This window comes from Elephas maximus, chromosome 3 (genome assembly GCF_024166365.1).
Source record: "Elephas maximus indicus isolate mEleMax1 chromosome 3, mEleMax1 primary haplotype, whole genome shotgun sequence".
Taxonomy (NCBI): Eukaryota; Metazoa; Chordata; class Mammalia; order Proboscidea; family Elephantidae; genus Elephas; species Elephas maximus.
Window position 1 is genome coordinate 85,226,894 of NC_064821.1, and position 243,793 is coordinate 85,470,686.

At 42.3% G+C, this 243,793-nt stretch overlaps 7 protein-coding genes and 1 long non-coding RNA gene across 19 annotated transcripts; 4 read left to right on the forward strand and 4 right to left on the reverse strand.

Annotated features, from left to right (window-relative positions):
* Positions 1 to 8,394: 8,394 nt before the first annotated feature.
* Positions 8,395 to 9,333, forward strand: LOC126071720 (olfactory receptor 2D2-like). The gene has a single exon (XM_049875953.1). The coding sequence runs from the start codon at positions 8,395 to 8,397 to the stop codon at positions 9,331 to 9,333; it is 939 nt and encodes a 312-aa protein (XP_049731910.1).
* A 19,305-nt stretch (positions 9,334 to 28,638) lies between these two features.
* Positions 28,639 to 29,586, reverse strand: LOC126071721 (olfactory receptor 2A12-like). Its single transcript, XM_049875954.1, has one exon. It carries the CDS (start codon positions 29,584 to 29,586, stop codon positions 28,639 to 28,641), a length of 948 nt encoding a protein of 315 aa, XP_049731911.1.
* A 31,598-nt stretch (positions 29,587 to 61,184) lies between these two features.
* CFAP144 (cilia and flagella associated protein 144) lies at positions 61,185 to 74,791 on the forward strand. 4 transcript variants are annotated; one of them, XM_049879002.1, is made up of 5 exons: positions 61,185 to 61,383; positions 63,324 to 63,383; positions 65,614 to 65,717; positions 67,131 to 67,208; positions 74,610 to 74,791. In XM_049879002.1, exons 1-5 carry the CDS (start codon positions 61,251 to 61,253, stop codon positions 74,718 to 74,720), a joined length of 486 nt encoding a protein of 161 aa, XP_049734959.1. In that variant the 5' UTR covers positions 61,185 to 61,250; the 3' UTR covers positions 74,721 to 74,791. The 4 variants fall into 4 exon arrangements, with proteins under 4 accessions (XP_049734959.1, XP_049734962.1, XP_049734961.1 ...); XM_049879005.1 differs by lacking the exon at positions 67,131 to 67,208; XM_049879004.1 differs by lacking the exon at positions 63,324 to 63,383.
* Positions 74,792 to 84,694: 9,903 nt separating this feature from the next.
* On the reverse strand, positions 84,695 to 94,059 carry EBNA1BP2 (EBNA1 binding protein 2). The gene is made up of 9 exons (XM_049879011.1): positions 93,714 to 94,059; positions 93,546 to 93,629; positions 93,134 to 93,303; positions 92,587 to 92,710; positions 91,180 to 91,269; positions 88,517 to 88,592; positions 88,224 to 88,317; positions 86,111 to 86,273; positions 84,695 to 85,958 (listed from the first exon to the last, which is right to left on the reverse strand). Exons 1-9 carry the CDS (start codon positions 93,780 to 93,782, stop codon positions 85,908 to 85,910), a joined length of 921 nt encoding a protein of 306 aa, XP_049734968.1. The 5' UTR covers positions 93,783 to 94,059; the 3' UTR covers positions 84,695 to 85,907.
* Positions 94,009 to 209,476, forward strand: CFAP57 (cilia and flagella associated protein 57). Of its 3 annotated transcripts, none has more exons than XM_049879008.1 (23): positions 94,009 to 94,068; positions 94,316 to 94,488; positions 102,015 to 102,331; positions 104,837 to 105,123; positions 107,046 to 107,253; positions 114,927 to 115,079; positions 136,873 to 137,012; positions 137,826 to 137,991; positions 139,272 to 139,385; positions 156,678 to 156,890; positions 158,376 to 158,549; positions 162,193 to 162,354; positions 166,764 to 166,919; positions 168,033 to 168,126; positions 169,341 to 169,531; positions 173,306 to 173,479; positions 174,578 to 174,736; positions 177,367 to 177,510; positions 183,523 to 183,639; positions 185,973 to 186,107; positions 186,184 to 186,327; positions 203,407 to 203,539; positions 209,106 to 209,476. In XM_049879008.1, the coding sequence occupies exons 2-23, from the start codon at positions 94,332 to 94,334 to the stop codon at positions 209,318 to 209,320; spliced, it is 3,753 nt and encodes a 1,250-aa protein (XP_049734965.1). In that variant the 5' UTR covers positions 94,009 to 94,068; positions 94,316 to 94,331; the 3' UTR covers positions 209,321 to 209,476. The 3 variants fall into 3 exon arrangements, with proteins under 3 accessions (XP_049734965.1, XP_049734964.1, XP_049734967.1); XM_049879007.1 differs by having other exon boundaries at positions 94,026 to 94,068; positions 94,313 to 94,488; XM_049879010.1 differs by lacking the exons at positions 168,033 to 168,126; positions 169,341 to 169,531; positions 173,306 to 173,479; ... (5 more) ...; positions 203,407 to 203,539; positions 209,106 to 209,476 and having other exon boundaries at positions 94,026 to 94,068; positions 94,313 to 94,488; positions 166,764 to 167,023.
* Positions 136,841 to 219,138, reverse strand: LOC126072992 (uncharacterized). Of its 2 annotated transcripts, none has more exons than XR_007516636.1 (3): positions 219,012 to 219,138; positions 200,215 to 200,281; positions 136,841 to 136,994 (listed from the first exon to the last, which is right to left on the reverse strand). It is a non-coding gene; the product is annotated as an uncharacterized LOC126072992 (long non-coding RNA). The 2 variants fall into 2 exon arrangements; XR_007516635.1 differs by lacking the exon at positions 136,841 to 136,994 and adding an exon at positions 176,624 to 177,994.
* On the forward strand, positions 218,099 to 222,348 carry TMEM125 (transmembrane protein 125). Of its 6 annotated transcripts, XM_049879015.1 has the most exons (5): positions 218,099 to 218,119; positions 218,672 to 218,873; positions 219,430 to 219,631; positions 220,521 to 220,665; positions 220,886 to 222,348. In XM_049879015.1, exon 5 carries the CDS (start codon positions 221,031 to 221,033, stop codon positions 221,688 to 221,690), a length of 660 nt encoding a protein of 219 aa, XP_049734972.1. In that variant the 5' UTR covers positions 218,099 to 218,119; positions 218,672 to 218,873; positions 219,430 to 219,631; positions 220,521 to 220,665; positions 220,886 to 221,030; the 3' UTR covers positions 221,691 to 222,348. The 6 variants fall into 6 exon arrangements, with proteins under 6 accessions (XP_049734972.1, XP_049734975.1, XP_049734969.1 ...); XM_049879018.1 differs by lacking the exon at positions 218,099 to 218,119 and having other exon boundaries at positions 218,312 to 218,873; positions 221,023 to 222,348; XM_049879012.1 differs by lacking the exon at positions 218,099 to 218,119 and having other exon boundaries at positions 218,316 to 218,873.
* Positions 222,349 to 239,020: 16,672 nt separating this feature from the next.
* C3H1orf210 (chromosome 3 C1orf210 homolog) lies at positions 239,021 to 243,163 on the reverse strand. The gene is made up of 4 exons (XM_049875535.1): positions 243,083 to 243,163; positions 242,690 to 242,911; positions 240,419 to 240,536; positions 239,021 to 240,296 (listed from the first exon to the last, which is right to left on the reverse strand). Exons 1-4 carry the CDS (start codon positions 243,161 to 243,163, stop codon positions 240,001 to 240,003), a joined length of 717 nt encoding a protein of 238 aa, XP_049731492.1. The 3' UTR covers positions 239,021 to 240,000.
* Between the last annotated feature and the right edge of the window lie 630 nt (positions 243,164 to 243,793).

The window sequence follows — 243,793 nt, forward strand, 5'->3', positions numbered from 1 at the left end:
TTTGTTGACGTAGAGGAATCCAAGTGATTTTTGTATGTTTATTTTATAACCTGAGACTCTGCCAAACTCTTCCATTAGTTTCAGTAGTTTTCTGGAGGACTCCTTAGGGTTTTCTGTGTATATAATCATGGCATCTGCAAATAGGGATAATTTTACTTCCTCCTTGCCAATCCGGATACCTTTTATTTCTTTGTCTAGCCTAATTGCCCTGGCTAGGACTTCCAGCACGATGTTGAATAAGAGCGGTGATAAAGGGCATCCTTGTCTGGTTCCCGTTCTCAAGGGAAATGCTTTCAGGTTCTCTCCATTTAGAGTGCTATTGGCTGTTGGCTTTGCATAGATGCCCTTTATTATGTTGAGGAATTTTCCTTCAATTCCTATTTTGGTGAGAGTTTTTATCATAAATGGGTGTTGGACTTTGTCAAATGCCTTTTCTGCATCAATTGATAAGATCATGTGGTTTTTGTCTTTTGTTTTATTTATGTGATGGATTACATTAATGGTTTTTCTGATATTAAACCAGCCTTGCATACCTGGTATAAATCCCACTTGGTCATGGTGAATTATTTTTTTGATGTGTTGTTGAATTCTATTGGCTAGAATTTTGTTGAGGATTTTCGCATCTATGTTCATGAGGGATATAGGTCTGTAATTTTCTTTTTTTGTAATGTCTTTACCTGGTTTTGGTATCAGGGAGATGGTGGCTTCATAGAATGAGTTGGGTAGTATTCCATCCTTTTCTATGCTTTGAAATACCTTCAGTAGTAGTGGGGTTAACTCTTCTCTGAAAGTTTGGTAGAACTCTGCAGTGAAGCTGTCCGGTACAGGGCTTTTTTTTGTTGGGAGTTTTTTGATTACCGTTTCAATCTCTTTTTTTGTTATGGGTCTATTTAGTTGTTCTACTTCTGAATGTGTTAGTTTAGGTAGGTAGTGTTTTTCCAGGAATTCATCCATTTCTTCTAGGTTTGCAAATTTGTTAGAGTACAATTTTTTGTAATAATCTGAAATGATTCTTTTAATTTCATTTGGTTCTGTTGTGATGTGATCCTTCTCGTTTCTTATTCGGGTTATTTGTTTCCTTTCCTGTATTTCTTTAGTCAGTCTAGCCAATGGTTTATCAATTTTGTTAATTTTTTCAAAGAACCAGCTTTTGGCTTTGTTAATTCTTTCAATTGTTTTTTTGTTCTCTAATTCATTTAGTTCAGCTCTAATTTTTATTATTTGTTTTCTTCTGGTGCCTGATGGATTCTTTTGTTGCTCACTTTCTATTTGTTCAAGTTGTAGGGACAGTTCTCTGATTTTGGCTCTTTCTTCTTTTTGTATGTGTGCATTGATCGATATAAATTGGCCTCTGAGCACTGCTTTTGCTGTGTCCCAGAGGTTTTGATAGGAAGTATTTTCATTCTCGTTGCATTCTATGAATTTCCTTATTCCCTCCTTGATGTCTTCTATAACCCAGTCTTTTTTCAGGAGGGTATTGTTCAGTTTCCAAGTATTTGATTTCTTTTCCCTAGTTTTTCTGTTATTGACCTCTAGTTTTATTGCCTTGTGGTCTGAGAAGATGCTTTGTAATATTTCGATGTTTTGGACTCTGCAAAGGTTTGTTTTATGACCTAATATGTGGTCTATTCTAGAGAATGTTCCACATGCGCTAGAAAAAAAAGTATACTTTGCAGCAGTTGGGTGGAGAGTTCTGTATAAGTCAATGAGGTCAAGTTGGTTGATTGTTGTAAGTAGGTCTTCCGTGTCTCTATTGAGCTTCTTACTGGATGTCCTGTCCTTCTCCGAAAGTGGTGTGTTGAAGTCTCCTACTATAATTGTGGAGGCGTCTATCTCACTTTTCAATTCTGTTAAAATTTGATTTATGTATCTTGCAGCCCTTTCATTTGGTGCATAAATATTTAATATGGTTATGTCTTCCTGATCAATTGTCCCTTTTATCATTACATAGTGTCCTTCTTTATCCTTTGTGGTGGATTTAAGTCTAAAGTCTATTTTGTCAGAAATTAATATTACTACTCCTCTTCTTTTTTACTTATTGTTTGCTGGATATATTTTTTCCATCCTTTGAGTTTTAGTTTGTTTGTGTCTCTAAGTCTAAGGGGTGTCTCTTGTAGGCAGCATATAGACGGATCATGTTTCTTTATCCAGTCCGAGACTGTCTGTCTCTTAATTGGTGCATTTAGTCCATTTACATTCAGCGTAATTATAGATAAATAAGTGTTTAGTGTTGTCATTTTCATGCCTTTTTATGTGTGTTGTTGACAATTTCATTTTTCCACATACTTTTTTGTGCTGAGATGTTTTTCTTATTAAATTGTGAGATCCTCATTTTCGTAGTGTTTGACTTTATGTTTGTTGAGTCGTTATGTTTTTCTTGGCTTTTATCTTGAGTTATGGAGTTGTTATACCTTTTTGTGGTTACCTTATTATTTACCCCTGTTTTTCTAAGTAAAAACCTAACTTGTATTGTTCTATATCGCCTTGTATCACTCTCCATATGGCAGTTCTATGCCTCCTGTATTTAGTCCCTCTTTTTGATTATTGTGATCTTTTACATATTGACTTCCGTGATTCCGTTATGAGTTTTTTTTTTTTTTAATTAATCTTAATTTGTTTTTGTGATTTCCCTATTTGAGTTGATATCAGGATGTTCTGTTTTGTGACCTTGTGTTGTGCTGGTATCTGATATTATTGGTTTTCTGACGAAACAATATCCTTTAGTATTTCTTGTAGCTTTGGTTTGCTTTTTGCAAATTCTCTAAACTTGTGTTTATCTGTAAATATCTTAATTGCGCCTTCATATTTCAGAGAGAGTTTTGCTGGATATATGATCCTTGGATGGCAGTTTTTCTCCTTCAGTGCTCTGTATATGTCATCCCATTGCCTTCTTGCCTGCATGGTTTCTGCTGAGTAGTCTGAACTGATTCTTATTGATTCTCCCTTGAAGGAAACCTTTCTTTTCTCCCTGGCTGCTTTTAAAATTTTCTGTTTATCTTTGGTTTTGGCAAGTTTGATGATAATATGTCTTGGTGTTTTTCTTTTTGGATCAATCTTAAATGGGGTTCGACGAGCATCTTGGATAGATATCCTTTCGTCTTTCATGATGTCAGGGAAGTTTTGTGTCAGGATTTCTTCAACTATTTTCTCTGTGTTTTCTGTCCCCCCTCCCTGTTCTGGGACTCCAATCAGCCGCAAGTTATCCTTCTTGATAGAGTCCCACATGATTCTTAGGGTTTCTTCATTTTTTTAAATTCTTTTATCTGATTTTTTTCCAGCTATGTTGGTGTTAATTCCCTGGTCCTCCAGATGTCCCAGTCTGCATTCTAATTGCTCGAGTCTGCTCCTCTGACTTCCTATTGCGTTGTCTAATTCTGTAATTTTATTGTTAATCTTTTGGATTTCTACATGCTGTCTCTCTATGGATTCTTGCAACTTATTAATTTTTCCACTATGTTCTTGAATAATCTTTTTGAGTTCTTCAACAGTTTTATCAGTGTGTTCCTTGGCTTTTTCTGCAGTTTGCCTTATTTCATTTGTGATGTCTTAAAGCATTCTGTAAATTAGTTTTTTATATTCTGTATCTGATAATTCCAGGATTGTATCTTCATTTGGGAAAGATTTTGATTCTTTTGTTTGGGGGGTTGTAGAAGCTGTCATGGTCTGCTTCTTTATGTGGTTTGATATGGACTGCTGTCTCTGAGCCATCACTGGGAAACTAGTTTTTCCAGAAAATCCGCTAAAAACAAATGCAGTCAGATCCCTATCAGAATTGCCTTTGGATTATAACCGCCACCTTGTTCCCTGTAAGGATGAAAGTCTGAGATTTGGATCATATATGCTTGGCTGTAGCTGGTTCTGTGTTTTTAGTCCAATTAGGGGTGGATTTCTGGTCCCTGGGTTTTTTTGTTGTTGTTGTTGTTCCTTCTCTCAGGCCGAAAGAGTGGGTTAGGAAAAGACCAAAAGAAAAAAAAAGGGGGGGGGAAGCAAAGCCGCCGTGGAGCCGGAGCCGTTCTCCCTCTGGCTCAGGCAATTCCAATGTTAATGAAGCCGCCTGGGAAGGGTGGGGGAGGGATCAGAGAGATAGGAGAGTAGCACCTCAGAATATAGCCAGAGTTGCTTATCTTGCTTGGAATGACTATTATATCTGAGATTCCCGCGGGGCGTGTTCCCTATGTGTGCTGGCTGTGTGGAGATTGCCCCTGGGGGTCTGGCCCTCTGAAGCCACCCGCTGCCAGTCTAAATCCTAGCGTCAAGGTTCCCCTGCTGGGACGCTTTACTCCTGGCTCCAAAATCAGTCCCTGCCTCCCGGGGACTTCTCGTCCAGCCAGCCGAGTCGCCGCACCGCCTCTGCGGACTGGCTGGGCCCCCTCCCGGGGTTAGTTCAGGGGAGTGGAGCAGCTCTCTGTGCTTGTGCCGTGCCAGCACCCAGTCAAAATCCCGGCGGGACGGTTCCCCGGCTGGGACGCTGCTCTCCCAGCTCCAAGACCAGTCACTGTCTCCCGGGGACTTCTCCCACCGGCTGCGTCGCCACACCGCCCACATGAACCGGCTGGGCACCCTCCCGGGGTGAGTTCAGGGGGTAGGGCTGGGCCTCTTGTTTGCGCCGTCAGCTCCCCTGGGCTCTGCCCTAAATTGGGCGCCAAAGGTTACCTGACTGGGACGCTGGCTCCAGGCTCCAAAAACAATCACTGCTTCCCCGTATTTGTTCATTTTCCATCTCTAAATCTGTGTTTGTTGTTCAGGGTTCGTAGATTGTTATGTACTTGATCGATTCACTTGTTTTTCCGAGTCTTTGTTGCAAGAGGGATCTGAGGTAGCGTCTACCTAGTCCGCCATCTTGGCCCTGCCTCCATTTCTTATTGTAAAAGTAAACCTGTTGCTGCCAAATCAATTCTGACTCGTGGTGACCCCATATGTGTCAGAGTAGAACTATGCTCCAGAGAGTTTTCAATGGCTGATTTTTCAGAAGTAGATTCAAAGGCCTTTCTTTTGAAGCACCTCTGGGTGGACTTGAACCTCCAACTTTTCAGTTAGAAGCCAAACACTTAACAATTTGCAACACCCAGGGACTCCATTATAAAAGTAATTCATGTTTATTGTGGAAATCATAGAAAGTTCAGATAACTCAAAAACTATTACCTATAATCCTAATCACCAGAGATACCCATTGTTAACATTTTGGTATATTTCTTTCCAATATTTTGTCTATGCATACAAATCTTTATAATTGGATCATATGTAGTTTCATATGCTTTTTTTTTAAAATTTAACAATGTATTGGAATATTTCCCCACAGCATGAAATAGTCTCAAAAATGTGATTTATAAAGTGTACAGATATTCAATCATGCCAATATACATAATTTATTTAAGCAATCAACTACTGAAGACATTTAGGTTGTTCCCAGCTTTTCCTATTATAAACAATACTACGATGAACCTCCTTGATCAAAATCTCTCTCCATAGCTCTGATTTTCTTTCCCTTGGCAAAATTCCTAAAAGTGAAATTACATATTGCCAAATTTTCCCGCAGAAAGAATATGGTAATTTATTTCCCATAGTAATATATGAAAATTTCTATTTCCCTGTAAACTGGCCAACCTGAAGCATTATTATTTTAAAAGAACTTTTGCTTATTTTAAAACATCACTGATGTTTTAACTTATACTTTTTAAATTATTATTAAGGTTAATTTTGGGTGGGTTTATTGGCCATTGGGATCTCTTCTTTTGTGAACTGACTTTTCGTATCTCATCCAATTTCTCTGGATTATTGATGTTTTTCATAATGTTTTAGAAGAGAGTTTTATGTTCTAATGACATCAATCACTTGTCTTCCACATATGCCACAAACATTATTAGTTTTTTTTTAATTTAGATAAAATTTTACTTTTTATATGGCCAAAAAAAATCCATCCCCCCCTTTGTTTTTATGCTATGTGGAAAAAAAAAGAAAATATCAGCATTTAAGCAGGGGGAAAGTGAGCAGCTTGGACATAATATGGACACAGAAAAAATGAGAGAAAGAGAGCTAACTTGCTCTGTACAATTAAATAGGTCAGTTGTTCTTAAGTGTGGTTCCTGGACCAGCAGCAACAGCAGCAGCATCAGAGTAGTTGCTAAAATGTAAATTCACCCCAGACCTACTAAATCAGAAACTCCAGATGTGAGGCCCAGCACTTTGTGTTTTAACAAACTTTCCAGGTGATTCTGATGTTTGGTGAAGTTTGAGAAGCATTGAGATAAGCAATTGGGGTTTATGGAGATAAGGAGTTAAGGCTCCTAGAACAGAGACAAGGAGAGAGGGGAGGGTGTCCCAGGAGGAAGACCAGGCCCCAGTATCATGACAACTAGCTGAGGACTAAGAAGGAGAAATGCCAGAATAAAACTCTGGCACAGATGGCCAAGGGACTTTCCAATACCCAATATTCAATTTTAGATGGTCTCCTATTCTGAACTGAATTGTAAGTCATCTCCATTTTACCTACACTTTCAGGAAAAAATATTACAAATGACAATCTGGTGTCCGTGAAATTTGTGGAAATAAAGGGGAAGAAGAATGGGTTCAAGTGTGGAATGAACTGTTGAAGAAAGAGGACAGTAGCCACACAAGGGAAGGCAGCAAGAAGGGACTAGGAATTTTACTGACAGCTGGAATTTTTAGGGCAAAGTGGCCAAGGACACACAGGAAATCCTCAAAAATATTGACGGAATTTTGGACTTCTTACAGCAGATCAGACAAGGGCATGTGTTACTTTATTGGCTTATTAAAGGGCAAAGGCTCACTGCCGTGAGGTTGAAGGACTTGGAAACATTCTGGTTATGCTTAAAAGGCCTTTCTTAGCCTCACCATAAAATAAAAATAGTCACCTATATTTTCATTTTTTCCATTTAACTCTTTAGTTAATTTAGAATTATCATGGTAGACAATATGAAATAAGATTTTCCACCCAGATGGTTAGCTTATTTTCTAAATAATATTTGTTGAATAATCCTTCCAACCTTCTTGCTTATAATAACATCTTCATCATAAGATGTATTCCTAGGTTCTCTATTCTGTCCCATTGATCTTCCTTATTTCTGAGCCCATACTACATTTTTATTTCTATGACATTATAGTACTATGTGTTAGTCATCTAGTGCTGCCATAACAGAAATACCACAAGTGGATGGCTTTAACAAAGAGAAATTTATTTCCTCACAGTCTGGTAGGTTACAAGTCCACATTCAGGGCGTCAGCTCCAGGAAAAGGCTTTCTGTCTCTGTGGGCTCTGGAGGAAGTCTTCCCCTGGTCGGGGAGCTTCTTAGGCACAGGGACCCCCTGTCTAAAGTACACACCCTTCTCCTGGTACTGCTTTCTTGGTGGTATGAGGTCCTCAACTGTCTGCTTGCTTCCCTTTCCTTTTATCTCTTGAAAGATATAAGATGGTACAGTCCACACCCCAGGGAAACTCTCTTTACATTGGATCAGGGAGATGACCTGGGAAAGGGTGGTGTTACAATCCACCCTAATCTTCTTTAACATAAAATTACAGTCACAAAATGGAGGACAACCACACAATACTGGAAATCATGGCCTAACCAACTTGACACATATTTTGGGAGGACACAATTCAATCCATGACATACTAGGTAGGTCAGCAGTTCAAATCTACCTGTTGCTCTTTGGAAACCAGATGGGGCAGTTCTGCTCAATCCTGTGGGGTCACTATGAGTCAGAATTGACTCAACAGCAATGGGTTTTGGTTTTATAGTACTCGCATATTTGGAAGGGTGTCTCCCTCTTAGAGTTGCCAGATAAAATACAGGATGCGCAGTTAAATTTGAATTTCAGATTTATTTTACTTCCTAAATCTGATAACTTTACTCCTAATTAATTCTTCTTTTTTATTTTCCTCAGTGTTTGCTTGGCTATTCTTACCCACTTATTCTTTCATGGACTTTTGAATCACATTAATAAGTTCCCACAAAAACACCCCACTGGGTTTACATTGGCTTGTATTAAATACATAAATAAGTTTGGAGATAAATGCCTTTTTTTTTCCCCCTCCCAATTTTTAGTCTTTCTTTCCAGGGACATGGTATATCTCTGTACTTTATCAAAGCTTCCTTTATGTTTCTTCTATAGTTCTATAGAATATTTTGTTTGTTTTGTTTTCATTTTTGTTTCTCATATAGGTCCATTCAGTTTCTTATTAGGTTTATTCCTAGATATTTGTGTATTTTTGTTTGCTGTATTTGTATCTCTTGATGCATCCATCTGCCACTCCAAGATTTTCTGATAGTTAGGAAGCATAAATGAAACAATGAGTGTGAAAATCCCTTACACAGCCTAGGCATAGACACTCAATAAATTGCATATCCTAAAAACTCTTTAAACAGGCAAATCACAATGCAGGAACTCAACCAGTCCACGGTGACAGAATTCATTTTATTGGGCTTTGCCCCCGGCCCCAGGACCGATCCTCTGCTCTTCACTTTCTTTTTAGTATTTTACCTGCTGATCCTCATGAGCAATAGCCTCCTTATCACCCTTATCTACCAGGACTCACGCCTCCACACACCCATGTACTTTTTCATCGGTGTCCTCTCCATGCTGGACATGTGCTACACCACCACTACTGTGCCCCAGATGCTCGTGCATATTCTCAGCAAGGAGAGGGCCATCTCTTTTGCTAGGTGCGTGGCCCAGATGTACATCTTCCTCCTCTTTGGGGTCACCGAGTCCTGGCTTTTCTCTATCATGTCTGTGGACAGGTACATGGCCATCTGCCACCCTCTCAGGTACAAGGTCATCATGAGCCACTGGATGTGTCTCCTCATGGTGGGTATCTGTGCAGCCTATGGTGTAGTGGGTGGCCTATCCTATACCTTCTTTGCTATGCGCCTGCCCTATTGTGGCCCTAAAGAAATTGACCACTACTTTTGTGAGGTCCCGGCTGTCCTGAAGCTGGCCTGTGCAGACACATCACTCAATGACTTGGTGGACTTCATCACAGGCTTCAATGTCATTGTGGTCCCTCTTTCCCTTGTTGTCATTGTCTATGCCAACATCTTTGCCACCATCACGAAGATCCGCTCAGCGCAGGGGCGAATCAGGGCCTTCTCCACCTGTGCCTCCCACATCACTGTGATTACCATGTTTGCCATTCCCTGCATCATCATGTACATGGGTCCTGGCTCTGGCTCTTTGTCAAACAGTGGCAAGAGACTGGCTTTATTCTATAACGTTGCCACAGCCTTCCTCAATCCTGTCATCTACAGTCTGAGGAACAAGGATGTGAAAAAGGCTTTCCTCAAACTGATGGGACAAGACAGGGCCTCAGAGTGAAGCTTTAAAGCAGAAGACCTGGGGAGATGAATAAAGCAGAACTCACAATCACCAACACCCCAAAGACTCTTCCAGGAGACCTGGAAGAGCTGGACTCTAAGAAGATAATTCTTCACCTTTGCCCAAGTGGGAGAGGAATAAGGTGATCAGACACCAGCAGTATCTATGGTGATGTCATTTGGGACAGAGATAATTGTGAAGGCATGGCACAATGGTTAAGAGCCTGAACTTTAGTGCCAGACAGACCAGAGTGAAAGACCTGAGCCTACCAATTACTAGATATATGAATCTTTACAAGTTATTTAACTACTATAAGGTATGTGTTTCTTCCTCAAAGGAATGTTGTAATGATTAAATGAGATAATATATGAAAAATACTTAGTACAGAGCCTGACATATAGTAAGCTTTCAGTAAATGTTAGTTTTAACGTTTTAAATTTATTACTCAGGGATGAACCATCAAGCAATAATCAGTCATGACCCTCCTGGGCTATGGAAGTGACTGGAGTCCCAGAGGGAAAGAGAAAAGGGGAAGAGTGGAAGAGGTACAAGCTCAAGAATGGAAAAGTGGAGAATCTTAGGGTGTAATCCTTAAGGTGAGGAATAGACTTGAGAAGGTGGAGGTGAACCTGTACCTGCCCACCCACAAACTGTGCCCATTAAAGCATCTGAAATCGATTGAAATTATCTTAGGAGGGGGAAAAAAACTTTTTTGTAACTATTTGTCTCTGTGCTTTTGTATTTTTATACCTCTTGATTTTCCTTTACCTCTTGCTTCTAATAAAGTCCATTTTGGAAAACTTCAGCCTGTCTTGAGCCTCTCAAGGAAAAGGGACTCTGCCTACATAAGGATAAGGAAAACTTGTGGTGGTACGTGGGGCAGGAAGTGGACATAGTGTTACCCCAAATACAAAATTTAGGAATTCTAGAAAGAGGTAGAAACTCAGTGTTCTGTTTTTGCCCTGTTCTTTCTTGCTTAGAGGGGCCTTCTCCTCAAACTCTGTTTATCTTTCCTATAATCTTTACCAATGTAATATTTTACCCCAGGTTTCACCAGCTTGTAGGGTCACATTACCAGGCATCATCCATATTTGCTGGCTTTGCCTCATCTTGCTGGGAGCTGCAGCACCCAGCTATTGGGACATGGCCCATAAGCTAACATGTAGTCCTCTCGGGTTCTTCTTCTTCAGCCCTTGCTGATATATACTGCTGCAGTGCAGAGAATTACTTTATATGGCCCTTCTAGCCATAGTCTTGTAACTCCCGTAAAATGATTGGGTGAGAATATGCAAATAAGGTGTTTGTGGCCCACCAAGGGGATTGGACAGTTTTGCTAGTGCAAAAAAAGGTGCATGGAACCTTGTGGAGGTGGAACTATGCAGATAAGGTGCATGGAACCCTTGTAGGGATTGGTTAGTTTTCCCAACCCATGAGGCTTAAAGGGAGCCAATCCCAGAGGTTGAAGGGGAACATCACTACCATCAAGAAGATCTGGGAGCACAGCATGTACTTGGAATCCAGGGTTCATATGCTGAGAACCTCATAGACCCAGGAGACAGAAAGCTGTAACACTGAAGACAGTGTGAGACAGTGAGAAGTGACAACAAGCACAGCAGAGTCCAGCAGTAGCAGAACCAGGAGATGGACATGAGACAGTGAGGTGGGCTTCCCAGCCCATTGAGCAAGGTGGCTACAGTGGGTATGCTGACCCACAGAGTGAGAGAGCTGAGTGCCTTTGGGCAGGAGGCTTGCTGACAGAGTGAGGTACCTCTGGGCACTTGTTGGCGGAGCTAGGCTTACCAACCCACGTACCAAGAAAGCTGAGTTCCTTCAGGCAGGAGGCTCGCTGGTGGAGTGGAATGCCTCAGGGCACTTATTGGCAGAGCTTAAAAAATATAACACTTGCAAGAGTAAAGGCCCAGGCAGAGAGCAAAGGCTTAGGCGGAAAGTGAGGGCCCAGGGGCAGCAGCTGAGAAAAACCTGTCCTGATCAAAGAACCGTATCCTGAGTTATCCCTGTTACTTCCAAATTGCTCCTGATATTGAGTTGTAACCTGTTACTTCCCTAATAAACTCCACAATTGTGAGTATGGTCTGTGGGTTCTATCAGGCCATTGCAACAAATTATTGAGCCCAGTGGTAGGGATGGCTGGTGTCAGAATTGGTAAAAAAGATTGGAGAGTGGAGGTATGTCAGACCTCCATCTCACAGGGTTCATCTTTGGGCTAATGCTAATGCTAATTCTCTCTCCTCCTCCTCGTGAAGTTAGATGAGGATGTCTGACACAATGCCGTTATTACAACTGCTTATGAAATCCCTTGCAAAAATTAGCTGAGCTGCCCAGAAAAAATTTAATATGAGTGCCTGTGTCCTCCATGAGAAGCCAATGTCTATGCCAAAAGTGTAGGTTCCCAGTGTTTTCAAGGGTGCAACACTACCCTACTGCCCAAGAGCCCAAGTGTTGCCTAAACAATGAAGTAAAATTAAAAGGCAGATGACTAAATAGAGCAGATAATTGCAACATACTTAACAGACATATAGTTAATATCATTAACATAGAAGCGGCTCTTACAAATTGATAAGAAAAATACAAACACCCCAGAAAATTAGCAACAGATATGAACAGACAGTTCATAAAGAAGAAATCTGAATCACTGATAAACATGTGAGAAAATTCTACCACACTAGGCATTAAAGAAATGCAAATTAAAATTTCAATGAGATCAGGTATTCACCTTTGAAACTGGCAGAGAATTTTTAAACAATATTCAGAGAGGCAGAATAAAAAGAAACATGAACTTCCATATTTTGCTAGTGGGAGTATAAATTCCTATGATCTTTTTACAAGATGGTTTGTCTTTATGTACTAATGAAACTAAAATATGTTCATCTCTTTTGACCAATAATTCCACTTTTAGGACATTTTAGGAAATTTCATTGGAAGTGTAGGAAAAGTAACACAAAGACTTTCATTGTTTTACTTAAGATAGGAAAAAATGGAAAACATTCCTACAATAGAAAGTCATTTAAATATATTATGGTACAGCCACATTATGGTATATCATGTAGCCATTAAAAATAGCACTTTAGAAGAATTTTTAATGATATGAGTAAATGCTCACAACATGATGCTAAGTGACTAAAAGCTAGAAACAGCTGGCAAAGAACAGGTTGTGATCATCAACAGTTGTAAATGCCTTTTCGCTCTTGATCAGATGTCAAAGCTTAGAGTAATGGAAGAGGGCCACTAAGTCACACTTCTCTGCTAACACACACGCACGTGCACGCACATACATGAGACAGATAGGGTTAACTGTTCTGGTGGAACAAAAGAGCTGTTAAAAGATTACCATCTAGGAGTTGGGTAAACAGGAACCACATCCTGTCAACATGAGACCTCCTTAGTGTTTTTCTCGTCCCTTCCCCCTTTAAAGGCTCCACATGTGCAGGAGAACAAAGTGTGACCGCTGTTTAACCTTCTTTAGCCCTCTGAAGATGGCGATATAATGCCGAAGATCAGTGCACTTGCCCTATATCCCGTAATAAGTGATGCCAAGGGCTGCTGAGAGGACTCCACCTTGAATATTAGGGGGTTCCATCTTGGATTCCAGATAAACACGTAACCTAATTAGCATGTACCGCCGTTCTGAGAAGTACCCACCCCTTGAAAGAAGCCCACTAAGTATTCATTACTGTATTGTCTCCACCGAACCCATATACGCCCTAGCCTTGCTTCCTTTTTTGGAGTCAGCCTTTTGGAGAGGCTTAGTCCCTCGCTGACTCCTTTTGCTTGACTCAAGCAAAATAAAGCTTGCTGAAGATAAAGTTTGTCTTTTGCATATATTCTTACTTGGGAAAAGGCAAGGACCCTTTGTGTCACACTGGCGATTGGTAACACACACACGTGCACACACACACACACACACACACACACACTGCTCCACCTTTTAAAATTATTTAATCAATAAATTAATTAAGGAAACTTACCTTATCTGTGTTTCACACTCATTGCCTTGCCCTTCCTTCTCCCTCACCCCCAATTAAATCTCTCCTCCAATTGCAGTATACCCAGACATCTGGCAAGTGGAAATTTTTGAGATCCAATCCACTCTATGGACCTCTCTCTTAAATTCACATAGCAGGGTTGGTGGCAGGCCTGGGCTTCTATGAAATTCCAGTAAACACAGAGTCACGTGAGTCTACTCTAATAGAGCTGCTGGCATTGTCTCAAATACCTTATTTTCTTCCACACAGGATAAATCTCTTTAATTTCTGGAACAAGCCTTCTCCATTGAGCCATTCAATCAGGTTTCATGAAGTGCATTTCAAATTTTTCTATCAAGAAATATTAATCTGCCTACCTCATGTGGCAGGTAAACCCCACTTCTTCCTCCAAAGGGTTTCCAGTTATTCGTCTATACCCATTTTCTGCTTCTACTTCAGTCGATGTTAGCAATTTACATTTTTTCTAGTTATTTGCCCATTTTATCTCAGTTTTCAAGTTTATTAGCATAAAGCTTAAATTTTTTTTTTTTGCTGTATGTGTATCTGTTATTGAATTGTGTCCCCAAAAAAGATATGTGGAAGAACTAACCCCTGCACTAGTGAATGTGACCTTATTTGGGGAAATAACATTTTTTGTTTGTTTTTTGCAGATGTTATTAGTAAAGTTAATAAAGTCATACCAGAATAGTGTGGGTCCTAATTGTAATTCCCTCTAAGTAGCATTTGATAAAAGAGCTGGACAGACACAGAAACAGAGTCACACACATGGGGAAGGTGCCCTGTGAAGATACACCTACAAGAAGCAAATGAATGCCAAGGATTGCTGGCAACCACCAGAAACTAGGAGACAGGCATGGAACTGTTCCTTTCTCAAAGCTCTCAGAAGGAATTGACACGGCCTTCTAACCCCCAGAACTTTGAGAAAATAAATTTCTGTTCTTTAAAGCCTCCCACGTTGTGGTGTTTTGTTATAGCAGGTCTAGGAAACTAAGACAACTCCCTTTTAAAAACCTGCTATATGTGTATCTATACCCCCTTATCATTCTTAATACATACTCATGCTTTACTCTTTATTCTTTGGTTAATCTTGCCAAAGGGCCATCCATTTCATTTGTCTTTTCAAAGAAACAGCCTTTGGCTTTGTTGATTAACCCTCTTTGTACTAAGCTGATTTTTGCTTATGTCTTTATTATTTCCCTCCTTCTGTTTTCTTTGAGTTTACCCGAGTCTAGCTTCTTGAATAATTGTTTACTACTAGGTGCTGTTGAGTCAACTCCGACTCATAGCGACCTTATGTATAACAGAAAGAAAAGTCGTCTGGTCCTGTGCCATCTTCATGATCTTTGCTCCGTTTAAGCCCATTGTTGTGGCTATAGTGTCAATTCAGTTCATGGAGAATTTCCCTCATTTTCACTGGCCCTCTATTTAACTAAACATGACGTTCTTTTCTAGGGATCAGATTTTCCTGATGACATGTCCAAAGTAAGCAAAACAAAGTTTTGTCATCCTCGCTTCTAAAGAGCATTCTGGTTTTATTCCTTCTAAGACTGTTTTTGTTGTTGTTGTTCTTCTTCTTCTGGCAAACCACAGTGTATTCAATATTCTTTGCAACACCACAGTTCAAATGCATCAATTCTCCTTCTGTCTTTTTTTTCTTTTAATCCAGTTTTCACATGCATACGAGGTAATTGAAAAGACCATGGGTTAGGTCATACACACCTTAGTCATCAAAGTAACACCTTTGCTTTTTAATGCTTTAAAGAGGTCTTTTTGTAGCTGATTTGCCTAATACAATACATCATTTGATTACTTTGCTGCTGCGTCTATGGATGTTGATTGTTGATCTAAGTAGAAGGAAATCTTTCATAATTTTTAGGGCTTTCTTCATTTTTTTCAATTCTTTTATCTGATTTTTCCTCAAATAAGTTGGTGTGAAGTGCTTTATCTTCAATCTCACTAATTCTGACTTCCATTGCCTCAATTCTGCTCCTATGACTTTATACTGAGTTGTCTAATTTTGGAATTCTATTGTTAATCTTTTGGATTTCTGTTTGCTGTCTCTCTATAGATTCTTGCAGCCTGTTAAATTTGTCATTATGCTCTTGCATAACCTTCTTAAGTTCCTCTGTTGCTTTATGTGTTCATTGGACTGTTCTGTATTTTGCCTAATTTCCTTCCTGATCTCTTAAAGAGTTCTCTATATTAGTTTTTTGAATTCTACCTCCTGTAATTCCAAGAAAGCTCTCTTCTTCCAGAAGGTTTCTTGATTCTTTCTTTCGGTGGCTTGCTGAAGCCATCATGGTCTGCCTTTTTATGTGATTTGATATTGACTGGTTTCTTCTAGCCATCAATAAGTTGTTAAATTTATTTACTTTATATTTGCGTACTGTCTCCTAGCTTCTTGTTTTGTTTAGTTTTGATATGCCCAAATAGGCTGGACATGTGAACTACTTTTATTATTGACATCGTTGAAAGTCTCACGTCCTGTCTCCAGGTGGCTAGAGCTGTTACTAGGTATGTGAGCCTGGCAGTCCATTTACTTTTCTTGTGGGATTCAGCTCAGGTGTCTAGGTCATCGGTCACTGAGTGTATGGTGCAGGCTCTCACCTACAGTCCTTGATGGCTGGAGGTGATGGGAGTAGGCACAGATATCTGGCTGCAGTAGAGGGTCATGCACAGATCAAGGCAGGGGACTGACTGCTGCCCCTGAGTGTCTGGGCGGAAGGTGTGTCCCTGTTCCCTAGAGCCCATAGGTAGGTGGGTTTTGCAGCCAGACTCTGGGCACCCAATGCTGTTGGCTGTAAGGACCGGGAGTCCCACTTATTCTTGGACCCCTGTGGCAGACAGCTTGGTGGAGTGGGTGGAGCCACCAGTCCTCAGGCCCCTGATGTTGGTAGGTGAAGACTCTGCTTAATGGGCAAGGCAGTGTCAAATGTCACAAGTCTGTCACTCCCTCTTATAGCAGATACAGATGAAAATAGGATTCAGGTATATACCCTGTTATACTGTGCTAATAAAGGCCTTCACTGCTGAAATGGGCCCACACAGGTCTATGCAGGGGTGAAAGCCATTCAAAGTTCATAGACCCTTTATGCCTGTGCCTAGGCAAAGGTGCTGTGCCTGCCCTGGGTTCCTGGCTTAGGGGAGCCGGCAGATTATTTTTTCCTGTTTGTTAATTTGTTCCCTCTCCAAAGCCAGGAGAATGGCTCAGGGCTCATGACAGGTCCTACTTTCAGCCCCAGGAATGTAGCAATCACTGAAGCAGACCGGGACAGAGCAGAGTGGGGAGGAGGCTTTTAAATGGGAGAGGGGTACTGCCCAAAAGGTTTTTGTTTTTTTTAATCCATTTGGTAGGTTAGATGCTTGTACTTATCTTTCACCAATCGAGAGCCATTTCTCACTGGTTCTGGAGGTTTGAGCAGACCCTCCACTTTCGGTCTCTCTCAAGGTGGAAAACACGTCCCAAGCATGACTGTTTGCCTTACCACTCGTGGGAGCTGATCCAGCCTTCAGGGTGCTGGTGCCAGCCAGGTCAGATCTGGAAGCTCCTCACTACTTCTGAACAATCTCTCCCTCTCCCTGCCGCTCAGTCTGATTCCTCAACTTTGTCTTTGATGTTCAGGACTCCTAGATTGTCATATGTAATCAATTCACTTGTTTTTTCAGGTCTTTGTTTTAAGAGGAACCACAGGAAGTGTCTGACTACTCTGCCATCTTGGCCCTGCCTGATTTAAGTAGAATGAAATCCTTGACAACTTCAATTTCTTCTTCATTTATCATGATGTTGTTTATTGGTCCAGTTGTAAAGATTTTTGTCTTCTTCACATCCAGGTGTAATTCATACTGAAGGAGGTCTTTGACCTTCATTAGTATGTGCTTCAAGTCATCTTCATTTTCAGCAAGCAAGATTGTATCATCTGCGCATCCTGAACCAGCGTTCTTCATATAGCCCAGCTTCATGGATTATTTGTTAGGTATACAGATTGAATAAGTAAGGTGAAAGGATACAATCCTGCTGCACACCTTTTCCAGTTCTGAACTGCACATTAACCCCTTGTTCTGTTGGAACGTTTGCTTTTTGACTCATGTACTAATTCCATGTGAGCTAAATTAAGTTTTCTAAGACTCCAATTCTTCATAATGTTATCCATAGTTTTTGATCCACACAGTTTAATGCCCCTGTGTAGTTGACAAAACATAGGTAAACATCTTTCTGGTATTCTCTGCTTTAGGCCAAGATCCATCTGACATCAGACATCAGTGATGATATCCTTTATTCCATGTCCTCTTCTGAATCTGGCTTGAAATTCTGGCAGTTTCCTATCGATGTAAAGCTGCAGTAACTTTTTAATTATTTTCAGCAAAAATTTGCTAGTGTGTGATACTAATGACATTGCCTGATCATTTCCACATTCTGCCTGATCACCTTTCTTTGGAATGGACACAAATATGAATCTCTTGGTCAAATAGCTATTGGTCAAATAGCCTATTGGTCAAATAGCTGTCTTTCAAATTTCTTGACATAGACTAATGCTTCTGGCATTGCATCTGATTGTTGATGCATCTCAATTGATATCCTGACAAGTCCTGGAGCTTTGAACTTCTTTCTTAAGTACCAATGGTTCTTGATCATATATTACTTCCTGAAATGGTTGAAAACTAACAAATTCTTTTTGATACAGTGACTCTGTATATTCCTTCCACCTTCTTTTGATGCTTTCTGTATCATTCAGTTTTTTACCCATAGAATCCTTCAGTATTGCAACTCAAGGCTTGAATTTTCACTTCAGTTCTTCCTGCTTAGGAATCCATATGCCTACAATGAAATTCAGTTAATATATTATTCAAATTTACACACCAACCACAAATGCCAAGGATAAAGAAATTGAAGATTTTTACAACCTACTGCAGTCTGAAATTTATCAAATGTGCAATCAAGATGCATTGATAATTACTGATGATTTGAATGCAAAAGTTGGAAACAAAGAAGACGGATCACTAGTTAGAAAATATGGCACTGGTGATAGAAATCATGCTGGAAATGGCATGACAGAATCCTGCAAAACCAATAACTTATTCATCAGGAAATAACTTTTTTCAACAACATAATCAATGATTATGCATGTGCAGCTCACTGAATATATCAGACAGGAATCAAGTCAACTATACCTGCAGAGGCTATGGAGAAGCTCAACATCATCAGTCAAGACAAGGATCAACTGGGGAACAGATCATCAGTTGCTCTTGTGCAAGTTCAAGTTGAAACTGAAGAAAATCAAAACAAGTCCACAAGAGCCAAAGCACAACCTTGCATACAACCTATATGAATTTGGAGACCATCTCAAGAATTGATGCACTGAACTCTAATGACAAAAGACTAGAAGAGTTGTGGGAAAACATCAAGGATATCATATATGGAGGAAGTAAAAGTCATTAGAAAGACAGGAAAGAAGGAAAAAGACCAAAACGGATGTCAGAAGACACTTTGAAACTTGCTCTTAAGTGGAGAGTAGCTAAAGTGAATGAAAGAAATGATGAAGTAAAAGAGCTAAACAGAAGAATTCAAAGGGCAGCTTAAGAAGACAAGGTAAAGTATTATGATGAAATGCGCAGACAGGGAGCTAGAAAACCAAAAGGAAAGAATATGATCGGCATTCTTGAATAATCAGCTTATTTATTTTCAGCCTTGTTTTGCATGTAGGGTTATAAATTTCCATCTAAAGATGATTTTCACTTCATCTCATAAAGTTTTGGTGTGTAGTGGTTGCATTGGCATTCAGTCTGGTTTCTATAGTACATATAATACACATTACTATGGCTAAAATGAACTCAAACTAAATAGGGGAATAATGTTATTATAAGAGAAAAGTCTCATTGGTTCATATACATTTTTTTCCAGCACATTCATGTTTTACACAACCAAGTAATCATAATCATTCTAGGACCTGATTGTGTGGTAGCCAGAACTTGCCCAAAGCTCAGGCTATGGCATGAGAATTGCAGAGCAAAATCTTTATTTCTACCAAGCCAATCATATTCACTTCCACAGTCACCATACCAAAAAGAACTGATAGATGTTTAGTCATTTCAGGAGGTAGCATATGATCAAGAATCAATGGTACTGAAGGAAAAGAAGTCCAAGCTACACTGAAGGCATTGGCAAAAAAGAAGGCTCCAGGAATTGAGAAATACCAATTGATATGTTTCAACAAACGGACGCAGCCCTAGAAGTGATCACTCATCTATATCAAGAAATTTGAAAGACAGCTACCTGGCCAACTGACTGGAAGAGATCCATATTTATGCCTATTTCCAAGAAAGGTGATCCAATCGAATGCGGAAATTATTGAACAGTATCTTTAATAGCACACACAAGTAAAATTTTGCTAAAGATCATTCAAAAGTGGTTGCAGCAGTACATTGACAGGGAACTGCCAGAAATTCAAGCCAGATTCAGAAGAGGACTCAGAACAAGGAGTATCACTGCTGATGCCAGATGGATCTTGGCCTAAAGCAGAGAATACCAGAAAGATGTTTACCTGTGTGTTATTGACTATGCAAAGACATTCGACTGTGTGGATGATAACAAATTATAGATAATATTGTAAAGAATGGAAATTCCAGAACACTTAATTGTGCTCATGAGGAACCTGTACATAGATCAAGAGGCAGTTGTTCGAACAGAACAAGGGGATATTGCATGGGTTAAAGTCAAGAAAGAGGTGTGTCAGGGTTGTATCCTATCATCATCCTTATTCAATCTGTATGCTGAGCCAATAATCTGAGAAGCTGGACTATATGAAAAAGAACAGGACATCGTGATTGGAGGAAGACTTACTAACAACCTGCAGTATGCAGATGACACAACCTTGCTTGCTGAAAGTGAGGAGGACTTGAAGCACTTACTGATGAAGATCAAAGGCCACAGCCTTTGGTATGGATTACATCTCAACATAAAGAAAACAAAAATTCTCACAACTGGACCAATAAGCAACATCATGATAAATGGGGAAAAGATTGAAGTTGTCAAAGATTTCATTTTACTTGGTCCACAATTAACACCCATGGAAGCAGCAGTCGAGAAATCAAAAAACAGATTGCATTGGGCAAATCTGCTGCAAAAGACCTCTTTAAAGTGTTGAAAAGTAAAGATGGCACCTTGAAGACTAAGGTGTGACTGGCCCAAGCCATGGTGTTTTCAATTGCCTCCTGTATATAAATGTGAAAGCTGGATGATGAATAAAGAAAATGGAAGAAGAATTGATGCCTTTGAGAAGAATACTAAATATACCATGGACTGCCAAAAGATTGAACAAATAGGTCTTGGAAGAAGTACAACCAGAATGGTCTTTAATAGCAAGGATCGCAAGGCTATGTCTCACACACTTCAGACATGTCAGAAGGGATCAGTTCCTGAAGAAGGACATCATGCTTGGTAAAGTAGAGGGTCAGCAAAAAAGATGAAAACCCTTAATGACATGGATTGACACAGTGGCTGCAACAATGGGCTTAAGCAAAACAATGATTGTAAGGATGCAATGTTTCATTCTGTTGTACATGGGTTGCTATGAGTTGGAACCAACTCGATGGTACCTAACAACAATAACAACAATCATGATGTTGTTTATCAGTCCAGATGTGAGGATTTTTGTTTTCTTTATGTTGAGGTGTAATCCACACTGAAGGCATAGTCTTTGATCTTCATCAGTAAGTGCTTCAAGTCCTCTTGGCTTTCAGAAAGCAAGGTTGTGCCATTTGCATATCACAGGTTGTTAACAAGTCTTCCTCCAGTCCTGATGGCCCATTCTTCTTCATATAGCCTAGCATCTCAGATTATTTGCTTAGCACACAGATTGAATAAGGATGATGAAAGGATACAACCCTGATACACACCTTATTTTCACTTTAAACCATGAAATATTCCCTTGTTCTATTCAAAGGACTGCCTCTTGGTCTATTTACCATTTCCTCATGAGCACAACTAAGTGTTCTGGAATTCCCATTCTTCAAAATGTTATTCATAGTGTGTTATGATCCACACAATTGAATGCCTTTGCATAGTCACTAAGACTCAGGTAAACATCTTTCTGGTATTCTCTGCTTTCAGCCAAGGTCCATCTGACATCAGCAATGATATCCCTCATTCCGAGTCCTCTTTTGAATCTGGCTTGAATTTCTGGCAGTTCCCTGTAGATGTACTGCTGCAATCATTTTTTAATTATCTTCAGCAAAATTTTACTTCTGTGTGCTACTAACAACATTTTTCAATAATTTTCTCATCCTGTTGGATGATCTTTCTCTGGAATGGGCACAAATATGGATTTCTTCCAGTCAATTGGCCACATAGCTGCTTTCCAAATTTCCCGGCATAGATGAATTAGTGCTGCCTGTGTTGCATTCATTTGTTGAAACATCTCAACAGGTATTTCATCACTTCCTGGGGTTTTGGTTTTCACCAATACCTTCAGTGCATCCTGGACTTCCTCTTTCAGTACCATCAGTTCTTGATCATATGCTACCGCCTGAAATGGCTGAACATTAACCAATTCTTCTTGGTACAGTGACTCTGTGTATTCCTTCCATCTTCTTTTGATGCTTCTGGTGTCAGTCAATATTTTGCCCATTGTTTTTGTTGTTGTTGTTAGGCACCCTCGAGTCAGTTCTGACTCATAGCAACTCTATGTACAACAGAAGGAAACACTGCCCAATCCCATGCCATCCTCATAATCTTTATGCTTGAACTCATTGTTATAGCCACTGTGTCAATTCACTTTGTTGAGGGTCTTACTCTTTTCTGCTGACCCTGTACCTTACCAAGCATGATGTCTTTCTCCAGGGACTGATCCCTCCTGAAAACATGTCCAAAGTATGTGAGACGTAGTTTCGTTGCTTCTAAGGACCATTCTGGTTGTAATCCTTCCAAGACTGATTTGTTTGTTCTTTTGGTAGTCCATGGTATATTCAATATTTCTCATCAACACCACAATTCAAAGGTGTCAATTCTTCTTCAGTCTTCTTTATTCATCGTCCACCTTTCACACTTATGTACAGGAGGTGATTGAAAACACTGTGGCTTGGGCCAGTCACACCTTAGTCTTCAAGGTGCCATCTTTACTTTTCAACACTTTAAAGAGGTCCTTTGCAGCAGATTTCCCAATGCAATGTGTCTTTTGATTTCTTGACTGCTGCTTCCATGGCTGTTGATTGTGGATCCAAGTAAAATGAAATCCTTGACAACTTCAACCTTTTCCCCATTTATCATGATGTTGCTTATTGGTACAGTTGTGAGGATTTTTGTTTTCTTTATGTTGAGTTGTAATCCCTACTGAAGGCTGTGGTCTTTGATCTTCCTCAGTAAGTGCTTCAAATCCTCTTCACTTCAGCAACTAAAGTTGTGTCATCTGCATAATGCAGGTTGTTAATGAGCCTTCCACCAATCCTGATGCTGCATGATTCTTTATAGAGTCCAGTTTATTGGATTATTTATTCAGCATACAGATTGAATAAGTATGGTGAAAGGATGCAACCCTGATGCACACCTTTCCTGACTTTAAACCACACAGTATCTTCTTGTTATGTTTGAACAACTGCATCTTGATCTATGTACAGGTTTCACGTAAGCACAATTAAGTATTCTGGAGTTCCCATTCTTCACAATGTTATCCGTAATTTGTTATGATCCACACAGTCCAATGCCTTTGCATAGTCAATAATGCACAGGTAAACATCTTTCTGGTATTCTCTGCTTTCAGCCAGGATCCTTCTGACATCAGTAATGATATCCCTCATTCTGAGCCCTCTTCTGAATCTGGCTTGAATTTCTGGCAGTTACCTGTCCATATACTGCTGCAGTCACTTTTGAATGATCTTCAGCAAAATTTTACTTGAGTGTATATTAATGAGGAAACCCTGGTGGCGCACTGGTTAAGTGCAATGGCTGCTAACCAAAAAGTTGGCAGTTCGAATCCGCCAGGCACTCCTTGGGAACTCTACAGGGCAGTTCAACTCTGTCGTACAGGGTCGCTATGAGTCAGAATCGACTTGACCGCAGTGGATTTGGTTTTTTTTTTTTGGGGGGGGTATATTAATGATTTTGTTTGATAATTTCCCTGTTTGATTGGATTACCTTTCTTGGGAATAGGCATAAATATGGATTTCTTTCCATCCGGTGGCCAGGGAGCTGTACTCCAAATTTCTTGGCATAGACAAGTGATCACTTCCAGGGCTGCATCCATTTGTTAAAACATCTCAATTGGTATTCTGTCAATTCCTGAAGCCTTGTTTTTTGCCAATGCCTTCAGAGCAGCTTGGACCTCTTCCTTCAGTACCATGGGTTCCTGATCAAATGCTACCACCTGAAATGGTTGAACATCAGCCAATTCTTTTTGGTATAGTGATTCTGTGTATTCCTCCCATCTTCTTTTGATGCTTCTTGAGTCGTTTAATATTTTCCCCGTAAAATCCTTCAATATTGCAACACGAGGCTTGAATTTTTTCTTCATTTCTTTCAGCTTGATAATTGCTGAGAATGATCTTCACTTTTGGTTTTCTACCTCCAGGTCTTTGCTCATGTCATTTTAATACTTTGTTTTCTCCAGCCCACCTTTCAAATCTTGTGTTCGGCTCTTTCACTTCACCTTTTCTTCCTTTTGCTTTAGCTACTCAGTGTTCAAGAGCAAGCTTCAGTGTCTTCTCACATCTATTTTGATCTTTTTTTTCTTTTAATGACTGCTTGCTTTCTTCATGTATGATGTCCTTGATACCATTCCACAACTCATCTAATCTTCAGTCATCAGTGTTCAATGTGTCAAATCTATTCTTGAGATGGTCTCTAAATTCAAGGTTGTACTTTGGCTCTTGTGGAGTTGTTACAATTTTCTTCAGTTTCAACTTGAACTTGCATATGAGCAATTGATGGTCTGTTTCACAGTCAGCCCCTGGCCTTGTTCTGACTGATGACATTGAGCTTTTCCATCGCCTCTTTCCACAGATGTAGCCAATTTGATTCCTGTGTATTCAGTCTAGTGAGGTCCATGTGTATAGTCACTGTTTTTGTTGTTGTGAAAAGGTATATGCAATGAAGTCATTGGTCTTGCAAAATTCTATCATGCAATCCCCAACATCATTTCTATCACCAAGGCCATGTTTTCCAACTACCAATCTTTCTTCTTTGTTTCCAGCTTTCACATTCCAATCACCAGTAATAATCAATGCCTCCTGATTGCATGTACAGTCAATTTCAGGCTGCAGATATTGGTAAAAATCTTCAGTTTCTTCATCTTTGGCTTAGTGGTTGGTGCATAAATTTTAATAAATAGTCATATAAACTGGCCTTCCTTGTAGGCATATGAATATTATCCTATCACTGACAGTGTTGAACATCAAGATTGATCTTGAAATGTGCTTTTTGACGATGAATGCAACACCATTCCTCTTAAATTTGTCATTCCCGGCATAGTAGACCATTTGATTGTCCAACTCAGAATGGCCAATACCAGACCATTTCAGTGTATTAATGCCTAAGGTATTGATATTTATGCATTTTGTTTCATTTTGGATGATTTCCAATTTTCCTACTTTTTACATTCCAAGTTCTGATTATTAATGGATGTTTTCAGCTATTTCTTCTTATTTTGAGTCATGCCACATCACCAAATGAAGGTCCCAAAAGCTTGACTCCATCCACATCATTAAGTTGACTCTACTTTGCTTCCTCAATCGTGTTTTCAGTGCCTTCCAACCTGAGGGGCTCATCTTCTGGGACTACATCAGACAATGTTCCACTGCTATTCATAAGGTTTTCACTGGCTAATTCTTTTCAGAAGTACACTGCCAGTCCTTTTTCCTACTCTGTCCTAATCTGGAAGCTCAGCTGAAACCTGTCTGCCGTGGCTGACCCTGCTGGTATTTGAATACCAGTGGCATAGCTTCCAGCATCACAGCAACATGTGAGCCCCCACAGTATGGCAAACCGACAGTCTTGTGGGGGATTTTCCCCATAGAGTCCTTCAACACTGCAACTTGGGGCTCAAATTTTTTCTTCAGTTCTTTCATCTTGAGAAATGCCAAGTGTATTCTTCACTTTTGGTTTTCTAACTCTAGGCTTTTGCATGTTTCATTATAATACCTTGTCTTCTCAAGCCACCCTTTGAAATCTGTCCAGCTCTTTTACTTCATCTTTTCTTCCATTCACCTTAGCTACTTTACTTTTAAGAGCAAGTTTCAGAGTCTCTTCTCATATCTATTTTAGTCTTTTCTTTCCTGTCTTTTTAATGACCTTTTGCTTTCTTCATGTACGATACCCTTGATGTCATCCCACAGCTCATCTGTCAGTTTGTTGTACTGTGGTGGCTTGCAGGTATTTGAAATACCGGTGGCATAGCTTCCAGCATTATAGCACAGTGGATAGATTTCAGTGGAGCTTCCAGACTAAGACAGATTGGGAAGACGGACCTGGTTGTCTACTTCTGAAAAAGTTGGCCAGTGAAAATCTTACACTGTCTGATATAGTGCTAGAAGATGGACCCCTCAGGTTGGACGGCACTTGAAACACCACTGGGGAAGAGGTGCTTCTCAAAGTAGACTTGACCTTTATGATGGTGATGGAGTAAAGCTCTTAGAACCTTCATTTGCTGATGAGGCACGACTTAAAATGAGAAGAAACAGCTGCAAACATCCACTAGAATTAGAAAATGAAATGTACAAAGTATGAATCAAGGAAAATTGAAAGCCATCAAAAATTAAATGAAATACATAAAGATCAACATCCTAGGCATTAGTGAGCTGAAATGGACTGGTATTGGCCATTCCGAATCAGAAAATCATATGGTCTACTATGCCAGGAATGACAAATTGAAAGGGAATGGTGCCACATTCATCATCAAAAAGAACATTTCAAGATCTATCCTGAAGCAAAGCACTATCAGTGATAGCATAATATCCATATGCCTACAAGGAATACCAGTTAAGATGACTATAATTCAAATTTACACACCAACCAGCAAGGCAAACGATGAGGAAATTGAAGATTTTTACCAACATCTGCAGTCTGAAATTGATCAAACATGTGATCAAGATGCATCGATAATTACTGGCAATTATCAAAAGTTGGAAACGAAGAAGGATCAGTAGTTGGAAAATATGGCCTTGGTTATAGATGTTGGAGATCGCAAGATAGAATTTTGCAACACCGACAACTTTTTCATTGCAAATACCTTTTTCATCAATTAAACAGCAACTATACAGGTGAACCTCACCAGATGCAACACACAGGAAATCGAATCTATGGAAAGATACAGTGGAGGAGCTCAGTATCATCAGTCATAATAAGGCCAGGAGCCAACTGTGGAACAGACCATCAATTGCTCATACATAAGCTCAAGTTCAAGCTGAAGAAAATGAAAACAAGTCCACAAGAGCCAAAGTATGACCTTGCGTGTATCTCACCATGTGACTAAGCAAATAAAACTTTCTCTCATAAACTATGTTATCCTATCCACTGAACCATAGAATTGAACAAGAACAGAAGAATTCCATGACAAAATGAAAATTACATACGAGTCCAGGTCTAGGTCATAGACTTCATAAGCAGTGGCTAAGACTCCCATAGTTTCTGTTCCTGACATTTTACCACCTCTTCTCAATTCACGTGAGGAATTCCCTATAACTAGTTAACAGCGGAGAGAAAAGCACGTGTCTAGTTTACAGGGGATCTGCGCAGTGTGCTGACGCTATCCCTACTCAGGGTGGCACTGAGTATGGTGAAAGAAAATCCTTCCTGTGGGTAGAACTTTGAACGGTATAACTGGCTGTTGACTTTATATGGAATGAGAGATTGCCTGAAGTGTTGATGTACCCCATTTCATGAGCAGTTACTAATGGGTTGGAAGGCTTATCAGGGACTTGGAAAGCAAAATATTGAAAAATTAGTGATGGGGGATCTAGAAGATGGTAGGGGAATGTACCTCTCATGGAACAGATATGGAATGTGAAGATAATTACATTCTGTGTAAATACAAGTGAGGATTCGTTTGGTGATATTTGGCAATGATCAGGTGGACAAGATGACCCACCCATTGATTTCATTCAGCCAATTTCCCTAGCCACACCAGTACTTGCTTCCTCACTCTGATGTAGCCAGCTGCCATGAAGTAAACTGCTCTATGCAGGGGTCTACATGGCAAGGAAATGAGGGATGCTCCAGATAATAGTCAAGAAGGAAATGAGGCCCTTTGTGCAACAGCCTACCAAGTACTAAATCCTGGCAACAACCAAGCGAGCTTGGAAACAGTTCCTTCCCCAGCTGAGACTTTGGATAGCTGCAGCCCTAATAATACCATGATTGCAGCCTTGTGAGGACCCCTAAGCCAGAGGACACAGCTTAGTTTTGTCCAGATTCTTGACCCACAGAAACTTTAAAAAAAAAAAGAAAGAAAGTTTTGTTATTTTAAGCCACTAAATTTTAGGGTAATTTGTTACACAGCAATAGTAACTAATACAAAGAGATTACAAATGGTCACAAGGTAATTTAGGTGGGTAATGAGCATAATGATCTTGATTATGGTGATGATTTCACAGATAAATATATATATCATCAAATTGTACAAACTTAAATATAGTTCATTGTGTCAATATACTTCAGTAAAGTTGAAAATGCATTTTGAAAAATGTCCAGGTGAGAGATTTTCATGCAAGTACTGGGAGATTCTACTCCCCCTTACAAATATCACTTCCCTAAAACAGAGCTCCTCTCTTCAGTGACATGAGGGCCCAGATCCATATTCTCCTAATAGTACTGGATGAAAAAGAACATATATTACTTCCCTGCACTCTATTTTCTATGATCACCATTGAATTATCTTAAACTATTCTTTCTTCAGACCTTGTCAGACCCCTGATTGAGCTATAGGCAGGTGACTAATAGGAAATCTGGGAGCCATCTTGTGCCCACCAATTTGAGCTTATTTTGTAAGTTCAGAGTTCGTGAAAACACTTAGTCTCGTGTTCATTTATTAATTAAACAGATGAATTAATTGAAAACAAGACTTTGTTAGATCTTATAAACTGGCGATACAGAGACAAATCAGACATGGGCTCTGCCTTCATGGAGTCCACAGTCTGATGGCTTCGTGCTTGAGGGGCACTTACTGCCATAGCCTTCCACATGTCTTCATACATAATCTTATTTAAGGTATCCATTCATCTTTCATGAGAGTCCTTTAGGTACTGGAAGAAATTTGGATGGAGAGGTCATGTAGGCTGTGTCCCAGGTTTCGTTGGTGCTGCCCATGCTCTCGTGACTTTATTCTGGCACTTTTCCCCACCCTGTCACTTTGAGAAAAGCCCGTTTCACATCCTTGTTCCTGAGGCTGTAGATGATGGGGTTCAGAAAGGCAGAGATCACATTATAGAATAGAGCCAGCTTCTTGTCCTCTTCTGGGGAGGCCGCAGAGCCAGGTCTCATGTACATAACCATGCATGGTACGGAGAACATAGTGACCACAGTGATGTGAGAGGCACAGGTGGAGAAAGCCTTGAGCTGCCCCTGGGCTGAGCGAATCCTCAAGATGGCAGCAAAGATATTGATGTAGACAATGATGATGAGGGAAAGTGGGGCCAGCAGAAGGAGGAAACCCAGGATGAAATCCACTCTGTCATTGAGAGATGTATCTGCACAGGCCAACTTCAAGACGGCAGGCACTTCACAGAAGAAGTGATTTATCTCATTGGGACCACCATAGGGAAGAATCATAGTAGAGACTGTATATATCAGGGCACAACTAATACCCCAGAATCCACAGAAGGCTACCATTAACCCACATAGCAAAGCACTCATAATGACCTTATATCTGAGAGGATGGCAAATGGCTACATATCTGTCATAAGTCATGATTGCAAAAAGCCAAGACTCAGTGATGCCCAGCATTAGGAAGATGTACATCTGAGCTACACATCCAATATAGGAGATGATCTTCTTCTGGCAAACCAGATGCACCAGCATCTGGGGCACGGTGGTGGTGACATACCCCATGTCCAGAATGGAAAGGACACTGAGGAAAAAGTACATGGGTGTGTGAAGGTGAGAGTCCATACGTATCAGGATGATAATGAGCCCATTGCCTAGAAGGGTGATGAGGTAGAGGAAGAGAAAGATACTGAAGAGAATAACATTTGTCTTGGTATTGCTAGAGAATCCTAGAAGAATAAACTGAGTAAGAGAGCTGTGGTTTCCCCAGAAGAAGTCCTGCATCTTTTTTTTTTTTCTGTAGAGAACGAACAGAGGCATCATACATAAAGGTGAAAACTTCAGATTCTAACAAAGCTGTAGTTCATGTATTAAGAGTGTCAGGTAAAATAGTATATGGTAGGACACTCACAAAACTGGGTTCCAAATTTTTTTAAAAAAAACTTCTATTTGATCTGAAATGGCATGTTTATATTGTACTATTTTAACCACAGTTTATTCTGAAATTCCAAGGAACAAATTCCACATTTCAAAATGTAAGACTTACAAAAGGATGGTCTAATGCTGTGCCTTGCACTTAGTACTTCATGTAGCTTCTTAAAGATTTCAAAGAGATCAAGGAAAGAATTTGAGATTCAAGAGCATAGCATTTGCAGCATTTGCTGTGAGTTACACATCCCACGGCAAGGAATGGGATGCCTCTTCCCACCTTTGAAGCTCCTCCCAAAATGAGCTTCGATGGGACCACTTGAAGAGCTTGATGGGTGATGAGTACTCTGCAACTTTAGAGGCACAGTTATTTGATGTCTGTCTCAAAACTGTAGTAGCAGAAAAACAACTATTATTCTGAAATAAATTGTGCTCCTCAAGAAAAGTCAAAAATGTGTTTCCATGGAACAGAGGTAGGTGGTACATGACAGCAAGAGAGAGCATGATAGAAATGGGTTGTCTTGGATCCCCGTGGTTAAGGGATGAATTCTAGATTCAGATTTTCTAAATTCTTAATTCATCCCTGCTTTTTTTTTTTTATCAGCTGTGTGATCTTGGGCAAATTCTTTAATCTCTCTGTGCCATGCCTGTAAAATGAGGAAAATAAAAGCAAACCACCTCTTAGACATTGTGAGGATTAAATAAGTCAATACAAGAAGAACACATAAAATAATAATGACCTGGTATATAGAAACTCTCAACAAATGGTAGGTATTATAAATACTATTATCTTTCCCAAGACGGTCACCAGTTGGCGTAAAAGTATCTTAAAAGACGGTGGAGATAAACCTCTGGATGCTTAGAAGAAGAGAAAGGATTTTTAAGAGATGCATTCTTCTTTATCAAAAGAATTGCAAGTGAAATATCTTCAGAGATAGAAAAATCTTAGAAAACAAGGACGGGGTTTCCCAATGCTGGACATGAATTCAGTAAGTAGTGACAAGCCATTACTCATGCTGTAACAACTAGAAAAAAAGAATAAACTGCAAATATCATAATTTTAATAATAGTAGAAAGCTATGGAAACACAGAGGAGTAAATGAACCAAAATTACAAAGAGTTTTTAAAAAAAACCTTTTCAAGGTAAGCTGATGTCACTGGCCATGTTCTTTCCTGGAAGTATTTGGTAAGTCTCCTTATAGGCTATGGGTAAGGCACGATATAGGAAGAGGGACTTTACTAGCGGAAAGATAAATCAGCAGAGCTTTGACAGTTGCACTGAGCTAACATGAGAGATTGAAATCTAGAAGCATCCCAAATTCATGGCTTGTTTCCCCCATAGGGCAGCTATGGAGTGTTGGGGCAGAACAGAAGGCAGAGAAGAAAAGACACAGTAAAATTCCCTTGTCTTACAGTTCTTAAGAGATCATCTTCCATTAGAGGAAGACACCTGAAACAGATTCATGACAGGGCTCCTCTTGAGTCATTTGCAACTGGAGTGTACTGAGTTTGACTCAAGTTATAATCCAGCCCTGACCCATCTTAACTCCTGTAGAGGTTAATTCCTTTTCTATCTAAAAGATAAAGACTGAATGTTCTTTTTTGGGGGGAGGGGGGGCGTTAATTTTATCGTTCTTTTACACACAATTCCCATCAATTAGCATTTTGTGATATGTGGAAAGGCAGGAAAATGTGACCAATAATCAAGAGGAGGAAGAAAAAAAAAAGCATATTAGAAGCAACTCACAAATAACTGAGATGCTAGATTTGCATACAACTATTATAATTAAAGGAATTAGAGGAAAATATGGGGAAATGCTTAGAAGATGGAAAAATTCAACAGAGAATTGAGATCAGTTAAGGGCACAACACAAAACAATATTTGAAATTAAGACTTATTTGATAGTTTTAAAAACAGACTGGGCACAAGAAAGACAAGTTTAGTGTACTCAAAGACAGGTCAATAAAAAACGTCCAAACTAAATCCCAGAAATAAAAACTATTCTTTAAAATGAACAGAAAAGAGCATAAGAGACAAATGGGACAAATCATTTAATATATGTGTAATTGGATATACAAATGGAAAGAGAGAGAGAGAGAAGCAAGAACAATAGTTAAGAGATAATGATCAATGACTTTCCTAAATGAAGAAAAGATATCAACCCATAGAATGGAGATGCTCAACAACCTCAAGAAGAATAAATACTTAAAAAAAAAAATGCTGAAAAATCAAAGATACAGTCTTAAAAGCAGCCACAGATGAGACATTACTTTCAAATAAGCAATGATGAGACAGACAGCAGACCTTTCAACAGAAACTGTAGAAACCAGAAGACAACTGAATGACACCTTTAATGTGCAGAAGAAAGAAAGGGAGGGAGGTAGGAGAAGGAAGGAAGAAAGGGAGGGAGAGAGAAAAGGGAAAGAAAACACTTAATTCTCACAACAATTCTATGATATAGGTGCTATCATTATCTCATTATCGCAGAAAACTGAGGTTCAGATATATTCAGGGAGTTTACCCAGATCACATAGACTATAAGTGAAGAAGACAGGATTCAAACCCATATCTCTCTTACTCATCACTATGAGATGATTTCTAGGATCAAGGTAGAACATGAATTCCATGCAACTTATTGAAGGGGGCCCTAACTCAATTTGAAGAGTTAGAAAGGCTTTCTGAAGGAGCTAATAGCCAAGCTGATCTTTGAAGGACAAGTAGATGTTAGCTACTGGAGGATGGCAGAGAAGGATATGCCATATAGAGGGAGCATCATGTACGAAGTCATGAAACACGAGATAAGCCAGGGGATGATGGATGATGAGGCTGAAGAAGTAGGCAAGGACAGACCTTGGAGGACCTATCACGCCATGAAAAACAGCTAAAGAGGGTGAATTTTATAGCGAGGGTGATAAGGATCCATTAAAGAGATATGGCATCAAATTTTTATTTGGGAATAACTCTGGTTCTAATGTGGAGACTAAATTTGAGGGGGAGAATGGTAGCTGCTGAAGTTTATTCAGTCAGGAAAGGATGAGAGTCAAAACTAGGCAGTGATATGAGAAAAAGAAATAGGTACTAAACAAGATTCTTTAGGAGGTGATATATAGGCATCTAGGTAACTGATTGGAGAGCAGTGGAGAAGAAAGGAGTGTTAGGGAATAAATTCCATGTTTGGGTAATTGGATGGATTATGACGCTATTTGCTGAGATGGGGAATATGAGAGTGGGAAGTTTGGGGAAGGAGGCAGGAAGGACAAATGAAGAGTATAGTTTAGGATGCAGGGAGCCTGTGGAACTTCCAGTATCTGTTAGCTAGATGGGTCTAGAACTGAAACATATTGAGATAGAAGTCTGTGTGTCATCCACACTTCTATAGTAGCTGAAGCCATTGGAGGGGATGAGATAACCCAGGAAAAGTTTATAGAGGGAGAAGTGAGCAAAAACAGAATCCAGAAAAATCACAACACTTTAGAGTTAGCTTTAAGGAGAGAATATAGAGAAGACAACGGTATCAATGGGCAAAGGAGGGGCAGAAGAACTTACAGATCATGATAAATGACACAGAGACGCAAGGAGAGAAGAGTTCTGGAAGGAGAGTGTGGTCTTCTTGGTCAAATATGCATAGATGTTATATAAGACAAATAACAGGAAGTGTCTGTCCCTTTTAGCAACAAGGAGACTTTGGGAGAATAGTTTCAGCAGAGTCTACATGCTGCAGGTTAACAGAAGTGAATGTAGGCTGAATAATTGAGACTTTTGGACCAGGTGGAAAGATGGTATAGGTCAGCTGCTAGATGGTGAAGAGGAAATATAAAGTTTAAAGACATAAGAATTATGACTTGCTTGTATGGTGAGGGAAATTGTCAATTAATAGAGAGGAGTAAAAATACAGGAAGGAGAGAGGCTAAATCATAGGGCGAGTTTTGATGGGACAGGAGAGGGTGGGATTTAGAGTACAAAAGAAATGATTAGACTCAAATCAGAGGAATAGCTCCGTTTCACTGTGGCTGATGGAAAGGAGGTAAGAATTAGTATGAATACAGTCTGTGAAATCTCAGCATGTAGCAGAAATTCAGAATTATATACGTGTCAAATATGTAGGACAACTGAGGGTCTTTTTTTTTTCTTTCTTTCTTTCTTTTTTAACATCCCCTATTTTTTTTTTTATACCGACTTAAAAAATTTTTTTTTTTTTATAACAACTTACCACTTCGCCACCAGGGTTTCCTTTTTTTTTTTTTTGGTTTCTTATACCGACTGTGAGGAAAATCATCTAATATAAAGAACAACAGAATCCAGATCAAGATACAAAGATCAGGATATAAAACTGTCTCATCCAATAAGAACAACAGTCTGAGACCAGTCAGTTTTATGGCTTTAAATACTTCTCCTTGTGTATACATCTTGCCCAGACCCTTTCTCTGAACTCCATGTATCCAACTGCTTACTTGAAATCTGCTCTTGGATATTTACAAGCATCTCCAACTTCTATTCAAAACTGAAATCCTGATTTTCCTACAAGACCCTACATGATCTAGCTCTTAAATATCATCTCCCATTACTGTTCCTTTTGTTTACTCCACAAAAACTACACTGTAATCTTTTCTATTCCATCAAATGATACTTACGTTTTCACCTAAGGACTTTTGCCACAATATCCACTGTGCTTTCTTTCATCAGATATCTTCAGGGCAAATTCTTTCACTTCCTTCATACCTCTACCAAATTGTCATTTTATCAGAAAGAGCTTTCTTCACTGTCCTGTCTGAAATACAACCACCCTTTCCTATCTCTTTACCCTGCTTTGTTTTTCTGTTTGTACTTCTTAAAAAAAATTATCCACGTATTTGACTATTGTGTGTCACTCCACCTAGATTGTTAAAGCATGAACTTTGTTTTGTTAACTGATATTTCTGGTGTCAATCACAGTGCCTGACATGTGGTAGGAATTCAATAAATATTTGTTACATTATGAAAGCAGGGGAGGAAGTCTTGGACTCTGTCCTAAAAGGTCTGTTGGCAGAATAGGGAAAGGTTATTGACACCTATCCTCTCCAGTGATGCAAGGATATATGGATTGTAGAATTTACATGTGAGGGCATGTCTTAGGGGTGTATATGGACAAGTTGTGGCATGTAGAAAGATATATTTCAATGGTGGAAGAATAAGCTGAAGCAACAGGAGATATATTGTCTGCAGAAATTTAAATCAGGGAGGGGCAGGTGGAGTGAAGGGAGGGAGCTGAGGTCTGTCTACAGAAGTATCCAAAGGTCTATGTTATGAAAGATAGATAAGACTCCAAATTTAAAATTAGGTGTAAATTTTACTAAGAAGACAAGGTACAGATTAACATGAAAAATGATCTTACACTCAGGACTGCCCGTAGACAGAAAGACATTTCCTAAGAGGTAATGAGCTCCCCGTTTATGTTAAGAGGTTCAGGATAAATAGCTGACCTTATGTCAGGGATGCCCATGGCACAAGAGGATCTCTGAGGTCTATTCCACTTGGAAGAGTTAAGGACTTTCCCATGTTCTTTGTCCTTTTTATTATCTAAATTTATCACCTTACCAATGCTGAAGCACTGAGTAACCTTACACTTATAACTCACACCCCCTAGTCCCACCCAATCACTAGTACTATAGCATTTGCTAGGAGCAGTCTTCATAAAAGAACTTTTTCACTCTGACCTGTGTCTGCTAAGATATTCATAATACGATGCAGAATGTATATGAAGAATGAAGTAAGGTACTTAAAGAAGAAAAGGCAGAGGGATTGGGAATGGGGGGTAGATGAGTGGGCTCCAAAAGCATACTCAGACCCACCATCCCTGGTGACTGCAACAGTGGGTGTCATTAGGCTACAGGTGGCTTGGTAGGAGGCATCTGCCTTCCTTCCCCTCCCCAGTAAGAGATCCTTAGAACAATTCTCAATTCCAAAATGGTCCCCCAAATCCCTGTCTCCTCTGAACTCTTCTTGCAGGCCCCTCCTATTTTCTATATGCTAGTACTGCCCTATCAACCTTGCCTACTTCCCATCTGCCACCTTCTTACCCACTTCCAAGGGCCCTGCCTGATCAGGATGGGGACATGGGAGAGACCAATAGCCTTAGCACCCCGACAACACCTTCCTCCTTTTCCTTGTCTTTATTGGAAACTGAAGGCCAAATGCAAGAGACATAGATCTGAAGGGACACACAGTTGTCAGGATCTGTAGACATTGGAGAGAACCAGAAGTAGGCAAAATAAGGGATTCCTCGGATAGGAGGACTCCAGTGTCTGCCCCCTCCGTGCCTTACCTGCTGTTGGGATCTGGGTAAAGGATGGCCCAGAAGTCTGAGGAGCTGTCCTTTGAAACTCTACTCCTGGGAGCCCTGATTCCCAGAAAGACAAATTCAACAACTTCTTAATGAGCTTCCTATGGATTTGAATCCCCCAAGATCTGAGCAACACCTGGTACTCAAGACTGTGTATAGCCAGAACACTTGATCCTCCCAGCTTAAGTCCTGACTGCTCCCCATGGGCCCTCCTTGCTCTAGCCAGGTCAGTCTTCAGCCTGTCCACGCCATTCCATGCTCCATATTTCCTCCAAGTTAGTGACAGATTACTTGGGTTTGATTCCTGGTTTACACACACTTACCAGCTGTGAGACTTTGGGCAAATGCCAAAAAGCTCTCTTTTTCTTACCAGTAAAAAAATGATAATACTAGAATCTGCCTCACACGGTTGCTCTGAAGATAAAATGAACTAATAAGTATAAAGCTTTTAGGACTGTGCCGGGGTTATAGTAAATGATCTGTAAATTTATTATTCTCCTCATTTACCCCTTCTCTGGTCTCCGCCACCTGAAGACTTTCTCCCCTTATGTTTTTGTTGTTGATGTTAAATGCCATCTAGTCAGTTCTGACTCATAGCCACCCTAGCTGCCTGGTCCTGCACCACCCTCACAATCATTGTTATGCTTGAGCCCATTGTTGCACTCACAGTGTCAATCCATCTCATTGAGGGTCTCCCTCCTTTTTGCTGACCTACTTTACCAAGCATGATGTCCTTCTCCAGGGACTGATCCCTCCTGATAACATGTCCAAAGTATGTGAGATGAAGTTTCATCATTCTTTCTTCTAAGGAGCATTCTGGCTGTACTGCTTCCAAGACAGATTTGTTCCTTCTTCTGGCAATTCGTGGTATATTCAATGTTCTTCAACAACACCATAATTCAAAGGCATCAATTCTTCTTCAGTCTTCCTTATTCACTGTCTAGTTTTTGCATGCATATGAGACGATTGAAAATACCATGGGTTGGTCAGGCACACCTTAGGCCTCAAAGTGACATCTTTGATTTTGAACACTTTAAAACAGTCTTTTGCAGCAGATTTAATTTCTGCAATACATCATTTGATTTCTTGATTGCTGTTTCCATGGGCATTGACTGTGGATACAAGTAAAATGAAATCTTTAACAACTTCTACCTTTTCTCCATTTATAATAATATTGCTTATTGGTCCAGTTGTGGGAATTTTTTTTTTTTTAATGCTGATGTACAATTCATACTGAAGTCTTTGATCGTCATCAGTAAGTGTTTCAAGTCTTCCTCACTTCCAGCAAGCAAGGTTGTGTCATCTGCATATTGCAGGTCTTATGTCTTTAGTCCCCCCTAACTTCAGGTCCAGCTGGAAGGTTCCCGTAACTACTTGACCCCTTGGTGGCATAGTGGTTAAGTGTTTGGCTGCTAACCAAAAGGTCAATGGTTCAAACCCACCAGATACTCTGTGGGAAAAAGATATGCCAATCTGCTTCTGTAAAGATTACAGCCTTGGAAACCTTGTGGGGCAGTTCTACTCTGTCCTACAGGGTCACTATGGGTCAGAATTGACTCAATTGCAGCTGGTTTGGTTTTTGGGGTCTTTGTTTTGCTTTTTGTTCTCTTAATACTCTCACTCTTTGTCATTGTTCTCGAGATTTCTGAGTGAGAGCTCTGAGGAGCCCAGCTCTCTGTCCCAGCTGCAGTCCCAGCCTAACACACCTGTGTCACTTATTTCTCCCTCAAGAGTACATCAGTTCCCTTGGGCACCTCTACTTCTGTTTTCTAGCAAACACTTCCATATCACCTCTTCTGGGTCAGGTCTTGTGCTGGGTAGAGGGACTGCAGAGACAAGAGGAAAACTGCCCTTGTAAATAAGCGCTTACAAATCCATGTCTTCAGGGCTTTAAATAAAGATTGCTCTAAGAGCAGGAGCTCTGAAAAGGTAGCAGTAAGTTTGCCCAAGGAAATGACATTTAAATTGCATCTTTCAGGATACAATGGAATATTCCATATGGAAAGGGCTACAAATTGTAGACACAAGCAATTAGGTAATGTCAAAGTGCACAGCATGTTTGGAGAACAGAGAATAGTTTGGTGAATTAATCTGACACTGTATGTCTAAGTCATATAAGGAAAGGAATTGGAGAGGGAAGCAGAATTAGGTAACACATGGCTCCTTAAACCGTAAGAATCTAGGATGTACCCTTGGAAACGTGCAGATAGTGCAGCATTTAATGTGGGGGAATGACATGGTCAAGTTTGAATTTCAGAAATACCACTGGGACAAATGGTATATGGAAAGAATTAGACAGAAAATCTAAACTGGAGACCTTTTTGGTTGTCACAACTGGTGGAGGGCCTGGAGTTGCTACTGGCATCTAATGGGTAGAGGGCAGGGACACTGTTAAATATCCAACAATGCACAAGACAGGCCCTCCACCCCGAACAAGGAAATATAATCAATAGTGCTCAGGTTGAGAAACACAAGACTATAGGAACATTAGTTCAGATGTAGCCCCTGGGTACTGACTTGCCTGTGGGTCTGCTTTGGCTTTCCAAGGTATGCTTAAGATGGGAAGAGACGTGCCTAGGAGGTCAAGGTCAAGGATTAATGTCCTGACTTCCTTACATATAATTTGGGACAGGCTCACTCTATCTGAGAGACAAGGGTTTTATTTGTGAATGAAGGAATATTGGCTTAAACAGATGTCTATTATCAGCCTGCCCAGAGTGTCTGCTAACTGAAGATCAAAAGAATAAGAAAAAACTCCTACTCTGAAGGGATTTACACATGAGGTACAACATGTTTAGTTGCTGTAGTTCATGGCCATAAAAATCAAGGGCTTAGTGAAACAACCAAAGAGCTCATAACAGAGATTCAAGACCTCATAATGAGACCACATCAAGAAATGAAATATAAGCTTAGCTCTGGGAAGAAGTGGAAGGAAAAAATGACCATAGAAATGATGGCCATATTGAATGCAGGACAAAGGAGGCCAAAGATTGCTAAAAATACATCAAAAGATAGGGAAGTGTTTCCAACATAAACGGAAATGAACGATTTGAAAGAACCAATATAACAAAAATAAGACCAACATAGGGAATTAATTTATGTCTTTGAAGACCAAACTGAATAATGTAATATAATTAATATTCAAAACACAATGCAAGAAAATTTAAAAAGAAAAATGAACTTTGACCCTACAGATTGAAAAATGACACAATACAACATGCTAGTAAAGACTAATATAGAAGATCAACAAAGAGGTCTATCCTAATGAGCATATTAAGCTTCAATAATAAATAAAAATTCTTTTAGGGGCTCAAAGAAATAACTCATATAATGGAAAATACTAGGCTGGCCTAAGATTTTTTCACAAGATCAGTCAGTGGTTGAAGACAGAGAACACTGGAACAATCCTTACCCAAAATTCTCATTGAAAAAAAAAAAAAAAACTTTTCCAAGAATATTATACAAACTGTTTTCTCACACATGAGTACTGAACATTTTTTATATGTGAGAACTCAAGAAATCTAGTTCTCATAATCCCATCTTGAATAAATAACTGGATTGTGAACTTTGATAATTAGGAGTTGAATGGAGACTGTGTGGTTGTAAACACTGAATCAGTACTACTAACATTAAAATAGCTGTACAGAGAATTGTCATCATTTGACCTGTCTGATATTTACCTGGAAGACCTCACTTGCAAGGCTGTCTTTATTTGACCTGACTTGGAACTCAAGCTATGTGAAAAGCCTGTTCCCCAGGGGGCTTTTATCACAAACAATTAGGGGCAATTGATTAACTTTACGCCTGGCTGAGTTGGGACAAACAATAGACTAACACCAACACCAACAACAACAAAACTGAGAAAAGCTGGGGAATGAGATGTCTATAGGGGTTTTGAAAAGATCCAAAGTATTCCTGGAAATCATGCTCAGGAAAGACCTGAGGAAGCCCTAAGCTCTCATCTTGGGCTGATCTTAAAGCTCTGCACAATCAGGAAGCGAAGGCTAAGGCAGAATTGTTAACTGGCTGGCTGAGTGATGAAGGCATGCCGCAACATGCAGACAGCATCCCTTGGCAAAGTTTGAGAGGTTTATTGGTTCCAGGCATTTAAGGAAATCTCTGTCCAGTTATTAGCTGAGCACTATGCAACTGAGCAAAGACTTGAGTGACCACACACAACCAAGAACACAGACTTTACAGAATTAGTTCAGAAAAGGAACAAAACAAACAACAAACTCTTGGAAGGCAGAAGAATCTGATTTCCAGAGTTGCCACATTACATTATTTAAAATGTCAAGGTATCAACAACAACAAAAATCTACAAGACATGAAAAGAAACAAGAAATTGTAACTGCCTTAGTTACCTAGTGCTACCATAACAACAAAATAATAATAACACAAGTGAGTGGTTTTAAAGAAAATAAATTTATTTTCTCACAGGTCAGGAGGCTAGAAGTCTGAATTCAAGGCATGGTTTGAGGGTGGGGGGGTGGTATCCTAGTTAAACTCTCAGTAGCCAACAAACCTGGGCTTGTAGATGCATCTATCTCCATTTTCTGTCTTCCTCTCTTCTCTGGTTGTGTGTGTCTGTGTCTATTCTGCTCTTTTTAATAAGTCAGAATGATTAGGATCAGGACTCAGCCTACAGTGGTGTGACCTCATTAGCATTACAAAATAAACTTTCCTATTTCCAAACAGGGTTGTATTTACAAGTACAAAGGTTAGAATTTTAATACATATATTGGGGGAACACAATGGAATCCATAACAGTGGCCCACACACAGGGAAAAAGAAATCAGCGGAAACTGTCCCTGAGGAAGCTCAGATTTTGGACTTACTAAACAAGGACTTTTAATCTGTTATTTTAAATATGTTCAAAGAACTAAAGAAAACCATGTCAAAATAACTAATGGAAGGTATGAAAAAGATGTTGCAACAAAAAAAGAATATTAATAAAGAAAAATTATTTTTAAAAATAGAAGTTCTACATTTGAAAAGTACACTCTCTGAAATAAAAAATGCACTGGGAGGGTGTTAAGCAGCAAATTTGAGCAGACTGAAGAAAGAATCAATGAACTTGAAAGTAGATCAGTTGAGATTATCCAGAGAAATAGAAAGAAAATAGAATTAAGAAAAATTAACAGAACCTAAGAAACCTGAGAGACACCATCAAGTGTACCAACACAAACATATAATGAAAGTCATAGAAGTAGAGGAGGAAAATGTACAGAAAGAATATTTAAGGAAATAACAGCTAAAAGCTTCCCATATTTGATGAAAAATATTAATCTACACATTTTAGCTTAACAAACTCCAAGTAGGATAAACTCAATGAGAGCCACACCTAGACACATCATTATCAAACTGTCAAAGACAAAGAGATAATCTTTAAAGCAGAAAGAAAGAATTAATTCATCACATACAAGAGATCCTCAATAAAACTAACAACAGATTTCTCATCAGAAACCCTGGATGCCAAAAGGCAGTGGGATGACAAAGTCAAAATGCTGAAAGAAAAAAACTGTCAATCAGGAATTCTACGTCCATCAAAAATATCCTTCAAAAATGAATGTGAAATTAAGGCATTCCCAGATAAACAAAAATTGAGAGAATTTGTCCCTAGCAAACTTTCTCTGTAAGAAATACTAAAAAAAGTCCTTCAGAATGAAATGAAAAGGTACTAGATAGTAACCCAAATCCACATGAAGAAATAAAGTGCACCAGTACCCAAGTAAATATAAATGCATTTTTATCTGTAACTCTTTTTCTTTGCCCAAATTAATAGACAACTGCATAAATCAATAATTATAAATCTGTGTTGATAGGCACACAATGTATAAAAGTGCAATTTGTGTGACAATAAGTGCAAATGGAGGAGGGAATAGAGGCAGAGTGAAACCTGTGAAAGCTAGAACTCAACAGGACTGCCTTGTTTTTCTCTGTCTTGCACGTTTTCTGCCTTTGACAAGGCATAGTCACCACTTTTCTATCACTCTCTATTTAGAGGAAAATAATTTTCCTTATCTGACTGGTTTTCACCTTACACAGGTTCTGGCTTTTGCAGGTGTTACCAGATATAGGAACAATCTTTTTGAATACTATTGAAATTAAGTTGGCATTGATCTGAACTAGATTGTTGTAAGTTAATATATTACTTGTAATTACCAGGGAAACCACTAAGAAAATAACATAAAAATATAGTGGAAAAACAAACGACAAGGGAATTACAATGGTAGACTAGAAAACACCTGTTTGACCACAAAACAAAGCGGTAATAGAGGAATAGAGGAACTACTGATAAGTGCAAACTGCAAATCAATACCAACTTAATTTCAATAATCAAGAAAAAAACCCACTGCCATGGATTCAATTCCAACTCATAGGGACCCCAAAGGGTTTCCAAGGCTATAGAAATCTCTGCAGAAGCAGACCGCCACATCTGTCTCCTGTGGAGCCACTGGTGGTTTCAAACCACCACCGACCTTTCAGTTAGCAGCCGATCATTTTCACTACTGTGCCACCATCATATATATACATACGTATGATTACAAAGGTTATATGCAGAACATATAAACAATCCTAAGAAAAAGACAAAACATACTAAGAGAAAAATAGACAAATAATATGAACAAGAAATTCACACACACAAAAAATGGCAAACATTTGAAAAGATGTCCAATTTCATTAAACAATAAGATGTCAATTCACCTGTCAGATTGGTCTAGAATGAAAAACAAAAAATGGTTATTTTCTAATGTTGGTGGTAATATGAGGAAATGAGAACCTTCATACGCTTTGATAAGAGTTTAAAATGAATACTGCCCTTTTGGAAGTATCTATCAAAAGTAACCTAACAACAAAGCAATATCTGATTTATGTTTAGAAAAAGAGACAGAACAAAATTATATTCCTATGTGTTCATATATATGTAATGTTAAAGCATGTTTTAAAAGTCTGGAGGCTGACTTAAACTCTAATGTGGGGACTAGTACTAAAGAGAGGATCAAAGGGGACTTTTACTTATCTGTATTGTTTGTAATATTGATATTTACTTATAGAATTAAATATAAATCAAGAGAATTTTAAAATAATAATAAAACTCTTCAGGGATTTCTGACGTAGCCAGCCTATGATTGGTCCTTATACTACCATTTAAGAACTTGCAAAGACAACCTATGCTGCTAATAGATCTGATCTTTGGCAGCTGACTTGCATGTCAAAGTTAGACTAACTCAAAGTGGAGAAAGCTTCTCAGACAGAAGCATGTGCCGCCTGAATTCAGGGGCCCACCCGAGAATCGCGTATGTGGCTTCCCAAGTGCAATCACAGACCCCAGACTTTGAGCTACTGAGAATCTCCAACAAATTCTGCCTTAGCCTACATTTCCCAGGAGACTATAAGAACTGACAATTACACCAAGAGCTATATTCAAACCACAATTAAGCTAGAGTTAATGTCTTGCTATTCACATGCCCTCTTTCCCCCTCTGCTATGAGTCTCCAAGTTTATTCCCCAGTTACTGGAAGTTACTCCTGGGTCCCTCTACCCCAGGAGTCCTCCTTCTTGGTTGTGATCCAATTAAGCCACAATTGAGTTGCTCTGAAGTGAGAATTCCTGGGAGGCTTGTTAAGTTCAGTGCTGAAGAAAATGGAAGGAACACCGTTAAGAACCTCAGCTTATTAGGCGGCTGGGCCAACACCAGCAGTTAAGCAGGAAGAACATAAATGGCTCAGTGTCCCCTAGAGACATCTGAGAAAACTCGTTTTAACTTTTCCCTGACTTTATCCCACGTGTATACCCTAGCTACTGAGAGCATACTCCAGGCACCTTCATTTTCACTACCGCCATCACCACATTACTTTCATCGTACATACATCATAATAACCTCATCATCCTGTCACCCCGTTAGTGTTGTCATCATCACTTTCATCCACCATCACTACAAAACCATGGTCCTCTTTTCCCTATCATATCATCATTCTCGGTATTATCGTCCAGGTCATTATCTCACCATCAGCAGCAGCAGCAGCATTATCTTCATCACCATTATCATTGCAAACATTATCATTCAGCTACACCAATTTGTCATAATCATCACTCCCACCACCATCGCTGTAACAAATACCTGCAGCTCACGAGAAGAGAGCAGTGTCTAAAGACTCAATAGGGAAGAAAAATACTTTTAAAAACTGTTCTGAGGTATCAATCAGGTACAAGGGGATAAAGCAGGCCATCATAAGAAGGTAATAGATTGAGATTTAAAAGAAAAAGAGTGCATTAAGTAAAATAAAATAAACTTCGACACAGTAGTCAAAATATGGAAACTTGAGATGTGCTGTAAGTGTGAAATTTAGTAGGAAAAAAGACTGTGTACAGTGAAACCTGGGAGAGCCAGAACTCAACAAGGCTGCCTTGTTTTTCTGAGTCTCACAAGTTTTCCACATATGACAGGGTGCAGTCTTACCACTTTCCTGTCACTCTCTATTAGTGGAAAGTATTTGCATTGTCCTTCTCTGACAGGTTTCCACCTTATGCGGGTTTCCGCTTTTGCCAGTTTTACTATAAAATATCTCATTAATAATTTTTGTGTTGAAATGATAATAAGTTAGATATACTGAGTTAAAAAATTATTAAAATTAATTTTATCTGCTTCTTTTTGTTCTTTTCATGTGGCCACTAGAAAATTTTAAATTATATATGTGGCTTGCTTCATATTTTTATCAGACAGCATTCATCTATTAAATAATATAGAAGAATATTTTCACAACATTAAAGTAGGAAAAGACATCTTAAACAGTACTTAAAAAGCACTAACCTTAAAAAGACACTGATATGGTTGATTGTTTTTAAATGTAAAAAGATGCTATTTCAGATATCAAAAAGACACCATTCGGAGACTTAAAGGGCAAGCTACACAGTGAGAAAATGAATTTGCAACACATACAACTCTCAAAGGGCTTATATCAATATATATATAAGGAACTCCAAAAGATCCATAAAGACAAACAATTCAACAGAAATATGGAGAAAGATTTGGAACAGGCACCTCACAAAAAAAGGATATCCAAATGACCGATAAACGTATGAAAGAGTGTTCAACCTCATTAGTCAAAAAAAAAAAAAAAAACTCAGTGCTGTCGAGTCAATTCTGACTTATAGGGACCCTATAGGACAGGGTAGTGGCGTAGTGGTTAAGTGCTACAGCTGTTAACCAAAGGGTCAGCAGTTCAAATCCTCCAGGTACTCCTTGGAAACATTAGTCAATAGGGAAATCAAATTAAAACCATAATGAAATGTCACTACACCTGACTACAATTGAAAAGACCAACAATGCCAAGTGTTGGCAAGGATCTGGAGCAACAAGAACCCTACTGGTAGGATAAATCAGTTCCCCAATTTTGGAAAAGAGTTTGATATCATCTGCTAAAACTGAACACAGGCATTCCCTGTGATCCAACAATTCCACTCCTAAACATCTATCCAACAAAACATTGGCACATGTGCACCAAGAGACATCTACAAAAATGTTCCTGACAGCATTATTTGTAATAGCCTCTTGCTGAAACAATCCAATATCCGTTCTGCAGTGGAATGAATAAATAAGTTGTGGTTTTATTCATAAAATGGAACACTGCACAGTAGTGAAAAGGAATGAAACCACAACTGTATACAGCAACATAGATGAATTTCACAAACATAATGTTGAACAAGAGAGGTCAAACACAAAACACTCATCCTTTATGACTTCATTTACATAAAGTGAAAAACCAGCTAGGTAATCTATGGCATTAGGATAGTAATTACCTTTGAGGAGAAAGGTGAAATGGTGTTTAAGAAGGGGCGTGAGAGGAGCTTCTGGAGTGCTGTCAATATTCTTTTTCTTGACTTGTGTGTTGGTTACGAATGCGTACTTCATGATAAATCAGAGTGAGCTGTACACTTTGGAGAAGGCATTTTTCCGTGTATGTGTGATGTGTCACAACAAAGAGTTTTCTTGGTTTGGTTTGGTTTTACTTTTTAAATGTGGGTGTTTTTCAACAAGCCCTATCTTGGAATTTGTGAGTTCTGACAAGTTGTGGTGCCAGGAGGGAGGTGCAAGGATCTTCTATAAAGATCCCACCAGCTCTTCCTTCCTTATTCCCTCCCTATATGCCAAGTGTAGAGAGATGATCATACGACTTTTCTCTTTTATTCTGTTAATATGGTAAATTACATTGATTTTTCAAATGTTAAACAAACCTTGCAGCCCTGCAATAAGCCCCATTTGGTCATGATGTACTACTCTTTTTATATATTGCTGGATTTGACTTGCTAATGCTTAGTTAAGGATTTTTGTATCTATGTTTATGAGGGATATTGATCTTTAGTTTTCTGTAATGCAGTTGTCTAGATTTGGTATCACTGTAATGCTGGCTTTATAAAATGAGTTGGAAAGTGTCCCCTCTTCTTCTGTTTTCTGAAAGAGTTTACATAGGACTGGTATTTATTACATGTTTGATTAGATTAACCAGAAAAGTCATCTGAACCTGGAGGATTTTCTTGTGGGAAGTTTTTCAAATACAAATTCAATGTCTCTAATAGATATAAGGCTATTCAATTTTTTTTTTTTTTTTGGTCAAAAAACCCCAAAACCAAACCGCCTGCTGATGAATCAATTCCAACTTATAGCGACCCTATAGGACAGAGTAGAACTGCCCCATAGATTTTTCCAAAGAGCGCCTGCTGGGTGGATTTGAACTGCCAATCTTTCGGTCAGCAGTCATAGCTCTTAACCACTATGCCACCAGAATTGCCAGTTCTGAAAATTTATCTTCACAGGAGTTATCCATTTCATCTAATTAGTCAATTTTATTGACATAAAATTATTTATAATATTTCCTTATTGTCCATTTAATATCTGTAGGATGTCCCCACTTATATTCATTACATTGGTAACGTGTGTCTTTTTTTAATTTTTTTCTTTATTAGTCTATCTAGAAATTTATCCATTCTGTTGACATTGCCAATTAACCAGCTTTTGGTTTTGTTGGTTTTATCTATTGTTTTCCTGTTTTCCATGTCATTGATTTCCACTGTTACTTTTATTATTTATTTCCTTCTACTTTTTTATTTTATTAAATCTGCTCTTCTTTTTCTAGCTTCTTAATGTGAAAGCTTTGTTGATCAATATTATACTTTGGTTCTTTTTTGACATAAGCATTTAAAGCTATAAATCTCCTTCTAAGCTCTGCTTTATATGCATTCTAAAAATTTTGATAGATGTGTATTCATTTTCACCAGTTCAAAATATTTTCAAACTTACTTTGTGATTTTCTTTGATGCGTGAGCTATTTACAGGTGTGTTGTTTAATTTTCAAATATTTCAAAATTTCTAGTTATCTTTTTGTAATTAATTTCTAACTTAAATTTTGTTGGAGTCAGGGAACATACCATATGATTTCAATCCTTTAAAATTTACTGATACTTGTTTTCTGTCCTAACGGATGGTCTATATTGGTGAATGCTCTATGTGCACTTGAAAAGAATGTGTATGCTCCTGTTGAAGGTCAAGTGTACTATAATTGTCATTTAGGTCAGTTGGTTGATGATGTCATTGTTGGTTGCAACTTGACAGTACCTAACAACAATAACATAAGCACAGAGAAAAATTGGGCTGGGGATTAAAGTGTCAGAAAAGACTTTTGAAGGAAGTTTACATCTGAGCTCATTACAAACATTGGGTAGGTGTTCCTCCAGACAGACAAGGGGGAAAAGAGGCTTCCAGGCCAAGGATCAGCATGAGCTAGAGCACCAATTACAATGCAGTCATTCTGATTCATGCTGACCTCATGTGTGTCAGAGTAGAACTGTGCTCCCAATGGTTTCCAACAGCTGAGTTTTCTGAAGTGAATTGCCAGGCCTTTATTCCAAGGCATCTCTGGGTGGACTCAAACCTCCAATCTTTTTGATTAGCAGCCTAGTGTGTTAACTGTTTGTACCACCCAGGAACTCCTAAAGTTAAAGCAAGGAATCATGGAATAGCTTACTGGGTTCAGAAAACTGCAGGAATGCGCACACAACTGTCCCAAAGACCTAAACACATCCTGAAACACACTGTATCTGGAAGAAAGAGAGGGAAGGAAGGAGGGAGAGAGGAGTAGAAAGAAGGAGGTAGGAAGGTAAGGAAGAAAGAAAAAAAAAAAAGGAAGGAAGGACATAGTGGAGAAAAGCACAGACTTTGAAGTTAGTGTTTAGGTGCTACTAAAATCGGAGGCGGCTACTTTCTCCATACTAGGAAGATTTTTCCACCAAAAGTCTGTCAGTTTGTCATACTGTGGTGGCTTGCATGTTGCTGTGATGGTGGATGGTTTGCCACCAGTATTCCAAATACCAGCAGGGTCACCTATGGTAGACAGGTTTCAGCAGAGCTTCTAGACTAAGACAAACTAGGAAGGACCTGGCAGTCTACTTCTGAAAAAATTGGCCAGTGAAAACCTTATGAATAGCAGCGGAGCATTTTCTGATACAGTGCCAGAAGATGAGCCCCTCAGGTTGGAAGGCACTCAAAATATGACTGGGAAAAAGCTGCCTCCTCAAAGTAGAGTCAACCTTAATGATGTGGGTGGAGTCAAGCTTTTGGGAACTTCATTTACTGATGTGGCATGACTCAAAATGAAAAGAAACAGCTGCAAACATTCTTTAATAATGGGAATGTGGGCAAGACGACAGAATAGTCAGACGCTTCCTGTCGTCCCTCTTACAACAAGAACCAAATAAAACAAGTGAATCGATTATATATGACAATCTAGGAGCCCTGATTATCAAAGACAAAGCTGAAGAGTCAGAACAAGCAGCAGAGGGAAGGAGAGACGATTCAAAGCAAGAAGCACCAGTCACAAAGTCGCCGGTGATCTGCATTTGAGACGCATCTCACCACTTCAGGTGAAGCTAGGCAGCGGCAAGTCTGCACATGCCTCTGAAGCCAGGTGGAAGAAGTGCTGGACCTGTGAAAGTTAAGTGCAAGCATCTAACCTACCACGTGGGGGCAAAATAACCCCTCCCCCCAGAGTTTCACAGTGAAGTGCTTCCTTTGCCTCACCTACCCACCAACCCACTCCACTCCAACACCAGTCCAGCAGTATTTGACAACTGCCAGGCCCCCTAAACCAGGAACTCAGGGCAGGTCAGGAGGCTCTGCTTCTTCATCCAGCCACTGGCATAAAGGGTCCACAGACTTGCAACACCCTTCACCCCTCCCTAGACCTGTGTGGGCTGATTCAACACTGTATGTCCTCATTAGCTTAAAACAGCAGGGCTGCCCCTGAAGCTCATTTTCAATCGCAGCAGCCAAGGAGCAGCTGCAGATTTGTGATATTTGACACCCTTAAGCAGGGGCTTCACCCACCAATACTAGGGGCCTGAGGGCTGGCGTTACTATCCACTCCATCTACCCACCAACAACAGGGATTTGAGAAGAAGTGGTGCCACCTAGTCCCTTCAGCCAACAGCACCAGGTGCCCAAGGACTGGCTGCAATACCCCCCCCCCACTATGTGCTCTAGGGGACAGGGACACACACTCTACTCAGGCTCCCAGGGGCAGCCGTCAACCCCCTGCCTTGCTGCACACATAGCCCCCTACTGCAGGCAGATACCTGTACCTGCTCCAAACACCCCTATGCAGCCCTGTCCATCTAGGACAGTAGATGAGAGTCTGCACCACACACTCGGTGACCAACAACCTGGACACCTGTGCCACACCCACATAAGAAAAGTGAACAGACTCCTGGGCTCGCACACCTAGTAGCTGCTCTGACCACCTGGAGACAGGGTGTGAGAACTTCAAAGACACCAATAACCAAAGTAGCTCACATGACCAGCCTACTTGGGCATATCAAAACAAAACAAAACAAAAAGTTAGGACACAGTAAACAAACATACAATAAAGAAATATAATAACTTACTGATGCCTCAGAGACAACAGTCAATATCAAATCACATAAAGAAGCAGGTCAAGGTGGCTCCAGCAAGTGACCAAAATAAAGAACCAGGAAACCTTCTGGAGGAAGATAAGGTAATGGAACTACCTGGGACAGAATTCGAAAGACTAATATAAAGAACTCTCCAAGAGATCAGGAAGGAGATCAGGCAAAACTCAGACCAATCAAAGAAACACAGAGACAAAGCAATAGAAGAAATCAGGAAAACAATACAAGAACAAAATGACAAAATTTACAGGCAGATAGAATCCACACAGAAATAGCAATTAGAAATCCAAAAGATTAACAATAAAATTTCAGAATTAGACAACTCAATAGGTCATAGGAGCAGACTTGAGGCAATAGAAGTCAGAATTAGTGAGACTGAAGATAAATCCCTTGACACCAATTTATTTGAGGAAAAATTAGAAAATGAACTTTAAAAAAATGAAGAAAGCCTAAGAATTATGTGGTACACTATCAAGAGGACAAACCGACAAGTGACCAGAGTACCAGAACAGGGGGCGATAACAGGAAACTCAGAGAAAATTGTTGAAGATTTGCTGACAGAAAACTTCCCTGATATCATGAAAAATAAGAAGATATTTAACCAAGAAGCTCAACAAACCCCATACAGGGTAGATCCCAAACGAAAGTCACCAAGACATATCATAATCAAACTTGGCAAAACCAAAGACAAAGGTAGAATAGGAATAAATGAAAAGTCACCTACAAAGGAGAATCAATAAGACTAGGCTCTGACTACTCAGCAGAAGCCATGCAGGCAAGAAGGCAATGGGATGACGTATACTAAGCCTCGAAGGAAAAAAAAAAAATTGCTAGTCAAGAATTATATATTCTGCAAAACTGTCTCTCAAATATGATGGAGAAATTAGGTCATTTCCAGGTAAACAGGAGTTAGGGAAATTTGTTATTTAAAAAAAACTAAAATTAAATTTTAAAGGTAGTCCTTCGACTAGAGAACCAGCAATATTGGACAACAATCCAAGACTAGAACACAGGACAGATCAACCAGTTATCAACCCAGATAGGGAAGTCACAAAAACAAGTCAAAACTAAACAACTGAAAATAAGGTACCAGAGACGTCAATATGAAAATGATGACAACATCAAAACAAAAAAGAGGGAATAAACAGTGTAGTCATAGAACCTTCATATGGAGAGGAAGTCAAGGTGATATTGAGAAACAAGAGTAGTTTAAAACTCAGAAAAATAAAAGTAAATTTTAAGGTAACCACAAAGAAAGCTAACAAATCTACCCATCAAAATAAAAAAGAAAAACATAAAGACTCAGCGAACACAAAATCAACAATAGTAAAAAGATGAAAAGAAAATACATTTTAAAAAAACGACTCAGCAGAAAATTAAGTGGAACAAAAACTGTCAACACCGCACACACACACAAAATAAAAACATCAAAATGACAGCAGTAGACTCATACCTATCAATAATTACACCGAATGTAAGTGGACTAAGTTCACCAATAAAGAGACAGAGAGTGGAATAATGTATAAAAAGCTCGATCCATCTATATGCTGCCTACAAGAGACACACCATAGACTCAAAGACTAAGCAAACTAAAACTCAAAGAATAGAAAAAAATATATCAAGCAAACAACAACCAAAGATGAGCAGGGGTGGAATATTAATCTCTGACAAAATAGATTTTAAAGCAAAATCCACCACAAAGGATAAGGAAGGACACTATACAATGATTAAAGGGTCAATTTACCAGCAGGACATAACCATAATAAATATATACACACCAAATAATGAGGCTCCAAAATACACAAAACAAACACTAATGGCATTGAAAAGAAAATAGACAGCTCCACAATGATAGGAGACTTCAAAAAGCCACTTTTGGTGAAGGACAGAACATCTAGAAAGAAACTCAGTAAAGATACAGAAGATCTCAACTTGGCCTCATAGACATATATAGAACATTGCACCCAACAGCAGCCAAGTATACATTCTTTTCCAATGCACATGGAACATTTTTCAGAATAGACCACATTTTAGGCCACAAAGTAAGCCTGAAAAGAATCTAAAACACTGAAATATTACAAAGGATGATTTCTGATCATAATGTCATAAAAATATAAATCAATAACAGAAACAGCAAGGAAAAAAAATCAAATACATGGAAATTGCACACCATCTTGCTCAAAAACAACTGGATTATAGAAGAAATCAAGGACAGAATAGAGAAATTCATAGAATCAAATGAAAATACATCTTACCAGAACCTTTGGGACACAACAAAAGCAGTGCTTAGTGGTCAATTTATAGCAATAAATGTACACATCCAAAAAAGAAGGGCCAAAATCAAAACATTAACCCTACAACTCAAACAAGTAGAAAGAGAGTAGCAAAAGGAGCCCTTAGGCACCAGAAGAAAGGAAATACTAAAGATTAGAGCAGAAATAAATGAAATAGAGAATAGAAAAACAATTCAAAGAGTCAACAAAACCAAAAGTTGGTTCTTTAAAAAGATCAACAAAATTGACAAACCACTGGGCAAACGGATAAAATGAAAAAAGGAAAGGAAGCAAATAGCCCAGATAAGATACGAGATGGGTGATATCACAACAGACCCAAATGAAATTAAAAGGACTGTAACAGAATACTATGAAAAATTGTACTGCAACAAATTTGAAAATCTAGAGGAAATGGACAAATTTCTAGAAACACACTACCTACCTAAACTAACATAAACCAAGGTAGAAAATCTAAATAAACTCATAACAAGAGATTGAAGAGGTAATAAAAACAACTCCCAACAACAACAACAAAAAGCCCTGCCCCAGAGGGCTTCACTGGAGAATTCCACCAAACTTTTGGAGAAGAGTTAACACCACTACTGAAGGCATTTCAGAGCATAGAAAAAGAAGGAATACTCCCAAACTCATTCTACAAAGCCAGCATAACCCTGACACCAAAGCCAGGTCCAAACACCACAATAAAAGAAAACTACAGACAAATATCCCTCATGAAAACCACCAATTTCAAATGGAAAGGGACAAGACTCCAGATAACTAAAGAATTACTGAAGAAGAACAAAGTGGGAGGCCTCACACTACCTGATTTTAGAACCTATTATACTCCCACGGTAGTCAAACAGCCTAGTACTGGTACAACAGGAGACAAATAGACTAATGGAACAGAATTGAGAAACCAGATGTAAATTCATCCACCTATGAGGAGCCGATATTTGACAAAGCCCCAAAGTCTGTTAAATGGGGGAAAGACAGTCTCTTTAACAAGTGGTACTGGCATAACAGGATATCCATCTGTAAAAAAATGAAACAGGGCCCATACCTCACACCATACACAAAAACTAACTAAAAATGGATCAGGGACCTAAATATAAAACCTAAAATGATAAATACAATGGAAAGAAAAAATGGGGACAACACTAGGAGCCCTAATCCTTAACAAAATTCTGGCCAATAGAATTCAACAACATATGAAAAAAAAATTCATCATGGGATTCATACCAGGTATGCAAGGATGGTTCAATATTAGAAAATCAATCAACGTAATCCATCACATAAATAAAATAAAAGATAAGAACCACAGGATCTTATCAATTGATGCAGAAAAGGCATTTGACAAAGTCCAACAGCCATACATGATAAAAACTCTAAGCAAAATAGGAATAGAAGGGAAATTCCTCAACATAACAAACGGCATTTATACAAAGCCAACAGCCAACATCATTCTAAATGGAGACACCCTTGAGAACAGGAACCAGACGATGATGCCCTTTATTACCACTCTTATTCAACATTTTACTGGAAGCCCTAGCCAGAGCAATAAGGTAATAAAAAGAAATACAAGCATCCAAACTGGTAAGGAAGAAGTAAAAATATCCCTATTTGCAGATGATATGTTCTTATACACAGAAAACCCCAAAGAATCCACAAGAAAACTACTGGGACTAATAGATTTAACACGAGAAAAACATACAAAAATCAGTTGGATTCCTCTACATCAACAAAGAGAACTTTGAAAAGGAAATCATCAAATCAATACCATTTACAACAGCCCCCAAGAAGATAAAATACTGAGGATTAAATCTAACCCAAGATGTAAAACTCCAATACAAAGAAAACTACAAGACCCTACTGCAAGAAACCAAAACAGACCTACATAAGTGGAAAAACATACCATGCTCACGGATAGGAAGATTCAACATTGTGAAAATGTCTATTCTACCCAAAGCGATGTACAATGCAAACCTGAAACAAATTTTTATGGCATTTTTAATGAGGTGAAGAAACAAATCACCAATTTCATATGGAAAGGGACAAGGTCCCAGATAACTAAAGCATTACTGAAGAAGAGGAACAAAGTGGGAGGCCTCACACACCTGATTTTAGAACCTATTATACTACCTGGGTAGTCAAAACAGCCTGGTACTGGTACAACAGACACATAGACCGATGGAACAGAATTGAGAACCCAGGTCTAAATTCATCCACCTAAGAGAAGTTGATATTTGACAAAGGCCTGAAGTCTGTTAAGTGGGGAAAAGACAGTCTCTTTAACACATGGTATGGCAGAACAGGATATCCATCTGTAAAAAAATGAAACAGGACACATACCTCACACCATATATAAAAACTAACTCAAAATGGATCAGAGACCTAAATATAAAATTGAAAATGATAAACATAATGGAAGAAAAAATGGGGTAACACTAGGAGCCCTAATACAAGGCATAAATAGTATACAAACCATAACTAACAATGCCCAAACACCAGAAGAGAAATGAGATAACTGGGAACTCCTAAAAATCAAACACTTATGTTCATTCAAAGACTTTACCAAAACAGTAAAAACACAACCTACAGACTGGGGGAAAAAAAAAAAAACTCTGGCAATGACATATAAGGGTCTAATCTCTAAAATATACAAGATACTGCAAAACCTCAACAACAAAAAGACAAATAACCCAAGTTAAAAAACGGACAAAGGATATGAACAGGGACTTCACCAAAGTAGACATTCAGGTGGCGAACAGACAAATGAGGAAATGCTCACAATCATTAGCCATTGGAGAAATGCAAATCAAAACTACAGTGAGATATCATCTCACCCCAACAAGGCTAGCATTAACCCAAAAAACACAAAATAATAAATTTTGGAGAGAGACTGGAAAACTTGTACACTGCTAGTGGGGATGTAAAATGGTACTACCACTTTGGAAATCGATTTAGTGCTTCCTTAAAAAGCTAGAAATAGAAGTACCATAGGATCCAGTGATCCCACTCCTGGACTATATCCTAGGGAAATAAGAGCCGTCACACAAATAAATATATGCATATCCCTGTTCATTCCAGCACTGTTCACAATAGCAAAAAGATGGAAACAACCTAAATGCCTATCAACCGATGAATAGATAAACAAATTATGGTACATACACACAATAGAATATTATGCAATGATAAAGAACAATGATGAAGAACAATGATAAATCCTTGAAACATCTCACAACATGGATGAATCTGGAGGGCCTTATGCTGAGTGAAATAAGTCAGTCATGAACGGCCAAATATTGAATGATACTGCAATTATAAGAACTCAAGAAAACATTTAAACACAGAAAAAAATGCATTCTTTGGTGGTTACCAGTTGGGGGAGAGAAAGGGAGGGAAATCACTAACTAGATAGCAGACAAGGATCAATGTCAGTGAAGGGAAGGACAGTACACAATACAGGAGAAGTCAGCACAACTGGACCCAAACAAAAGCTAAAATGTTTCCTGGACACATTCAAACGCTTTGAAAGACAGAGCATCTGGGGCTGGGGCCTGGGGACCATAGTTTCGGGAGACATCTAAGACAATTGGCATAACAAAGTTTATTAAGAAAATGTTCTGCATCCCACATTGGTGAGTGGTATCTGGAGTTTTAAAAGCTTGAGAGCAACCATCTAAGATGCATCAATTGGTCCCAACCTAGCTGGAGCAAGGGAGAACGAAGAACACAAAAGACACAAGGAAAATATTAGCCCAAGAGACAAAAGGGCCACATAAACCACAGACTCCATCAGCCTGAGACCAGAAGAACTAGATGGTGCCTGGTTACCACCAATGACAGCCCTGACAAGGGACACAACAGAGAGTCCCTGATGGAGCAGGAGAAAAGTATGGTGCAGAACTCAAATTCATATAAAAAGACCTGACTTAATGGTCTGACTGAGCCAAGAGGAACCCCTGAAGACATGGCCCTGGACTCTCTGTTTACCTAGAATGATAATCTTTCTGGAAGCCAACTCTTCACACAAAGATTTAAAAAAAAAAAAACAACCCAGTGCCCTTGAGTCGATTCCAACTCATAGCAACCCTATAGGACGGAGTAGAACTGCCCCATAGAGTTTCCAAGGAGCCCCTGGCAGATTCGAACTGCCGACCCTTTGGTTAGCAGCCGTGACAAAGATTAGACAGGACTATAAAACAAAAAATAATACATGTGAGGAATGTGCTTCTTAGTTTAATCAGATATATAAGACCAAATGGGCAGCTCCTGTCCAAAAGCAGGAAGAGAAGGCAGGAAGGGACAGGAACTAGTTGAATGGACACAGGGAACCCAGAGTGGAAAGTGGGAGTGTGCTGTCACATTGTGGGGATTGCAACTAAGGTTACAAAAAAAATGTGTAAATTTTTGTGAGAAATAAACTTGAGCTGTAACTTTCACCTAAGCACAATAAAAAAAAATAATAATAACTGGAACATGGAATGTATGAATCTAGGGAAATTGGAAGTCATCAAAAATGAAATGGAACACATAAACACTGATAGCCTAGGCATTCGTTAGTGAGTTGAAATGGACCAGTATTGGCCATTTTCACTCAGACAGTCATACGGTCTACTATGCCAGGAATGACAAATTGAAAGGAAACAGTGTTGTGTTCATTCTCAAAAAGAACATTTCAAGATCTATCCTGAAATACAACACATCAGTAATAGGATAATAGCCATACGCCTACAAGGAAGACCAGTTAATACTACTATTATTCAAATTTACACACCAACCACTAAGGACAAAGATGAAGAAACTGAAGATTTTTATGAACTTCTGCAGTCTGAAATTGATCAAATGTGCAATCAAGATCCACTGATAATTACTGGTATTGAAATGTGAAAGTTAAAAACAAAGAAGAATCGGTAGTTGGAAAATATGGCCTTGGTGATAGAAATTATGCCAGAGATCACGATAGAATTTTGCAAGACCAACGACTTCTTCATTGCAAACACCTTTTTTCAACGCCATAAACGGCAACTATACATGGACCTCACCAGATGGAACACACAGGAATCAAATCAACCACCTCTTTGGAAAGAGAGGATGGAAAAGCTCAATATCATCCATCAGAACAAGCCCAAGAGCCAACTGTGGAACAGACCATCAGTAGCTCATATGCAAGTTCAAGTTGAATTTGAAGAAAATTGGAACAAATCTATGAGAGCTAGAGTATATATCTATGGCCTAGAGTATATTCACCTGAATTTAGAGACCAACTCAAGTATAGGTTTGATGCGTTGAACACTAATGACTGAAGACCAGATGAATTGTGGAATGACATCAAGGACGTTGTACATGAAGAAAGCAAGAAGTCATTAAAAAGACAGGAAAGAAAGAAAAGGCTGAAATGGATGTCAGAAGAGACCCTGAAACTTGCTCTTGAACGTCAAGTAGCTAAAGCAAAAGGAAGAAATGATGAAGTAAAAGACCCGAACACAAGACTTCAAAGGGCAGCTCAAGAAGACAGAGTAAAATATTATAATGAAACGTGCAAAGACCTGAAAATAGAAAACCAAAAGGGAAGAACACTCTTGGTATTTCTCAAGCTGAAAGAACTGAACAAAAATTCAAGCCTGAAGTTGTAATTTTGAGGATTCCATGGAGGAAATATTAAACAACAAAGGAAGCATCAAAAGAAGATGGGAGGAATGCACAGACTCACTGTATCAAAAAGAATTGGTCGACTTTCAACCATTTCAGGAGGTAGCATACGATCAAGAACTGATGGTCCTGAAGGAAGAGGTCCAAATTGCACTGAAGGCATAGGCAAAAAACAAGGCTCCAGGAATTGATGGAATACCAGTTGAGATGTTTCAACAAATGGATGCAGCACTGGAGGTGCACACTCATCTATGCCAAAAAATTTGGAGGATAGCTACCCCACTAACCAACTGGAAGACATCTATATTTGTGCCCATTCCAAAGAAAAGTGATCCAACAGAAAGCAGAAGTTACTCAGCAATATCATTAATAGCACATGCAAGTAAGATTTTGTTGACGATAATTCAAAAACGATTACAGCAGTACACCTACAGGGAACTGATAGAGATTTAAGCCAGATTCAGAGAACTCAGAATGAGAGATATTGCTGATGTCAGATTGATCTTGGCTGAAAGCAGAGGATGCCAGAAAGATGTCAACCTGTGTTTTATGGACCATGCAAAGACATTCGATTGTGTGAATCATAACAAATTATGGATAACATTGCAAAGAATGGGAATTCCAGAACTCTTAATTGTGCTCATGACGAACCTGTACATAGACCAAGAGGCAGTTGTTCAAAAAGAACAAGGTGATACTGCATGGTTTAAAATCAGGAAAGGTGTGTGTCAGGGTTGTATCCTTCCACCATACTTATGCTAAGCAAATAATCTGAGAAGCTGGACTATATGAAGAATGTAGCACCAAGACTGAAGGAAAACTCATTAACAACCCATGACATTTAGATGACACACCCATGCTTGCTGAAAAGTGAAGAAGACTTGAAGCACTTGCTGATGAAGATCAAAGCAGGGATTACACCTCAACATAAAGGAAACAAAAATCCTCACAACTGAACCAATAAGCAACATCATGATAAACAGAGAAATATTGAAGTTGTCAAGGATTTCATTTTACTTGGAGCCACAATCAGCACTTGTAGAAGCAGAAGTCGGGTGATGAAATGAAGTATTCCATTGGGCAAATATGCTGCAAAAGTGTTCAAAAACAAAGATGTCACTTTGAGGACTAATGTGCACCTGACCCAAGCCATGATATTTTCAATCACTTCATATGCATGGGAAAACTGGACAATGAATAAGGAAGATTGAAGAAGAACTGATGCCTTTGTTGGTGAAGAACATTGAATATACTATGGACTGCCAGAAGAACGAACAAATTTTTCTTGGAAGTACAGCCAAAATGCTCCTTAGAAACGAGGATGGGAATATTTCATCTCAAGTACTTTGGACATGTGACCGAGAGAGATCAGTCCCTGGATCACCACGTGTCTGTCAGTTTGCCATACTGTCGTGGCTTGTGTGTTGCTGTGATTCTGGAAGTTTTGTCACTGGTTTTTCAAATACCAGCAGGGTCACCCTTGGTGGACAAGTTTCAGTGCAGCTTCCAAACTAAGACAGACTAGGAAGAAGAATTTGGTAGTCTACTGAAAAAATTGGCCAGTGAAAGCCTTATAAATAGCAGGGGAACGTTGTCTGATACAGTGCCAGAAGATAAGCCCCTCAGGTTGTAAGGCACTCAGAACGTGACTAGGGACGATCTGCCTCCTCAAAGTAGAGTCGACCTTAATGACGTGAATGGAGTTAAGCTTTCAGGGCCTTCATTTGCTGATGTGGCACAACTCAAAATGAGAGCAAACAGCTGCAAACAACCATTAATAATCTTTTCATCATACTTATTCAGTCTGTATGCTGAGCAAATAATCCGAGAAGCTGAACTATATGAAGAAGAACACAGCACCAGGATTGGAGGAAGGCTCATTAACAACCTGCATTATGGTGATGACACAACCTTGTTTGCTGAGTGAAGAGGACTTGAAGCACTTACTGATGAAGATCAAAGACCACAGCCTTCAATATGGATTGCACCTCAACATAAAGAAAACAAAAATCCTTACAACTGGACCAATAAGCAACATCATGATAAACAGAGAAAATATTGACCTTGTACAGGATTTCATTTTACTCGCATCCACAATCAACACCCATGGAAGCAGTGATCAAAAAATCAAAGGACTCATTGGACTGGGTAAACCTGCCGAAAAAGACTTCTTCAATATGTTAAAAAGAAAAGATGTTACTTTAGGGACTACATGGGTCTGACCGAAGCCACGGTATTTTCAGTCGCTTCATGTGCATGTAGAAGCCACGCAATGAATAAGGAAGATTGAAGAATCGATGCCTTTGAATTGTGGTGTTGGTGAAGAATATTGAATATACCATGGACTGCCAGAAGAACAAACAAATCTGTCTTGGAAGACATACAGCCAGAATGTTCATTAGAAGCAAGCATGACGAGGCTTCCTCTCACATACTTTGGACATGTTACCAGAAAGGATCAGTCCCTGGAGAAGGACATCATGCTCAATAAAGTAAACACCCAATGTTGAGTAGATTCTGACTCACAGCAACCCTATAGGACAGAGTAGGACTGCCCCATAGAGTTTCCAAGGAAAGGCTGGTGGATTCGAACTGCTGACCTTTTGGTTCGCAAACATAGCTCTTAACCACTATACCACTAGGGTTTTGCCATAAAGTTGAGGGTCAGCAAAAACGAGGAAGACCCTCAACCAGATGGATTGACACAGTGTCTGCAACAATGGGCTCAAGCATTACAACCATTGTGAGGATGATGCAGGACGGGGCAGTGTTTCCTTCAGACTGGCTGGCACCTAACAACATTCTGCCTCGATTATGATATTGGTTTCCGGTCAGGATGTCTTCTCAGGTATGAAATCTCTGCTTCTGTGTGGGATAGACATAAATGTTTTTGAATCTGGACATCTGCTTTAACGGGGGAGAAGTGTCTAACTCCTTCCAAAATCTTTTTTGGGAAATGACTGGCCACGGTGAGGTCCAATCATAACTCCATTATCTCTTGTATCTGTCACTTGACAGTGAGTCCTTTTGTGGCAGTATCCAGGGCGGGTTCTAGTAACTAGGCTAGGTCCTGAGAAGCTGGAGAGGGTGGGTCGGGAGTCGGAAGAGGGAGGCGCGAAATAAGACTATGGAGGTGGGGAAGGGCGGGACAGAGCCGACCCGGAGGAGCCGCGGTCTGGAGGAGGGTCGTGTAGGACGCTGTTGCCTGGAGACAACGTGGGACGCGGTTACCTGGAGACCGCTGGAGGTCAGGGACTAGGCGATCCGCCTGAGGGTGGTGAGAGAGAGCGAGACTAAGCGGGGCCAAAACCATGGCAGGACGCCAGAGGGAGAAGGTGGTTCTGGATGAGGTTCATCACAACCAGATTTTGCGGGAATTGTACCTCAAAGAGTTACGAACCCAGAAACTCTACACGGAGTATCACGTGAATCCCCTCCGCAAGGGTGAGGGGCGCGGGCGGAATGAAGGCGGGGGGGTGGGGGGGAGAGGAGGAAGGGAGCCTCTGGGAAGAAGGAGCGGTCTGGGGATGGGGTGAGGGTGCGGGCGGAAGCAAAGGAGACGCCTTCTCTGAACACCCCTCCCCACCATCGCGCACTCAGGTCACTCTTCAGCTCCTGCCATTTCAAGACCCTCTTAGGCTTCGGGAACTATGGCCTCGCCACACTTCACAGCAAATATATTAAATATATTAAAATGCACGCAGGTCACGATTAAATATTTTTGTTGTAAAAAAGTTGAAAGTCTTTTTACAATTTTGCTTTTGAAATAATTTATATTTTGCAGGGAGCGTATTGTTGTTTTGGGTTTTTTGTTTATTTTTTTTTAAGCTTCCAATATTGTCTTAATTGACTAGACAGCAACGGGTTTGATTTTCTTTTGTTTTGTTTTAATAGTCTTAGACCTTCAGAAAGCTCAGCCGTACCCCCTGATAAAATGGCCATACCTACCACTTTTCTCACTTTGCACACTCCTTGGTTTCATCTGGTTGTGTAACATGTACTCACCTTAAATGCCACTGAGTCTCAAATGGAACTCAAAACTCACACATCCAACCACTTCCCAGTAGCATCTCCTGTGACAACCCACAGGTACCTCCCATTCACTAGTTTGAAAACTAGATTCATTTCCCATCCTCCCTCCCACCTGCTCTACTCTAAAATATCCTGTCTCAGTAAAAGTCACCACAACCACTCACTCTCCCAAGTTAGAAGCCTAGGAGTCATCCTTGATGATTCTCTTCCTCTCAACCCACACATCTAAGTAGTCACCAAATCTTGTTTGTTCCTTGACATCTCTCTCGCCTGGCCCTTTCCATGTTCCTACCTCAATGAAAGACACCACCACGCATGTGAAGGGATCTCGATGTCTACTCACCAAGACGTTTTATGTCCATCCTCTAAATAGCCCTCGAATCTGCCTCTTTCTCCATCCTGACTCCCACAGCCCATCAGGCCCTCATCAGTAAGTCCGGCCTGAATTAGTCTGACTCGAGACTGGTCTCCTTGGAAACACTGGTTTCTATTAGCCTCTGGTCATTTCTTACTACACTCCACCTACTTTACACTGCTTGAGCCACTCTGGTCCTCTTGATGTTGCTAAAACTCGTCAGGCTTACTTTCATTTCCTCCCACAGATACTCACACAGCTCATTCCCTCACTTTATTCAGGACTCAAATGTATCTCCTTAGTGATACATCATCCACACCCTGCCCCACCATCAACTCTCTATCCACTTGTTCTTCTTGATTCTTCTTCATCCACTTATATTTGCCAAACATTATATGTTGGCTTATTGTCTGTCACCACAAATAAAATGGGGGCTCAGTAAGTTTACGAACCTTCTCTGAAGTTCATGGCTGTGTCTCCAGTGCACCAGTAATTACGAGCTGAATGACAGAGTGAGTGAATGAATGTGGATGCGGTTCCTCTGTGATCGCATAGCCTCCTGGATATACATCACTCTCTGACTGACCTCATTAGATTGTCTGGCATGTCTGCCCTCCCTTGAGACCAGTGCTGTCCTGTGGAATGTTCCGCAAGGATGAAAATGTTCTATATCTCTGCTGCCCCAAACTGTGGCTATTGAGTACTTGAAATGTAGCTAGTGTGACTGATGAACTGAAGTTTTAATTGTATTTAATTTTAATTATTTAAGTTCAAATAGCCAAAAGTGGCTGGTAACCACACACAGGACAGCGCCATTCTAGACTGTGAGCTCATTGCCGGCCTCCCTCATTTGACTTTGTTCCCTAGTGCCAAGCACAATACCTGATATGTGGTGGGTACTCAGTAAGTGCTACATGGGTTCCCGGCCTCAGGTGGGTCTTAGAGAGGGCAGGGAGTTAGGTTTTTAATGTGAACCTGTAATGTTGTTTTTCTCTAGTTCACACAATCACCAGAAAGCCCATGTCTTGGCACGATAACCTGGAGGAACCTGCAGATGGTAAGCCTTGGGGTTTGAAAATACCTTTGAGATACAGCATAAAGAGGCAGGCTGGATGGAGAGCCCCTCAGGGTAGTGCTACCTTGGGGCAAGCATCAGAGTCCTCTGCTTTGATTATCTGAGAACTGGGCTCATACTAACCAAGCTTGCAAGAGATTGACATAGTCAACTATAACTCCAATTTATTAACTGTCAAACCAGCAAAAATGTTCCTAATGGCCTCAACAGTGTATTCCTTCATAACCAAGAGTTTAATGAATATAATGATAGGTCCTAGAGTCATACTAAACCAAAAAAAATACTAACTGAGTTTAAATGCTTGCTCGGCCATTCATTAACTATGTGACTTTGGACAAGTCATTTAACCTCTCTAAGCTATCTCTTAGGGCTGTTGTGAGGATTAAATGAAATAATACAAGTGCTTAGTACACTACCTGGTACATGGTGCTCAAAAAATGTTAGTTATTATTATGATTTTCAGTATTACCCTGTCATAGTCACTATGATGGGGGCTGGAGGTGAGAATCCCACAGCAGAGTGAAGGAAACAAACAAGTAAATAGACTAATAGAGAGAGTGGGATTGGTGTGGCAACAGCACTGAAAACAGGTTCCTAAGACAGATGGTAGAGTTCTGGGAGGTCTTAGAAGAGGCGATAACAGGATGAGGTGGAATATCTGAATTGGAGAGGACTGTGGAAGGACATCCTGAGTATATGGAAAGACACAGAAGTGAGAGGTGCTAGCGTGGTCTGAGAACTGGAAGCAGTTTGGCATGGCCACAGTATACAGGTGGAGAGGTGGCCATGTTTGGGAATGAGGGAACAGAGATATCTGCTGGAAAGCCAGATCCTTCGTGGAAAGCCCTCTTCCCTCCTCTCTACCGTCCTAGAGTAGAATTTGATGGAGGGAGGATGTGGGATTTATACAGGAGGATGGAGTGGGAAGTAGAGGAAGGGAGTGGGGGATCTCGTAGCGTAGTAAAAGAGACAGACATGTAAATAAACCAAGTTGTTAGTTGCTTTCAAGTCAATTCTGACTCATGGTGACTGCATGTGCACAGAGCAAGGAAAGGCCTTTAGGAAGCCTACCACCAGGCCTGTCCTCCAAGGCATCTCTGGGTGGCTTCAAACTGCCAACCTTTCAGCCAGTAGTCAAGTGCTTAACCATCTGCATCACCCAGGGACTAAATAAACCAATAGGAAGAGCATAATCAAAGGAAGTAAGATTGTTGTATGTTTGAGGAGACCAGCCTAGCTAGAGTAAAGATGCACATTACCAACTTGGGGCAATAAGGAAAATGACAAGTGGTGAGGGTATTGAAAGCCAGGTATTACTACCTGCCTTATATCAAGGATATGCCTGACCCAATGCTAGGCCCTTTATTCACATTCCTTCACTGCGTTCCCATAGTCATTTTGCTGAGATACATATTTTCCTCCCATTTTACAGACAGGCAAAGCGTGGCCCAGAGAAGTTAAACAACTTGACAAGTTAATGCGGCATGGCCAGGATTGCCCGACTCTAAAGCCCAGGTTCTTTTCTTTGCATCCAAACTTCCTGTCTCAAACTGAGACTTAATAGGGTAGAAACTGAAGATATTCTGAAGTTTTTAAAACTGTGGAGTTACAAAAATATCCAGTGTCCACAGCCGTACTTATTTCAATATGGAAAGATTTCAGCTCACTTCTTACTGCCATCCTCCTCACTCTCTGCCTCAGCCACAATGGCCAAGGTTGCTCACGCCTCAGGGCCTTTGTTCTTGCTGCCTGCAGTGGTCTCCTGCTTCCTCCCAGGGCTGGCTCCTCCTTGGCCTCCAGAGAGGCTTATTCTACCACCCATCTAAAGCGCTGCCCCACCTTCACATGCACCTTCAACTACGCCTTTCTTCACAGCACATATAGTTGTCTGGAACTATCAGGTTTATCTGTATATTGCATCTTTTGTCTCCCCCCTAGACTATGGGCTCCAGCAGAGCAGGGACCGTGTCTATCTCACTCAGTGCTCTACTCCCAGGACCCAGAACTATGCCCACTACAGAATTCATGCCCAAGAAATATTTGTTGAAAGACAAATGAAGGAACCAGACATCCCGATCTAGAGGCCTAGGCAAGCCTGTGAGCCGGGGGGTGCTCTGACTCTAAGGAGCAATGTGGCCAGAGGAAAGGGCACAGGAACACAATTGGTCCCAAGCCTGACTCATTTATAACCCCAGCCTCATCTATTTCTCAGCCAGATTTCTGAATCTCATTCACCATGCTGCCCAGGGACCGAGGAAGAAATACCCAGAGACACAGACTGAAAGCCAGGAAATTGGATGGGACTCAGAGCCCTTGGTAAGCATGGCTCCTTCACTTAGTATAAACACTCAGAAGCACAGAGGTCGTGTAGGTGGTGGCTAAGAGAACACAGTATGGAGCCAGACTGCCTGGGCTTGAATTCTGGTTACCACTTAGCTGTGCGACCTTAGGTAAGTTACTAAATTCTCTCATAACTCAGTTTCCTCATTGTAAAATGAGGATATTACAGTATCTGTTTCATAAGCTTGTCGTAAGGATTAAAGGAAGTAATATTTGTAAAGCACTTAGAATACTACCTGGTACATAGTAAATACTGGATAAACCAAAACCAGTTGTTGTTGAGTCTAGTCCAATTCATGGAAACCCCATGTGTGTCAGAGTAGAACTGTGCTCCATAGGGTTTTCAATGGCTGATTTTTCAAAAGCAGCTCACCAGGCTTTTCTTCTGAGGTGCCTCTGGGTAGACTTGAACCTCCAACCTTTTGGTTAGCAGCCTAGCATGTTAATCGTTTGGACCACCCAGTGACTCCAAATACTGTGTATTGATTAAATAAAGGTTGCTGATAACAGACTGCCTGAGTTTGCTCTACCAGTTATTAGTAGGTCTTGGGCATGTCACTTAACATCTCTAAGGTCTGTTCCCTCATCTATAAAATGGGAATGTCAGTAACATGACTCACTTCATTTGATTGGAAGTACAGTTAGCTGCAAGGGAGCCTGGGAAATGTAGTATTTAGCCCATTGTTACTCTAATTAAAATAGGGCTTCTGTTATTAATGGGCTGTGGGTAGCAGAACAGTTAGCTCAGCTGCTAACCTACAGGTTGGCGGTTTGAACCCACCCAGTGGTAACGTGCAAGAAAAGGCTCAGCAACCTGCTTCCATAAGATTAGAGCCAAGAAACCCCTATGGAGCATTTCCACTCTGTAACACATGGGGTTGTCATGAGTCAGAATCAACTCAACAGCAATGGGTTTGGTTTTGGGCCTGTTTCTAAGAAAGAACGAAAATGCAGAATTTTGAATAGACAGCTTGAAGTTTTGCCACATTTGCCTTTTAACTCTGCTTATGTCTTTTATCACCTAGAAGGTTTTAATTTTTAAGTACAGACAATCCCCGGGTTAAGACTTACGGACCTCCAACATACAGACAACTTGTACTTAAGAACGGACTGCCATAAAGCCTATTATATTAAAAATTTGAGTTAAATGCAATGGTTCTTAATAAATGCACGTGCTACTTTGTGATGATGATGAAAAATTTGCATGGCCTGGAAGTGTTTCTTAAGTATTTCATATGCATGTTGTTGTTAAGTGCCATCTAGTAGGTTCCAAATCAAAGCGACCCTAAGACTACAGAACTAGACACTGCCTGGTCCTGCGCTATGCTCACAATCATTGTTATGCTTGAGCCCATTGTTGCAGCCACTGTGTCAATCCTTCTCGTCCAGGTCTTCCTCTTCTTCCCCGACCCTCTACTTTACCAAGTCCTTCTCCAGAGACTGATTCCTCCTGATAACATGTCCGAGGTATGTAAGATGTTGTCTCACCATCCTTGCTCCTAAGGAGCATTCTGGTTGTATTCATATGCATAAAAAAGTATCTATACTATATATACATATATATACACACACACGTATATATGTATGCATATATGTGTATATATATAAATATATATACACACACATATATATGACAGTCATTTGACAAACTGATGCTAAATAAGAACTGCAGGTACCTGTTCCAACTTACTACAAATTGGACTTAAAGAGGCTTAGGAACAGACCTCCTTCATAACCTGGGGACTGTCTGTAGTCAAATATTCCAATCTTTTCCATTATAGTTTCTGGATTTTGTGCCTTGTTTAGGAAAATCTTCAACACCCACAGTTACAAAACAACTATTGTATATTTTTCCTTAAGAATTTTCTTCTGTTTTTCTTTTGGCTTTTAATCCATCTAGTATATTTTGTGCATGGTGTGAAGTTAGAGACACTGTTCTCAGCTATATCTGAACTTCTTTCATTACTTCAAAGGTACCAAAATCTTGCACACCTTGTGTCTTTACATTTACCGCTCCTTCAGTCCACCTTCTAATTCCCAGCCCATTTTTTTTTAGCGACTATTAGTCTGTTGGAGGATCGAACTCAGCCAGAGGTGCCTCAGAAACAGGCCTGACAATCTACTTCTGAAAGGTCCTTGAAAACCCTATGGAGCAGTTCAGTTCTACATACATGGGGTCTCCACGAGTCAGAATTCACTCAGCAGCAACTAACAACAACGATTATTCATTGGTGAAACATTTACTCATTTGCCAGACCCAGCTTAGGAGTCATCTCTTCCATAAAGTCCCATTAAGGGACTTCAGCTACCCACTCTCTGCCAGGCAGGGCTGGGTTCTCCATCCTTTTGCTTCTGCAGCACCGTGTGCCTCCTGCTGTTACAGCGTTTAACAGGTCGTACACTTCTTCCAAGGGAAACCCTGGTGGCGTAGTGGTTAAGTGCTATGGCTGCTAATCAAAAGGTTGGCAGTTCAAATCCGCCAGGAGCTTCTTGGAAACTCTTTGGGGCAGTTCTACTCTGTCCTATAGGCTTGCTAAGAGTCAGAATCAACTTGACAGCACTGGGTTTGGTTTGGTTGGGACTTCTTCCAAGACAGATTTGTTTGTGTTTTTGGCAGTCCGTGGTATATTTAATATTCTTCGCCAACACCACAATTCAAAGACGTCAATTCTTCTTTGGTCTTCCTTATTCATTATCCAGCTTTCACATGCATATAATGCAATTGAAAATACCGTGGCTTGGGTCAGGCACACCTTAGTCTTCAAGGTGACATCTTTGCTTTCCAACACTTTAAAGAGGTCCTTTGCAGCAGATTTGCCCAATGCAATGCATCTTTTGATTTCTTGACTGCTGCTTCCATGCATGTTGATTGTGAATCCAAGTAAAATGAAATCCTTGACAATGTCAATCTTTTCTCCATTTATCATAATGTTGCTTATTGGTCCAGTTGTGAGGATTTTTTTTTTTTATGTCGAAGTGTAATCCATACTGAAGGCCGTAGTCCTTGATCTTTGTCAGTTAGTGCTTCAAGTCCTCTTTGCTTTCAGCAAGCAAGATTGTGTCATCTGCATAATGCAGGTTGTTAATGAGTCTTCCACCAAACCTGATGCCACATTCTTCGTCATGTAGTGCAGTTGCTCAGATTTTTTGCTCTCCATACAGATTGAATAAACATGGTGAAACAACGCAACCATGACACATACTTTTCTTGATTTTAAACCATGCAATATTCCCTTGTTCTGTTCGAACAACCACCTCTTGATCTGTGTACAGTTCCCACATGAGCACAATTAAGCATTCTGTAATTCCCATTCTTTGCCATGTTGTGATCCACACAGTCGAATGCCTTTGCATAGTCAATAAAACACAGGTAAAACATACTTCTGGTATTCTCCTTTCAGCCAAGATCCATCTGACATCAGCAATGATATACCTCATTTCACATCCTCTTCTGAATCCAGCTTGAATTTCTGGCAGTTCCCTGTAGATGTACTGCTGCAACTGCTTTTGAATGATCTTCTGCAAAATTTTGCTTGTGTGTGATATTAATGATATTGTTCAATAATTTCCACATTCTGTCAGATCACTTCTCTTTGGAATGGGGACAAATATGGATCTCTTCCAGTCGGTCGGCCAGGTAGCTGTTTTCCAAATTTCTTGGCATAGACAAGTGAGTACCTCCAGCACTCCATCCATTTGTTGAAACATCTCAATTGGTGTTCCTTCAATTCCTGGAGCCTTGTTTTTCGCCTATGCCTTCAGTGCAGCTTGGATGTATTCCTTCAGTAACATTGGTTCTTGATCGTATGCTGCCACCTGAAATGGTTAAACATCAACCAATTCTTTTTGGTACAGTGATTCTGTGTATGCCCTCCATCTTCTTTTGATGCTTCCTGCATCATTCAATATTTTGCCCATAGAATCCTTCAAAATTGCAGCTTGAGCCTCTAATTTTTTTCTTCAGCTCTTTCAGCCTGAAAAATGTTGGGCGTGCTCTTCCCTTTTGGTTTTCTAACTCCAGATCTTTGCACATTTCATTATAATATTTGACATTGTCTTCTCAAGCCACCCTTTGAAATCCGTTCAGCTCTTTTACTTCATCATTTCTTCCATTCGTTTTAGCTACTTTACGTTCTAGAGCAAGTTTCAGAGTCTCTTCCGACAGGCATTTTGGTCTTTTCCTTCCTTCCTGTCTTTTTAATGACCTCTTGCTTTCTTCAGGTATGATGTCCTTGATGTCCTCCCACAGCTCATTTGGTCTTCAGTCATTAGTATTCAGTGCATCAAATTTATTCTTCAGATGGTCTCCGAATTCAGGTGAGACATAATCAAGGTCATATTTTGGCTCTTGTGGACTTGTTTTAATTTTCTTCAGCTTCAACTTGAACTTGAGTATGAGCAATTAATGGCATCATTTCTATCACCAAGGCCATATTATCCAACTACCAATCCTTATTCATTTCCAACTTTCAAATTCCAATCACCAGTAATTATCATTGCATTTTAATTACATGTTTGATCAATTTCAGACTTTAAAGTTGGTAAAAATCTTCAGTTTCTTCATCTTTGGCCTTAGTGGTTGATGCGTAAATTTGAATGATAGTCATATTAACTAGTCTTCCTTTTAGGTGTATGGATATTATCCTATCACTGACAGCGTTGTACTTCAGGATAGATCTTGAAATGTTCTTTTTGACAAGGAACACAACACCATTCTCCTTCAATTTGTCATTCCTGGCATAGTAGACCAAATGATTGTCTGGTAGAATGGCCAATGACCAGTCCATTTCAGCTCACTAATGCCTACGATATTGATCTTTATGCATTCCATTTCATTTTTTATGATTTCCAATTTTCCTAGATTCATACTCCATACATTCCACATTCCTATTATTAATGGATGTTTGCAGCTGTTTCTTCTCATTTTGAGTCATGCCACATCAGCGAGTGAAGGTCCCAAAAGCTTGACTCTATCCAAATCATTAAGGTCGACTCTACCTTAAGGAGGCAGCTCTTCCGCAGTCATATTTTGTGTGCCTTCCAACCTGAGGGGCTCATCTTCCAGCACTGTATCAGACAATGTCCCACTGCTATTTACAAGGTTTTCACTGGCCAATTTTTTCGGAAGTAGACTGCCAGATCCTTCTTCCTAGTCTGTCTTAGTCTGAAAACTCTGCTGAAACCTGCCCACCAAGGGTGACTCTGCTGGCATTTGAAATATTGGTAGCAAAGCTTCCAGTATCATAGCAGCATGCAAGCCACCACAGTATGACAAACTGACAGACACATGAAAACCACTAGTTGTTTTTGTTGTTAAGTGCCATCGAGTCAGTTCTGACTCATAACAACCCCATGTACCACAAAACGAAACACTGCCTGGTCCTGCACCATCCTTACAATCGTTGTTATGCTTGAGCCCATTGCTGCAGCCACTGTGTCAATCCATTTCCCTGAGGGTCTTCCTCTTTTCCGCTGACCCTGTACTTTACCAAGCATGATGTCCTTCACCAGGGACTGATCCCTCCTGATAATATGTCCAAGGTATGTAAGATTCAGTCTTGCCATCCTTGCTTCTAAGGAGCATTCTGGTTGTACTTCTTCCAAGACAGATTTGTTCATTCTTTTGGCAGTCCATGGTATATTCAATATCTTTTGCCAGCACCACAATTCAAAGGTGTCAGTTCTTATTTGGTCTTCTTTATTCATTGGCCAGCTTTCACATGCATATGATGCAACTGAAAATACCATGGCTTGGGTCAGGTGCACCTTAGTCTTCAAGGTGGCATCTTTGCTTTTCAACACTTTAAACTGGAAATCATCAAAAATGAAATGGAACACATAAACATCGATATCCCAGGCATTAGTGAGCTGAAATAGACTGGTATTGGCCATTTTAAATAAGACAATCATATAGTCTACTATGCTGGGAATGACAACTTGAAAAGGAATGGTGTTGCGTTCATCATCAAAAAAAAAAAACATTTCAAGATCTATCCTGAAGTACAACACGTCAGTGATAGGATAATATCTGTACGCATACAAGGAAGACCAGTTAATACGACTAATATTCAAATTTACGCATCAACCAGTAAGGCCAAAGATGAAGAAATTGAAGATTTTTATCAGCTTCTGCAGTCTGAAATTGATTGAACATGCAATCAGGATGCATTGATAGTTACTGGTGATTGGAACGCAAAAGTTGGAAACAAAGAAGGATCGGTAGTTGGAAAATATGGCTTTGGTGATAGAAACAACGCCAGAGATAGAATGATAGAATTTTGCAAGACCAATGACTTCTTCATCGAAAATACCTTTTTTCACCAACATAAATGGTGACTATACACATGATCCTTGCCAGATGGAGAACCGCTTACCCTTCCCCTAATTACCCACTTCCATTCTTTTGTCACCGGGCAGACACATTGTGGTTCGGTCAGATGTCAGATGCTCTGTTCAAGTCACCACTGCCTCTGGCTGCCACCACGCTGCTTGAGGCTTCAGCTCTGCCACTGGGCCTCACTGGGAGCTGCTGGGCCTCAATGGCTGTAAGACCCCTGCACGGGACCTCCTAAGTCTGTGCCACTGGGCCCTTCTAAACTTCTACTGCCAGCTCCAGCCACGCTACCCAAGCCCCTGCTGCCTGGGGAGGGGGAGGTGTGCAACCCCTGCCAGGGCACTTTCAGGCCTCTCTTGCCCTGCACAAGCAAGTGTTACAACTCTTTTAGCTCTACTGGCTAGCCTTCTACCCAGAGGTGTCTAGCTCTGCCCTGCTGTAGGAAGACCCCTGCACAGGATCCTCTGAGGCAACCCCTGCATGGGGCACACTCAGGCATCTGCCCTACCTGAGCAAGCTTTTTAGCTCCACCAGCAAGCCTCCTGCCCAAAGATGCTCAGCTCTCATTCTGTAGGCCATAGAAGCCTACTGCTGCTGTCTCTCACCATCTTCAGACTTCACTCTTTCTTCTGGGTCTAGAAGGTTCTCAGCACAGGGACTCTGGGTCCAAAGGATGCACTCTGCTCTCAGCTGTTCTTGTTGGTAGTGAGGTCCCCCCAACCTTTGTGGGATCAGCCCTTATAAGCCTAGCAGGATGGCAAAACTGACCAATCCCCTTGGTAGGTCACAGTCACCTTGTTTGCATAGCAAACTGATCCCTGCAACAGTTTTATGCACCTTATTTGCATAGTTCCAGTCAATCATTTTGTAAGAGTTATAAGACCATGGCTAGAAAGGCCACTGCACCACAAGGCCGTAGCCTATAGTGAATAAGGGAAGGGAGAAGAAGGGTTGTGATGAAAGAAAGGTTGGGGTGAAGACAGAAATCATCCAAGTTAGATAACTGAGCAACTTAGAAAAATATTACAAAGCACAAGTAATTGAACTAATTATTCATTTCCCTAAAGAGTAGAGGCCTGGCTCCCACAGGTACAAAGGTACAAAGTATGCATGTGGAAATGTTGCATCTTTGACCCTCCAGCACCCCTCGTGGCAGGCTGACAATGGCATGACAGGAAGGACAAGTAGAGTCAGCCCAGCTGGGCCTGCCCTGCTCTTACCCTCCTGGACCTTGCAGATAACCAACTGCATAAGCCTACAGGCCAGTCATTGCTATAGAATTAAAAAGGGTCTGCAAATACACCATGCCTGCAGGATAGTGCAAAATGGTTAACGCACTCAGCTGCTAACTGAAAGGAGGTTCAAGACCACCCAGAGGTGCCTTGGAAGAAAGGCCTGTTTTTGATCTACTTCTAAAAAATCAGCCATTGAAAATCTTATGGAGTACAGTTCTACTTGGACACACATGGGGTCACCATGAGTCGGAATTCATTCAATGGCAAACTGACTGGTTGGCTCATCATTACAAGCAGCACCATCAGATGGTACTGGTGGCAAAGTAAGAAAGCATACCAAAAAATGTTAGACTCAGGTGTTGTGCAAGCATAAAAGGCAATTAAGCCAAAGTTTCAGAGTAATGTGGTTTGGGGCAGAAGAGGCTTGATCATTCCCAGCCTGGGCCTCTCTAGTCCCTGGCAAAACCTCACCCCAAATAGGCAGAGTACCATCACCCTCAATCCCAATATTGGGACACTGGAGAAGCCACACTCAATGGATACCTCCTAGCCTCTTGTTTCCTACGAACATTGGCTGAAAGTATATCCTTTAAGTTTATTGTACAGTGTAGCTTCTAGATGATTTATGTGTCAGAGTATCCACTTTTACTCAATCCTCTGTGTAGCTATTTCAACAACATTAATTCTTTCATTTGACAAATATATATTGAGTACCTACTATGTTCTGGATACTGTTCTAGGTGCTGAGGATACAGCAGTGACTAAAGCAGAGCACCTACCTTTGTGGAAGTCCATGGTTGGTGCAAATGGTTAATGTGCTCGGCTGCTAACCAACAGGTTGGAGGTTTGAGTCCACTCAGAGGTGCCTTGGAAGAAAGTCTGGCAATCTACTTCTAAAAAATCAGCCATTGGAAACCCTGTGGAGCACAGTTCTATGCTGACACACATATGGTCACCATGAGTTGGAATTGACTCCATGGCAACTGGTTTTACGTTCATGGAACTTGTTCTGGTAGGGAGGAAAGAATCCATAGACGGTGGGAAAGGAAAGTGCAGCTATTACGTGCCAGGCCCTGGGGAAGGTACTTTGCCTAGGTTGTTCTCATTCAATCCTCACAACTCTTTTGATCTAAATATTGCCAACTCCATTTCATGAATCAGAGGTTAAGAAAAGGTAATATGCCTGCGGCCATATGTCAGGAGAGCGAGGCCTGATTTAATCCCAGGTCCATCTGACTCCAAGGCCAGGTCTTCCTCCTTCCCCACAGGCCTCTTTCTGATTCTTGCATTCTCCTGTAGGTCAACCCAGAGCGTGATGACCGCAGGCTGAACCACTTCAGGGTCTACAATGACATCACCTTATACAAGGCAAAACTGTGGAGCTTGGGAGAAGACAATAGCCGCAAGTAGCATTCCATCAGTGGTGTCAGTCCCTGTATTTCATGCCCAGAGTGGTACTGCCAGATCAATAAATATTACTTTAAAACTCAAGTCTGACTTTTCCTATTCTCAGTCTCTTGCTTCTCTCATTTTTGCCCAAGTCTATTGATTCAAATCCTTACCCTTATAAGCCAGTGAGAGGCTTCCAGCTAAAGATGGCAGACTAAGTGCATACCATTACCTCCTTTGCCTTCCCAGACACCAATAAAGGACAATAAACGTATTAAAAAAAAGGTTTGAACCCACAACTACAGAGAAAATGGGAGAAACATTAGCAAGAAAGCTTAAGTCATATTTAGAAGATGGAAAGCTGATAGAGGAGGGTGGAGGAAACCACAGAATGCATGCAGGAGGTGACACGTGCAAACATAGAGCCCATGAACCCAGGAGAGAGGTTCAGGACTCTTGAGACCAAGTGGGGTGAAGAAGAGAACTGACCATGGGCATTGCTAGGGAGTCTGCAGGTAATCCCACTTAACACACACACAACCAAGCATACAGCATCTCTCCCAGGCGGGAGGCTGAAGGTTTATTCTAGGAGAAATGGAGAGGCATATGGTACAGCAACACTAAGTAAAACACATGGCAGGAGTGAGGTTTGGGGCTGAAAACAATCAACGAAAATCTGCAAAAGGAAGGTTGCCCACCCACATATATACTGCATTTTTACCTGAGGTTTGAAGCTGGAGAGTTCCTGTTTAGAAAAACTAAACAGCTCCAAAGAAAAGACCCTCACATACTATCAGCTTTGTTGTTTGTTGCTGTCGAGTCAATTCTGACTCATGGTGACCCCATGCGTGCATAATAGAACTGCTTCTTGGGGGTTGTGAGGCAGACCACCAGGTCTGTCTTCCAAAGCATCTCTGAAATAGGGTTCAAAGTGCCACCCTTTCAGCTAGTAGTTGAGTGCTTAACAATTTGTGCACCCAGGGACTCCTAATACCATATTTAAAACCAAAAAACCAAACCTGTTGAAGTCAATTCCATCCCAACTCACAGCAACCCTATAGGACAGAATATAACTACCCCATAAGTGTTCCAAACAGCTGCTGGTGGATTTAAACTGCTGACTTTTTGGTTAGCAGCTGAGATCTTAACCACTGTGTCATCTTTAGGGTCCTCTAAAAAAAGAGCCAGGCCAGTCACTTTCCCCATCTGCCACTACCCATTCCTCCTGAACTTCATTCTGCTGAGCTAGTGCCTAGACACTGGTTCAGAGCCACAGCCTCCTCAGCTTCTGCTTAGTCTCTGCAGCCCATTCCCACCTCTGCACTGTCACCTGGACCACAGACCTTTGCAGGGTGAACGAACTTCATGACTTGGTAAAGCTGTGTGAGCAGGAATCTGGTCTCCGGCACTCTGAGGTGTTGCACTTTCCTCAGGAAAGGGCAGAAGGCATGAATGGAACAATACCACTTGCTCCTCATAAAGCTAAGAAGAAAAAGCCAAGTAGGGGGGAAGAAGGCAAGAAGTCTGAGGAAGACATAAGGACAGAAGAGCCATCTGGTAAGGAAAGTAACCTAGGAACTGATCATGAAACTTTCATTGAGCCAGACACTAAAGCTCAAAACCAGAGAAATGAAACTGCAGAGGCAATTGAAGTTAATGCAGTAGGCAAAGGAAAAAATTTGCTACCACTGAAACCCTAAATGATGATGAGTTCCAGAAAGCTAATGACTTGCTGCCAGTCACCATCAAGCTAGATCCTTGGTTGGCCATTCTGTATGCCAGAAAAGTCATTGTCTTTGTAAAAAGGCAGAAGCCAATACTGCCATCGAACATTGTGCCAGGGCCTTGGACTCAGCTCAGCTTTACAAACAGGAGGGGACTTGGGGGACTTGGGAGGAAGCAGCTGTGACTTTGACCTTGCTTCTAAACTGGACTGTGATGAAGATGCCAGTGGAATGCAGAAAGAAGTTCAACCAAGGGTTGAGAGGACTGAAGGACACTGGAGAAAGAAGGAGCAAAAATGTGAGGAAAGCAGCTTAAGGAAAGGCAAGAGTGATGAAGACTCAGGAATAACGAGAGAACCCAAGTAGAAGAAAAGGCCATATGACTTGCAGCAGCTGTTTGGAGAGCAACCCAAAGGCTATGAATCTGATCAATAAATCATCAGCCAAATTTGGAGGGCAAACATAATGTTCTTTTGACAAACAGCTCCTTTCTTCAGAATAAGACAGACTAGGAAGAAAGGCCCGGTAATCTACTTCTAAAAAATCAGTCCAATCCCTTTGTGCATGGGGTTGCCATGAGTCAGCTAACTCAACAGCAGCTAACAATGACAAAGGAAAAAAATTATCCAAATCAGTTCTAGATAATTCAAACCAAGTAACTTTAACTTCATTAAAAAAAAAAAAAAATCTGTAAAACTTTGATGATAATCTCTGGCCCTGTGCCCCAATGCATTACAAACATGTTAATTTACCTTTAGTCTTTCAAGAAGTTTTCCTATTTACTGGCTATTATAAATTTAGGAATATGCATAAATTTGAACTATGAGTATGTTAGCATTTTTAAAAACTGAAAACACAAAAAACTTAAAAATAAGAAAGTCGATTTCTATATTTTGAAATGTACCTTTGGCTTGGTTGGATAAAGAAGAACCTGTTAAAGATCTCTTATTCTAGTGTGAGGGGAAATGCATCTAATCAGAGGAAAAACATTGCTCATTATTTACATAGAGTTAGGTATATTTTGTCTTTGAATCCTGATATTTGTTGTTGTTTCTAATTATTTCAGTAATACAGGCCATGGACCCACCAATATATAACAGAATTTGCCTAAGGATGCGAAACCTTGGGGCAAGTTTTAGCAGACTTATCCCAATTTATATAGTAGAAGCCAGTATAAAGAAATTCAGTGTGTGTTGGTAGGGAACTATGGTGCAATGGATTGCTTTTGTGGCCTCTCTGTCCATGGTCCTGTAACTTCCACTCAAGTGATTGGGTGGGACTGTGCACAAAACATCACTGTGGCCCACTGAGAAGACCAGTCAGTTTTGCCATCACACTAGGCTTAAAAGAGAGCCGATTCCAGACCAGAGAGATGATCGCACTACCACCAAGGAAGAAGGGCCAAGAGACGAGTGCATCCTTTGGACCCAGGATCCCTGCACTGAAAAGCTCCTGGAACCGGGAGACAGAGAGAGAGCTGTAATACTGAAGATGGTGAGAAGAGGTGGCAGACAAATGGCAGCGGAAGAGACTAGCAGGAGAGACCGGCAGCAGACAGCACAGCGGGCTTCCTGGCCCACAGAGTGAGAAAGCTGAGTACCTCTGAGCACTTGGTGGAGCTAGGTTTGCTGGCCCACGGAGATAGAGCTGAGCACCGTCGGGCCAAGGCTTACTGGCTGAGTGGGGTGCTTCGAGGCTTTCAGCAGAGCTAAAAGAGCTTTTTAATACTTGCCTGAGCAGGACAGAGGCCCAGAGGCCAGAGAGAGGTGAGCCTGCAAACACTGCTGAGAAGGGGCTGTTCTGATGGAAGAACTGTATCCTGAGCATTTCTGAACCTAAATTGTAACCTATTACTTCCTTAATAAACCCATAATGTTGAGTATTTCCTGTGAGTTCTGTGTGGCCATTGCAGTGAATTATCAAACCCAGCTGAGGAGAGAGTGCTATGGGAGGGATGGTTGATGACAGAATTGGTAAAAATGGCTGAGAGAGGAGGCATGTCTGACTTCTGCTTCATAGGAATCAGCCTTGGGATGTTGATCTTGATTCTCCTTCCTCCTAGTGAAGTTAGAAGAAGTGAGATGCCGCCCCCACAGCATTTTTACAGGAGTGATAAAATCCTGTATTGTGATATTAAGGCAAGGTGTTTGTAAATGCCACATATAATCTTGGTTCTGTTGCCTAAAAACAAATGATGTGTTTTGCATTGCTTCCACATGGGAGAAGGGGTTTATTTTCCTTTTATACATCTTTTGAAATTGTCTTCTTGTCAACAGATGTGTGACTTTTATGTATTCACTCTGTCCGTTTTCTGTCTTTTTTTTTAACTTCTGTTGAGCTTTATAAAAATAGCTTTTTCTCCCTGGCATGGTCATAGCTATCATCATCCAAAGCAAAACTATATGAGCATACTCAGGGCCAGATGAAGGCATATGAGGACCCTTAACACTGATAATCTTTGACGCCCCCTCTTCTGCTTTATCATGCATTACAATGGGATATACAAGTTAAATATATACACGTATATATATGTGTGTGTGTGTCTTAGCTATCCATGATGTAACTTCTTTTTAAATGTGACTATAATATTAGCAATTTAACACAAAAGTAGCATATGCCATTTTAGTGGAATGAGATGAACTGGTTTATAAAATTTTTAGTGGACGTGGGGTACCAAGATTTTTACCATATACATTTTCTACAAAAACAATATTCCAAGTATTCTACAACAAAGTAATGAGTCAGTGAACTTAGTTGTTTCAACAATCAATGTAAAATTGTTGATCTCTCACAACAAAAAATTGACTTTCACCAATTTTGCTTTAAACAGCTCATATTTCAATTTTGATGCTTGTTTCTTACACTATAATTATAAATGAACAAATGAAAAAATATAAAAGAAAGTTTAGTGAGCGGAAACAAATATTAAAACAAATTACTGTATTTTTAGATTTTTCATTTCTAACAAGTTATAATTAAAAACATCTCTTTCTATCCTTTGCTCTTACAAATTCTCCAATGATTTCATCACAACTAAGCTGCTGAACAATATCTACTTTCATATATAAAAACGGTAATGAATCAAGTCTTTCTTGAGTCATTGTTGTGCACTGAGGGTTTCTGAGTCTCTTTAGGGATGAAAATGAGCATTCCTTTGTTTAGTTTGGAATCATTAAAGTCAGGAATATGCATAAAGCAATTTCAACCTTGGGAAACAACACATTGTATTTTATCTTCTATTACGGAATCATACACACCTACGGGAGTAAAATTTATGTTTCCCAAATCTGTGAACTTAATTCTCATGTAAGAATTGAATTCTCCCACTTCTCCATAAAGGTCTGTATTTAAGTCATCGGGATAACCCTGCGTTAATTTCATGGACGCCTTCATGCATTCTGAATCAGGTATATACACGTTATTTAAGAACGAAGATCTTTTTGAAAGAATTTCATACATTTTTTGCCCTTCCTTTAATGCAATTCAAGTGGGTCGATGATGGTGTAGTATGTTGTTGTTAGGTACCATCGAGTCAGTTCCGACCCATAGCGACCCTATGCACAACAGAATGAAACACTGCCCGGTCCTGAGCCATCCTTACAATCATTGTTATGCTTGAGCTCATTCTTGCAGCCACTGTGTCAATCCACCTCGTTGAGGGTCTTCCTCTTTTCTGCTGACGCTGTACTCTGCCAAGCATGATGTCCTTCTCCAGGGACTGATCCATCCTGACAACATGTACAAAGTATGTAAGACGCAGTCTCACCATCCCTGCCTCTAAGGAGCATTCTGGCTGCACTTCCTCCAAGATAGATTTGTTCGTTCTCTTGGCAGTCCATGGTATATTCAACATTCTTCCCCAACACCACAATTCAAAGGCATCAATTCTTCTTCGGTCTTCCTTATTCATTGTCCAGCTTTCACATGCATATAATGTGACTGAAAATACCATGGACTGGGTCAGGCGCACCTTAGTCTTCAGTATGTAGTTAAGCGAAATACATCTCTGGCACTCAATACTTCTGGAGCACTTCTGTCATTTACTTGTTTCTTTCTAATGCTTCTTCGACAGTGAATTTTTTGATAATCAGTGTTTGGTAGTATTTGTTTTGTTGCACTTTCAAATTTTTCAAAAAATTTCTCTTAAATTATACTAATGCCCTGTTAATGACTGGTAGAGATCTGTGAATGTCTTTAAATTTACTTCTGAATCTTGAAGAGATTGACTCGTCTGATAAAAATGCTGCAATAAATTATTCCATGTGACCAACATAAATACATACTCTAGTGTTTGCATTTTGTTGGTAATGTCTTCAGCTTCTCTTTTGGCATCTCCTTTTTATGTCTAGTCTTTAGCAATATTTTCTAAGGTATCTAGAATCTGAGTATATGATTCGAGGATTGCACTTGTTGCTACCGCATGCGCTTCTGAACATGTGTTAGAAAGACATTTTAATACTCGATCATTGCCTAAATATGTTTTAAGAACTGCCCATCAGTGAGTTAAGGCAGCAAAAAATGTGTAGAGTAACTGAAGAGTAGAAAAGAAAAAAAAAAAATCAACTGCTTCCAGGCAACAATCTACTGTGCTACATCCTACAAGATTGAGTGTGAAGCACATGGTATGAAAATGGCATATTCAGTACATTCTAAAATTTTCTGTTGCATGCCTTTATAGTGCCCTGCCATATTCATTCACAGCATTGTCATAGGGCTGGCCTCTGCACTTAGAAAAATCAAAATTCGCCAACTTCACATAAATAGCAAAGTACTCGATTTGCAGCTTCTTCACTGGTATGCCTTTTTGAGCTAGTAAATGTGATAAATCGCTCAACAGGCTTTCCATCTGTTAGAGATACATATCTTAAAACAATAGTTAGCTGATCCTCCTAAGACAAGGATTGGAATCTGTAGATGAACTGAAATATCAAGCTATACTCATTTCACTGAAAATAGTTGATCAAACTTCACCACTTATTTTTATTAATTCTTCACACATTGCTTTATGCATATATGATGGGTTGCCTTTCCTGTGGTACCATATTTTGAGATGTGACCTACTAAAAATAGATCAAACTGAGGAACAAGTTCAAGTAAACCCCCAACATTTCCATTTGAGGGGGACCCGAACCCTTCATTTCTTCCTCGAAATGATAATCCACTCAGCGATTGTAATAAGGACAGCAACGATGCGTTGCAAAACAATTTTCCAACACTGATGTTCTTCATTAATTTGTTTCCAGTTCACGAGTTAAGCCAAAACCATGTCTTTGGTTTAAATATGACAACATACAATCTCTGTAAATTGAACTCTTTTCTTGTCTATCAATCATATTCAAGTTGCACCAAATCACCAAATTCATCGTAGCAAATTGAGAATTAAATGATTTAGGACTGAATAGTTTGCAAACAAAACAATATACAGAACCAGTTGATGGAGGATATAGTAGCCACTCCCTCTTATAATTTTCACCATTAGCTTCGCACCCTAGAAGTATATTCTGGCTACACAGCCTCATTTACCATCCAGAAATTTTCAACGCGGATTTTTTAATGGTCCATTATGATGTTGACAAACTCTTGGCCCTCTTTTGATCCAGTAATTTACATCATTAGAAGAAAAATTATTCACAAAGTAGAATCCATATTTCTGTTTTTTATGGGGTCTGCAGATGCAACAATTTCAGATTCCAAAATAGTCACTTTTTACACCATTATGAATTTTTTTTACTACAGCAAGGAACAGATGCAGAATTTGGAACAGTTGTTATATTCATATTGCTATTAGTAATTTCAGCACTAGTGGTACTAGTACAACAATTTGCAGCCATTAAACTCAGTGTTCAATGAAAGAAGTCTCTTCTGATTCATTACACTTTAAAAAGGAAGTTAATCTTCAATTGTCTTTAGAGATTCACAAATCCTTTTCATCTTCTGCGAGCTTTCATTTTTGTGTTTTACTTAGTTGTTGCCATTTCATTTTACCTGGTGGATATAAAACTATGTCCTTTTTTAAATTTGGTTCTACCATAGCAAATAAATTTGAGTAATTGAAAAGTAAATAAAATTTACATTCAAATTTGGACATTAACACAAAAATTTATATTTTAAAATTAGTTAAGTAAAAAAGTTTATTTGGAACATGTAATTTTGTTCTTCAGGTCTGAGATAGTCAAAAGAAATAGTACTTACAAGACAGTTGGCTATAATTTCATTTGTTGTATTGTTTGTTGGTGGGCCCTTGGCACATCTCCACAAGTGTTTTTCATCTTGAAATAATAATTAAAAACTTGAGCACTCACTTTCTGACATTTGATGCTGTGTCTTCACAGTTCATTGAACTACTGCTGATACCCAATGGGGGCGAAAGTGATCACAAAGAAGAACGAAAAAACCAAACCTGTTGCCATCAAATCAATTCTGACTTAGAGTGACCCTATAGGACAGAGTAGAACTGTCCCATAGAGTTTCCAAGGAGTGCCTGGCAGATTTGAACTGCTGACCTTTTGGTTAGCAGCCATAGCACTTCACCACTACTCCACCAGGGTTTCCCGATTACAAAGAAAAAAAAAGAATTTTTTTTTTTTTTTACAAAGAGCAGGACACAAATACCGTGGTATGTTCAATCTGAAGAAGCGTTTTTGTTCACTTTGTACAGGACAGGACCAGATACATCACACGTCACATGATTACAGTGCCACTGGCACATTCTTACATGGTTGACAAGGAAGAACTGAGTATGAGGTTATACCCGATCAGTCCGAAATAAAAAGGAAAATATAATTGTTATTGTATACAAGATTTACAAAGTGTACACTTTCTTTGTGGAATTGTTCAACTCCAATTTTTTTTTTTACATATTTAGAGATACGTACATGATTGATGTAACAATAGCACCACTTCTTGATGAGCAAGTTTGTTTTGTGAGTCATAACATTATCAATTTCTTAAAAGTCAGTCTGAAGGGAAATGGAAAATAATTCATATAATTAAATAATTCACTTTATTTCCTCAAGGAATTGTTCAATTTCCTTACATGGAGGAATGTTAATATTCTGATAAAACAATGTTTTGATAAATGCATTTTGTTGCTTTCTTGGAAGATGAATCTAGAAAACACTCATTGTTGCAAAACAGAAACATATTTTGCACAGTACTGAATTTTGCTTCCTCTTAATGTGCCTAATATCTTGTTTATTAGCATATGCAGAGTAATATTAAGTATCCTGTGCAAGACAGTAAAAAAAAGAAACTCACTTGATACATAAATTAAAACTTTGTTAGGTAAATATTAGTATTTCCAGTATTTTTTAGACATTTGCTGTATTGTTACCCATGTATTATATTAAATGTATGCTAGATTGCATCCGTGTGTATGCCATACATGTTTTAAAGTTATAAATATTATTGTCTATAAAACTTAGGACGTAACTCCATGTGTAATGATATGCAGTTAAAAAGTAACTTGAATTCACTGCAATGGTTCACTCATTCAAGTTCCCTCACTTTTGTGCATCATGTGGGACTGAGGGTCCCTTTGGTTACTTAACACGGCTTGCACAAGAGCGTGCTCTTACGTTTGCATCATGGCAGAGTACTGCTGGCCCACCGGGCTGGGTTGTTGTATCAGCAGACGCAGATGTATAACACGGCTCTTTCAAAATGGATCAGATATCAGACCTGTTATCTATTAACATAATCCATCCTTATCCCGTAACCACGCGTGTTGAATCCAGTTGCATATTGAGTGAATGTACCAAGAGTTAAGACTCGACAGCCCACCCTCACCTCTTTATTCGAAAGAAATACTATACTCCCAAGACACCTGCCGAGATGTCAACAAAGGTGTTGAGGTGGTAGAGGCCTCATAGCTTAAACAACCTTGCATGTGGGCGCCCTCATGACCCTGAGTGAACTTTATTTCTGGCCGGCACATTCTCACTCACTGGAGCTGGTATCAGTTTCCTTTAGTGCCCTTCCAGTTCCCTTCCACTGCAGCACTCATTTTTCCTTGTGTCCGTCTGCTTGGCATCTATGGGTCTTTGCTTTGGGCAACTGGTGCCCTTGTTTTGTTGATGCCCTAAGCACATGCTTCTTATTAGGTAATCCGTCCCTGAGCATACGTGTCTAACGCTGGAGTCAATTCAATAAGCAATATGATAAGTATCATTGAATATAATGCCTAGACATCCTTTCTGAATTGACTACATTAATTCACATATATGTATTTGAGGTTCAATGACTTCCATTTAGACTTGTACCAAAAAATTCTGGAAGATTCTGTTTTGCATTCAGTCTTTAATTTGGAAAATTTACCTATTACAGTTACACTTGAATTCAGCATCATAAATACTTACATTTTCGGAAGGAGAGCATAAAGAATGGCTCAGATATACACAGAGGTGAGTCTAATTTTATGATCTAGTATAAACTGTAGAACAGATTAGGTCCATGATTCATTTCCATCACAAGATCATTAGCTCTGAAAGCCGTCATTGTGCCCTGCAACTGCACTTCTCATGAGAGCAGAAAAAAAGCAATTTCAGAAATGTAAGGAGATAAAAAATTTACCTGCTATGTTCTCTTAGCAAGATAGTGGAAAATGTTGCTAGCAAAAGAAGGCATAAGCTAGGACAGAAAACTACGGGATCCAGAAAATAAGTGAATTCAACCTAGGTCTAGAAAAGAGACAGGGTTGACAGAGCTAGGTTTGTAGCAAGCAGATTACAAGGTGGGTAAAATGATGATGCATCTGGAAGACAACGAGGATTTAAAAAGAAACTTAGGCAAGTAAAAAAATACAAGGTGGTTATCAGTTCAAAGAAAAACCAAAAGCTGTATCACAGTACAGCTAGCTCTACAATAAGCCAGAAAAAACCAAACTTGTTGCTGCTGAGTCTGTTCTGACTCATGGTGACTGTGTGTTACAGAGTAGAACTGAGCTCCATAGAATTTTCTTGGCTGTAATCTTTACGGAAGCAGATCACCAGGCCTTTCTTCCATGGTGCCACCAGATGGGTTTAAACAGCCAACCTTATGGGTAATAGCCGAGTGCAAACCATTTGTACCTCCCAGGGACCTAACTCAATAATAAGTGGTACTTAAACAGTCAAAAAAAAAAAAATTTTTTTTTAAACAGTCATAATGATATAAACGCTGGTTACTGATTTACCTAAAATCATAATATAACTATTTGGAAAGATGGGGAAGAAGTAAGGATCTTCTCATCTATCGTAAAAGGAAGGCAAAGTCTAAATTATCATCAATAAACAGCAATAATATTTAGTATGTAAAGGTAACTTCTAAATCTTTTAGTCCTAATTGAGTTTTTAACCAAGGGTAGGCATTTCTTTGAAAATTTTTTCTTTAGTTTATTTAAAGAATTTTTTTACAAAAAGAAACCAACAGAAGAGATCCAATGGTATTGTGAAATCCCAAGTCTTCATCCCCTTTTTTCTTGGTTCTTTGTAAACAAAGATGCTGTTTAACGTGTTCTGTTCTTCATTTTCTCTCTAGTTCGTTTCCCAGGTCTCTTCTGCAGAAAGAGAAACACCACATCTGGTCATATAGCAGCTTGGCTTTTGGCCCCTGGCTCAGAATGTACATGGTGAGAAAGAGAAAGGGTAGGTGTGGGGTGGGAGAGGAGGTGGATCCATGCCCCTTACCTAGGGCCCCTGGCTCACTTACATTTGATCCTTTCTTTCCAGGCCTCTTGGGACCCTTGCCATGGGCTGTCTTGGCCCGGAAGCTGGATACATCATCATAGCTCTCGCGGGTGTTCCACTTGGAGCCTTTCTTCTTCCCACCATAACCAAACTTCTGGTTTTTATAGCGTCGTTTGGCATTGGGCCTGGAAAAAAGTGACCCTAAAGCTTACCCACAGTCCCACAGATTGTAATGAACCTTATGGACCAAGAATATCCTCAGTTACCTTTCTGCAAGCAAAGCCCCTTTAGCACTCGTGTTGCCCAGAGTACCATCCTTGGCCCTATGTTCTTATTCTACAAACTCCCTAAGCAAGCTCATCTATCTGTGGTTTTAACCACCAGAGCAGGAAACTGAACAAAGCAAGCAGGAAAGGATCCACATATTTATGTGGCTTCTATTTTTAACAAAATCTTCCTGTATCACCCTTAGTTGTTTCTATTCCTCTGAAGAATAAATACATGCAGTTAACACTTAAATGTAAATTCCTTAGATCCAAAACTGACATGCCACCCCCTTCCTAGACTGATTTCATCTTCTGTATATATCCCCTAACTTGAGGCTGGTAGCACCACCATCTACCACCCAGCCACCTACGCCAGAAACCTGGGAGTCAGCCTTGAGTCTTGCTTCTTGCTTCTTTCACTCTCTATACTCAATTCAACTACTGAACCCTCCTAATCTAACCTCTTGAATATTTCTTCAGTCCATTTTCTCTTCTCCCTCCTCACTACCATTTCAGGTTATTATCACTGCTCACCTGCACTTTCCTAATAGTCCCTTAATCTTTCCCTGCCTTCCTCCAATCCATCATTTATACAAGTAGCAGCATAATCATCTTAGAATGTGAACATGACTTGCTCGTTATTTTCAGTAAAAGCCGTCAGGATTAAGTCCAAACTCCTCAACAGGGCAAGCGAACATTGCCTTTGACTCGACTCAGGTCCCCCTCTCCGGCCACAACTTATCACTGCTTGCCTCATGTATTCCCAGTGACACCAAATATTTGCTGTTTCTCACACACATCTGCTATTTCACATCTCTGGGCCTTTGCTCATTCATGTTCTTCCTTCTTCCCAAAATTTGCTTCTCTCCTATTCTTCTGGTTAATTCTTATTCATCTTTCAGACTCAGCTCAGGTGGAATCCCTGTTCCAGGAAGCCATCCCCAAATCCTGATCCCCAGACTGTCAGGTATTTCTTCTAGGTGCTTCCATAACAAAAAAACCAGTTGCCATCAAGCCAACTCCAATTCATGGTGACCCCATTTGTATCAGCGTAGAACTGTGCTCCATTGGATTTCAATGGCTGATTTTTTAGAAGTAGATTATCGGGCCTTTTTTCTAAGGCATCTCTGCATGAACTCAAAACTCCAACCTTTGGGTTAATGGCCAAGCGCGTTAACCATCTGCACGACCCAGGGACTGCTGTGTTTTCACCTACTCTCTAAATGCCTTTATGGTACCACTTACTATATTACATGGACATTATCATTTCCCCCAGGCCTGGTGTCTAGGAGTATATAAAGGCGGACAAAAATGAGTAATATCCAACAATATCACTTTTAATCTTTAAAATATTATAAAGCACATACTGTTCTCTCATTTTAATCTATAAAAAAAAGAACATTTAGAGAAGTAACTTGCTTGCTCAAACTACCTTTCTAACGTGTGCCAGAGTCAGGATTTTAACTCTAGGCCAAGTGTGACACTATGTGATGGGAACCAATTATTAAGCATTCACTTAAAATGTACCAGATGCCAAGCTACCTTATTTTAATCTTCAAAGACTGATATAACTAAAGGGGCTGACTCCATAGCACTGTAAGTCCTGGCCTTGACTCTGAGACTGCTCTTTGTTCATGAACACCAGCCCATTACATACAACAACACAAACCAAAAAACCCAGTGCCGTCAAGTTGATTCCGACTCACAACGACCCTATAAGACAGAGTAGAACTGCCCCGTAGAGTTTCCAAGGAGCACCTGGTGGATTTGAACTGCCGACCCTTTGGTTAGCAGCCGTAGCACTTAACTACTATGCCACCAGGGTTTCCCCACAACACAAAGCAAAAACAAAACCAAAAACCTTCTCACCCTTTCTTCATCTGCTGCCCTTTAGCTTTTTCCTTCGTGCCGCGTTCAACAGGTTTCTGATCTCCCTCAAGGAAATCCAGTTTGTCAGAGAAGCCTGTGAATGAAGAAGTAATTCGATCTATACCACCACATTTTAAGAAAAAAGTTTAAACCTCAAAATAAGGTATTACTAAACTGATTTTGAGAGGCACACCTTGCTCCCCACACCGTTCCCAAATCTTAAGTCTGATAGATCCAAAGCACAATGCGTTAGAATTAACTCTAAGTTACCCCTGTAACTCGGACATACTGACCTTTCTGGTATTTCTTAATGGCATTCATCATGTGTGTTTTCTCCCGCTGCCTCTTCTGAAGAACTTCTGTTTGTACCTGTGATATGGACGCAAGACAGTTACACACACTTCAAACCACAGTTAGAAGTGTCTACATTCTCTCAATAGTAACACCATGATTAATAACTGATTAACATTTACTATACCCCAAAAACTATGCTAAGGACTCCAAGTATACTCTCAGTTTATCTTCATAACAGCCTAGTGAAATGAAAATACTTATTATCCCCTAAACTAAAGCACAGAGAGGTTAAGTAGTTAGCCCAAGTCACACAGCAAGCAAGTGCAGGGCTGAGATTCATGCCCAGGGAGTCTGACTCTAGAGCCTGCATATTTATCCCATTACTCAATTGGCACCAACCGAAGTGTAGCAAATCATGTTTAGGTTGATGTCCAATTTTCCCTATTAATTTGAGCAGATTAAATACCCTCTCCACTTTCCTAACAATGAAAATACTAACAGAAGAGAGAAAAATTAAATGAACTTCCCAAAAAAGCATAAAGGAAAAAAAAATTTTTCAGCGCTACTAACATTTCGGACAGGCTAATTCTTTGTTGTGAGGGCTGTTCTGTGCACTGTAGGATGTTTAGCAGCATCCCTGACCTCGATCCCCTAGATGACAGTAGCATCCTCCCCACAGTTGTAACACCCAAAAATGTCTCCGGACATTATTCGAGAACCACTGCTCTAAGGTTTCCTCAAATTAGAAATAGTGAACTAATACGCCACAGTGAGCCTTGCTTTGTTTTTTCTAAACTAGTTGTTGTTAGTTTCTGTTAAGTGAGCTCTGCCTCATGGCAACTTTATGTATAACAGAATGAAATGCTGCCTAATCCTGTGCCGTCTTCAGTCGGTATGTTTAAGTCCACTGTTGTGGTTACTGTGTAAATCCATCCTGTTGAGGGTTTCTACTTTACCAAACATGATGTCCCTGTCTAGTGATTGATTTCCCCAATGACGTGTCCAAAGTAAGCAAGATAATGTTTTACCATCCTTCTAAAGGGCATTCTGGTTTTATTTCTGATTTGTTCATCCTTCTGGCAGATCACGGTATATTCAATGTTCTTTGCAACACCACAATTCAAATGTGTCAGTTCTTCTTCTTTCTTTTTTCATTGTCCAGCTTTCACATGCATATGAGGTGACTGAAAACACTATGGCTTGGTTCTGGCATACCTTAATCATCAAAGTGACATCTTTGCTTTCTAAAACTTTAAAGAGGTCTTTTGCAGCAGATTGGCCCAATGCAACACGTTTATTTCTTGATTGCTGCTTCCATAGACACTGATTGTTGATCCAAGCAGAATAAAATCATTGACAACTTCCATCTTTTCTCCATTTATGTTGTTTATCAGTCTACCGTGAGGATTTTCATTTTCTTTAAGGTAAAAGACTACCAAAAGCTATAGTCTTTGACTTTCATCAGTAAGCGCTTCAAGCTTTCTTCATTTTCAGCAACCAAGGTTGTGTCATCTGCATATTGCAGATTGTTAATGTATCTTCTTCCAATCCTGATGCCATGTTCTTCTTCCTATCATCCAGCTTCTCAGATTATTTGTTCACCATACAGGCTGAATACGTAAGGTGAAAGGATACAACCCTGCCGCACATCTTTTGCAATTTTAAACCATGCAGTATCACCTTGTTTTGTTCGAACAACTGCCTCTTGATCCATGTACAGGTTCCACATGAGCACAATCAAGTGTTCTGGAATTCCCACTCTTCATGACATTACTCATAATTTGTTTGCTAAATTAGGTTATGTTAAATTGTGCCTGTATCTCTGAGGTGATCTTAGCTACCTTGTGAGACCCACCCCCGGTCAGAGAAACAAAAAATCTGCTGTGGACATTTTGCAGAGGACAGGACACTAACCGACTCTTACTCTGCTGGGGATCTATCAGTGAAATGACTCCATAGTGGACAAGAGCTCCGTAAACGTTCATGCCCAAATGTTGGCAAAGCCTTAACATCCATGCTGATTCTGCTCATATGCATTTCTAACTGTAACCCTGGCTTTAATTCCTGTCATCCTCTTTCTGAGGTGGTCCGTGACATAAAAAAGGCAAACCAAGAAAGTTTTACAGCATGCCTCATGTGGTTTTACATTAGAATTCAGACTTTCATGGTTCACATACAGGTGCCACATTTCCCTTCTCAGATTGGATGACCCTCCATTAATATGATGCCTTAGAAGGATGTCACAATCACCTAGACTGGTGATTCCCAAACCGGATGCATATCAGTCACCTGGGGAACTTTTGGGGGGAAGGAGGAAAACATACCGGTCCCCAGAGATTCTACAGTCTAGAAATCTCTTCTGAAAAACTTCCCCAGATGATTTTGCTGTGAGGTAACCACTGATCTAGATCCAATTTTATTTAAAGATGTGAAAACTAAGGCCCAGGGAGGTAAATGACTCGAAGGCAGTTCCACACTGCTCCTGGTAACCCAGTGGGGTCAAAGTAAGATTGTGCTCCTGGGTACCAGCACACACACTTCACTGTGAGATGATAAATACATGATCTAAAACACATAGGGCATGGAACCAAATCAGACCATGGCAATCTGATCTGACAAACACACCCACCTCCTCCTGTTCCCTGCATACTTTCCTCCTTACCTTCTTTCCGTATTTCCTAAGTGCTCTCAGTTGCTTAGCCTTTTCAGACTTCTCCATGGCAGCCTGTTTAGTCTGCAGCTTCAGTCGAATCTAAAACGTAGAATGCTGTCAGCTTATCTTGTGTGAATCTGAGATAGCTGCTACTTAGGGAAACCAGAGCAAGGAACAAATATTCCCAGCTCCAGAAACAGTAGAGGTCAAAGAAACTTTGTAAGTCATCTATTCTAACCTCATATTTTATATATGAGGATGACAAGGCCCAAAGTGTCACAAAAGCACTTTGTCCCAGGTACTAAAAATTTCTGTGGTAGAGCCAGAACTTGAAAGCAACCTTCCTACTCCCAGACTGTTATTAGTTCTATTACACAAAACTGCCACCTTGAGGTCCTGGAAAGACCTACTTCTCCTCATGCCCACTGTCCACAGACTGAAGTTAAACCAGTGTGCAGTCTCACAGTTTCCTTCTCCCATATACCACACACAGTGAAAACGCAAACAGATGTCAGGTACATGGCTTCTTCCCACAAACACACACGTTTCAGTTAAATGATGAGAAGTTAGTTGTCAGTGTGCATGTACAGAAATGTGTCTCGGTTCATCTCTAGATTAGCTTTCCTGGGTACCACCAAGACAAGTGCTCCCTAAAAACCAGCTTGAGACCCAAGGGGGCTAGTTAAACAGATCTCCAATTAAAGGTCGGCAATTTTCTTCCTCCCAAAGTTAAATTAGTAACAAATTCTACTTAACTTTAAATTATATTATGTCTGAGATAACCAGACTTTTAGAGATTAACCCTCATTTTACAGAAGAGTTAACTGAGGCCCAGAGAGAAGTAACCTGTCTTCAAGTTATAGCACTGCTCACTGGCAACAGAAGGCCAAGAACAGTTATCCTTTCTACACACCATGCCATGACCATGCTGACTATGGAATACAAAAGGCTGGCTTTACCTCAGGAAATCACATTTCTTAGTGTACTCCCCCCTTAATTGCTTAAATTAGGGAAAAAATCATCCCTACATTCCGCTAATTGGTGGTGATGGCATGAGTCTAAAGCAGACAATCTCCAGAAGAGATAGTAATTGTCCCCTAAAAACCAATTCCCCATTATTGGGCTTATAGCTATCATCTTTAAACATTATAAACCCGTCAAGTCGATTCCGACTCATAGTGAGCCTACAGGACAGAGGAGAACTGCCCTACAGGGTTTCCAAGGCTGTAAATCTTTACGGAAGCAGACTGCCACATCTTTCTCCCATGGAGCAGCTGGTGGGTTCAAACTGCCAACCTTCCAGTTTACAGCCACTGCACCACCAGAGCTCCTATAATAGGATATAAAGGCAGCTAAATACACGAAGTACGAAGCCCTTGGCTTTCCAGAGAAAATTTTCCTTTTTTTTTTTTTTACCTTCTGCATCTGCTGATCTGACTTGGCCATTTCTGCAAAATAATCGGTGGGCCGCTTGGTAGGGACTTTAAGCTGATGCAGGCGGGGTAACACTGCAAGCACTGCAGCCTGGGCCTGGCGGTAGCTGAGAATGTAAGACAAAGTGTGAAATGAGCTGAGGGAGACGCCTTATACTTCTTCTCACCACCTCTCATAATCCAAGATCACAGGACTCTCAATATCTGACCTCGCCAGCAAGGACAAATAGAAACTAATAAAACCTCATAAATTTGGGATCTTGGAGAAATTTAGCTGCACACCATTTTTTTAAAAGGCAGCGTGTTGCTAAAAAATAAATTAGCAATTCAAGAGAATGGTCACTCGAAACCAATGTCGATTATAAATTTTTATATAGTCACTAACATCTACATAAGAACCTTTCATAAGCAATTTTTTGTTACAAAAGCTGAATGCACAAAGAAATTTTAGCTCACTACTTCTCCCCCAATCTCTGACACGGGGACACCCCGCCCCCCCCAACTTTTCCCACATTGGAAAACAAACATACAAGCTCATCTCCCGCTGGAAGTCATCTTCTGGGTCAACAGCTTTCTGATCCTTCTTCTGAAGACTTGACTGAGGTCCACTAACTTCTGGCACCGGACCCAGGGTCACATCGAGCCTTTCAACCCATTCCAGATCCCGTTTGAATTCGGCCAAACACTGCTTCAGGCCAGTCTAGGAAATCCAGACGCTGGGCTCAAAAGAAGGGTACCCTGAGATTGTCTCTCAAAAGCCCAAGCCCAAAGGCTAGGCCGACGGACAAAACGCTAACCCCTCACTACCTGCATGTCATTTACCCCCGTGGCAATGTGCAGTGCACGTTCTTTCCGTGGAGCAAGAACTCAGTCTCCCACCTACAGCCGTGCCTCGTGCACATTCCATCTCGGGGTACCCCTCGATCCAGCGACCCAGCTCACCACGTCGTTAGCGGCCTTCTTCGGCCCCTCTAGCACGACATTGAGGCCTGGTTTCAGGAGCCCTCGGGAAAACGCATCCTGCAACTGTGGAACACAATTGGCAGTCGGGACCAGTGAAGTAAGAGCCGCTATCTCGTGCCCAGCCCCGCGAGCTTGGCTGACACCTACCTCTCTGTCTGTGATAAGGGAGTCGTCATCAGAATCCGAATCCGAACCCGACACCGGGGGAGTGTCCATCTCGCAGCACGCACGCCCAAACACCTACCGGAAGAAGTGGTGTACCCTGAGGCCCGCTTGGCTGGAAAAAAGTGGCTATCGCCCCTGCTGCCTCCTTTCAGTCCCCACTTTCACTCGGTGGCTCCACGTGGACTTCAAACGCAACAGCACCAGCCACTCGCGGCTCCAGCTAAACTTTTTGATGAGGACTTCCGCTTCCGGCCGCAAGCCGACACTTCCGGTTTGTCGTTGCTATAGAAACTACTCCGGCTTTTGGAAGTGTCCGAGTTGCTTCGGATCTGTAGAGGTAGTACATGCGTGGTCTGGGGACCCAGAAAATAGAAGCGAAAGGTGGGAAGGGAGTCTGAGGTCGTCCGGAGGAGCTGGAAGCCTCGAGAGAGCAATGGAAAGGGGAGGAGTCACGCGGCGTTGGGGGGAAAGCGAAGGAGGACCCCAGGGACGGGGGCGGGGCCGTGGGTGGGTGGGTGGGTCCTGGGGGCGGGGCCGTGGGCGGGACGGGATGGGGCTCTCAAGCGGCTTTCGGTCTTCAGCAGCAGCTTGTCGCTGACCATGTCCGCCGTGGTAGCTCAGGCGCTTCATGTTTTTGGTCTTCGAGCCAACGTAGCCAACAATATCGTCTACTTTGATGAACAGACTATTATATTCCCCTCAGGAAATCACTGTGTGAAGTACAATTTGGATCAGAAATGGCAAAAATTCATTCCAGGTAAACCCTTTTACATTCTGACACATAAATTAACTTTATGTGCTGAATATAACTCCATAAGCGCAACGCAAAGATTTGAAAAGAACGTTTTTTGGCTAATTGGAGTTTTTTTTTCAGGAATATAGAAGAAATGTCTATTGTATAGGTTAATCACACATAACCTGTATGTCTAGTCGATTCCGGCTCATAGCGACCCTATAGGACAAAGAACTGCCCCTTAAGGTTTCCAAGACTGTAATCTTTACTAAAGCAGACTGATGGCCACATCTTTCTCCTGGGGAGTGGCTGATGAGTTCAAACCACCGACCTAGGTGCTTAGTCATTGGGCCACTAGGGCTCTAATCACACATATGTAGTTAAGATCATGTATAAAATAATGTTAAAGTACTTTTTTTACTTTAGTTTCATGAAAAAGTTATTTTAAAGAACCTCTTTTTATGCATCTTCAAATCTTTGTCATCATCAGAGCCACGTTTTGAGTTGTCTACTGCGGGAGAGAAGATCTGGCAGTCTGCTTCTGTAAAAATTTCAGCCTAGGAACCCCTATAGGGCAGTTCTGCTCTGTCCTATAGGGTCACTATGAGTTGGAATCAACTGGATGGCACACAACAACACTGTTTCCCAGGGTACACCACCTTCATTTCTCTAAATTGTTTGAGATACAGCTTCTTTTGAATCCATGCATTATGAAAGACACTGGAAATTTTATCCAAAGTCACCAGAAACCATTTGTATAACTTTACAACATTTGTTTTTGTTCACACTGGTCCAGGTCCTATTGATGATATTCATGATTTCCACAACTTAATCACCTATCTCTTTCTCCCCTCTTTGTCGCATTAAAAACAAATTATTGTGAAATATGCCAACGAAAGAGTGTTCACTGTGTATACATAATATTTTAAGAAGTATAATAAAATGAAGATGTAAGTGTTCATCACCCAAGGTAGGAAATAGTACATTACCAGATACTGAATTTTCTTGCATACATTTTTTGTATTTTATATATAATCATATGAATTTTTAATATTAAACCAATCATTGTTTTATACAGGTAACATTTGTTTATGTTTGCCCAAATACTTACCAATCTCTTTGCCCACCACTCAGTTTTAAAAATCACAATCCGCTCCAGATGGGATCATTTCCTCCTGCCTGAAGTACAGCCTTTATCATTTCATTTAGTGATAATCCATTGGTGATAAACTCTCAGTTTTCGTCTGAAAATGATTATATTTCATCCGCTTTCTTGAAAGATAGCTTTGCTGAGGATAGAATTTTTGTCAGCACGTTATGAATCTTGTTCCATTGTTATTTGGTCTCTGCTTTGTTGGTGTCTTAAGAAATGAACCATCACAGTCTTCTTTTTGTTGATCTTTTGGTTTTGTTTTTTTCTGAGTACTTTTAAGATCTTCTCTGTCTCTATCTTTATTATGTATGTGTCTTTTCTTTTTTTATCCTGCCAGTGATCCTTTGGGATTCTTGAATCTGAGAATAGGTATCTTTGAATGATTCTAGAAAATTTTTATCAGTTGTCACTTTGAATATAGTATCTTTTTCATTCTTTCTACTAACTCGTTCTGGAGCTCTAGACCATCTCAATGCCATCCTCCATGTCTGTTAACTCACATTTTTATTTTTCATTTCCTAGTCTCCGTATGGAAACCCTGGTGGTGTAATGGTTAAGTGCTATGGCTGCGAGCCAAAGGGTCGCCAGTTCGAATCCACCAGGCGCTCCTTGAAAACTCTGTGGGGCAGTTCTACTCTGTCCTGTAGGGTCGCTATGAGTTGGAATCAACTCGACGGCACTGGGTTTGGTTTTGGGGTTTAGTCTCCGTATATTGCATTCTAGATAGTTTCTTTAGGCTTACCTTTTAGTTCATTGATTCTTTTCTCAGCTGTTACTGTTTAATGTACCTATTAAGTTTTTAAATTTTAATTACCTGTTTTATTTCATATCCATATACTCATACTTTTCTGGTCTGCATCCCTTTTATTCTGCTCCTGACCCCATTCCATACCACTATGGGGCTCAAACAGGAAGCCTGCATGTTCAGGCTCTACCCATACCTTCTATAAAAAACCACCTTTGGCCATTCCTCAGGCCCAGGTCAAAGGCCAAAGACAGAATGCAGGTCTTGTCATCAGACCTCAGGACCATGTGGCGGGGGGAATTCCAGAGTCCCAGGTACCTGGAGCATGATCTAGAAGAGGTGATGCAAACTTGAGTGGCCTGGACATTCCATCTCATGGAAATGTTACAGCTAGAGGATGACCACAATGGGGCACTCTAAAATATGGGGTCCAAGGAAGGAGCCCTGCAGGCCAAGTATAAGGGTATTGCTAGCAGGGTAGAAAGTATAAAGGTCATTAAATCAGGAGATCTGGATTTGAATATGGCTCTTAATTTATTACCTCACAGAGTCTGAGTTTTCTCTTCTGTAAAATGGAGATGATGCTCAGCTTGCTCAACTTACAGTCTTTATGAGAATCTAATTCATTTGTTTACTCCATGGAAGTTTATTAAGCACCTACTCTGGGTGGCACAAACAGTTAATGTGCTCTGCTGCTAACCAAAAGGTTGAAGGTTTAAGTCCATCCTGAGGCACCTTGGAAGAAAGACCTAAAGATCTACTTCTGAAAATCAGGCATTGAAAACCCTATGGAGCACAGTTCTACTCTGACACGCATGGGGTTGCCATGAGTCAGAGTCAACTATAGCAACCGGTCCTGGTGTGCGAGGCACAGAATAGACACACACACAAAACCCTGCCCTCGTGGTGTGTTCATTCTAGTGGAGGAAAACAAGAAAAAAAGATAAAGTATGTAACAATATATAATGTATTAGATAGTGATAGATGCTAATGAGAAAAAATGAAGCATGAAATGAGGAACTATTGGGGAAAGAGTGAAATTTTAGATAGGTTAGCTGGGGAGGGCTTATTGGGTACCATATTTTTACACATATGAGGCTCATGTTATTCCTTTTTTTTTTGCCAACAGCACCTCCCCCCAGGTATTTTTGTAAGCATGCTACGCTAATTTTTTACAGCAACATGTTAAAAAATTAGCATAGCGCACCTACGAAAATGGGGGAGGGGCAGTAGGCAGAAAAACATAATCCATGTGAGTTATTTGCATAAAAATACAGTAAGATATGTTTAAACTAAGACTGAAGAAAGTAAAAGAGCTTGCCATGCTGATATGGGTGAGGGCAGGTTGTGTAGCAAAGAGAATAACAAAAGCTCTGAGTTAGGAGGGTGCTTAGTGTGTTGGGAGAATAGCAAAGAGGCCAGTGTGGCTGGAGTGGAGTGTACAGCGTTGTGGGGAGCAAGAGGTGAGGCAGGGAAATAATGGGAAGCAATGTATCACATAGGGTTTGTAGGTCATATGCTCCTAACTGTGAGATGAGAAGCCATGGGAAGATTCTGAGCAAAGTAGTATCATCCGACTTATGTTCTAACAGGTTCATTCTGGCTGCCAGACAGAGAGTAGACTTAAGGAGGGAAAAGAGAAGGAACAGGCAGACCAGTTCTGAAAATGTTACAATAATCCAGGCGAGAGAAGATGATAGCTTAGAGTGAGGTGGTGCCAGGCAATTGGGATGGTGAGAAGAGGTCACATCCTGAATTATTTAGTTTTGAAGTAGAGGGGACATTTCTTCATAGAAATTTCCTGCATGTGGGGTGGAAGAGAAAAAGAAGAACTAAGGTGTTTGGCCTGAACAAATGGAAGAATGGAGTTACTCTTAATTGAGATAGAAAAGGCTGCTGGAGAACCAAGTTCTGTGGAGAAAATCAGGAGCTTAGTTTTGGACATGTCAAGATTGAGATGCCTACTAGATATTCAAATGGAGATGTCAGGTAAGCAGTTTGATACAAGGTCTGGATTCAAGGGAGAGAGGTCCAGGCTGCTGATAGAAGGTTGAGTCTTCAGCATATAGATGAAATTTAAAGCCATTAGAATGGATTAGATTCCCTAGGGAGTGAATATATTTATAAAAGAGAAGGGGCCTAAAGAGTGAGGTCTGGGAGTACTCCTATATTTAGTGCTCGTAAAATGAGGAAGAACCAGCAAAAGAGGTTTTGAAGGAGTGGCCAAAAAGATAGGAGAAAATCCACGTTTCAGGGAGGATGGTCTTAGTTACCTAGTGCTTCTGTAACAGAAATACCACAAGTGAGTGGTTTTAAAGAACAGAAATTTATTTTCTTAGAGTTCTGGAGGCTGAAAGTCCAAATCAGGATCCCGGCTGTGTAGATTCCTTCAGTGAGCCTCTCTCCAAGTGTGGTGTCTGCTGGAGATCCTTGGTGTTCTTTGCTTATAGATGATCCGCAGGTTTCATCTGTCTTCCCTCGTGTGTATGTGTGTCTTTGTGTCCTGTCCAGTCTTTTTATAACTCAGAAGTGATTAGGTTTAGGATCTACCCTACACTGGTATGACTTCAACTGATTGACTACATTACATTGTATTGCATTATGGAAGGTAATCTGCTCTACCTTCAGTAATTAATCACATGTAACTACTCCATGATAGCAACTAGAACAGTGTTTTGACTAAACTACTAAGAACCATAGCCTAGAGAAGTTGACACATAAAATTAACCATCACAAGGAGAGAGTCATCAACTGGGTTAAAACAACACAAAAGCATTTTACAGACTCTAAAACCAATCAGTAAAGTGCCAGGCACTGTTGACTGAATTTAATAAATAGATAGATGAAAGGTAGGTAGGTTGGTAGGTAGGTAGGTAGGTAGATAAGATAGATGGGCGGGCAGGCAGGCAGACAAGTAGATAAGCTCCAATGGCTCCTGCCCTCCAGGAATGTGCAGTATTGTAATGCAAACTAGGATGTATTCAAATTAGTTGTTGTTAGTTGCCATTGAGTGATTCCAACTCATGGTGACCCCCTGTTTACCAAATAGAACTGCTCCATAGAGTTTTCAAGGCTGCGGCCTTTTGAAAGCAGATCGCCAGGCCTGTTTCCCGAGACACCTCTGGGTGGGTTCAAACTGGTTCAAACTGCCAAATTTTAGTTAGTAGTTGAGCACTTAACCATTTGCGCCATCTCAAGGACTCCTTGTTCAAATGAGTAGGACTATACAAATGCTAGGATAAATGCTATGCCAAGTATGACCTTGGCACAAAGATTGGGAGTGAGCAGTTTTCCTTTGCCTCCTCTAAGCAATCTCATCTATGCTCACAGTTTTTCATGACTTTTCCCTCAAATCTGTGTTTTCAGTCCCAGCCTGTCTCCTTAGCTTTACAATCATATCCAACTGCCTGCTTGACCTCTTTACCTGAATGTTCCACCATGTGAACACACAATATATCCAAAATTAAATTTATCATTTCCTTTCTCCTATCTCTGTTTCTTTAAGACCCTACTTTGTGATTTTCAAACACACGATGAAGGTATGGTTACAAAAACAATGTGACCCTTATATAAATATACCAACCAAAAACCAAACCCATTGCCATGGAGTTGATTCCGACTCGTATTGACCGTATAGGACGAAGTAGAACTGCCCTAACAGGGTTTCTAAGGCTGTAATCTTTTTAGCAGCAGACTGCCACAGCTGTTTCCTGTGGGGCAGCTGGTGTGTTCGAACCACTGACTTTTCGGTTTGCAGCCAAACCACCAGGGCAATTTTATTATGTATGTAAATATGTGAATTTAATATATCATAAAAACGGCATTAGAAATCAGTGCTAGGACAACTGGTTAGATATTTGGGAAATGGGAAACTGTCTAGATCCTCACTTTACGTAATGAGCCTGGGATGGATTAAAGGCTTAAGTGTAAAAAAATCAAATCATAAAAACCGGAATCAAATAAACACAAATACATAAATATCAAATCTTTGAATGGGCTGTTTTAAGCTAAAAACAATGGAAGAAATCTTTACCATCACTCCTAAGTTCTTAGCCTGTATCCTGCCACAGCTGTCACCACTACTCCCAGTCACATGCATGGGAACCTAAATGCCATTCATTACTCTTCTCTTACTCCACACCCTCTTCCAGGCAGTCGCTGAGTCCCACTGATTTTACCTCTCAGCGTTTCTCCATCCAGTCGTCCCCTCTTCTCGGTTCCTATTGCGCCTACACATTTCTTACTGCTACCACCCTCTCTGACTTTTTGAAATGACTTGCTGGCTGGTTTCCTTACCTCCACGACTGTCTTCCACACAACTGCCAGCAGGATCTTTCTAAAACACATTTGACCCATCTTAAAATTTTTCAGTGATGTCCCATTTGCCTCCCCATTGAAGTCGTAACTCTTGTCCATGGACCTTGGTGATCCAGAACCTGGGTTCTTCTCTGAGGCTGAATTTCTTTCTGCAGCCCTTCCAGAGAAGTCCCATGTGCTGGGTGTACATGCCAGCCGAGTGACTCACTGCGTCTCTCTGCAGCTTGTTGTGAAATAGCAGCTTGGTGTCCCATCTTTCGGTACCTGAGCCTGCTTCACCCTCCCTGCCCTGAGTTTGCAACCAGGGCTGACTTATCCACTAAGCTAGTAAGCACAGTGCCTAGAGCCCACAATACTTTTAGAGGACCAAGAAAATGTTTTAATTTTATTTTAAAATTAGAATAATGAACACATAATAATGAATTCAACTTGGATTATAGTCCTTTTTATATCAATGCAGTTATAAAATTTTTCATATTTGTATAAAGTCCATGAAAGCAAAAGTGCCTTTTTTTTTTCAATGCAGTTATAAAATTTTTCATATTTGTATAAAGTCCATGAAAGCAAAAGTGCCTAGAGCCCACAAAATCATAATGTGGCCCATTTCTCAAAAAAAAGTATTTGCTTTTTAATCTTTCCCTCAGCCTGTGCTTTCTAGATGACCACAGCTTTTGTTCTCGTGCTTGTCACCTTTTAGCTGCAAGATGACTACTGTGACGCCAGGCATCACCTTAGTATTCCAGAAAAAGGAGGGTAGAACGCATCTGTCCCTAGTTTTTAAGAAAGCACAGTTTTACCATAAGGCCACTCCAGCAGACTCCTGCATCCTTTCCACGGCCAGAATGTCATGTAGACCACCTAACTGGGAGGGAGTCTGAGGAACCCCGTAGTTCTCATCCTATCCTCTGGAGTGGAGGAAGAGTGTTGAGTGCTGGCCACTCAAGGCATAAAGGCCTCTATGATCTGGTCCTGTTGCCCTCTCTAGAGCCATCTCCAGTCACCCCTAACTCATGCTGTGTTCCAGCAATATCCCACTGTTAGCAGTTTTCCCACCATGCTGTGCTTTCTCATGTCCACACCTTGGCTCAAGCTCCTCCTGCCATCTCACCCCACCCCAGCCTAGTTACCTCCTCCTCATCCTTCTTCAGGAATCATTCCCTCACTGCCCCTCCCACCTTGGCCTTCTTATACTCATTTTCATAAGACAGTGTTGTACCAAGGGGCTGCCAGCAATTGATACTTAGCTGTTTTGTACACCTTTCTCCACTACTGTGCCTGGTTCTTTTTGGTTAAAGGATGATCTCCCTTGTCATCCCCTTTCTTTTCTGTTTGCAGGCTCAGAAAAGAGTCAAGGCATGTTGGCCTTGGCCATCAGTCCCAATCGGCGATACCTCGCCATCTCCGAGACCGTGCAAGAAAAACCTGTCATCACCATTTATGAACTGTCATCCATCCCTTGCCGGAAGCGCAAAATCCTTAATAGTTTTGACTTTCCAGTTCAGAGATTTATTAGCATGGCTTTTTCTCCAGACTCCAAATACCTGTTGGCTCAGACATCAACTCCAGAGTCAAACCTTGTCTACTGGCTGTGGGAAAAACAGAAAGTAATGGCCATTGTTAGAACCGACACTCAGAACAACGCTGTCTACCAGGTATCTCCTAGCACAGCAAGTATCGAGCAGATTATGAAGAATAGTAAGAGCTGTCTTTCATTGAAAGCTTTCTCTGTATCAAGAAGTGTGCTCATTTTTATATGTATTTTTTAATTTAGTCTCAGAACAATCATATAAGGTAAGTACTACTATTATTACCCCCATTTCACAGATGAGGAATCTGAGACTCTGAGAGGTTAGCTCACCCAAGACCACAGAGGTAATGAATTAGCATAGCCAGGAATGGAACCCATATTTCCCGACTCCAGTTCCTGCCTTCTTTACTCTGACCCACTTCTGGTCACAGGTCGGGCCCAGAGGTATTGAGTTGATAGAAGTCACTATCTCATCCTGGTCTTGGCCTCTTTCCAACAACTTTGCTGGGCAGTGGGAAGATTTCAGGATATAATATGGAAATGATAGATCTTTAAGAAGCTGTTTAGGAAGCAGTGGCATGGGAAGCAGAATTTTCTATTGTGGTTTAAGGGTAAAATGAAGAAGTTCCGTTAGGAAGCTGGCTGACAGCTTAGATAGGGGGTTCCAAGATTATATCTTGGTGCAGTCACACCAGTCTAGGATCTAGTAGTTGGGTTTAAAGTTCAAGAACTCATTCCTCTCCGTTTTCAGAGAGTCTAGCTAACCAGTCTCTTAGGCATAGACTCAGTTATTCAACTCACAAGAGGCTGATGTATAAACCAGCATGTCACAACTAGAACACCTGCATCATTTATCCAGTGTATTCCCTCTTTAGGAACAGAGAACTGGAGAAGTGATAATGGTAATGAGAGTCAGGCAAAAGGCAGGTAAATACAGGTTATCTCTGGTGAGGTCGAATACAGCATTCTTACTCAGAGTAGAGGATATGCCCTCTCAAGTAGATTCAATGCAGTTATCAGATGCCCACTGTGAGCCTAGCACTGGGAGTACAGAGATGAAAAAGCCATAGGCCCTATCACCTATGGAGTAGAGGAAGAGTGTTGAGTGCCTAGCGAGGGCTATCACCGCCTCGCAAGGGCAATAAGCTGACTTCCCATTACTGCACACTGGGGTAAGTACTGTCATAGAAGGAGTTGGTAGGAGACCACATAGCATGCCCCAACATGTGGTTCCTTTCTCCCTGGACAGAGCTACATAAACCTGCCAGACCCTCACTTTCCTGTACTTCCAACTGAGCCATTATTGCATTTTTATTGTTGATGCTTGTTAGGTTAGGAGCTGTTGAGTCGGTTCTGACTCATAGCAACACTGTGTGCAACAGAATGAAACACTGCCTGGTCTTGCACCATCCTCATGATGACTATTATGCTTGAGCCCGTTGTTGCAGCCACTGTGTCAGTCCAGCTTCTTGAGGGTCCTCCTCTTTTTCTCTAAACCTCCACTTTACCAAGCATGATGTCCTTCTCCAGGGTCTGGTCCCTCCTTTTAACTTGTCCAAAGTATGTGTCTTAGTCATGAAGTGATGCTATACCAGAAATACCACAAGTGGATGGCTTTAACAAAGAGAAGTTTATTTTCTCACGGTAAAGTAGGCTAAAAGTCCAAATTCCAGGTATCAGCTCCAGGGGAAGGCTTTGTCTCTCGGTAGGCCTTTTCATCAGTCTTCCCCCAGACTAGGAGCTTCTCTGCACAGGGATCCCGGGTCCAAAGGAGCGCTGCGCTCCCAGCACTGCTTTCTTGATGGTGTGAGGTCCCCCTTTCTCTCTGCTCACCTCTCTTTTCTGTCTCGAGATTTGCGCAAGACATAATCCAATCTTATAGATTGAGTCCTGCCTCACTAACACAACTGCTGCCCATCCTCCTTCATTAACATCACAGAGGCAGGATTTGCAACATATAGGAAAATCACACACTCACACAATACCAGGAATCATGGCCCAGCCCAGTTGATGCAGATGTTTTGCAGGGGACATAATTCAATCTGTGACAGTATATAAGACAAAGTCTCGCCATCCTGGCTTACAAGGAGCATCCTGGCTGTATGTGTGTGTGTATATATATGTATATATGTGTGTGTGTATATACGTATGTACGTATATGTAATATATATTTTTTTATTGTAAGTACATAGGTAACAAAACTGTCTTTTCAGCAAGCTTCAGATTTACAGTTCATTGACATTACATATGTTCATCATATTGTTGAACTATCATCACAACTTTTCCCCAGTTTTTTCCATCATCCTTAACAGAAGCACAGCATCCCTAGGTGTTGTGCCTTCCTTTCTTCATTGCGTTTTGCTGGCGGAGTTTGACTGTTGTCAACACTTGCTCATCCTGCTTTTTGACCTTTGTAGGAAAACTTTTGTAGGCATCTTACTTTAAGATCCAAGGGCTCTGCAAATATAACAGATATCTGTCTGTGCCTTTATCAAATATGAAATCAAATTTACATAATTTAGTGAAGTTAAATGATGCCCTGAATTACCTGAAATAAATACAAATGGGAACTAATTCCTTCAAGGTTAGTTTTATGAATCTTTTTCTTTTTTTCTCTCACTTTGTGCAGGTGAGCTTCAATCCCCAGGATAACACTCAGGTTTGTGTCACTGGAAATGGGATTTTTAAGCTACTCCGTTTTGCAGAGGGAACCCTGAAGCAAACCAATTTTCAGAGAGGAGAACCCCAAAACTATCTGTCCCATGCTTGGGTGTCCGATGACAAGATTATCGTTGGCACTGATACAGGCAGACTCTTCCTTTTTGAATCTGGAGATCAACGCTGGGAGACAAATATAATGGTCAAGGAACACACTAGTGATGTGAAGAACATGGATATGATCCGGGAATCAGAGAGGTAATGGGACTCCTCTGGGCTGGTTCCCTCGTAAAAATATATTCATTGTACAGAAAATAGCATTCTTTAAAAATCCCTCCTAACTCCTCTACCCTAAGAGTCAACTATTTTCATTTTCCTTCTGCCTTTTTTGTCTACATTCAAGGACAAATTTTACAGTTATTACAGTTATGATCAGTTCTTTTTATTTCTACCTAACTTCATATCGTATTTTAGTAAGAACAATCTTCAAAATCATAGTTTTTTAAAAAATATGTTTTCAAGTGGCTCCCTAATTTACTGAATCAGCTAAGTAAATGTCCATCGAGCCTTTGCAGTGCACCAAGCATCTTGCTGGGTTCTGGGGATACAGGTCCTGAAGGACCTTACAATTCAGTAGGAGGAACAGACCAACAAAGAAGTGCAAGGAAATATGATAGGTAAATCTGATAGAGTCATATAGAGTAAAATGGGGACTCAGGAAGGGGTCGTCAATTTTACCTCTACTACAACCGATAATAATCATATCTCCCACATACTGGAATGTACCATTATATGTAACAGACACCGCTTTACGCATTTTATATGTATCTTCATTTGAGTCTTCCAGCAACGTTATGTAGTATACATTATTATCATGCCCATTTTATAGACAAGAAAACCGAGGCTCAGAGAGACAAAGTGACTTACCCAGGAGCACAGCACTGTTAAGTGGCAAGGTCAGAATTCAAACCCAGATGTGTCTGACTCCAGAGCCCAAGCCCTTAACCGCAGTGGCATACCATCCATTCATCTTCCTCAATAACTTCCAGTCCACCCAGTTTTCACCATCCCCCTTACCACGGGCATCTTTTTTTTTTTTTGGTCATACTTGTGTAAGAGCTTCCTCTTGAGTCCCTCCGCCGTTCTCCAGTTTACTCTGTTGCAAATCCTTCAGTGGGTCCAGGGCTCCAGGAATAAAACCAGAACTCCTTAACTTGGCCCACATGTTCCTGCAGCCCTGCTCCTTCTTTACATCTCAAGCATTCGCTCCTGCCTCTGTCCACCACACTCTCTTTTGGTTCCCTGACTGCCCTGTGCCCTCACTTGCTTTTGGGCTTGGTCACCTGCCATTCTCTCTGTCCTCCCACCCCAGCGCATACACATACCTGACAAATTCCTGTTGGTCCTTCATGTCTCAGCTGGCAGCTCAGACTCACTCACCTCAGATGGGTGTACCTCCTTCATAACTGTCCTCAGAAGGTCCTTCTCAGCTGCTGACTGGCTTCCCCCAACACACCTTTTCACATGGTCTTGTCATTGTCTTTTCCCTAGATACTGAGTTTCTGAGGTCAGAAACTTTTAATCTTATTTACCGTTGTCCCGTAGAGCTGATAACACAGTATAACTCCGATGAATGTTTGTTGAATGAATGAATCAGTGAAAATGGAAAAACCTGGATTCACATCTCAGCTCTGCCACTTAACTAGTTGTGTGACCTTAGAAATTCAACCCCTTTAAGCTACTTTTTCTCAATAACCAAGTGGAGACAGTAACAATAATAGTGAACCACAAGGTTGTGAGACTCTCAAATAAATATATAAGTTTCCAGTCTTCTCTCTTTGAATTCTGCATAGCATTTCCAGGCCACTAGTGTAGTGTTGGAAAACTTGGTGGTGTAGTGGTTAAGAGCTACAGCTGCTAACCAAAGGTCAGCAGTTCAAATCCACCAGGTGCTCCTTGGAAACCCTGTGGGGCAGTTCTGCTCTGTCCTTTAGGGTCGCTAGGAGTCAGAATCAACTCCATGGCAGTAGGTAGTGGGTAGGGTAGTATTTGATTATGGGAAAAGGATCACACTGGGTGGTTTCCCCTGCCCCAGGCATAGCCCTTCTTTCTCATCCCTAGCAGAATTCATCTCCTTGGGATTGTCTCTGTAAATTTTATACGCTGTTTTCCTTTTCCAGCCTGATCGAATTTCCACCACCCAGTTCCCCAGTCCCTTCCTTTGAACAGGTTGCACAGAGCAGTACCCACAGCCAGCTGACCCTGCCCCAGGTGTTTGCCATTGCGGTCTATTCAAAGGGATTTGCCTGTTCTGCTGGGCCAGGGAGAGTTCTGCTGTTTGAGAAGCTGGAAGACAAGGATTTTTACCGTGAGAGCAGGGAAATCCAGGTAAGGAGAGGAGGAAGAAGCAGAGTTGGGTGCCTATTGCCATTTGTTCTCCAGCCACAGTGCTCTGACAGGAGTGTGATGGGGATTAGAGGGACCGTAGCACTGAGCACAATGGTGACTTGGGCTATCTGTCCTTTAGGATGAGGTGGAGAATTGGGGTTTGGAATTAGGAAGATCTCAGTTTGAAACCTGCAAGAGAACTTTGGCAAATTTTATTCTCTCTTTGAGCCTTAGTATGCCCATTGGTTATATATATTAGTTGCCAGGGAGTCAATTCCAATTCACGGCAACCCCATATGTTGCAGAGTAGAACTGCACTCCTTAGGGTTTTCATGGCTGTGATCTTTTGGCAACAGATTGCCAGGCCTTTCTTTTGAGTTGATCTGGGGGGATTTGAATCACCAACCTTTCAGTTAGTAGTTGAGCTCTTAACCGTTTGTACCACCCAGTGAGTCCTTGGTTGTTAGGTGATGTCAAGTTGATTCTGACTCATAGCAACCCCACGTACAACAAAACAAAATGCTGCCAGTCCTGCACCATCCTCATAATTGTTGCTATTAAGTTTGAGCCCATTGTTGTAGCCACTGTGTCAGTCCATCTCGTCCAGAGTCTTCCTTTTTTTTCACTGACCTTCTACTTTACCAAGCATGATGTACTTCTCCAGGAACTGGTCCTTCCTGATAGTGTGTCCAAAGTAAGTGAGACCAAGTCTCACCATCCTTGCTTCTAAGGAACATTCCAGCTGTACTTCTTCCAAGACAGATTTGTTCATTCTTCTGGCAGTCCATGGCATATTCAGTATTCTTTGGCAACACCATAATTCACATGCATCAATTCTTCTTTGGTTGTCCAGCTTCTTATTCATTGTCCAGCTTTCACATACATATGCGGCAACTGAAAATACCATGGCTTGGGTCAGACACACCTTAGTCCTCCAAGTGACATCGTTGCTTTTTAATTCTTTAAAGAGATCTTTTGCAGCATATTTGTCCAATGCAATACATCCTTTGGTTTCTTGACTGGTACTTACATGAGTGTTGATTGTTGGATCCAAGTAAAATAAAATCCGTGACAATGTCTATCTTTTCTCCATTTATCAGAATGTTGTTTATTGGTCCAGTTTTGAGGATTTTGTTTTCTTTATGTTGAAATGTTATCTGTACTGAAGGCTATAGTCTTTGGTCTTCATCAGTAAGTGCTTCAAGTCCTCTTCACTTTAAGCAAGTAAGATTGTATTATCTGCATATCACAGGTTGTTAATTAGTCTTCCTCCAATCCTGATGCTACACATACATACATACACACATACACACACACACATTATATTACTATGATGTATGTTGATATTTAATGCCAAGGATAATACTTGGCACATAGTAAGCATTCAATAAATGCTTGTGGAGTAAATGATACAAACCTGTGGAGAGAGATCATATCTGGTGGGGGAAGAATCAGGAATGCCTCAAGATATTTGATGATGATCTTTGAGAAGAGTCTTAGAACATGGATACTATTTGACAGGAAGATACAGATTAGGAATTCCAAATGGAGGGAACAGCATAAGCAAAGGCATCACTGAGGGGGCAGGTGGTATGTTTTGGAAATGTTCTGTTCTCTAGTGTTGAAGGGACTGAAGTCACTTGAAGGCAGAAGATGGGAGCTAAAATTGATGAAGGAGTCCCTGGCTACTAACCAAAAGGTTGGAAGTTCAAGTCCACCCAGAGGCACCTTGAAAGAAAGGCCTGGCAATCTACTTCCAAAAAATCAGCCACTGAAAATCTTTAGGAGCAGAGTTCTACTCTGACACACATGGGGTCACCATAAGTAGGAGTCAACTCAATGGCAACTGGTTCTTTTTAAGCTGGTGAAAGATCTCTAATGTCAGACTGGGGGGTATGTATGTAACTCAGCAGACAACCTGCAAGGTTTTTAAGTGGAGAAGCACTAATGCTTAAGAAAAGTAATCTGCCAGTGATACGTCTAAAAAAAAAAAAACCCGTTGCCATCAAGTCGATTCCAACTCTTAGCAACCCTTTAGGACAGAGTAGAACTGCCCCATAGAGTTTCTAAGGAGCAGCCTGGTAGATTGAAACTTCCAGCCTTTTGGTTAGCAGCTGTAGCACTTAACCTCTACGCCACCAGCGTTTCCAGTGATATGTAGTCAAGGTGATTTTAGGGGCCTTGGACATGAAGTACTTAAAAGCACGGCCTTCAGAATGAGTCAGATTTCGCTCTGCCACATATTAGCTGAGTGACTTGAGAAGAGTTGCTGAACCTAGGGAAATTTGAACTTCTTCATTGAGAAAATGACCCACCCTTCATGGTCATCGAAGGGATGAAAGGGCAGCGTATGTAAAGCACAGGGCCGTCTTGGCGCTTGGTGTTCAATAAATGATAGTAGTTATTATTGCTGTGATTAGGAATCAGTTAAGAGGCTTTTTTGATACTGAAACCAAGAAATAATTAGGTCCTAGGATAAGGCAATTAGTAGCAGGAGAAGTGGGAAAGGAAAGAGCCTTCGTGAAGGCTTAATCTACAGGACTTGTCTCTGAATGGACATAGGCAGCCAGAGATACAGAGCTCCCCAGGATGGCAACTAGGCTTAGAGGGGGGATGGCTTGGAAAAGGTGATAGAGAGAGAGAAATTAGGGTTAGGAGTGAAGTGAGCATGGACTGTGGAAAAGAGGTGGAAAGTATTGTGAGTATTCTTAGCCCATAAAGAAATTGATTCTATTTGTTTACTCATCTAACAAATACTTAGGGAGTGTTTGCTATGTCCTGGGCTCTGTGCTGGAGCCCTCGTGGCACAGTGGTTAAGAGGTCTGCTGCTAACCAAAAAGTAAGCAGTTCAGATCCACTAGCTGCTCTTTGGAAACCTTTTGAGGCTGTACTACTCTATCCTATAGGGTTGCTATGAGTCAGAATTGACTCGATGGCAACTTCGGAGTGGGGGAGCTTTGTGCTAGCTGCCAGGGATTCAGTTGGGAACCAAACACTAGGAGCCTGCCCTCCTGTGCCTTAGAGCTCAGTCAACAAGCAAACGAATGCTGTAACTGATTGTCAGATAGTGATCAATACTGAGAAAAAATAAAACTAGGAAGAGGACAGGGAGTGGTCAATGAGGAAGTTGGCATCTGAGCAGAGATTCAAACAAAGTGAAGCAGCTGGAAACGTGGATTTGGACTTTAGGAATGAGGTGAAGGCCAGAAATGAGTTTAGGAGACATTTGCATGGAGGTAAATAGAGAAGCCACATCTTAGAGCAGTTAACGTTCTACCAGTTCCAGCTGCATAGGCTTGAACACCTTACTTAGCTTCCCTGGATCCTCATTTTCTCATATTTAAACAAAGAAAGTTTCCTCAGAGGAAAGATTAATAAAATTTTAAATGTATATATATATAATGCATTTGTATATATGTATGATATAATATCCACCACACGCCTGTCAGTTTGTCATACTGTGGTGGCTTGCATATTACTATGATACTGGAAGCTTTGCCACCAGTATTTCAAATACCAGCAGGGTATTGGTCTACATTCGGCCATTTCAGGAGGTAGCATACAATCAAGAACTGACGGTATTGAAGGAAGAAGTCTAAACTGCACTGGAGGCACTGGCGAAAAACAGGACTCCGGGAATTGACAGAATACCGATTGAGATGTTTCAGCAAACAGATGCAGTGCTGGAGGTGCTCACTCATCTGTGCCAAGAAAGTTGGAAGACAGCTAGCTGGCCACCTGACTGGAAGAGATCCATATTTGTGCCTATTCCAAGGAAAGGTGGTCCAACAGAATGCAGAAATTATCAAACAATATTATTAATATCACACGCAAGTAAAATTTTGCTGAAGATCATTCAAAAGTGGTTGCAGCAATACATTGACAGGGAACTGCCAGAAATTCAAGCCAGATTCAGAAGAGGATTTGGAAGGAGGGACATCATGGCTGATGTCAGATGGATCTTGGCTGAAAGAAGAGAATACCAGAAAGATGTTTACCTGTGTCTTATTGACTATCCAAACGCATTTGACTGTATGGATCATAACAGATTATGGATAACATTATGAAGAACAGAAATTCCAGAATACTTTAATCGTGCTCATGTGGAACCTATACATAGACCAGGAGGCAGTCATTTGACCAGAACAAGGGGATAATGTGTGGTTTAAAATCAAGAAAGGTGCGCATCAGCGTTGCATCCTTTCACCATACTTATTCAATCCGTATGCTGAGCAAATAACCTGAGAGGCCGGACTATATGAAGAAAAATCAGGATTGGTGGAAGACTCATTAACAACCTGTGATACTCAGATGACACAGCCTTGCTTGCTGAAAGTGAAGAGGACTTGAAGCACTTCTGATGAAGATCAAAGACCACAGCCTTCAGTATGGATTACACCTCAACATAAAGAAAACAAAACTTCTCATAATTGAACCAGTAAGCAACATCATGATAAATGGAGAAAAGATAGACATTTCCAAGGATTTCATTTTACCTGGATCCACAATCAATGCCCACGAAGGCAGCAGTAAGGAAATCAAAGGACATGTTGCACTGGACAAATCTGCTGCAAAAGACCTCTTTAAAGTATTAAAAAGCAAAGATGTCACTTTGAGGACTAAGGTGCACCAGACCCAAGCCATGGTATTTTCAGTTGCCTGATATATATGCAAAAGCTGGACAATGAATAAGGAAGACTGAAGAAGAATTCATGCCTTTGAATTATGATGCTGGTGGAATATTTAATACACTGTGGGCTGCCAGAAGAACAAACAAGCCTGTCTTGGAAGAAATACAGCCAGAGTTCTCCTCGGAAGTGAGGATGGAGAGATTTCATCTTACATTCTTTGAACACATTATCAGGAGGGACCAGTCCCTGGAGGACACCATGCTTGGTAAATTAGAGGGTCAGCGACAAAGAGGAAGACCCTGGATGAGATGGATTGACACAGTGGCTGCCACAGTGGGCTTAAACATAACAATTGTGAGGATGGTGCGGTACCAGACAATGTTTCATTCTGTTATACGTAGGGTCACTATGAGTCGGAACTGACTCAACAGCACCTAACAACAATATAGAATGTGTGTACATATAGTGCTTAGCATTATGCCTGGCATGTAACTGCTGCTTTAATTTTAATATTTTAAGTATTTATCACTGTAATTATCTTTAGTACTATTATGTTTTTATTGAAACCTTCATATTGGGTAAACACTGAGAGATAAATACTACCAAACCCATTACCATTCAGTCGATTCTGACTCATAGCAACCCTGTAGGACAGAGTAGAGCTGACCCATAGGGTTTCCAAGGAGCAGTTGGTAGATTCAAACTGCCAGCCTTTTGGTTAGCAGCAGAGCTCTGAACTATTGCACCACCAGGGCTCCGAGAGATGATACAGAGAGAGAAAAAAAGGAGGACTCAGGACAGAATTTTGCAGTTCCTAATTTAGGGACTGATACAAGAAGAAAACCCTGCAGAGGACATTGAGAGGTATTGGTCATCCATTTGCTCATTCATTCATTCAACAAATGTCTACTGTACACCCACCTCAGGACAGGCTCCATGCTGGGTAGCTGAGATAAGTGAATCAGAAATGGACCGTCCCCTCAAGGAGCTCACTGTCTCTGGAGGAGAGCAGCAAGCCAACGTCCATTCATTCACTGAGTGCCTACCACGTGCCAGGCACTTTGTAAGTACTGGGATATAGCAGGGAAACCCTGGTAGCACAGCGGTTAAGAGCTATGGCTGCTATCCAGTAAAGGTCAGCAGTTCAAATCCACCAGGCAGTCCTTGGAAACCCTATGAGACAGTTCTGCTCTGTCAAATGGCAATGGGTTTATTTTTGGTTTGAGATACAGCAGAGTACAAAACAGAGAAGGTCCTCAGTCTGAGGGGTGCCATTCTACTTTATACAGTGTGATAAATGTGAACAGAGGGAGCCCCAGGTGCTATGGGTGCATTTAGAGAATATCAGCACCCACCCTGCCCAGGGGGATCAGAGGAGTATCTTAGTTTACTAGTTCTGTTGTAACGGAAATACTACAAGTAGTTGGCTTTAAAGAATGGAAATTTATTTGCTCACAGTTTAGGAGACTAGAAGTCTGAACGTAGGCCATCAGCTATAGGGAAGGCTCTGGGGGAATATCCTTGGCTTTTTGAGCTTCTGCAGCCCTGGTGTTCCTCAGTTCCTTGGCAGTTTTCACGTGGCATCTGTCTCCACACCCCGCCTCCTGTTTGTCTTTGCTTCTGTGTCCAATCTACCCTTTTTATAACTCAGAAATTATTAGATTTATGACAAACCCTATTCCCAAATGAGGTTATATCCACAGGTATAGGGATTAGAATTCTAACATGTATTTGGGGGGAACACAATTCAGTCCATAACAAGGTGGCTTCCCAGAGCCCCACTCTCCTTGCAGAGCAGGGGGAGTTGGCCTCATGAGGAAAAGTTAGGGCTGTCAAGGAAGAAAGCCCTCTAGGCAGAGGAAGGGAAGAATGCAGTGTTCTGGACTCCAGGAAGGCGGGTACTGCTGTCATGGATACAGACTCTAGGAAAGTCAGGAAGATGGGAATTGAGCAGCAGTGTCTGGCTTTGGTGATAAGAAAGTGCTGCTCCTCACAGGGACAGTTTCGATAAATGATACAGTAGAAGCCAAATCATAAGGAATTAAGAACTGAGTGGGTGGTAGGGGAACAGAGATGGTGTATGCAGGCCAGCCTTTCAGTAAGTTTGACTGTTAATGGAAGAAGGTAAATAGCAGGGAAAAGGAAATCTAACTTTAAAATGTCTGCTCAGGAACTGTAGGCCCTCTCAGAGGCTACTGGCAGGATCTGTGTGACCCCTTTTCTTTCCTCTGCCCTGCCACCCACCCTGCATGGTAGAAGGGCTGCCATCTTCCCCTCTTCTGCCTGAAGTACATACTGTTGTACTTGGTGCCAAGTGAGCACATGCCTCTGAGTGGTGGGTGGGAGTGGGATTTGAACTAATGATTGTTTTAAGGGGGGATCTTAAAAAAAAAAAAAAAAAAAAAATTTTTTTTTTTTTTTTTTTCTCAGGTTGAGACGCATAGTTTGATGATATTTACACGTCTCTGATTCAAAGAGGTCATGCCCTTATGTTTTTATTCCGATGAAATCATACAAAACATAGTTTTCCAAAGGGGATGTAGCACAGAAAAGCTTTTCATTCGTTCATGCTAAAAGAGCTAGACCAGCTCCATCCAGTGTACCCAGGCAGGGCACCGATTGTCTAAGTATTTATTATTCAGCTGCTAATCACTTAAAGGGAGCCCAGGTGATGTAGTGGTTAAGCACTTAACTGGTAACTAAAAGGTTGGCAGTTCAAATCCACCAGCCACTCCTTGAAAACCCTATGGGGCAGTTCTCCTCTGTCCTATAGGATCGCTGTGAGTCATAATTGGCTCAACAGCAACAGGTTTGAGTTTGTTTGTTTGCTTTTTTGGTAATCACTTAAAAGTGAATACATGGCGATGTTTAAAAACCAAAGAACCAGAGGGGACTCAAGCCCTTCTCCACATCTCAGGAGATCCCAGGAAGCATCCTCGTCTAGAAATCTCTAAGTTGAGAGTATCTGAGAGAGCTCTGAAAGCCCAAGGGCACACCAGCAGTGTGGGGACGTTACTGATTGCCACTTTGTATATTGGGTAGGTTCCTGTGGACCTGCAGAGCAATGACCCGAGTCAGTCTGAAAAACAGGAAATTCTCTGCTTGTGCTTCAGCCCTTCAGAGGAAACCCTGATTGCCAGCACCAGCAAGAACCAACTCTACAGCATCGCCATGTCCCTGACAGAGATCAGCAAGGTGAGTCTTCTCCAGCAATGCTTCCTTCTAGACCAGTCTTGCAGGGAGACTGATAACCACATGTGCGCATTTCAGTCCGAAGAAGCTCAGCACCCCCATAACAGAGCAAAAGAAACTGAAGTTTTAAGATGTCCTTATGGAAGCACTAATAAACTCTTGGTGGGATTGTGATTGCTGCCACCTCTTTTGAGGACACTGTCATTATCGATCAAATATAATTTGCACATAACCTTTTACCCGGCAATTGCATGTCAAAGAATTTAATCTACTGCTATACTTGCTCTTGTGCTGCAAGATGTATATATGAGGATATTGCTGCTTTTTTTGTTTTTGATTAACAAAGAAAGCTGATATAAATATATTACAGGCATTAAAACAAAAAAAATGACTATTAAAGACAAAGAGGGTAGTTTGTATTGGTAACAGGTTTGTTTCATCAAAAATGTATTATGGTTTTAAATTTGTGTACCCCAATACCATGGGCTCAAAATATAAAAAGCAAAATTTAGAGGCAGGGCCAAGATGGTGGAGTAGTCATACGCTTCCAGCAATCCCTCTTACAGCAGAGACCCAAAAAAACAAGTGAAGTGATTATATATACAACAAGTTAGGAGCCCCGAACATTAAAGGCAAAGTTAGGAAATTGGACTGAGCAGCAGAGGGAGGGAAAAATGGTTCAGAAGTGGCTAGCAGTTGCTGCCGCTGACTCTGCAGGAACCAGAGCCCCTCATGCACGATCCCCTGGCATGACCACAACGGGGCTGGCAGCATTCAGGATGTGAGTTCCTCAGCGAGAAACATCGAGCTGCACAGTCTACTCACGTCTCTGGAATCAGAGAAGAACAGCACTCTCAGCAACAGATATGTCCATCTAATATACCATGCCCCCAGCCCCAAGCCAGCTTCAGTGGCTTTTGATTCCCTGGGCCTGAGATAGGTCCTGCTGTGTACCCTGAACCATTCTCCAGGCCTTGGAGAAGGAATAAATTCACAATTTGGGGAAAAGATAATCTGCTGGCTCCCCTAAGCTAGGAACTCAGGGCAGAAGTGGCTCCAGTCACAAATGGTCCATAGACTTTGAATGCCTTTCACCCCTGCATGGGCCTGTGTGGGCCCATTTCAGGAGCTTAGGCCCTTGTTGGCAGACTGCAGTGGTGTATGTGCCTCAGATCTGACTTCAACTGTTTCAGCTGTGTGGTGGAGAGGTGGGTTTTTGACATTTGACACCGCTCTGCCTATTAAACAGGGTCTTCAGCTATGTACATCAGGGGCCTGATGACTGGGGAAACCACCCACGCCACCTAGTGACCCATGACAGGAGTCCAAGGATAAGTGGTGCCCCCAGTTCTTATGGCCAAAAGCATTGGGTGTCCATGGTTGGTCCATCTGCAGAACGCACCCACCTGTGTGCTGTAGGGAGCAGGGACGCACTTACCTCACATACACTTGGGGGATGGTTGTCAGCCCCCTGCCTTCCTCAGAGTACAGCCCCCTGCTGCAACCAGATACCTGTGCCTACCCCAGTCACCCCTACCCCTCTAAGGCTGTCAGATGGAGCCTGCACCACATGCTTGGTGACTGACTACCTGGACACCTGAGCTGAATCCATACAAGAAAAGTGAATAAACTCCTAGGTTCATATACCTGGTAACAGCTCTAGCCATCTGGTGACAGGATGTTAGAGCTTCAAAGGTACAGATTATCAAACTATCTCTCTCAAGCAGCCTATTTGGGCACATCAAAACAAAACAAAGCAAGAACCTAGGATACAGTAAGCAATCATAAAATAAATTAATACAATAACTTACAGATGGTTCAGAGATAACAGTCAGTATCAAATCCCATAAAGAAGCAGACAATGATTGCTTCAACAAGGTCTCAAAACAAAGAATTGAGGAATCTTCCAGATGAAGCAGTATTCCTGGAATTACCAGAGGCAGAATACAAAAGATTAATTTATAGAACTCCTCAAGAGATCAGGAAGGAGATTAGGCCAAATGCAGAACAAACCAAGGAACACACAGATAAAGCAGTGGAGGAAATTAAGAAGATTATTCAAGAGCATAATGAAAAATTTAATAGGCTGCAAGAATCCATAGACAGACAGCAATCAGAAATTCAGAAGATTAACATTAAAATTTCAGAATTAGACAACTCAATAGAAAGTCACAGGAGCAGGATTGAGGAAGTGGAAGTCAGAGTTAGTGACTTGTAAAAGATGAGAACGTTAAATCAATAAAGAGGGACTAAAAAATTTAGTCATAGATTTTTCATATAGAGAGGAAGTCAAGAGGACATAAATAAAAGTTTGGCTTAAACTTAGAAAAATAGGGGTAAATATTAAGGTAACCACAAAGGAGAATAACAATCCTACACATCAAAATAAAAAATAAATAAATACTCAGCAAACACAAAATCAGCAACAATGAAAAAGAGGAAAAGACAATATATAAAGAAAAACTATTCAGCACAAAAATTTTAGTGGAAAAAAGAAACTCAGAAACACGCAAAAAAGACATCAAAGTGACAGCTAAACTCATATCTATCCACAATTATGCTGAATGTAAATGGACTAAATGCACCAATAAAGAGACAGAGAGTGGCAGAACAGATTTAAAAACATGATCTGTCTATATACTGCCTACAAGAGACACACCTTAGACTTGAAGACACAAACTGAAACTCAAAAGATGGAACAAAATGTATCAAGCAAACAACAATCAAAAAAGAGCAGGAGCAGCAATAATAATTTCTGACAAAATAGCCTTTAAAGATAAGTGCACCACAAAGGATAAAGAAAGACACTATATAATGATTAAAGGGACAATATACCAGGAGGATATAACCATATTAAATATTTATGCACCCAACGACATGGCTTCAAGATACATAAATTCTAACAGCATTGCAAAGCAAGATAGACAGCTGCACGATAATAGTCGAAGAGTTCAACATGAAACTTTTGGTGAAGGACAGAACATCCAGAAAAAGCTCAATAAAGACACAGAAGATCTAAATGCCACAGTCAACCAACTTGACCTCATAGATGTGTACAGAACACCATACCCAACAGCAGCCAAGTATACTTTCTTTTCCAGTGCACATGGAACATTCTCCAGAATAGACTGCATATTAGGCCATAAAGCAAGCCTTAACAGAATCCAAAACATCAAAATATTACAAAGCATCTTCTCTGACCATAAAACCATAAAAGTAGTAATCAATAAGAGAAAAAACAGGAAAAAGAAATCAAACACTTGGAAACTGAACAGCGCCTTGCTCAAAAATGACTGGGTTATGGAAGAAATTAAGGACGGAATAAAGAAATTCATAGAATCCAGTGAGAATGAAAACAATTCCTATCAGAACCTTTGGAACACAGCTAAAGCAGTACTCAGAGGTCAATTTATAGCAATAAATGCACACATTAAAAAAAAGGGCCAAAATCAAAGAATTATCCCTACAACTTGAATAGAAAGAGATCAACAAAAGAAACCCTCAGTCACCAGAAGAAAGCAAACAATAAAAATTAGAGCAGAAATAAATGAAATAGAGAACAGAAAAACAATTGACAGAGTTAAAAGACCAAAAGCTGGTTCTTTTAAAAAATTAACAAAATCGATAAACCATTGGCCAAACTGACAAAAAAAAAAAAAAAAAACCGGGAGAGGAGGCAAATAACCCAAATAAGAAATGAGATGGGCAATATCACAACAGACCCAACTGAAATTAAAAGAGTCACATCAGATTACTATGCAAAATTGTACCGTAACAAATTTGAAATCGAAGAAATGGACGAATTTCTAGAGACACACTACCTGCGTAAACTAACACAAACAGAAGTAGAACAACTAAATAAACTGATAACAAAAGAAGAGATTGAAAAGATAATTTTAAAAATTCCCAACAAAAGGAAGCACTGGCCCGGACAGCTTCACGGCAGAGTTCTACCAAACTTTCAGAGAAGAGATAACACCACTATTACTAAAGGCATTTCACAGCATAGAAAAGGATGGAATACTCCCAAACTCATTCTGTGAAGCCACCATATCCCTGATGCCAACACCAGGTACAGAGACCACAAAAAAAAAGAAAATTACAAACCTATATCCCTCATGAACTTAGGTGCAAAAATCCGCAACAAAACTCTAGCCAGTAGAATTCAACAACATATCAAAAAAATAATTCACCATGACCAAGTGGGATTCATACGAGGTATGCAAGGATGGTTCAACATTAGAAAAGCAATCAATGCAATCCATCATATAAATAAAGCAAAAGACAGGAACTACATGATCTTATCAACTGATGCAGAAAAGGCATTTGACAAAGTCAAACACCCAATTCTTGATTTAAAAAAAAAAAAACTCAGCAAAATAGGAATAGAAGGGAAATTCCTCAATATAATAAAGGGCATTTATACAAAGCCAACAGCTGACATCATCCTAAATGGAGAGAGTCTGAAAACATTCCTCTTGAGAACGGGAACCAGACAAGGATGCCCTTTATCACACCACTCTTATTCAACATCGTGCTGGAGGTCCTAGCCAGGGCAATTAGGGCATCCAGAGAAATAAAGGGCATTCGGATTGGTAAGGAAGAGGTAGAAGTATCTGTTCGCAGATGACATGATCTTATACACAGAAAACCCTAAAGAATCCTCAAGAAAACTACTGAAGCTAATAGTTAAGCAGAGTATCAGGATACAAGATAAACATACAAAAATCAGTTGGATTCCTCTACACCAACAAAGAGAACATTGAAGAGGAAATCACCAAATCGATACCATTTACAGTAGCCCCCAAGAAGATAAAATACTTAGCAATAAATCTAACCAGAGATGTAAAAGACCTATACAAAAAGAACTGCAAGATACTATTGCAAGAAACCAAAAGAGGCCTAAATAAGTGGAAAAACATACTTTGTTCATGGATAGGAAGACTCAACATTGTAAAAATGTCTATTCTACCCAAAGCAATCTGTACATACAATGCAATTCTGATCCAGATTTCAACAACATTTTTTAATGAAGTGGAGAGACAAATCACCAACTTCATATAGAAGGGAAAGAGACTCTGGATAAGTAAAGCATTACTGAAAAAGAACAAAGTGGGAGCCCTCCTGTACCTGATTTTAGAAACTATTATACCATCACAGTAGTCAAAACAGCCTGGTACTGGTACAACAACAGATACATAGACCAGTGGAACAGAATTCAGAATCGAGATATAAATCCATCCACATACGAGCAGCCAATATTTGACAAAGGCCCAAAGTCTGTTAAATGGGGAAAAGACAGTCTGTTTAACAAGTGATGCTGGCATAACTGGATATCTATCTGCAAAAAACCGAAAAGACCCATACCCATGCACAAAAACTAACTCAAAATGGAACAAAGACCTAAATATAAAATTTAAAATGATAAAGATCATGGGGGAAAAAACAGGGACAACACTAAAAAAAAAGGAGCCCTAATACATGGCATAAATAGTATACAAAACATTACTAACAATGCACAAACACCAGAAGAGAAACTAGATAACTGGGAGCTCCTAAAAATCAAACACTTAGGCTCGTACAAAGACTTCACCAAGAGTAAAAAGATTATGTACAGACTAGGAAAAAATTTTTAGCTACAATAATTCCAATCAGCATCTGATCTCCAGAATCTACATGATATCACAAAAACTCAGTAACAAAAAGACAACCCAATTAAAAAATGGGCAAAGGATATGAACAGACACTTCACTAAAGATGACATTCAGGCAACTAACAGATACATGAGGAAATGCTTACCATCGTTAGCCATTAAACCAAAAAAAACCTGTTGCTGTCAAGTCGATTCTAACTCATAGCGACCCTATAGGACAGAGCAGAACTGCCCCATAGAGTTTCCAAGGAGCGCCTGGTGGATCTGAACTGCTGACCTTTAGGTTAGCAGCCGTAGCACTTAACTACTATGTCGCCAGGGTTTCCTCATTAGCCATTAGAGAAATGCAAATCAAAACTACAATGAGATACCATCTCCTTCCAACAAGGCTGACGTTAATCCAAAAAATACAAAATAATAAATGCTGGAGAGGTTGTGATGAGCCTGAAACACTTGTACACTGCTGGTAGGAATGTAAAATGGCACAACCACTTTGGAAATGCGATTTGGCACTTCCTTAAAAAAGCTAGAAATAGAACTACCATACAGTCCAGCAGCCCACTTCTTTGAATGTATCCTAGAAAAATAAGAGCTTTCACATGAGCAAATACATACACACCCATGTTCATTGCAGCACAGTTTACAATAGCAAAAAGATGGAAGCCACCAAGGTGCCCATCAATGGATGAATGGATAAATAAATTATGGTATGTTTGCACAGTGGAATACTACACAACGATAAAGAAAAACGATGAATCTGTGTAACATCTCATAACATGGAGGAATCTGGAAGGCATTATGCTAAGTGAAATTAGTTGCAAAAGGACAAATATTGTATGAGACCACTATTATAAGAACTCAAGAAATAGTTCAAACACAGAAGAAAATATTCTTTGATGGTTATGAGAGTGGGGAGGGAGTGAGAGGGGTATACACTAATTAGATAGTAAACAAGAACTGTTCAGGTGAAGGGAAAGACAACACACAATACAAGAGAGGTCAGCACAATTGGACTAAACCAAAAGCAAAGAAGTTTCCTGAATACAGCTGAAAACTTCAAAGTCCAGAGTAGCTTGGGAGAGGGTCTGGGGACGATGGTTTCAGGGGACATCTAGGTCAATTGGCATAACAAAATTTATTAAGAAAACATTCTGCATCCCACTTTGGTGAGTGGCATCTGGGGTCTTAAACACTAGCAAGCGGCCATCTAAGATGCATCGATTGGCCTCAACCCACCTGGAGCAAAGGAGAATGAAGCACACCAAAGACACAAGGCAATTATGGGCCCCGGAGACAGAAAGCGCCACATAGGCCAGAGACTACATCAGTCTGAGACCAGAAGAACTAGATGGTACCTAGGTACAACTGATGACTGCCCTGACAGGGAACACAACAGAGAATCCCTGATAGAGCAAGAGATCCATGGGATGTAGACCTCAAATTCTCATAAAAAGACCAGACTTAATGGTCTGACTGAGACTAGAAGGACCCTGGAGGTCATGTCCCCAGACCTTCTGTTAGCCCAAGACTGGAACCATTCCCAAAGCCAGCTCTTTGGACAGGGATTGGACTGGACTATAAGAAAGAAAATGATATTGATGAGGAGTTTCTTGGCTCAAGTAGACACATGAGACTATGTGGACAGCTCCTGTCTGGAGGCAAGATGAGAAGGCAGAGGGGGACAGGAGCTGGCTGAATTGACACAGGGAATACAGGGTGGAGAGAAGGAGTGTGCTGTCTCATTAGGGGGAGAGTAACTAGGAGTACATAGCAAGGTGTATATAAGTTTTTATATGAGTCTGACTTGATTTGTAAACTTTGACTTAAAGCACAATTCAAAAAAAAAAAAAAAAATCTATGGGCAGTTCTAGCCTGTCCTGCAGGGTTGCTATGAGTTGAAATTGAAAAAAAAAAAAAAACCTCGGAGATCATATAGAGCATGTACCAAAATCAGTAATAAAAAGAAAACTAGAAAATCTTTTTTTTGGAATTTAGAAAGTGCTATTGAATAATACTTGGGTCAAAGAAGAAATTATAATGAAAATTAGAAAATATACTCAGCTGAACAGTTATGAAAACTTGTAACTGTGTGATGCAGCTTATGTAGTAGTCAGAGGGATATTTTTAGCCTTGTGTGCATATATTGGAATATAAGAAAGACCATAAATATATGAGATAAGCATCTGTCTCAAGAAATTAGAAAAAAGAAATACACAATAAGCCCAAAGAAAGCTGAAGATCAGTGGGAAACAGATTCCCTTTCAATAAGTAGTATTGAGACAATTACATATCTATATGAGGAAAATGAAATTGGACTCTTACCTCACACCATACATGTATGAAAAGAAAAAACTAAAGCAAAAAGCAAATATGCTTAATAGTAAAACATCAAAAGCTCTCTCTAAAAGACTGGGAGCCTACTATCATTCACTTTTATTTGGTATTGTTCTAGAGGCCCTAGCCAGCACATGGTAAGTCAAGAAAAAGCAATAAAAGGCATAAGGACCAGAAAGGAAGAAAAAATATATCATTATCTATAGATGATATCCTTGGGTACATAGAAAATTCAAAGGAATGTATAAATAAATTATTAAAATTGATGAGAGAATTTAGGAAGTTTGCTGAATATATAATATGTAAAAATAAATTTAATCTCTATATGATCGCAATAAAAATAATTTGAAAGATATTATTTTCAATAGCATAAAAAAAGGAAATACCTAGTAGGAAATCTAACAAAAGAAAATTAGAAAACTTTTAGACATCTTAAAAAGAAGCTAAATAAATTGGAGAGATATATTATGTTCAAGCATTAGAAGACTCACAATTATAAAGATGGCATTTCTCTCCAGCAGTCTTAGTCATCAGGTTTCTTCTGTAAAGGTTTTTATTTTATTTTGTTTGAATTTGACATTTATTCTGACATTTATATGGATGTGCAAGGAGTAAAGAATGGCCAAAACAGTCCTGAAAAAGAAAAGCAAAGCAAAAGACTTATTCTATAGTTTATCAAGATTTACTTTAAAGATGTAGTAATTAAGACAGCGTTGTTTTGTACAGAATAGTGATTAAGAGCTATGGCTGCTAACCAAAAAGTTGGCAGTTTGATTCCACCAGGCACTCCTTGGAAACCATATGGGGCTGTTCTACTCTGTCCTGTAGGGTCGCTATGAGTCAGAATCAACTCAATGGAGTGGAATAGAACAGAGAGCCCAGAAACAGACCCACAAATAAATAGATGCTTGATACATGGCAGAGGTGGCAGTAAAGACCAGTGAGGAATGAGTTTCCTTTCAATAAGTAGCACTGGGATGGTTGGATATCTATATGAGAGAAATGAAATTGAACCACTGTGGAACATCATAAACCCAGTGCTGTCGAGTTGATTCCAACTCATAGTGACCCTATAGGACAGAGTAGAACTGCCCCATAGAGTTTCCAAGGAGAGCCTGGCAGATTCGAACTTCTGTCCCTTTGGTTAGCAGCCATAGCACTTAACCACTATGCCACCAGGGTTTCCACGTATAAAAATTCCAAGTGGATTAAAGACCTAAATGTGAAAAACAAAACTATAAAGCTTTTAGAAGATAATATGAGAGAATATCGTCATTACCTAGGGATAAAAAAAAAGTAAAGAATACTTTTTTTTTTTTTTAGGAGAGGATTTATTAAGTGAGATGTAAAGTGAATTAATCAAAAAGGAAAATATTGATAAAATTAAGAACTTCTGTTCATCAAAAGACAGACACGGTAGCCAGATTCCAAGATGGCCCCCGATAATCCCCACCTTCTGGCATTCACACCCTTGTATAGTCCCCTCCCATATTTTACCAGGGTTGGTCTGTGGGTCACATATGGCACAAGCAATGGTATGTTACTTCCAAGATTAGGATAAAAAAATTGAGGCTTCCATCTTGGGCACCTGCTCAGCCTTTCTCAGCTCTTTCACACTTTGGGAGAAGCTTGCTGCCATGTTGTAAGCAGCCCTATAGAAAAGCCACATGGTAATGAATTGAAACTTTCAAAGCCAGAGAGGAACTGAGGCCTTCCAACAACTGTGAGTGAGGTTCCAAGCAGATTCTCCAGCTCCAGTTGAGCCTTGAGATGAATCTCTCCACCTCCAGCTGAGCCTTGAACCCCAGTTGATAGCTTGACCAACCTTCTGAGAAACCCTAAGCCAGAAACACTAAATTCCTTTTGAAATTCTGGCCCTCAGAAACTATGTGAGATAACAAATGTTTATTGTCTTAAACTACTAAATTTTGTGGTAATTTGTTACGCAGCAATACATAGCAGACATTAAGAAAAGAGTAAAAAATTCAGGAACAGTTAATAGTGATGGCCAAACAACATGATGAACATAACTGATGTCACTTAACTGTACATGTGAAGATTCTAGAAATGGCAAGTGTTCTGTTACTTATATATTTCCCATGAGCAAAAAAATAAAAGAGTAAAAAGCAAGCCACAGAGAAAGATACTTGTAACACATATAACCCACAAAGGACTAGTATCCAGATTTTATAAAGAACGTCTATAAATCAGTCAGGCAACCAAGTCAAGTAATAGGTAAGCGGTATTAAAAAACATTTCACAAAAGAGAATTCCAAATGGTCAATTCATATAGGAAAAAATGTTCAACTCTATTAGTAATCAGTGAAATGCAAATTAGAGCCACAATGATATGTTTCAACAGAAAGCATTATACACTGATGGTGGGAGGTTAAATTGGTATGGCCATTTGGGGAATAATTTGGCATTATCTAGTTAGGCTGAATATTAACATATTAACGTACTATACGACTCAACAGTTCCAGTCCTGGGTATATACCCTAGGGAAATGTCAATATATCTGCATCAGAATATATACACAAATGTTCATAATGCGCTGTTCGTATTACCAAAATCTGAGGAGAAATGTCCACCAAAAGTAGAATGGATACATAAATTGTAATATATTCATACAATGGAATGATATACATGCAACAACATGGATGAATTTCATAAATAATCTGGGTGAAGACAACGAAGATCGTATACAGTGTGATTCTATTCATTTATAATTCAAGAAGAAGCTAAACTACTCAATATTGTTAAGATATATATATGTGATAATACTTTAAAAAAAAAAAAGACAAGAAAATGTTTATTACAACAAACCAAATCCATGGCCATCAAGTCAATTCTGACTCATAGCAACCACACAGGACAGAGTAGAACTGCTCCACAGGGCTTCCAAGGAACACCTGGTGGATTCAAACTGCTGACCTTTTGGTTAGCAGCTATAGCACTTAACCACTACACCACCAGGGTTTCCTTACAACAAACAAGACAGTGGTTATCTCTAGGGAGAGGAGAAGAACACATGAGAGGCTTTAGGGAGTTGGTAATTACTATTTCTTGACTTGGCAGTTGTTAGTGGATGTTTATTTTATAATGACTCATTAAACAGTATAAATGTTTTGTATAGAGTAGCATTGAGAGCCCAAAAATAAACCCATACATCTATGGTCAATTGATTTTTGACAAGGGTGCTAAGTCCACTCAATGGGAACAGAATAGTCGGTTTAATAAATGATACTGGGACAACTGAATGTCCACATGCAAAAGAATGAACCTGGACCCATACCTCACACCATATACAAAAATTAACTCAAAATTCATGAAGGACCTACACTTGAGGACAAAAACCATAAAACTCTTAGAAGAAAGCAGGGATAATGCTTCAGGATCTGATTTTTAACAGTGGATTTTTAGATATGACACCAAATGCATGAGCAGCAAAAGACAAAATTAGATAAATTGGACTTCATCAAAATTAAAAAATTTTGACATCAAACGACTTTATCAAGAAAGTGAAGAGACAACCTACAGAATGGGAAAAATTGGGGGAAACCATGTATCTGATAAATAAGAGCTTAATATCCAGAATATATAAAGAATACTTAAAACCTAACAAGAAGATAAACAACCCAATCAAAAAATGGGCAAAAGAATTGAATGGACATTTCACCAAAGAAGATACATAAATGGCCAATAAGCACATGAAAAGATGCTCAATGTCACTAGTCATTAGGGTAATGCAAATCAAAACCACAAGGAGATACCGCTTCACCCCCCACTAGAATGACTATGATAAAAAAAAAAAAAGGTAAGTAACAAGTGTTGGCAAGGATGTGGAGAAAATTGGAACCCGCATCCGTTGCTGGTGGGAATGCAAAATGGTACAGCTACTGTGGAAAACAGCTTGGCAGTTCCTCAAGAAATTAAACTTAGGTATGGAGCCAACATGATGCTTTAGTCAGATGCATCGTGCAGTCCCTCTGCAGCAAAGACCCAAGAAACTACAAAAGATACAAACATCAATCCTGAAACCATAAGTATCACATAAAGGGATTAAGAACTAGATCAAACACCCAATGGAAGAAGAAACTGACGGAAAACAGAATGAGGAGAGATACAGAGGGGAGGTCCCCTGCTAACACAGCACAGCATTGCAATCTTGGAGCACAGCCAGCAATGACCCTGGATAGAGAGTACGAGAAGGCAGCTTCATGGAGTTCCCAGCAGGAGACAGAGCACTTGGTAACCAGAGAAACACTCTTTCCCACCCTTCACCTTTCTGTCCCATATTCTACCACTACCCCTTCTGACAAGCCTCATCCCACTGCTGCAGGTATAGAGCTGCTGGCCTGTGCCAACCTGGGTCTGCCCTGCCCCCTCGCTCCTGCCATGACATTTTTTTCCCTTTCTTCCTTTTCTTTCTCTACCCACCTAACCCTGTTCACCACCTGTGCCACACCACACCACTGCAGGTAGACAGCTACCAGCCCACTGCCACCCTAGGTCCCCCCTGCCCCACCCACCAGCTTCCACCATGCCATTTTTTCCCCTTTCCTCCTTTTCTTTATCCCTCTCACCTAGCCCCATACCCCACCTGCACCCCTTCCCACTGGGCCTCGCTGCACCGCTGTGAGTAGAGAACTACCAGCCTGTCACTGCCCTGAGTCCCTGTCACTCCCACTCCCCCCGCCCAGCCACCCCCAACCATCCCCCAACCACCAACTCCTGTAGGGCCATTTTTCCCCCTTTCTTCCTTTTCTTTTTCCCTCCCACCTAGCCCCATGTGCCATCTCTACCCCTTCTCACTGGGCACACCGTACCACCATGGGTATAGTGCTACCAGCCTGCTGCCACCTCAGGTCCTCCTCACCCCCACCCACCAGCTGCCATCATGCTGTTACTTTTCTTTTTCCCTTTCCTTTTCTTTTTCCCTTCCACCTAGCCCCATACACCATCTCTATGCCTTCCTGCTGGGGAATCCTGCATCACTGCAGGTAGACAGCCACCACTGCCCAAAGTCCCACCTGTCAGCTCCCAACATGCCTTTTTTTTCCCCCTTTCTTCCTTTTCTTTCTCCCTCCCACCAAGCCCCATATGCCACCTTCCCCTCTTCCTGCCAGACCATGCCATACTTCCATGGCTAGAGATCCATTTGTCCGCCACTTTCTACCTCCTACTGAGCCTCTTCCCTCCTTCCCATAGGCCCCCAGGTCCACCCCACTTCCACTTACTAGCTATCCTTCTCTTTTTTTAAATCATTTTTTCCTTCCCACCACCTAGCCCCATACCCACCCACCCCCACCAGCCCTCATTGTGCCTCTAGAGCTAGAGCATCCCCAGCTCAAGCCTGCCACCACACTAGGCCCACACTGCCCCTCCCCTCCTGCCACTCAACCAGCTGTTGAACAGTGGGAAGTGGGGCTGTACCACTCCCTGTTCAACACCCCCACCTACCTGGTGAGAGGCTGTGAACACTGGCACACTGCTCAACTAACATCAGGAGGCAGACAGCGCCCACCCAGTCTGCCTTCAGCCACCTTGCCAAACCAGCATACAGCAAAGCAGGTTCAACCTGCCTGTGCTGCCCTGCCCATCCAAACAAGGTGGTGAGAGCTATAGTGCCCACAGATGAACAAGCAGCAAAGTACACCTGGCCAACCTGATCTGGCATATCAAAACAAGACAAACAATGTCTCCTTAATGTCGTGGAGACAACAGACAATATCAAAACATATAAAAAAGCAGGACAAGATGGCTCCAGCAAGTGACCAAAATAATCAGATGACCTTCTAGTAGAAGAAGAGGCAGTGGAACTACCTGATATGGAATTCAAAAGACTAATATTTAGGGCTTTCCAAGAGATTAGGAAAAAGATCAAGGAAAATAGACAAAACCAAGGAAAAAATAGACAAAATCATGGAAAACACAGACAAAACCAACAAAAACAGCTAAAATCAAGGAAAACACAGACACAGCAGTAAAAGAGTTGAGGAAAATAATACAAGAGCAAAACATCAAAAAAATTAGAAATCATACAAAAACAGCAACTAGAAGGCCAAAAGATAAACAAAATTTCAGAAATGGGCAACTCAATAGAAGGTTTTAGGAGCAAGTTTGAAACAATAGAAGACAGAATCAGCAAGACTGAAGACAAATCCATGGATGCCACTTTGTTTGAGGAAAAATCAGGAAAAAAATGAAGAAAGCCTAAGAACTATGTAAGATACAATCAAGAGCAAAAATCTGGAGTTCCAGAACAGGAAGAGAAAATGGAAAGCACAGAGAAGATTGTTGAAGATTTGTTGGCAGAAAACTTCCCAAATGTCATGAAAGATGAAAAGTCGACCATCCAAGAAGCACAGTGAACCCCATATACAATATACCCCAAAAGAAAGTCACCAAGACATATCATAATCATACTTGCCAAAGACAAAAAAGAAAGAATCCTGAGAACAGCTTGAAAAAACAAAAAGTCACCTACAAAGGGGAAGCAATAAGACTAAGCTCTGATTACTCAGCAGAAACTATGCAGGCAAGAAGGCAATGGGATGACATATAAAACCTTGAAAGAAGAAAACTGCCAACCAAGAATAATATATCCTGCAAAACTCCTTCTCAAATACGATGGTGAAATTAGAATATTTCAAAATAAACAGAAGTTAAGGGACTTCATAAAAATAAAACCAAACTTACAAGAAATATTAAAGGGAGTCCTTCAGTTAGAGAACCGACAACATCAGACAACAACCAGAGTCTAGGACTCAGGACAGCATTAGCCAGATACCAACCTAGGTAAAGAACTCTCAACAATAAAACAAAGCTAAAAGACTTAAAACAGGGAAACAAATGTCAATCTGTAAATGACAACAACGTCAAAATACAAAGGGAAATAAACAGTGTAGAATTTTCAAATGGAGAGGAAGTAAAGGTGATATCAAGTAATAAAATACTTGTTCAAACTTAGAAAGATAAGGGTAAATTTCAGGGTGACCGCAAAGAAAGTTAACAAAACTACTCATCAGAATAAAAAAGAAGAAAAGCATAAGTTATAGTAAACACAAAATCTATAATAACGAAAGAAAAGAAAACAAAATCCACAAATAAAAGGAACTCAACACAGGAAAATAAGAAGAACAAAGAAAACGTCGGCACCATGAAAAAAAAAAGCACAACAATATGACAGCAGTAAACTCATACCTGTTGATAGTCACACTGAATGTAAATGGCTTAAATGAACCTGTAAAGAGACAGGGAATGGCAGAATGGGTAAGAAAGGATAACCCCTCAATATGCTGTCTACAAGAGACACACCTTAGACACAAAGCCATAAATATATTAAAAATCAAAGAATGGAAAACATATATCAAGCAAACAGTAACCAAAAAAGGACAGGAGCTGCAATACTAATCTCAGATAAAATAGACTTTAAGGCAAAATTAATGATAAAAGACGAGGAAGGACATTATATAATGATTAGAGGTACAGTCCACCAAGAAGACATAACTTTAATAAATCTCTACACAGCCAACAACAGGGCTCCAAAACACATAAAAAAGAGAAATTGACAGTTCCACAATAATAGTAGGAGAATTCAACACACCATTCCTGATAAAGGACAGAACATCTAGAAAGAAACTCAACAAAAATACAGAAGATCTGAAGGCCAAAATCAACCAACTTGACCACATAGACATATATAGAACACGCCACTTAACAGCAGGAAAGTATACATTCTTTTTGAACGTTCTCCAGAATAGAACATGTTGTAGGACACAAAGCAACCCTCAAGAAAATCCAAAACATCAAAATAATACAAAACATTCTATCTGATCACAGTACCATAAAAGTAGAAATCAGTAACAGGAAGAGCAAGGAAAAAAATAAAATACATGGAAACTGAATCACACCTTGCTTAAAAACAAACTGGGTGGTAGGAGAAATCAAAGAAGGAATAAAAAAATTCCTAGAATTCGATGAGAATGGAAATACAACATGCCAAAACTTATGGGACATAACAAAGGCAGTGCTCAAAGGTCAATTTATAGCAATAAACACACACATCAAAAAAAAGAATGGGCCAAAATAAAAACAATAGCCCTACAACTCAAACAAATAGAAAGAGAACAGCAAAAGAAGCCCACAGCCACCAGAAGGAAATATAAAGATTAGAGCAGAAATAATTGAAATAAAAAAAAAAAATTGAAATAGAGAACAAAAAAACAATAGAACCAACAAGACCAAAAGTCGTTTTTTTGAAAAGGCCAACCAAATCTACAAAGCATTGACCAAACTGACAAAAGAAAAACAGGTGAGGAAGCAGATAACCCAAATAAGAAATAAGATCGGTGACATTATAAAACACCAAACTGAAATAAAAAGGATCATAACAGAATGCTATGAAAAATTGTACTCCAACAAATTTGAAAACCTAGAGGAAATCGACAAATTTCTAGAAACACACTACCTATCTAAACTAACACAAGCTGAGATAGAAAATCTGAACAGACCCATAAAAAGAGAAGAAATTAAAGAGGTGATTTAAAAAACTCCCAACAAAAAAAGTCCTGGCCCAAGTGTATTCACTAAACTTCTACCAGACTTTCAGGAAAAGCTAACACCAGTACTACTCAAGCTATTTCAGAGCATAGAAAAGAAAGGAATACTGCCAAACTCATTCTGTGAAGCCAGTATAACCCTGATACCAAATCCAGGCAAAGACAACACAAAAAAAGACTATAGACCAATATCCCTCGTGAACATAGACGCAAAATTCTCAACAGAGTTCTAGCCGATAGAATTCAACAACATATCAAAAAAATAATGTATCATGACCAAGTGGGATTCATACTGGTTATGCAGGGATTGTTCAACATTAGAAAATCAATCAGCATAATCCACCACAGAAATAAAACAAAAGAATCACGTGATCATATTAGTCAACACAGAAAAGGCATTTGACAAAGTCCAGCACCCATTCCTGATAAAAACTGTCAGCAAAATAGGAATAGAAGGGAAATTCATCAACATGATATGCAAAACTAACAGCTAACATCGTTCTAAACAGAGAGAGATTGAAAGCATTCCCCCTGAGAATGGAAACCAGACAATGATGCCCTTTATAACCACTCTTATTCAACGTTGTACTGGAAGTCCTAACTAAAGCAATAATGCAAGAAAAAGAAAGGGCACCCAAATTGGTAAGGAAGAAGTAAAACTATCCCTATTCACAGATGGTACGATCTTATACACAGAAAACCCCCAAAGAATCCACAAGAAAGCTACTGGAACTAATAGAATATTTTAGCAAAGTAGCAGAATACAAGACTAACATAGAAAAATCAGTTGGATTCCTCTACACCAACAAAGAGAACTTCAGAAAGGGAAATCACCAAATCAATACCATCTACAGTAGCTCCCAAGAAGATGAAGTACTTAGGAATAAATATAACCAGGGATGTAAAAGACCTATACAAAAAAACACTATTGCAAGAAACCAAAAAGAGACCTAAAAAAAAAGACCTACATAAGTGAAAAAACATACCAGGCTTATGGATAGGAAGACTCAACCTTGTGAAAGTGTCAATACTACCCAAAGCAATAACCAGATGTAATACAATCCCAATTCAAATTCCCACAGCATTCTTTAACAAGATGGAGAAACAAATCACCAACTTTATATGGAAAGGGAAGAGGCCCTGGACAAGTAGAGCATTACTGAAGAAGAAAAGCAAATTGGGTGGCCTTACACTACCTGATTTTAGAACCTGTTATACAGCCATGGTAGTCAAAACAGCCTGGTACTGGTACAATCAGAGACACATAGACCAATGGAACAGAATTGAGAACTCAGATGTAAATCCATCCATCTATGAGAAGTTGATATTTGACAAAGGTCCAAAGTCCATTAAATGGGGAAAAGACAGTCTCTTTAACAAAATGTTGCTGGCATAATTGGATGTCCATCTATAAAAAAATGAGACAAGATCCAATTATGCACAAAAACTAACTCAAAGTGGATCAAAGACCTAAATATAACATATAAAACCATAAGAATCATGGAAGAAAAATAGGGACAATGCTAGGGGCCCTAATACATGGCATAAATAGGATACAAATTCTAACTAACAATACACAAATGCCAGAAGAGAAACTAGACAAATGGAAGCTCCTGAAAATTAGAAACTTATGCTCATGAAAAGACTTCACCAAAAGAGTAAAAAGAGAGCCTACAGATTGGGGGGAAAAAATTGGCTACAACATCCAACAAGGTTCTAATCTCTGAAATCTACAGAATACTTCATCTCAATAATGAAAAGACAATTAAAATCCAATCCAATTAAAAAATGAGCAAAGGATATGGACAGTCCATCAAAGAAGACATTCAGGCAGCCAACAGACACATGAGGAAATGCTCACGATCATTAGCCATTCCAAAAAAAAGAAACTCTGCCATCGAGTAGATTCCAACTCATAGTGACCCTATAGAGAAATGCAAATCAAAACTACAGTGAGATACCATCTAACCCCGACAATACTGGCACTCATCCAAACTACAAGATAACAAATATTGGAGAAGGTACAGGGAGACTGGAACTCTTATGCACTGCTGGTGAGAATGTAAAATGGTATAACCACTTTGGAAAACAATATGGCGCTTCCTTAAAAAGCTAGAAGTTGAAATACCATACGATCCAGCAATCCCACTCCTAGGAATATATCTTAGAGAAATAAAAGCCATCACACTAATAGACATATCCATACCCATATTCATTGCAGCACTCTTCACAATAGCAAAAAGATGGAAACAAACTAAATGCCCATCTACAGAAAAATGGGCAACAAACTATGGAACATACACACGATGGAATACTTTGCAACAATAAAGAACAATGATGAATCCACGAAACATCTTACAACATGGATGAATTTGGAAGGTGTTTTGCTGAGTGAAATAAGCCAATCACAAAAGGGCAAATATTGTATGAAACAGCTATTAGAAGAACTCAAGAAAAGGTTTACACATAGAAAAAAAACATTCTTTAATGGTTATGAGCCTGGGGGTGTGGGGAAGTTACTAAGTAGATAGCAGACAAGTATTCAAACAGAACAAGGGGATACTACATGGTTTAAAGTAGGAAAGCTGTGCATATCCTTTCACCATACTTATTCAGTCTGTATGCTGAACAGATAATCTGAGAATCTGGACCATATGCAGAAGAACAGGGCATCAAGAATGTAGGAAGATGCACTAAGAACCTGTGATATGCAGATGACACAGCCTTGCTTGCTGAAAGTGAAGAGGACTTGAATCACTTACTGATGAAGATCAAAGACCACAACCTTCAGTATGAATTATACCTCAACATAAAGAAAACAAAAATCCTCACAACTGGACCAACAAGCAACATCTTGGTAAATGGAAAAAAGATTGAAGTTGTCAAGGATTTCATTTTACTTGTATCCACAATCAACAGCCATGGAAGCAGCAGTCAAGAAATCAAAAGACACACTGTATTGGGTAAATCTGCTGCAAAGGACCTCTTTAAAGTGTTGAAAAGCAAAGATGTCACTTTGAAGACTAAGGTGTGCCTGACCCAAGCCATGGTGTTTTCAATGGCCTCCTGTGCATGTGAAAGCTGGACAATGAATAAGGAAGACTGAAGAAGAATTGACGCCTTTGAATTGTGGCGTTAGCAAAGAATATTGAATGTACCATGGACTGCCAAAAAAAAAAGAACAAATCTGTCTTGGAAGAAGTACAGCCAGACTGCTCCTTAGAAGCTAGGATGGCAAGACTACATCTCATATACTTTGGACATGTAACCAGGAGGGATCAGTCCCTGGAGAAGGACATCATGCTTGGTAAATTAGAGGACCAGAGAAAAAGAGGAAGACCCTCAACAAGATGGTTGACACAGTGGCTGCAACCAAGGGCTCAAGCGTAACAACTATTTTGAGGATGGTGCAGGACCAGGCAGTGTTTCATTCTGTTGTACATAGGGTCGCTGTGAGTCAGGACCAACTTGATGGCACTTAACAAGAACAGCAACAGATCAAGAAGGGGAGAGTATTGACGTGGCTTGAGGTTGGCAACCAGTGTCACAAAACAATATGAGTATTCGTTGTTTAATAAGAAACTAATTTTCTCTGTAAACCTTCACCTAAAGCACAATTTAAAAAGAAAAATAGAGAATGCATGTACTTTATTATCTAGTAGTCTGCCACTGGATACGTACCAGGAAGTCCATCACACAAGTCTATCAGAGAATATGTACGAAGATGTTCACTTTAGTATCTGTAGCAATGGAGAGTTGAAGACAATCCAGATGTCCTCCCCTAGGGGTAATGGAGAAGTAAAATAGTTGGATGCATACTATACAAAACAGCAATTAGAAACAGTAAATTATACATACTGCAACACAGATGTTTCCTTAAAAATGTAGTGTTGAGAGAAAAAGGTAAAAATACAGAAGCACAATACCATTAGTAGAAATACAAAATGCACACACATATATATACTTTTCAAGGACATAAATGAAACACATTAGTTTTTGCTTATGATAAAGGAGGAACAAGAGTGACAACTGAGGAAGAAAGGAAAAAAAGTTGGCCTTGCGTGAATTGATTATGATAACCGGCAACTCTGCTCCTGAGATGCAAAATACAGAGAGCAGAGATACAAAATCAAAGAAATAGGAGGCAAGGTCATCAGATGAGATTTGGGAATGGAAGAAAAAGGAAGAGAATTTGGGAAATAGTCTTTTGGAGATTTCAGAAAATGAACTTATTCCAGGCAGTGCTAAATGCCTATTGGAGGTTTGTAACCATGTATTTTAAGTGAAACCAGTAAGTCTGTTTGATTCTCCATCATTATACCACTACAGAAAGAAGAGAGGGAAGAGAGTGAGTTATTTTTGTTTTTAAGATAAGAGAAATCGAGTGTATTTTTTAAAAACTAACAGGAATGTTGTATAGAAAAAGATTGGAGATATTGGAGAAAGAAGGGGTAACGGATGGAGAAGAATGAGACTAATATGTGCCCCCCAAACCCCACCCCAGCATAGCCATGGATACTTTTTCCACAGAGACAGAGAGAAGGGCAGAGTAGATGGAGAGTTTACAAGTGGAAGAGAGCTGGATCTGGGGAATTCCCGTCTCAGCCAGCCTTTGTCTTGGCTGTGAACAGACCAAAAATATGTATACCTAACTGGATTTCCCAGAATCAGTCCTCATTCAGGCGTCCCATGGATGATACCTCTGGTGATAGCAGATATCTGGAACCTACATGCCCAGGGCGATAGGAAGGATCTCAATTTAAAATCATTCACGCAGCTCTCATTTGGTGCTGGTGGTTAGACTAATTGTTGCAGTTTCTCTGGAGAGAAATTTGGCAGTGCTTATCAAGATCCTTAAAACCGTTCATACCATTTTATCCAGTATTCCATTTCTAGAAATTTATCTAAGGAAGTAATAAGAGAGGTACACCAGAATTTATATGCAAGGATATTCAGTTTAGTGTGAATGCTATATAACAAAAATTGGACACCACTTAAATATTTCAACTGTAGAGGATTGGTTAAATTAAATAATGGGATAGATGTAGAATAAAACATTTTATTGTCATTAAAATAATTTCAAATAATAATAGCATAGAGAAATGTATACAATGTTAAAACACCGTGCACAGCCTGATTTCTGTGCGTCCAGACTAATTAACGCTCATGGGAACTAATTAGAACTTAAGTGCATAGCCAGCGTTTTGCATACTTCACCAGATCTCATTCTGTATGGTTTCTCCAGGGGGAGCCTGCTCACTTCGAGTATCTGATGTACCCATTACACTCGGCATCCATCACTGGTCTATCCACGTGCATCCGCAAACCTCTCATTGCCACCTGTTCTCTGGATCAATCCATTCGCATCTGGAATTATGAAACAAAGTAAGGAATGAAAGCCTTTGCTACTGTGGTATGCAGGATTTCAGTTGTTAAATTTCGTTAATATGAATTATTTTAATTAAAATTTGAATTATTTTAATTAGAGGTTTTAATTTTTAATTAGAAGTTTTCAGTTGGAAAAGTATATGTTTTTCTAATCAAGCCAGCCAACCTACCTGTTCCTCACTCTTGCATAGGCTAAAAACTTATTTTGTGGTTTATTAAATGTTTACTACATGCCAGATACCAGGCTAAATACTAGGGACATAAACAGCCTGATCTCTAATATCTCACCTTCTTACATAACCTCCTATGTCCTTCCAGGTCTCCTAGTCCCTCACTCTCACTGGAGCTGCTTTTTGCCCCATGGAGCTCTTCATACCACCAGTCCTTCCATTTTTTCCCATGATCAGTTCCTAACCACCCTCAACTCCCTAGTGACTTTATTGTCCTGCCTCAGCTTCCCTGAGAATCTCCAACCTTAGATTGGCCACACAGTGTTTTCCTTGCTCTTGTATACAGCTCCTGAGGCCTGCTGGAAGAAATTGTACAATACTTCTCATTTTTTGGAATCTAAACAGAGCTAAGTCTTCAACATCACTAGACAGTCCCTTGACCAGCCCCCCTTATTTACCAGACTCGCTGCTGGACACTATCTTCAAGTAACCAAAATCTAGAAAGAAGAGATGGTAAATTCATAATTGTAAGCAATAAAGTTCTCAAATGCTAAGATAAAAAACACAGACCAGATACAGTGAAGGACCTGACAGATTTAGTGGACTAGCCTTATAATTCAGTAATTGATCTTTTCTGTAGCACTCTGGAACTATATAAGGAATACCAGGAAGAGGCATATGCCATCAGTCTTCACCCATCTGGACACTACATTGTAGTAGGGTTTGCTGACAAACTACGCGTTATGAATCTACTCATTGATGACATACGTTCTTTCAAAGAATACTCTGTCAGAGGATGCAAAGAGGTAAAAGCTGCTGGGAATAAGGTTCCATTCCTCGGAAAGCCAGATTCTTGAAATATCAAGAACCAACAAACTCTGGGAGGTGGGACCAAAGCCTGTCTTACAGAATGTTGACGAGTTGCCATTGAGTTGGTTCTAACTCATGGCGACCCTGTGTGTATCGGAGTAGAACTGCGCTCTGTCGGATTTTTTCAATGGCTGATGTTTCAGAAGTAGGTTGCCAGGCCTTTCTTTCGAGGCACCTCTTGGTGGACTACCACCCTCCAACCTTTCAGTTAGCAGCCAAGCACATTATACTTAACTTCAGTGGCTTAAAAAAAGAAACAAAAAAAAAAAAATCCAATTCACACACCAAGTTCATTGAGTATGATTTCGTCCCCATTTTCTAATGCCCACCAAAATATTTCATTGAACCCCAAACCTTGTGAGATCCACGTGCAATAAGTCCTCTCTGTGACTGTGGAGTATTAAGAAAGAGAAGTGTTGAAAAAGAAATGTCAGAATCAGTCACAGCTGGGAAGGCAAGGTTGGCGATTGGGAGGAGCCAGGGAAAACAAGCAAAACAGTGAGAGGAAACCCTGAGAGTATGGCCCCTGGAAACACTTTTAACTCTGTACTGAAGTCACTCTTGAGGCTCACCCTTCAGCCAAAGATTAGACAGACCCATAGAACAAAATGAGACTAAGCGGACACACCAGCCCAGGGGCAAGGACAAGAAGCAGGAGGGGACAGGAAAGCTGATAATGGGGAACCCAAGGTCGAGAAAGAGAGTGTGTTGACATGTCATGGGGTTGGCAACCAATGTCACAAAACAATGTGTGTACTAATTGTTTGATGAGAAACTAGTTTGCCCTGTAAACGTTCATCTAAAGCACAATTTGAAAATATATTTAAAAAAAAAAAAAAAGAGAGAGATAATTAGCATCCCATCAGATTTTACCCTGAGATGACTTGCAATAACAAGACAATGATTTGGGGAGTCATTTCTCCACTTGGAAGCAGTGCTTTTACAGACGAAAAATGAGTGTTCTACCCAAGAGTGATCCAAGCAGCTTACTAATAAGTGCACATGGCAGTGTCAGCCTCTTGGATGGTAGGCGCTATAGAAATAGTGAACTGAAAATGTCACCAATTCTCGGTCCTATTTGCACCTTCCCCCACTCCCACCTATACACGTGGTTTCAGCCTGAACTCTTTGGGAAAAGCAGCTCTTGACTGTAACCTCTATTAGATTGTTCATTTCATTTCTTTCATTCTTGCTCTCTTGTTGTATTTTCCTACAGTGTTGCTTTAGCAATGGAGGTCACCTGTTTGCTGCAGTCAATGGAAATGTGATTCACATTTATACCACTACAAGCCTGGAGAACATCTCAAACCTGAAAGGGCACACAGGGAAGGTAAGTATGTGAATAGTGTCCAGAGAAGCAAGGAGTACCTGGCCTAGCACTGTGCTCAACATTGGGATACAGGTGAACAAAAGAGAAGTGATTCCTTTCCTCTTGGAGTTCACCATCGACCTGGAGAAAGAGGCATTAAAATAAATTTAAGATAAATTTAATTGCCAAATGCAATGGACTCAATTAAAGAAAAATATGGGATGTTATGAGAGGAAATAGCAAAAAGGTTGGCATAATTTAGATGAGGGTGTTTAGGCCTGAAGGAGTGAGCTGAAATTAACCAGGCAGAGGGGGTGAGAATTATCATGGCAGGTAGATAGGGTGCATGGGGTGTCAGAGAGATCAGAGAAACTGAAAAGTCTGTGGGGCTGGAACACAGGTATCATGATAGAACATGGGGTGAGCTGAGATGGAAGTTTGGCAGGGGCTTAAGTACATGCGACCTTGTAGGCCTTTTAAGGATTTTATACATAATCTTCCCTGTTCCTTGAAATAATTGAAACTTTTGGGGAAAGGAATGATACAACCAGATTTGCATTTTGAAAGATTTTTTTGGTTGCAGAGTGAAGAATGTATTGAAGGCGGAAAAGGTAGAAATGGTTAGGAGTCTATTGTGAGTGTCTGCATTGATAAATGACAGTATTTTTTACCAGAATAATGGTGGTTCATATGGGGAGAAGTGGATCAATTCACAAGATATTTAGAAAGTAAAATAGTAGCTCCTGGAGATGGATTGGATGTGGGGCATGAAGACAAGAGAGGGGCCAAAGATTGCAAGTATAAGAAAAACTGAGAAGATGGATTTGGAGAGAAAAGGTGAAAATAAAGGCATTCCATGCAGAAGAACATATTACAGGTGATGGAATGGAGGTGTGAAATAGGATGGTAGTTTGTGGTTTATATGCCTGGAATATTGGATGCATTTGAGGAGTGATAGAAGAAGGAGCTAGAGAGTTTGGCTGCATCACGGAGGGCTGTGTATAATCTGTAGGTGATTAGAAGCAATAGAAAAGATTTAAGAAAGGAAACAGTGGAATCAGAAAGGTAATTTTCCAAACATTATTGAGGATGGATTAGAGGGGAGAGAAGTTGGGGTAATGGAAACCAGCTAGGACATGAGGGTGAAAGATGGGTTAGGAACTAAACCATGGTTTTAGTAGTGGTGACAGAAAAGAAAGACACTAAGTTGCATTTTGGACATGTTATGTTTACTGTGTCCAGTAAGTGTCACGTATGAGTGTGGAGGTCAGGAAAGAAGTCAGGGCTGAAAATGAAGATTTAGGAGATTGTGTGGTAGTGGGAATCAGATGCATGGATCAGATCACCAAGGGCTTGTGTGGAATCAGAGAAGAATCTTGAGCAGGGGAGGGGGACCAATATTTAAGGGATTGATAAAAGAAGAGCCAGTGAAAGACTGCAAGTGAAGGACTAGAGAGAGAAAATACAAATAACCAATGTCAGGAGTAAAAAGGGTATATTGCTATAGATCCTATAGACATTAAAAAGATCAAAGGAGAGGCGGGGCCAAGATGGCAGAATAGACAGGCGCTTCTGGCGAACCCACTTACAACAAAGACCTGAAAAACAAGTGAAACGAGTATATTTATGACAAGCTAGGAGCCCTGAACATCAAAGACAAAGTTAGAAAACGAACTGAGCAGCAGGGGGTGGAAGAGATGGTTCAGAAGCAGAGAGGAGTTACTGGACCTGAATCACCGAAAGCCCTCGGGCACCATTCCCAGGAGCGGCTGCGGCGGGCTGGTACTAGCGTTCGGCTGCAGTTTCCTCAGAGAGAAGCAGCCAGCCACACAGCCTACTCATACCTCCGGAACCAGAGCAGAATGGTGCTTTTGGCAAGAGCTAAGTACTTGTGTATATGTTAACATGCCCCCAGCAGCTGTTGATTTCCCTGGGCCTGGGATAGGCCCTGTTGAGTGCCTAGAATCATCCTCCCAGCCTTGGAGAAGGAATAAATTTGCAGTTAGGGGAAAAGATAATTTGCCAGCACCACTAACCTGGGGAACTGAGAACAGAAGTGGCTCCTGTCCAGGCATACCCAGTCTGTGGACTTTGAATACTTTTCCCCTTTGCATGGACATGTGTGGGCCTATTTCAGGAGAATAGGCCCTCGTTGGCCGACTACAACTGTTTCAGCTGTGCAGTGGAGAGGTGGGTGTTTGATGTTTGACACCGGTTTGCCTATTAAACAGGGTACTTACCTACCCATATCAGGAGCCTAAGGACTGGTGGCTCTACTCAGGTCACCCAGCCACCTGCGACAGGGATCCAAGGATAACTGGTACCTCCCAGGCCCTACAACCAAAAATTTTGGGTGCCTATGGTCCATCTGCAGAACCCACCCACCTGTATGCTCTAGGGAACGGGGACATGGTCTCCTCAGAGACGCTTGGGGGATGATTCTCAGCCACCTGCCTTGTTCAGAGCGTGACCCCCTGCTGCAACCAGATACCAGTACCTACACCAATCACCCCTGCCCCTCTAAGTCTGTAGGACAGAGCCTGTACCACACACTTGCTGACTTACTACCTGGACACCTGAGCTGAATCCATATAAGAAAAGTGAATGGACTCCTTGACTGATATACCTGATAATAGCTCTAGCCATCTGGTGACAAGACATCAGAGCTTCTAAGGTGAAAATAATCAAGCTAGCTCACTCAAGGAACCCATTTGGACATACCAAAACGAAACAAAGCAAGATGCTAGGACACAGTAAGCAAACATAAAATAAACTAATACAATAACTTATAGATGGCTTGGAGACAACAATCAATATCAAATCACATAAAGAAACAGGCCATGATCACTTCCACAAGCTCTCAAAATGAAGAATCATGGGATCTTCTAGATGAAAGTGCCTTCCTGGAATTACCAGATGCAGAATACAAAAGATTAATATACAGAACCCTTCAAGACATCAGGAATGACATGAGGCAATACATAGAACAAGCCAAGGAACACACAGATAAAGCAGTTGAAGAAATTAAAAAGGTTATTCAGGAACATAATGAAAAATTTAATAAGCTGGAAAAATCCATAGACAGACAGCAATCAGAAATTCAGACAATTAACAATAAAATTACAGAAGTAGACAACTCAATAGAAAGTCAGAGGAGCAGAATTGAGCAAGTGGAGCCAGAATTAGTGAACTTGAAGATAAAGCACTTGGCACCAAAATATTTGAAGAAAAATCAGCTCAAAAAAAATTTTTTAATGAAGAAGCCTTAAAAATCATGTGGGAATCTTATCAAGAGAAATAACCTACGAGTGATTGGAGCACCAGAACAGGGAGGGATAACAGAAAATACAGAGAGAATTGTTGAAGATTTGTTGGCAGAAAACTTCCCTGATATGCTGAAAGATGACAAGATATCTATCCAAGATGCTCATTGAACTCCACATAAGGTAGATTTTGAAAGAAAGTCACCAAGACATGTTATAATCACACTTGGCAAAACCAAAGATAAAGAGAGAATTTTAAGAGCAGCTAGGGATAAACGAAAAGTCACCTACAAAGGAGAGCCAATAAGAATAAGCTCAGACTACTCAGCAGAAACCATGCAGGCAAGATAGCAATAGGATGACTTATTTAAAAATTTGAAGGAAAAAAAATTGCCAGCCAAGAATCATATATCCTGCAAAACTGTCTCTTAAATATGAAGGTGAAATTAGGACATTTCTAGATAAACAGAAGTTTAGGGAATTCGTAAAAAACAAACCAAAACTACAAGAAATACTAAAGGGAGTTCTTTGGTTAGAAAATCAATAATATGAAGACTAGAACACTGGACAGAGCAGTCAGATGTCAACCCAGATGGGGAAATCACAAAAATAAATCAAGATTAAAAAAAATGCTCAAAACAGGGAAACAGCAATGTTATTATGTGAAAGAAAGCAACATTAAAACAATAAAGAGGGACTTTTTTTTTAAGCAATGTAGTCATAGATCTTTCATATGGAGAGGAAGACAAGGCGATATAAAGAAATAAAAGTTAGGTTTCAATTTAGAAAAACAGAGGTAAATATTAAGGTCACCATAACAGAGACAAACTATCCTACTCATTGAAATAAAATACAAGGAAAAAATAGAGACTCAGCAGAAACAAAATCAACAACAACGAATAAGAGGAAAAGACTATATATAAAGATAAACTACTTAGCAAAAAAAATTAAGTGGGAAAAAAACTCTCTGCAACACACAAAAAAAGACATCAAAATGACAGCACTAAATTCATACCTATCCATAATTATGCTGAATGTAAATGGACTAAATGCACCAATAAAGAGACAGAGAGTGGCAGAATGGATTAAAAAACACAATCCATCTATATCCTGCCTACAAGAGACATACCTTAGACTTAGAGACACAAAAAAAACAAAAACTCAAAGGATGAAAAAAAATATATCAAGCAAACAACAATCAAAAATGAGCAGGAGTGGCAATATTAATTTTGGACAAAATAGACTTTAAAGTGAAATCTACCACAAAGGATAAGGAAGGACGCTATATAATGATTAAAGAGACAAGGTACCATGAGGAACTAACCATATTAAATATTTATACACCCAATGACAGGGCTTCAGGATACATAAAACAAACTCTAACATCATTGAAAAGTGAGATAGTTCCACAATTACAGTAGGAGACTACAACAGACCACTTTCGGTGAAGGATAGGACATCCAGAAAGAAGCTCAGTAAAGACAAGGAAGATCTAAAAGCCACAATCAACCAACTTGACCTTATAGACATATACAGAACACTTCACCCAACAGCAGTCAAGTATACTTTCTTTTCTAGTGCACATGGAAGGTTCTCTAGAATAGACCATATATTAGGCCATAAAACAAGCCTTAGCAGAATCCAAAACATTGAAATATTACAAAGCATCTTCTCTGACCATAAGGCCATAAAAGTAGAAATCAATAACAGAAAAAATAGGGAAAGGAAATCAAACACTTGGAAACCAAACAATACCCAGCTCAAAAAACACTGGATTATAGAAGACATTAAGAATGGAATAAAGAAATTCATAGAATCCGATGAGAATTAAAACACTTCCTATCAGATCTTTGGGACACAGCAAAAGCGGTGCTCTGAGGTCAATTTATATCAATAAATGCCCACATCCAAAAAGAAGGGCCAGAATCAAAGAATTATCCCTATAACTTGAACAAATAGAGAACAACAAAGAAACCCTCAGGCACCGGAAGAAAGCAAATAATAAAAATTACAGCAGAAATTAATGAAATAGAAAACAGAAAAACAATTGAGAGAATTAACAAGACCAAAAGCTGGTTCTTTGAAATAATTAACAAAATTGATAGACCATTGGCCAGACTGACAAAAGAGCGATACTACAGCAGACCCAACTGAAATTAAAAGACTCATATCAGATTACTATGAAAAATTGTACTCTAACAGATTTGAAAATCTAGAAGAAATGGATGAATTCCTAGAAACATACTACGTACCTAAACTAATAGAAGTAGAGGTACAACAGCTAAATAGACCCATAACAAAAGAAGAGATTAAAAAGGTAATCAAAAAACTCCCATCAAAAAAAAAGCCCTGGCCCAGACAGCTTCCCTGCAGAGTTCTACCAAACTTTCAGAGAAGAGTCAACACCACTACTACTAAAGGTATTTCAGAGCATAGACAAGGATGGAATTCTCCCAAATTTATTCTATGAAGCCAGCGTATCCTTAATACCAAAACCAGGTAAAGATACCACAGAAAAGGAAATTACAGATCTATACTTAGATGCAAAAAGCCTCAACAAAATTCTAGCCAATAGAATTCAACAACATATCAAAAAAATAATTCACCATGACCAAGTGGGATTCATACCAGGTATGCAGGGATGGTTCAACATTAGAAGAACAGTTAGTATAATCCATCATATAAATAAAACAAAAGACAAGAATCACATGATCTTATCAATTGATGCAGAAAAGGCATTTGACAAAGTTCAACACCCATTCATGATAGAAACTCTCAGCAAAATAGGAATAGAAGGAAAATTCCTCAACATAATAAAGGGCATTTATACAAAGCCAATAGCCAACATCTTCCTAAATGGAGAGAGTCTGAAAGCATCCCCCTTGAGATCGGGAACCAGACAAGGATGCCCTTTATCACCACACTTACTCAACATCGTGCTGGAGGTCATAGCCAGAGCAGTTAGGCCAGATAAAGAATTAAAGGGCATCCAGATTACCAAGGAAGAAGTAAAAGTTATCTGTTTGCAGATGACATGATCTTATACACAGAAAACCCTAAAGAATCCTCAAGACAACTACTCTAATAGAAGAGTTCAGCAGAGTATCAGGATACAAGATAAACGTAGAAAAATCAGTTAGATTCCTCTACACCAACAAAAAGAACATCAAAGAGGAAGTAACCAAATCAATACCCTTTACAGTAGCCCCCAAGAAGATAAAATACTTAGGGATGTATCTTACCAGAGATGTAAAAGGCTTATACAAATAAAACTACAAAACACTATGCAAGAAGCCAAAACAGACCTACGTAAGTGGAAAAACATACCTTACTCTGGATAGGAAGACTTAACATTATAAAAATGTCTATTCTACCAAAAGCAATCTATAGATACAATGCAATTCCAGTCCAAATTCCAAGGACATTTTTTAATGAGATGGAGAAACGAATCACCAACTTTATATGGAAGGGAAAGAGGCCTCAGGTAAGTAAAGCATTACTGAAAAAGAAGAACAAGGTGGGAGGCCTCACTCTACCTAATTTTAGAACCTATTATACCACCACAGTAGTCCAAACAGCGTGGTACTGGTACCATACATAGACCAATGGAACAGAATTGAGAATCCAGACATAAATCCATCCACATATGAGCAGTTGATATTTGACAAAGGCCCAAAGTCAGTTAAATGGGGAAAAGACAGTCTTTTTAACAAATGGTGCTGGCATAACTGGATATCCATCTGCAAAAAAATGAAACAAGACCCATACCTCACACCATGCACAAAAACTAACTCAAAATGAATCAAAGACCTAAATATAAAATCTAAAACAGTAAAGATCATGGAAAAAAACATAGGGACAATGTTAGGAGCCCTAATACATGGCATGAACAGTGTACAAAATGTTACTAACAATGCAGAAGAAAAACTAGGTAACTAGGAGCTCCTAAAAATCAAACACCTATGCTCATCCAAAGACTTCACCAAAAGAGTAAAAAGATTACCTACGGATTGGGAAAAAGTTTTTAGCGATGACATTTCCGATCAGCACCTGGTCTCTAAAATCTACATGATACTGCAAAAACTCAACTACAAAAAGACAAATAACCCAATTTAAAAAATGGGCAAAAGATATAAACAGGCACTTCATTAAAGAAGACATTCAGGTAGCTAACAGATACATGAGGAAATGCTCACAATCATTAGCCATTAGAGAAATGCAAATCAAAACTACAACTAGATTCCATCTCACTCCAACAAAAAAAAAGAAAATTTTTTCTTTTTGTTGTTAAAAGGCTGGCATTAATCCAAAAAAACAAAATAATAAATATTGGAGAGGTTGTGGATAGATTGGAACACTTATACACTGCTGGTGGGAATGTCAAATGGTACAGCCACTTTGGAAATGTGATTTGGTGCTTCCTTAAAAAGCTAGAAATAGAACTACCATATGATCCAGCAATCCCACTCCTTGGAATATATCTAGAGAAATAAGAGCCTTTACACGAACAGATATATGCACACCCACGTTCACTGCAGCACTGTTTACAATAGCAAAAAGATGGAAGCAACCACTGTGCCCATCAACTGATGAATGGATAAATTATGGTATATTCACACAGTGGAATACTATGAATCAGTAAAGAACAATGATGAATCTGTGAAACATTTCATAACATGGAGGAATCTGGAAGGCATTATGCTGAGTGAAATTAGTCAGTTGCAAAAGGACAAATATTGTATAATACCACTGTTATAAGAACTCGAGAAATAGTTTAAACAGAGAAGAAAATATTCTTTGATGGTTATGAGAGGGGGGAAGGAGGGAGGGAAGGAGATGAGAGGGGTATTTACTAATTAGATAGTAGATAAGAACTATTTTAGGTGAAGGGAAAGTCAACACGCAATACAGGAGAGGTCAGCACAACTGAACTAAACCAAGAGCAAAGAAGTTTCCTGAATAAACTGAACGGCAGCATATCAGGGGCAGGGGTTTGGGGAGCATGGTTTTGGGGGACATCTAAATCAATTGGCATAATAGAATCTATTAAGAAAACATCCTGCATCCCACTTTGGAGAGTGGCGTCTCCGGTCTTAAATGCTAGCAAGCAGCCATCTAAGATGCATCAATTGGTCTCAACCCACCTGGACCAAAGGAGAATGAAGAACACCAAGGACACAAGGTAATTATAAGCCCAAGAGACAGAAAGGGCCACATAAACCAGAGAATACATCAGCCTGAGACCAGAAGAACTAGATGGTGCCCAGCTACAACTGATGACTGCCCTGATAGGGCACACAACAGAGAACCCCTGAGGGAGCAGGAGAGCAGAGGGATGCAGACCCCAAATTCTCATAAAAAGACCAGACTTAATGGTCTGACTGAGACTAGAAGCACCCCAGTGGTCATGGTCCCCAGACCTTCTATTAGCCCAAGACAGGAACCATTCCCAAAGCCAACTCTTCAGACAGAGATTGGACTAGACAATGGGATAGAAAATGATACTGGTAAAAAATGAGCTTCTTAGATAAGTAGACACATGAGACTATGTTTGCATCTCCTGTCTGGAAGGGATATGAGAGGGCAGAGGGGGTCAGAAGCTGGCCCAAAGGACATGGAAAGAGAGATTGGAGGGAAGGAGTGTGCTGTCTTATTAGGGGGAGACCAATTAGGAGTATATAGCAAGGTGTTTATAAATTTTTGTGTGAGAGACTGACTTGATTTGTAAACTTTCACTCAAAGCACAATAAAAATAAAATAAAAGATCAAAGGATATTATGAACAACTTTATGCAAATAAATTTTAATGTGTATGTGAAATGGACAAATTCCTAGAATAAAACAACTTAACAAAAATTGACACAAAAAATCTGAGTAGCCCTGTATTTTTTAAATTGAATCTGTAATCTAAAACCTTCTGAGCCAGAAAACTCTAGGCCCAGATCATACCAGTATAGAATTATATCAACATTTAAGGAAAAAATAACACTAATCTTGAACAAAGTCTTCTAGAGAAAAGAAAAAAAAGAGGGAATATCTATCATTGTTGTTCTTTGAGGCCATAATAAATTATTAATTTAATCAACCATTTACATCAGTATGGACTCATGGATATTTATTTTAAACCGTGGGTTATAATATAATCGTGATGCCAAAATCTGTCAGAAACAGTACAAGAAAGGAAAATGATAAGCCAGTCTGTCTCATGAACATAGAAGAGTCCTAAACAAAATATTATTAAGCCAATATAGCAATATATGAAAGGAATAATACAAAATGACCAAGTTAGGTTTATTTCAGGAATGCAAGGTTGTTTTAGATTTTGAAAATCAATTAGTATACTAAACTGCATTAACATAAGGAAGAAAAATTATATGATCACCTCTATAAATACAGGTACAATAAAAATTGATAAAATTTAATATCTGTTCATGAAAAAAAATACAGCTAACTAGAAATAATAGGGAACTTCATAAATCTTACATAAGATATTTTGGCCCAAAGTCCAAAAATGGGGAAAAGACAGTCTTTTTAACAAATGGTGCTGGCAAAACTGGATGTCCATCTGTAAAAAAATGAAATAGGACCCATTCCTCACACCATACACAAAAACTAATTCAAATGGATCAAAGACCTAAATATAAGACAAAAAACGATAAAGATCAGAGAAGAAAAAATAGGATCAATGCAAGAGGCCCTAAAACACAGCATAAATAAGATACAAACCATAACTAACAATACATGAACACCAGAAGATAAGCTAGATAACTGGGAGCTCCCAAAAATAAAACACTTATGCTCATCAGAAGACTTCAACAAAGGAGTAAAAATAAAAAAAATAGAGCCTATAAACTGGGAAAAAATTTTTGGCTGTGACATCCAACAAGGGTCTAATGTCTAAAATCTAGAGGAAAATCCAACAGCTCTACAACAAAAAGACAATTCAATTAAAAAATGGGCAAAGCATTTAACAGACACTTCACCAAAGAAACCCTGGTGGCGTAGTGGTTAAGTGCTACAACCGCTAACCAAAGAGTTGGCAGTTCGAATCCGCCAGGCGCTCCTTGGAAACTCCATGGGGCAGTTCCACCCTGTCCTATAGGGTCGTTATGAGTCGGTGGCATTGGGTTTTTTTTTTTCACCAAAGAAGACATTCGGGCGGCAAACAGACACATGAGGAAATACTTGCAATCACTAGCCATTAGAGAAATGCAAATCAAAACTACAATGAGATACCGTCTCACCTCAACACTACTGGCACGAATCAAAAAAACGGAAAATAACAAAAGTTGGAGGATCTGTAGGGAGATTGGAACTCTTATGCTCTTCTGGTGGGAATGCAAAATGGTGCAACCATTCTGGAAAACAACATGGCGCTTCCTTAAAAAGCTAGAAATAGGAATACCATACGATCCAGTAATTCCACTCCTGGGAATATATCCTAGAGAAATAAAAGCCATCACATGAATAGACATGTGAACACCCATGTTCATTGCAGTATTATTCTCAATAGCAAAGAGATGGAAACGACCTAAGTGCCCATCAACAGGTGAATGGATAAACTATGGTACATACACACAATGGAATACTGTGCAACAATAAAGAACAATGGTGTATCTGCGGAATAGCTCACAACATGGATGAATCTGGAGGACATTATGCTGAGAGAAGTAAGTCAATCACAATATTGTATGAGATCACTATTATAAAAACTCATGGAAAGGTTTACACACAGAAAGAAACAATCTCTGACGGTTAAGGGGGGGAAGAAGGTGGGGAGGGAAAAACACTAACTAGACAGTAGATAACTGATAACTTTGGTGAAGGGTAAGACAGTATACAGTACTGGGAAGTCAGCACAACTTGTACAAGGGAAGGTCATGGACGCTCCAAACTCCCTGACCGACCGAATTACTGGGCTGAGAGCTGGGGACCATGGTCTTGGACATCTAGCTTAATGCAGCATCAGGATCAAAGGAAGACTCCAGGACAGTCTGCAATATGCAGATGATAGAACCTTGCTTGCTGAAAGCAAAGAGGACTTGTAGCACTTACTGATAAAGATCAGACTATAGCCTTCAGTATGGATTACACCTCAACATAAAACAAAAATCCTCACAACTGGACCAATAAGCAACATCATGATAAATAGAGAAAAGATTGAAGTTGTCAAGGATTTCATTCTACTTGGATCCACAATCAACACCCATGGAAGCAGCAGTCAAGAAATCAAATGACCTATTGCATTGGGCAAATCTGCTGCAAAAGACCTCTTTAAAAGTGTTAAAAAGCAAAGATGTCACCTTGAGGACTAGGGTGTGCCTGACTCAAGCCATGGTATTTTCAGTTGCCCCATATACGTGAGAAAGCTGCACAATGAATAAGGAAGACTGAAGAAGAATTGATACCTTTGAATTATGGTGTTGGTGGAGAATATTGAATATACTATGGAGTGCCAGAAGAAGGAACAAATCTATCATCAGAGAAGTACAGCCAGAATGCTCCTTAGAAGCGAGGATGGCGAGACGTCATCTCATGTACTTTGGACTTGTTATCAGGGGGGCCAGTCCCTGGAGAAGGCCATCATGCTTGGTAGAGGGTCAGTGCAAAAGAGGAAGACCCTCAGTGAGGTGGATTGATACAGTGGCTGCCAGCAATGGGTGGAAGCATAGCAACGATTTTAAGGATGGCACAGGACTGGGCAATATTTCGTTCTGTTGTATATAGGGTCACTATGAGTTGAAACTAACTCGAAAGCATCTAACAACAACAATAAAAATATATTTTTTATCTATATATTAAATAATATCTATATTAAACTTACCATGAGTTCTTGCTACTGTCTCCACCTCTAATACGTTAATACATGGGTCATTCTAGCCTCCTCTTCTTGCATATCTGTAAATTCCAGCTCCAACGTGAAGAAACCTGACTCACACCATCCACCATCCATTTACTTAATTGTTCATTTCCAATATGTATGTATAACAATTGTTACCCTGTACCTCCATAGTAAACAACTTTATTAATTGGAGTATAAAGCTTATGTGCAGTTCCTTTAGCCTTGAGTCTTATAAACTTCATTCAGTTCTAAAGTTACTTAGGTTAGCCGTTTCTGTCCCTCCCCCTTCAAGTAAAGTTTTTTCCACCTTTGTAATACAGTGGCATAGTGGTTAAGAGCTCAGCTGCTAACCAAAATGTCTGCAGTTCGAATCCACCAGCTGCTCCTTGGAAACCCTATGGGGCAGTTAAATTGGAAACCCTGGTGGTGGCCTAGTGGTTAAGTGCTACAGCTGCTAACCAAAAGGTCAGCAGTTCGAATCCACCAGGCACTCCTTGGAAGCTCTATGGGGCAGTTCTGCTCTGCCGTATAGGGTCGCTATGAGTCAGAATCGACTCAACCGCAGCGGGTAAGGTAAGTAGTAAGTAAGTAATATGGTTAGAATCTCTTGTCACAATCTGCTTTCTTTCCTGGGATTCCTCCATCCTCCTAAATGATTTTTTTACTTTGCATAATTAAGGTTCACTCTTCGTGCTGGAAAGTTCTCTGGGTTTTGACAAATGCATAATGTCATGTATCCATCGTTAGAGTATCCTACTGAATAGTTTCATTGCCCTAATAATCCCCTGTGCTTAATTCATTCATCCCTCCCACCTGGCAACCACTGATCTTTTTGCTGTCTCTAGAGTTTCACCTTTTGCAGAATGTCATGTAATTGGAATCATTCAGTATTGTATCCTATTCACACTGACATATTTCACTTAGCAATATGCATTTCATATTCCTCTATGTCTTTTCATGGCTTGATAGCTCATTTCTTTTATTACAGAATAATATTCTGTATGCATATACCTCAGTTTGTTTATCTATTCACCTTTTGAAGGACATCTTGGTTGCTTCCAATTTGGGGCCAATTATGAATAAAGCTGCTATTAACATTCACATGCAGGTTTTTGTATGAACGTAAATTTTCAAATCAGTTGTGTCAATACCTATTTGTACTACTTTTAACAACTTTCTTTAAATACAAGTCACCCACCTAAAGTATACAATTGAATGTTTTTTAGTATAATCACAGTGTTGTACAACCGTCACCACAGTCTAATTTTAGAACGTTTTCGTCCTCCAAAAAAGAAGCCTCATGTACATTACCAGTCACTCTCTGTCCTTACCCCACTTCACCCCAAGCTCTAGGCAACCACTAATCTACTTTAGGTCTATTCTGGATATTTCCTATAAATAGAGTCAGACAATGTGTGGTCTTTTGTTACTGGCATCTTTCACTTACCATGTTTTCCAGATTCATCCATGTTATAGCATGTGTCCATACTTCATTCTTTTCAATTGCTGAACAACATTCTGTTGTGTGAATATGCCACATTTGATTTATCTGTTAATTAGTTGATGGACATTTGGATTGTTTCCACTTTGGGGCAGTTATGAATAATACTGCTGTGAATGTTCATGTACATGTTTTGGGGTGAACATATGTTTTCAGTTCTCTTACATATATACTTAGGAGTGATATTACTGGGTCATAGGGTAACTACATGTTTACCATTTTGAGAACATCGAATTATTTTCCAAAGCATTTCCACCATTTTATATTCCAACCAACAACATATGAGGTCTCTAATTTTTCCATATCTCTTCAAAACTTGTTATTACCTGCTTTTTGGTTATAGCCATCCTGGTGAAGGTGAAGTGGTATCTCATAGTTTTGATTTGCATTTCCCCATGACTGATTCAGCCTTCAGTGTGGATTATACTTGAACGTAAAGAAAACAAAAATCCTCACCACTGGACCAATAAACAACATCATGATAGATAAAGAAAAAAATGGAAGTTGTCAAGGATTTCATTCTATTTAGATCAACAATCATTATCCATAGAAACAGCAGTCAAAATGTCAAGCATTGGACACTCTCTGCAAAAGGTCTGTTTAAAGTTTTAAAAAGCAGTGATGTCATTTTGATGGCTAAGATGCATCTGATCCAAGCCGTGGTATTTTCCATTGTCTCATATGCATCCAAAAGCTGGACAGTGAAAAAGGAGAACAAAAGAAGAGTTGATGCATTCAAATTGTGGTGCTGGTGAACGGTATTGATTATGTCCTGGGCTGCCAGAAGATTGAAACAAATCAGTCTTAGAAGAAATAAAACTGAAGTACTCCTTAAGCAAGAATGGCAACACTTCAGCTCATTTACTTTGACCAGGCCGTCAAGAAAGATCAATCACTAGAAAGGAAATCATGTTTGGTAAAGTAGAAGGTCAGCAAAAATGAGGGAAACCCTCAATGAGGTGGGTTAACGTAATAGCCACAACAATGAACTGAAGCATACAAATGATCTTGAAGATGGCACAGGACCAGGCAGCATTTCTTTCTTATACATGATTGCCATGAGATGGAGCTGACTCAACAGCAACTAACAACGACAATGATTAATAATGATAAGCATCTTTTTATGTGTCTGTTGGCCATTTATATATCTTCTGAGGAGAAATGTCTGTTCAAATTCTTGTCCATTTTTTAATTGGATGTTTGTCTTTTTTATTATTAAGTTGTAAGAGTTCTTTATATATTCTGGATACAAGTCCATTATCGGATATATGATTTGCAAATATTTTCTCCAATCTTGTGAGTTGTTTCAATTTTTTTATTATATCAAAAATTTTTATTTTAATTGTGCAGTATACTGAAGTTTTTAATATTTTTTAGTCTAGTTTATTTCTTCTTTTGTCATTTGTGCTTTTGGCGTTGTATCTAAAAAAACGTTTTTTTGAAGTCATGGAAATCCTATGTTTTCTTCTGAGAGTTTTATAGCTTTAGCTCTTATATTTAGGTCTATGATACACTGGAGTTAATTTTTTGTATAGTAGGAGGTAGGAGTCTAACTTCATTCTTCTCCTGTGGGTATCCAGTTGGCCCAACATCATTTGTTGAAAAGACTATGCTTTCCGCTACTAAATTGTCCAGGCATCCTTGTTAAAAATCAGTTGACCATAAATGTATGGGTTTAAATCTGGACTCTCAATTATATTCCATTGATCTGGATGTCTATCCTTATGCCAGTAAGGATTCTCTTGGTTGTCTTGCTTATTGTCAGTTTGTATTGTTGAAGTTGAGTATGAGTCCTGCAACTTTGTTCTTATTTCTGAAGATTGTTTGGACTATTCTGGTTCATTGTATTTCCATATGAATTTTAGGATCAGCTCGTCAATTTCCACAAAAACACTAGCTGGCATTTTGATGGGGATTGTGTTAAATATGTAGATCAAGTTGGGAAATACTGGGTAAAATTGTTTTGTAGTTTTCAGTATACAGTCTTGCACATCTTTTATTAAATTTATACCTAAGTATTTTATGTTTATTATGAATAGAATTGTTTTTATAATTCCATTTTCAGATTTTTTTCCAAGCATATAGAAATATAATTGACTTGTATATTGATCTTGTGTCCTGCAACCTTCCTGAACTTGTTTATTTGTTCTAATAATATCATAGTGTATTTCTTAGGATTTTCTGTGTATTTGATCATGTCATGTGCAAACATAGTTTACTACTTCCTTTGCAACCTAGATACTGTTTATTTCTTTTTCTTGACTAATTTCCCTGTCTAAAATCTCCAGTATGGTATTGTATAAAAGTGCCAGGAACAGACATCGTTGCTTTTTCTTGACCTTAGAGAGAAACCTTTCATTCTTTGACCATTAAGTGTGATGTTAGCTGTGGGTTTTTCATAGATGCCATTTATCATGTTGAGGAAATTTCATTCTATTCCAAGTTTATTGAGTGTTTTTACAATGAAAGAAAATTGGAATTTGTCAAATGCTTTTTCTGCATCTATTGAGATGGCCATATTATTTTTGTCCTTTATTCTAATAGTATGATGTATTACATTAGTTGATTTTCAGATGTTAAATCAGCCTTACATTCCTGAGATAAATCCCATTTGATCATTGTGTATACTTCTTTGTATGTATTGCTGAATTTGGTTTGCTAGTATTTTGTTGAAGATTTTTGTGTCTGTATTCATAGTGATAGTGGCCTCTGGTTTTCCTGTCTTGTGATGTTTTTGTTTGCTTTTGGTGTCAAGGTAGTATTGGTCTCATAGAATTAACATGGAACCTCCACCCTCTGAGCAAGGTGGAGCAGGGACAACCAGGGCACCAGTATTCTTGGCCCGCTACGCTTGGAATAGAGCTTCTACCTTACGTGTAAGCTGGGTAGGGGAAGTGAGATCCTGTCCTCTTGGCCACACCTGCCTGGAATAGAGTTTCTGCAACATGGAGCTGGGGTACGGATGAGAAATGCCAGCAGCCTGTCCCTCTTGGGGTGAAACCTTAGCCCAAGACTGGGAACTGGGAGAAGAGGAAGTCCCCATCTTCTTGGCCACACCTGACCTAGAGTAGACCACACAGGAGTAAAGTTTACAGAGGTGGGAGGGTAAAGGAGCAGGTCATGGCTCAAATACTACAGACTGTTCTTAATGAGATTGAGTGGATTTTCTTGAGTGAATGTTTCTCCTTCCACTATATGCCCATAGAACAATTTCCAGAGACTTTACATGATTGTTTTTATAATTTTTACCAGTTAACTTTTTTTTTGTTGAAGAGAGGGTCAGCTGAGCTCCTTATTCTGCCGTTCTAGAAGTTCACTCTCTCTCTACTATTTTTACAACTTCCTGTGTATATATAATCCTTTCAAAATATTTTTTAAAATTTTTTCAAACATGACAATAATTGGTTGTAACATTAAAGAAACTATTATGTTTTAGTTTTTATGTTCATAAAGGGGACAAGAAATGGAAATGTTTCATCCTCAGTATTTTATAAGCATCTTGGAAAACGGAATGTAAACTTTCCCAAGAAGCTATGTTTTGTGCTTACTGAAGAGCTTGTATCGGAAAAGGACGTTCTGCCTCAGTCTAGTGGAACACCTGAAGAGTTGACCCCCCTTTTCCATGTTGGGGTGTTTGTGGGGGGGTGTGCGCGCGCATGTGTGCACGCATGTGCGCACTCTACCTGGGTATGTCTTCATCCCTTGCAGATTCGTTCAATTGTATGGAATGCAGATGACAGCAGGCTGGTTTCTGGTGGCACAGATGGTGCCGTATATGAATGGAATTTGACCACAGGGAAAAGGGAGACAGAATGTGTGCTCAAGTCCTGCAGCTATAACTGCGTTAACATATCCCCTGATGCCAAAATTATCTTTGCTGTTGGATCAGACCAGACCCTCAAGGAGATTGCAGATTCTTCGGTGAGTCTGTCCCTGCCACTGCCTCTGAGCTGCTGTACTGAATTGCAGAAGACAGACTCCCACACTTAGAGCTGAAAATGTGTATGGAAAGAGGGCCAGTGAGAACAGGGTCCCTTCTTCCTGGGATGACACCTGGCTCCACCTTCCCTTTGTTTCAACTCATTTGTTGTCACTTCCTGAATTTTCTGCCCAGTGTACTACCTGATTTGGTTAAATTGTGGAACTTTTTTCCATTTCCATTTTGCTTACTGTCTGCAACTTCTCTTCCACCCTCTAAGCATGGAGGTTAGTGGTATCTCTAAACTATTCTTCACCCTTTTGTCTGCACCTGATTTCCTGGCATAAGAATGGAATTATAGTCAGCTGCTTTCACCTACACTTGCTAATGTATTCTTTGAAATCCCCAAATTCTGAACCTTCAGAATTACCACATTTGATTCCAGTTAGGTGAGGCAGGAGAGAAGATCTCATTAGAGACCCTTCATACTGATGCCTCAGTAGACAAATGTGGCTTGTGCCTTGCTCCAGGAGCCAAAGATGGGTGATTGTCATTGGCTTTTCTGGCTTCTCATCAGTGCTGTCACTCTTATGGTGCTGGTGCCTAGGACAGTACAGAGCTACCGCTGCAGCAAACTGACTTGAGGCAGGTTTCCCCATGACTGGGACACAGAGTAGGGCGTGTCTCCTCTGTGCTCCCAAGTAGCCTTGTCCTAATTCTTTGGTGGCTTTTATAAAATGTTCTGCCAGAATAAAGCTCCTTTAGGGCAGGGCCATGTTAGACTCCTTTTGGTATCCCCTACTCGTTAGCACATTGTGTGACTCACAACAATGTTCAGTAAATGTTTGGTGGGTGAGTGAGTGGGTAGGTGGATTAATAGATGGATGGGTGGGTGGATGGATGCATGGTTGATGGATAGATAGATGGATGAGTATAGTCTTGCTTATATAGTGGACATTAATAAATGTTTGCTGAATAAATGTATGATCAACATCACATTCTTAGTTCAAGATATACCATAGCATAGCAGTCAATAGCACAGAATCTGAAGCCAAACTGCCACTTGTTAGCCGTGCAAGTTTGAGCAAGTGACTTAACATCTCTGTAACACCGTCTCATTATCTTTAAAATGAGAAAAACAGTACCTACATCAAAGGGTTGTGAGGATTGAATGAGTTACAACATGTACAAGATACAGAAGAGTGCTTTGCACATAGGAAGTGCTATATAAAGATCTACCATTATTGGTATTACTCCTAGCTTCTAGAACTGGTCGTTCATCAGCCGAGTAACCAAAAAATGTATAATTTTTGTCTTCTCTGTGCTAGGTATTATGCCAGATGTTATAAGGGATAGAAAACACACACACACACACACACATTTTTAAAATAGAGACCTTATCATAGGTTGCTATTAGAGGAGCAGAAAAGAATGACATGGGAACACTCTCTGTCCCCCCACACTCAACAGAGCTGTCTGTGTTCCAGGTCCTTCGAGAGATGTCAGCATTCGATGTCATCTACACAGCCATTGTCATCTCACATTCCGGGCGCATGATGTTTCTGGGCACCTCAGTGGGAACCATTCGTGCAATGAAGTACCCTCTGCCATTACAGAAAGAATTCAATGAGTACCAGGCCCATGCTGCTCCTGTCACCAAGGTAAGAGGGCACCTTCTCCTCAGGGGCCCAATCTTAGAACTAGCTTTAGATAGATCCATTTGATCCTGCTCTCCACATACCTTCTTTATCCCTCCAACCTCCCAGCATCCCTTCTGTCCTTTCCTTCTCTTTCTGTATTTATTCATCCAGCTAGCCATTCAGTAAGCATTTATAACTATTAATACCCTTTGTTTCAACCACTTCTAAGGATCCCTATGAGTCAGAATCTACTCGACGGCAACGGGTTTTTTTTTAAGGAAGGACCCCTGGTTAAGCACTTGATCACTGACCGAAAGGTTGGTGGTTCAAACCCAGTAGCCACTCCATGGGAGAAAAGGCCTCGTGATAGGCTCCTGTAAAGATTTCGGCCTAGGAAACCCCATGTGGCTGCTCCAGTCTGTCCTGTAGTGTCACTATGAGTTAGAATCGAGTAGACAGCACACAACAACAAACCACTTCTAGGAATTTATCCTAGGATGTAATCAGACATCTAGATATTTATGTACAAGATTGTTCACCATATTGTTGTGGACAAAAATTGGCCATTTAATAGATGCCAAAGGGGCTCCAGAAACCCTGGTGGCATAGTAGTTAAGTGCTACAGATGCTAACCAAAAGGCAGCAGTTCAAGTCCGCCAGATGCTCCTTGGAAACTCTATGGGGCAGTTCTACTCTGACCTATAGGGTTGCTATGGGTCGGAATTGACTCAACGGCAATGGGTTTTTTTTTTTTTTTTTTTTTTGCAGGGGCTCCACCCCACCTAGATGTGCTTTACCTGGTCAGTGCACCCATCCTCCAACTGTTAGGAGTATTGGCTGCTAATAGCACACAGCTCTTTTTTTTTTTCCAGAGGCGTGTCCTGGACTAAAGGGAGACACACAAGGAGTCCTGGTGGTGCAATGGTTAAGTGCTTTGCTGCTAACCTAAAGGTCAGCCATTTGAACCCACCAGCTGCTGTGCAAGAGAAAAGATCTGGCTATCAGCTTCCATAGAGATTAACCAAACCCACTGCTGTCAAGTCCAGAAACAGACTGCCACATCTTTCTCCCGAGGAGCGTCTAGTGGGTTCGAACTGCTGACCTTTCGGTTAGGAAGCAGAGAGCTTTAACCACAGGCACCACCAGGGCTCCCCTTCCTCAAAGATTGTAGCCTAGAAAATGCTGTGGGGCAGTTCTGCTCTGTCCTATAGAGTAACTAGGAGTCAGGCTTGATGGCACACAACAACAACAACAAAGGGAGTCACAGCCAGGGAGATGAGCCCTTGCCCTTCCCTGAGGGTACAGAGGCCACCCCTCGAGATAATAACTTGAACACACGTTTGTAAATTGCCCTTCCACTCCCCACTCTAAAAACGTCGTTTCTATACTTATGTGGAACTCCTAAACAACAGCGCTGGGAAAATGTGCGTCTTCTCTCCTCTCCCCTCTTCTCTTATTCCTGATTAAATAACAGCAGCATCTGAGCTTTTTAATTATGTCCCAAACTCTGTATTGGCTTACCTGCAGACACTGTTCTTATTAAGAAAGAGGTTTTTGTTATAAACTGGGATATTCCTGTACTCAGTTGTGGGCCTTTAGTCCTAAGTAAGTTGCTATAATATATTCCTCCTTCTTCTCTTCAAAAAAAGTACTAAATTTTGTTGATACGATATTCATTTTTCTGGTTATAAAAGCAATAGAAGTTTATTTTAGAAATAAAAACCACTCATAATAGGATCACTGTTAATGTTTTAGTGTATTTTCTTTCACTCTTTTGTATGTATTTTGTGCGTTTTAAATGAAATCACACTGTATGTACACGCTTTTATGGCCTGCTTTATTAACACTATTGCAAGAATTTTTCCATATAATTAAATATTCCTCAAAAGCATGATTGTAGTAGCTGCATAAATATCCTGTCATATGATGGGCCATAATTTATTTAACTCTTCTCTTATAGCTGGACATTTAGATTATCTTGTGAACTACGGTAAATATCTTACTCTGTAAATTTGTATGTGCATCTCTGGTTATTTCCTAAGGCTAACGTCCTAGAGAGAGAATTTCCGAGCGAAAGAGTATTACCATTTTTGAAGCACATATTGAGAGACACTGACTGGAGAAGACATTTTTCATAGTTGACTCTTTAACTTTTTATTTTGAAATAACTATAGATTCACAGGAAATTGCAAAGAGAGCAAAGAGGCCCTGTACACCTTCACCCAGTTTCCCCCAATGATTATATCTTACACAACTATAATACAGTAGCAAAATCAGCACATTGACATTGGTACAATGCGTGTGTAGAGCTCTGTGTCATTTTACTTGTGTAGCTTCATGTAAAAAACACAATCAGGATACAGAACTATTCCATCACCACGAAGATCTGTCCTGTGCTACCCTTTGAGAGTCACGTCCACAGCCCTCACCCACCACCATCCCTAACCCCTGGCAATCACTAATTTGTTCTGCATTTCTATAATTTTGTCATTTTGGGAATTTTATATAAATGGAATCATACAGTGTGTGACCTTTTGAGGCTGGCTTTTTTCATTCAGCCTAATGCCTTTGAGGTCCATTCAAGTTGTTTTGTGTGTCAATGGTTTATTCCTTTTTATTGCTGAGTAGTAGTCCATGAAGGAGCCGTGGTGGTACAATGGTAGGCGGTTCGGACCCACCAGCGGCTCCACGGGAGAAAACACCTAGTGATCTGCTCCTATGCAGATTTCAGCCTAGGAAACCCCAGGGGGCAGTTCTACTCTGTCCTGTAGGGTGTCTATGAGTCGGAATCAACTCAACAGCACAACAGTAGTCCATGGTATGGATATACCAAGTTTGTTCAACCATTCACCTAATATAGGACATTTGGATTTTTTCCAGTTTTTTTACTATTACAAATAAAGCTGCAATGAACAATTGTGTACAGGTTTTTGTGTGAACATAATTTTTCATTCCTCTGAGATGAATGCCCAGGAGTGCTATTGCTGGATCATATGGTAAGTATATGTGCAGTTTTTTAAGAAACTGCCAAGCTGTTTTCCAGAGTGGCTGTGCCATTTTACATTCCTACCAGCAATGCTGTTTTCTCCACATCTTCTCATTTGGTACTGTAACTATTTTTTATTTTAGCTCTTCTAATAGGTATCTGAGAGTCCCTGGGTAGTGTAAACCGTTAATGCATTCAGATGTTAACCAAAAGGTTGTAGATTGCAGTCCATCCAGAGGCACCTCAGAAGAAAGGCCTGGAGATCTATTTCCCAAAAATCAGCCATTGAAAATCCTATGGAGGACAATTCTACTCTGAGACACAAAGGGTTACCGTGAGTTGGAATCAGCTCAATGGTAACTGGTTATATATAGTTATATATAAAATTGTACATAAATTTATATATGTGTGAGTGTGTATATATAGAGACGAAATGAGGTAGATATATCGTTGACCCTTAAGAGACCAAGTCCAAAGAGAATATAGACATAGCCTTGGTTTTTTATTCATTAACAGAAGCCCGTGAGGATTCCTGTCTCATTCTTACCTAGGCTCCAGTCTCCCTCCCCGTGAGGCTTTTCCCGGACTGTTGAAGAGCAAGGCCTTACACAGTAGCCAGCTCATCCTGGTCATCTGTGGCCTCAGAAAGCTTCCTATCCCTGATCTCTTTCTCCTCAGATGTTGATCACCTTTGATGACCAATACTTGCTGACTGCTGCTGAGGATGGCTGCCTGTTCACCTGGAAGGTCTTTGATAAGGATGGGCGGGGAATCAAGCGAGAGAGGGAAGTGGGCTTTGCCGAAGAGGTGCTTGTTACCAAAACAGACATGGAAGAGAAGGTAAGAATCAGATCTAATGGAGAGGGACATGGAAAGTTCTTACTAGACTGTGTCCGGTCTTCTCAGACCAGCATCCAAGGCCCAGCACGGACTCCCACAGCTCCCTACACCTTCTCCAGCCACACCTCCATGCTGTTCTCACTGCCGACGGATTCTGCTTCCACCCACCTCACCTGTCGCACTGTCCCAAGATCATATTGACCTACGGTGCTCTAGCTTTATCATGCCATCTACCTTTCCTCTTCTGCTCTCTGAGGGCAGGAACCATGGTAGACAGTTCTCTGGTATGACCAGCAGTTTCTAGCACATGCTAGGCACATGGGAGATAGTTGATAAATAGTTACAAAATTAAACTGACAAAATGAATATCCGTTTGTTGGGGGACGGCCGCAGCAAGGTAAGACCCTCGCCGTGCATCCTGGCAGATAATTCAAAGAACTGACACATAGCCCTTTCCAGATTCATGCATTCAGGGAAACTTACTGACACAGGCAAGCAGCTGCTCTCCAGTGGCGGCCTGCTGGAGTATTTTCCGCAACCACCTAGCAAGGGACACAAGCCTATATACCATTCCAGCTAGGACCAAGGCTCATCGTTTTCTCCCATGTCTTCGGGCAGTCAGTGTTCCCAGGGACTTCACGTCCAGGCCCAGATGTTTTCCTTGTTGCTAAGGCATTTTTTGGCCTTGGCTGCTGGCCCAGTCATGCCACCCCCGGCCTCATAACTTAGCCCGAGTCCATCCCAAATTCATCCCCAGCATTCTTCGGGGAAGAGCAAAGCTAATTCCATCAGGGAGGAGATGCATATAGCTGAATAGCATTACCCTACACCATTGTATCTGTGAGATTTAATAACTTAGTATATGAAGCCTTCTTTAAAAAAAAAAAAAAAAACTATTTAGAAAACATTCCTGAAAGCCCTTACCTAATCCTCTTAATAATAAAACAATAAGAGAAATAATAACTAATGTGGTTTTAGGTTTGCCATGAACCAGACATTGTGCTAATTACAAGTGTTTTCTCATTTAAATCTCACAACATCCTGTGAAGAAGATACAATTATTCTCATGTTTTAAGAAACAGATTCAGAGAGGTTGAATGACAGAGCTTGTAACTAATAGGCTGGAGTTCTAATCCAGATTTGATCTAGAGCCCACTCACTCTCTTTGTCACTATACCTAAGAGCCTTCTTGCTGTTAATTCCATAAAAATGTGTTTTGTGGAGATTTGAGTGCATAGCTCTGTGGTGTGCTCCTCAAGGGAGAAGCTGAATGGATGATAAGCTCATGAGGCTTACAGAGGATGTCAAAGCTATGCACTCATTGCTGTTCGTCCAGAATCTAACAGCATTTATCGAATACATTGGCTAGGTCCTGGGGATGCACGTGGGAAAAAGACAGATGTGGGCCCTGTGATCAGCGGGGGATGGAGACAAGTAAAACCATCAGAGCAGCCATGCAAAAACTACCTCAAAGTAGGACAATAGACCCCTCTCATTTCCTGAAGATCCCTTCTAGAAATCCCTGGAAGTATCTGCAGGAAAGGTGAGAGGGGAGAAGAGGATGAGGGAGAGCCTGTGAAAGTAGGGATCTGACCTACAGAAGGCAAACACTTATCTCCTGCTCTTCCTCCTCTGTTTTCTTCTGTCCTCTTCCCAGAGGGTAGAGGGAGAGACCAAATAGGAGACCCCAGGCTGAACTAAAGGCCTGAGGTGCTTAGGCTGACACCTGGCCCAGCCCCCAGCCAAGCCTAACAGTACTGCTGCCACATGGAAATGACTAGTATATGTAATACTTTTGGAAACTGTCCTCTCTTGGTGTCCATGAGACCATGCTCTTACTATTCTTTATAAGTCTCTCTGATTGTTCCTCCCCAGCTCTCTCCCTGACTCCTCTTCCTTCACCTGTTCCTGAAATGTCATGTCTCTCAGAAGTCTCAATTCTTTTTTTCTTTATAATCTGTAACATTCTGTGTAGCTGTATCTCATCCCATTCATTCATTAATGTATTTGTTCATCCAACTAGTAGTATTTACGAAGGGTCTGCTATCTTCAGACAGCGTACTAAAGTCAGGAATTATAGTGATAAAAGACATAGAGCGTCCTTTAGCTTGTAGCCTGGGTGGAGGGGTAGTTAAAGTGGAAAAAGAATTAAGTATGTAATATATATTATGAAAGAACAATGGAAGCATGGGGGAAGGGACCCTGACCCAAACGAGGTGGTACCAGCAGAAGTGATCCTTGGACAGAACCTTCCAGAACAAGTAGGAAAGAGCCTTCTATATAAGGGCCCAGTGTAGGCAGAGGGATGAGAGAGTGGTACTCCAGGGAAGACACCCCTATTTAGATGTGGCTGGAAAATAGAGAAGGCTTAGTGATGAGGCTGGAGAGAGAGGCCGAGAGATCATGAGGAGCCTGTTATACCACGTTTTAGACTTTGGACATAAGGACCCATTGATAGACTTAAATTAGGGAATGATTTGATCAAATCTATGTCTTTTAGAGATTACTTTGCAGCAACTCGGAGAATGAACTGAGGAGGGCAGGATGAGCAAGTGCCTCAAACACGGAATGTCAGAACTGGCTCTCTCCCTCCAATAAATGTATTCCACTTCTATGAGTTGGAACCTACTCGATGGCACCTAACAACAACAGTTCCAGGGTAGACCCCTAGGACCATTTATTTATCTGATAAATATCCACTTCATGCTGACCATGTTCCTGGCTCTGAGAATAAAGCAGTAAAGCAAGATGGGCAAAGTCCAACCCTCAAGGAGTAGAAGATCTAGCCAGGGAGACAGTCTTCATCCATGGTCTTCTCACCTTCATCCCACATCCAACCAGTCACCAGGTTCTGTTAACCCCACCTCTAAAATAATCTCAAATCTTTTCATTCCTCTCAGCTCCCCTCCCCCACTTAGTTCAGGCCCTTACCATCTCCCCCCTAGACTATGCAGTAGCCCCCAGCTACTCACCCTGTGTTCAGTCCTTCTGTGCTCCAGCGAAGCTGCACACTGCCATGAGAGAGATCTTTACAACTTCCCTGTTAGATACGGACCTTCAGAGGCCCTCTATAGTAAAATTCAAATTTGTCAGCATGGTCCGCAGGGCCTTTGATGGACTGAATCAGCCTTGGCCTCCTCTCCCTCTGCTTCCCTCCCATGCCAAATCATGTGCAGTTCCCTGTCAGGCCTCTCTTACCTCCCTGACTTTGCATGTGACTCTTCGTTCTCTAGTCATTCGCAGTGCAACAGGGGAGACAGACCAGAAGAGATGAGGTGGGCATGCATGGAGTATAATCATAAGTGAGCTAAAAGGAAAATACCTTGTGTTCTCACCCACTCTGTCATCAGCATTACTTTTTCAGGAAATGAGGAGCATGTGTATTACAGTATTTTTAGAAAACTTTGACATCAGTGAGTACAATGGATTGGAGGAAAAAGACACTAGAGATAGGCAGGAAGAGTTAGGACCTAAATTAAAGTTATAATGGGACAGAGTGGATATAAAAGACATCAAGAGGTGACAAATTGACAGTACTGGGACCACCTAGCTTTGAGCACTTAATACAATTTGTAATTATGTGGTTATTTGGCTGTTCCAGTAGACTGTAAGTTCCATGGGGGCAGGAATCATGACTCAGCAAATATTTTTGAGTGCCCATTATGTGTTGGGAGCCCTGGTGGTGCAGTGGGTAAGAGCTCGGCTGCTAACCAAAATGTCGGCAGTTTAAATCCACCAGCCACTCCTTGCAAACTTTGTGGGACAGCTCTACTCTGTCCTATAAGGTTGCTATGAGTCAGAATCTACTTGACAGCAAGGAGTTTGGTTGTTTTTATTATTATTATTGTTGTGTGTTGGACATTCTTATAGGCACTGAGGACGCATCAGCAAACAAAACCACGAAAGATCTCAGCTTTCTTAGCACTTAGGTACTAATAGGGGAAGAAGACAGACAGCAATAAACAAAATAATAAGTAAATTACATAGTATATTAGAAAGTACCAAGATGTAGGATCTAAGGAAATACTAAAAGTAGAACAGAGTAGGAGGGCCATGAGTGCTGGGAGGAAGGGGAAGGCAACAGGATTTAATACTGTGGTCCAGGTAGGCCTCATTGAGAAGGTGACTTTGAGCAGATTTGAAGGAGATAAGGGAGTTAATTAGCATAGCTCCCTGGCACACAGTAGGGCTCACAATAGTTATTGTGAGCATAGAGAAAGAAGCTTATATGTCTACTAGTTTTTAGCCCATGTGACTTACAGGGAAAAAAGATGACAAGTTCTAGTTGAGGCATGTTGAGTTTGAGACTAGGCTAAACTGCAGATCTCAGAGGGGTCAAACCTCTAAAGTTTAATATTCCAGTTCTCTCACACTGTGAATGTTCTTGACTCTGTGTGCTTCTCCCAAAGGCTCAGGTTATGTTGGAGCTGAAGACTCGTGTGGAAGAATTAAAAATGGAGAATGAGTATCAACTTCGACTAAAGGATATGAACTATTCTGAGAAGATTAAGGAGCTAACAGATAAGTTCATCCAGGAAATGGAATCCTTAAAAACAAAAAACCAGGTCTGTTTGAGAGAGTGAAGCAACAACCACAAAGAACCACAGATGTTCACTTTGCTCAAGATGGGAGTAGCATACATTACCCAAGCTACAATCTAACAATAGGATATGTGAGAGTGTAATATTCTAAGGCAGTTGGGAACACCAGAAATGCTTACAAGTGCAAAGTGGACAAAAGCAGCCTATAAAACTCTTAAGATGTGTGGCACTAATTAAGCAAAATAAAAATGCATAGAAAAATTTTTAGAACATAGCTAGCAGTTTAATTATCTCTGGAAGTTGGGATTATGAATAATTTAAATTTTATTCTTTGTATTTTTCTGTAATTTCCAAATCCTCTACAATGACAGGAGAGACTTAAGTAAAAACAAAATGGAAAGATAAGAAAACCAAAGTATAAAAAGGGAAGAGCTATCGGGATATTGATTTCTGGATTGTCGGGAGGTTAAATAAAATCAGTCTGAACATTCTCCACAAAGTTAGATTTGGCCCAGGACCCTCCCAGAATCTATTCTTTGTTCTACACAAATCTGTCTGGGCCCACATCCAAAATCCCCCATTTTTGGCTCAAGGGATATTTATTCCTTTATGTTATCTCCATATGTCAGAGAGTTTAGCTGAAAAATCCTGGCTAGTAATTTTATTTATTCATTCATTCATTTAGTCAACAAACATTTATTCAGTGCCCTCTATAAGCCAAGCGCCCTGTTAGGTCCTGGGGATGGCACCACCCCTACCTGCAAGGGTCTTTTCTGCTCAAAGAACACACTTTGCTAGAAAGCTTACAGAGCTATGTGCAGGCAACAGAGGATTCAAATCCCTGCCTTGTCACTCCGATACCCATTTGCCACATGTCCAAAACTCAACTCATCACTGACAAAACCCATTTAGTAGAAAGGATATATATAGGAAAAATGTAGGACTTTCGGAGCAGAATATAATGTCAATGAAGAGTGGCAGTTCCAGTTGTGGCTTCCTAGACCAATGCTTGGTGAAAATACAGGCTTGAGAACCATCTGGGAGTGAAGAAGGATGTGACTTGTACTGTTAGCTCTTGCCCTAGGAGTGCTTTCAGCAGATGTGTAGAAATGAGAAAAACTTGACTCTGTGTTTTAGGTTTTAAAGACAGAAAAAGAAAAGCAGGATGTATTGCATCGTGAACGCATGGAAGACCTCCTGGATAAGCAAAGCCGGGAACTGCAGGACCTGGGTGAGTCCATGAGTAGAGGCCATGTGGGCAGAGGGCAGCTAGGTTAGGGTGGAAAGAGGTAGGTCAGGGACAAAAACAAATCTCAGGCAATATGGCTTTGTCTATTGTCCCCTGGAACTCACAGTTGTTTTTACTCCAGTGTGTATACTCCTGTGTATTACTAATTAAACACTTATTAAATGTGTCTACATGGCAGGCACTGTACCAGATGCTACTAGTACAGAAAGGAGAGGCCAACATCTCTGCCCTAGATTCTAACTTTTTTGTGGAGTAGAGAGATAATGAATGGTCATTATACAACTTGAGCTACAGGGCTCACAGGCAGATAGAACAACACAGGGGGTAGGGATTACAGTTCATCAGAAATACAAAACAAGCGTGAGAGTGAACTTTAGGATGAGGTGACCTGGCATGGTCAGAAGGTGGCCCACAGGCTGGAGAATTTTAGAGAATAAAAGTTTCAGCAAAAAGTAGGTGATTCTGTGAGTTGGGGAACAAAGAAGCAGTTGGTCCGAGTGGTTGATTAGGGTCTGAGAAGCAGTGGATCACACCAGAGAGAGCTTTGGCATGACAAGTTGGAGGACAGGAACCACACAAGGGTGCAGAGCTGAGCAGAGTGAGACTGGAAACCTGTTTGAGACTCAGGGTTCCTGAGATTTGTAGAAGACCATCACAGAAGACAAAATAGAGGGGAGGAATATGGGGTCAAGGGGCAATCAATCCAGGTGGCAGAGGCAAAAAACTGCCCTGACTGCAAGTTAGAGACTTGTTCCCAAAAGCACCATGCAGAAGGAAACGAGATATGACAAAGTGTAGGTTTGCAGCCTGATAGACCGCCTCAGGTCCCAGACTCACCACTTACTTGCTGGATGCCCTAGGAAGTCCCTAACCCCATTGAGCATCAGTTTAATCTTATGTAAAATGGGGTACTAATGTCTATTTTGCACACTCAGGATATTCTTCTTGGCCCTGAATCCCAAACACCCTCTGTACTTTTTTAGAAACCTAGAAGGGGAAGGGAGGGAACTTGACTACCTGATGAGATGACGGAGCAGGGACCAGGTAAGGAAGATGGACAGGCATTTGAATCTTGGCTTTGGAGGATGCTGCTCCAGCTGGTACTGAATGGGGATGGAAAAACTCCCAAGGCTCCTGGTTGTTCATGAGGCTGGTGCTACTCTCCCACCTTAAACACCCTCCCTGCTTCTTTCCAGAATGTTGCAACAACCAAAAGCTGCTTCTAGAATATGAGAAGTACCAAGAGTTGCAGCTCAAATCCCAGAGAATGCAGGAAGAGTATGAAAAACAGCTTCGGGATAATGATGAGACCAAGAGCCAGGCCCTGGAGGAGCTAACTGAGTTCTATGAGGCCAAACTGCAGGAGAAAACCACGCTTCTGGAAGAGGTACTCCCAGACAGCTAACCTGGCCTTCCTCTCATTGTCCAGCCTGCCAAGTTCAGCCTACATGCTGCCTGAATAGCTTGTAGGAAGCTTCCTTTGATCGCCTTCTGCTCCTCTTTTCAGCATAAGTTTCATTCTGCCTTGTTTATACCCACTTTGTTTCCCTGTTGACCAGGGGGCTCTGAGCTACAAGTTGCTCAGTTTTTTGAGACAGAAATTCCTAGGCTAGACGACATTCATGCCTATTGTTCCATCCTAACTGTACCTTCAAGCTTTAAAAACTTGGGAGACTTTTTTAGAACAAGAAGCCTGTAGAAGCTGGAGAAGAGCAAGGGCCCCAAATGATGGGGAAGACGGTTGCCTGAAACCCTTTACAACTCTCTGTTTCTTACAAAATGAAGTCATTCATTCACTGATTTAACAAACACAGATAGTGTCCCATTGATTTACCAGCCTGAGTGCTGGGAGTAAAAGAGAAATAGACCATGGGGCCTGGTTCTCAGCCAGGGGAGGGAGGTAGTCACAGAGATGGACACCCATAGAGATGTGCACAAGATAGTAGGAGGATGCAGACAAAGGGTGCTTAGGCTGGCCTCGGAGGTCAGGGAGGTTTGCAGAAGCAAGTGAGATCTGAGAGGAATATGAGCTGGAATTAACTAGGAGATGAGGAAATGAGGGAGAGAAAGTCATTCCAGGCAGAGCAGAGTCATAGTGTCTTCAAGCAGTTAGTGGTTGACAAAATATCTAGTTTCCCAAGATAAAGGGGATATTGAGAGAGGCCTGGTGGCCTCTCTTTCTGCATGAAATTATAGCATAACAGTGTACTGAGAGTGAGGGGGTAGGAGAGTTATGAAGGCATGGAGGGAATGGGGGAGGGTGACCAAAGGCAGTAAGAGAACTGATGGGTTCATGGTTTCAGAACGTGAATTCTGGGGCATTAATCCACTAGGCTGTGTACTTTTCTATAGCAGTGTTCAGCAACCAGGTGTATGAGTGAGGAAGGATAGCTCAGGTTTTACTGAACAGGTGCAGAAGGATCCAGGTGGGCTGGTGACCAGGCATTGGGCCCAGGCCAGAGATAGGTCAGTAAAGAACCTAAAGTCTGTAAGATAGTGCAGAAATCATGGGGCCAGGGGAGTTGGCAAGGTTGGGAGCTAGGGTGTCATACCTAGGTATGATGGGCTGTGTATGGGAGCAGGGGTCTGAATTTGAAGGTTTCAGAGGTGGCACCATTCCAGGGTATGGCCCTGAGAGTGTAGGTAGCTGAAGTGGAGTTGAGGTAAAGGTCAAAGCACCAGAGGATGTTAGAAGATTTTTTGTTGTGGCTCCTTGGATTATGGGAAGGAGACTGTGAATCAGGATCCAGAAGTCTTCAGTGAACTCACAAGATGACCAAGCAGTCAGGAAGATAAATGTGGTAAGATCTTACAGGTGGCACAAGCCTCAGAGGAGGCTGAGCTTTGACACAGTAGCAGGGGAGAGCTAAGAGAATTCCTCCTCCACCTGAGCCCCATGTGGTTCCAAGATATGAGGAGTGTTCCTTAGCACAGCTTACACAAGCCACCTTGACTCAGCTCCACCCACCCGAGCCCCATTTCCTGCTTCCCATGTCTTATACCCTCATATCCGCAATGTGGAGCTACCAGTAGTTTCCCCCACAACCCCTGAGCCTCTGCCCATGATCATCTCTCTTCCCAAGACTCCTCCTCCTCCTCCTTCATCTGGCCACTGTATTCATCCTTAAGGACTCTGGACAAGGACCAGCGTTTTGAGGAATCCTTCCCTAGCCCATCCTACACTGACCCTCGCCACAGGGAAAGCCTCCTTCCTTTGTGCTCTCAGGACCCCCTGCCTCCTCTCCCTCATGTGTATACATTGGCAGCATGTGTTTGCTTCTCATCTTCCCCACGCGGAGCTTCTCATGGGCAGTACTGTGTTTCATCCATAACTGGTTCTCAAGGCCCAGCACAGGGCCTGGCACATAGTAGATGCTTCAGAAGTGTTTGTTGACCTCCAGCAAACTGATCTGAGCTCAGGGAAAATGAATCTGTCCAGACGGGAGAGAGGGTGGCCTTCCTCCCAGGACCTCCCCCAGCGACTCTAAAGCATTTCTTCTTTTGTGATTTTTAACAAGGTTTAAACTCAGACCTTTCCTACCAAGCGTCCACCTACCATATCATCTTTCTAATCTGGCCAGGCTTCTTTTGCTTTTCAGCAACATCTACAAGACCAAGAATAGAAGTTTCCTAGACATTCTGGGTGGTAGATAGAGCTGACCGTACCAGGCTTCGTCTGGCAAGGGTCCAGTGATGTATACTAGGAAAGAGGGAAGTCTTTCTCAGGAGGCAGCTGAGCTGGTTTTGAAACCATATTTTCTCTCTTAACAACCCAACCTCAATCCCAAATAGTCCAGGTATGGTACACGCAGCCTGGGAAAATCCCAGGGTCAGTGTGAGAGGAAAGTGATTAATTCAGACATAATATAAAATATCCTCCACGTGGTAGCAATAAGCAAAGGAGAGTAATACCCTAGTCACTTCTCAAACTCCACCAGACAGTGCTAGTTTTTCCAGCCTCTGGGCTCTAGACTTTTACTCACTCAGCACCAATTATACTCAAGATACTGTCCTGGGTGTTCCCAGTGGTGAACACAGAGCCATGATCTCTGCATCAAGGAGCTTACATTTAGTGAAGGAATCTGTCAAGTAGGCAATTACAATATGATGTCTAGTGATGGGAGGCATGTGGGCTTCCCACAGGAAATGATACCTGAGCTATGAGCTGAAGAAAGGAGAGAACTGCGAGAAGAGGGCTGAAGACGGGGAACAGCATACGCCAAGGTCTAGCAAAACATGCACAGTTGGGGAACTGAAATGAGTATACTCTGGCAAGTGCTTGGGAGAGGAGTAACTAGAGAGGGAAGGCAAAGCTAACTCATGCAGAGCCTTGTAGAGCGTGTCCAAGGGCCTAGACTTTATCCTAAGGAAAAAGGTGAGCCACAGAAGGCTTTTAAATTGGGGTGATGTGCTCTGACTAGAGAATGGGAACAGATTGGAGGGAAGCATGGCCAGAGGCAGAGAGATGGTTGGGAGGCTGAGACAGCAAGCCAGGCAAGGGATGGGGGTGGCTTGGGCAGTGGCGGTGGCAGTGGCATAGAAAGAAGCGGATGGATTCAAGAACTGTTTGGGATGTGGAAAAGGTAGGATTGATGGGGCTAAGGAGAAGGGAGGGCAGAATTAAAGAGTCACATATTCGTTCAAGTATTTATTGAGCTCCTGTTATGTGCCAGTGTGTGCTGTACACTGGGAATTCAATGGTAAACATGCTACACAAGGCTTCTACCCTCGAGGAACTCATATCTAGTGGGAGAGACAAGTAATTTCACAAATAAATATAAAATTACAACTTTCATAAGCTCTGTCAAGGAAAGATACAGGAGGCCTGGGTATCAGTGTGAAGAAGGCCAGAGACAGAACAGGGCATGGGGGCGTAGGTAAGAGGGTGATTGAAGTGATGGAGCCTGGGGCCTAATCTGGGTGGGGAAAGAAGGGAAAACAGGAAAACACACAGGAAGAAAGTCAAAGCGTCAAGGGACTCATTTCTGTAATAACATTTTTCATTCCTGTAATAACACTTGGTCTCTCATTCCATGTTACAGGCCTTCATATACTCATTTCATCCCAGGCCCCTTAGCACACAGGTATCCTGAATCCCTTCTCTCCTGGCATACCTAGTTCCTCTCACCTCCCCCTCTTTTCCCACCCTCTCTCCCTCCAGGCACAGGAAGATGTCAGGCAGCAGCTACGAGAGTTTGAAGAAACCAAGAAGCAGATTGAAGAAGATGAAGACCGAGAAATCCAAGATATCAAAACCAAGTATGAGAAAAAGCTTCGGGATGAAAAGGAATCAAACCTGCGGCTCAAAGGAGAAACAGGGATCATGAGGAAAAAGGTGCTGGGCTGTTCTCTGAGAGGCCCTGGGATGGGCAAGGGCAACATTGTAGAGGAAGCTAGGGGAAGAGTAGACAGACTACAGACCTTCCAGGAGCAGCCCCTCCCAGTGGACAGCCGACCTCCCTCCTAAAAGTCCTCACCTCCAGGCAGCGGGTTAGGAAAGGAGTGTGGGAAGTATGGGGGTTCTCCCTGTGCATTCAGGCAGACAGACCCTTAACACATGCATACATCCTCTCAAAGGGCAACCAGGGGTCTTCCCATTCCCTTTCCTTTTCACAGGGATATTGATAGGTACTCTCTGGACTTTCATTTATTGGTGAGAAGGATTTAGCCAGGAGCTCTGGTGGTACAGTGGTTAAGATCTATGGCTGCTAACCAAAAAAGGTCAACAGTTTGAATCTATCAGGCACTCCTTGGAAGCCCTATGAGGCAATTCTACTCTGTCCTATAGGGTCTCTATGAGTCAGCAACAGGTTTGGTTTTGGGATTTAGCCAAAGTTTTCAGAGAGATGAGCTAGATAAAGTCTTAGCCTGGGGTGTCCTCTGGCTCTTGGTGCAGGGAGTCGGGGGTGGCTCCTCTTCTGACCCTATGGGTGGGAAAAGGAGTAGGGGGTAAAGGATATTTAATTTACACGGTGGAGCAGATATTCACCGACAGATGGGGTGAGGGAGGATTCAGTTCACAGATCCTTATAGAATTACTAGTTTCCTGAAGCATTTAGTCCTGGAATGGCCAAGTTCAAAGCAAGCCCACATTCCTTTCTATTAGAAGTCACACTACTAGTAAATCCAGAGGGCAATCACTGCTGTCCTTCTGGTTCCATTCAAGGAGTGGGTCTCTAAAGCCTCTTGATGCAGAGACAGTCTGTTCTTGTGCAAGTGGAATGGGACTGGATCTTATCAGACTGCATCTTACATCATCCATTTGGCCAGAAGTGTTGAATGCTTCACTGTTTCCAGTTCCTAGAACGTGAGGGGTTCAGGTTACAGTTGGCCAATGATAGGGAGCTCTTTGAATTTACAGATAGTTGGGAGCAATGGAGATGAATTCAAAGACAGTCATTGGTGGTCTTTGCTATTGCCCTTGTACCTTTAGTTCAGCAGCCTGCAGAAGGAGATTGAAGAGCGAACCAATGACATTGAGACTCTGAAGGGAGAGCAGGTGAAGCTGCAAGGAGTCATTAAGTCCCTGGAGAAGGACATCCAGGGCCTCAAGCGGGAGATCCAGGAAAGAGATGAAACAATTCAAGATAAGGTGAAGGCTTATCCTCTGTCCTCCCTCATCTGCGGCCTAGGGTGGACCTAGACCATGAGGACAAAGATCAGAACAGGGAGGGCCCCTGGCTTCTCTGAACACATTTATTTAACTTGATGGGCGATAAAGGGTCAGTGAGAGAAAGGGAACTAGTAGTTTCTGGGTAGTACAAACAGTTAAAGTGTGCTTGGCTGACTGAAAGGTCAGAGGTCCAAGTCCACCCAGAGGCACCTCAGAAAAAAGGCCTAGCAATCTACTTCCGAAAAATCAGCTATTGAAAACCCTGTTTAGCACAATTCTACTCTGACACACGTGGGGTCATCATGAGTTAGGATTGACCAGGGCATCTGGTACTGGTAGTATGTGCTGGGCACTGGGCTAGTTACTGTAAGCACACATAGCATTGAATTCTCCCAACAACCCAGGGGGCATGAGAAAACCAGTTTTATAGCTCAGGAAACTGAATTCTAAGAGGTTAAGTATCTTGCCCAAAGTCATACAGATCGTAGTGACAGACTCAGAATGAGAACCTGAGTGGGCTGACTCCAAGGCCCATGCCCTTCACTGTGCCATGCATCCTAGCTTGATGAGTCCTCATGAACTGGTGGCAGCTTGCCCACCCCACTCCCCACATGGTAGTCAGAGAGGGGCTTTCCCGTGGTTGGCCTGTAACTGCTGGGTATCTAGCAGGCTGGCATCAGTTGTACCCACTTTTCAGGATGCCTTTCTCACAAAACAGGACACAACACATCACATTTTGCAGAATGCAGGTGCATCAGTATTGAGAATTTAGCATCGTCGTGAACATATCCAGACTCTGCGCCTTCCTGTCCTCCCCTCTGCCATTACTGCCTTAGTTCCCCCAGAATTTGCCAGCGATTCAGAGCATGGGCTTCAGCGTCAGATAATTAGGCCCCAGTGCAGGCTCATCCATTCCGTGGCCATGGAACCTTGGGCAGCTTTTCTATGCCTCTGTTATCTCGCCTGTAAAGTGAGGATGACAGCTAACTCAAGGGGTCTTTTAAGGATTAAGTGGGATAGTGCCTGGATGTAATTTCTACATATGAGTGTTTGTGTAGGTATCTGGACATTTTTCTAGGGAGGGTCCAAAGCTGTCTTCCGATTCCCAAAGTGGGTTTTGACAAGAAAGAGGTCAAGGCCCCCTGACCTAGAAAATTGCAACAGCCTCCTAACCAGTCTTCCTGCCTGCCTTCCCACAACCCACCTCTTTATCTACCACCTCCCTGATCCATCCCCCATGCTCTGCCTAATTGCAAATATCGCTATGTAACTCTCCCACTTAAAACCCTTTAATGGTTCCCGCATTGCCTACAGCGCGATCAGGAAACTTTTTCTGTAAAGGGCAGGATAGTAAATATTTTAGGCTTTGCATTCCATATGGCTTCTGTCGGAAACTAATCCACTCTGCCATTGCAACATGAAAGTAAACAAATGAGTGGGGCTAAGTTCCAATAAAACTTTATTTAAAAAAACAGTGGCAGACCAGACTTGGCCTGAGGGCTGTAGTCTGCTGTTCCCTGGGCTGCATGATAAATTCCAAACTCTCTAACTCAATATGCAAGACCCTTGCCTTCCTCCATGCTAGCCCCACATCTCACTTCCCCCCATGAATGACCGCTTTACACTGAAGCAGATTTTTCCCAGCACCCTTAACATACCAGTTCTGTGCCTTCCCCTTTTATAGCACTTACCACATGATAGGATTACATTTGTTTACTCATCTTTTCTCTTTGACGACGTGGAATTCCAATACTTGGCAAAAGGTCTTTGTTCAATAAATATTTGATAGATGGATTGACCTATGCACTAATTACTATTGTCATGTAACAAATTAACCCAAAACTTAGTGCTGACGAACAACAACTCTTTTATTATGCTCACAGATTCTTTGGGTCTAGAATTTGATTTGGACAGGATACCCATGTCTGTGGCTTCAGATGGGAAGACTCTAATGGCTGGGGGTCACTCAAACAGCTGGGGGCTGGATGATCCACTTCCAAGGTGGCTTCTTCATTCACGTGAATGACACCTCAGCAGGGATGTCTAGGAAGCAGGGCTCAGCTGGGACTGTCGCACACCTCTGCATGGTCTTCAGTATGGTGATCTCAGGGTAATTAGACTTCTTATAAATAGATGGCTTCCCCCAGAGCAAGAGGACCAGGTGGAAGCTGCTTGGCTTTTTCTGACCTGTCTTTGGAAGCCACACGGAATCACTTCAGCAACATTCTTTAGGTTACAAATGAGTCATTAGTCCAGCCAGATGCAAGGGGAGGGAAATTAGATCCACCTCCTGAGGGAGGAGCGATAAGGTCGCATTATAGAAGAGCTTGTGGAACAGGAGAAACCATTGAGGCCATCTTTGGAAAGCGTAGTCCACCGCAACCTATATGTGAATGAGTGAATGACTGAAAGTCCTTAGTACAGAAGCTAAAGAGTCAGTGCTATAGTAGGGAAAGAGTTAGCCTTTTTATCTGCAGCGCGGAGAGAATCCTGTGGCCTCCTCAGTCAGGAGAGTTCAGGATTTATGTCCTTTGCCCTAAAGGGATTCCACATACAGGGTCTTATGCTATCTCTCACTTCTATCTCCTCTTCCCACTCTCCACCCCCAGGAGAAGCGAATTTATGACCTGAAAAAGAAAAATCAGGAACTAGAGAAATTCAAGTTTGTGCTTGACTACAAAATAAAGGAGCTGAAGAAGCAAATTGAACCTCGAGAGAATGAGATCAAAGTGATGAAGGAACAAATTCAGGAGGTGAGAAGCCTCTCGGATCCTCTGTCTGCACCATCTCCTCCCTGACTGTTCCCTGCTGACCTGAGGGGATGAAAGATAGCTCTCCTTCCAGCCCCTCTACCTTCTCAAGGTGTGTGCCACCTCCACTCCGCAGAGGATGCGACAGAGAAAGCCATGGCCCACCCGGGGATTCAGCTGTGCAAGAGCCAAATGCTTTGAGATTTTGCCTGCTGCAGGGCCTTGGGATGGGCTTGGCCTTCGTGTGTAGAGTCTGGGTCCTTAAAAGAGAAACGGCAGCTGTTGGGCCTTCGGCCACCAGAGGGCGATGTATACTCAGCCAACAGTCTATCTCATGGGAATGCCCACCTCTCCGCTTCAACATTTTTCCTCAGACTGGAAATGTTGGCTGGGCCTTGTGTCAGGCCAAGGTGGTTACGCTTCATCTGATAAGGAATGGGAAGCCATCAAAGGCTCTTGAGCAGGAAAGTGGCCTAATTATGTGTTCCTGGAAGCAAACAGGATGGAGGTAGAGAAAAAAGAAGTTAGGAGCAAGATCAGTTGGGCAAGGGCTTTGAGAGTCCAGGAGAGTACAAGTGCCCCATCACATGGCATTTCCTTATGACGTGTTTTTACCTGTCAGGCTTCTCTCACTGGGCAGAGCAGCAGAGGGTGGGTCTGTGGTTGATCTAAAACGGAATTCTTGATTTTTTTCCCCCAGAACACATTTCCTTCCCCTTTCCCCAATTTGCCTTTTTTTCAGTAAATGGTACTGTGATCCACCCAGTTCCTTACATAGAAATGCATGAGTCTTTGATTCTTCCCTTACCTTCCCTCCTATATCCAAATCATCACCAAAGCCTGTGTCCTCAATTTCCATAAGATATCTCAGATCCAAGTACTTCTTCCCCCCTGCTAACATCACTGCAGTCCAAGCTTCCATCATCTTTCATCTGGACTTTAGCCTCTAGTCTGGTCTCCACATACAGGCCAGAGCAAACCCTCCAATGTATCCCATCCCACCTGGAATAAAGCCTAAAAACTCCCTACCAAGGCCCACGAGACCGAACATGACCCAGCCTCCATCTGCCTTTCCAACATCATCCCAAAGCTTCCTCCTCCTCCAGCCCCACCAGCTTTCTGACAGTTCCTGCAACAAACCAAGCTGTTCCCATTTTGGGACCTCTGCAGTGCTGTTCCCTCTGCCTGGAAGTTTCTTCCCCCAGATCTTCACATGACTGGCTTCTTTGCATCTTTCAGGTCTCAGCTCAAATGCCACCTCGTTTATAGTTTTTTCATCAAGTGCAGAGTTTCTCAACCTCAGCACTTTTAATATTCTAGGGACCACCCTATCCAATATGGGCTCCTGTCTCCAGCTCCCCACCTCTAGTTCATTGTTGTCTTATTGTGCTGAGAAAGGATAACAAGTAAAAGAGCATTGATGGTCCAACTAAAAGTGGATACCTGAGAGCCGTGGTGGAGTTGGTCCATGCAGGGAAGCCTTTTCTCTCAGAGGCCCAGCTAAGAAGCCAAGTGACGGATCAGTCCAGTTCTCCCTGGCTTCTGGCCAGCTGACCACAGAAATGTCTCCTTCTGGGCCTCCTGCCATTCCCAGGTAACTTTGAGGCCCAAAAATGGGAGCCCAAGAAGACGAGAGAAAGTGCAGAGGCCCTCAAAGCCCTTCCACCCCACCCATCTGGAAGGTCAGTGTGCTGTGGACCCCTGGAAATCATTGTCCCATTTTCCCTCCCCTTTTGACATATTTGTCAAAGCCCAACACACCTGAGGGAGTATTCACTTGCCCTTACAGGGAAACCATGGCATTGATTCTCAGCAGGGATATGCATGCACCCACCTACTCCCTACCCCAGTGCCAGCTGGTGCCTGGGCCGATATCTGGGCCAGATTCCTTTCCTGGGGCCTCTGGCCTTGGGGCTTCCCCAGGGACTCAGAGACACATTTGGCCCACCCTCTGAGAGTCTCCTGTGAAGTTCCTTTCCCCCAGAAAGGAAGCCCCACTTGTAGAGCTGAGATGCTGAGTGAATAAAAGCATAACTTTCCCTGATTCAGGTACCTCTCCTCATATATACTTTTTTATTATTATTATTCCTTTTCTTTCTTTCTTTCTTTTTTAATTGTTGTAAAAATCCAGCTCCTTTTTGATGACTCAAGGGTCCCTCTCCCCTTCCCAGCACATGCGTTTCCAGAACATCCTCGTTTCAGGTCACCCTCATTTATGTATTCACTGAGCTCAGAGACCCTCAACCTCAGCACTCTTCCTCTGGGAAGAGCAATTCCTTGTTGTGAGGGCCTGTCTTTGTGGATGTTTAGTAGCGCCCCTGGTCTCTACCAGATGCCAGGAGCACCCCTTCCCCAAGGTGTGACAATCAAAAATGTCTCCACACATTGCCAAACATCCCCTAGGGAGCAAAATCAGCCCCCTATTGAAAACCACTGAGTGTGATGAGTAGCACATGGAAAAGGAGATGGAATTTCCACATCAGGAAAAGGATGCTTATTCCCATATACGAGCTGGCCTCCTGGTTCAGCCAGCTACTCAAATTTGACCTATTTCACAATTTTTCTATGAATCATTTTCATTCTCAGGAGTGTCTTGAGGTCTAAAAAAAAAAGGAGCAGAGGTGAAGAATACACTCTGTATCACTTCCTGTAGAGGACTGACCTAACCTGTCGGACACCATTATCTCTTGCTGAAGCCACCGTGGCAGCCTTCTGACTGGTTTCCCTGGATTGAGTCTCCCTCTCTCCAATAGAATCATTGCATCAGGCCTTCTAAAATGCAAATCAGATATGTAAAACCCTGCAGTGGCTCCTAGAGCTCCAAGGATAAAAGCCAAACTTCTGGCCTCAGTGCTTCTTCCCTTGAGCCCTTCATAACCCCACTGGGCCAACCTCCACAGCCCCTCAAGTAGACCTCTCCTACAGCCACCTTGAACCACTTGTCGCCTGCAGAGGTGCACCAGGCTGCCCACCGTGGGTACTCGCTGTGCCCGGGCTCTTCTCTTTGCGTGAAATTCCTCTCCACACATTGTACACTAGTACCTGTTCATCCTATAAACCTGACCGAAGCATCCTGCCTCTGACTGCCACCTCTGCACCGCTCTGTGCATGCCTGCATGCCCGGGCCCTTATTACCTCAACCCCAGACAGTGTTTATCCTGTTCCATTTTAACTTCTGCAGTGCCATGAATTTTTCTTATATATGGCCTTTCAATGGGTTTTTAATGGTTTAAGGCCTTTCTGGCCTTGGGTTTATTATTCTGCCAAAAATAATTGGTTGGGCCACAGCCTGGCCTGTGTTTGGTCTGTTTTACACACCTTGCAGGGATCGATCAGCCTACTAGGCAAATTGTTGTTGTTAGGTGCTGTGGAGTCAGGTTCCGACTCGTAGTGACCTTATAGGACAGAATAGAACTGCCCCATAGAGTTTGCAAGGAGCAGCTGGTGGATCTGAACTGCCGACCTTTTGGTTAGCAGCCAAGCTCTTAACCACTATGCCACCAGGGCTCCGCTAGGCACATAGAGTGTGTAAAGCCACCCAGTAGGATTAAGTGACGTTTCGGGAATTGGTGGATTAGTGTAAAATCAAGTGACTGTGGCCTACCAAGGGGATTAGTTAGTTCATGGCCTGGTGGGAGGACCAGACTTGAAATTGATAAGAAGTAGGCTTACATAGCGCCAGTTGCACAGAGGTTCAGGGGGACCTCACTACCATCAAGAAGAGCCTGGAGTGGAGTGCATCCTTTGGACCCGGAGTCCCTACACTGAGCACCTACTAGACATGGGAGAGAGAGCCATAACACTGAAGATAGCATGAGACAGTGCAGCAGTATGAACAGTGGGAACCAGGAGAACAGCGCAAGGCACCTGCAGGGGGTTGCCAACCCCCTGAGTGAAAGACTGCTGAGCACCTTCAGACAGAAGGCTTGATGCCTCCAGGCATTTGTTGATGGAGCTGAAGAGCTGCAACACTTGCCTGAGCAAGGCACAGCCAAGAGAAGGGCCACCTGCCAGTAGTCACAGCCAGGAAGCTGAGAGCAGTTTTGGTTGGAAGCTGTCCCGATTAAAGAACTGTATCCTGTCTTCTGAGCTGTATCCTGTTACTTGCAAGTTAATCCTGATCCCAGGTTGCAGCCTGTTACTTCCCTAATAAACCACATAATCATGAGTATGGTCTTGTGAGTTCTGTGTGGCCATTGCAACAAATTATCCAACCCAGCAGAGAAGTAGAGAGTGCCATAGGGAGGACAGCTGGTATCAGAAAAAGTGGAAAGGTTGGAGAGTGGAGATATGTCTGACCTCCACCTCATAGGAATAGCTTTGTGCTGATCTTGATTCTCAGCCGTCCTCGGGAATTTAGACCAGTTCTGATGCTGCTAGATCCCAACTTCTGATATACTCCTCTTTTTTTTTTTTTTTTTTATCCCTTTAGTCCTGAGGCTTCTTGAAAACAGAAACTACCTCTTAGTCGTTTCATATTCCTATGCCTAGGACAGCTGACCATCCTCTCCTAGTGGACACATTCTTTGTTTAACTGCAAATACCCTCTGTCCGTCTTTTTCTGGCTGGCTTGCTGAGTGCCCTCTACAGGATGGCTCTGTGTAGCTCTGCCAACAGTATGTGTTCATCTTATCATTCCTCTTCCAGAAGGCAGGGTTTTTTCAGGATCTTCATTTTGCTCCCCTGTGCCCACTACACTTGATGTCCATTCATTCGTTCCACAAGTTTTTACTGAGTGCTTTCTTTATGCCAGACATTGTATCAAAGGGTTATTCTGTCTATACAAAACACTTCCAATAATAAGGATAACATTCTAAAAGCATTCACTGCCTCCTTTGTCCAGAACATGGCTCCTTTGGGACCTTCTGGCCCCTAGAAGGTGGCCAAAAGCCTTGAGATCTGACCAAAGGGCTTAGAATAGACTAGAGGGACTACTCCATTCATCCATGAAAGAACCTAGTGAACAGTTTCATCTCCCACAAAATAGCGAACCCCTTTTTTTCTATTAACAGGAATACTAGTGCCCACCAGGTTCAGTGCGTAAAAACATCATTTCTTCGCTTTTGACAGGAATTAGATCAACTAAGGGCCTACATACAACTAGTCTTATCTGAATTGGGAGCTCTAGTTGTCATTGACACGTCTTTGATTAATACAAATGCAACAATAAATTTTAAAATATCAGAAGCACACCACTGGTGGTTTCTTATTTTTCTTTTGAAGATGGGACACTCTACTGAGTTGTACTTTTTAAGGTCTTTTCAACAGAACAATGAGGCTGAGTTTCCTTCTTGGATTCCTCTTTCCTGTTTTATGCCTTTGACTGGGGACACCTACATGCTGGTCCCTGAAAATTTTGTGCTTGAGAATTGACCCTGATGGCTTGTGGCCCAGGGTGATCAGGATTCACTCACACAACTTCACAGAGTAGGCGAGGAAGGTGCTTCTCTAGAGAACTCTGCTCATGTTAGAGCTGCAGTATCAGTACTTGGGATTTATCAATTCATAAGGAATTCAAGAAAACAAAGTAACTAACATGGTTGAAAAGAGCATCATGTTTGGTACAGTGGAGGGTCAGCGAAAACGAGGGAAACCCTCAGTGAGATGGCTTGACACAATAGCCATAACAATGGTCTCAAACATACCAACGATCAGTACGATGAGACAGGAACAGTCACCGTTTAGTTCTGATACATGTAAGCTCACTGAAATGACAGCAACTAACAACAACAACATGGTTGAAGAAAGAGGAAAACCAACTAAGAGGGAAAGATCTAAGCTAGTTCTAGGCTGGCCATAGAAACATTTGATCATGGGTTAACATATCAGTTGGGGGGTGTGCTTTTAAGATCACAAAGGTTAAGAAGAGAGGTTTCATTCCAGGAAATATGGTGGGAACTAGAAAAGAAACCCTGGTATCTGGGGCAATGTTCCAACCGAAAGACTTCAGTTCTCAAGTATAATTTTCATCTACTTAGTTTCTTGTTCCTGACTCTTTCCCCTTGTTTTCTACAGATGGAAGCTGAGCTTGAGCGTTTCCATAAGCAGAATACTCAACTGGAGCTAAACATCACAGAACTGTGGCAGAAATTAAGAGCCACTGATCAGGAGATGCGCAGAGAAAGACAGAAGGTGTGAGGATTTTCTGAGTCTGGCAGTTCTTGGATCCAGAATCTGGCACCTTCTACAAGGGGCAGCTGGCATTGAAGAGAGTGCCAGCCCAGTGCTGAGAGCCATTTCCTATTTTAATTCACACTCACCACTTGCTCACAGCCCTGCCTGATTTCAGGCCCATGCAATGAATCCATCCGACACTATAAGATGATTTTGGGTAAAGTGATCAGTGGGGTGGGAAGCCCCTTTCATAAGAATGTTCATAGCAGTTGGGTTGTTTGGCCTGGGAAAGAACATGCTCAGAGAGGTCATTTGTAGTATGTGGCTAAAGGCTTTGCCTGTCAAAGAATTGCTGAGGCTAGAAGTAGTTGGTGCAAATGGATAGCACACTCAGCGGCTAACTGAAAGGTTGAGGAGGACAGAGTCCATCCAGAAGAAGCACCTCAGAAGAAAGGTCTGGTGATCTACTTCCAAAAAATTAGCCATTGAAAACCCTGTGAAGCACAGTTCTTCCCTGACACACATGAAGTTGCCATGAGTCGGATCAACTCATTGGCAACTGAACTAAAGAAGGAACTCAAAGATTATCTATTCTAGTCTCTTTGTGTGATAAATGAGGAAAGTAAGGCCAGAGAAATTAAGGGGTTAAGAAATTTCATCCAGGACCCATAGCTAGTTAGTACATACAGAGCCAGTACAAGAAAATAGGTCTTCTGGTCCTGGGCCAGGACTTGATCAGCACCTTGTTTGTTGAATCAGATGAAATTTTTCCATCCTCCACATTTAGCATTGACTCTGTACTAGGCAAGGCTAGAAGGTAGGCGAGTCTGTGGATGGAGGGATCCTGCCCTCCACAGACTTAGGGTGTGATAGGTGATACGGGTTATGTACAAAATAATCATAATGCAAGATGGAAAAATGATGAGTGTGTATAAAGGGCTATGGGAGGGAAGAGAAAGGAGAGGCTTTCTGTAAATCAGGTGTGGGGGGAGACGGGTATCAGAGAAAGCATGATGGTAGAGAGAAGATCTAGGCCAAGTTTGCAGATGAATCACTCTGCCCAGTTTTGTGATTTTCCCTCCACTGTCTTAGTTTCTTGGAAACTCTGGTGGCATAGTGGTTAAGTGCTACAGCTACTAACCAAAAGGTCAACAGTTCAAATCCACCAGCAGCTCCTTGGAAACCCTATGAGGCAGTTCTATTCTGTCCTGTAGGGTCGCTATGGGTCAGAATTGACTCGACGGCAATGGGTTTGGTTTTTTTTGGTCTTAGTTTCTAGTGCTGCTGTAACAGAAATACCACAAATGGATGGCTTTAACAAATAAATTTATTTTCTCAACAGTTTAGGATGCAGAAAGTCCAAATTCAGGGCACCAGCCCCAGGGGAAGACTCTGTTCATTCTGGGATGAAAATCCTTGTTTCAGTTTCTGTAACCTAAGCATCCTTCGGTTCTTTGGCAGTCTCCATGTGGCATCTGGAAACCCTGGTGGCATAGTAGTTAAGTGCCATGGCTACTAACCAAAAGGTCGGCAGTTCAAATCCACCAGGCACTCCTTAGAAACTATAAGGCAGTTCTACTCTGTTCTACAGGATCGCTATGAATCAGAGTCGACTTGATGGCAATGGGTTTGGTTTTTATCTTTTTTTTTAGGTGGCATCTATCTTTGCCCCATTTGTGCTTGCTTCTGTCTGTATCTGATTTGCTCTTTTTATGTCTCAAAAGTTGTTAGGTTTAAGACATACCCTTCACTAACATGGCCTCATCAACAAAGCAAAGAAACCTCTATTCCCAAATGGATTACATCCATAGGTATAGGGGTCAGGATTCCAACACATATTTTGGGGGGACACAATTCAACCCATAACACCCACTCACTCCCAGCAGTCCTCTTGACTGTCAAGAAGGTGAACACTGGATGAGCTCACAAGAGGGACATGGAAGCCCCAGCCCCGGGATCTTTGAGAGAATAGATATCATCTATCTTGGGTCATAAAAGAATATGGGTGGCCACTTGAACTTCCTTTTAAGCTTTTAAGGCCTGTGGTCCTGAAATAAATCCAGATACAATAAAGGAAGCAGCCTGCGTAGCCTCTCAAGGAGGAAGCACCATGTAAGGTGTCCAGGTCAGGTGCCCAGCCCAGGGTAGCTGTACAAGAGGTTTAGTGCCTCCACCTCTCCGCTGTGTGCCCATCTCGGTCTCTCTGCCCAGTATGGCCCCTGGTGGTTGGCTGTAAGTCCTAGATAAGCTGTCTCTTGTCCTTTTCTGTTGCCGTTAGCCCCTGCCTGCAGTTCTTGACCCTACCTGGAGAAGGGCCTGCAGCACTGAGAGGTAAATGCCTCTGGTTACAGGAGCGGGACTTGGAAGCTCTGGTCAAACGGTTTAAGACAGACCTGCACAACTGTGTGGCGTACATCCAGGAGCCCCGGCTGCTGAAGGAGAAGGTCCGAGGTCTCTTTGAGAAGTACGTGCAGCGGGCAGACATGGTGAGTTCAGCCTTCCCTTTCCACCTCCCTCCCTTGGGGTCTCCCTTCTTGCTCAGTATGCCCTTGGCCCCATCAGGTAGAGATCGCAGGGCTGAACACAGACCTGCAGCAGGAGTATTCCAGGCAGCGGGAGCATCTGGAGAGGAACCTGGCCACACTCAAGAAGAAGGTGGTCAAGGAGAGTGAGCTGCACCGCACCGACTACGTCCGCATCATGCAGGTACCTGCGCAAGTCCCCTGGATACCTCTTGGCCCCAGCCATCGGGGACCAGATAGCATGTCCAGGGCCCTTCCCAGACCACCCATTGTCAAGCCTCCCCAAATGTCCAGGGGACCCTCTAACTTCCCCTAAAACATCTCTTTGGCTCCTCTTCTCCCCTCACCTCCCAGAGCTTGTCCTAGCTGTGACCATGGCCCTGTGCCCCACCAAGGGGGGTCTCCAGGCAAGTCCACGCTCACCCCTTGCCCTACCAGTGCCTGTCCATTTTGTTTCCACCTTGCTTCACTGTTATCTGTTTCTGACCCATCTTTATTCAAAGCACACCTGTGTCCTGCCTCACTCATCTCGTTGACCCTTGTTCCCTCTGGACCTTTGTACATGTCATTTCAGCTCTCCTGAGTCACTCTCACCCTGCTCCTCCCCTCTTTTTCTAACTCTTATTTTCCCTTACTTTGTTTTACAGCTTTTTATTCTGCTATTCATGTCACATGATTCCTCCTCTGAACACACCCGTCACCACTGACTGCCCCATCTGACTTCTCTGGTGCCTCACGTCCCTGCCCTTATCTCTTGGGACCAGGCCTAACCACACCCACCCTAAGAGTTGGCCTCACACTTGGGTTTAATGAGCTCTCCACACCTACCTCCCGGGACCTTTCCAGGGCTGTTCAGACAGCCTGACCCCATTACTGCCTGCTTTCACTTAAGCACGTTATCAGGACTGCCAGTCGGGATTCTTCTGTCAGATTTTGGGTTGAGTATCAGTATAGTCTGAGGCAATTAATGTGAATTAATATCAAGAGAACATCAGCGTCACATTTATAAGGCATGTAGCATTTTATATTTACGTCTCCTTAATGCACAATTAAAATACTGGGATGGGGACGAGTGGCAGTTGGATGGAAACAAACCAGTTTCCAGCTTGGCCAGTCCACACACAGCTGGGCAGAGCACACTGCGACTCAGGCCAGAACAGGCATGGCTGGTCTCATGCCATCTTAAAACCAGTCCAAACCATCAAACCAGTGCCCTGTTTCTGCGCTCTGAAAAACTCGGAGATAGTTGATCGAATTGGAGGGACTCTTACCCATCAGCAGCTGACACACAGAGCCATGGCTAAGGACCTCAAGTTCCCCCAACCACAGAGTCAGCCCATGGGGGCTCTGGGGCACAGCAAGCTGGGCAATGGAACCAGGACCCGCTGCCAACCAGGTATCAGCCATGACATGACTGAGCTCCCATCTGTGTCCTAGCACCACAGGATAGGCCTGCAGGGTCCTCCCAGGAGCTGGGTCCCTCTCTCCATACCAAGTGGACACCCAAAGCAAATGTCACTCCTAAGAGAAAGCAAAGAAAAGAAAATGGAAGCCCACAGGCTAGCCAGAGGGTGCAGGCATTAGCACAAGGATGTTCAAGCCGGGCATGGTACCCTTTTTGGCTCCCCCAGACTTCAGAGGCTGCAGGCCCACTCCTGCTGGGCCAGTGTAGGGGTGAGGGCAGACAGAGCAGAGGAGACCCAAGCAGGGCTCCTGTCCAGCTATACTTCTCGCCAATGGCTGGCAGAGTGAGCCATCAACAAGGGAAATCCCTGGAAGAGTGTGTTCTAGAGCAGCAGTAGAAACCTCTGTGCTCTGGAGCCCTGTGGATCCATAGAAGTGTCCCAGACAACTGCAGGATGTGATAGGGGATCTGAGGGGCAGGACTCTGCATCCCCACTCCCTCAACCAGACAGGCTCCTTGCTTATTACACGGGGGCTCTGGGTTTGCGAAAAGCTTGGAAAATTACCAACAGCAAAAAAAAGTCAAAACCACAGTTCTGGGTCAAAAACAACGGTTTCCTTCTTTGATCTTAAAGGACCAAGTCCAGGCAAGGTATCAGGAAAAGTGGGTGGTAGGAAGCACATGGGCCCTGTCCCTGTGTGGACCCGGGTTTACCTTGCCTCACCCACTCCTTTGCCAGGAGACCTTGGGTAAATTCCTTAACTTCTCAGGCACCACCCTCCCTACCTGTTAAATGGGGGAGAAAACACCAACCTCAGTGGCTTATGGCTAGCACTGAATAAGATAAGTAATGTAAAGCATTAAGAACTGGCCTGCGAGAAAGGACCACATAAAGCAGAGACTACATTAGCCTGAGACCAGAAAAACTAGATGGTGCCCGGCTACAACCAATGACTGTCCTGACAGGGAACACAAAAGAGAACCCCTGAGGGAGCAGGAGAGCAGTGGGATGCAGACCCCAATTCTCGTAAAAAGACCAGACTTACTGGTCTGGCTGAGACTAGAAGGACCCCGGAGGTCATGGTGCCCGGACCTTCTGATAGCCCAAGACAGGAACCATTCCCAAAGCCAGCTCTTCAGACAGGAATTGGTCTGGACTATGGGATAGACAATGATACTGGTGAATAATGAGCTTTTTGGATCAAGTAGACACCTGAGACTATGTTGGCATCTCCTGTCTGAAAGGGAGATGAACGGGTAGAGGGGATCAGAAGGTGGCTGAATAGACATGAAAAGAGAGTGGAGGGAAGGAGTATGCTGTCTCAGGGGGAGAGCAATTAGGAGTATATAGCAAGGTGTTTATAAATTTTTGTATGAGAGTCTAACTTGATTTGTAAACTTTCACTTAAAGCACAATAAAAATTAAAAAAAAAAAATGGCCTGCGACAGATAAACCAGTTGCTATCGAATTGATTCTGACTCATGATGACCCTATGTGTGTCAGAATAGAGCTGTGCTCCATCAGATTTTCAACAGCTGACTTTTTAGAAATAGGTCAGCGGGCCCTTTGTTCCGAGGTGCCTCTGGGTGGACTCAAACGGCCAACCTTTCAGTTAGCAGCTGAGCACTTAACCATTTGTGCCACCTAGAGACTTGGTTATTGGGTTTTGGTTTGGGGGACAGAATAGGTACTCAAAAAATGCTATTTCCCTTCCCTTCTTCCAAGCAGAGGAACTATAGAAGAACCAAGGCAGAAATCCAGTGGGGGAGCCTGGACAGTCCGTCAGGGGTGTCTGTGGGGCAGGGACACAGGGGAGAGGCAGCACAGTGGATCTCAGACCCCCAGTGGTAGCCTGAGCTCCTGATACACTCAGTAGGGCTGGCCAGGGTTGTGACGGGAGCTGGCTGAAGCTGTGCCTGCAGATACCAGGACCCCAGCACTTCAGTCCAAAAGGCTGAGGAAGGCCGGGGCAGACATGGCATCTGAGAGAAACTCATTAGAAAATAACTGCCAAACGAGGTCACTGTCCCATTTGTATATTCAGACAGGAATGCCAGGCCTTCCCACTCGGGCATTCTTCAGCATACTTGCAGCTATGAACATAAGGGTTGCTATGGAATACAAATATCTAGCACACACATTTTATTCATTCAGTGCACATTCTTGAATGGCCTATTACACGCCAAGCTCTTTGTCAGCCCTGGCGGGTTCCAAGATGATTATGATAGTTTTGGAATCCCTGGGTGGTACAAACGGTTAACACTCTCAGATACTAACCAAAAGCTGGAGGTTCAGGTCCACCCGGAGACCCCTCGGAAGAAAGGCCTGATGACCTACTTCCAAAAAATCAGTCATTGACAACCCTATGGCACACAGTTCTATCCTGACACACGTGGGGTCACCATAAATCAGAATGAACAATGATGGCAACTGGTTACTACTCTCAAGGAGCTCATACTGTGGAACTTGAAACAAACAGGTAATTGCTGCACAGTACAGTATACTGATTGTTGTGTTCATCTTAGAAGTGGAGTTCAGTTATGCCTGGGGACTCATGGAAGGTTTCTGAGGGGAAGTGGCATTTGAGCTGGGCCTTGAAGGGTGAGTAGAGGGGGTCACAGAGCAGTTGTGGGAGGAGCCCTCCAGACAAAAGGAACAACCTGCAAAAAGGCAAATGGTGGGGGGGAGGTTGGTGAGATGTTTGGAGACCCTTGAGTCATCTGAGCTGGCAGAGCATATGGGCAGGGAGAAAGAGCTGGCTGGAACAGTAGGTACTTTACGGTCAGTCACGTTGAAAAGGGCTTTCCATGCCATGCCAAAGAGAGGAAATGTTATACACAGGTGCCACCCAAGGTGTTTTTTTTTTGTTTTTTAAGTAGTTAAGGGTGCTCTTTGTTTTGAAAAGGTTAAGTCAGTTAGCAGGGTGGAAAAGCTGGTAGGGGAAGAGGCAGGTGGCAGGAAGACCCCTCAGGAGATGACTGCCGGGTTAAGGAAGGTGAGAAGGGATTGGAAGGGGGAAAGTTGTGATGTCAAAAGTTATTTCAGAGTACAAATGACGAGAGAAATGTCAGATTAGATGTGAGAGGAAGATGGAAAAAGGAGCAGAGAAGGATTCCAGGATTGCTCGTTTGTGCAGTTAGATATATGACGACATCACTATGAGTTCCAGAAACACGACACTAAAGCAAGGCTTCCGAGTCCAAGGAATAAATCTGTTCCCTATTTTCCACACTGCCAGGCACTGCCATATTCTTAAAGGCGTCAATTTCAGAGCATACCATTAGGGGGCGATATAGGCATTCCCTTCTCTCTAATATGGCATTTTGAAAGATCTGCCAGGATGGTCAGCCAGTTCCTGTCTGTGGCCCTCTGTCGTCACTGTTTGCCAAAGGCAGTCAGACAGCTCAGCACAGCCCTGTATTTAGAAAGCTTTCTATATAAACTATGAGGCACCCATCATTATGGGGGGGACCCAGTTTTGATTCCTGGCCAGTGCACCTCATGCACAGCCACCACCGGTTTATCAGTGAAGGCTTGCATGTTGCTCTGATGCTGGACAGGTTTAGCAGAGCTTCCAGACTAAAATGGACTAGGAAGAAAGGCCTGATGATCAGCCAGTGAAAACCCTGTATGTCACAAGGATCCAACTGATCATGGGGTTGGTGCAGGACCAGGCAGCGTTTCGACCAGTTGTGCAAGGGCTGACTCAACGCAACTGACAACAATTATATAAACCGTCCTAAGTGTCCTGGGCCAATCTCTCTTATATACTCTCAAAATTGGAACTTTATATAAAGACCTCAGGCCAGATTTCCACTGCAGCAAAGTAGCTGAGTCTGGAGGTTTGGAGGGGCTTTTGTAGGCCATCTTGACCAGGGAGGGATCAGGAATAGAAGGCTCAGCAAACCTGTTGTGTGCACCTTTTTAATTCACAAAGCTACCCAAAGTATATACAGATGACCTCAGTGTGACCTCTGTACTCAGGACACAGACTACCCTGAAAGATACTCTCTGGGGAGTCCAACTTATACCTGTTGGGGCTTCCTTGGCCGTCATTCCGTGTGAGGTATTAGAATGGAGGTGATGTGAATGGGAAGTGGAAAAGCAGACCCTGGGAGGCAGCAGACATGGAAGAACAAGGCACTCAGGAGGCAGACACAGCTGGATTCAAATCCTGGCTCTACCACTATGCACTGCCTCTGTATCCTCTTTTGAAAATAAGTCTAATAATAACTTCCTCATAAGGTTGTTGTATGGGCTAAATGAGGTAATGTATGCAAAATGATTGGTATATGGCAGGGATCCAATCAGTCTTTGCAGTTAGGATTGCTCTTGTTGTTATTATTATTATTAACATCAAGCTTTTAGTACTCAGACTCTGCTTGCTCCCTCTTGGCTCCAGCCTGGAACACTCTTCCCCATATCCCACCTCCCCTGGGAGCCTTCCTCACACTGGGTTAGGTGCTCCCGGCTCAGGCTCTCCTGGCACAGCACTTTCCTCTCATGGCATCTCTGGGTATTGAATCCAAACTGGGCCTCCCATGCAGGTACAATGCCCAGTGCATACTAGGCTTTCAGAAACTAGTTCTTAGGTGATTTTTTTGAATGAATGAGTGACCAGAACTAGGGAATCCAGACTGTGTCGAGCCTTAGGCTTCCATCACACTCTAGTAAGGACTGTGTCATGCTCTGGAGGCCCATTTAAGTGACAAGGCATCATGGAGGTGTCAAAGGCTGGCAGTGGGGTCAGAAACAGGCATTCATGCGAAAAGTACCAGCGTCAGTGATGTCAGTCATGGTGACAGTTGTAGAGGGGGTGGGGAGAAACCAGGGCATGGGCCTCAGTTGGGATCATTACAACAGTAAAGGGAGAAATGCCAAGAACCTCAGGTTATTACACAAACGCTAGTTACAAATCATAGCAGGAAGGATGAGCACGAGATTCAGGTCAGACATAAAATCGATAGGATTCAGGGACAAAATGGATGGGGATGACCAAGAAGAAGAAGTAATTAATGATATAAACTGAGAGGACTGGGGAAATGGTACTTTACTTCTAGTATTTATTATGATTATTATTATTAATTTATTGAATGAGGCAGGAGAAGTGAAACTAAATGAAGTCGACTGAAAGGAAGCATGGGGAGACAGACTCTGAATGGGCATGTACCGTCCTTTCTGTTCTGGTTTTCCCTACCCCACCTGTCTTAGTAATCTAGTGCTGCTGTAACAGAAGTACCACAAGTGGATGGCTTTAATAAAGAGAAATTAATTCTCTCACAGTCTAGGAGGCTAGAAGTCTGAATTCAAGATGCCAGCTCCACGGGAAGGCTTTCTCTCTCCCTTGGCTCTGGAGGAAGGTCCTTGTTCTCAATCTTCCCCTGCTCTAGGAGCTTCTCAGCACAGGGATCCCGAGTCCACAGAACACATGCTCCTGGCTCTACTTTCTTGGTGGTATGAGGTCCCCATGTTTTTCTGCTCGCTTCTCTCTTTTATATCTCAAAAGAGATTGACTTAATCAATTGGCAAAATAATTCTATTATGAAAACATTCTGCATCACACTTTGAAATGTGGCGTCTGGGGTCATAAATGCTAACAAGCGGCCATCTAAGATGCATCAATTGGTCTCAACCCACCTGGATCAAAGGAAAATGAAGAACACCAAGGTCACACGATAACTATGAGCCCAAGAGACAGAAAGGGCCACAGGAACCAGAGACTTACATCATCCTGAGACCAAAAGAACTAGATGGTGCCCGGCCACAACCGATGACTGCCCTGACAGGGAGCATTACGGAGAACCCCTGAGGGGGCAGGAGATCAGTGGGATGCAGACCCCAAATTCTCATAAAAAGACCAGACTTAATGGTCTGACTGAGACTAGAGGAATCCCGGCAGTCATGGTCCCCAAACCTTCTGTTGGCCCAGGACAGGAACCATTCCTGAAGACAGCTCATCAGACATGGAAGGGACTGGACAATGGGTAGGAGAGAGATGCTGATGAAGAGTGAGCTACTTGTATCAGGTGGACACTTGAGACTGTGTTGGCATCTCCTGTCTGGAGGGGAGATGGAAGGGTAGAGAGGGTTAGAAACTGGCAAAATTGTCACGAAAGGAGAGACTGGAAGGGCTGACTCATTAGGGGGAGACTAAGTGGGAGTATGGAGTAAGGTGTATATAAGCTTATATGTGACAGACTGACTTGATTTGTAAACATTCACTTAAAGCTCAATAAAAACTATTATTAAAAAAAAAAAGAGATTGACTTAAGACACAACCTAATCTTGTAGATTGAGTCCTGCCTCATTAACATAACTGCTACTAATCCCACCTCATTAACATCACAGAGGTAAAATTTATAACACATGGGAAAATCACATCATATGACAAAATGGCAGACAATCACACAATACTGGGAATCATGGACTAGACAAATTGACACACATTTTGGGGGAGCAAATTCAATCCATGACATTCTACCCTTTGGCCCCCCAAAATTCATGTCCTTGCCACATGTAAAACACATTCACCCCATCATATCATAGGAAAACTCTTAAACCAACTCCAAGTCCAAAATCCAAAAATTCCTGTTCATCTGTGAAATTGAGAATACAAGTTATCTGCTTCCAAAGTACAATGGTGAAACAGGCACAAGCTAGACATTTCCATCACAATTGGGAGAAACTGAAGGGAAAGAAGGGATAACAGGCACCAAGCAAATCAGCAGAACACATTACATTAGCTGTCAAGGCTTGAAAATAATCCCCTGTTCTCTGATACCATTTGGACAATGGCCCTGCCCTCCAGACTCTAGGTATTTGCCACACTCTCTGGATTCTGAGCGGAGGCCCGTCTGCCCTGGGCTTCAGCTCTACCTTCCAGGTCCATTGGAACAGCAACTCTGCTCTCTCAGCTTTGTTGTTGTTAGATGTGGTCGAGTTGGTTCCGTCTCATAGTGACCCTATGTACAACAGAACAAAACACTGTCTGGTCCTGTGCCATCCTCACAATCATTGCCATGTTTGAGCCCATTGTTGCACTCAGGGTGTCAATCCATCTCATTGAGGGTTTTCCTCTTTTTCGCTGACCCTCTAATTTACCATGCATGAGGTCCTTCTCCAGGCACTGGTCCCTCGTGATAACATGTCCAAAGTATGTGAGACAAAGTCTCGCCATTCTTGCTTCTAAGGAACATTCTGGCTGTACTTCTTCCAAGACAGATTCATTCATTCTTTTGGCAGTCTATGGTATATTCAATATTCTTCACCAACATCATAACTCAAAGGCATCAGTTCTTCTTTGCGCTTCCTTATTCATTGTCCAGCTTTCGCATACATGTGAGGCAACTGAAGACACCATGGTTTGGGTCAGGCCCACCTTAGTCTTCAAGGTGACATTTTTGCTTTTCAACACTTTAAAGAGGTCTTTTGCAGCAGATTTGCCCGATGCAATTCGTCACTTGATTTCTTGACTGCTGCTTCCATGGGCGTTGACTGTGGATCCAAGTAAAATGAAATCCTTGACAATTTCAATCTTTTCTCAATTTATCGTGATGTTGCTTCTTAGTCCAGTTGTGAGGATTTGTTTTCTTTCTGTTGAGGTGTAATCCATACTGAAGGCTGTGCTCTTTGATCTTCATCAGTAAGTGCTTCAAGTCTTCTTCACTTTCAGCAAGTAAGGAAGGTTGTGTCATCTGCATATTAAACCCAGTGCCATTGAGTTAATGAGTCTTCCTCCAATCTTGATGCCCCATTTAGCTTCTCAGATTATTTGCTCAGCATACAGATTGAATTCGTGTGGTGAAAGGATACAACCCTGATGCACACTTTTCCTGACATTAAACCATGCAGTATCCCCTTGTTCTGTTCGAAGGACTGCCTCTCGATCTATGTACAGATTCCTCATGAGCACAATTAAGTGTTCTGGAGTTCCCATTCTTTACAATGATATCCATAACTTGTTATGATCCACACAGTCAAATGCCTTTGCATAGTCAATGAAACACAGGTAAACATCTTTCTGATATTCTTTGCTTTCAGCCAGGATCCATCTGACATCAGCAATGATATCACTTGTTCCATATCCTCTTCTGAATCCAGCTTGAATTTCTGGCATTTCCCTGTTGATGTACTGCTGGAGCTCTTTTGAATGATCTTCAGTAAAATCTTACTTGCATATGATATTAATGATATTGCTCAACAATTTCTGCATTTGGTTGGATCACCTTTTGTCTTAGCCATTTAGTGCTGCTATAACAGAAATACCACAAGTGGACAGCTTTAACAAAGAGAAATTTATTTTCTCACAATCTAGTAGGCTAGACTTTCAAATTTAGGGTGTCAGCTCCAGAGGACGGCTTTCTCTCTTTATTGGCTCTGGAGGAAGGTCTTCTTATCAATCTTCCCCTGGACTTGGAGCTTCACCATGCAGGAACCCCTGGTCCAAAGGACACACTATTCTCCTGGCTCTTGTTTCTTGGTGGTATGAGGTCCCCCACTCTCTGCTTAATTCTCTCTTTTTATCCCAAAAGAAATTGGCTTAAGACACAATCCAGTCTTGTAGACTGAATTCTGCCTCATCAACACAACTGCTGCCTATGCCCCTCATTAACATTATAGAGGCAGGATTTACAACACATAGGAAAGTCACTTCAGAAGACAAAATAGTGGACAATCATACAATATTGGGAATCATGGCCTAGCCAAATTGATACACATTTTTTTGGGGACCCAGCTCAATCCATGACACCTTTCTTTGGAATATGCATAAATATGGATCTCTTCTAGTCAGCTGGCTAGGTAGCTGTCTTCCAAATTTCTTGTCATAGATGACTGAGCACTTCCAGTGCTGCATCCATTTGTTGAAACATCTCAATAGGTATTCCGTCAATTCCTGAAGGCTTGTTTTTTGCCAATGCCTTCAGGGCAGCTTGGACCTCTTCCTTCAGTACCATCAGTTCCTGATCATATGCTACCTCCTGAAGTGGCTGAATGTCAATCAATTATTTTTCATATAGTGACTCTGTGTATTCATTCCATCTTCTGTTGACGCCTCCTGTGTCATTTAATATTTTCCCTGTAGAATCCTTCAATATTGCAGCTGGAGGCTTGAATTTTTTCTTCAATTCTTTCAGCTTCAGAAATTCGGAGCATGTTGTTTGCTTTTGGTTTTCTAACTCCAGGTCTTTGCACATTTCATTATAATACTTTGTCTTCTCAATCTGCCCTTAGAAATCTTCTGTTTAGCTGTTTTACTTCATCATTTCTTCCATGTGTTTTAGGTACTCAACGTTCAAGAGCAAGTTTCAGCATCTCTTCTGGCATCCATTTTGGTCTTTTTTTTCTTTCCTGTCTAGAAACTGAAAGTACCATTTCCCCAGTCCTCTCAGTTTATATCATTAATTACTTCTTCTTCTTGGTCATCCCCATCCATTTTGTCCCTGAATCCTATCGATTTTATGTCTGACCTGAATCTCGTGCTCATCCTTCCTGCTATGATTTGTAACTAGCGTTTGTGTAATAACCTGAGGTTCTTGGCATTTCTCCCTTTACTGTTGTAATGATCCCAACTGAGGCCCATGCCCTGGTTTCTCCCCACCCCCTCTACAACTGTCACCATGACTGACATCACTGACGCTGGTACTTTTCGCATGAATGCCTGTTTCTGACCCCACTGCCAGCCTTTGACACCTCCATGATGCCTTGTCACTTAAATGGGCCTCCAGAGCATGACACAGTCCTTACTAGAGTGTGATGGAAGCCTAAGGCTCGACACAGTCTGGATTCCCTAGTTCTGGTCACTCATTCATTCAAAAAAATCACCTAAGAACTAGTTTCTGAAAGCCTAGTATGCACTGGGCATTGTACCTGCATGGGAGGCCCAGTTTGGATTCAATACCCAGAGATGCCATGAGAGGAAAGTGCTGTGCCAGGAGAGCCTGAGCCGGGAGCACCTAACCCAGTGTGAGGAAGGCTCCCAGGGGAGGTGGGATATGGGGAAGAGTGTTCCAGGCTGGAGCCAAGAGGGAGCAAGCAGAGTCTGAGTACTAAAAGCTTGATGTTAATAATAATAATAACAACAAGAGCAATCCTAACTGCAAAGACTGATTGGATCCCTGCCATATACCAATCATTTTGCATACATTACCTCATTTAGCCCATACAACAACCTTATGAGGAAGTTATTATTAGACTTATTTTCAAAAGAGGAAACAGAGGCAGTGCATAGTGGTAGAGCCAGGATTCGAATCCAGCTGTGAATCCAGAGGTGGTCCTACCCTTTGAGACTGAAGCAGATCTGCTTCCTGTGTTCCTTGTCTCTTAAGCTTCAGCTTCCTGGTTCCTTGGCCTCTTGGCCCCTCAGGCCTCATGCCTGCATCTGCCCCGCTGGGGCAAGTGTTAGAAAACTCTGTAGCTCCACCAATAAGTGCCTGGAAGCACCCCACTCCACCAGTAAACTTCAGCTGGAAGGCAGTCAGCTCTCTTGCTCCATGGGTTGGCAAGCCTAGCTCAACAGATAAGTGCCCAGAGGCACCCCCCTCCACCAGGAAGCATCCTGCCAAAGGCACTCAGCTCTCTCCATGGGTTGGCTCCAGCACGGTCTAGAACTGGTCTTTTGGTTCTGCTGCTTGTCACTGTCCGTGCCGTCTCCAGTGTAACAGCTCTCCTCGTTTCCTTCTCAGTCCTCACCAGAATTGTCTTTGATACCCATAATTCCACCAACAGGCTCTTCAAGGCAATCTAGCTTTTACTGTTGTTGTTGTTGTCGTTAGGTGCCATCGAGTCAGTTCTGCCCCATAGTGACCCTATGTACAACTGAACAAAATACTGCCTGGTACTGAGCTATCCTCACAGTCATCGCTATGCTTGAGCGCACTGTTGCAGCCACTATGCCAATCCGTCTTGTTGAGGGTCTTCCTCTTTTTTACTGGCCCTGTACTTTACCAAGCATGATGGCCTTCTCCAGGGACTGATCTCTCCTGATGATATGTCTGAAGTATGTGAGGTGTAGTCTCGCCATCCTTGCTTCTAATGAGCATTCTGGTTGTACTTCTTCCAAGACAGATTTGTTCATTCTTTTGGAAGTCCATGATATATTCAGTATTCTTCGCCAACACCTCAATTCAAAGGCATCAGTTTTTCTTCTGTCTTCCTTATTCATCACCCAGCTTTCACATTCATATGAGGCAATTGAAAACACCATGGCTTGGGTCAGGCCCACCTTAGTCTTCAAGGTGACATCTTTGCTTTTCAACACTTTAAACAGGTTTTTTGCAGCATATTTCCTCACTTGATTTCTTGACTGCTGCTTCCATGGGCGTTGATTGTGGATCCAAGTAAAATGAAATCCTTGACAACTTCAGTCTTTTCTGCATTTATCATGATGTTGCTTATTGGTCCAGTTGTAAGGATTTTTGTTTTCTTTCTGTAATCCATACTGAGGCTTTATCAGTAAGTGCTTCATCAGTAATTGTTTTCAAGTCCTCTTCACTTTCAGCAAGCAAGGTTGTGTCATCTTCGTATCACAGGTTGTTATAGAGTCTTTCTTCAATCCTGATGCCATGGTCTTCTTCATATAGTCCAGCTTCTCAGATTATTTGCTCAGCGTACAGATTGAATAAGTATGGTGAAAGGATACAACCCTGACACACACTTCTCCTGACATTAAACCACGCAATATCCCCTTGTTTTGTTCAAATGACTGCCTCTTGATCTACGTACAGGTTCCTCATGAACACAATTAAGTGTTCTGGAATTCTCATTCTTCACAGTGTTATCCATAATTTGTTATGATCCATACAGCTGAATGCCTTTGCATAATCAATGAAACACAGGTAATCTTTCTGGTATTCTCTGCTTTCAGCCAGGATCCATCAGACATCAGCAATTTGTTCCACATCCACTTCTGACTTTTTCTATTAGGCACGTTAAAACTCTTCCAGACTATCCATTCACAGCTTCAAATCTGCTTCCATATTTTAGATATCTCTGTTAAAACAGCACCCCGCTCTTCTGGTACCAAATTCTGCCTTAGTTATCTAGCGCTGCTGTAACAGAAATACCACAAGTTGATGACTTTAACAAAGAGTAATTCATTCTCTCACTGTCTGGGAGGTTAGCAGTCTGAATTCAGGGTACCAGCTGCAGGGGAAGGCTTTCTGTCTCTCTTGGCTCTGGAGGAAGGCCTTTGTCTTCATTCTTCCTCTGCTCTAGGAGCTTCTCAGTGCAAGGACCCTGAGTCCAAAGGACACATGCTCCTGGCTCTACTTTCTTGGTGGTATGAGGTCGCCATGTCTTTCTGCTTGCTTCTCTCTTTTATATCTCAAAAGAAATTGACTTAAGACACAACCTAATCTTGTAGATTGAGTCCTGCCTCATTAACATAACTGCCACTAATGCCACCTCATTAACATCATAGAGGTAGGATTTACAACATCTAGGAAAATCACATCAGATGACAAAACGGCAGAAAATCACACAATACTAGGAGTTATGGACTAGCCAAGTCGGCACACATTTTGGGGGGACTCAATTCAATCCATGGCACTGCCCCTACCCCAGGGCTGGTTTGTAGGTTTGTCTTATGCTGGGTTCTCTAGAGAAGCAAAACCAGTAAAGCATATAAATATATATTTAGAGAGATTTACATCAAGGAAATAGCTCACGTGTTTGTAGAGACTGGAAGGTCCCAGGTCCGTAGGTCAAGATAGAGGCGGCTCCTGATCTGCATAGCTACAGGGGCAGCAAACACAGGATTGGCAGGTCAGAGAGCAGGGTTCTTACTCACAGGCTACGATCGACAAATCCCAAGAGCAGCAAACGAGACTCAAGAACTGGAGGTCGAACAGAAGCCGGCTGCAGGATCCAGAGCGAGCAAAAGCCCATGAGCCTTGCCAGAATGTCCACTTATATTCAGTGCAGGCCACATGCCCAAGGAAACTCCCTTTCAACTTATGGGCTACTCACAGCAGATCCCATCATGGAGGTGATCACATTATATCAAATCTCTTCATGGAAGTGATCACAACATCATAATGATTGCTAAACTACATCATAACTGCCAAACCACTGAGAATCATGACCCAGCCAAGTTGACACACAACCTTAACCATCACAAGTTCCCTTATTAGTAATAATCTCATCTTATTCAACTTGATATCAACTTTATTATTTATTCATTTGCTTATCCATTTCACAAATATTTATTAAGCACCTTTTTAAATGCAAGGCAGCGTCCAAGGTCTTAGAACCCAGTAAATTTGTGTTGAATTGACTGTGTCATGGCATAAATTTGTCATGGAGAAATTCCAGGGAAGGAAACTGACAGAGAACTTTACTGGAGAGGTGACAAATGTGCATAGCATCTGGAAAGGCCATATGGGAGATTCATCACCCAGGCCTGGGTTGGTTATAGGGTAACATCAATGGAGAAAACCTGCTGACTTCTAGAAAAACAGGCACAAAGCTTAGATTGAAGAACAAGGGATTGGCAATAATAATTGAGTATTCATCTGACAGAGATTTTGTGTGTGTGTGATGAAATATACATAACAAAACATAAGCCATCTCAACATGTACAATTTAGTGATGTTGAATTATATGCATCAAGTTGTGCAACGATTCTTAACTATCATTTTCCAAATCACTCCACCACCATTAACATAAACTCAATGCCCCCTAAGGAAAAACTCTCCTTTTTCCTCTCCCTTCCACCCCTGATAACCACTAATAATCTTTAGTTTCTATGTACTTGCTTATTTCATATAAGTGAGATCATAACAGAATTTGACCTTTTGTGGCTGATTTATTTCATTCAGCACGATGTTTTCAAGGTTCATCCATGTATGGCATACATCAGGACTTCATTTCTCTCTACAGCTGAGTAGTATTCCATTGTGTGTGTATACCACATATTGTTTATCTGTTCATTTGTTGATGGATAGAGAACTTTTTTTTTTAATGTTGTTGTTGTTAGTTACCATCAAGTCGATTCCAACTCATGGCAATTCCATGTGTGCGGAGTAGAACTACTCCATAGGGTTTTCAAAAGCAGATAGCCAGGCCTGTCTTCCGAGATGCCTCTGGGTGGGTTCAAACTGCCGGCTTTTCGGCTAGTAGTTGAACACTTAACCGTTTGCACCACAAGGAATACTGAAATTCAGTGATGCACTGAAAATGTGAAGATTTAGATTAGCACTTAGGAAAAGGTTCTGGAGGTAAAGAATTAGTTGGGGTCCTCCAGCCCTCGGCCCCAGCTGAGGGGTAGGCATATCCCCAGAGCAGATAACTGCCTGTCAAGGTGTAGTGAGGCTAGTGATTGGGATCATCTGATTCTCTAGGCTCTGACTCCTGAGATCACATCCAAGTGGGAGCAGTTTGTTCCTGGCACAGGTGATTTGGCCTGCATTCTGGTACTCAGACACTTGAGGGCTTTGCTACTCAATGTGTGGTCTGGCACGAAGACCAGCAGCAGCATCACCTGGGAGCTGGTTAGAAATGCCAGCTCTCAGGACCTGCCCAGACCTACTGATCAGAAGCGGCATTTAAGATGATTCATTCATCACGGTCCTATGAAATGCGCACCTAGGGGTTCTACACACAAGGTTCTGTGTTCTACAAGCAAAATAGGTTCTAAGAGCAAAGTAGCCAGTCCTCTGGACCTATGGTGACAGGGCCCCCCCACTTGGTGCCATTCTTGTGCCCTCATGTTGAGTGTGAAATGGAAGGCCATGATCTAAGGTGTGGGGAGAGAAGAGATTGCTTGGTCCCAAAGTTCAGAGTCCCCACAACATGCCCCCAGCAAGCTCTTCATCTTCTCTCTCCTTACTTCGTGCTCCAGTGAAACAGAACTACTTCAAGAACCACCCCCCTCCCCCTGACCCCACACACACACATTAGCTGCGTCATACTTCTGTGCCTTTGCTCCTGGTGTTCCTGTTGTCTGGGACACCCTTTGCCCTCTCCTTGAAAACTCCTTCAAGCCTCAGCCCAGGGGCCAATTCTGGGGAATCCATCCTTGTCATTCAGATAGGACTAAGTGCCTTTCCTCTGTGTCCCACTTGTCCATCGCAACAAGATGACCACCATTAAACTGTGCCCAGAAACCCCACTAAACAGCACACTGTTTAGGACCAGGACAGTGACTGGCATTTAATAAGTACTCAATAAATATTGGATGGATGGATGGATATTTATCAAACACAAACAAGAAAAGTGAACTCCTAATGGATGTGGCAATAATTATCCATTCGCTTTTTCTGGTCCTCAGTAACCTGCATGCTGCTGAGGGCAGGAACCATGTCTTATTTACGTCTGCATCCCGAGGACCTGGCACGTACCCTATAAATGTACGTTCAACAAATGAATAAAGTATAACACAGTGCTTAAGAGCTCAGAGCTCTGGAGCCACACTGTTGGAGTTGGAATCCTGGCTCTGCTACTTGCTAGCTGAGTAACCTTGGGTAAATTACATAACCTCTCTGTGCCTCAGTTTCCTCCTCTGTAAAGTTGTGGTTGTAATAGTATCTACCCATAGGGTTACTGTGATACTTAAATGCATTAAATTCATATAAAGTGCTTAGAAAAGTGTTGTTGCTGTTGATGTTGGAAAGAGCATTGATGGATGAGAATGGTGCAGCTGTTTGTATCTTACTCTACCAGAGTCCACCTGAAGGTAAGTTAGCTGGTACCTCAAGAGGCTGAACCATGAGCTGGGATAAAGACTCATGCCCCAATGAGAAATCATAGAGTTAATCTGGGCCCAGGCGCAACACCACACATCACCCACAGGCCCTGTGTCCGTGGCTTATTCATCCAGACTCACTCTCTCTTCATTTTCTTTTTTTTTTCCCCTGCAGGAAAATGTCTCCCTGATCAAGGAGATTAATGAGCTCCGCAGGGAGCTGAAGTTCACTCGCTCCCAAGTCTATGACCTTGAAGCAGCCCTGAAATTGGCCAAGAAAATTCGACCACAGGAGGTTCCAGAGACAGGTAATATTACCAGTGGCCAGGGGAGATTGGGCAATGGAACCAGGAAACCAATGGTAGCCACAGGCCAGGACTCCCTTTGACTACCAATGCTGCCTGTCCAATGACCTTTTGTAAGCCTCTCCATGCCATGTGCCATGTCTCCAAAATGATCTGTAAGGTTCTTTCTATATCTCAGCACTTAAAGGTCCACAATCCCTGTCCAGAATCCTTAGGGGTTAACTATGATTAAGAATTCAGAATTGTTCAGATTTTAGAAAGAGCACTATAGCTATCTATATCTCACTTGTCTATTCCAAGAAATTTGGAAGACAGTTACCTGGCCAACCAACTGCAGAGATCCATATTTATGCACATTGCAAAGGGAGGTGATCCAACAGAATGTGGAAAATATTGAAAAATATCATTAATATTCTGCTGAAGATCATTCAAAAACGGCTGCAGCAGTATTTCGACAGGGAACTGCCAGAAATTCAGGCCAGTTTCAGAAGAGGACGTGGAACCAGGGATATCATTGCTGATGTCAGATGGATCCTGGGTGAAAGCAGAGAATACCAGAAGGGTGTTTACCTGTGTTTTATTGATTATGCAAAGGCATTTGACTGTGTGGATCATAACAAACTACGGATAACACTGCGAAGAATGGGAATTCCAGAACACTTAATTGTGCTCATGAGGAACCTTTACATAGATCAAGAGGCAGTTGTTGGGACAGAACAAGGGGATACTGATTGGTTTAAAGTCAGGAAAGGTGTGCGTCAGGGTTGTATTCTTTCACCATACCTATTTAATCTGTATGCTGAACAAATAATACGAGAAGCTGGATTATATGAAGAAGAACGGGGCATCAAGACTGGAGGAAGACTCATTAACAACCTGCGTTATGCAGATGACACAACCTTGCTTGCTGAAAGTGAAGAGGACTTGAAGCACTAATGAAGATCAAAGACCACAGCCTTCAGTATGGATTGCACCTCAACATAAAGAAAACAAAAATCCTCACAACTGGTCCAATGAGCAACATCATGATAAACAGAGAAAAGATTGAAGTTGTCAAGGATTTCATTTTACTTGGATCCACAGTCAACAGCCATGGGAAGCAGCAGTCAAGAAATCAAAAGATGCGTTGCATTGGGTAAATCTGCTGCAAAGGACCTCTTCAAAGTGTTGAAGAGCAAGGATGTCACCCTGAAGACTAAGGTGCGCCTGACCCAAGCCATGGTATTTTCAATCACATCATATGCATATGAAAGCTGGACAATGAATAAGGAAGACCGAAGAAGAGTTGACGCCTTTGAATTGTGGTGTTGGCGAAGAATACTGAATATACCATGGACTGCCAAAAGAATGAACAAATCTGTCTTAGAAGAAGTACAACCAGAATGCTCCTTAGAAGCAAGGATGGCGAGACTGCGTCCTACATACTTTGGACATGTTGTCAGGAGGGATCAGTCCCTGGAGAAGGACATCATGCTTGGCAGAGTACAGGGTCAGCGGAAAAGAAGAAGACCGTCAACGAGGTGGATTGACACTCAGTGGCTGCAACGATGAGCTCAAGCATAACAACGATTGTAAGGATGGCACAGGACCAGGCAGTGTTTCGTTCTGCTGTGCATAGGGTCGGTATGAGTCGGATCCGACTCGACGGCACCTAACAACAGCAACAAGTAAAATTTTGCCCAAGAGCATTCAAAAATGGTTGCAGCAGTACATGGACAGGGAACTGCCAGAAATTCAAGCCCAACTCAGAAGAGGGTGTGGAACCAGGGATATCATTGCTGATGTCAGATGGATCCTGGCTGAAAGCAGAGAATACCAGAAAGATGTTTACCTATGTTTTGTTGACTATGCAAAGGCATTTGACTGTGTGGATCATAACAAATTATGGATAATATTACAAAGAATAGTAATTCCAGAACACTTAATTGTACTCATAGGAACCTGTACATAGATCAAGAGGCAGTCATTCAAACAGAACAAGGGGATACTGTGTGGTTTAAAATCAGGAAAGGTATGCATCAGGGTTGTATCCTTCACCATACTTATTCAGTCTGTATGCTGAGCAAATAATCTGAGAAGGTGGACTATATGAAGAAGACCACAGCACCCGGGTTGGAGGAGGACTCTATAACAGCCTGTGATATAAAGATGACACAACCTTGCTTACACAAAGTGAAGAGGACATGAGACACTTACTGATGAAGATCAAAAATCACAGCCTTCGGTATGGATTACACCTCAACATGAAGAAAACAAAAATCCTCACAACTGGACCAATAAGCTACACCATGATAGACAGAGAAAAGATTGAAGTTGTCAAGGATTTCCTTTTACTTAGAACCATAATCAACGCCCATGGAAGCAGCAGTCAAGAAATCAAACAATGTATTGCGTTGGACAAATCTGCTGCAAAAGACTTCTTTAAAGTGTTGAAAAGCAAAGATACCACCTTGAAGACTAAGGTACACCTCACCCAAGTCATGGTATTTTCAATCACCTCATATGCATGGGAAAGCTAGACAGTGAATAAGGAAGATCGAAGAAGAATTGATGTCTTTGAATTATGGTGTTGGTGAAGAATATTGAATATACCATGGGCTGCCAGAAGAACAAACAAATCTGTCCTGGAAAAAGTACAGCCAGAATGCTCCTTAGAAGGGAGGATGGCGAGACTTCACCTAATGTACTTTGGACATGTGATCAGGAGGGACCAGTCCCTGGAGAAGGACATCATGCTTGGTAAAGTAGAGGGTCAGCAAAAAAGAGGAAGACCCTCAGTGAGATGGAATGACATAGTGGCAGTAACAATGGGTTTAAACTTAGCAAAGATTATGAGGATGGCACAGGACTGAACAGTGTTTTGTTCTGTTACACACAGGGTTGCTATGAGTTGGAACTGACTTAACAGCACCTAACAACATCTATCTATCTACATAATATATAACATAACATCCCCAGAGGGGTCTGGGGCAGTGCCCCCATTAAACGCATTAGTGTTTCTGTAGTGAAATGTACGAGTAGTCACACTTAGTGGAATAGATAGATAGATAGGTGCCATCAAGTTGACACCAACTCATGGTGACCTTATGTAAAACAAAACGTTGCTCAGTCCTGCGTCATCCTTATGATCACTGGCATGTGCAAGTCTGTCGTTGCAGCTGTTGTACCAATCCATTTCACCAAGGGTTTCTCTCACTCTCATTGGTCCTCTACTTCACTAAACATGATGTTCTCCTCTAGGGGTTTATCCATCCTGCTGACGTGTCCAAAGCAAGCTAGTTGGACAATGTTCTGTTGTGATCCATAAAGTTTTCATTGGCTAATTTTTGGAAGTAGATCAGCAGGCCTTTCTTCCTAGTCTGTTTTAGTCTGAAAGTGCCACTGAAACCTGTCCGCCACGGGTGACCCTGCTGTTATTTGAAATACTGGTGGCATGATTTCCAGCATCACAGTAACACAGAAGGCACCACGGTAAGGCAAACTGGCAGACAGGTGGTGAAGTGGAATAAATAAAGACTATTAAAAGCTTCATGAGTTTAGAAAAGCTTTCCATTTTTGAGCTTTTTGCACTTTAGAATTATGGATAAGGGATTGTGAGCCTATACAATTAAAATGAAGACAAAAAGGAAGATCAGGAAGTAAAGGGAGATGGGAAAAAAATGCATAAGAAATGAGTTAGTTACTGTAATTATACCCTCAAGTTCCTCTGAATTTCTGACAGCCAAGGCAAAAAGGAAAATAAAGAAATGTGATAGGTTACATGTTCTTACTGTTTGGTAAAGGGAACCTTTTTCTGTCACTAAATTCTATGAGAAACTCATCACAACAATGCTTACAAAAGGGATATTAAATAACGTAATGGACAGTCTTTAACTTCAGGCTTTTAGACAATAAAGAAATGTTCTTTAGCCATCCATTTCTTATCTGGAGAGTCAATAAAACCAGGAAATAAAACTGGCATGGGTCAGTTCTATGTAGGCTTGGTCTGTATTCTGGTACTGAGACCCTCGAGGGCCTTGCTACTCAAAGTGTGGCCTGGTCCACTGACCAAGAGGGCAGCATCTCTTGGGAGCTGGTTAGAAATGCACCCTCAGGGCCTGCCCCAGACCTACGGGGGTGGTAGGGCCACTTTCCCTGGCGGCCAAGTTCCCCAGGCCACTACTGTGGAAAATGGTCCGAGTATACCGTTTTCTGATGGTTACATTCAGGAATAAAGCTTAAAGATTTTGATCAGCTGAAACATCCTATGACTGCGAACTAGGTCTTTCAAGTATCAGTTGTCTTATGTACTACAGTCATGTAGGATACTGTCATTAGGGGAAGTTGGTTGAAGGGTATACAGGAACTCTCTGTACTATTTTGCAACTTCTTGTCAGTCTTCAGCTGTTTCAAAATTATAGAGAGTGAGTCTTGGTGGTGCAGTGGTTAGGTTCTCAGTTACTAACCAAAAGAACCCATCAACCGCTACACAAGAGAAAGATGTAGTAATCTGCTTCTGTAAAAATTACAGCCTTGGAAACCCTATGGGGCAGTTCTACTCAGTCCTATAGGGTTGCTATGAGTTGAATCGACAGCACACAATAACAACACACACACAAATATACACAGACACACATATATGTATTTTAAAATTACATATATATACATATATATCTGTATACACAGGAGCCCTGTTGGCACAGTGGCTAAGCATCCAAAAGGTCAGCAGTTTGAGTCCACCAGCCACTCCTTGGAAACCCTGTGGGACAGTTCTACTCTGTCCTATAGGATTGCTATGAGTCGGAATTGACTCAGCAACAACAGGTTTGGTTTTTTGGTTTTTATGTACACATATATATACACACACATACATATGTGTATATATGTATATATATAATACTGTCTCACGTGCCCTGTTAGAGTTGAAGAGAAGGTGTGATAAGAGTAAACTTCATAAGCAGTACCTCAAGTGGCAATATTGGGTTAAAGAACTGACATGAGTATCTCACGTGTTATGAAGACTGAAATGCTTGACTGTCTTGAAAGTGAAGCTATCTTCTCTTGGAGGAAAGGCACAAATGTGCTTGTGAACAATTGCAAAACTTCTCTTAAAAAAATGTTTCAAATCTGCCCAAGCATCCTAGCAAAAAAAATTGAGCTCTCCTCAGGGTGCTGTAGTACTTCTTACTACTATTATGGAAATTTTCAAACATGCAAAAATAGATAGAGAAATCTAATGACTTCCCATTAATCTATCCCCCAACATAGGTCAGCAGTTCAGTGCCGCCCTGTCTGTCCACTGTGGAGAGTGGGAGAATGGGCAGCCTTCACTGGAAAGGCCTCAGGGCAGGCTGACTGGGGCTCAGGAGGGGCCTGGGCTGGGGTCGCCCTCAGCATCTGTCTTATCATGCTGAAGAGTATCTGTTCATTTCTCCGTCTCTCTGCTAGACACTGAGATGTCTTCTTATCCCTGGCTGCTGGGATTCAGAGTGTCTACAGTAGAGTAGGTGCTCAGTGACTGTTTGAGGGGGGATGGAAGGGGACAGGTCCAATGAACAGGCCCACATGAGTCCTGCTGTGTCCCTCACAGCACCCAGCAAGGACATACCTGGTGTCGCTCCCACCATGCGACTGAGTGAACAAGAAGAAACTGGGAGAATCATCGAAATGCAGCGCCTAGAAATCCAGCGCCTCCGAGACCAGATCCAAGAGCAAGAGCAGGTCCCAGGCTTGCACCCGCTAGCCGGCGTTCGGCTTCCTTCCCTCCTGGAATCAGAGGTGAACTTTGAGGTGCACACCAGCTGACCTCCTCTGGTGAGCCATCCTCAGCCTCTGGCCACAGCCAGGAGAAGCACTGTGGGTCCACCACGCATCTGTCCCCAGGCCAGGCTCTGGGCTGGAGTCTGTGCAGCACTGACCCCACCCAGCCTCTCTCTCCCTGCCCTGGAGAATTTGGACACAGCAGAATAAAGGCGTTTGGCCACAATGGTGTCCTCTCTGCTTACCAGGGAACTGGGGATGGGGGAAGGGAAAGAGGAGAGCTGAGGACTTGGGGGAGGAGGCTCCAGTTCATCCAAGCCACTGCTACTTGTCCCTGTCTGGGCACAGGGCTGCCTGTCACCACAGAGATCACACCAGACTTTGGGGCTAGCCCACCGCCACCTTCTCAGGGCCTTAAGGACTGCCTGCTTCTATCCTAAATATCACTGCCTGCTACTTCTGACCTGGCTTTCCACTCTGCCTGGTAAGTCAAGATCAGACAGAGCCTCCTGCATTGTCTTCTCCTGTATGAAACATTAGGAGGTTTCCTTTGGATTTGAACTTGTGTGTAAATACAAGAGGAAAGATGAGAGTAAAATAGTGAAAGCTACAAAAATTCCTCAGAGTCTCACATGATCTGCTGACCCTGTTCTTAGGAATGTAAGCAGAACTTGGTCCTTCTCTTATCTCCACCCCACTTGCTATCTTTGTTCTGCAGAGCCCTGTTCTGTGCCTTCATTTCTGGGGGGCACCTTTATCTCTAGAATTCCTCCTCTTTCCACACAGGCCCCATACTGGGAGACCCCACCACATACAGGTACCAGGAAAGGTAGTTTTTATGCACTGAAGGCCAAAGGAATGTAACCCAGAGGTCCCTACCTTCTCCCACCTGCAAAGGGCAGACAGCTTCCTAATACACAAGTAAATGGTTAAGTCCCCAGGCCCTGCTGGTCACCTCTGAGTGTCCTTAACCTGGTGTTTCCAAGGCAGTGGCTGTTTTCCCCATCTTCCGCCAATCTGCTTTACCCCAACTCCGGGCACTGCTTGTGTTCACTCTTCACAGTGAGAGCTGAGACTTAGCTGTCATGTTTAGCAAGGTTCTTCTGAAAGCTGAGGTGACAGAAGAAAGAGCCACTGCAGAGGCCATAAAGCAAAGTACCCTTAGGTTCCACAGCCCCGACTCTCCTTAGAAACTATCTTCCCAGCCAAAAGACTACACTTTGTGGCAGGGCCAGCTAATCCCCTCTCATCTTTTCCCTTGTGTTTACACACAAGTTCAAATTCATAGGAAACCTCATTATGTTTCATACAGGAGGAGACAATCCCCTTCATCCTCTCCCCTGCAGGGAGACCAGGCCCAGAATAGGAAAAATTGAGGCACTCTCTGAGAGACCCCGCTCAGCCTCAGAGACAACTCATAATATTATCATAATATTATACACAGTGGCCACAACTATATACTTGAGCATACCAACAATGTGAAGGTGCTGCAGGCCCAGGCAGTGTTTCGTTCTGTTGTACATAGGTTCATCATGACTTGGTGCCAACTTGATGGCCAACTAACAACCACAACGTTTAGCCACAGTGAATTTCTTTCCGGTACTCTAGAAAAGTTTCCCCTGCACTTTTTTTTCTTCCCAGGTCATCTTCCCTCTCCCTTTCCTTGATTAACTCCCACCAGTCCTAACCCAGAAGAGCTAGATACGCTCTTTGTGGATTTTTTTTTTCATTTCATTCATTTTTGTAGATTTTATGTTTACCGAGGCTTTGTTTCTCTGCTTTATTTTAATGAGTAGGTTTGTTAACTTTCTTTGTGGTTACCTTGAAATTTACCCCAATCTTCATAAGTTTAAACCAGTCTTTTATTACTTGATAATGCCTTGACTTCCTCTCCATTGGAAAGTTCTATACCTACCTGGTTTATTCCCTCTTTTATTGTTTCGACATTGTTGTCATTTACAGATTGATCTCTCTGGTTCCCTGTTGTAAATTTTTTAGTTTTATCCTTGACAGTTCATTGTCTAGGTTGATATCTGGCTGATGCTGCCTTATGGGCTAGATTCAGGTTGTTGGCTGATGTTGTTGGTTCTCTAACCAAAGGACTCCATTTGATAATTCTTGTAAGTTTGGTTTGGTTTTTACATATTCCCTTAATTTCTGTTTATCTGGAACTGTCCAAATTTTATCATCATATTTGAGCGAGAGTTTTTCAGGATATATTATTCATGGTTGGCAGTTTTTTTCTTTCAAGATTTTATATATGTGACCCCAGTGCCTTCTTGCCTGCATGGTTTCTGCCAGGTAATCAGAGTTGAGTCTTATTGTTTCCCCTTCATAAGTGACTTTTTGTTTTTCTCAAGCTGCTCTCAGGATCCTTTCTTTTTCTTTGGTATTAGCAAGTGAGATTATGATATGGGTCTTGGTGTTTTTGTTTTGGGGTCTATCCTGTATGGGATTTGTTGAGCTTCTTGGGTGGTTGGCTTTTTGTCTTTCATGATATTAGGGAAATTTTCTGTCCGCAAATCTTCAATGATCCTCCCTGTGTTTTTTGTTTTCTCCTCGTGCTCTGGAACTTCCATCACACACAAATTTTTGCTTTTGATTGTATCCCACATAGTTCTCAGGGCTTCTTCATTTTTCTTTGTTCGTTTCCCTGATTTTTCCTTAAACAAAGTGGTATCCCAAGGATTTGTCTTCAGTTTCGCTGATCCTGTCTTCCATTGTTTCAAATTTGCTCCTAAAACCTTCATTTGTACTGTCCATTTGTGAAATCTTGTTATTTATCTTTTGGATTTTTAATTGCTGTTTTTCTATGATTTCTAGTTGTTTATTTATTTTGACATTTTGTTCCTGTATTATTTTCCTGAATTCTTCCATTGTTTGGTCTGTCTTTTCCATGATTTTGTCTGTTTTTTCTATGATTTTGTATATTTTTTCCTTATTTTTGTCTCATTTTCCTTCATCTGTTGGAGACGCCTGAATATTAGAGTTTGAATTTCCTATCAGGTAGTTCCAGTACCTTTTCTTCTAGCAGAAGGTCATCCGGTATTTTATTTTGGTTGCTTTCTGGAGCCATCCTCTCCTTTTTTTTTAATATGTTTTGATTTTGTCTGCTGTCTCCGGGACATTCAGGCATTATTGCCTGGTCCTGCAGCATCTTCACGATCATTGGTATGCTCAAGTCCATTGTCAAGGCTACTGTGTGTTTTGAGTGCCTTGCAACCTAGGAGGCTCATCATCCAACACTGTATTGGATGGTAGTTGGTTGTGATCGATAGGGTTTTCACTGGCCGATTTTTGGAAGTAAATCATCAGGCCTTTCTTCCTAGTCTGCCTTAGTCTGGAAGCTGTGCTGAAACCTATCCATCATGGGTGAGCCTGCTGGTATTTGAAATACTGGTGGCATAGCTTCCAGCATCGTAGCAGCATGCAAGCCTCCACAGTACAACAAACTGACAGATGGGTGTTGGTGCTAAAATATAGCAACTTTTAAATAACAAATTTTTCAACTTTAGAATGAGAAGGCAGGAAGGGACAGGAAAGCTGGATGAATGGAAATGGGGAACCCAAAGTCAAGAAGGGGAGAGTGTTGATTTGTCACAGGGCTGGCAACCAATGTCACAAAACAATATGTGTAGGAATTGTTTAATGAGAAACTAATTTGCTCTAAAACCTTCATCTAAAGCACCATAAAATATATTTATATATCTTAGAGTCAAAACTCACATTTCACCTACAAGGTGGATCTGTGTTTATAGATGAGTTTATAGATGATGAAACCAAAACTAAAGAGGAGCAAAGTAGCCTACACAGAGTCACACAGGCAGCACCAGGGTCGAAGCCCAGTCTGTCCAAGCTCATGCCCTTCTGCACTGCACTGCAGAGAACACCACAGAACACCACAGGCCATGTGGTGGGGGCTGTAGGGGTATGACACCTGGGGAGTCTAAACTAGAAAAAAATCAAAGGAACTGGAAACTCCCAAGTCAACCTGAGCCAGTGACAGACTGCTGTACAGCTAGGGAGGAGGAAGAGGAAGCAACTCAGGCCAAGGGAGAGCCCCACCCCAGCAGAACCTGGCACTTTGGCCAGCAGGTCAGCAGGATATTCTCTTGGCTGCACACAGGTGAACACAGCTCCTTGCCAGGGAAACTGGGCCCAGCAGTGGAATGTTTTCCCTCCCACGTCCTGCCTTCGGTGGTCCTACTTCAAGCTGTTGGGTGGCATTAGTTCTCTGGCTGTTGCATCTGAGACCTCCCTCCACTCTGCCTATCCTCCCTCACTCCACTGGAGCCACTCAAGTGCTGGAGCTACTCAAGTGCCACCCCCTCCTTCAGGGTCTCTTCAGCCAGTTGACCCTTCATTGATGGAGAGGGCCGAGTGTCCCCTCTGCCTGCACCAGCCTGCTTCAGGGGCCCCGTTGGTTGCCCACTTATTTGGGCATTAGAACATGGACTCTACTCTTGCTCTTGTGGTTGAAGCCTATTGTTGGGATCTAGGGACTCATTCGATTCTGGTGTGATAGCTGGGTGCTTTTGGGGCCGCTAAGCCATCCTGGTGTTATGGCCACCAAACTCTCTCTCTGGGCCCCAAACATCCATTGGGCACCTTCCCCTTCTTCTAAAGTCTTGGCATCAGCTGTGGCCTGACACTGTGAGCTGCCCACCTGAGCCTTCTCTACCAGCCTGTTCTCCTAACACTGAAGACCCTGCCCCACAGAAAGTTCTGACATCAGTGTCTACCTTTTCCCGTTGCTTCTTACACAAAGCACAACATTCATCACCAACCTCCTGCTCCCAGGAGATGACTGAGGGGCACTGGTGGGCCTGGGAATATCTAGGACAATGCTACAATCATTGCTCTGAATTTGGAGTGAGGTGAGAAAGAAACCAACTCAGGACCAGGAATGGTGTTCATCTCTCCCTGAGCTAGGTTGGGTTGATCTCCTCTAGACCATCTGAAGCTCAGGAACCTGCCTGCACTTTGAACATTTCTGAGATGCAGTCTGACTTCCCCAAGCTCAGCTGGACTGGAGAGCAGATTTACAAGGCCGTAGACCTGCTGTGTGCCAGGCAGCAGGAGGGAACTAACATTATTAATTGCCTATTTTTTTATTATGACAGGTAGTGTAAAAGAATTAGTATTTATTGCTTTTCTACCATGTGTCACATGGTGGGATTTGGCAGGGGCAGTGAGTATGAATTAGTACTTACAAAGCACCTACTGGGTACGAGAAGGTGTGAGGAAATATATTAAAATTGGGGCTGAGATTCTAGGTCTGCATAGAGAAGATACGGGTGCCCTTCTTTGGCTACAAGTAACAGAAACCAACTCCAGCCAGTTTTTGTTACTTGGCTCTGGGGGCATCTCATGGGATATCAGGGCAGAGATGCAACTGGGCTTCAGGAAGGACTCAAGCCAGGGCCTGGGACACTGTAGGAAGCCCATCTCTCTCTCTTGTCTGTGTCCTTCTGCAGACAGCTCAGCTGGCAGAAGGTACCTTAACATCTCTCTTTAGGAGTTTCCCCCAGGCTGAAATGGAATCCCTAGTCTATTTTTAAATTGCCAGAAGAGTATGTTTTGAGCCTAGCTTTAGTCCAATCAATTACAGCTGTAGGGGTGCGTCATGAAATATAATCCTGGCTGTTGGGGCTTACCCTAGAGTGAGGATGGTCACTGGAGCAGGACAGATACTCCAGAAGATGTCTGTCTCCGGGAACCACCACACTCCCAGCACCACTGAAGACCTGCTGTTACAGGTCTTTATGCCTTTGTGCCCATTAGTCGCCTAGACAGCCCTTCAGGGCAGCAGGAACGCTGTCTGTCTTGCTCACCACTGCATTTCTAACACCTGGCACAGCACCTGGTCCAGACAAGGGACACTGTAAATATTTACTGAGTGAATCAACTAGATAATTATATTATTTAATCCCACACACACACTATAGGGACCCCTGGTGGCACAGTGGTTAAGCACTCGGCTGCTAATTGAAAGGTCAGCCGTGCGAACCCACCAGCCACTCCATGAGAGAAAGATGCAGCAGTCTGCTCTGGTAAAGATTTACAGCCTTGGAAACCCTATAGGGCTGTTCTACTCTGTCCTATATGGTCGCTATTAATCGGAATCGACTCAACAGCAACAGATGTGGTTTGGTAATGGACACACTATATAGACTAAGTACTATTGTCCCCACTTTACAAATGAAGGGGCTGAGGCACAGACAGGTTTTAAGCAATTTTTCTAAGGTCACAGAGCTAGAGCTGGGACCTGAGCCTTCAAGGTCCATCTAGCTCAAAAGCCAGTATCAGCTCAAAAGCCAGTATCCTCTCCACTTCTTATTCATTCATTCAACAAACATTTATTGAGCACCTACTATATGCCAGGCCTATTCCAGGAGCTGGGGACATAACAATGAACAAATAGACACAAAGCCCTTCGTTCATGAAGCTTACATTCCAGGAGGTTAGACAGACAATATTCCAGATAGATAAGAAAAAAAAAAAAAGATAGCATGTTAGACAGTGATAAGTGCTGAGGAGAAACATAGAGGAGTAAAGAAAATAAAAGCAATAAGGACAGGAAGATAGGTTGTACTGGGGAGTGTTGCCATTTTAGACAGGGTAGCCAGGGAGGTCTCACTGAGATGGTATTTGAGTACATTCCTAAAGGAAAAGGAAGAAGGGAGCCTCACATGTGGATATCTGGAAGGAAACTATTCCAGGGAAGAGCGAGCAAGCGAGTGAGGGAACAGAAGGGAATGAAGTCAGACAGGGCCTTAGAGATCACGCGTGTAAGGACTTCGGCTGTTTCTGAGTGAAGCGGGCCACTGGAGGGACATTATACCTGTGACTCTGCCTGCTCTACCTTGTAACAGCTTCACTCTGGCTACCAGGTTGAAAACAGTCTGAGGTGGGGTCATGGGGACCCCACGCCTTGTGTCCCCCCCTCAATACTCCCACCATCCCCCTCACACACACCCACCACTTTCCAGTGGACCTGAGGGCAGTTCAAATCCAAGCCTTCTGACTTAATTACTACCCATCTGAGCTGCTCAACAGCCCCTGCTTTGGGGACAGAATTCAACAGCCCTGTGAGGAACCTGCTTTTCCACTTTAACTCCAAGGTATTTGATAAGACCCAAAACTAGAACAAAGACTCACATAGGCAATGTTTAAAATGAATAAGTTTTGTCTCTCCCACCCAAAAAGTTCTCTTCAAACCTCAGGAGAAGGGCAAAGGCAGGGGAAACATGCGCTCTCCTGCCCCTGCTCTGCCCAGGACAGTGGGCGTGAGTCTCGCTGGGACTGGCCCCTCCTTGGAACCAGGAGACTAAATAGACCTCAGACGTGTGCAAGAATAATACACAGCCAGGGCCCCCTGGGCCCCCACTCCTTTGAGTGCACAGGACATTTTTATAATGCTTTGCCAAAGTGGCAGGATGGGCGCCTGCACCCTCACATCACTGTCCGCCAGATTCCAGCCTGCCCCACAATAGTCGGGCTGCCCTAACCTTTTCTGAGGGGAAGGACCATCCAACGCCGTGGCGTGCAGCATCTGAGCGTTTGAAATGTGGATAGTCAGAGCTGAGACACACCGTGACTGTAAAATGCACACCAAATTTTCAAGACTTTGTACAAAAACAAAAGACTAAAATATCTCATTAATAATTTGTGTATTAAATGAAAATATTTAGGGGTTTAATAAAATATATAGTAATATATTCATTTCGCCTGTTTACTTTTTTTAACAGACTATTAGAAAATCTTAAATTATATACAAGGCTCACTTTATATTTCAATTGGACAGCCCTGAACTAGAGTTCTGGCTGGCTCTCCATCATCTCCATGGAACGTAGCAAAGAGAGGCACAGGCAGATCAAGCCGATGCTGGAAAGATAACTTTGGTTTTATTTTTCTCGTCTGTTTCATTTACACTGGAAGGAGAGAAGCAAGAGGCATTAGAAAGGGCTCAGGCCAGGAGATGGTGACAGCCTGCTACCTACCACCTCCAGCCACCCACCCCCTCACCAGCCAGAGTGGTGTGTCACACCAGATTCATTTACTAGAAGCAGAGCTCTGGCCCTGTTATAATTCAGAACCCATCATGGGCCCCTGACCCAGGCCAAATGCCTCATCGTGGCATTCAAGGCCCTGTACAACCTGAGCCAAAGATGTCTTTCCAGCTTCATCTCACATGCTCCCTGCTGGGCACACTTGTCAGTTCATTCGTTCATTCAACCATTCAACAAATATTTATTGATTACCTCCCATGTGCAAAGCACAGTACTGGCTACTGAGGTCACAATGATTAACAAAACACATCATCCCCAGACCTGTTGGGGACCATATATCTAGTGGGGGGTGATAGATAATAAGGACAATTGCAGCATATTACAGAAAGAGCAGTTGTGGGGGAAGCACAGGGGCTATGGGTACACCAAAGAGGCACCTAAATCAGCCTGGAGGTCAGGGAGGGCTTCCTGGAGGAGGTGACATCTTAGTTGAAAAACACAAATTGGCCAGACTGGGATTGTGGGAGTGGTATATATCCCAGGCGGGGAAACTGTTTGAGTTGAAAATCCAGAAGAGCAGAGAAGAGGGCAAGGCGTGCAGAACTGACCGACATTCTTTCTGGCTGGAGGGCAGGGGCCAGTGGCAAATGACTGGCCTGGTGTGCTTGGCAGCCCCGTGGAGGCTTTATGAGCCTTGTGAAGGAGCGGCATGTTTTTTTCTCCTGCATCTATTGGCCACTGGCCCAGCCAATGGCCAAGCAGGATCCATACAGGTGGGGCAGACCTACTAGTCAGGCATTTGAGGCTTTGACTGAAGGAGAATGAAGCAGGGGTTTGTGGGGGCTCCAGCCCAGGGAAAAGGGCCAAGGGATGTGGCTGCTGGAGCTGGGTTTAAGGGTGAACTAGGGTTAGAATTTGGGGCTGAGGCTGAGTTTGAGGCTGGCGTTGGGTTTTGGGGGCTGGATTCAGGAATAGAAGTCAAAGTTGGGGCTGGGGTTGAGGTTGGGGTCTAAGACCTAAGTCTAAAATGTGGAGGTGGGGTTGGGATAAGGAGTTGGAACTGAGGTTTCAAGCCAGATTTGGGGTTGGAATTTGGAGCTGGGACTGGAATTCGATTTGGAAATAGCATAGAGATTGAGATTGGAATTTGAGGTTCAATATTGGAGCTGGGATTTGGGGCAGGAGCTGGGATTGAAGCAACGAATTCTACTTAAACTGGAGTTGGGTGCTGAGTTTGGGACTGGAGTTTGGGGCTGGAGGTAAGGCTAGCAGTTGGGCTTGGAGCTGGGGCCCAGGCTGATAGACAACATTCCTCCTGCTGCCCAGGTCTGCGAATTGTGTTCCCAGCCCTTACAGCAGGTGACAGAAGCCCCTCCCTTCCCAGGAATGCCTCTGCCCAGCAGAAGGAGCTGTGCCACGTCAGCCAATCGGTTCAGGCCCTGTTCTGGAAACAACACCTGTTGATCTCCTCCCCCCAGGCTCACCTGAGTGCAGGTTAGGCGGGTGAAGCGTCTCCCCGGAAACGGGGCTGGAGCGCCCCACCCGCCCTGCCTGCTCGGATCGGATTCAGCACGTCCGGACTTCTCGTGAGTGCCCCGTAGCCCCCCCCCCCGCCCCCCTCTGCCTCCTCCGCCCCTACCTTCCCCACTGGCTCTACCCACCCCCCCCCCCGCCCTCGATAACCTCCACCCCTTCCCCAGATTGGCATCGCTGTCCCAGCTCACCTATGCAAGCACTTTCGGATCAGGGAGTGCAGTCACAGCTCAGGGGAATGCTGGGACTGACTCCAGGGGCCCCTCCCACGGCCCCTCCCTCAACTCCCTCAGGGGCATCTGAAGGTGACCCACCCAACTTGTGTTGGGCAGCCCCTGCAGAGGAGTCATGGGGGCCGGAAACCTCATCTGGGGTGTGACCTCTGTACCGCCAGGTGGCTATGTTCCTGGAATGATCCAAGGCCTGTGTCCTATGTATAAAGCAGGAGTCCTACTGAACTGGAGGGAGCAACATCCAGTCCCTTTATTCAGAAACCATGTGTGGAACGTCTATGTGCCGGCTCTAGGCCCCTTCGGGAATTCTGAAATGAAGATGTCAAATGACTCAGCCCCACCCCTCAAGATAAATGTTATTGTCTTCATTTTTCAGATAAGGAGACTGAGGCTCTAGGAGGTAAACTAATCAGGCTTACCTGACTCTCCCCCAGGCCCCTCCACTGAGCTCCCAACCCACAGCCCAGCACTAGCCACTGAGAACAGGACGTGCCCTTAGGGCTGTCTCCTGCTGTCAACTGGGAGTTTCAACTGGGGCTCCTTGAGGACAGGAACCAAGCCTGCTTTATTTTCCCAGTGTGAGTCATGATGATGATCTCCAGAGGCCCTGTTAAATGAGTGACCATTGTTAGGTCCCCACCCAAGTTCCCCCTGGTGCTAAGGACTAGAGCTTCGGTTCAAATCCAGAGCCCTTATTTGTCCTTTGCACTACTTTAGAGAAGTCATGGAGGAGGGTGGAGAAGGGTGGGGGAGGGAAGGAGCAGTGAGGAATCGGAGGGAGGGGTGAAGAGGCAGGAGTCATAGGGATGAGAGCAGGGAAGGAATGGAGAAGTGCTGAGAGGTGAACTCAGGACGTGGGTTAGACATGGCAGAGGGAGAAGGAGGCATCCCATGCAGTCTGTTCACAGTATTCCGACTTGGGTGGCTGAGAGGGTGGTAAGGCCTGTAGGAGGAGGAGCAGTTTCGGGGTAGACAACAAGCTTGGGTTGGGACCTGTTGCTTCGGAGGTGACTATGGGACCAAAAACCAAGCCCAGTACTGTCGAGTGGATTCCGACTCATAGTGACCCTATAGGACAGAGTAGAACTGCCCCATAGAGTTTCCAAGGAGCGCCTGGCAGATTCGAAGTGCTAGCAGCCATAGCACTTAACCACTATGCCACCAGGGTTTCCTGACTATGGGACATGAAGGTGATAATGGACTTTATGGGTCTGAAGCTCAGCAGAGAGATCCAGGTTCTAGAGTGATGTGGGACCCCTCAGCTTCTATTGCTGCAGCTGTGGTTGTGAGAGCAGATGGGATGTTGGGGAAGGGCGGGTGTCAGGGGTCAGATCCTAACCCACAGAGAAGGAGGAAACAGTCCGGCCCTAAGAGAAAAGATGCAACAGTCAGACTGCTGGCTCCAGAAGAGTTAAATCATAAACCCCTCTCCCTCCACACCCTTCCCTGCCTCCTCCCCCATCCCAGGAGCCAGCAGTGACAGCTGAGGCCATGTGAGTCTGATCCTGAATGAGGCTTTATCTCTAGCTGTTAGTCCCATCGTCCACCGTGGCACCAGCTTCCTCGGCCAGCCGGGATGGGACAGGCATCTGAGACAGCTGGAGCTAGAGAGGTCAGGGGCTGGGCAAGGGGGATTCCCTGGGTGTGTGGAGTGGGGGAGGGTGCCTTATGAGGAAGGGAACTTTTCTGGGGTCACTGGGGAGGCAGTGTTGGGGAGAGAGCTTTCCCAGGGGGGATTCCACGGACACTGGGGGAGATTCCCAAGGCTCCCAGGAGGGGACATGAGGGACAAGTGGGCTGGAGTGATGACAGCAATGATTCCCTCCCTGCAGGTAAGGGTGACCATACCCTGGACCGTGAGAGGAACAGGACTCTTGGCCTCTAGCTGCCAAGCAGGTGCGGAGGGCACCAGGCCATGAACCACGGCCTCTAGCCCCTGACACTGACCCTCTGCCCTGATCCCTGCCAGACCAAGCCATGTCTGAAGGAGAGACTCAAGCCCCGGTGGGCCGGGGACTGCCAGCAGATGTACTGGCAGAGCAGGTGGAGCTGTGGTGGTCCCAGCAGCCGCGGCGCTCGGCACTCTGCTTTGCTGTGGCCGTGGTCCTTGTGGCGGGCTGTGGGGCAAGTGGTGTGGTACTGCTTTCCTCCACCAGCAGCCGCTCAGGTGAGTGGCGGCTAGCATCCGGCACAGTGCTCTGTCTGCTGGCCCTGCTGGTGCTGGTAAAGCAGCTGATGAGCTCAGCTGTACAGGACATGAACTGCGTGCGTCAGCCCCACCACGTGGCCCTGCTGCGCAGCGGTGGAGGTGCCGATGCCCTCGTGGTGCTGCTCAGCGGCCTGGTATTGCTGGTCACCGGGCTGACACTGGCTGGACTGGCTGCTGCCCCCACTCCTGCCCAGCCGCTGGCTGCCATGCTGTCAGTGGGCATTGCTCTGGCTGCCTCAGGCTTGCTCTTGCTGCTAGGCTTGATACTGTATCAGGTGGGCGTGAGTGGACACTGCCCCCCTATCCGAGCGGCTGCCCCCTCCACCCACAGTGGCCACGTTGGCAGTGACGGCATCTTCAGCATCTCAGGACAGCTGTCTGCTGGCCAGCGACATGAGACCACATCCAGCATCGCTAGCCTCATCTGACCGAGCCAAACCAGAGTCCTCCTTCCCAGCGACCTGCCTCAGCATCCACAGAACATCGGGGCATGAGTGAGTGAGTGAGTGAGTATGTAGGGGACGATGAGCGTATGTGATGGTTCCTAGGACTGTGTCAGGGAAGCTGTGGGCTTGTGTGAGTGCGTGACTAAGAGTCCGTGTATGTCTACACCATGGGAAGGTGAATGTGTGTCTCCTTGGAACCGGGTTCTCGTGTCCATGGAACTGTCAGAGTCTGCCTGTCTGTGTCTGGGGTCTCTGGACAGAGCCCAGAGAAGTGTATGGGATCCACAAAGATTCTTGACCCTTATTTTCAACACCTCTCAAATCCAACCCTGCCCTTATAATGCCCATCAGGAATTTCCACAGGAGTGACTGTTGCCCCACCCTAGTGACTGCCACCAGTGACCCTTCATTGAGGAAGGTAACTAGCAGCAAAGTAGAAAGAACATAGGCTCCAGAGTGTGACAGGCCTGGATTGGAATCCCCCCTCTACCACTTACCAGTTGGAGGACCTTGGACAAGTGACTTAACTTCTCTGAGCCTCAGTTTCTGGAGGGTCATGGCCATGGTGATCTATTGTGAGCATCAAATGGGATCATATACGGGATGACTGGGCATGTGGCAGATGTGCAATAAAAATGGCAGCTGCTATTGCTATTGTTATTGTCATTACCTCACCCTCTCACCTCAAAGACCCTTCTTCCTCACCCCACCCTCCCAAAGTTAACTCTTTGCTCCTGTGTCAGCCTCATAAAAGGTACCTTGAAGGGCTCCTCGGTCAGGCCTGTGGTTTCTCTCCTTAGGTAACAAGGAACTAGAGGGGAGATAGGGTTAGGAGGTGTCCACCTTGGGGAGGCACTGGGTTTCAGGTCCCAGGGAGAAGAGCATTCAGGATGGAAGACCCAATTCGTTCACATTTGTTCATGAGCTGGCCCAAGAGAAGGCCTTAAGTCTTGGGGTCTTATCAGCTGGCTTCTCTGGAGACTGTCTCTGTCTTCGGCTGTGTTCCCTTTGGCCAATTCCCCAGAGGGTAGCTGGGGGGCTGCAGCTGCTTACCCTACCTTTGAAACCAGAACATCCTGGATCTGTGTGGTCACTGCACCAGCTGGCCCAGTTCTGGGCTCCTGGGCATGGGAGGGGTGTTTGAAACCCCCTTGGGCTGTTAAGAGTCACTTCCTGCTTGGAGCTATCACCAGAAGGGGTCTTCCCTTCTATGGTGCAGTGGTACTTCCTGAGTGGCAACCGTAAAGTCCCACTGACGCAGTGCTCAAGAGCATTGACTACTATTACATCACTTCCTGCTTCACAAGGTGCAGCTGACATAAAGCCCCATGAAGAATACCAAAAGAGGCAGGAAAACGAGATATATCTCCTAAGAGATATTAAACATAGGGCTACAGAGGCTCTGACAAGAGAAAATTGCTTTCAGCTGATAAGTTTGAGGAAATCTCCCGAAGAAAATGCCAAGTTGACAGTTGAGGGGAAGGACATTGCAAATTGAGGGCTTATAAAAAGTGCCTTGAAGGGCTCCTGAGCAGACACAGAGAGCATAGCGCACATTCAAGAACACCCAGTACAATAGAAACCTCTCCCCTGGGTATTCCATGGGTACCTCATACTCCACATATTCAAAATTCGATCCCTCTCCTCTCTATCTTGAAAGAGCTCCTTTGTCTTATCTGGGGGTACCACCATTCACCCAAGTACCCAGACTAAAAACGAGTAATCCAAGACTGTGCCTTCTCAGTCTCCTCACCCTGTGTCTGATAACTAAATTACCAGTTCCTGCTGATTTCTCTCATAAATATTTGTCGAATCCATCCCTTTATGCCCACTACCAAAACAGGACCCTCTGTGTCTTTGCCTAGGTTGTAAAGCAACCTCCTTACTATTCTACTTTTGCTCCTGTCTCCTCTTAAATCCACACCCTACACATGCCATCCTGCCTGCACATACACACACACTTCCGCCAGAGTGATCACCCTAAAATGCAAATCTACCTTAAAATCCTTTTGTGGTTTCCCACCTCTTACAGGATAGTCAGGACACCCTAACATGAATTGGTCTCTCCCTCCCCCTCCCCCTCCCCCACAAAGCACCTGGAGGAGGCACACTGTGAACTCTCCATGTTCTCTTGCTTTCCCCAGGCTTTATGTGTATTGTTCTCTTGGCCTTCTTGTCCTTTAAGACCCAGTTCTCTGGGTAGCCAGTCTATGGGGAGTCTTCTCTCTTCCCCTTAACTAGTAAGTTGCCACTTCTCTACACTTGTTACACCCTCGATTGTGGACACCAGTCTGCAATTATTCCTTTATGTGCCTGTCTCCTTAACCAGGTGGTGAGTCTTCCTGGTAGGGTTTGGGTCTTGCTCATCTGTATATCCGTAGTTCCCAACATGGGCCTGACACACAGGGGCTTTTGTTGGATTAGCTAATGGATGGATGGATGAAGGATGCTGGCTTAGTCGGATGGCAGTGTGTGTGCAAGGAGAAGCCCACCTATTGTTGGGAAGGGTAGGGAAGTTGACCCACTGTCCACTGTTGGCATGGAACAATTCCCTCCTGAGGCTCTATGCTCTCTACTCCAGAAATTCTGGCTCTCCTTGGGTTTCCAAGAGGCGTCTATCATTATCACCAACTCCTCAGCCTTTAGAGGATCCCAGATGCTGCTCTATCCTGAAATATAGGGGGAAATTCCTTTTTCCTTTTGGCTGACAAAGGGCTAGAGTCTTTCACAATATTTCTTTTAAGAAACTAGGGAAACAGAAACACAGGCCTAGAAGATGGGGAAGGGTAAGGTTCACACAGCAAAAATTTCTGGTTGAGCAGCTACCGAAGGCAAGGCCAGCATCAGTCTCTCCTAGGAAGGATGTTAGATGAAGAATATGGTTCATGCCCCCAGAAGGCCTATTCCATAGTGTAGTGGAAATGGGCACTATACACCCAGCTAGAACAGGAGGCAGGTGGTGGTAAGAGCTGGGTCGGAGCACGGGCAGAGCAGAAATGCTTCTGCCTCCACAATCACTAAAGCAGACTTACCACCACCTCCTGCCTTCAGCTTGCTTGCTTAGATTAGCTCACTAAACCCACCTTGGTCCACTGGCACCCACTGGTCCACTGGGCCCTCTGCTATCTCGTTCTAAGGCCTCCCCTCCTTATCATCTGGTTAAGATTCTGTGACCCATCATTTCGCCCACTCCTTGACAGAGTCCTCAGTCCCTTCACCCCCTGCCCTTTGGTCCACACTCCCAGTAAAATCCCCTCCATTAATGATTCCAACCATTTGCCTTCACTGCACCTGGCCACATGTGGTCACCAGTTATGAGAAAAATCTGCACAGCCAGGCAGCCTGGTGTCCCCGTGAATCCCTCATCACCAACCTCAGCCGGGTCCACAGCATCACTCACCAATTACACTGTGTTTCCCTGGTCAGCTGTCTCTCCTGCTCTCATAGTGACCCTCAAGTTCCCCCTACTCCCCTCACCACCCACTTTCTGCAGATGACTTAACCTCCTACTTCAAGGATAAAATGAGAGCTATACGACAAACACTTCACCTTGCTCTCACTAAATCTCTCCTTCTTTCCTCCTGTTTGTTGAATGGCCTTGTCAGCCCAGCTGAGGAATCTGGACTTTGTCCTGAGGACACTGAGGAGCATGGAAAGGTTTTAATAAGGGGAGTACTATGGTCAGAATTTGGGACTTGCTGGCTGCAGCGTGAAGCTGGGCATTGACTTTAAAAAGGAGAAAAAGAAGAAGAAACGGCCAAGCAGCCCAGAAAAGTGCCATCCCAGCTGGCCCTTAGGGATGCAATAGGTGGCCATGCCAGAGTGGTCAAGAAGATTATCCCACAAAGAAGGAAGAGCATGAACAAAGGGCCAGAGACAAGGGGCACTTGACGCCTTTAAGGAACCACAAAGAGTTTGTGTAGCTAGAACATGGCACAATTAGCCAGAGGGAGGCAAGTGATGAGGCTGCAGGCACTGGGCCAGTCCAAGAGGCTCCTTAGTGCGGCAAGGGGAGATATTTTCTTAAGGCCAAGAGGAAGTCAGTGAAGGATTTTAAGCAGAGGAATGGCCTGGTCAGAATTGTATTTTAGGAGGATCCCACTGCCTGCAGTGAAGATAAATAATTGGAAGAGGCAACAATGGAGGCTGGGAAACCAGCTGGGAGATTTACGCCATAGCTCAGGTGTGAGATGATGGGGCTTAGACTAGGAGGAGGCCATTAGGATAAAGTGAAAGAGAATAGACTCCATGGATGTTCAGAAGATGGGATTGATAGGTCTTTGTGATTGATTGGAGAAGCTTTTCCAAACGGAGAGATGTGATTAGATGAATGTGAATAGAAAAAGAGGCTGAAGACACAAGATAGAGAAGAGTTCATTCTTATGGCAAAGTCCCAGGGCAGGGGGGCAGGGGAGACAGGCAGGCCCATGGCACAAGATTGCGTTTACAATTCCATTTGAATAGGAGAGAAAGAAGAAAGTGGACACAGGTACATTTGTAAGTTTTGTAGCAGGAAACTGAGAAAGGTCCTGGCCAACAGCTATCCTCACCGCAAGGCAGAGGTGGTTTTAAAGGGCTGCTGTGGAGAATGGGAGAGGGACCTGACAAAAAAAAAAAAAAAAGGCAACACAGCAAGATTGCTAGCTTTGAGAGTTCCCTTGAGCCTGGAGACCAGGCATTAACAGAGGCACCTGCTCTGGTGATGGTGTGTTTTTGTCAACAGCACCAAGAGGCCAGGATGCAGGCGTAGCGAGGGGCTGGTTTCAGGTTGAGTTTCACCAGGAGGGTGCAATGGTGGAACAATGGGGGAAGGTAAGTTGAGGATATTGGCAAGAGAGAGCTTGACATAATAGACCCTGAACTCTAAACTGGTATTGGGTGAAGACAAGAGGGGGTTGATGAGACACAGAGTAGAATCATCCGGACCTGGAGGCTCCCATGGGGTTATAGGTCAGCTATAGAGAGAAACTTGCCACATGTTTCTCCTGGGCTTAACAGTCAAACTCTAGGTCCTGAGCCATGTCACCTGGCTACTCAGCAAGAGTATGTTCCAGGAACTGCCAAATTTAGTCCAGTCCAGGTAGTTCTTAGCCATATCCAGTCACACCCCACATGAGGCATCAGGCCTCCTGAGAACATTCAGGTCTTGCTAGAGGAGCCTCCTCCAGGCCCCCACAGGACCAGCACATCCCCCTCATGCTCGACTTCCCGTCCAAGGACAGGGGCTGCTTCTTGAAACACTGACATTTAGTCCGTTGTCAGTAGAGGGGACCTAGCAGGGGAGACGGGAGACTGGGGAGAAGCAGCCAGAGAGGAAGGGAGTCCAGCTCACACAGCTCCAACCCCAGCAATTGTCCAGAGATGGTCTAACCCTGAAGGCCCAGGAAAGCTCCGAATCTGGGAAAGCAGGAGAGGTTGCTGTAACCAGAGATCCCGGAGAAGGACCCAGAGCAGCAGACCTAAGGGCAGAGGGCTCATCCTGGCCTCTGAGGGAAGGGTTGCTTGAAGGTCTGTGAAACTCTACCCTCACAGTCTGCTCTCCCAAACCTGGAGCCTACGCTCTGCAACTTATTGACTCCAATTCACTGGTGGGGTGGGAGTGGAGGTGCCAGCCCAGGCAGGGTGGAAACAAGTTCAACAATCCAGAGGTTCCTTCTCTGAGTTTGATCATTACTTCAGGGTAAGACAATGGCATTACTGCTGGGTGAAGTGGCAAGTGGCAGTTATCTTATTTGAGCCTCTCAACTTCTCAGTCTATAAAATGGGGTGGAGGTTACCTGTCCAACAGGGCTACTATAAGGAAGTGCTAGGACAACATAACATCAGTGCTATAATCGTTGTTATTCTACACAGTAGAGGAGATTCTAATTCAAGTCATTTGCTGCCCTGACAGGGTGTTCCAACCTGAATCCTGGGAAACAGAGACATCCAAATCCCCAGCAGGGAAGTGAGTAAGACTTGGCAAGTTCCTCCTTCAAGATCAAGACTAGTCTCTCATGGGGGTGGGGTGGAGCTGGGGGCTATCGCCCTGGAGGAGCCCACAGGGATTATAGCTAGTACTTGAAGAGAACCTGCTCTGTTCTAGTTTATATTTATTAACTCATTTAAGCCTTCTAACAATTACATGAGAAAAGTACCACTGTTACCCCAGCTTACTGAGAAGAAATGGAGGCATTGGAAGGTTAAATAACTTGCCCGAGGTCACAAAGCTTATAGTGGCAGAGCCTGGATTTGAATCCAGGCAGCCTGTGTTCTCAACTCACTTTGTTGCTCTGCCATGTGGTTTGTAGAAAATTCATGTCTGTGGTTTATATAAACCCCTGTCTTTGGCCTCCACGCAAAGACAAAGGATGCGGCCTTCCTTGTCTTTGGGAGCAACAGGATGAGGCAGCTGGGAAGCTGGGTTATCTTCCACACTCAGGTCTGGGGAGGGGTTCCAAGGACAGAGAAGGTGGTGGCAGTTGCTAAGGAGGGTAGGAGGGGCACAGAGCTGGGGGCAAATGCAGGCTGGGGCCCAGGACCTGAAGCCAGAAGAGGGCGGAACAGAGAGAGATCTGGCTGAGCCCAGCATCCCCAGTCCTTTGAGCCTATGGGCCCAGACCATGCTCTCTCCTTGGGCCTGTGGCTGGGCATGCTGGGTACAGTGGGAACAGACTCACTGTCAGGATCCTGCCTCCCAGGACAGGGTCCAAGGCTCTCAAGACTCTGGGGCCCTGCTCAGCTGTGCTTGCTGCCCACCAGCCAAATCTGAGATGAAGCCCCGCCATGCAGACCCTTGTTGGGTGCTAGGCTCAGGAAAAGTGGCTGTTAATCTGGTATGAGTCCATAACCTTCTCCTGGGTCCCTCAGAGGGTCTGGCTCAGGTCCCAAGGAATATGTAAAAACAAGGACAGCTGAGCTGCTCCCTAGCACAGAACTGAAGGCAGGGTGGGCCCCTCCATATGGGGACTGGAAGAGCATGAGGGGCAGGGGACAGGCCCAACTGGGTTTGAGCAGCCTTTCCCTCAGAAGCCAGGATGAGCCCTCTGCCTTTAGGTCTGCTGTTCTTAGTCCTCCTCCGGGATCTCAGGCTATGGCAACCTCTCCTGCTTTCTCAGACACAGGGCTTTCCCAGGCCTGCGGGGTCAGATCATCTCTGGACAATTGCTGGGGTTGGAGCTGTGTGAGCTGGACTCTCCTCCTCTCTGGCTGCTCCTCCCCAGCCTCCCCTGCCAGGTCCCCTCTGCTGACAATGGACCAGATGTCGGTGTTTCGCTGTTCAGCCCTCAGTGCCTCCTCTCACTCTGCTCCTCTCCCTGGTGATCCATCCACTTCCAAGTCTCAATTACCCTATCGCTGCTCATTCCCAAGCCATGTCTGCAGACCAGACTTCTTTCCTGTGAGTCCAGCTGTCCCCCTCGACATCACCCCCTGGAACTTCCACATCTAACTAAGAATCCTCATTCTGCAAAAACCTGCTCCTCATCAATTCACCCAGCCACCCAAGCCAGAAACCAGGGCGGCTTCTTTGACTCCCTCCTATTTCCCCATATTCAAGCAGTCAACATGTTCTGTCAACTCCGTCACCTATGTTCTTCTTGCTGGCTACCATCAAGTCACCCCACCACTCCTTGTGACCCCATGCATGTTGTCGTTGTTTGAGGTGCCATCGAGTCGGTTCTGACTCATACTCACCCTATGCACAACAGAGCGAAACACTGCCCGGTCCTGCGCCATCATTACAATCCTTGCTATGCTTGACCCCATTGTTGCAGCCACTCTGTCAATCCACCTCATTGGGGGTCTTCCTCTTTTCTGCTGACCCTGTTCTTTACCAAGCATAATGTCCTTCTCCAGGGACTGATGCTTCCAGACAACATGTCCAAAGTATGTAAGATGTGGTCTCGCCATCCTTGCTTCTAAGAAGCATTCTGGTTCTACTTCTTCCGAGACAGATTTGTTCGTTTTTTGGCAGTCCGTGGTATATTCAATATTCTTCGCCAACACCACAGTTCAAAGGCATCAATTCTTCTTTTGTCTTCCTTATTCATTGTCCAGCTTTCATGTGCATATGATGCGATTGGTGCACCTCAGTCTTCAGGGTGACATATTTGCTTTTCAACACTTTAAAGAGGTCTTCTGCAGCAAATTTGCCCAATGGAATGCACCTTTTGATTTGACTCCCGCTTCCATGGGTGTTGATTGTGGATCCAAGTAAAATGAAATCCTTGACAGCTTCAATCTTTTCTCTGTTTATCATGATGTTGCTTATTGTTCCAGTTGTGAGGATTTTTGTTTTCTTTATTTTGAGGTGTAATCCATACTGAAGGCTGTATCTTTGATCTTCATCAGTAAGTGCTTCAAGTCCTCTTCACTTTCAGATGACAAGGCTGTGTCATCTGCATAACGCGCGTTGTTAATGAGTCTTCCTCCCATCCTGATGCCCCGTTCTTCTTCCTATAGTCCAGCTTCTCAGATTATTTGCTCAGCATCCAGATTGAATAGGTATGGTGAAAGGATACAACCCTGACGCACACCTTCCCTGACTTTAAACAGTCAGTATCCCCTTGTTCTGTCTGAACAACTGCCTCTTGATCTATGTACAGGTTCCTCATGAGCACAATTAAGTATTCTGCAATTCCCGTTCTTCATAATGTTATCCATCATTTGTTATGATCCACACAGTTGAATGCGTTTCCATAGTCAATAAAACAAGGTAAACATCCTTCTGGTATTCTCTGCTTTCAGCCAGGATCCATCTGCCATCAGCAATGATATCCCTGGTTCCATGTCCTCTTCTGAAACCGGCCTGAATTTCTGGCAGTTCCCTGTAAATATACTGCTGCCGCTACTTTTAAATGATCTTCGAAAAATTTTACTTGCATGTGATATTAATGATATTGTTCAATCATTTCCACATTCAGTTGGATCACCTGTCTTGGGAATTGGCATAAATACAGATCTCTTCCAGTCAGTTGGCCAGGAAGCTGTCTTCCATATTTTTTGGCATAGACAAGTGAGCACTTCCAGTGCTGCATCCGTTTGTTGAAACATTTCAATTGATAGTCTGTCAATTCCTGGAGCCTTGTTTTTTGCCAATGCTTTCAGCGCATCTTGGACTTTTTCCTTTGGTACCATCAATTCCTGATCATATGCTACCTCTTGAAATGGTTGAACATCCACTAATTCTATTCAGTAAAATGACGCTGTGTATTCTTTCCATCTTTGATGCTTTCTGCAACGTTTAATATTTTCCCCCATAGAATCCTTCACTATTGCAACTCGAGGCTTGAATTTTTTCTTCAGTTCTTTCAGCTTGAGAAACGCTGAGCATGTTCTTCCCTTTTGGTTTGCTATCTCCAGCTCTTTGCACATGTCATTATAATACTTTGTCTTCTCGAGCCGCCCTTTGAAATCTTCTATTCAGCTCTTTTACTTCATCATTTCTTCCTTTTGCTTTAGTTCCTCAACGTTTGAGAGCAAGTTTCGGAGTCTCCTCTAACATCCATCTTGGTCTTTTCTTTCTTTCTTGTCTTTTCAATAACCTCTTGCTTTCTTCATGTATGATGTTCTAGATGTCATTCCACAACTCATCTGGTCATTAGTCTGGTCATTAGTGTTCAGCATGTCAAATCTATTCTTGAGATGGTCTCTAAATTCAGGTGGGATATACTCAAGGTCATATTTTGGTTCTCGTGGACTCTCTGATTTTCTTCAGTTTCAGCTTGAACTGCATATGAGCAATTGATGGTCCATTCCACAGTCGGCCCGTGGCCTTGTTCTGACTGATGATATTGAGCTTTTCCATCATCTTTTTCCACAGATGTAATCGATTTGATTCTTGTGTGTTCCATCTGGCAAGGTACACGTGTATAGCTGCCATTTATGTTGGTGAAAAAAGGTATTTGCAATGAAGAAGTCATTGGTCTTGCAAAATTCTATCATTCGATCTCTGACATTGTTTCTATCACCAAGGCCATATTTTCCAACTACTGATCCTTCTTCGTTTCCAATTTTCGCATTCCAATCAACAGTAATAATCAATGCATCCTAATTGCATGTTCAATCAATTTCAGACTGCAGCAGCTGATAAAAATCTTCAGTTTCTTCATCTTTGGCCTTAGTGGTTGGTGCGTAAGTTTGAATAATAATCATATTAACTGGTCTTCCTTGTAGGCATATGGATATTATCCTATCACTGACAGTGTTGTACTTCAGGATAGATTTTGAAATGTTCTTCTTGAGGATGAACGTGACACCATTCCTCTTCAAGTTGTCATTGCCGGCGCAGTAAACTATGTTGTTGTTAGGTGCCATCAAGTTGATTCCAACTCATAGCAACCCTATGCACAACAGATCGAAACACTGCCCCGTCCTGCGCTGTCCTTACAACCGTTGCTATGCTTGACCCCATTGTTGCAACCACTGTGTCAATCCATCTCGTTGAGGGTCTTCCTCTTTTCCACTGACCCTGTACTTTGCCAAGGATGATGTCCTTCTCCAGAGACTGATCCCTCCTGGCAACACATCCAAAGTATATAATATCCAGTCTCGCCATCCTTGCTTCTAAGGAGCATTCTGGTTGTACCTCTTCCAAGACAGATTTATTCGTTCTTCTGGCAGTCCATGGTATATTCAATATTCTTCGCCAACACCACAATTCAAAGGCATCAATTCTTCTTCGGTCTTCCTTACTGTCCAGCATTCACATGCATATGATGCGATTGAAAATACCATGGCTTGGGTCAGGCACACCTTACTCTTCAAGGTGACATCTTTGCTCTTCAACACTTCAAAGAGGTCCTTTGCAGGGATTTGCCCAATGCAATGTGTCTTTTGATTTCTTGACTGCTGCTTCCCATGGCTGTTGATTGTGGATCCAAGTAAAATGAAATCCTTGACAACTTCAATCTTTTCTCCGTTTATCATGATGTTGCTCATTGGTCCAGTTGTGAGGATTTTTGTTTTCTTTATGTTGAGGTGCAATCCATACTGAAGGCTGTGGTCTTTGATCTTCATTAGTGCTTCAAGTCCTCTTTGCTTTCAGCAAGCAAGGTTGTGTCATCTGCATAATGCAGGTAGTTAATGAGTCTTCCTCCAATCCTGATGCCCCGTTCTTCTTCATATAATCCAGCTTCTTGGATTATTTGCTCAGCATACAGATTGAATGGGTATGTTGAAAGAATACAACCCTGGTGCACACCTTTCCTGACTTTAAACCAATCAGTATCCCCTTGTTCTGTCCCAACAACTGCCTTTTGATCTATGTAAAGCTTCCTCATGAGCACAATTAAGTGTTCTGGAATTCCCATTCTTTGCAAAGTTATCCATAATTTGTTATGATCCACACAGTCAAATGCCTTTGCATAGTCAATAAAACACAGGTAAACATCCTTCTGGTATTCTCTGCTTTCAGCCAGGATCCATCTGACATCAACAATGATATCCCTGGTTTCACATCCTCTTCTGAAACCAGCCTGAATTTCTGGTAGTTCCCTGTCAATATACTGCTGCAGCCATTTTTGAATGATCTTCAGCAAAATTTTACTTGCATGTGATGTTAATGATATTATTCTATAATTTCCACAATCAGTTGGATCACCTTTCTTGGGAATAGGCATAAGTATGGATCTCTTCCAATCAGTTGGCCAGGAAGCTGTCTTCCATATTTCTTGGCATAGAGGAGTCAGCACCTCCAACACTGCATCATTTGTTGAAACATCTCAATTGATATTCCATCAATTCCTGGAGCCTTGTTTTTCGCCAATGACTCCAGGGCAGCTTGGACTTCTTCCTTCAGTACCATCAGTTCCTGATCATATGCTACCTCTTGAAATGGTTGAACATCCACTAATTCTTTTTGGTATAATGACTCTGTGTATTCCTTCCATCTTCTTTTGATGCTCCCTGCGTCATCCAATATTTTCCCCATAGAACCCTTCACTATTGCAACTCAAGGCTTGAATTTTTCCTTCAGTTCTTTCAGCTTGAGAATCGCCGAGCATGTTCTTCCCTTTCGATTTTCCATTTCCAGCTCTTCGCACATGCCATTATAATACTTTACTTTGTCTTCTCAAGCCGCCCTTTGAAATCTTCTGTTCAGTTCTTTTACTTCATCAATTCTTCCTTTTGCTTTAGCTGCTCAACATTCGAGAGCAAGTTTCAGAGTCTCCTCCAACATCCATCTTGGTCTTTTCTTTCTTTCCTGTCTTTTCAATGACCTCTTGCTTTCTTTATGTATGATGTCCTTGATGTCATTCCACAACTCATCCGGTCTTCGGTCACCACTGTTCAATGCGTCAAATCTGTTCTTCAAATGGTCTCTAAACTCAGGTGGGATATACTCTAAATGAGAAGAAACAGCTGCAAACATCCATTAGTAATCAGAACCTGGAATGTACTAAGTATGAATCTAGGAAAATTAGAAATTGTCAAAAAATGAAATGGAATGCATAAACATCAATATCCTAGGCATTAGTGAGCTGAAATGGACTGGTATTGGCCATTTTGAATAGGACAATCATATAGTCTACTATGCTGGGAATGACAACTTGAAGAGGAATGGTGTTGCATTCATCATCAAAAAGAATGTTTCAAGCTCTATCCTGAAGTACAATGCTGTCAGTGATAGGATAATATCCATATGCCTACAAGGAAGACCAGTTAATACGACTATTATTCAAATTTACACACCAACCACTAGGGCCAAAGATGAAGAAATAGAAGATTTTTATCAGTTGCTGCAGTCTGAAATTGATCGAACATGCAATCAAGATGCATTGATAATTACTGGGGATTTTAATACGAAAGTTGGAAACAAAGAAGGATCAGTAGTTGGAAAATATGGCCTTGGTGATAGAAACGATGCTGCAGATGGAATGATAGAATTTTGCAAGATCAACGACTTCCTCATGGCAAATACCTTCTTTCACCAACATAAATGGCAACTATACACATGGACCTCACCAGATGGAACGTACAGAAGTCAAATTGACTACATCTGTGGAAAGAGATGATGGAAAAGCTCAATATCATCAGTCAGAACAAGGCCAGGGGCCGACTGTGGAACAGACCATCAATTCCTCATTTGAAGTTCAAGCTGAAACTGAAGGAAATCAGAAAATCATAGTAGACTATATGATTGTCCAATTCAAAATGGTCTTTACCAGTCCATTTCAGCTCACTAATGCCTAGGATATCAATGTTTATGCATTGCAATTCCTTTTTGATGATTTCCAGTTTTCCTAGATTAATACTTCGTACATTCCTGGTTCTGATTATTAGTGGATGATTGAAGGTGTTTCTTCTCATTTTGAGTCGTGCCACATCAGCAAATGAAGGTCCCAAAACCTTGACTCCACCCACGTCATTAAGGTCGACTCTACTTTGAGGAGGCAGTTCTTCCCCAGTCATCTTTTCAGTCCCTTCCAACCTGGGGGGCTCGTCTTCCAGCACTGTATCAGACAGTGTTCCTCTGCTATTCATAAGGTTTTCACTGGCTAATTCTTTTCAGAAGTAGACTGCCAGGTCCTTCTTCCTAGTCTTAGTCTGGAAGCTCAGCTGAAACCTGTCCTCCATGAATGACCCCACTGTTATTTGAAAACTGGTGGCATAGCTTCCAGCATCACAGCAACACGCAAACCCCCACATTATGACAAACTGACAGACACGTGGGGGACCCCATGCACAATGGAACAAAAATGCTGCCCAGTCGTGTACCGTTCTAACCATCAGTTAGGAATCAGACCATTATGATCCATAAGGTTTTCATTGGCTGATTTTTTAGAAGTAGATCATCAGGTCCTTCTTTATAGTTTGTCTTAATCTGCTAGCTCCACTGAAACCTGTTCAGCATCATAGCAACATACAAGGTTCTACTGACAGACGAGTAGTATCTGCACATGAGATACACTGGCTGGAAATCCAACTCAGATCTCCCAGTCTCCTGAATGGAAGGTGAGAATTCCACCACTGAATCACCACTGTCCACCCTGCCTCCTACACATCTCTGGAATCTCTCTGTTCCCTCTACTATGCCGTAGTCAGGTCTTACCACCTATCTCCTGGACGCTGGACTTAAGCCTTCAGTCTCTCCCCATCTAATCAATATCTGCACATCAGCCAGAAGGATCACATCACTCCATTGCCCAAAAAAGTCCATAGATGAGCCTCAATTACCCTCAGGATGAAGTGTGAGCTCTGTCTTGGCACCCAAGGCCCGCCTCCTGACTGCCCACGGGTACTCCTCAGACCCGCACTCCAGCCCTCCTTAGCCTTCCACCTTTTTCTCAGGATCCTCATTTCATCCATCATCCCCTCACTTTCCTTCTCTGACTCTGTCCTCAAAGGCTAACACTATACAGGTGGGAACAAACAGGTGGGCTCCCAAAAGCCACCGTCTGTGCTACAGGATCATGCTCCTCAGTCATGACTGAATGGCCCTGTGGTGGGTACCTGAGCCAAACAGGGACAATCAGATCCTCTCCCTTGAGTACTTGGAACTAGAAAAGGAGTTTTAGAGTCTCATTAATGCCCGTGACAGAGCACTAGAGGGACAGTGCCTGACCTCAGGCTGCTGAGACTATCTGCTTCCTGCCCTCCCAAATCAGCTCCTCCTTTGATTCCAGGAAAGATCCAAAATTCCTTTCCATTGCTTGTAACCAAAAGAACTTTAACTCGTCTAATTTTAAAACTGCCTCCCTTGCCCGTCTCCCCAGCAGCAGCTATTACGCTGTCTTTCTCCCTTAGTCAAAGCTTCTTGATAAAATCTTCCACACTCAAGGATGCCCTTTATCACCACTCCTATTTAACATTGTGCTAGAAGTTCTAGCTAGAGCAATAAGGCAAGAAAAAGCAATAAAGGGCATCCAAGCTGGAAAGGAAGAAGTAAAACTATCTGTATTTGTGGATGATATGATCCTATACACAGAGAACCCCAAAGATTCCACAAGAAAACTACTGGAACTGATAGAAAGATCCAGCAGAGTAGCAGGATACAAGGTTGACATAAAAAATCAATTGGATTCCTATACACCAACAAAGAGAACATTGCTATCAAATCAATTCCTACTCATAGTGGCCTTTGGAGAAAGCAGAACTGTCCCCATTGGGTTTCCAAGGAGCGGCTGGTGGATTTGAACTGCTGACCTTTTGGTTACCAGCCAAGCACTTAAGTACTCTGCCACCAGGGCTCTGATACCATTTATAATAGCCCCTAAAAAGATAAAATTGTTATTAGGTACCACTGAGTCTGTTCCAACTCATACCCACCCTATGTACAACAGAATGAAACACTGCCCAGTCCTGTGCCATCCTCACTATGGTTATGTTTGAGCCCATTGTTGCAGCCACTGTGTCAATCCATCTCACCAAAGGTCTTCCTCTTTTTCACTGACCCTTTACTTTATCAAGCTTGATGTCCTTCTCCAGGGACTGGTCCCTCCTGATAACATGTCCAAAGTACATGAAACGAAGTCTCATCATCCTTGCTTCCGAGGAGTACTCTGGCTGTATTTCTTCCAAAACAGACATGTTTGCGATCATTAGCCATTAAAAAAAAAAAAAAAAAACCTATTGCCATTGAGTTGATTCCAACTCACAGCGACCCTATTGGACAAAATAGAACTGCCCCATAGGGTTTCCAGGGAGCACTGGTAGATTTGAACTGCTGACATTTTAGTTCACAGCTAAGCTCTTAACCATTGCACCATCAGGGCTCCCATTAACCATTAGAGAGATGCAAATCAAAACTACAATGAGATACCATCTCACCCCCAAATTACTGGCACTAATCAAAAAAAAAAAGCAAATGTTAGAGAGGTTGTGAGGAGATTGGAATGCTTATGCACTGCTCCTGGGAATGTAAATGGTACAACCACTATGGAAAATGGTGTGATGCCTCCTTAAAAAGCTAGAAATAGAAATACCATAAGATCTAGCAGTCTCACTCTTAGGAATATATCCTAGAGAAATAAGAGCCATCGCACAAATAGACATATGCACAACCATGTTCACTGCAGCATTATTCACAATAGCAAAAAGATGGAAACATTCTAAGTGCCCATCAAAAGATGAATGGATAAACAAACTATGGTACATGCACACAATGGAATACTATGCAACAATAAAGAAAAATGATGAAAACATCTCACAACACAGTTGAAAGTGGATGGCATTGTGCTGAGTGAAATAAGTCAATCACAAAAGGACAAATTGTATGAAACCACTATTATACAAACCCAAGAAATGGTATACTTGCAGAAAAGAAATGATCTTTGATGGTTATGGGGGAGGGGAGGGGAGGGGAGGGGAGGGGAGGGGAGGGGAGGGGAGGGGAGGGCAGGGGAGGGCAGGGGAGGGCAGGGGAGGGCAGGGGAGGGCAGGGGAGGGCAGGGGAGGGCAGGGGAGGGCAGGGGAGGGGAGGGGAAATCATTGACCAGATAGTAGACAAGTGTTAACTTTGGTGAAGGGAAAGACAAAACACAATAGGGGAAGTCAACACAACCTGACCGAGGCAAAGCCATATGAATTTCCTAGACACATCCAAACACCTTGAGGGATCGAGGTACTGGGGCTGAGGTCTAGGGACGATGGTCTCAGGATATCTAGGTCAACTGGCATAACATAGTTCATAAAAAAAGTTCTACATCTTACTTTGGTGAGTAGTATCTGGGGTCTTAAAGGCTTGCAAGATACATCTATTGGTCCTATCATGTTTGGAGCAAAGAAGAAAGAAGAAAACCAAAGACACAAGGAAAATATTAGTCCAAAGGACTAATGGATCACATGAACCACAGCCTCCACCAACCTCAGCCCAGAAGAACTAGATGGTGCCCAGCTACCACCACCAACTGCTCTGACAAGGATCACAATAGTGGGTCCTGGACAGAGCAGGAGAAAAAAGTAGAACAAAATTCAAATTCACAAAAAAAGACCAGACTTACTAGTCTAAGAGAGACCAGAGGAACCCTTGAGACTATGGCCCCTGGACACCCTGTTAACTCAGAACTGAAGCCACTCCCGAAGACCACCTTTCAGCCAAAGATTAGACAGGCCTATAAAATAAACAATAACACAGGCGAGGAACGTGCTTCTTAGTTCAAGTATGGGAGACCGAATAGGCAATACCTGCCCAAAAGCCAAGAGGAGCAGGCAGGATGGGACAGGAAAACTGGACAAATGGACACGGAGAACCCAGAGTGGAAGGGGGAGAGTGCTGACACATTGCAGGGATTGCAAACAATGTCACAAAACAATTTGTGTATTAATTTTTGAATTAAAAAAAAGTCTTCCACACTTGACCCTACTTGCTCAACTTTCATTCATTCCACTCCTCAACCCACAGTAATTCAACAAACATTTATTTAGCACCCACCTTGTGTAGGAACCTGAGGATACAGAATAAGGCAAAGCCTCTGGCCTCAGAGAGCTCACAGTCTAGCGGTGGGGACAGGCCCAGAAAGTGTAAGTGTAAATTGTAATAAAGATTAAAATAAAATGTGGCAAGAGCAGTGGTCGAGAAACACACAGGGTGCTTAAGACAGAGGGGTTCGAGGAAGGTGTCCTGGAAGAAGGGACTTCTGAGGACCGTCTCCCAGCTACGAGTGCTGCACAACTTTTTTATGTACAAGTTTCAGCTCAGGAAAAATAAAAACAACTTTTTGTTTTTATTCAAAATGGAAATAAATTTGTTAATCTTTGTGGAAACCGTAATATAACAATTTAGATCACCTACTTTATTGGCTAGGAAAAAATTTCAGTAAGAAATTTAGCACTGGTTTTTAACTGCTCAAATGTTACCATCTGGGCACATTTGAAATGCTGGCAGGTAGGCCAGCCACATGGGATCTATTGGCCAGGGTTTTTCATTGCTTTCAGAGGATTTGTCAGGGGAAGAAGGGAAAGGGAGTCTAGGCAGGGGAACAGCATGAACAAAGGCACATGGAAAAGCAGCTTGGTGCACGGGGGAGTAACAAACAGTTAAGCAGAAAATAAAGTAAGGAAAGGCAAGAAAGGCAAGAGGCTGACAGGGGCCTGATTACAAAGAGCCTTATTTCCATACTTAGGCCCTTAATGGACTTTATCCTGAGAACAGCAGGGAGCCACTGAAGGTTACTGAGCAGGAGAGGGTCACTGTCACTTTGGTGGCCAGTGTGGAGGATGAGTTTGGGCAGGGGTAAGGGAAAGGCAGAGTGCCCCGCCCTGTTCTACCCTTAAACCCTAGCCACTGCTATCCCTGAGGCTCACAGCTCCCATGTAGTTCCTACTATCCTTAAGCTGTCAGATATGGGGAGAGGGGACCCAGAGGTCAGGACTAGAGGGAGAAGTGATCCCTGCTACCTTCTGGTCCCACCCCACCGGCCCCAGGCTGAATGTAATTGTCCTCGATGAAGCCATCGTCATCGTCATCTTCACCCACCTCTGGGCAGTTCTTCTTCCCTGTCTCAGGCAGATGGCGGTGCTGGTAGCTGGCACGGTATTGGCGGCAGAGGTGGCATTTGGCAGCAAGTGCAATGAGAAGAGAGAGGACCACAGCGCCCAGCACAACCCCTACCAGCACAGGCCACGCCCGGGCCCCAGTGCCCGGTCCAGGGGACATGGCTGGTGTTGCTGTAGAGAAAGGAAGAGCATTATGGGTGGGGTTCCAGATAATGCTCCCTGGGGAAACCAAGAGGTGTGAGGGCAGCGTCCTTCCCTGTACCCTCCTTGCCTACCCTCCCATTGGCACTTACTTTGGTTTGTCTCACTCATGGTGGAGTCTGAAGGCACTGGTGAGCCTTGTCCTCTGCCAGAAACAGTCCTGGCTCCAAGGAAACCTCCAGATGCCAGGCAGCCCCAGGGTACAGAATCCTGGAAAATGCAGAGATGTGTAGGTGTCATGGATGGCCACAGGGCACACATTACAGGTCACACTCACTCGCTGTACACTCACTCGCTGTACAGGCTCCACTGGGCCATAACCAGTTGTCTACAGAACAGAAACAAACCAAGCACACAGAAATCAGCTGTTTGTAAGGGAATAGCGCGGGGTCCAGCTTTGGGAACTGCTTAAACAAAAGAAAAAAAACAGTCGAAACACTCACAAAACCCTATTATATGGGTACTATATAAACATTATCCACACTTTGTAGATACAGCTCAGAGAGGTAAGTTGACTCAGCCAAAGTCACAAGATTTGAACACAGGTCTCTGATGCAAGAGCCCAGCCTACAACACTGCTTGGTAGGCTGAAGAGGGGAGGTGTGGGCAGAGGCAGGTCCTGGCTCCCAAAGGTGGAATGACTCCAGTCGCTTGAAGCTAACCAGACAGAGTGGAGACCACACATGTAGGATGATACAGACACAGCCTGGGCAGCCCCGGCCCCTGCGCTCCTAAGTCAAGAGCCATGGCCACCCCACCTCTACTTTTAGCCCTTCAATCAAATCCCTTGTCCATCCACCTCTGCCCACAGAGGGCCATACCCTGACCCCCACGGGAGGCTCTAGTCAGGGAGTATCCAGAAGAGGATCACCTGAATCAGGAAAGTATCTGGATGAGAATCACCTGGGCTGGGGACACCTAGAGGAGGATCATCTAGACTTGGGAATATCCAGATGATGAGTACCTGAACCAGAGGCGTGTCTGGGAGGAACACCTGAGGTTGGGGAGTATCTAGAGGAAGAGCACCTGGGTTAGGGAGGTACCTGGAAGAGGAGCAGTTAGTGCTGGAGAATATCAGCAGGTGGGGCACTTGAATCAGAGGAGTACCTAGGGGAGGAGGATCCAGGCTAGGAGAGTACCTAGGAGAGAAGCACCTAGGTTAGGGGGTCTTCTGCCATATTCTTTAATACCCAGACCTTGATGACTCGCTCACTCCTCACCTCCAACCTGCCATTATCAGCCTTGCCTGTAAGTACTCTGCAATAAGCACGCCCCTTCTCTCCACCTCGCTGCCACTGCCCTAGTCCAGGCCACCATCATCTTTTACTTTGACGTTTGAAATCATCCCTTAACTGGTCTCTCCCCACCTCTACTCCATTCCCCAGAGTGATAGAATCAGATTTGGGCTTTATCACTCCCCCTCTTAAAAATCCTCCAAGGGCTCTCCATCCCCCTGGGGCTGTGTGCAGATTTCTTAGCATCTCCTTCAACTCCTCACAATCCCTGCACAAGGCCTTCAGGTCAAACTTTTCTTCCTCCTCTCCACAGTTCCCTACCCCTGCTCCAGACAAACGTACCTCCCCTCCTGGGCCACCTACCCTCTTGCTCCCCACCCTCCCCTCAGACACACACACACCCCCTCCCTGACCGCCCACTCTTTGCTCCCTGCCATCCCCTCCTCAGTTTTTTGAGTCCTCCATTCTTCAAGACCAAATCAGTCCCTCTCTGCCTGCAAGCTTGTCCCTCTTCACTGTCCTACCCAAATACCAGTCAGAACCGGCCATTTACTAGACGGCAGCATCCTGAGGGCAAGTTCTGGGCTGCTTGGTCTGTGCCCTGGCGCTGGCCAGAGCTTGGCACTCAGCTGCTCAAGGCAGGCTTGTGAGATGAGCGGGAGTTGGTCTCCTGGTGGAGATGTGCTTAGAAAGGAGAGGTAAATCATTCACTCATTCATTAATTAGCAAGCACTCATTGGGTGCCTACTGTGGGCCCCGCCCTAGGCACTGGGTCCTCAGAAAACAAGAATTTGTTAAACTCAAATAACTTGAGTTCAATCTGATGCCTCTAAGATTTTACTCCCATCCCTTTTCTGCTTGTCCTGTCCTTATGAAATTTCCCCAAGGGTACAAGACACCCCCCAAAAGGCCTCTGAACTCACACCCCACAGTGACCTGCCCATCCCCCCCACACACACACAGTCTGTCACCCCACACCTCCAGTCACACTTGCCTCCACAGACACCACACCAACACACAACCCCTGATGGTAGCTTCTTCCCTGTTCCCAGGAGCCCCCAAGGGCCTATGTAGGGCCTGGGTGCCCCCTCCCTAGGTCTCCCAATTAATTCCCCCTCTGCTCCCCACCTTCAGGGACTGTGCACGTCCGTGGAGGAAGCTTCCGGCTTGGGCGGGCAAAACCTGGACAGGTGGGCGGGCCAGAGCCTCCACTTGATTCAGCTGGGAGGCAGCAGGCGGGGCTGAAGCTGCAGGTGAGGGTGGAGGGCAGAGCAGTAGGCAGCACCTCCAACAGGGAGGACCTAATTCTACACCTTCCCAGCTTTTGCTGAGAACCTTATGCGTGCAGACCTCACCTCCACCCCTCCACCCCTCCACCCCTCCACCCCTCCACCCCTCCACCCCTCCACCCCTCCACCCCTCCACCCCTCCACCCCTCCACCCCTCCACCCCTCCACCCCTCCACCCCTCCACCCCTCCACCCCTCCACCCCTCCACCCCTCCACCCCTCCACCCCTCCACCCCGGTGCTGGTCGGCTTGGTACAGCTGGGCCCTAGAAGGAGCAAACACCTCAACTGGCAGCTGTTCAGGCTGGTGGCCATGATAAGCAAATAAATTTCCGGTGACAGGTACAAAGTCTAGAGCTGAAGAGGGAGTTTTTCTGGCCTGTGAAGGAGGTGGGCTGGAACCAGAAGGGGAGGGGATGGCATTCTTCCCAGGCAAGGCCAGTTGCCAAGTCGATTCCGACTCATAGCAGCCCTATAGGACAGAGTAGAACTGCCTCAGAATTTCCAAGGCTATAATCTTTACGGAAGCAGACTGCCACGTCTTTCTCCCATGGAGCGGTTGGTGGGTTCAAACTGAGACAGGGAGCAAAGGCCCAGAGATCGGAGGGTGCCTGTTTGAGAAACAGCAAAGAGACTGGTGTGGTTAGAGGAGAAGCAAGTAAAAGAGAAATAGACTACACTATCAGGGAGGTAATAGGGGTTGAGTGTGGAACCTAGAGACTTAGTAAGACAGGGAACAGAGCGGCCCCAAATCTGCAAACAAGAAATGGGCCAGGGCACAGAAGCAAAGCCAATCCCCAGAACAATGGGGCAGCATATCTAAAAATAGCCCACAAGCTTCTTTAAAGTTGCCTTTCAGAAGCAGCTGGAGAAAACCAGGCCCAGGGACATGCACAGAACATCTACCTGTGACCGCTGTGTGACCTTTCACCAGGGGCAGTGAGG

Excerpts from the sequence above, each read along its gene's own strand:
- LOC126071720 (XM_049875953.1), top strand. The coding sequence starts at position 8,395 with ATGCAGGAACTCAACCAGTCCACGGTGACAGAATTCATTTTATTGGGC.
- LOC126071721 (XM_049875954.1), bottom strand. The coding sequence starts at position 29,586 with ATGCAGGACTTCTTCTGGGGAAACCACAGCTCTCTTACTCAGTTTATT.
- CFAP144 (XM_049879002.1), top strand. The coding sequence starts at position 61,251 with ATGGCAGGACGCCAGAGGGAGAAGGTGGTTCTGGATGAGGTTCATCAC. Across the intron at positions 61,384-63,323 it reads CGTGAATCCCCTCCGCAAGG|TTCACACAATCACCAGAAAG; the intron begins GTGAGGGGCGCG and ends GTTTTTCTCTAG. Across the intron at positions 63,384-65,613 it reads CCTGGAGGAACCTGCAGATG|CCAGATTTCTGAATCTCATT; the intron begins GTAAGCCTTGGG and ends TCTATTTCTCAG.
- EBNA1BP2 (XM_049879011.1), bottom strand. The coding sequence starts at position 93,782 with ATGGACACTCCCCCGGTGTCGGGTTCGGATTCGGATTCTGATGACGAC. Across the intron at positions 91,270-92,586 it reads CAGATCAGCAGATGCAGAAG|ATTCGACTGAAGCTGCAGAC; the intron begins GTAAAAAAAAAA and ends TCTACGTTTTAG. Across the intron at positions 86,274-88,223 it reads GGGCAGCAGATGAAGAAAGG|GCCCAATGCCAAACGACGCT; the intron begins GTGAGAAGGTTT and ends ACTTTTTTCCAG.
- CFAP57 (XM_049879008.1), top strand. The coding sequence starts at position 94,332 with ATGTCCGCCGTGGTAGCTCAGGCGCTTCATGTTTTTGGTCTTCGAGCC. Across the intron at positions 102,332-104,836 it reads AGAACAACGCTGTCTACCAG|GTGAGCTTCAATCCCCAGGA; the intron begins GTATCTCCTAGC and ends CACTTTGTGCAG. Across the intron at positions 158,550-162,192 it reads ATGCTGCTCCTGTCACCAAG|ATGTTGATCACCTTTGATGA; the intron begins GTAAGAGGGCAC and ends CTTTCTCCTCAG.
- TMEM125 (XM_049879015.1), top strand. The coding sequence starts at position 221,031 with ATGTCTGAAGGAGAGACTCAAGCCCCGGTGGGCCGGGGACTGCCAGCA.
- C3H1orf210 (XM_049875535.1), bottom strand. The coding sequence starts at position 243,163 with ATGGCCACCAGCCTGAACAGCTGCCAGTTGAGGTGTTTGCTCCTTCTA. Across the intron at positions 240,537-242,689 it reads GACGTGCACAGTCCCTGAAG|GATTCTGTACCCTGGGGCTG; the intron begins GTGGGGAGCAGA and ends TGCATTTTCCAG. Across the intron at positions 240,297-240,418 it reads CATGAGTGAGACAAACCAAA|CAACACCAGCCATGTCCCCT; the intron begins GTAAGTGCCAAT and ends CTTTCTCTACAG.